Source organism: Mastigoproctus giganteus, chromosome 14 (genome assembly GCF_048544385.1).
Source record: "Mastigoproctus giganteus isolate SK-2022 chromosome 14, ASM4854438v1, whole genome shotgun sequence".
NCBI lineage: Eukaryota > Metazoa > Arthropoda > Arachnida > Uropygi > Thelyphonidae > Mastigoproctus > Mastigoproctus giganteus.
In genome coordinates this window covers 39,738,852-40,021,918 of record NC_143588.1, presented here as the reverse complement: position 1 = coordinate 40,021,918, position 283,067 = coordinate 39,738,852, and the positions used below count along the sequence as shown (strand labels likewise).

Genomic DNA, 283,067 nt, shown 5'->3' with positions numbered 1-283,067 from the left:
TATCAGTGGTCTCTGATGTTATTATTATTATTATTATTATTATTATATTTAGGCCACCCGAATAATTAAATTCATCTGCCGCGCTGTGACTTATGTCTGTTAATTGCGTGTGTTCTATAGTCGATTTGTCTGTTTGCTGGACGAGAAACCCCAGTTTCTGGGGGGGGGGAAACCTTGCTATCTACGCCTGAGACCGAATAACTCAGCCACGGAGTGAAAAAAGCCCATTAAAGTTCCTCGCGTCATCGACGGGATTCGAACCCGGGCCTTTTCCATCCGATATGGAGAGGACGGTGACGATACCACTGTGCTACCGAACAGACGAGTGGTCTCCGCTATCATCAACTGCTTGCTGACTGTGTACACCCCGCTATGTCTTCCAAGATAACAATGCGCCGAGCCATCGGGCACTGGTGCAGGAATGGTTTAAGGAACACAGTTCTGACTTCTAGCATATCAATTGGCCTCCGATGTCAATCTCATAGAGTACTTGTGGGACATTATGGAAAAGCATGTCAGGCTTCCGGATACACCAATCACTTCCAACCTGCATTGCTAGCCACATTACACACAGTTTGGTTGCCATACCTCCCGAACGCTTCCGATATTTTGTAGAATCAATGCCACGTCGGATAGCTGCTGTACTGAGGGCAAAAGGAGGACCTACAAAGTATTAGGTAGGTGGTCATAATTCACTGATCACTCGGTGTATATTTGGTTAACAGGATAATTGGATTACACTACAGAAATCTTTTCAAGTAACGCGACACATTTCCGCAATCAGAAAGAACTGAGTGACTTAGTGAAAGACTTCCACACAAAAAAAAAAAAAAAAAAAAAACACTATTACAGGATTTTACACTTTTACCAAATCTGTATTTTACTGTTTCGATTCGATTGGTCTTATAATGAAGAAATTAGTATTAGAATCACTCCAGAAGAATGGAACCATTTCATAGATAGTTCAAGCAAACGTCCAAAAGGTGTGTTGCTTCACAGTGAGAATATAGACCTAGATACTCCTGCTGTGCACTGTATTCATATTAAAGAAGAACAAAGAAATGCGAAACATGTGTTGAAAGGATATAAAAGCTGTTTCTCTTGGAAGGATTTCAGAAACTGCAGATCGTTCTAGTTCTCTGTTTTTCTTAGATTTCTTTTCTTTCTCTGCCTTTGAGACTGCAGGGCTGCCTTCGTAGGCAACACAGTTGGTAGAATCGTCGTAATTCGCATACCAGGGGAAAAAAGTACCCGAGTTAGAGACCCGTCAATGACGTGAGGAATTTTTATGAGCCTTTTTCACAAGGCGGCTGAGTTAGTCGATCTCAGAGAGGGAAGTATGGTGTTTTTATCCCGTCAACTCGCTTTTTTCGTCCAGCAAATAGAAAATCGACCGCAGAGCACATGCAAGTTAGAGAGAATATAAACGGAGGAACATGGCCAAAGTTGCTGATTCTCAGAAAATCCTACAGTAAAAACAACAACAGCTGCAGGGCAAAAGGCCAGTAGTAGGCAAGAATGGCCTGCCAAAATTAAGCTCCGGCCTGGAGCTATTTCTGTTGTTATTATTGTTGGCTTTTAGGAGCATCAGAGACTAAGGCCATATTGCTCCGTGTATGTTGTCTGTAAATGACGTGTGTCCTGAGGTCGATTTTCCATTTGCAGGACGAAAAGTCAGACTTTCAGTTAAAACAAACTATGCTGGCCTCACCTGAGACCGACTAAGTCAGCCACGTTGTTAAAAAAAAAGGCTCATAAATATTCCTCCCGTCATTGACGGGACTCGAATTATGTCTTTTCCACCCGGTGTGGGAGGTCGGCGATCCTACTAAGTCTGGTACCCATGAGGGCACCAGCTTGGCTCACTTAGTGTAAAAATAAAATAAATAAAGTTTCTGTTTATACTCCGGGATGACCAAACGGTCAGAGGAGTTCACAAGATAGACAGAATACAATAAACAGCACCGTATTCAGTCACTCAAGGCACGTGTACTTCTGCACCCACGCTCCTGACACTAAGCTACGGAACAGTCTCTTGGTTCCATTACTCTTTATCACGGTCGGACTTGTCAAACAATTTGTAAAAGCATGGACCACCAAGACAACATTTTAAAGCATGTATATTCATGTTACTAAAATTGTCTGATGCAAAAATGAAAGGCAGCATTTTGTTGTTTATCATGTTAAAAAATATGTTAGTTGTACAAAGACTGAAAGACAAAATAAAATGACTGAGGATGACTCAAAGGCCTGGAAATCATCTCGACTTTTAATGAAGAAGGAAAATAACAAAGAACTATTAACAAAAAGATTGAAAATTACTGTAAAATGGCATGGCAAAACCAAGCTTCATTACTTGAACACTCATCTGAATATTTTCAGGCGAAATTCAGCAAAGTGAAGAGCATTTGGAGAGTTCAGGATAATAGAATTAGCATTAGTAGAGGCACATGATGGAAGAATGTAAGCTTATACAAAATCAGCCAAAAAACAAAAAAAAAAAAAAAAAAAAAAATTTTCACACATTCATGCGTTCTTAACGTTTGTCCAGTTCTTCCTTGAAATTATTTACGCTATCAACTTCCACAATGACAGCAATCAACTACCCGCTGGATAAAGGCAAATTTCCGTACATTTACTCTACGACTGCTTTTCTTCAATTTGAATTTATGTCCCCTCGGGTCCGTAATTTCAGCAAGAGGAAGAGTCCCATCAGCATTGATCCTGCTCAAAACATTCACGGCTTTATACACCTCAATCAGATCACCCGGCAGACACCTAGTATCAAGATGCTGCAATTTGCAGAACGTAAGCCTTTCTTGGGAAGAGGATTCGGTCAGTTCGATCGACAATCTTGTTACCCTTCTCTCTACTCGTTCTGGCAACTCTACATCCTTCCTGAAATGAGGTCTCCAGACATGTATGCAGTAATCAAGCTGTGGCCTAACCATTGCGTTGTACAAAGGGACAATCACTCTTATCCCTGTTAGCAAAATGTTTTGTATATCATTGACGAGAACCCATGAACTGGTTTGGCAGGCTGTCTGCACTGCTCAGAAAATTTCATATCTGACTGCACAAATACCCCGAGGCCTTTTTCATTCTCTAACACCCTGAGTGTAAAACCAGACAGTTTTCTCTGGAAGTACTGCTACCCATATGCAGTACTTTGTATTTGTCAATGTTAAACTTCAGTTGCTACTTCTCGGCCCATCTGCCAAAATTTTCTAGATCCTATTGCAGTAGCATACTGTCTTTACTGCTATTAACAATCCTGCCAACCTTAGCATCATCTGCAAACTTCGACATTAAGCCTGATGTACCTTCATCAACCTCATTGATAAATACACAAAACAACAAAGGGCTCAACAACGAAACCTGGGGGACTGCACTAATAACATTAGTTCATGAACGGCAATGTCCATTAATTACCATTCTCTCTCTCTTCTCCCACCCACGCTTTTATCCGTTGTAACAACTTGCCCTTAATGTAATATCGCTCCAATTTGTGTAGTAGTTTTCCATCTGCAACAAAACAAAATCTTTTTCCTGAAATGCAAGCATATGATATCAAATTTTTTGCCTTTAGCCAGCGGGTGGTTGGTTGGTGGAACAGACTTCCATCCCTTGTGGTGGAGGTTGATAGCCTAAATAAGTTTAAGGTTCAGCTGGACAGGTATTTTGAACGAACAGAGGGGTGAAGTGGAAGTGGGTTTTTTTTTTTTTTTTGGCTGATGCTGCATAAGCTTGCTTTCTTGCATCAAATGCCTCTACTAATGCTAATGCTAATGCTAAATTTATGTTTTTCATCAAGCAACTTTGTAATCACATCATAGTATGCAATCAAATTTGTCAGACAAGACTTCCCCCTTGACAAACCCATGCTATGTATGAATTATTACGGCAGTCTTGTCCACTTGATCCTGCAGTGCTTCTTTAACCAGTGACTCCATTATTTTCCCGGGAACAGAAGTTAAAATAACAGGCCTCTAATTAGCATTAGCATTAGGATTGGTAGAGCATAGGATGCAAGAAAACAAGCTTATGCAGCATCAGCAAAAAAAAAAAAAAAAAAAAACACTCTTATTTCACCCCTCCGTTCGTTCGAAATACCTGTCCAGCTGAGACTTAAATTTATTTAGGCTATCAACTTCCACAACAAGGGATGGAAGTCTGTTCCACCAACCAACTTCCCGCTAGCTAAAGGCAAATTTCCGCACATCTATCCTACATCTGTCTTTCCTCAATTTCAATTTATGCCCTCTCAGGTGATTATTCTGAGCAAGAGGACGAATCCCATCAACATTGAGCATGCTCAAACCATTCAAGGCTTTATATACCTCTATCAGATCACCTCCCAGGTGCCGAGTCTCCACACACTATAATTTGCAAAACTTAAGCCTTTCTTCGTAAAAGCAACCCTCTGTTCCATTCACTAATCTTGTTGCCTTTCTCTGTACTTGTTCCAGCAGCTCTACATCCTTCTTGAAATGAAGCCTTCAGACCTGTATACAGTACTCAAGGTGTGGCCTGACCATTGCCTTGTACAAGGGAATAATCACCTCCTTATCCCTGTTAGAAAAATTCCTGTATATCATTGACAATACACCATGAGCTACTCTTACAGCTCGTCTACACTGCCTGCACAATTACTCCCAGGTCCTTTTTGTTCTCTACCACTGTCAGTGTAGTACTACAGAGTTGATACATTGCCCTGGGGTTACTGTTTCCCATATGTAGTACTTTACATTTGTCAATGTTAAACTTCATTTGCCACCTCTCAGCACATCTGCTCAACCTTTCCAGATCCTATTGCATCAGCATACTGTCAGTAGTGTCCTTAACAACTGTGCCAACCTTTGTATCGTTTGAAAACTTGGACATTAAGCTTAATATACCATCATCAATATCATTTATAAATACAGAAAACGACAATGGCCCCAACATTGAACCCTGAGGGACTACACTAATAACATTAGTCCACGATGAGCAGTGTCCATTGATTACCACTCTCTGTCTTCTCCCCCTCAGCCATCCCTTTATCCATAGCAGCAATTTGCCTCCAATGCCACACTGCTCCAATTTGTGCAGCAGTCTTCCCTGCAACAGTATCAAAAGCCTTTCTAAGATCCAAATATATAATATCAAAGTTACCCTGCATCTAGTTCTTTTGTGACTGCATCATCGTATCCAATCAAATTGTTCAGGCAAGTCTTTCCCTTAACAAAATTAAACGTTGTAACCAATGGGCCTGGTGTACTGGGGTCCATGGTTAAGAAAAATATATACATACAATGATAACCCAGTTTAATATAATATAATAAAATATATAATAAGTAGCAGTAGCTTTCAAGACTAACGAGTCTCTTTTTCAACTGATTTAAGTACAACGGATAAGTTCAATGAGCTGAGAGTGAGGCACGTTTTGGATTGTTTAATATGTTAAGTGACTCTAGCCATAGGCGATGGCGAAAGTGCCGTGAGTGGTCTACTATTTAAAAGTCACGTTTGGGATCGAGATTGTTGTTGGTGGCCCAAAAATGTTCCGCGACTGTGGACTGGTCAGTTTCGGCAAGCCGGATTGCTCTGTCATGTTCCGTAAGGCGGTCTTGGAGACGTCTTGATGTTTCTCCTATGTAGCAGCTGTCACAGTCTCTACAGGTGATGCGATATACTACATTGCTGCGTAAGAGAGGTGTGACAGGGGTTTTCACACTGGAAACAAGTGAACGTAGGTTTCTGCAGGGTAACTGCACGCATTTGATGTTGTAATTTCTGAGGATTTTTGAGATCCTGAAACGCCTGGATAATAGGGAATGTAGGCGGACGGTATACCGTCTTGGTTCGTTGGTCTTGGGTGGGATGTGAGTTCTTGTGCCTGTAATAGGCACCTGTTTAGCACATGGGATGGATAACTACATTTGGTTAGGTCCGCCTTCACACGGGAAATCTCGTTACGCCTAATTGCATCAGTGCTGGAATGGCTCCAAGCCCTAGAGAATAAGGTGCAGGCAGTGCTGTTGAGATGACTGGGTGCATGGCCGGATCTGTAGTTAGTAAATTGTTCGCACCACATAGGTTTGCGGAATACCAAAGTCTCTAGACGTGGGCCTACGCGATGCACTAAGACATCCAGGAACGGGAGCGCGTCGTTGACCTCTAACTCTATAGTAAAGTGGATAAAATGAGACAGGGAGTTGAGGTATTCCAGTAGTGCTGTTTCAGAGCCACGTGGTATTACAGTAAAAATATCGTCAACATATCTGGCCCATGTTATAATAGGTACAGGTGGGTTCAGGTGTATATACTCCTCCAGATCTTCCATGGCGATGTTGGCTACTACGGAACTAACAGGGGCACCCATAGCAGTGCCATGTACCTGCTGGTAGACTGAATCCTCAAAGGTGAAGATGCTGCTTGAGAAGCATAGGTTGAGGGCAGTGCAGATGTCATCAGTGGATAGTGATGTTCTGGATTGGAGGCATAAGTCGTTCTCGAGGAGTCTTCTGGCTCAGTGCACGGCCTGTTGGACAGGAATTGAAGTGAATAAAGAAATCACATCAAATGATGCCATGACGGTGCTGTCAGGGATTGAAAGGTTCTTAATGAGGTGGATGAATTCGCTGCTATTTTTGACGGTGTGTGTGGCATTTCCTACAAGAGGTCACACTTTGCTTCCCCTTTGTGAATACATTTGCACATCTGCAGTCCGCGGGGAGCTCCCGACAATTGAAGGCTTTCATAATTATGACTACGGGTTGGCTTACTTCCTTTGCTGCCTCCTTCAATATAATTCGGTTGATACCATCCACCCCAGTTACTTTCTTATGCTTAACCTTAACAAAAAATTTGACCCCAGGGGCTCACATCTGGTGAGTATGGGCTTGGAACACCCAGGATCCTGAGCTGGATATCATCATTGTTCTCTTTCTTGGTGATTCCCTTCTACTTCCGACTCTCTCTCTCTCTCTCTCTCTCTCTCTCTCTCTCTCTCTCTCTCTCTCTCTCTCTCTCTCTCTCTCTCTCTCTCAGGGTAACTTGAAAATTTTTTATTTAGCTGGTGCAGCATAAGCCTCAGGCTTCCTTGCACTACATGACTAGTAATAATAATAATAATAATAGTAATAATATTGTTGAACTAGCCGCCATATTGTAGTCGATAAGAAATAGCGTAACGTATATGTGTATATTAAACCCTCTGAAATTCAGACGTGGGATAAATAATCCGGATCGAAAAATGAAAATTTTGTTCACAGTTGAGTACAGTACTTTGAAAGACACATGGAATTTAGGTAGGCAGATGAGTCACTCTGACTGCGTGCTGATTGACTGCACAGAGAGAGAGAGATGGAACATTTATTAAATCACAGAGTGAAACATACTACTCAGTGCATATATTGCTTCACGTAGCCGAGTGGACAGGAGCGAGGGTGCATAGCACGCTTTCCTTGAGTGGACCGGGGTTCAAGCCCGTGACTACTAAATACAATAAATATTTGTATTGACGATTTATTGTAAACTCTACTGACTTGGTTGTCGTGCCGGAGTATAAACAGAAAAAAATAAAATTTGCTTACCTCTTTATACGTATATATGTTAACATATTTAGTATAATTATGGGTTCTAAAGAATTGAAAAGTGAAATAAAAAGGAAACATGTTATGTTATAATCTATCATTAACCCCAGTGGCTCACATCTGGTGAGTATGGGCTTGGCACACCCAGGGTATGAGCTGGATTTCATTTTTCTTGGTGATTCTACTTCTGAATCTTTTTCTCTCCGGTTAATTCAGAAATATTTTTTGGCTGGTGCAGCAGAAGCCTTACGCTTCCTTCCACATCAACAACAACAACAACAACAATAATAATAATAATAATGGGGCACGATGGCCCAATGGTTAAGACACTTGGCTACCAGCCTAATGGACCCAGGTTCCAATCCCGCCTAGGTGGAACCGAACGCGGCTCTATTACTCTGGGAGACAGATATAATAATAATAAAAAAAAACATCGCGAAAGTTGCTCCATTGAACTCACCTTCCCCAAGATCGGAGTGAGCCCAAGATGGTGTCACTCATGAGAACTAAAAATCCGAAAAATAATCTGAAGCTAATCAAGTCTACCTCCATAGATGGATGATGTCGCAGAAAACATTAATCATATTGCATCGAGTGTTGTGTCAAAACGTTGGAGACAATCTGCCGAGAAAGACAGTTGAGCCAGTTGCACTGTCACACGTATGGCTACCACAAGAGAAGGGCAAGACCATCCAGTCCCACCTACTGGAAGTGCCTCCTGCGCAACTGCGTTAGTGACCACCCAGGAAGGAAGAAGACGCCAACGCATGAAGTTAAGCCTCTAAATGAATATGTACATCATGCGAGCATATTATGAAATAATCAGGCTAGAGACCGATATGACAATGTACAGGTCGCGACTGCATACCAAGTGGTTGGAATGATTCCCGGATATTCAGGTCACCGAACAGCGATAAGCGGATCAAAGAAGGACCATCGTCACGAAGGAACCAAACAGCTCCTGTCATTTTGGATAAAATCAACGAGGACGTGAGCGATCAACTATAAAGAACAAAGAATATGGTCAATATGAAACCAGAGCTAGAACAGCATACCACGGAACCAGAGGAGGAAGAGCAAGAAGAAATACAACCCAGAGTAGCCAAAGTAGAAAGAGACGAAGTCATGGTATCCAGAATAGAAGACGAGTAAAAGAAGGCCCTAACAGGAATGGACCCAACAAGAACCCACGTGATACCTAAGCAGAGGCCAAATAAATTCCTGTGAAGAGTAACAGACGACCTCAATTGGAAAAAGATACCACCTTACCGTGACAACTATGGTGCCATGCTGGAGGCTATTCACACAGTCGATTAAAATGCTGCCATTGCAGCCACTAGAATTAATGGAAAAGAAACCAGAGACCAGAAGCAGAAGAACCGAAAACAAGGAATCGCCACCTTGTGAAAGAAGACTTCAGCAGAAGATAGAAGAATTAAGAGTTAAGGTAGGTCAGTGTACCCAGGAGCAACAGGGTAATAGAAGAAAGTAATTGATTGGAAAGGTGAAGAGCATACTCAAGAGAGATAGCATCCACAGCAAACATATAAAGAACTGAATCTTCTATGAAGACCGAAGAGCATTCTAGAGGAAACTGGGAGAAGATGAGAAACCAGGAAACGGACCACTCGAGAAGAAGCCGATCGAGGAGTTCTTGAGAATTATCTGGAGCAGTGAAGTAAGACATAACACCCGAGACCCATGGATAGAAGTAGAACGGAAGAAAATCAAGGACGTACAAGAGATGACAGTGTGGGAGGTTCGAGAAGAAGAAGTAAAAATTTCGATCAGGAACACCCACAACTGGCGAACCCCAGAAAATGATAACATTCACAACTACTGGTACAAGAAGCTCACTTGCACTCACAAGCACATAGCAGAACAGTTCACCCAAATGAAAAAAAATCATAAGGCACCCGAAGACAATTCCAAAGTTTCTCACGGAAGGAGTCACATATCTGAAGCCCAAAGACGAAGATATAAGAAACCCGGCGAAATGTAGGCCAATCACCTGCCTCCCAACGATGTACAAGATTCTGACCAGCTGCATAACCAAGAAGATATCAAACCACTTAGAGGGTCAAACATAATGGTCGAACAGCAGAAAGGATGCAAGGAGCAATTAACGATAGATGCCACAGTTACGGAGCAAGCCTACAAGAAGCACCGCAACCTATACACTGCCTATATCGATTACCGCAAAGCCTCGACTCCGTACCTCATAGCTGGCTAATAGAGACCGCGAAGAGCTACATGGTCAATCCGATAGTGACAAACTTCCTAGGAGCAACAATGGCGAAATGGAGTACCACCAGTAAGGTTGAGAACATCACAATCAGACCAATCTCCACCAGAAGAGGAATCTTTCAAGGAGATGCTTGAATTCCACTGTTGTTCTGTGTAGTACTCAACCCACTATCACCTTAAATATAATCTCAAAGAAGGAAGAAAGAACTTGTACACCCTCAACCACCTGATATACATGGATGACATCAAGCTCTACGCGGCAACCGAGAAGCAACTCCAGCAACTACTCCGGATCACCGAATAATTTAGCAAGGACATCAGGATGGAAAAATGCGAGACCCACGCACTTCACCAGGTAAAATTAGTCGGCGGAAACTATCAGCTGCTGACTGGTAAAGAGATCGAAGCTATTACAGAAGGAGGGACCTACAAATACCTAAGGGGGATGCAGGCTCAGAAATTAGAGCACAAAGAAATCCAAAAGTGGCTGGGCAAAAAATATCATCAGAGACTCCATAGTCTGCTGAAAGCAAAATTGAACCGAGGAAACACAGTTAACGCCATAAACACCGATGCATCTCCAATACTACCATACTCCTTTGGAATCAAAGATTGGACTAACATCGAGCTAGTGGATATAATGCAAAAGACTAGGACAATGCTGTCCGAGAGCAACCAACACCAGCCGGGGTCAGTAGTGGAGAAACTAACAATATCTCGGAAGAGAGACGAAGTGGCCTGATAGAGCAACAGAAAACAGCGATAGTTAACTCTAAGGGTTATTTTTTCGAGAACAACACTCCACCAAGGGAGAAGGAAGGTAGATAAGTGGTATACCCGACTCAACCTAAGCGAGTAGCCCCTCCCGTCCAGACGGCACAAGGAACGAAGCTAGAATAATGGGCAAAGAAGACACTACAATGACCTCCTTCAAGATTACATCGATAACATTGCTTCCATTGCATGGCTCAGAAGTGTGACGTTCTACCCCGAAACTGAAGGATTCATGCTGGCCATCAAAGAACAGGTAATCAACACCAGAAACTATAGGAAATACATCGCAAAGGAGCCTGGAATGTCATATAACACATATGGACGATGCCACTTGGCCTCAGAAACGATCCATACATTACAAATGGATGCAAGGTGATCACTCAGACCTGTTCGAAGACAGGATAATACAGCAAAAGCAAGCGAAGAAATACCAGTTTACCAAAGAAAGTGTACCATACTACAAGTACGAACCCAGGCAGTATCCCAACCCACAATCTGTACTTGGACCGCACCATAATAAGGGATAAGGCCATAACGAACAACGGACCGGACATTACCCTTGTGGACAAGATGGAAAAGACTACCTACCTGAATGACATATTCGTGTCCAACACTAGGAATGTCCAGAAAACGCACTAGCAAAAAATTAGAAAGTACACGAAACTGACACATGGCACATGCAAGAAGTAACGACCATCCCGTTCATCGTGTCAACCGCCGGTATGGTGGTGCCAAAGACTCTACATAGCAGCCTATCAGTAATAGGTCTCCCAGAGAACACCTACAAGGAATTTCAGAAAGTCGCAATCCTGAACACCTGTAGAATTGTCAGAGGGTTCCTCGACCAACAGTAATTCCAGACATTACAACCACACTGTCATTTGTAGCAGTACCCATCAGAGAGTGAAATCCCCCAATCAGGGAGAAATCATATAAGAGCAATAATAATAATAATAATGTGCCGCGATGGCCCAGTGGTTACAACACAGGAAAACCAGACTGATGAACCCGGGTTCGAGTACCGCCTTGGCGGAAGCGAATGCGGCTCCATCACGCTGGGAGACCGTTATAATAATAGTAATAAATTAGAATAATAATAATAAATTAATAGTAATAAAATTAATGAGTAAATAAACATCGTGAAAATTGCTCGAAGGGACCTATCTAACCCAAAGTGGCGGTTAAGGCAGATTGTGGTACCATCTGCGGTCACTCCCGAGAACTACCACTGGACATAAGCCGGAGCTAAACAGGTCCACCTCCATAGATGCATGATGTCGCAGATAAATATTAATTATACTGCATCGATATGGTGTGGCGCACGATCAAGTGACTCGCGTTCAGGCCTTAGGCAGAGGGTTCGATTCGAAAAATCAGAGACGGTCTCCCGAGGAAGACAGTGGAGCGAATGGCGCCGTCCTCCGTATGGCTACCACAAGAGAAGGGCAAGACCATCCAGCCCCACCAACTGGAAGTGTTTCCTGTGCAACTCGCTATTGATCACCCAGTAAGGGAGAAAACCCAAACGCATGAAGCAGAGCATCGACATGAATACGTACAACATGCAAACTTGCTACGAAATAGCGCATCTGGAGACCGATATGACTATTTACAGAGCGAGATTACAAACCAAGTGGCTGGAACGATTCCCGGGTATTCATGTCACCGAACAGCGAATAGCGGATAGAGAAGTACCATCGTCACGAAGAATTCGATAGCTTCTGCAATCATGGAAAAAAATCAATTAGGACGTGAGCGATCAACTACAATAGATAAAGAATATGGAACCAGTGGAGGAAGAGCAAGAAGACATAGAACCCACAGCAGCTGAAGTGGTGTAAAAAATGTCTTCATTTTTATTATTATTTTATTATTATTATTATTATTAATGGCCATATGGTACAAGGAAGCCTGAGGCTTATGCTGCACCAGCCAAAAAAAAAAAATTCCCAAGTTACCCCCTGAGAGAGAGAGAGAGAGAAGTAGAAAGGAATCACCAAGAAAGAGAAGAATGATGATATCCAGCTCAGGACCCTGGGTTTGCCAAGCCCATACTCACCAGATGTGAGCCCCCGGGGTTACTTTCTGTTTGCCTTTGAGGGCTGTTACTTCGCCAAGTCACCTTATACTTTTGTCACTACTGTACTTGTAGTGTGAAATTCACTCCTTGTATAAGAAGTTTCTTTTTTTAGCGTACGCCCGTTGACACAGAATAAGGGAAATTAGCAGGTTGAAGCACTATTTCATCTTAATGAGTCCGGCTAATTCACAGCAGAGATCGTTATTCGATCGGATCGAACGAACATCGTGGGTATAATATTTATAAAACGATGAGAAAGTACTAGCATTAGCATTAGCATTACCATTTGCATTAGTAGAGGCATATGATTCAAGAAAGCAAGCTTATGCAGCATCAGCCAAAAAAAAAAAAAAAACAGTTCCACTTTACCCCTCCGTTCGTTCCAAATACCTGTCCAGCTGAGCCTTAAATTTATTTAGGCTATTAACTTCTACGGCAAGGGATGAAAGTCTGTTCCACCAACCAACTACCCGCTGGCTAAAGGCAAATTTCCGCACATCTGTCCTACATCTGTCAATTTGAATTTATGCCCTCTCAGGTGATTATTCTGAATAAGAGGAAGAATCCCATCAACATTGAGCATGCTCAAACCATTCAAGGGTTTACACAACTCTATCAGATCACCTCGCCGGTGCCTAATCTCCAGACACTGTAATTTGCAAAACTTAAGCCTTTCTCCGTAAGAGTACCCCTTTGTTCCACTCACTAATATTGTTGCCCTTCTCTGTACTCGTTCCAGCAGCTCTACATCCTTCTTGAAATGAGGCCTCCAGACCTGTATACAGTACTCAAGGTGTGGCCTGACCATTGCCTTATACAAGGGAATACATCTCCTTATCCCTGCTAGAAAAATTCCTGTGTATCATTTACAAGACACCATGAGACCAAATAACAAACAAACGTTGCTCTGGGGTTGCTGTTTCCTATATGTAGTACTTTACATTTGTCAATGTTAAACTTCATTTGCCACCTCTCAGCCCATCTGCTCAACATTTCCAGATCCTGTTGCAGCAGCATAGCGTCAGTAGTGTCCTTAACAACAGTGCTAACCTTTGTATCGTCTGCAAACCTGGACATTAAGCTTGATATACCATCATCAATATCATTTATAAATACAGAAAACAATAAGGGACCTGAAGGGAATCCACTAATAACATTAGTGCACGATGAGCAGTGTCCATTGATTACCGCTCTCTGTCTGCTCTCCCTCAACCATCCCTTTATCTATAGCAGCAATTTGCCTCCAATGCCACTGCTCCAATTTGTGCAGCAGTCTTCCATGTGGAACAGTATCAAACGCCAAATATATATAATCCAAATATATAATATCGAAGTTATTCCATGCATCCAGTTCTTTTGTGACTGCATCATAGTATCCAGTCAAATTGGTCAGGCAAGACTTTCCCTTAACAACACCATGCTGTGTCCCAACTATAATTGAAGTCTTGTCTAGATGATCCTGCAGTGCTTCTTTAACCAGTGCCTCCATTAATTTCCTGGAACAGAAGTTAAACTCACAGGTCTATAATTACTTGTGTCAGCCTTTGATCCTCCTTTGTGAATTGGGGTCACATTTGCACATTCCAGTCTATGGGTACCTCCCCTGAGTCCAAGGAAGCTCTCATAATTATGGCTAAGGGTTTGCTTACTTCCTTTGCTGCCTCCTTTAATATAACTGGATAGATCCCATCCACCCAGGTGCCTTCCTTGTGTTTATCTTTAACAATGTCTCCTCCACTTTACTCTCAGTTATTACAAGATTCTCTAGCTTACTGCCAGTGAATACACTGCTGGCATTCCCCTCGCTGAATAATTCCTCATGTGCGAATGTCGATGCAAAATATTCATTTAGTTTGTTAGCTACCTAAGCAGGATCATCAACAGTTTAACCATCAATATCCAGTGGACCAATCTGATTCATCCCCTTTCTTCTAGAGTTTACATAAGTAAAGAACTCTTTGCTGTTTTTCTTTGCATCCTTTGCCAAAGATTTCTCGTAAAGTGCCTTCACCTGCCTTACCTCCTTTGTAACTTGGTTACAGACCAGCTTATATCTATCATAGGCTTCTGTGTCACCTGTTAGTTGATATGTATCCCATGTATTTTTATTCTCTGCCATATGTATCATTCGTTCATCTGACATCCATTTAGCCTTGAACAATATTTCTTAGTTGTTATGTAAAACCTAGTAGCTTCCAAGATAAATTAGCATTAGTAGTGGCATATGATGCAAGAAAGCAAGCTTATTCAGCATCAGCCAAAAAAAAAAACAAAAAAAAAAAAAAACACAACCACTACTCCCATTTCCCCCCTCCGTTCGTTCGAAATACTTGTCCAGCTGAGCCTTAAATTTGTTTAGGCTATCAACTTCAACAAGTGATGGAAGTCTATTCCACAAACGAACTGCCCACTGGCTAAAGGCAAATTTCCGCACATCTATCCGACATCCGTCCTTCCTCAATTTGAATTTATGCCCTCTCAGGTGATTATTCTGAGCAAGAGGAAGAGTCCCATCGGCATTGAGCATGCTCAAGCCATTCAAAGCCTTCTACACCTCTATCAGATTCCCTCGCCGATGCCTAGTCTCCAGACTCTGTAATTTGTAAAACTTAAGCCTTTCTTCGTAAGAGCAACCCTTTGTTCCATTCACTAATCTTGTTGCCCTTCTCTGTACTCGTTGCAGCAGCTCTACATCCTTCTTGAAATGAGGCCTCCAGACCTGTATACAGTACTCAATGTGTGGCCTGACCAATGCCTTATACAAGGGAATAATCACATCCCTATCCCTGCTATCCAAATTCTTTGAATACTTCCCATTTTGAATTTGCTGTTGGTAACATCATCAGTTGGTCCCACTGTATAGAATTTAAATACTGTCCCAGACCATCGTTGTCGGCTTAACGAAAGCAAAAACCCTTCCCTTTACCCCTGATGGTAGTTACCTCTTTGAGTAAATCCCACTTCAGCACACTGTGAACACTGCCACCTAAAGTGTAAAGTGTAAAGTGTGTTTAGGGTCAAGTGGCACCAGGGGTTTCCCCCATCTCCGCGTAGTTTACATTGTGGGTGAACCAGTTGACTGGAAAATCCAGAGATTCAAAAGTGTATGGATTTTGTATATGTGTGATGCCTTGTACCGTTGTTCATCTGGTCATTTAGCCGCCAGACCCCTACTGAGGCCCGACGTTGTCCCACTTTCGCCCCGTGGAGGCAGACCAGGTACTCACTAGTATATAGTTCACTCTGTCAGGTCCTGCCACCTAATTTCCTGAGATTTCAGTGTCTAGGAGCTAAAAAAAAAAAAAAAAAAAAATCGCGTACGCGTCGCGGGGAGCGCTAGAAGTCCAAAATGTTGGGCAAAATTAATTTAGATTGGCGATTTTAGATTGTCTGGGGCATGTTCACGTTGCTGTCAGATAGAGTGGGGTGAAGGCTGAAGACTGGGGGGGGGGGGGGCAGATAGACAGAAATATGGAGCCGAAAGGAAGGCAACTCCAGTTTACAGTGGGGCATGCCCATGCCACACCAGAGGGAAGAAGTAGGGTGGCAGGGGGAAAGGGGCCAGCAAAGTGTCCCCTTCCCGCTCTGCCAGGAAGAGGGACAGTGAGCCAAACAAGGGAGCTGGCTCAGGTTGCCAATGTGGCCTGTGTGCATGAGTGGGAGCAAACCAGACCGTAGGGTCAGGTCCACACCATCCAGAAAAACTTGAGGCCCAGCAGAGGCGATCCAATGTTGGTTTGGCTGAATAGGTTGTGCAAAATGTCACAGTTGGGAGTCATAGTGCATAGTGTGCATAGTTTTGGGGGAAAGGCGCCTCCGGTGGTTTCCCACATCTGCGCCATATATACTCTGTGGTGACAAACAGTATCATTGTGAAAGCCAGAAAAAAAATTTTTTTGTGTTGTAAATGAAGTATTGTGCTGGGTTCTGTTGGATGTCCTGGCTTTTGGCCGCAGGGCCCCTGATAGGACCCCACGTTGCCCGCACACACCACTAGGAGGTAGCCAGGCTGCCCATAATTCTCTGGCTAGTCTCCTCCAGGTCACCTGAGCTTCCTGGAAAGAGACCAAGTAAAAAAAAAAAAAAAAAAAAAAAAAAGATATATATAAAATAAAATAATAGGGTACGGGGAGTACAGGATGTACTGGAGAGGGTAAAGGAAAGGAAGTATAGACAGAGCGACGGAGGATGTAAGGGAAGGCATCCTCCACAGGTTGGGTGGGAATTCTCTCACCTAAGCGGAAGTGGAAGAAGAGGCCCCTCGAGGGGGTGGGAAGGCAATCACGTATCAAGAGAGACACGGATGAAACAATTCAAGCGACCTGAGTGTCAAGTCCAGTAGCTAGAAGTGGTCACAATCTAGGTGAAGATGTTCAGTATATGAGAAAGATTGTTCATCAATGTGCATCAGTTCCAGGACGTTGTACCAGTGATCTTCTTCTGGTGAAGAGATCATGGGCGAAGGCAGAAAAAGCGTGGTACTGGTCTTCCTCATTGATCAGAAAATGTTCATTTCCTCGAGGCAAGGCATGTATTTTTGATATGAGCAACATTCGCAGGTCCTCGTAGAGCGGGCAAACATAGAATAGGTGATCCCAGTCTTCGTTTTCACCACAAAGACAGCGAGGATCATCCACGATGTTCATAGAGGCAAGTTTGTGATTTATAGATCCATGGCCTGTAATCAGGAAAGTGGTATATAACCCTGGGCTGTACCATGCTGGAGCTTTAGGGTAGATCTGGGCTATTTCAGGTAAGAATTTTTTAGTGATGGAACCTTTGGGGGTGGTATTCCATCTGTTTTGCCAGGCGTTAAGAAGGTAGGACTGCAAGGCGCTTTTTTTCTTCTTTGATGGTGTTTGCTGGGTTTGTAGTGAAATCCAGGATGGTGGTAGGGAGTCCCTTTGCGAGCCGGTAGTGCACACCTTTGCGAATTATCTGCAGGTCCAGAGGGAGAACTCCTGCGAAGACTTGGAGCGCTGGGTTGCTTACTGTGCAGCAGGCACGGGTGATAGTGAGAAGGATATTACACTGGATGGAGGTGAGCTTCCTTTGGTTACGAACAATGAGTGCACGATGAAACCAGACACCTGCACAGTAGGTTATAGTGGGAATGAATACAGCTTTGTATAGCATGTGCAGCGAGCGGCGATTTAGGCCCCAGTCAGACCTGCTGATCCTCACTACCATTGCTGTGTAGTTCCTGACTTTGCGATGAAGGTAGTCTATATGGGGGTAAAACGTGAGCTTGGGGTCGAGAATTACCCCAAGGTACTTCATCTCAGCTGTCAGTTTGATAGTTCTACCAGCAATTTTAATCTGCGGCGGCCTGCTTATTTGAAGGGTTCCTCTGAGTAGAATTGAAGTAGTTTTCTCAGTGGATATATGGAGTTTATGGAGGCTGGCCCATTCTTCTAGCTTTGTAAGGGCTCTGTTGGCTGTTGTTTCCAGGGAAGCTCTGGAGTTTCCAGTGACTGTCAGTATCAAGTCGTCTGCGAAGGCTTGGGTGGAAACATCCCCCAGGTCTAGGTTCAGGAACTCGTCCATGACCACATTCCATAGGAAAAGACCAAGGACAGAGCCCTGGGGGCATCCTCTGTAGACATTTCTGGAGACTTGTCGATAGGCATTTCTGACTGTAACACTTCTGTTGTGAAGATAGTCCTGTATGCAGCTGTAAAGATTTGCTGGAATGCTAGCTTCTCTGAGTCTTCGTAGTATACTTGGCCACCAGAGCAAGTCAAAGGCCCCGGCGAAATCCACTGATATTACTAAGAAGTATTTGGTGGCTGAATTTTTGACTGAATCCGTGAGCTGTCGAAGAGCATCTTCTGCTGAACGGCCTGCCCGAAAACCAAACTGGTTTGGGGACTGGAGATTTGCATTATTATAGTGTTTTTCCAATCTGGATAAGAGAAGACGTTCAAATATTTTGCTTAAAACGGGAAGGAGTGCTATGGGTCTGTATGACCTTGGCTGCTCTGGTGGTTTACTTGGGTTCTTCAAAATGAGGCGTAGATTGGCCTCTTTCCAGTAATCTGGGAAGAGTCCAACTTCCAGACAATGGTTGTACAGGCTGAAAAGGAGATTTGATTGCGTCTCTGCAAGCTTCTTAATTACTTCTGCTTCAATGAAGTCTAACCCTGGGCTTTTTTTGTTTTTTGTTTTGCCAATGGAAAGTTTTAATTCATCTAAGTTGAAAGGCGGTTCTATAGAAGTGGTGCTGTAGGATGCGTTTTCAGTACAGATTTCTTGTTGCTGGCTGGATTGAGGATCTGTGTTTAGTGGGAACAGGGTGTCCAAGATGTTGTTTACTGACTCTTCCCACGTGAGGGTTGTGGTGCCCTGCGGGGTGACTGTAGAGGAGATGACCTCACCCCTGGGGAGCTTGTTCGTAACAATGCGATACACAACTCCCCAGGGGGTGCTGTTTCCAGTCGTGGAGACCAGGTGCTCCCAAGACTGTTTCTTCTTGGCTCTAATTAAACTAGTGTAATCATTTCTTAGCCTACGATAGTTATTGCGTAGGGCATCAACTTCATGAGGGGACCAGGTACGGCGAGCACGTTGAAATGATTTCCGTGCTGTATGAACCTGATGGTGGAGATGATCCAGTTGGTTGCACCACCATGGGACAGCACTCGGGAAAGGGTGTTTCTTCTTGATTGTTTTGTCACAGACATTGGTTATGATTGATGTTATTTTCCTCTGATGCTGGTTGTGGTTGAGGTCGGTGAGATTGGTGTTTCCAGGAATTTGAAGGGAAGCTTGGACCGTTAAATTAAAGAGGTTCCAGTCTGCTTTGTTAATTGCATAACGGATGATATTGTTTCTAGGCGGAGGTGCTGATTCTGTTGAGCGTTGAAGGGTAAAAGTAATCGCCCTATGGTCGGAAGTTGTCCAAGCCTCGCGGACTTTCCAGTCAGTGATCTTAGTGGCAATAGATCTTGTGGCTGCTGAGATGTCTATTGTGGACTCCCATAGGGTATTACTGAAGGTAGGCATGTTGTTAGGCTTGTTAAGGATTACAAGAGAGGAAGTAGCGAGAAAGTTCTCGAGTTGCCGGCCGTTGTGATTGCCCGGGCGATCTTCCGAGTTGCTGTGCCACATTGCAGAACGGCAATTAACGTCGGCACAGAGAATAATCTTCCCATCTGGGAGGAGGGCTTGGACTGCTTGCAGATACCTGATGACAGGGGCTATATCTTCGCCTGCACGACAATACAATGAGATGACGTGGAACGATCCCATAGGTCCTATAAGCTGGGCGCACACCGCCCATGGGGTACAGAGGGTGTGGATTTTGGTGGCAGTTATGTGCGGATTCCGAACAAGGATAACCGCCCACGGAGTTCTTCTTCTGATTGTATAATTTTGTACGTAAGCGGATATCCCCTGACTTTTCTTGCATTTGTATAGGGCTCTTGGATGAACAGGACGTCTGTATTGTCTTCGTCAGCCTTTATTCTTATTTGGTCCACGACTGCACGCGCTCGCTGAGCATTTAGCTGCATAAATTTCATGATGTTACAGTTATATGTCTTATATGGGGCCATAGTTGATTCTTTGTTGTTGTGTGCTTCTTTCTTTCAGATAAACTGGGCACTTGTTATCCCTTATCGAATGCTTGTAATCCATTTTTGCTAGTTTACAGTTGGCGCAAACCGGTTCTTCAGTTTTGTTAGGGCAGGTGTTAAAGTTATGCCCTTTCTGGGCACAGTGCCCACACGTGGAATCGACCTGTGTACATGTGTGTGTAGTATGGCCGAACCTGCAACAGCGAAAGCACTTTGGGACGACTATGTGTTCTTTGAACCTATGGCAGGTCCACTCGAGGTACACCCTGTCCTGCTGCTTAATTACTTGCCAAGCTTGTGCCGAGAGGTCAATGACCCAGTTTACATTTTGGGAGGATTTTCCTTTGGTCTGATACTTTGGTTGTATTGCATCTTCTATGCTGGTAAATTCGCTTTCACCTTGAAGGTTTCTACAATAGATTTCGTCAGCCACTTGTTCCGGTTTGAGGTTTTTATTGATGCCGAAAACAATAATTGCTGGGCCTTTCTTTTTGGGTGTATCAGCTGTGAATCCCATGGTGGAAATTTTTGGGTTGTCCAGTATTGTCTGGGCGTCGTGTCGCGTTGCAGTCTCAATTATTACTCCGATGTTCCTGGTTTTTCTTATTGATTTGATACGGGTGTTCTTTAAGTCTCTTGCTAATTTTTGTACAACGGCCGTCTTGACGGCTTCGCTCGATTCCATGGGGCTGTCTTCTGTTGGTTTTAATACAACGAGATGTTGCTCCTTTAGAATCGTTTTCTTTATTTGGGTTGGCTTGTGTACTTCAGTAATCTTTTTTGAAGGATTCCTCAGCGCATCTGCATAAGAGCGGGTGCGCTGTAGCATTTCATTTCCACGCTCTTCCTGATAGGTTTCCACTTTGGCTTTGAGCCGCTCGTTGTTGACGTGAAGGTCAAAAAGGATGCGTTCCATCTGGCTCCATATCTTTATTATATCTCCGCGAGTCGCAGACGTAATCCGGTTGGTTGGCTTGGCCATGAGAGCTTCCAAGCCGGATCTAAGGGAAAAGACTTCGTCAGTTACAGTTTCTGCATACAAATGTTCAGATTCACGATTGTATTGGTAATTTTGATCAGTATTTGATATGGCTATCATATCTGTGGAAACGCTATGCTCTAATGGCATCGTGGGAACGCCATCCGCTTTGGCTGCAGTTTCCCTATTGCGTTTCTTGCAGGCAAGGTCAGGCCTATTTTCTTCTTGATCATCCACAGATTCATTTAGTGCAGAGATGCCCCGGGTTCTTGTTAGGGGGACAGTTAATGTTCTTTCCTCATTATCCGGTTCGCTGTTTGACATGGTGGAGATTGTCAGTTTTGATAAATGAACAAGTACGGATTTACAGACACTTCGGATAAGCGGGCAGATTTCAGTTTTTATTTTTACCAACTGCAAGAAACAAAATGACGTGCACACTTGTCGTTCTTATTTAGGCAGTGCATTTTTTGTGAGTTAAAATTCAAGTTAAGAAATACTATTTTATTATTTTCTCCTGGGCGAAGAACGTCAGCTTTTGCTTTCTCTGTGCCTCCCGGGGATTGGAGACAAAAGGCTAGGGGTAACAGGGAGGAAATCACTTTATAGCAGGAGCAGAACAATACTCTAGACTCTAGGATACTTGAAAGCCCTTAGGCAGTCAAAGAGAACGGCGGTCAGCGATCACCTTGTTGCGACGGCAGATAGTAGTCGAAGCGACACAGTGAGTATATATTATGCATGCGAAAGTTAGAAAAAAAATTTTAATTAAAATACTTATCTCTGGAGTCTTGTATCTAAGAACATCTTATTAGCTTCTCAGGACTCTGGACTACTGCTGAAGAACATTGACAGTTTGGTAGATTCCGATAAATCACTGTTTTAGAGACAAAATGACAGAGGACAAAAATCACTGAGCTAATTAGACTGGCCCTCTAGCGGCATCCGTTGGGAGTCATATGAGGTATGAGGTATGAGGTATATTGAGGGTCTAGCGGCTCCTGGGATTTCTCCCATCTCCGCGAATGTTCTATGTATCGGTGACAGTACCCTGTCAAAGCCAGAGATTTAGAAGTGTGTGGGTCATGAGTAGTGTTATATGTTGTGCCCATAGTGGTTCCTTTATCTGCAGGTTCTTAATGCATGAAGAATCACTACTGATAATTTGATCAAGAGTATTACTCCCTCTAGTTGCCTCGCGAACATGCCAATGTAGAAAACATTGGCATCCAAAAATTCCACAGCAGCCTTGCTGGTGTGTGGGTGACCAACCCCCAAATTCCAGTCAATATCTGGGAAATTAAAAAAATCCCCCATTATAAGATTCTCTGATTTACTGGCCCACTCTATTTCCCTGTAAGTTTCTTATTGTACCCATCAGAGTGATTAGGTCTATAGCAGACTCCTACTCTCAATTTTGATCTCCCGATGGTTAAGTCACACCAAGCTGACTCGACACTGCACTATCCAACGATTTCGACTGGCTTCACTTCCTTGGATTTTATGTGTTTCTTAACTAATATCATAATCCCTACTCCCTTCTTATCTTATCAATCATTTCTGTACACACTGTAATCCGCAAATTCCAGTTCTGCATTCCATATATCTGTGTGACACCACATCTCTGATATTCCAACAATATCTGCCTTTGATGTTTTGAGCAATAACTCAAATTCAACAAATTTATTTACCAAATTCCTAGCATTGGTGTACACGTAAGTATGCATGCACCTGTTCCTATTCTGAGCTACACTAACACAACCCATGTGTTTACTTGTACTGCAATGACTCCCAGCAGTCTCTGAAATATCCTGCATCATGTTTTCCAGGCTGCTGCTCATTCCAATAGAAGCAGTATAAGAATCACTTTCACCTCTTCCAGTGGCTACTGTTAGTCTATTAGTCCTTGTATTCTCCAAAGCTAGCAGTTTTCGACCCACCTAGTACTGCCTCGATAGCATCAGCAAATATTCTTGCACCCTTTCTAATTAAGTGTATCCCATCCCTGTAGAAGCAGTCTTTCCTGTTAACACTCCTGTTAAAGTTTATGACTTTCGTCGGAGAAAAGAGAGTAATTACAATTAAGAAGCATATTTTGGGGTGAAATCTGAACCTTATAACTACGGGTGATTCTTGTCTGGAAATTCCTTGTGTAGGAACTAACGGACTTTAGATCTAGTGACTACCGCTGGGCAGTCTGGAAATTCACCCCATTCAGATGTCAAGTTCCTCTTTCTCCTCGTAAATTCAATTTTTTCTGTATTAGGTCTCCGAAATAACAGTCCCTGGGATTCTCATTTCCCCACAAAATTAGCCTTTTGACCAATGTATGGTAAGCTCTAAAAGGGGGGGGGACATATATATATATATATATATATATATATATATATATATATATATATATATATATATATATATATATATATATATATATATATATATATATATATATATGCAGATCGGATTCAAAGAGAGGACGGTGAAGACGGACAGAAGGAAAAGATCGGAGAAGAGAGGTCGAACGTATGGGAAAAGAAGAGACACACAGGAGGACAGAGAGAGGGAGAGAGAGAACGGAGAAAGATATAAAGAGAGATACGGAGAAACCGAGAAGGAGACAAAGAGACGAACAGAGTCTTGTCCCGAGCGAAGTAATTCTTTTTCTTGAGGCTATCTCGTAAAACCGTCTTGAGAATCTTTTGTTGCTGGCTCCTTTTCGTAGACGTCTATTCCTGAATATTGCAAAGATTATTCTGGTAAGTCTCACTCTATATTTACTACACTATAATTAATAGAATGAAAATGTCGGCGTTAATACCTAACTCTTTATTTAATAGAGTCTATTGAGAAAGAAGCCTCCTCATATGAACATTCACTATGATAGCATCAATCTTACAACACCTAGAAATTAGAATTTAAGATTTGCAAGATCTATTTGTATTAATGGAATACCGTAAGTTTTGACTGTTAAACCTGTATAGTAAGTACTCTTACACATACACCTAGATACTCGAACTGGAGGATGATTGTTGGCTTCAGAGAGTACGGGCAGTAGTGCCAACTGAAGGTCACATGAAGAACACAGACAAGTTTGTACACATGTATCATTAGCCTTATAGTATATCGTTTTATCCTTTTGATAAGAGATAGAGTTCTTATATAATCATATTAAAGTATATAATTATATTATTTTACACATGTTTGTATGCTAGAGTTAATAAGCCATGTTTTGTTTTATCATCCTTGCCTCTTAGCCATTCTCCTGCTACACGTTATCTACAGCACGAGTTTTATAGTAAAAGAGCCATAGTTTTGCGGCATCATGATGTCTAACTTATAGGAGGAGTTAGTATTAGTATTAGTATTAGTAGAGGCATTTGATGCAAGAAAGCAAGCTTATGCAGCATCAGCCAAAAAAAAAACAAAAAAAAACCACTTCCACTTCACCCCTCTGTTCGTTCAAAATACCTGTCCAGCTGAGCCTTAAACTTATTTAGGCTATCAACCTCCACCACAAGGGATGGAAGTCTGTTCCACCAACCAACCACCCGCTGGCTAAAGGCAAATTTCCGCACGTCTATCCTACATCTGTCTTTCCTCAATTTGAATTTATGCCCTCTCAGGTGATTATTCTGAGCTAGAGGAAGAATCCCATCAGCATTGAGCATGCTTAAACCATTCAAGGCTTTATACACCTCTATCAGATCACCTCGCTGGTGCCTAGTCTCCAGACACTGTAATTTGCAAAACTTAAGCCTTTCTTCGTAAGAGCACCCCTTTGTTCCATTCACTAATCTTGTTGCCCTTCTCTGTACTCGTTCCAGCAGCTCTACATCCTTCTTGAAATGAGGCCTCCAGACCTGTATACAGTACTCTAGGTGTGGCCTGACCATCGCCTTATACAATGGAATAATCACCTCCTTATCCCTGCTGGAAAAATTCCTGTATATCATTGACAATACTCCATGAGCTACTCTTGCAGCCCGTCTGCACTGCTCAGAGAACTTCATATCTGCCTGCACAACCACCCCCAAGTCCCTTTCATTCTCTACCACTGTCAGTGTTGTACCATAGAGTTGATACGTTGCTCTGGGGTTGCTGTTTCCCATGTGTAGTACTTTACATTTGTCAATGTTAAACTTCATTTGCCACCTCTCAGCCCATCTGCTCAACCTTTCCAGATCCTGTTGCAGAAGCATAGTGTCAGTAGTGTCCTTGACAACCCTGCCGACCTTTGTATCGTCTGCAAACTTGGACATTAATCCCGATATACCATCATCAATATCATTTATAAATACAGAAAACAATAATGGACCCAACACTGAGCCCTGAGGGACTCCACTAATAACATCAGTCCACTATGAGCAGTGTCCATTGATTACCACTCTCTGTCTTCTCCCCCTCAACCACCCCTTTATCCATAGCAGCAATTTGCCTCCAATGTCACACTGCTCCAATTTGTGTAGCAGTCTTCCATGTGCAACAGTATCAAAAGCCTTTCTAAGATCCAAGTATATAATATCAAAGTTATTCCCTGCATCCAGTTCTTTTGTGACTGCATCATAGTATCCAATCAAGTTGGTCAGGCAAGACTTCCCCTTAACAAAACCATGCTGTGTCTGAGCTATAACTGAAGTCTTGTCTAAATGATCCTGCAGTGCGTCTTTAACCAGTGCCTCCATTAATTTTCCTGGAACAGAAGTTAAGCTCACAGGTCTATAATTACTTGTGTCAGCCTTTGATCCTCCTTTGTGAATTGGGATCACATTTGCACATTTCTAGTCTATGGGTACCTCCCCTGAGTCCAAGGAAGCTCTCATAAATATGGCTAAGGGTTTGCTTACTTCCTTTGCTGCCTCCTTTAATATAACTGGATAGATCCCATCCACCCCGGGTGCCTTTCTTGTGTTTATCTTCAACAGTCCTCCTCCACTTTACTCCCAGTTATTTCAAGATTCTGTAACTTACTGCTAGAGTTGAATACACCTCTGGCATTCCCCTCGCTGAATAACTCCTCATGTGTGAATGTCGATGCAAAATATTCATTTAGTTTGTTAGCCACCTGAGCAGAATCATCAACACTTGACCCATCAATATCAAGTGGACCAATCTGATTCATCCCTTTCCTTCTAGAGTTTACATAAGTAAAGAACTCTTTGCTGTTTTTCTTTGCATCCCTTGCCAAGGATTTCTCGTAATCTGCCTTCGCCTGCCTAACCTCCTTTGTAACTTGGTTGCATATCAACTTGTATCTATCATAGGCTTCTGTGTCACGTGTTAATTTGTATGTATCCCATGCATTTTTCTTCTCTGCCATATGTCTCGTTAGTTCATCTGACATCCACTTAGGCATCCACCTTGAACAATATTTCTTAGTTGGTATGTAAAGCCTAGTAGCTTCCAAGATAAGTTCTTTGAATGCTTCCCATTTTGAATTTGCTGTTGGTAACATCATCAGTTGGTCCCACTGTATAGAATTTAAATACTGTCTCAGTCCATCGTAGTCGCCTTTACGGAAGCAATAACCCTTCCCTTTACCCCTAATGGTAGTTACCTCTTTGAGTAAATCCCACTTCAGCACACTGTGATCACTGCCACCTAGTGGTTCGTTTATCTGCAGATTCTTAATGCATGAAGAATCACTGCTGATAATCAAATCAAGAGTATTACTCCCTCTAGTTGCCTCACGAACATGCTGATGTAGAAAACAATCATCCAATAAATCCACAAAAGCCCTGCTAGTGTGTGAGTATCCAGCCCCCAAATTCCAGTCAATATCTGGGAAATTAAAATCTCCCATTATAAGACACTCTGATTTACTGGCCCACTCTATTTCCCTGTACAGTTCCTTATTATACTCATCAGAGTCATTAGGCCTATAGCACACTCCTACTCTCAATTTTGATTTCCCAATGCTTATGTCACACCAAACTGACTCCACACTGCACTGTCCAGCGATGTCGACTGGCTTCACTTCCTTGGTTTTTATGTGTTTCTTAACTAATAGCATAACACCTCCCCCCTTCCTATCCTGTCTATCCTTTCTGTAGACGTTGTACTCCCCAAATTGCAGTTCCGCATCCCTTATATCTGTGTGACACCACGTCTCTGATATCCCAACAATATCTGCCTTCGATGTTTTGAGCAATACCTCAAATTCATCAAATTTATTTACTAAACTCCTAGCATTGGTGTACACGCAAGTATACCTGCACCTGTTTCTATTCTTAGCTACCCTAACACAACCCATGTGTTTACTTGTACCACAATGGCTCCCAGCAGTCTCTGAAATACCATGCATCTTGTTTTTCAGGCTTCTGCTCATTCTAATAGAAGCAGTGCAAGAATCTCTTTCACCTCTGCCAGTGGCTACTGTCAATCTATTGGTCTTTGTCTCCCCCCAAGCTAGCAGTTTTCCGACCCACCTAACACTGCCTCGATAGCATCAGCAAATATTCTTGCACCCTTTCTATTTAAGTGTATCCCATCCCTGTAGAAGCAATCTCTCCTGTTAACAAGTACAGTCCAGGCTGAAAAAAATTCTACCCCTTGAGCCTTGCACAATCTTTCCAGGGCCGAATTGATCGACAAGGCTCTCATCATATACTCCCTCCTATCGTGTCTGGGCAGAATTGCAGACGCTTTCAAATTCAACCCTAATTCTCGGCTTTTGTTCAACAGTGACCTGTACTTGTTAAGTAATTCTGCCGGTCTCCTACTCTTAATATTATTAGTGCCAACGTGTACAACTATATCACCTTTTGTGCCCTTAAAAGATGATATTCGCTCTACAACGTCATCAACCTTTGCCCCTGGCAGACATACCCTGGTCCTGTTCCTGTTCCAGTTCAGATTGAATAAACACAACGTCATTTCGATGTATTCTCCACGTTTCAGAATAGATCTTGAGAACACGAGATTGTTGTCCTAATATATAAACCACTAGTAGATCATATAAAACACAGGCATTTTCTGGAACAGCAATATTAATGAATAAACTTGCCCGGAAACCTTATTGTACACATTGCATTTTGAATAATATTAAGAGTAATTTGAATAATATTGTCTTAATCTCCATTTGAAGAATGATGTCCAGACGAACACCTGTGGAACAGTGGAACGAGCCGAGGTCATGATATCCAGAATAGAGGACGAGTGGAAGAAGGCCTTAACAGAATTCACAGGAATGGACCCCAAAAAAACTCACGTGATACCGAAGCAGAGGCCGAATAGAACGTTGAGAGTCACAGACCACTTGAATCGGCACATAATACTGCATTACCTCGATAGCAATGGTGCAACGCTGGAGGCCATCTACACAGTCGTGTATTTTGCTGCGGTAGCAGCCACGAGGATTAATGGAAGAGCAGTGAGAGACCAGCAGCAAAGAACCGAAAACCAGCAGCAGAAGGAACCACCATCTTGGGAAAGAAAACTTCAGAAGAAGATAGAAGAATTAACAGTCAAGATAGGCCAATTGACCCAGTACCGATGGGGCAATAGGTGTAAGAAATTAATTGGAAAAGTGAAGATCATCCTCAAGAGAGACTGCGTTCACAGCAAACATGACACAAAAAATCAGAGAATAGGAGAATACTTGGACACATTGAAGCAGAACCTCCTTGCCCACAGCAAGAGACTACGCAGATACAAAGAGGAAGGAAAAAAACCGAATCTTCGATCAGGACTAAAGAGGCTTCTACAGGAGTCTTGGAGAAGACTGGAAAAAAGGAACGGACTACTCGAGAAGAAGACGATTGAGGAGTTCTGGGGGAACATATGGAGTAGGGAAGTAAGAAAAGAATAATAATTAACAAGCTGACAGTGATAGAGTAATCTGAAACTGGTGTTCCTGGAAAAAAAATTGCTGAAGAATTTGGTATGTGTCAGATATTAAAAAACAGAGAGCATATATTAAGTTTTTTGCTTTAAAACTCGACGTGGGGAGTGATAAGAGCAGGGATTCAAATAGACAGCCATTAAAAAAGCCAACATAAGTGCTGCTGGAAGAAGAAGCCGTAATTCACAGCAACGATCAAGTAACAGTGGCGTGCGATGCTATCACCACCTGATAAATGAAAAACATAATGCATTTATACTTCTATCGATGGATAAATGTATTGTCTTTTTATAGTTTTTAAATAAAGGCTCTACAGTGATATATATATATATATATTTTTTTTTATTTTTATCAGCACTATTTCTTTAAATTTTCCATTTATTCGTGTTCTAAGGTTTTTTGTCTTTTCACTAATCAGGATACCTCCCACCCCCAATTAATCCGTTCTAGGAGGGTTTACTGTGTGTGTGTGTGTGTGTATATATACCAGTATATATATATATATATATATATAATTAAAATAAAATAAATTTGATATGATAGATGCATCTGAGCGCGCAAAACAACTGTAAAGGATGCATAAGTATGCATCCTTTTCCTTAAGTATGTATTAATAATACATACTTAAGGATGTAAGGATATACTTAAGGATCACATTTATTAATACATACATCCTTAAGTATGTATTAATAAATGTGAAAGTTGTGAGTGAAAGTTACAGAAGATGCCAAAAGATAGAAGGAAAAGGATAGAAGAAATATGAGTAAATGGTGTTAAAAGGGAAAAAGAATGTGAATATCCTATCAGTTATGATGAATTAGTTCAATTATAGTCTGAATAGTAAAGTCAATTAGAGAGGAGTGACCTGTAAAGTAAAAATGATAAATTTAGGTGACAAATAAATAAAAGATATGGCAACATCAGATAAGGGTGGACAAATTTGGCTAAATTCAAAAGGAGGGTAGTGCTAATATGCAATAAAGTCTGATGTTAGCATTGCATTAGCATTAGCATTAGCATTAGCATTAGCAGAGGCATATGATGCAAGAAAGCAAGCTTATTCAGCATCAGCCAAAAAAAAACAAAAAAAAACCCACTCCCATTTCACCCCTCCGTTCGTTCGAAATACCTGTCCAGTTGAGCTTTAAATTTGTTTAGGCTATCAACTTCAACAACCAGTGATGGAAGTCGGTTCCACCAACCAACCACCCGCTGGCCAAAGGCAAATTTCCGCACATCTATCCGACATCCGTCCTTCCTCAATTTGAATTTATGCCCTCTGAGGTGATTATTCTGAGAAAGATGAAGAATTCCATTGGCATTGAGCATGCTCAAACCATTCAAAGCCTTATACACCTCTATCAGATCACCTCGCCAGTGCCTAGTCTCCAGACTCTGTAATTTGCAAAACTTAAGCCTTTCTTCGTAAGAGCAACCCTTTGTTCCATTTACTAATCTTGTTGCCCTTCTCTGTACCCGTTCCAGCAGCTCTACATCCTTCTTGAAATGAGGCCTCCAGACCTGTATACAGTACTCAAGATGTGGCCTTACCATTGCCTTATACAAGGGAATAATCACCTCCTTATCCCTGCTAGAAAAATTCCTGTATATCATTGACAAGACACCATGAGCTACTCTTGCAGCTCGTCTGCACTGCTCAGAGAACTTCATATCTGCCTGCACAATTACCCCCAGGTCCTTTTCATTCTCCACCACTGTCAGTGTAGTACCGCAGAGTTGATACGTTGCTCTGGGGTTACTGTTTCCCATATGCAGCACTTTACATTTGTCGATGTTAAACCTCATTTGCCACCTCTCAGCCCATCTGTTCAACCTATCCAGATCCTGTTGCAGCAGCATAGCGTCAGTATTGTCCTTAACGACCCTGCCAACCTTTGTATCATCTGCAAACTTGGACATTAAACTTGATATCCCATCATCAATATCATTCATAAACACCGAAAACAACAACGGACCCAACACTGAACCTTGAGGAACTCCACTAATAACATTAGTCCACGTTGAGCAGTGTCCATTGATTACCACTCTCTGTCTTCTGCCACTCAACCATCCCCTTATCCATAGCAGCAATTTGCCTCCAATGCCACACTGCTCCAATTTGTGCAGCAGTCTTCCATGTGCAACAGTATCAAAAGCCTTTCTAAGATCCAAATATATAATATCAAAGTTATTCCCTGCATCCAGTTCTTTTGTGACTACATCATAGTATCCAATCAAATTGGTCAGGCAAGACCTGCCCTTAACAAAACCATGCTGCGTCTGAGCTATAACTGAATTCTTGTCTAGATGATCCTGCAGTGCTTCTTTAACTAGTGCCTCCATTAATTTACCTGGAACAGAAGTTAAACTAACAGGTCTATAATTACTTGTGTCAGCCTTTGAACCTCCTTTGTGAATTGGGGTCACATTTGCACATCTCCAGTCCATGGGTACCTCCCCTGAGTCCAAGGAAGCTCTCATAATTATGGCTAAGGGTTTGCTTACTTCCTTTGCTGCCTCCTTTAATATAACTGGATAGATCCCATCCACCCCAGGTGCCTTTTTTATGTTTATCCTCAACAATCTCTCCTCCACTTTCCTCTCAGTTATTACAAAATCATCCAGCTCACTGCCAATGTTTACTTTACCTACATCATTCTCCTTCCTGAATAACTCCTCATGCGTGAATGTAGATGCAAAATACTCGTTTAGATTGTTAGCCACCTGAGCAGGATCCTCAACTGTTGAACCATCAATATCCAGTGGACCAATCTGATTCATCCCTTTCCTTTTCGAGTTCAAGTATGTAAAGAACTCTTTTCTGTTTTTCTTTGCATCCTTTGCCAAGGATTTTTCATAGTCTGCCTTTGCCTGCCTAATCTCCTTTGTGACTTGGTTACAGACCAACTTATATCTATCATAATCCATGTCACCCGTTAATTTGTATGTATCCCATGCATTTTTCTTCTCTGCCACATGTCTCATTAGTTCATCTGACAACCATTTAGGCCTAAACCTTGAACAATATTTCTTAGTTGGTATGTAAAGCCTGGTAGCCTCCAAGATTAGTTCCTTGAATGCTTCCCATTTTGAGTTTGCTGTTGGTAACATCATCAGTTGGTCCCACTGTATAGAATTTAAATACTGTCTCAGACCATCATAGTCGCCTTTACGAAAACAAAAACCCTTCCCTTTACCTCTGATGGTAGTTACCTACTTGAGTAAATCCCACTTCAACACACTGTGATCACTGCCACCTAGTGGTTCATTTATCTGCAGGTTCTTAATGCATGAAGAATCACTACTGATAATCAGATCAAGAGTATTGCTCCCTCTTGTTGCCTCACGAACATGCTGATGTAGAAAACAATCATCCAATAAATCCACAAAAGCCTTGCTAGTGTGCGAGTGACCAACCCACAAATTCCAGTCAATATCTGGGAAATTAAAGTCCCCCATTATAAGACTCTCTGATTTACTGGCCCACTCTATTTCCCTGTACAATATCTTATTATACTCATCAGAGTCATTAGGCCTATAGCACACTCCTACTCTCAATTTTGATTTCCCTATGCTTATGTCACACCAAACTGACTCGACGCTGCCCTGTCCATCGATGTCGACTGGCTTCACTTCCTTGGACTTTATGTGTTTCTTAATTAATAGCATGACCCCTCCTCCCCTCCTGTCCTGTCTATCCTTTCTATACACATTGTATTCCCCAAATTCCAGTTCCGCATTACTTATATCTGTGTGACACCACGTCTCTGATATCCCAACAATATCTGCCTTTGATGTTTTGAGCAATACCTCAAATTCATCAAATTTATTTACCAAACTCCTAGCATTGGTGTACACGCAGGTATACATGCACCTGTTTCTATTCTTAGCTACTAGCTCCTAATACACAACCCATGTGTTTACTTGTACCGCAATGACTACCAGCAGTCTCTGAAATATCCTGCAATCCTGTTTTCAGACTTCTGCTCATTTCAATAGAGCAGTGCAAGAATCACTTCCACCTCTGCCACTGGCTACTGTTAATCTATTAGTCCTTGTATCCCCCCCAACTAGCAGTTTTCCGACCCACCTAACACTGCCTCCACAGCATCAGCAAAAATTCTTGCACCCTTTCTATTAAGTGTATCCCATCCCTGTAGAAGCAATCTCTCCTGTTAACAAGTACAGTCCAGGCTGAAAAAAATTCTACCCCTTGAGCCTTGCACAATCCCTCCAGGCCGAATTGATCGACAAGGCTCTCATCATATACTCCCTCCTATCGTGTCTGGGCAGAATTGCAGACACTTTCAAGTTCAACCCTAATTCACGGCTTTTTTTCAACAGTGACCTGTACTTGCTAAGTAATTCCGCCGGTCTCCTACTCTTAATATCATTAGTGCCAACGTGTACAACTATATCACCTTTTGTGCCCTTAAAAGATAATATCCGCTCTACAACGTCATCAACCTTTGCCCCTGCAGACATACCCTGGTCCTATTCCACCTATCCTTTTAACAAAGGATGTTCCCCGTTTCCCTGACAATAGAGTCACCAACAACTACTAGTTCCTGTGGGACCAGCGCATTCTGCCTAGGGGACTGCTTCTGTGTTGCCTGATGACCAAGTGCAAGCTCTGGCGTTGATGTGGGCAGCTGAGAGCTTGATGGGCCCCTCAATTTATTCCTTCGAGGGCATCCACCCTGTCCTTCAAGCTCTCATAAAGGCCCATAACAACGCTGAGTTGTCGCCTGATTTCCTTGCACTCCTTACATCGTGCACACACAAAGACATCCCCCTTGGCAGTATCATGTCCCGTACCCGACTGCTCCGCAAACATCAAGCAAACAGTGCATTTTACTAGACTGTGATTCAGAGGGCAACTGCCCCCCTCAGTTCTCCCCTGAACCACAGCACTCCCATTAGCTTGAGCCTTTGCTTTGCTGCTCTGGTCAGAGTCATGATTCCGATTTAATTCAATAAAATTCAAAACAAAAATTAAATCCTTAAGTTATATCCCAAAACAGTTATGTTATATATATTTTTTTTTCGGTATCTAGTGTTTTCTACGAGTTCCCTTTATACAACTTCCGTATCACTTGTACCACTATAGTTATGTATTAATTATTTGTTAGATTAAGTCGTTACACATATATATATATATATATATATATATATATATATATGTATAGAGTTAAAAGTACAATTTAATTGACAATAAAGTTTATCAAGATTAATAGATTTACTGATTAATTGGCAATATTATATTATGCACTATACGACACTAAGCTTATGCTATCGTGTAAAAATGGCGGGAATTCACGAACGGTATTTCTACGGACTCGTAAGTATTGATTAGCTTCCAAATCTCGCTATCTCAATTTAGAATAAACTAAGGATCCTGACTAGGTCTATAATCTACTTATAGAAGATAATTTGATATAACAGTTGGTTAATAAATCGACTAAATTTGGTTAAAAAAAAAAATTTGGTTTGTGACACGTGGATTTGATACCGTTACCGATACTAAGTAATATCTACAAAATCTCTGTCTAAGTTAAACTTTAAACTAAGGTATCGTAACTAGGAATATAAAGCTACTCTAGAAAATAAGTTAATATGACAATTTAAACTAATAAAGCAGAAAATAAATCAGGAAAAACTTCTCTGTTTGAAGAGCTTTAAGGAGCAATGTCCGCACAGGCTAACCTCGCACCAAGTAAATATTGATACATGATCAGGTATTTCTTCAGAAGACTACACCTGATCATGCATCTAGGACTGCGTTCTATACTTGTCGATAAATGGGAAAGAAAAGAAATGTAATAACAATAGTAATAGTATTCGTGGCATGTGATGCAAGAAAGTATGAGCTTTTGTAGCATCAGCCAAAAAAAAAAAAATTCACACAACCATTCCCTCTAAATGTTTGTTCAATTCCTCCTTGAATGTATTTAACCTATCAACTTCCATTACGACAGATAGAAGTTTGTTCCAGCAATTAACCACCCGCTGGCTAAAGGCAAATCTCCGCACATCTATTCCACAGCTGCCGTTTCTCAATTTGAATTTATGGCTCCTTAGGTGCGTAATCTGAACAAGTAGAAGAATCCCACCAGAATTCAGCGTGCTCAACCCATTAACGGCCTTATATACCTCAATCAGATCACCTCGCAGGTACCTAGTCTCTGCCCACTGCAATTTGCAGAGCTTAAGCCTCTCTTGGTAAGAGGATCCCTTCATTCCCCTCCCCAATCTTGTTGCCCTTAATTGTACACGCTCAAGCAAATCTACAGCCTTCCTAAAACTAAACCTCTAACCGTACGCAGTACTCAAGGCGTGACCACTGCCTTATACAGATGGACAATTACCTCCTTTTTCCTACCAGCAAAATTCCTGTATATCATTGACAAAACCGTATGACCTGCTCTGGCAGCCTGTTTGCATTGCTCGCAAAAACTTCATATCTGACTGCACAATTACTCCCAGATCTTTTTCATTTTCTACCACCTTGAGTGTAGTGCCACACAGTTGGTACGTTCCTCTGGGTTTACTTCTACCCATATGCAGTACTTTGCATTTGTCAATGTTAAACTTCAGTTGTCACTTCTCAGCCCATCTTCCCAAATTTTTTAGATCCTCTTGTAGTAGCACACTGCCATTAACAACCCTGTCAACCTTTGTATCATCTGCAAACTTCGACACTAAGCCTGATATAGCTTCATCAATATCGTTGATAAATATACAAAAGAACAGTGGCCCCAACACCGAATCCTGTGGGAATCCACTAATAACATCAGTCCACGAAGAGCAGCGCCCATTGATTACTACCCTGTCTTCTCCCACTCAACTATCTTTTTATACATTGTAGCAACTTACCCTTAATACCATTCAGCTCCAATTTGTACTCTGTCTTCCATGCGCAACAGTGTGAAAAGCTTTGAAAAATATAACAAACCCATTCTGTGTCTGAATTATTGCTGCAGTCCTGTCTAGATGATCCAGCAATGCATCTTTAACCAATGGCTCCATTATTTTACCCGGAACAGAAGTTAAACTAACTGGTCTGTAATTACTCGTGTCACCCTTCGATCTCCCTTTGTGAATTGGGGATACATTTGCACATCTCCAGTCCGTGAGTCCATCTCCTGAGTCCAAGGATGCTCTCATAATTATGGCTAAAGGTTTGCTTACTTCCGTTGCCGCCTCCTTTAATATAACTGGATAGATCCCATCCACCCTAGGTGCCTTTCCCATGTTTAACTTTAACAATTTCTCCTCCACTTTGCGCTCAGTTATTACAAAATCATTAAACACCCTGCTAGAATTTGATAACTTTTCGGTATTTTCAATCCTTGATAGCTCCTCATGTGTGAATGTAGATGCAAAATACTCATTAAATGTAATAATAAATTGAGTGGGTTGAAAGTATTATAACTCTCACCTTGCCGATACTTTGTATATTTACAAAGTATGGACAAAGTGAGTACAGTAAAAACATTCTTTATATATATATATATACAGTATATATATAATGTTCTTTTTGAAAGATGATAGGTTTTTTTTTCTTTCACGTATAAAGCTCGTTTTTAAGGAATCTACTGATTGCTGCAGCAGAAAGGTATAAATCTTTGTACTTATTTTTATTATTTTATACAATTATTAGTGCTGTATCATGAAAACGGTGATTATGTGGCTTCGGTCTTCACTTACAACTTACTGACCATTTTCAACAGCTCTGTATTCTAGTTTTTTTTTTTTCTTCTTTTATTATTAAGTAAATCATTCGAATTTCGAATGATTTTAACAATTGTTTTTAAGGAATGAATATTTCGATTGTTAAATTTAATGATTACAAATCAGTCAACAGTGGCATGAATATGGGAATAGCCCTTTAGAGGGTGGATGGATGTGAGTAGTACTTCATTTGTCATAGAGACTCGGAAGGACCAGTCTCATTGGAGCTATGATGACAAAATCACAATTTTGCTTCTCTAGTATGAATAGTTAGCGCTTTCGTTCGAATGTTTTTGCGAATCGTATTTTTCACAGTTGACCCATAAATCGATCAGTTGTTCTCATCTGAAAAAGTCATTTTGATAGTTCCTAGCCGGAACACTAGTTTAAATGGTTAAAAATGAGTATTGGCGGATATCTCCTTACAAGTTATTCTGAATGCTTCGTTTTTTGCTTCAAGTAATTCATTCCCATAGTCCACATCAGCAAAGTGGTAATTCCATGAAAACTAATGCCCAAGCTGAGAAACCGATGTGCGTGCATTTGTTGGGGCGTAAATCAGCCGTTGAGGAACTAGGTTGGGCGATCTACTTTTTTTTTATAGGGAATGGTGGGAGGGAGGAGAAAGTACAAAGAACAGAACCTTACAGTTTTAAAAATAATAAACAGAAAGTCTATTTTTGGAGGTGCATACGCAATTAAAAGTATAACGTACAATTAAACATCTCCATTATATAAGTACTATTTAAATGAAAAATTTTTAGGTCACATTTCCTTTAAATAGCAATGTTTGTCTAGTCATATTTCCCACTTTCCTGGAATTTTTTTCTATATATTTTTTTCCAAAGTTTACTGTTTGTCAAAAAATCACTGCTGTTTCAGATCTTAATTTCATAAAATTTTGTGGCTTATGCACCCGTAGCCGCAGGCGCGGTTAGGAGTTTATGGCGGCCTAGAGTTTTTGGCAGCACTAAGCAGAAATGTATTTAGCACCCTTAAAATTTTTATTAAATATTATAATTGAAATTTAGAATTTCGGCGCCCCAAACGTTGACGCCCATGTGCCCTGCATACCGTGTTCCGCCGGCCTTGTAGAGCAGCGTTATTTTGTCCGCCGTGCTAAAACAACCAAAAGTAATTTTACTTTACCCATTCTCGTTCTGTATGTTCTTGTATTCTGTTTAGCTTGTGAACTCCTATGAACTGTAATCGTCCCAGAGTATGAACATAAAATTTATTTATTTGTACGAGGCTGAAGCGAGCGAGAAATTTTAGGAAGGCAGTATTCCTCCATAACAATAACTTTGTGAAAATTTCAAATTATCTTTATTCTAGGACTACCAGATGTCCCCAGAATAGACAACTGTTTTTGGAATGTGTTTCCAGGAAGGTGCTCCTGCAGGTAGCAGGATATAATTACTATCCTCTGCATACTGGGTAGAAAAGGCTTGGTATCAAATCCTGTCAATGAAGCAAGGATATTTTAATAGCATTTTGTACAATGTGATTGTTTAGTGAGTCTCAGAAGAGATCTGCATTGGGTTTCCCTCCTGGTAACCTATTCCACCCCCCCCCCCTCCAAAATGGAAAAAGTCACCACAAAATACACAATTTACAGGCACAATATACCGATGCCTCATAGCTTTTTAGTTGCTAACACACACATGCTTACATTTGCCTGTAGAAAGGTAACTCACAAGGACTGCAAATCATCAAGTACTTGTGTGACCCCTTCTGCATCAATGTTGTGCACATTATATGTGATGAATTCTCCAGAAATACTTAATGATATAGTCTCTTATCATTACTATGGCAGCATTAATGGGAATATGGGTGGCATAAGTAGGGTATTGAAAAATGTGCCACTGCTTTCAGACTAATTTGTAACAGTGGGAAGTGTGACTACAGATTAGCCTTGTACAGATGATATTACATGGCCAAAAGGTTATTAATCTGTCATTTAGCAATTCTCATCTTTTAAATAAATAACAAATTAACTTTTCAAAACAAATGGCATCGTAAAAGCGATATTATTTGTTAGAAGGCAGTGTGAGACCAGTAAAACTTATGAAAAAAAAAGTTTGTTCTACTGTCAGCATTATAACTTGCTTTAATTAAGTAGTTTAAATCTTATGGATGCAAAAAAAGAAAGATGCTTCTAATTCCATACAAGTTACTTTTTCCCCTTTTTTTTATAATCTAACTAATATTAAAACTATTAATTAATATTATAACTGCAGTTTAATATAGTTATAATAGTCTAGCACCCCTGACCCCCATCCCTAGCCGCATGGAGACACGCCAGGTTCTACTATTCAATTCTGCCATTAAAAATGCAGAATGTTATATGTTAATTTTCATATTCTTTATGTTGAAGCCATTTTGTCACGGGATACGAAGGGGGAAAATACGGTAACCTACTTTATTCATATTTTCAAAATTGATTATAATTTTAGTTTTGATACACTTTCATGTGTAGGAATAATACTGCTTTGTTATAAGACGTCTTTTCAAACACTGTTACAAGATTTTTCAAAGTCTTGTAAGAGTGTAACACAAAGTGATCTTATTTTTACACAGTGCTTTTCCATTTAGTTGCTCTTTGGGGCCAGTAACTTTGAAAGCACTATAAAGGGAGTTTACTGTATTGGTAGTGGAAAGGAGGCAAGATTATACAGCATCAGCCAAAAAAAAACTAACCACATCATCTGTCCAATCCCTCCTGTAATAATTTGTCTAATCTTTCCTTAAATTTATTCAGCCTATCCATTTCTGTAGCCCCAAATGGAATTTTGCTCTAACAATCAGTTATTCTACCTGAAAGCAAATTTTTACACATCTATCCTGAAATCATCCTTTTTTCAGTTTAAATTCAATGTTGTAACTCTTGTGTATTGTCAAATTCTCAAACAATTCTCAAAGTTATAAAGGATGCAGAGATCAGATTAAGATTTAGATGTCTAGTATTATTGTTGTGGGCTCTAGAGTTCTCCCCCCCCCATTCTCCACTGAGTCCTCTGTACTGGGCATAGCCAAAACCGTTAATTCCAGCCAACAGAACATGTTCTGCTGTTGGCCAGACCCAACAGGTGTATAGCAGCCAGGGTACACCAGGTCTAGCACCCCCCCCCCAACCCCAGCTCCGTGGAGACATGCCAGCTTCTACTATCGATGACTCTTTACTAGGGTCCCAGGGCAGATGGGACCCCAGGCAGTAAGTGAAAGGAGTTGGTGGTGGGAATAAGAGGATAGTAAGTTGAGAATGGGAGAAGGCATTCCCTAGAAAAATGAGTGATGACAGTAGTAACAGATTGTAGTGATAGGCAGAGTCGAACCCATCCCAGAAAGGGGTCAGCAAATCCACCTAGTGGTGGGTCTCCAGAGGGGTTGATATCCTACCCTCTGAGAGTTAGCGAGTGGTTCTCTGGTAGGGAACCTACTATGCTGAGGCCTGTTTCCCACTCAGCATGACTGAGTCAGATTATGTAATCCCACCCAAATATGGTGTTAGCTGTCATGGTCTGGAGTGTCTTCCGAGTTTGGTAGTCATTGGCAGTGGGTTCCTCTGTCGAGAATTCTGCTAGGATATGGGTGGAGCCTACAGGTTGGTCATGGCTGGGCAGGATCCTAGTTCAGGTGAGCCACCAGACATCATTGCTATTTGAATACACATTCTGTGAATTCATTGAATGCTGCAAAGAGGTGCCTATTCTGGTGCATGTGCCTCCGTGAGAGTTTGAAGAGGCATTCACAGGTTTTGGTAACTCGGACAGGTGAAGGTAATGTGGTGGGGCGTGTCTGGCATTCCACAGGTGCAGGCAGGGTTTTGTATCAGGCCCAATGCATGAAGTTTTGCATTGAGGCTTCCATGTCCAGTTAGTAGAAAAGTCATGTGTAAGCTTGGTATGAACCATTTGTTGAGCTGTTTGGGGTCCTGCATTGTTGGTATGTAATTACGGGTGGTTCTTCCAATTCTGCCAGATAGAGATCAGTTCACGTTTAATTCTTTTCTTGGATGGTGTTGTTCAGGTCCAATACTATGTTGCTGCTGCATGAAAGGTTCCATCTCTTATGGTATATTAAATAATGGTATGCCACATTGAGATGAAGAGGTAACTTGCTGGATAAGACCTGCAGTGCAGGAGTAGAAACTGTTCTGCAGGTTCTAGAGATCATCAGGAGGATGGTGCAGTGTGCTTGTTCTAGCTGTTGTTTTAATGCGGTGTAGGTGGTTCTATGGCCCCAGGAACCGGCCCCATAGGTGAATATTAAGTGAAAAATACATTCATAGTAGAGCTTTAAGGTTCATCCCTTCAGACCCCCAGTTCTTTCTGGTAGCCCTCAGGAGCTTCCCAGCATATTTTTTGATCTTCTCCTTGATGTAGTTGGCATGTTCTCTGAAGGATAGCTTCTCATCTAGCAGGACTCCAAGATATTTGTAGGTAGGGTTAAACTTTATTCGTTGGTCCCAATACTTAATCTGGGGAGACCTGGTTGGTTTAGGTGTCCTTTGAGGGGCATCTGTCGAGTTTTAGCAGCTGAGACTAAGTTTGTGGTTTTCACACCATTGTGAGAGGTTCTATAAACAACATTATTTAGAAAGTAGCTATCTACCCGGTAAAATAGTGAAGTATTTAAAGCTTTAATTAACTTCAACCTAGGGTTATGAAAGTGGGTAATTTGAATAAATTAAAAAAAAAAAAAGTTCCAAGCTTCATTTTGCCAGTACTAATAAAGCTGGTATATTTTATTAAACTAAAGCACCCTATACATATGAGCTGGTGCTGATATATTCTAGGCCTGACTCAATTCCAGTTTTTATTTTTTTTTTGACAAATGGGTTTCAAATTAGCATATCTTTCTATGTTAATCAGCCCATGTTCCTCAAAAAGTTTTCCGCATAACTCATTTTGAGCAAAACTGAAAATACAGTGATCATGAACTATCTGTTTTTACAGAGGAATACACCAAAGGCAATTCATGCCAATATGTTGCCAACATATTGGCATGAATCAAGAAAACAGTATCCATGCTATTTAACCATCAAAAGCTGAGTTGCAGAATTTAAAATGGGATTGTTTGATAATGGGGATGCAGAGAGAACAAGGAAAACCAGTTTTTGCAACAAGAAAAAAAAAAAAAAGAAAAAAAAAGTTGAGCTAGGATTGAATTTGAAAGTGACTACAATTCTGCCCAGACACAATAGGAGGGAGGGAGTATATGATGAAAGCCTTGTCAATCAATTCGGCCCTGGAGAGATTGTGCAAGGCTCATGGGGGAGAATTTTTTTCAGCGTGGTCTGTGCTTGATAACAGGAGAGACTGCTTCTACAGGGATGGGATATGCTTAAATAAAAAGGGTGCAAGAATATTTGCTGATGCTATTGAGGCAGTGTTAGGTGGGTCAGAAAACCACTAGCTTGTGGTATGGTATACTCCTTGTACATTATGTTGTTCAGCTGGTACAGCTTATACATAATGCTTTAGAGATCTCTGATAATAATTTAATGGTGAAAAAAATCCAGGTTTACCTTTTGATGAATGTTGCTGCTGGTCATAGTTACGAAATGCATTTAAATTTAAATGTTGGTCTTGCCTCTCTACCTCTGTTATGATATTGGAAACAGGCATCTACTTCCACGTTATTGTATCTTTCAGTGATAGTTGAACATCAGAATTGGCATTAATTTTGTAGTACTGTGCTTATGTTGTCATCTGGCAAAGAAATATGGATAAACACTGCTGGTGCAGTCCTCTGAATGGTATCCCTGCAGCTGTCCCAAATTAGCATGGATGTCCTTGGTTAATAAGTGCCCCCTGACAATGCTCTATCAGGTAACATGAATCTGCATGTAGCTATAGGCATATTTATGGGTGTTTCTAGTAAGCATATTCTTCCATTTCTATATGCCCTAAATTAAGTAAGTATACTTCCTACATAAAAATTTCCACATAAATGGTGCTTTCTACATCATAAATCATGCTCTCTGCTGCAAAAACATTATTGTGGAAAGCATTACTTTTTTGCAGGCCTTTGTAGTGATGGCTGTTTACTTCCACAGAATGACAACTTAATCATTTGATGGTTACTATAAATGTGCTGTAGTAGCCATCAAACAAATGATTAAAGTGGTCTGCTCATCTTTAGAGTCATACCATTTCAGTTCTCAGTGCTACACATGTCCATAAATGCATCATATTTCAATCGTTATGCCCAATTTCACTTTGCAACCTACAGTTCACTTATGCCTAGGGCCAAGTCACTTTCATCTGTTCCATTTAAATTATACATATAGTTCAACTGTATAATTTCAACATTTGGGTAGAAAACCACATTAAAATTACCTATCCTGTGCTGCTTCAGCTTCTGACCAAAAAAACATTTACCAGGTATGCAGGCATATATATATATATATATATATATTTTTAAATTATGCAGATGGAACAGACAGTATATTGGCCAATATACTGTCTGGGGTGGCCAATTCTGAGGCAAGCATGCCACATGGGACTCAAGTTAGTGGGGACACTTGGCAATATGTGCATGGGGGGGGGGAAGAAATCTAAAAAAATCAGAAATGAATATATACAGTTTAAATTCCATTTTTATTGTCACAAATTGTAATCATGATTTCAATGTGACAAGTTCATATTTACCACTTTTTAGCATTAATTTAACACATGTTAAATGTGTCACTAACACATGTAAAGTGTTAGTGAGCTTCCCATGACATTATTTGTGTAAGGACAAATATTTATTCATTAATCTATATTAAATTTATTTTAGAATTATAAAATTGTTTAAATTTTTTTTTATTGCAAACATTTAGTGCGTACAGCAATTCCTTTAGTAATTAGCAAAAAAATTTGGTGGTGCAGATCAGTAGTGGGAGGGTATTGATTTTGATAACTATGGATGGTGGCATATGACTTACTTTCAACATATGTAGCATGCTGTAGGACAGGGATGGTCACTCCTGGTTTTGCTTAGCACATCTGAGTGAGGTCTTACACATTTCACTGCAACTCACCCTTTGTTATCACAAAAAAAATAAATAAATAAACCTTCTGTCTTACCTTAAATATATGAGAGACAAAATATCTCTCCCTCTTTGCACTGAAAACATAAGTACTGCAAATAGTCAAAATTACCAATATTAGTAATCAGATCAGTGAATTGACCTTAACTGTGAACTTTGAAAATCAGTAGGCCATTCTAACATCTGTTAGCAGCTCATGCTTTGTGGAGTAGTTTGAATTTGTTATAAATTTGTAGCCTTACAAAAATGAGTAAAATGCAGAAGAGGTTTTTGTACACTGTCTTCAAATTGAAGGTATTAAATTATGCCAAAGAAAATGGAAAGGGTGCAGCTGAAAGATATTTCAGTTCTCCTTCAACCAAGCAAATAATACCTTTACCTGTGAATTTGTATTTCAGATATATGCAAAAAAATATTTTATCCAAAATTCTCCTAAAATCTGGGTGTGTTTTGTGGCCTTGTATATCTAGCAAATATACAAAGTTCGATGTTGGTCTTATTAGTAAACACTCAATTGAAACTACTCAGTGCTACTGCATGCTGGTGGCATCAAGTTCTTTCATCATCCTAACAGTAGTATGATATTTCTGGTAATATAATGTGCACTCAGTGCATGTTGAATGACCAGTTGTCCCCAGACCATATTTGATTGGAAAAGGATATTTGTGTGTGCTATTAAGCTTTTCCAAAACCATTTGCTAAATAAAATGCAAGCGATTAAATTCACAGTATTGTGTACTATCCATCTTGTAACATGGTTAATTTGAGTTTCACCTGGTAGGTTTTTTTGAACAAGGACTCTAACGAGATTAGCTCGGTGCAGGCGAAGTTTTTACGGCTCTAGCAAATAGAAAAGTTTTTCTTAAATTTTTACCATTTTATTGACTAAATTGGCATATTAATTTATTTTCTAGAAGTAGCTTATATTCCTAGTTACAATACTTAGCTTATTTTGAACTTAGAGATTTTGGGGGTTATTACTCAGTATCGGTAAAACTTGTACTGTTCCAAACTTGCCTAAAAATGGAGTATCGATACGGAATAGCATTACGTATATTTTGAACTTGATACCGTAAGGCATAACGCAAAACTAGATAGCATAATACGTAGCACTGTAGTAGGAATCAGTTAGCTTAGCTTAGTATAGTATTGGCAATTAATGCCAGGGGGTCACATCTAGTGAGTATGGGCTTGATATCATCATTCTTCTCTTTCTTGGATTCCTCTCTCTCTCTCTCTCTCTCACACAGTAACTCGGGAATTTTTTTTTTTTGGCTGGTGCAGCATAAGCCTCAAGCCTCAGGCTTGCTTGCACCATATGGGTAAAAAAAAAAAAAATAATAATAATTAATCAATTAAATTTATAAATTATTTTAATATTTATTGTTAACTAAATTGTATTTTAATGGAAATCATATCCCAGACTAGAGCAGCAAATCAAATTGTGCAAAGTGGCAAAAGTGCTGTGGTTTGAGGGAAAACGATAGGGGTTGATCTAAAAAAATGTGCAAAATGTGACATGTTTGTGGATCTGTGTCGAACAGGACATGATCTAGTCATGGAGGTTGTCTTTGTGTGTGCTAGGTGCAGAGAATGTGAACAAATTAGGCGTCAGCTCGCATTCTGATGGGTATCTATGAGAGTTTGAAGAGTCAGGTGAATGCCCTTGAAGGAATTAAAATGGGGGCCCATCAAGTTCTCAGATGTGCAACTCGATGCCAGAGCACACTCTTATGCACTAGGAAACACAGTGGCAACCTTCAGGGTAAAATTTGCTAGTTCCACAGGAGCTAGTTATTGTTGGTGACTTAATTGTCAGGGAAACAGGAAATATATTCTGCAAAAAGGATAAGTGGAATAGGACCAGGGTATGTCTGCCAGGGACAAAAGTTGATTATGATGTAGAGCAAATATCATCTTTTAAGGGCATAAAAGCTGATATCATTGTAAGCATTGGCACTAATGACATTAAGTGTAGGAGATCTGCAAATTTACTAAGCAAGTACAGGTCAATGCTGAAAAAAAGTCTTGAGTTAAAAACGGTTAAATTTGAAAGTGTCTGCAATCCTGCCCAGACACGATAGGAGGGAGTATACGATGAGAGCCTTATCAATCAATTCGGCCCTGGAGAGATTGTGAAGGGCTCATGTGGTAGAATTTTTTTCAGCATGGTCTGTGCTTGTTAACAGGAGAGATTGCTTCTACAGGGATAGGATACACTTAAATAGAAAGGATGCAAGATTATTTGCTGATGCTTTCAAGGCAATTTAGGTGTGTCAGAAAACTGCTAGCTTGGGGGAATTCACAGACTAATAGATTAACAGTAGCCTCAGGCAGAGGTGGAAATGATTCTTGCACTGCTTCTATTGGAATGAGCAGCAGCCTGGAAAGCCTTTTGCTGGGGATTTCAAGAACTGCTGGGGGGGGGGGAGTCATGAAAAATACATGGGCTGCGTTAGAGTAACTAAGAGAGGAAGCATATTCTTATATTTTGAAATCCCCATGTATGTAAACAGGTGCATGTATACTTGCATGTACACCAATGCTAGGAGTATAGTAAATAAATTTGATGAATTTGAAGTGCCGGTTAAGACATCCAAGGCAGATATTGTTGGGATATTAGATGTCGTGCCACTCAGATATAAGGGATGCAGAATTGGAATTTGAGGAGTACAGTGTGTACAGAAAGGATAGACAGGATACGAAGGGAGGAGGGGTTATGCTGTTAGTTAAGAAACACACAAAATTTAAGGTAGTGCATCCAGTTGACATAGATGGACAGTGCAACGTTGCATCAGTTTGGTGTGACATAAGCACTGGGAAAGCAAAAATGAGGGTAGGAGTTTGTTATAGGCATAATGACTCTGATGACTACAATGAACAATTATACAGAGAAATAGAGTGGGCGAGTAAATCAGAGTGTCTTATAATAGGGGATTTTAACTTCCCAGATAGACTGGAACTTGGTAGTTGGTCACTTGCACACTAGCAAGGCTTTTGTGGATTTATTGGATGATTGTTTTCTACAGCACCATGTTAGAGAGGCAACAAGAGGAAGTAATACCCTTGATCTGATTATAAGCAGTGATTATTCATGCATTAAGAACTTACAGTTAAAGCAACCACTAGGTGGCAGTGTACTGATGTGGGATTTACTTAAATGTGTAACTACAATCAGGGGTAAAGGGAAAGGTTTTTGCTTTTGTAAAGGTGACTACAGTGGTCTCAGACAGCTTTTAAATTCTACACTGTGTTGATAATAACAGCAAATTTTAAATGGGAAGCATTCAAATAATTAATGTTAGAATCTACTAGGCTTTCTGTTCCAACTAAGAAATACTGCTCTAGGTTCAGGACCAAATGGATGTCAGATGAACTAATGAGACTCGTAACAGAGAAGAAAAATGCATGGGATGCACATAAATTGTCAGGCGACACAAAAGCCTGTGGTAGATACAAGCTAGTCTGTAATCAAATCACAAAGGAGGTTAGGCAAGTGAAGGCAGATTATGAAAACTCTTTGCCAAAGGATGCAAAGAAAAACAGCAAAGACTTCTTTACTTATATAAACTGTAAGAGGAAAGGGATGAATCAGATTGGACCACTTGATATCAATGGTTTGACTGTAGATGATTAATCTCAGTTAGCTGCTGAACTAAATGAGTATTTTGCATCTACATTCACACATAAGGAGTTATTCAAGGAGGAGAGGGCCAGATGTTTATCAAATTCTAACAGGAAGTTGAATGATTTTGTAATAACTGAGAGCAAAAATGAAGGAGAAATTGATGAAGTTAAACATAAGAAAGGCACCTAGGGTGGATGGGATCTATCTAGTTATATTAAAGGAGGCAGCAAAGGAAGTAAGCAAACCCTTAGCTATAATTGAGACCAATGGGGAAGATCAAAGTCAATGGGGAAGTCCCTATGGACTGTGGATGTGCTAATATATCTCCAATTCACAAAGGGGGATCAAAGGGTGACATGAGTAATTAAGACCTGTTAGTTTGACTTCTGTTCCAGGGAAAATAATGGAGTCCAGTTAAAGAAACATTGCAGGATCATCTAGACAGGACAGTAGTGATAATTCAGACGCAGCATGGGTTTGTCAAGGGGAAGTCTTGTCTGACAATTTGATTGGATACTATGATGTGGTCATAAAGGAACTGGATGCAAAAATAATTTTGATATCATATACTTGGATTTCAGGAAAGCTTTTGATACTGTTGCACATGGAAGACTACTGTACAAATTGGAGCAGTATGGCATTGAGGGCAAGTTGCTACAATGGATAAAGTGTTTCGAGGGGTTAGCAGACAAGCCATTCAGAGATAGCCACAGAGAGAATTTGAGAGCACATTGAAGCTGTTGAGAATTGGTAATCTTCTTCACTGCTGAGTAGATCTTAAGATAATCTGCATAGAGAGCAACTTGAACATTGGAGGTGTAGATGAAAGAAGGAAGATCATTTACGAAAACAATGCAGAGAAGAGGACCTAAGGGGGAGCCTTTTGGTACTCCACTTAGTGGTATAAAACAGTCTGAGTTCACTTGATAGATGATAACGCTCAAGGAATGATGAGTAATATAGCTGCGTAGCCATGACAGCAAAGGGTCACGGATACCATATAGCTTAAGTTTTTCCAGAAGTTGTTCATGCGGGACTTTATCAAATGCCTTAGATATATCTGTGTAGACTGCATCAACTTGAAGGTGGTTATCAAGAGCTTCAGAGGTGTATTGCCACAAAGGAAGTAAATTTGTGACTACTAACTTGCCACTGCAGAAACCATGTTGATTCTGATCAATGAAAGGCCTGAAGAATTCAAAGAGATGTTTGTGTACTGCTGTGTCGAGAAGTTGAGCCAGGCTGTTTTGCAAGGTTATGGGTCTGTAATCAGTTACATAATTTTTATCACCTTTTTTGAAAATAGGAACTATATTGACCTGCTTAAAGTGCTTAGGACTTCCCCAGCCTGAGAGACAAGTTGAAGATCCGCAGTATGAGGGGTTTTAAGGTAGTGACAGTTATTTTCCAAAATAAGCCTGGAATGTCATTTGGGCCTTTAGTATAGTCATTTCTCATGCTTTTTAATGCCGAATTTAAATCTTCATCAGTGATAAAGAGGTTAATGAGGATATCATCTTTAACAGGAGTGAAGTCAGGAAATGAGGCAGGTCTCAATGTATCATTTGTTTGAATTCTGGAAAAATGTTTGGCAAACTCTTGAGCAATACTGAATTTGTCCGATAAGAGAATTCCATCTGTGGTATGGAGTTGTAACTTTCTACTGGTTATATTGTTATGCTTCATGAAATTCCAGAATGGTTTGATATCTCTGTGAGTAAGCAGACTATCCTGAACTGACTCTGTATACATATTATAAGAGTTTCATATGAGCGTTTTCACTTCTTTGCAGAGTTGGCTGAATATTTCATAGTATTGACTGTCACCTGATTGCTTATACTTGTTTCTATAGAATTCTTTGGATTTAATTTTATGTATTAGTTCACTGTTATACCAGTGTGGATAGGTAGAGCATGTGGTCAGATGGGATTGAGGAACAATGTTAGATATAACTGAGTGGATACAGTTGATCAGGTTGCTGGTGAGCACATCGATGTCATCCATAGCATCAAAGAGCCGCTTGTCTATGTTGCTGAGAGCTAGGTTGAGCAGAGGCCAGTCAGCCATTCTCAAATTGAATCGTAGAACGGGAGCTGCATTTGAAGTTATGAGAAGTAACAGTGATGTCAAAAGTAATTGGCGAATGATCAGAGTGAAATATAGGGTTGTCATTGTGAACCTCTATATGAGTAGAGGAATATTAGGTCAAGGTAGGCATTTTCTCTGGTTGGAAAATTACAAACTTGTTCAAGACCACAGCTGTGAAGCATATTAAAGAGAGCCCTAGTCTGCAGTGATGGAGAAGAATATTCTAAATTGGCCAATTGACAGTTAAAGTCACCCAAAACCATTGCTATGTCGGTAGATTGAATTAGCGGGAAGATAGATTCCAGCGAGCTTTCTAAGTACTGAAGGTCGATATTAGTTAAGGGAGGTGGAAAATAAAGCAATACGATTAAAACTTTTAACTTGCTAAGATGAAGAATGCAGTATAGTGATTCGGTATTTGTGAAATTTGATGCAATTTCACAGAGTATATGGTTAGAATGTATAATAGCTACTCCGCCTCCACGAGATCCTCTGTCCTTTCTATGGATTGTATATGGCCCATCTATAATCTCCTGATCATCAATATCTATGGAGAGTCAGGTTTCAGTGAGTAGGTACATGTTGTAAATATGTGAGCCTTGGATTGCTCTAAAGTGGTTTAGGTTGCTAACTATACTCCTGCAATTCTGAAGGTAAACACTGAACAGTTGAGATCTGGGGATTCTATGACGACAGGAGAGCGTAGTATGTGTAGATAGTAGGGCCACTGATTGCCATGCCTGTGGAGAAGAGATTTTGGACTCCCCTGATGGTCTGTCCATGAAGCATTTTACTAGAGCCAACTCATCTGCTAAATTTAAACCAGAAAGATCATCTTGTTATGGACCTTATAAAACCACTGTTAGGAGACTATATAAGAAAATAGTAAACAACATTTTGACAAATATTAGTATTAGTAGTGGCAAATGATGTAAGAAAGCAAACTTACACAGCATCAGCCAAAAAATAAAAAATTCCATTTTGTCTATCCATTCACTCCAATAGTTTGTCTAATTCTTCCTTGAATTTATTCAAACTATCCACCTTAACAACAATTTTGCATATCTATTTATCAACCATCTTCCTCAATATGAATTTAAGCTCCCCTCATTTGCATAGTCTGAGTAAGAGGAAGAATCCCATCAGCATTGAGTTTGCCCAAGCTGTTCAAAACCTTAAGCACCTCAATCAGATCACCTCACAGGTGCCTAGTCTCCATATGCTGTTACTTGTAGAACTAAAGCCTTCCTTGGTAAGAGTACCCATTTGTTTCCCTCACCAATCTTGTTGCCCTTCTCTGTACCCATTCTAGCAGCTCTACATCCTTCCTAAAATGAGGCATCCAGACTTGTATACAGTACTCAAGATGTGGTCTGACCACTGCCTTATAATATGGGATAATCACTAGTAAAGTTCCTGTATATCAGTGACAGAACACCATGAGCTGTCCTAGCAGCCATTGCCCAGAGAACTTCATATCAGACCACACAATTACCTCAGATCCTTTTCATTTTCCACTACCTGAAGTATAGTACCACACATAATATTTTACTCAGGGATTACTGCTATCTATATGCAATAGCATTAGTAGAGGCATATGATGCAAGAAAGCAAGCTTATGCAGCATCAGCCAAAAAAAAAAAAAAAAAAAACCACTTCCATTTCACCCCTCTGTTCATTCGAAATACCTGTCCAGCTGAGCTTTAAATTTATTTTGGCTTCCACAACAAGGGATGGAAGTCTGCTCCAACTACCCACTGGCTAAGGCAAATTTCCGCACATCTGTTATACATCTGTCTTTCTCAATCTGAATTTATGCCCTCTCAGGTGATTATTCTGAGCAAGAGGAAGAATCCCATCGGCATTAAGCATGCTCAAACCATTCAAGGCTTTATACACCTCTATCAGATCACCTCGCTGGTGCCTAGTCTCCAGACACTGTAATTTGCAAAACTTAAACCTTTCTTTGTAAGAGAAACCCTTTGTTCAATTCACTAATCTTGTTGCCCTTCTCTGTACTCGTTCCAGCAGCTCTACATCCTTCTTGAAATGAGGCCTCCAGACCTGTATACAGTACTCAAGGTGTGGCCTGACCATTGCCTTATACAAGGGAATACACCTCCTTATCCCTGCTAGAAAAATTCCTGTGTATCATTGACAAGACATCATGAGACCAAATAACAAACAAACGTTGCTCTGGGGTTGCTGTTTCCCATATGTAGTACTTTACATTTGTCAATGTTAAACTTAATTTGCCACCTCTCAGCCCATCTGCTCAACCTTTCCAGATCCTGTTGCAGCAGCATAGTGTCAGTAGTGTCCTTAACAACCCTGCCAACCTTTATATTGTCTGCAAACTTGGACATTAAGCTTGATATACTATCATCAATATCATTCATAAATACAGAAAACAATAATGGACCCAACACTGAACCCTGAGGGACTCCACTGATAACATTAGTCCACGATGAGCAGTGTCCATTGATTACCACTCTCTGTCTTCTCCCTCTCAACCATCCCTTTATCCATAGCAGCAATTTGCCTCCAATGCCACACTGCTCCAATCTGTGCAGCAGTCTTCCATGTGCAACAGTATCAAAAGCCTTCCTAAGATCCAAATATATAATATCAAAGTTATTCCCTGCATCCAATTCTTTTGTGATTGCATCATAGTATCCAATAAAATTGGTTAGGTGAGACTTTCCCTTAACAAAACCATGCTGTGTCGGAGCTATAACTCAAGTCTTGTCTAGATGATCCTGCAGTGCTTCATTAACAAGTGCCTCCATTAATTTTCCTGGAACAGAAGTTAAACTCAGAGGTCTATAATTACTTGTGCCAGCCTTTGATCCTCCTTTGTGAATTGGAGTCACATTTGCACATCTCCAGTCTATGGGTACCTCCCCTGAGTCCAAAGAAGCTCTCATAATTATGGCTAAGGGTTTGCTTACTTCCTTTGCTACCTCCTTTAATATAACTGGATAGATCCCATCCACCCCAGGTGCATTTTTTATGTTCATCCTCAACAATTTCTCCTCCACTTTACTCTCGATTATTACAAAATCATCTAGCTCACTGCAGGAGTTTACTTCACCTCTGGCATTCCCCTTCCTGAATAACTCCTCATGTGTGAATGTAGATGCAAAATACTCGTTTAGTTTGTTAGCCACCTGAGCAGGATCCTCAACTGTTGAACCATTAATATCCAGTGGATCAATCTGATTCATCTCTTTCCTTCTAGAGTTTACATAGTTAAAGAATTCTTTTCTGTTTTTCTTTGCATTCTTTGCCAAGGATTTCTCATAATCTGCCTTTGCCCGCCTAATCTCCTTTGTGACTTGGTTACAGACCAGCTTATATCTATCATAGGCTTCCATGTCACCCATTAATTCATATGTATCCCATGCATTTTTCTTCTCTTGCCATATGTCTCATTAGTTCATCTGACATCTATTTAGGCCTAAACCTTGAACAATATTTCTTAGTTAGTATGTAAAGCCTAGTAGCTTCCAAGATAAGTTCTTTGAATGCTTTCCATTTTGAATTTGGTGTTGGTAACATCATCAGTTGGTCCCACTGTATAGAATTTAAATACTGTCTCAGACCATCGTAGTCACCTTTATGAAAGCAAAAACCCTTCCCTTTACCCCTGATGGTAGTTACCTCTGGTAGATATTAAGAATAGCAGACCGGCGGAATTACTTAACAAGTACAGGTCACTGTTGAAAAAAAGCCGTGAAATATGGTTGAATTTGAAAGTGTCTGCAATTCTGCCCAGACACGATAGGAGGGAGTATATGATGAGAGCCCTGTCGATCAATTCGGCCCTGGAAAGATTGTGAAAGGCTCAAGGGGCAGAATTTTTTTCAGCCTGGTCTGTACTTGTTAACAGGAGAGACTGCTTCTACAGGGATGGGATACACTTAAATAGAAAGGGTGCAAGAATGTTTGCAGATGCTATCGAGGCAGTGTTAGGTGGGTCGGAAAACTGCTAGATTGGGGGAATACAAGGACTAATAGAACAGTAGCCAGTGGCAGAGGTGAAAGTGATTCTTGCACTGCTTCTATTGGAATGGCGACTCCGTAGCCAGGTGGGAAGGAGCAGCAGTGAATAGCACACGCTTCTTGATTAGACTGGGGTTCGAGCCCATCACCACCAAATACGGAGGATGTGGAAAGGTCAGCGAATGACCACCGCATATCCCGGAGCAATATGCCTTTAGTTGCTAATGCTCCTAAAAAAAAACCAAAGAACAAAATAAATAATATCTATTGGAATGAGCCGCAGCCTGGAAAATAAGATGCAGGATATTTCAGAGACTGCTGGGAATCATTGGGGTACAAATAAACACATAGATTGTGTTAGGGTAGCTAAGAAAAAGAACAGGTGCATGTATACTTGCGTGTACACCAATGCTAGGAGTTTAGTAAATAAATTTGATGAATTTGAGGTATTGCTCAAAACATCAAAGGCAGATATTTTGGCGATTTCAGAGACATGGTGTCACACAGATATAAGGAATGCAGAACTGGAATTTGGGGAGTACAATGTCTACAGAAAGGGTAGCCAGGATAGGAAGGGAGGAGTGGTTATGCTATTAGTTAAGAAATACATAAAATCCAAGGAAGTGAAGCCAGTCGACATTGCTGGACAGTGCAGTGTCGAGTCAGTTTGGTGTGACATAAGCATTGGGAGATCAAAATTGAGAGTAGGAGTGTGCTATAGGCCTAATTACTCTGATGAGTATAATAAGAAACTGTATGGGGAAATAGACTGGGCCAGTAAATCAGAGTGTCTTATAATGGGGGATTTTAATCTCCCAGATATTGACTGGAATTTGGGGGCTGGTCACTCACACACTAGCAAGGCTTTTGTGGATTTATTGGATGATTGTTTTCTACATCAGCGTGTTCGGGAGGCAACTAGAGGGAGTAATACTCTGGATTTGATTATCAGCAGTGATTCTTCATGCATTAAGAATCTGCAGGTAAATGAACCACTAGGTGGCAGTGATCACAGTGTGCTGAAGTGGGATTTACTCAAAGAGGTAACTACCATTAGGGGTAAAGGGAAAGGTTATTGCTTTTGTAAAGGCAACTACGATCTACTGAGACAGTATTTAAATTCTATACAGTGGGACCAACTGATGATGTTACCAACAGCAAATTCAAAATGGGAAGCATTTAAAGAACTTATCTTGTAAGCTACTAGGCTTTACATACCAACTAAGAAATATTGTTCAAGGTGGATGCCTAAGTGGATGTCAGATGAACTAACGAGACATATGGCAGAGAAGAAAAATGCATGGGATACATACAAATTAACACGTGACACAGAAGCCTATGATAGATACAAGTTGATCTGTAACCAAGTTACAAAGGAGGTTAGGCAGGGGAAGGCAGATTACGAGAAATCTTTGGCAAGGGATGCAAAGAAAAACAGCAAAGAGTTCTTTATTTATGTAAACTCTAGAAGGAAGGGGATGAATCAGATTGTTCCACTTGATATCGATGGGTCAACTGTTGATGATCCTGCTCAGGTAGCTAACAAACTGAATGAATATTTTGCATCGACATTCACACATGAGGAGTTATTCAGCGAGGGGAATGCCAGAGGTGTATTCAACTCTGGCAGTAAGCTAGAGAATCTTGTAATAACTGAGAGTAAAGTAGAGGAGAAATTGTTGAAGATAAATACAAGAAAGGCACCTGGGGTGGATGGGATCTATCCAGTTATATTAAAGGAGGCAGCAAAGGAAGTAAGCAAACTCTTAGCCATAATTATGAGAGATTAATTGGACTCAGGGGAAGTACCCATGGACTGGAGATGTGCAAATGTGACCCTAATTCACAAAGGAGGATCAAAGGGCGACACAAGTAATTATAGACCTGTTAGTTTAACTTCTGTTCCTGGAAAGTTAATGGAGGCACTGGTTAAAGAAGCACTGCAGGATCATCTAGACAAGACTTCAGTTATAGCTCAGACACAGCATGGTTTTGTTGAGGGGAAGTCTTGCCTCACCAATTTGATTGGATACTATGATGCAGTCACAAAAGAACTGGATGCAGGGAATAAACTTTGATATCTGAGCGGTGGCAAATGAAGTTTAACATTGACAAATGTAAAGTACTACATATGGGAAACAGCAACCCCAGAGCAACGTATCAACTCTGTGGTACTACACTGACAGTAGTAGAGAATGAAAGGGACCTGGGGGTGGTTGTGCAGGCAGATATGAAGTTTTCTGAGCAGTGCAGACGGGCTGCAAGAGTCGCTCATGGTGTATTGTCGATGATATATAGGAATTTTTCTAGCAGGGATAAGGTGATTATTCCCTTGTATAAGGGAATGGTCAGGCCACACCTAGAGTACTGTATACAGGTCTGGAGGCCTCATTTCAAGAAGGATGTAGAGATGCTGGAACGAGTACAGAGATGGGCAACAAGATTAGTGAATGGAACAAAGGAGTGCTCTTACGAAGAAAGGCTTAAGTTTTGCAAATTACAGTGTCTGGAGGACTAGGCACCAGCGAGGTGATCTGATAGAGGGGCCGACCGGGCTAGCCGAGTGGGTAAAGTACCTGCCCGGCAACCCAAAGGTCGCGGGTTTGATTCCCGCCTCGGGCTTGGATCAAAGTACTGCAAAAACCTTGGGAGGTGCAATATGGCCACAGAAGCCGATGCGCCAACAACTACCAAATCAAAAAAAAAAAAAAAAAAAAATCTGATAGAGGTGTATAAACCTTGAATGGTTTGAGCATGCTCAGTGCTGATAGGATTCTTCCTCTTGCTCAGAATAATCACCTGAGAGGGCATAAATTCAAATTGAGAAAAGACAGATGTAGGATAGACGTGAGGAAATTTGCCTTTAGCCAGCGGGTGGTTGGTTGGTGGAATAGACTTCCATCCCTTGTCGTGGAAGTTGATAGCCTAAATAAGTTTAAGGCTCAGCTGGACAAGTATTTCGAATGAACAGAGGGGTGAAGTGGAAGTGGTTATTTTTTATTTATTTATTTATTATTATTTTTTATTTATTTTTATTTTTTTTGGCTGATGCTGCATAAGCTTGCTTTCTTGCATCAAATGCCTCTACTAATGCTAATTCTCTTTGAGTAAATCCCACTTCAGCACACTGTGATCACTGCCACCTAGTGGTTCCTTTATCTGCAGATTCTTAATGCATGAAGAATCACTACTGATAATCAGATCAAGAGTATTACTCCCTCTAGTTGCCTCCTGAACATGCTGATGTAGAAAACAATCATCCAATAAATCCACAAAAGCCTTGCTAGTGTGTGAGTGACCAACCCTCAAATTCCAGTTAATATCTGGGAAATTAAAATCCCCCATTTTAAGACTCTCTGATTTACTGGCCCTCTCTATTTCTCTGTACAGTTTCTTATTATACTCATCAGAGTCATTAGGACTATAGCACACTCCTACTCTCAATTTTGATCTCCTAATTATTTGCTCTCATAATTATGCTAAGAGTTTGCTTACTTCCTTTGCTGCCTCCTTTAATATAACTGGATAGATCCCATCCACCCCAGGTGCCTTTCTTGTATTTATCTTCACCAAACTGACTCAACACTGCACTGTCCAGCAATGTCGACTGGCTTCTCATCCTAGGATTTTATGTTAATTCTTAACTAATAGCATAACTCCTCCTCCCTTCCTAGCCTATCCTGTCTTTACTTTCTGTACACATTGTACTCCCCAAATTCCAGTTCTGCATTCATTATATCTGTGTGACACCACGTCTCTGATATCCCAACAATATCTGCCTTTGATATTTTGAGCAATACCTCAAATTCATCAAATTTATTTGCTAAACTCCTAGCATTGGTGTACATGCAAGTATACCTGCACCTGTTTCTATTCTTAGCTACCCTAACACAACCGATGTGTTTACTTGTACCGCAATGACTCCCAGCAGTCTCTGAAATATCCTGCATCTTGTTTTCCAGGCTGCTGCTAATTCAATAGAAGCAGTGCAAGAATCACTTTCACCTCTGCCAGTGGCTACTGTTAATCTCTTAGTCCTTGTATCCCCCCAAGCTAACAGTTTTCCAACCCACCTAACACTGCCTCGATAGCATCAGCAAATATTCTCGCACCTTTTGTATTTAAGTGTATCCCATCCCTGTAGAAGCCGTCTCTCCTGTTAACAAGTACAGTCCAGGCTGAAAAAAAATTCTACCCCTAGTACCTTGCATTTGTCAATGTTAAACTTTAATTGCGATTTCTCAGCGTATCTGTCTAATTTTTATAGATCTTCTTGCAGCAGTATATCTTCATTACTGTCATTAACTGCACTTCCAACTTTTTCTTTTGTATCATCCGTAAACAGACATTAAACCTGATATACCATCATCAGTATCATTTATAAATACAGAAAACAACAAGCCCAGCATGAACCCTATGGGACTTCACTAATAACATTAGTACAGAAGAGCAGTATCCATTGATAACCACTCTATTTCTCCTACTCATTTTATCTATAGGAATAAACGTCCCTTAATACCACACTGTTCCAATTGGTACAGTAGTCTTTTATGTGTATCAGTATCAAAAGCTTTCTTGAAATCCAAGTATATGATATCAAAATTTAGTTGTAATATTTTGTTACAAGTGAATGTAACTTATACTTTGCACAGGGCTGGCTCAAGGGTTGAGCCAACATGGCATTTGCTCAGAGCATCAGAATTTAGGGGGAGTGCCTAAAATCGAAAGAGCAACAGAAAAACGATAAACAAGTGTGAACAATTTTAAAAAGGAATTCTGTATAGGCAATTAGAGTCTAAATTTTTGACTGTTGAAAAAAAATGTATATATTAATGATAAATTTAAATGACTTCTAGATGATAGCTAAAAAAAAAGGTGGAAATTGAATTGGAAATGGAACCTGAATTTGAGCTAACAAGAATTTGTCGCCAAAAAAGAATGATTATGAATACCAGTAGTGTAGCTACCCTTTTTTGGGCCCAGAGGCAAAGAACATGTTTGGGCCCCTACTTAATGAAAATTGCAAAAACAGGAGGCAGCTAAAGATGCCGGGCCCCTACTTAATGAAAACTGCAAAAACAGGAGGTAGCCAAAGATGCTGGACCCCTAAAGGGTCCGAGCCCGGAGGAAATTGCCTTGCCTGCCTACATGGTAATTACGCCACTGATGAATACCAAACTAAAGTTGGAATGATATAGAAGGAAAATTTTATGATTCACTTTTTCAACATTTTTATACAGTTCAATTCAGTAATTGAGATTGTAAAGAATAATGATGAATTCCAATATGGATTTAGAAATTCTACATACATATAGATGACTTGAAAGTAATCTCTGTCATTATTTTATATGAAGAATTAAAATATTTGGAAAACCACTTTGAAGGCAGTTGTTCTCGCAGAAAATCTCGCAATACACATGCTCAAACAATTTGAGACATCGTGGGCCAAGTTCTTGTGGTGCTAAGAATACTGGCAACATTGCCAGCATCAGTGGCTGGTGCTGAAGGGAGCTTTATTGAAGATAAAATATTATAATCCGACTTACCTCCATTCCACAATGATGCAAGGTTGTTTGGATGAATTTGCAACCTTACCAATTGAACATGCCATTCAGTTGGTAAGGTTGCAAAAATTTTGACCTTGATGAAACAATTCAAAACTTTTCAGCTGCTAAGGCCTGAAAAACTAATCTTTGAAGCAGAAAATTGAATGAGCATGTAATAATTAATGCTACTTGTTAAATTAATAAATTATATTTTTATTCTAAGATATTAAAAAAAGAAATGGGATGAAATAAACACCAAAACATTAGAAATTTATACATTTATATTAATTTTTGAACTGAACAACCTTTTTCAGCTTATATGAATCAAACTGGGATGCAGGTGCCAAAAAATGTGAGCTTTTTTTCTGTACTATGGCTATTGGGGAAGGATTAGCATTAGTAGAGGAACATGATGCAAGAAAGCAAGCTTATACAGCATCAGTCAAAAAAAAAAAAAAAAACTCATTTCACATCCATTTGCTCTAAAAGTTTGTCCAGTTTTTCCTTGAATTTATTTAAGCTATGAACTTCCACAACGGCAGATGGATGTTTGTTCCAGCAATCAACTACCCACTTGCTAAAGGCAAATTTCTGCACATATATTCTACAACTGTCTTTCTTCAATTTGAATTTATGTCCCCTCAGGTTGGTAATCTGAGCAAGAGGAAGAATCCCATCAGCCTTGAGTCTGCTCAACCCATTCAAGGCCTTATACACCTCAATCAGATCACCTTGCAGGTGCCTAGTCTCCAGATGCTTTAATTTGCAGAACTTTAGCCTTTCTTGTAAGAGGGCACCTTCGTTCCCCTCACTAATCTTGTTGCCTTTCTCTGTACTCATTCTAGCAGCTCTACATCCTTCTTAAAATGAGGTCTCCAGACCTGTGCACAGTACTTAAAGCATGGCCTGACCATTGCCTTATACAAAGAGATAATCACCTCCTTATCCCTATTAGCAAAATTCCTGTATATCATTGAGAAGACACCATGAGCTACTCTTGCAGCCTGTCTGCATCGCTATGAAAACTTCATATCTGACTGCACAATTACCTCAGGTCTTTTTCATTCTCTACCACCCTGAGCACAGTACCACACAGTTGGTATGTTTATCTGGTGTTACTTCTACCTATATGCAGGCGCCTCCGTAGCCAGGTGGGAAGGAGCAGCGGTGCGTAGCACACGCTTCTTGATTAGACCGGGGTTCGAGCCCGTCACCACCAAATACGGAGGATGCGGAAAGGTCATGGAATGACCACCGCATATTCCCGGAGCAATATGGCCTTAGTTGCTAATGCTCCTAAAAAAAAAAAAAAAAAAATACCTATATGCAGTACTTTGCATTTGTCAATGTTAAACTTTAGTTGCCACTTCTCAGCCCATCTGCTCAACTTTTCTAGATACTGTTGCATAGCATACTGTCGTTACTATCATTAACAACCCTACTGACCTTTGTATCATCTGCAAACTTGGACATTATGCCTTCATCAATATCATTGATAAATATACAAAACAACAATGAACCATGGCGGACTCCACTAATAACTTTAGTACACGAAGGGCAGTATTCATTGATCACCACTCTCTGGCTTCTCCCATTCAACCACCGTTTTATCCATTGTAGCAACTTGCCCTTAATGCTGTACTCCCAGAAACTCTGGATTTTCAATAACGACTAAAATAATCACGGTATACAATTCACTGACAAAATACACTGATTGTTCATGGTCTTAATTATTACAAATATTAAACAAACAACACACACCTGAAAAGCATAAATACAAATTCTGCCCTTCCACAACCACCATAAGAATTTTCAAATGGATTTCCATTAAAACCATGAATAGCCATGGATACAAGTTTAGAAAGAAATAGATAAAGCCATTCCAAAAATACTAGTTTTGTCTCAAACCTATAGGTACATGTAATTTAATGAGATGTACCTGTAGTACAAAATGTTAGATGTTCAGCTATATTTTACTCTAAAAATACTTAAATTCAATTTGTGAGACATACTAGGAATACGGTTAAATTTTGTATGATTTGCTAATTGCCATTAGTAGTAATGTCTGAGTTGGGGTGCAAGTTAAAAAAAAAAAAAAAATTTCAGAAACACTGATATAGACTTCTTTGAAAATAATTAGTGAAGTTGTAGACTCCACTAGGTGGCTGTATTGGAATACAGAAACAATTTAAGTTATATATTAAAGGATCACTGAGCTTCTGTTGATAGTACAGTAGTACTGACAGAAGGTTAAATTTGTCATTGTAGTTATGATATTAGAAAATATTTCTTCCAAATTATTTGTTTTTATTCAAATATTTTTAATATTCATAGTGTTAATAACATTTTTGTTTTTACGCCACTGACTATAAATACTAAATTTCAAAAGATATATTATTAAAATATTCAAAATAAAAATCGTGTTATTTTTCTATAAAAGCTGTGCAAACATAATTTTCTTCTGAATGCTACATGAAAAATGAAGTTTTCTGCAATAAACTAAGAGGCTGATATCTGGTGAGTATGGGCTTGGCACACCCAGGGTCCTGAGCTGGATATCACCATTCTTTGCTTTCTTGGTGATTTTCTCTCTCTCTCTCAGGGTAACTCAGAAAATTTTCTGATACAGCATAAGCCTCAGGCTTCATTGTACCATATGGCTAATAATATATATTATAAATTATAATATATTAAGAATTTAATTATAATATACTATAATTAAATAATAATAATAATAATTTGGTCAACTGGTATTAATAATAATACCAGTTGACCAAAGAAAATGTACCATACTACGAGTACGAACCCAAGGCAGTACTAGAGACCCAAAACCACAAGCTGTACCGGGACCGCACCATAATAATGGATAAGACCATCCCACAGAGACTGGACATAACCCTTGTGGACAAGATGGAAAAGGCTACCTACCTGATTGACGTAGTGGTGCCCAACACTAGCAATGTCCAGAAACCCTATGAGAAAAAAATTATGGAGTACACGAACCTGAGACATGAGGTCAAGGAGATCTGGCATATGCAAGAAGTATCGTACCATCCCGATCATCGTGTCAACCACCGGTATGGTGCCAAAGACTCTACATAGTAGCCTAGCAGCAATAGGTCTCCCAGAGAACACCTACAAGGAACTCCATAAAGTCGCAATCCTGAACACCCGTAGGATAGTCAGATTTCCTTGACCAACAGTAACACCAGACATCACAACCACCCTGCATACTTGGTAGCAGTACCCGTGACGGAGTGGAAACCCCCAGTCAGAGAGAAATAATATGAGCAACAACAATAATAATAATGTTCCAGTGCTCATTCAGATTTCTTTATCCTTTTCAAGCCATTAAAGGCACCTCAGAGCAAATGAAGAGATTATATAGACGATATGCATTAGAAGTAGTCTTCAAACTCTTAATAAAATGGGGATATTCTCAGAGACCCTACATTTTTGTATATGAGAGACATATGGCGCCTCCGTAGCCAGATGGGCAGGAGCAGCAGTGCGTAGCACATGCTTCTTGATTAGATTGGGGTTCGAGCCCGTGCCCACCAAATATGGAGGATGTGGAAAGGTCAGGGAATGACCACCGCATATCCCCAGAGCAATATGGCCTTAGTTGATAATGCCCCTAAAAAAAAAAAAACCAAATAACAAATGAGAGACATATATTTACAAAAATACATGTGGGTGCAATATGATATATAGAGGAATAGAATTATATACAGGGTGTTTCAAAAGTGATGGTCAATAATTTAAAGGTGAACTGTACAGACTACAATATGCAAAAAAGCCTAGTAAACATGGGTCCTTAAGTGAATCGTTTTCGAGATATTGCACATTTCTAGTTGGGATCCACCACTGATAAGGTGAATTGTATAGAGTTGGGATCCACCACTGACTTGTTTGTTCAGGTTAGGTTATGCTCATTCTCTCCCTTTCCCCTTTCAATGCTCTGAGACATAGCAGGCATACTAGTACTCGTCAAAGGATAGTCAACATAGAAAGAGGTTACAGCAACAAAGAGTATGGGGACGTGCACTTCAAATGTAGTAAGGCCATCGGCAGTGCACTCGAGTCCGTGCATTTGTACCATGAAGCATTTCCCTGCTGAAGGCAGCCCAACAGGTGCACATTCATCAGGGTACATCAACGCCTTAGAGAACATGGGTGCTTCGCACATGGAGTATGAGCAGGTAGCCCCAGAAGCATAACACCTATTGTTGAGGAAAGGGTGTTAGAAAGAACATCCTGTAACACGTAACATCTGTAAAATCCTGTGGTGTTGAAACCAAAAATTAAAAATGTATTATTTTAATAACACCAAATTCACAGCTTTTGCTAAACTAGTGCTCCCATAGGCGCCTCCGTAGCCTGGTGGGAAGGAGCAGCAGTGCGTAGCACACGCTTATTAATTAGACTGGGGTTCGATCCCGTCACCACCAAATACGGAGGATGCGGAAAGGTCAGGGAATGACCACTGCATATCCCGGAGCAATATGGCCTTAGTTGCTAATGCTCCCAAAAAAAAAAACCAAATAACAAAAAAATAAAAATAAAAGTGCTCCCATAGTCAGTGGCGGTTCTTAACAGAAAATGTGCATTATCTCGAAAACGATTCATTTGCGGCCTGATGTTCACTGGGACTTTTTTGCTTATTTTAGTTTGTACTTTTCACCCTTACATTTTTGACCATCATTTTTGAAACATCTATTTTTGATTTTGAAACATCATTTTTGAAACATCTATTCACCTATATAGAATTACATAGGGGAATAGAGGAATATTTAAAACATGTAAAAAAGGGGAAGGAAAACAGTTCAAAATAATGGATATGCATAATAATGCAAAAAGTAAGTTCAAGGGTACCAGTTTTAAAATAATGAATGGTGAAAAAGGTTAGAAATAAAGGAAAATTGAAGTATTCTCTAACTAGTTAGAGAATACTTCAATAACCAGTATTCTCTGACTAGTTATAAGTATTTTTTATCTTCATTTCGACATATTATGAATTATAAGACATCATTTTTGTTTGGCATTTAACAGACATCAGGTAAGCAAAAGCATCTACCGTTCTCCTAGACTAGTGGTTTTGCTTACCTGATGTCTGATTTTGTGGCACCCCTACTCAATTTTCTGCCTGTTAGATCTGATTCTCTCTCTCTCTCTCTCTCTTTCTCTCTCTCTCTCTATGTGTGTATATATATATATATATATATATATATATTATTATTATTATCATTAGCCATATGGTGCAAGGAAGCCTGAGGCTTATACTGCACCAGCCAAAAAAAAAAAATTTTTTTTAACCCTGGGAGAGAGAGAGCGAGAGAGAGAACATGGGTCAGAAGTAAAAGGGAATCACCAAGAAAAAGAAGAATGGTGATATCCAGCTCAGGACCCTGGGTGTGCCAAGCCCATACTCACCAGATGTGAGCTCCTGGGGTCATAATATTAAAAAATATACCGTATTTCCTCATGTATAAGATGCACCCTTTTTCGAAAAATTTGGGAGGTCTAAAAACTGGGTGCATCTTATACAGTGGTTGTAGATTTTTTTACTTGCATTTCCTGCTTTTTCGTGCTTGTTGTCTTTGCGCTCATTGTTTCGCACTTGTTACCGGTATATTAGGTTACGTTCTGCCCAGAAATGGCTCAGAAAAGATTTTTGTACAGTGCTGAAATCAAGTTAAAAGTGATCCAGTTTGCAAAAGTGAATAGAAATCGTGCTGCTGAACATAAGTTTGGTTCTCCTCCAACTGAGAAAACAATCTGAGACTGGCTACAGGAAGAAGAAATCCTACTGAAAACGCCACGACAGAAGAAGGCCACGAGAGGCAAGTCGGCAAAATGGCCTGATTTAGAGAGGGAATTGAAAATATGGATTGAAGAGCAAAGGGCAATTCTAATTCGTGTGTCCACAAAGATGGTTCAGCATGAGGCAAGAAGAACTGCTGATGAAAAAGAAGTTACTGATTTCAAAGGAGGACACAATTGGTGCTTCTGGTTCATGAAACGGAATGGACTAAGCATGCGTACATGCACCAGACTTGCCCAAAAGATGCCTGAAAGCTTTGAGCAGAAGGTCCTTGAATTTCATCGTTTTGTTATTCAATGTCAGAAGAGACATCAGTTTGAGTTGGGACAGATTGCAAATATGGATGAAGTCCCCCTTCAATTTGATGTCCCAAGTAACAGAACTGTTGATAAGAAGGGGGTGAAAACTGTAACTGTGAAGACAAGTGGACTTGAAAAGAGCCATTATACAGTTGTTCTAGCTTGTTGTGCTGACGGAACCAAGCTGCCTCCTATGCTGATTTTCAAACGCAAAACAATGCCAAAAGAAGACATTCCTTGAGGATGATTGTCCACGTTCATGACAAGGGTTGGATGGGATGAAGATCTGGTTTGAGAAAGTTTGGAGCAAGAGACCAGGTGGGCTCTTACGCAAACCTGCCCTATTGGTGCTTGATCACTTCAGGGCACACATAACAAAAAACACAAAGAAGATTGCTGCAGAGCAAAAAACAAAACTTCCTGTCATACCTGGAAGCTTGACATCCTAGCTCCAACCACTTGATGTCAGCATTAACAAACCCTTCAAAGCTGCCATGAGAGATCAATGGAACCAATGGATGAAGTCTTCTGGGGACAATTTGATACCAGCAGGAAGAGTGAAGAAACCAACTATAGGAGAAGTTTGTACCTGGGTGGAAAGATCCTGGGATAATATCAAGATTGAGATCGTTGTCAAGTCATTTAAGAAGTGTGGCATTTCAAAGTGCCACACTTCTTAAGTGTGAACTGAGGATGAGGCAATATATGAAGATGGAACTGAGGACGAGGCAATATATGAAGATGGAACTGAGGACGAGGCAATATATGAAGACAGTGATTTGTCATCAGACACAGATGAGGACAAGCTAATGGATGGGAGTTTTGACAGTGATGAGGAGTTGTATGAATTTTATGATGAATAAAACTTGAATTCAATAACTTTATATAATACATTTTTTTACAAATTTCGGGCCCCAAAATTAAGGTGTGTCTTATACATGGGGAAATACGGTATATGTTATATGATATTTATTATGATAATATAATTATAAAAAGTACATTTCATAATACAAATTATATATATACAATATATATAATTTTATTCTTTATATAGAGGTACTAGTGTAAACATCAATTATAAATCACCACAAAATTAAAAAGATACTGTTCACCTTTTTATAATGAAACAAATATATAAATTAAAAAATAATAATAAGTTTAAGTAACTTAAACCCAAATTACGTGGCACCCCTGGAATGTTGTTGCGGCACCCCGGTTGAAAACCACTGTCCTAGGCAATGTGTATTCCCACGTGGTATCTATGAAATGCCAGCAACAGCATCTAATCTTGTTGTAGAGCTTCGATTTCAACAGCTAAATTCGAACACCTGACAAAAATGCAGGTTTCATGTTTGCCAGATGCCATGTGAGCATCTGGATTTCAATCTGTGGGATATTGGTGACCTTGAAAATATGATAAAACTTTATTTTATTGCTTTATCTTGTTTATTTTTGTTCTATATTTTTTAATTGGGTTTAGCAAATCATAATTAATAGAACACCATTTTTAATTCAGTAAAATTAATTCAGAAAAAAATTTATTTTTTATAATCAAAACAAAAAGGGCTGCTGCACAGATGCAACGTGAGTGTGCAGGTGATGGAAGGTTAAAATTAGTGGCATCTCTTTCACTTGCAGTGCATTCAGTTATTGGAAGTTCTTTATTCAAATTCATTAGGTGCAAGTAAGACTATAAAGTTATACCTTTTTAAAATTTAAAATTTTATTTATATAAAACAACTATACAACTGTACAAGTTAATTAAAGAGTATAAGATTTATGCAAACAAATGAAAAAATAATAAATTTCAATGTTATGATACTAAAATATCACCAGAAGTTAAATGAACTCCTTCCTCCAAGATCACTGGTTAAAAAAAACTAAAAAAAACCCCAAAGATTCTGTTTATATAATTTTTATGTGAAAACATCTTTGGCAGTACCTACTAAATTTCGAACTGAAGTAAAACCAATTTGTCACGATTTTGCGACACGGAAATTATGATTTTGTGAAACAAAAATGATATGTTGCAAAATTGTAAAAGAATAGTGAACTCTAAGATGATGAAAGAAGTGTCAATGATGGAAAGGATGTCATTTGACATAATAATCACGATTTTGCATCGAAATGACGATTTTGTGACATGTGTCACAAAATCATGTGTCAACACGAATTTGTGGATTTGAAGTACCATTCATGCGACAAGGCATGAATGGTGTTTCAAATTGACATGTCTGTAGTTTAACCAGCATTATTTTCTTGTAACGTGTGAATGTGTTTGTGAGTTTGAAGCTTAGCTAGCAGGGACGGACACTAACTTGTCAATCACTGTGATGGCACTAGGCTGGACCAAGGAATTTCCATGCCCAGGGCAGAAGGATTTTTCAGCTCCCTTTACTAAGGATATATATTTTTGCCTCATTGTTCTTATGTTTTTGGTGCTCCTTAAAGGATGCCGCCATGGGCTAGCACATACTTTAATCTGGCACTGTGATGGCATCTTCTTTGTTCTCGCCCAAAGGATCTTTGGGAGCGTTATTTAGCCACAGCTAAATGTGCACATGTGGACCACAGCAATGTTGAAATTCTATGCACTTGAAAAAGTTGACCAAATGGGCTATAACGTTTCAACTGCAATATGTTCATAATTACATCCACAATCTTCTTGAGTATATCACACAAGTTGCAGTGTTTTTGTTCACTAGTGTCGCCTTCTGCATGAAGTTAATGTTGCTTGCATTGTCCTCACTAATATCGCACCCCTTATTCTGTAGCTGAAGCAAGCATGGCCAACTGATTTCATTGGCACTCAGAGTCAAGAACATTGTAGATTTACTGAGCTGTCTAATCATGGTGAATAGATTGCACCTTCATTGAGCCCAGTAGTAGGTCAAGTCAACAAAACAGAAATTTTGGAATTAGTGGTGAAAGACTTGTGGAATTTGCAGAATCTCAAGGACTGTCAGTAATGAACACTTTTTTCAAGAAAAGGGTGAACAGAAAGTGGACATGGAAGAGTCCAAATGGATTAACAACTAATGAATTTGACTTCATCCTCACTAACAGAAGATATATTGTGAATGATGTTACCATCCTGAATAAGGTAAATGCTGGAAGTGATCACAGAATGGTAAGATGTATACTTGATATAGATGTAGGAAAGGAAAAAACTGACTCGAGTAAATAATACAAAGGTCTTTGAGATAACAGAAGAGGAGAAAAAGCAATATGTACTGGAACTTAAGAACAAGTTTGAGCTTCTGCAGACTGCTCAGGACCAAGATATCGACGAGGAATATTACAACTTTCTGAAAGTGATAAAGCCCAAGAAACCTATAGGGAAAAAGAAATCCAAAGAAGAAAAAATTAGTCAAGAAACACTTGTCATGATGAACCGAAGACGACAAATAAAGAGCAAGAAAAACACTGACAGTGAGAAAATTGAGTATACAGAGTTATGCAAAGCCATTAGAAAGAGACTCAGAGAGGACATAAGAAGATTTAACACAAGAAAAGTAGAAAAAGCATTAAGGGAAAACAAAGGATTTAAATCAGCAGCCATGAGCAGTAATATTAGCATTAGCATTAGCAGAGGCATTTGATGCAAGAAAGCAAGCTTATGCAGCATCAGCCAAAAAAAAAAAAAAAAACCCACTTCCACTTCACCCCTCTGTTCGTTCAAAATACCTGTCCAGCTGAGCCTTAAACTTATTTAGGCCATCAACCTCCACTACAAGGGATGGAAGTCTGTTCCACCAGCCAACCACCCGCTGGCTAAAGGCAAATTTTCGCACGTCTATCCTACATCTGTCTTTCCTCAATTTGAATTTATGCCCTCTCAGGTGATTATTCTGAGCTAGAGGAAGAATCCCATCAGCATTAAGCATGCTCAAACCATTCAAGGCTTTATACACCTCTATCAGATCACCTCACTGGTGCCTAGTCTCCAGACACTGCAATTTGCAAAACTTAAGCCTTTCTTCGTAAGAGCACCCCTTTGTTCCATTCACTAATCTTGAATATAGAATATAGAAAGACAAATGATACTGAAACTGAAGAATAGCGATGGTGTACTTATAAACAGCAGAGAAGGCATAATTCAAATAGCAGAAGACTATTATAGAGAATTATACAAGGAGAGAGAGAATGATGCCAGCAGTGGGGGAAGATGGATTGCAAAGTAGCAACACATACGACATACACGATATTCTTCCTGATGAGGTAGAACATGCATTGAAGAAAATGAAGAATCGGAAAGCCCCGGGGGAAAATGAAGTTACTGTAGAGTTGTTAAAATTGGGAGGAAGAGACATAACACAAAAACTGGCAGGGCTCTTCACAAAGTGCATTAGAAAAGGTGTGAAGCCTAAGCAGTGGAATAATGCAATCATAGTTTTGCTGCATAAGAAAGGAGATAAATCAGAAATTCGAAATTATAGACCAATTAGCTTGTTATCCCACATCTACAAGTTGTTCACAAGGGTTAATGACCCTTGTCATTAATCCATTACTAACAGATTAGAAAGAATACATGATAAGAATCAACCGAGAGAGCAAGCTGGCTTTAGGACAGCATTCTTAACTATAGATCACCTTCACATAATATCACAGCTAATGGAGAAAGCAAATGAATATAAAACACCATTATGCCTGGCATTTGTGGATTATGAAAAGGCATTTCACTCCATACAGCATAAGGCAATGTTTTGGGCACTAGAAAGACAAGGCATAGATACCCCACATATTATGATTTTGAAGAAAATATATGAGAGTGCTACCTCCTTTATTAGACTAGACAAAGACAGTAGGAAATTTAAAATCGAGAAAGGAGTTCGACAAGGAGACACAATATCTCTGAAGCTGTTTACTGTTGCCCTTGAGAAAGCTTTCAGAAGATTAGACTGGTCGCAGAAAGGAGTCAATGTGAACGGAGAGTATCTAAACCATTTACGATTTGCAGATGACATTGTGGTCATAAGCCACGATCCCAAAGATATTTACAAATGAAAAGCCTTTTGTGGCAATGGGAAATTGTGGGAGCGAAGTTAAAAAATATGTAATTAATGATATTGAAATTTCGCAAGATTATTTAATGAAAAAACTTTCAAGCCTACAGACTAGTAAGGCTCCTGGAGTTGATGGAATATACCCTATAATCTTGAGAGAGGCGGCAAGCGAGTGCATTGAACCACTGAGGCTGGTTATGCGAGCATCACTAGACTCTGGGGAGATTCCCTTGGATTGGAAAAGTGCAAATGTATCTCCCATACATAAGGGTGGCTCTAAAAGTGAAGTGGGAAATTATCGACCTGTCAGTCTGACTTCAGTAGTAGGGAAAATCATGGAGGCATTGATCAAGGGTGGAATTCAGGATCATTTGGATAGAATTGAAATTCTCAAGGATACTCAGCATGGTTTTGTAAAGGGAAAATCATGTTTAACAAATCTGGTTCGCTATTTCGAAAGGGTCACTCACGAGCTGGATTTAGGGAATAATTTCGACATTGTTTATTTAGATTTCAGCAAAGCTTTTGACTCAGTCCCACATGAGCGGTTGCTTTATAAGCTGGAACAGGTTGGAATCACTGGGAAAATCCTTAGATGGATAGAAGGATGGCTTCAGGGCAGGAGGCAGAGGGTTGTGATAAATGGCTATTCCTCAGATTGGGTTGATGTAAGAAGTGGTGTTCCCCAAGGATCAGTATTAGGACCACTGTTGTTTTTAATTTTCATAAACGACATTGATGAAGGGATAGAGGGCGTGATGTCTAAATTTGCAGATGATGTTAAAATTGGTAGAGTAGTTAATGATCACTGTCAAGCTGAGCTTCTTCAGAGAGACCTAGATAGACTTCAAGAATGGTCAGAAAAATGGCAGCTGTGCTTTAATCCAACAAAGTGTAAGGTATTACACCTGGGAAACAGTAATCTCAAAATAACTTATTCACTTGGTGGAGTTCAACTAAACCCAGTACTGGAGGAAAGGGACTTGGGTGTTACGATACGGTCAGACATGAAATTCTCTGAGCATTGTAAACAGGTTGCAAGGAAGGCCCATGGTGTCCTATCGATGATCTATCGAACTTTTGCAAGTAGAGATAGGGACGTGATAATCCCATTATATAAGGCCTATGTTAGACCACACTTGGAATACTGTGTTCAAGTATGGAGACTGCACCTAAAGAAAGACATCGAGCTTCTTGAAAGGGTGCAAAGAAGGGTAACTCGCCTGGTGAGATCGGCAAAAGGGCGTCCTTATGAAGAAAGACTTCGAATATGTGGGTTGCAGAGTTTGGAAACTAGACACCTTAGAGGAGATTTGATTGAGGTGTTTAAGGCTCTGAGAGGCATCAGTAAAATGAATGAGGACGAAATTTTCAAGATTATAAATGATGCTAGAACTAGGGGACATAAATTCAAGTTACGGGGGGAAATGTTTAGATTGGACTGCAGGAAGTTTTATTTTAGCCAGCGAGTTATAAATTAGTGGAATAAGTTGCCTTCATGGGTGGTAGAGGCCGACAGTTTGGGGAAATTCAAAGGTCATCTGGATAGTACTTTCGGGTAAGGGAAGCGCATAGGATGATAGGATTAATTTCCTTTTTATTTAATTTTTAATTTCATTTTATTATTTTTATTTATTTATTAATTATTATTATTTATTTATTTAATTTTTGTTTTTATCATTGTTTTGTTCGGATTTTTTTTTTTTTTTTTTTTTTGGCTGGTGCAGCATAAGCCATAGGCTTTCTTGCACCATATGGCCGTTACTAATACTAATACTAATTAGAGGAAAATCTTAATCAGTTATGCACAGTTAGTAAGGATTTTGGACTAAAGATGAATATGGCTAAAACAAAAGTAATGATGAACAAGTATGCCACAGAAAGGGAAATAATGATTGAAGGAGCAGTAATTGAAAAGGTGGAGTCATATACTTATCTGGGACAAGTTATTAGCTGTAATAATGATAAATGGCTGGAAGTCAAGAGAAGAATAAATTTTGGATGGATAGCATTCAGGAAATATAGTCACATACTGAAGAGCAATATCCCAGTTTGTCTGAAACGTAAAATAATGAACCAACGTATACTCCCCACCATGACTTATGGAAGTGAAACTTGGGCACTCACCAAAAGAATGGAAGAGAAGCTGAGAACTACATAGCGAAGAATGGAACAAATTATATTGGGAATCAGACTGTTAGATAAGAAGAGAAACACATGGATTAGGCAGCAAACTCAAGTAAAGGATATTCTTATCAAAACTGAAGAACTAAAATGGTCTTGGGTAGGACACATAGCTCGAAGACATTATGACAGATGGACCAAGAAAATAACAGAATGGTACCCAAGAGGAGCTAGAAGAAAACCTGGAAGACAAAGGCGAAGATGGATAGATGAAATTCATGAGTTTTTGGGTAGTAAATGGATGGGCAGTGCTCAAAACAGAAGGAACTGGAAAGTTGCTGGAGAGGCCTTCATCCTGCAGTGGATTGAAAATGGCTGATGATGATGACGATGAATAGGTCAAGTTTAGAATTGTCCTTAGGAAGGACAGATTGTTTTTGATACAGCTGTTAATGTATTCTTTGGAATGAACTTACTCACGGGTCAGTTTTATATCTTTATCTATGTATTTGAAAGCCACCGTCAAAGAGTCTCTCAATCTCATTACCTTCATTGCTATGTAAAGGAGATGATATGGAGTAATGCCACGTCTGTCAGATTTTCTGAGCTCGCTCGTTGCCATCATGAACAGAGTCACATGTAAATTCTCTCTGAATGTACTGAATGGTCCAAGATAAATGTTAGGAAAGGATAGTTCCTCTGCGTGCTTGTCAAACAGTAAGCTCTGCGGTATGTTAGTTTTTCCCGGGACGATTCTAAGATATTTATTGTCGCTCCACAACAACGTTTGCTATTGGGCGATGAGATGTTCCTCAATTAGAACTGCTTCACTTATGTCATCTTTAGCCAAATCAATTTTCATGCAACTGTCATCAAAGAATGACTGATCTGCCGTGATTTGCTAAATTGATAGGCATGTCCCTTGACCAATCATTGAAGCCATGCTTTAACCACTCACTTTCTTACTAACCCTATCAAAAAGCGGGACTTGTATTTTCTTCCTTTTTATATGCGCAAATAAGGTGCCTGAGACATGCATATGGACAATATGGCATTCTGGGCCAAGTGATCAATGTGCCCATTTCAGTCAATTGTGTCAATCAAGTCAGTCATGCTCATTTCAGCACATCGTGTTGACTGAAACTGGCACATTGATCACTTGGCCCAGAATGCCGTTTTGTTCATATGTGTGTCTCAGTCACCTTATTTGCATGGAACGGTAAGCGAGGAGAAATAAGCCTCTCTGTCACTAAATCCAACTTAGATAGTGCTGGAATGGTGTTGTTCTTAAGTGATCCTCTGCAGCTATTACACACAAGGATCCCATCAACATTAACATCGGGAAATGCAGTGTGTATCAACGGTGCATCTTTAGCAGCTAGTTTCTTTGTGTCATTTTTGAACCATAGACGATTGCAAATGTAGCATACAGAGCAGAAATCATTTTTCATAAATGTCCTTTCAAACTCTCTACGTGCATTCTTATGTAAATAGTAATCGGTGTAAGGAAAAGGTGCTTGATCATTTAAGCTCATCTGTTCCGCAATTGGAAAAATGTTCCATTGTACATAATGAATAATCATTTTGAGAACATTATTGTTAGATGGAGCAGCGGCATTGCTGGTTGAAGGCACTGCTAAATCAATTGCTTGATTTTCTTTTTTGTCTTTTGCACAATTTTGTGATAGTCTTTGTTGTTTTTGCTTGCTCATTGCTACCTCCACTTTATTTTGTTAGGTTGGCTTGCTTGATACTCTCGATAATGTTCTGCATTCGAAAATTTGACTTTGGCATCATTGTACACAAAGGCTATAGCAGTGTGGCATTCAATCCATTTCACTTCGGCCTATAGGGGAAACCCTAGTTACCACCTTTACATACAAGAATACTTTGAAGTCCCTTTCACTGCTCAGAAAATTATTGGTGTGAAAACATCTATAGCGACACTTAACAACGGAATGTAATGAAAATTCGGATTGGAACAATACAAATACTTTGTAATTGTAAATATACTTGTATTTGTAAATATTTGTAATGGCTTGGATTTTGCTAACCTCTTCCAAACGTTGATTTGGTAGAGTAAGTAGCGGGCGTGTGTATAAAACATTACATCATTCATACTAAATATTTTGGACTGAAGTGTGATGCTAATGTTACTAGCATTGATTTGGTAGAGTAAGTAGTGGGCATGAGCATAACATGTTACATTGTTCATAACTTTGGTTCTAGCTGTTTGATTTTAAAATGGTTCTGTTTTCATCAAAGATGTTTTCACAAAAAACATCTTTTGTGTGTACAGGGTACACCTGGTTTTTTTTTTTTTTTTAAAATCATGCTTAAAGATTCCATTTTGATAAAACAGGTCAATGTTGATAACCCATTGAAGATAAAGTGTGAAATAATGATAGATATGTTTGGTATATGTACACTTAGTACTAATTAGTCTGCATATATCACTATATATTATAACGGCATAATTGTGTTCTCACAATGGATGGCTAAAATGGCTAAAATAGTTAATATTAATACCAACAAGCAACTATGGTGAACCTACTTGGCAGATTATTGGTCATGTTCAGATTTTACTATTTGTGCAAGTGTTAATAAATTGTAATGTGATCGTTATTCACTATACATTTTGTCAATATAGTGTATTTTCTGCTTAACACAAATCACTGATTTCTGCAATCCTTCAATCAGTCTGAGCTTTGCAGGGATCTATGAGATATATTGTAAAATTGAAGCAACAATCACTTGATAAAGTTTCCGTATTCAGCTTGAATACTGAAACGTGTAAATTATAAATATAACTGATTTACAGTTATATTTATAACTTACATTATAAACTTACAATTTATATTCTACTCTATATAGTTTATATTTTACTCACTTCATTTTCACATTCATTAGTTAGTAGAGGCATATGATGCAAGAAAGTAAGCTTATACAGCATTAGATAAAAAAAAAAAAACCCTCCCATTTCACCCCTCTATTCGTTCCAAATGCCTGTCCAGCTTAGCCTTAAATTTATTTAGGCTATCAACTTCTACAACAAAAGATGGAAGTCTGTTCCACCAATCAACTACCTGCTAGCTAAAGGCAAATTTCCACACATCTATTCTACAACTGTCTTCCCTCAATTTGAATCTGTGCCCCTCAGGTTCTTAATCTGAGCAAGAGGAAGAATCTCATTAGCATTCAGCTTGCTCAACCCATTCAAGGCCTTATACACCTCAATCAGATCACCTTGCATGTGTGTACTCTCCAGGTGCTGCAATTTGCAGAACTTAATCCTTTCTTGGTAAGAGCACCCCTTTGTTCCCCTCACCAATCTTGTTGCCCTTCTTTGTACTCATTCTAGCAACCCTACATCCTTCCTAAAATGAGGCCTCCAAACCTGTACACTGTACTCTAGGTGTAGCCTGATCATTGCCTTGTATAACAGAATTATCACCTCCCTGTTCCTACTAGCAAAATTCCTATATATTATTGACAAGACTCCATGACCTCTCCTGGCAGCCCATATGCACTGCTCAGCAAACTTCATATTTGACTGCACAATTACCCCCAGGTCTTTTTCACTTTCCACTTCCCTGAGTGTAGTACCACAACCCTGCCAACCTTTGTTTGCAATGTCCAAGTTTGTATCATATACAAACTTGGACATTAGACCTGATATACCTTCATCAATATCATTGATTAATATACAAAACAACAATGGGCCCAACACCAAACCCTGGGAACTCCACTAATAACATTTGTCCACGAAGAGCAGTGAACCATTGATTACCACTCTCTGTCGTCTCCCACTCAACCATCCTTTTATCCATTGTAGCAATCTACCCTTAAAAAGTATATGATATCAAAATTATTTTTGGCATTTAGTTCCTTTTTGACCACATCATAGTATCCAATCAAATTGGTCAGACAAGACCTCTCTTGAACAAACCCATGCTGTGTCTTAACTATTTCTGCAGTCTTGTCTAGATGATCCTGCAATGCTTCTTTAACCAGTGATTCCATTATTTTCCCTGGAATACAAGTTAAACTAACAGGTCTGTAGTTACTTGTGTCACCTTTTGAACCCCCTTTGTGAATTGGTGATACATTTGCACACCTCCAGTCCATGGGGACCTACCCTGAGTCCAGGAAAGTCTCATAATTATGGCTAACGGTTTGCTTACTTCCTTTGCTGCCTCCTTTAATATAACCAGATAGATCCTGTCCACCCCAGGTGCTTTTTTTATGTTTAACTTCAACAATTTCTCCTCCACTTTGCTCTCAGTTATTACAAAATCACTTAGCTCCCTGTTAGAGTTTGATAAACTTCTGGCACTCTGCTCATTGAATAACTCCTCCTGTGAATGTAGATGAAAAAACTCATTCAGTTTATCAGCTACCCTAGCATGATCATCAGTAGTCAACCCATCTATGTTAAAGTGGTCCAATCTGATTCATCCCTTTCCTTCTAGAGTTTACATAAGTAAAGAACTCTTTGCTGTTTTTCTTTGCATCCTTTGCCAAGGATTTCTCGGAATCTGCCTTCGCCTGCCTAACCTCCTTTGTGACATGATTATAGACTAGTTTATATCTGCTATTGTGATAGTTCAATGTGATAATCACTCAGAAACATTTTTAAATTTATTCAAACTTCCCACTTCCACAATACTAGGTGAAAGTTTATTCCAGTAATCCATTATTCTCTGGCTAAAGGCACATATCTGCAACTCTTTTCTGTAATCATCCTTTTGCAGTTTAAATTCATGTCCCCCTTGTGTGTCATCTGAGAAAGTGTAAAGGTGTCATCAAGCATTGTTTACTCTTAAACCTTTTAAAGCCTTGAAACCAATTATGTCACAATGTATATGCCTAGTTTATAGAACTCTAGGCTTGGTACTAATATCCTGTGTCCCTAGCTAAACTTATTCTTCTGTACATCTTTTCTGACAGATCTGTGTCCTTCACGAGGATACAGATCTGTTGGAAAATAAGGTTTCCAATCCTGTATGCAGCAGCAACATTCAAGATGTGGCCTAACCTTTTCTTTATATTTTGGGATAATCACCTTTTTGACCCTGCTTGCAATGTTCCTCTATATCAATTTAAGAACCCTATGAGCTGTTTTGGCAGCTTGTTAGCACTGCTTGTTGGAGAGCTTTTGTACTGCATAATCACCACTAGGTTTTTTCCCTTACGAATAGGCACCTCCGTAGCCAGGTTGGAAGGAGCAGCAGTGCGTAGCACACGCTTCTTGATTAGACTGGGGTTCGAGCCTGTCACCACCAAATACGGTAGATGCGGAAAGGTCAGGGAATGACCACCGCATATCCCGGAGCAATATGGCCTTAGTTGCTAATGCTCCTAAAAACCAAATAACAAACAAACAATCCCTTATGAATTATCTTGAGCTGGTAGTTGATATGATGATGTTGGCCACGTTACATGGTTTGCACACTGATAACTACATTACCTGGTTAACACATTTTATTGGCTGTATGTTACCTCTTTAGCACACTTTGTTGGCTACATTACTGTATACATTCTATCTAGTTTTAAGTTTCACACATATTTGGATATAATTCTTAATACAGTACTGTGATGTGTGATACTCTTATTTGGATGACACAGTGATGTGGATGACGAATGTGCCCTTTTATTGTGGTTCTTTCTACTTTATGACATGGTAGCATAGCTTATATGGCACTGAATTGAAAGGTTTAGGCTATGTCTAGGATTGCTAGTAATCTTGAGAAGAGTTCCAAGCAAGGTTTGATCAGTGGAGAAATTGTTTTTGAATAATTTTTAGGAGTTAATAATGATGTCATAGTAGCTGAATACCCAAGTGACTCCAACATTTTGAAACGTATTTAAAGAACTAGTGACAGTATCGACTGTGAGTGGGATGAAAGTGAGGGCAATATTAAACCTTCCAAACAAGAAATGTTGGCAGTTTGAAACTTTGCATTGAGGCCTTCAGTGGGAAGAAAATGTAACAGAAAATATATTTGAGAGTTTAAACAAATGCAAACATTTTTATGAACAGTGTAATTAGTGTATAATAAAAAAATTACCAAATATTTGATGACATAATTCTTAGAAGTGTACTAATGCATTGTGTGCATCATGTAAGTAGTCATTTCTTAATATGTATGTATTAATAAATTAATTGTTTTAAAATGATAGAAAATATATTCATTCCCACTTATTTTTGATTTATTCATTCCCACTTATTTCTGATTTATTTTCCCTCTTTTACTATATTTCTGAATGTTGAATTACAATATTTTTCATTGTTGAAAAGATCATATTTCTGTTTAATGAATTTTTTTTTCAAGGGAATAATCAATTTCGTTATATAGAGGTCTGACTGTAGTTTGCATCTAATATCTGCTCACAAGTTATTCACACAAGTTATTCAGGGAGGGGAATGCGAGAAGTTTATCAAACTCTGGCAGAGAGCTATATGATTTTGTAATAACTGAGAGCAAATTGGAGGAGAAATTGTTGAAGTTAAACATAAGAAAAGGCACCTGGGGGGGGGGGGGGAATGGGATCTATTCAGCTATATTAAAGGAGACAGCAAAGGAGGTAAGCAAACCCTTAGCCATAATTATGAGAGCTTCCTTGGACTCAGGGAGGTCTCCATGGACTGCAGATGTGCAAATGTGACCCCAATTCACATGGGGATCAAAAGGTGACACAAGTAATTACATCCTGTTAGTTTAACTTCTGTTCCGGGGAAATTAATGGAGGCACTGGTTAAAGAAGCACTACAGGATCATCTAGACAATGTCGCAGTTATAGTTCAGACACAGCATGGGTTTGTTAAGGGGAAGTCTTGTCTGACCAATTTGATTGGGTACTACAAGGTCACAAAGAAACTAGATGCAAAAAATAATTTTGAAATCATATACTTGGATTTAATGACGAGAGTAAAATGTGAGCTACAAACAGAAATTGTGGTTACATGAAAAAAAAAAAAAAAACCATAGATATAAGCCATGATTGGACACTTAGACTTCTATGCAGACCAATTTGACCATTGAAATATTATTATAACCTTTTGGAGTTGTACTTTTTTGTTCATTTGGAATTTGTGTTCAGTATAGACAATTTAGTATGTTTTTGGAGAGCATCAATAGAACTGAAAAAACCTTGTTATCTTGGGATTATAATATTCTGCTAAAAAATGTTTTTTCTTTTTTTTTTTTCTCTCCACAGATAAAGACACATAGGAGACGGGAAAACAGTGTACTGTTTATATTATTGATAACCATTTTGTTCCCGTGTGTGTGTTTTGAGAAAAAATTGGAATACCATCATCATCATATTAAGTTTACACAATCTGTTTATAGCTTTAAACAGTTCAGTCAGTTTTCCTTCCAAGTGCCTGGTTTCCATGTGCTGAAATTTGCAGAACTGAAGTCATTTATAGAAAGCGTTCCCCTTACCACAAATGACTTTGTGTTCTTGACTAATCTGGTTGCTCTTTTCTACATCCATTCCAAGAGATCCATATATTTATGGGATTCTTCCTCTTGCTCAGATTACAAATTGAGGGGGCATAAATTCAAATTGAGGAAAGACAGTTTTAAAATAGATGAGTGGAAATTTGTCTTTAGCCAGCAGGTAGTTGATTGCTGGAACAAACTTCCATCTGTCATTGTGGAAGTTGATAGCTTAAATCAGTGTTTCTCAAACTGTGTTCCACGAAAAATTGCAATTAAAAAATGAATAAAATAAATAAATTTTGCATATTTGTAATGTACACCACTTTTGTATCATTATAATATTTAACATAATTTTTTTTTGGTTATTAATATACTGGCATAGACTAATAACACTAGTTTACAACTTTAAGTTTGTTCACTGGGGTTTGAATTTCAATAGGTCCTACTGCCGAAATATGTTGCTGTGATTTCAAATATGACTTAGATTTTTTTTTTCTGTCACATCCAGATACATCACAATTTAAGAAATAAAAAAGTATTGTTTTTTGCAAAAGTATATAACTTTATTGTATTTAGTAATGACAAAAATGGATAAGATTACATTTTCATATATCAAAAAATATGTAAATACAAGTATTAATCAAAATTCTGAAACTTGCATTAATCAGACCTTTGCCTCTTTGTTTGAAAAGAACGTTTAATCATTTTTCTTTTATATACAGTGCCAGGTTTCTCTCTTTTTAAACCAGCAGTAGTTGGCCATCATGCTTGTATTCCACCCTCCCTGGTACTTCTGCTCCATTTCCTTTATGTCCTGATGGAATCCTCCCCTTGTTCTTCGCTCATCTGTGCAAGATTTTCTGGGAAAAAATCAAGATGGGCATGCAAAAAGTGAATTTTGATGTTCATATTGCAACCTAAATTGCGAAGCTTTTCAAGCATATTTTGAAAAATTTTCTCATAATCCTGTGATTTATGATTTCCTAGAAAGTTTCCATTACACTTTTAAAAGCAATCCAGGCTTCCCTTTCAATGTCAGTCATAGTAGTTTCAAACTGACCGTCTGAAACCAATTTTCTAATTTGGGGACCAATGAAGATACCCTCTTTAAGTTTTGCATCAGATAAACCGGGAAATTTACTGCAAAGGTACTTAAAGCAGTTGCCATCCTTATTCAATGCTTTAACAAATTGCTTCATTATGCCTAACTTGATATGCAGTGAAGGTAAAAGTATTTTATCTGGCTTCGCCAAACTTTCGTGCACAATATTTTTTGACCACGGTGTAAGATTGTGCCTCCGAGGCCATTGCTTCTTTGTCCAATGCAGTGCTTTAGCTCTGCTATCCCATTCACAAATAAAGCATGGCATTTTAGTGTACCCACCCTGTTGCCCCAACAACATACATAACACTTTTAAGGCTCCACGTAGTTGCCATTTGTGATCTTGATATTTAATTTTCTCCAGAAGCAACTTTAGATTGTCATAAGTTTCTTTTAAGTAGACTGAATGAGCAACTGGCATAGATGTGTACTTATCTCCATTATACAAGAGAACACCTTTTAAACTAGTCTTAGAAGAGTCTATAAAGAGTCTCCATTCACTAGGAACATATGAGAGAGCTCCTACGGCACTTATTAAACCAGCAATATCACTGCAATATACGAGAGGACCCTCTTGTGAAAAATACTGTATAAACTCCCTTTCACGATTTCTGTACCAGGAAAATGATGTACCTGGAGCAAGTAAGTTCTTCGCTTGAAGTCTGGATCCCAGAATTTCAGCAGCATACTTTGGAAGACCTAAGTCCCTTACTAAATTGTTCAGTTCGACTTGTGTGAATTGCTGTGGCGTTAAAATATTTTCTGGTCGATAACATTCCTCTTCACTAACTTCTGTAGCTTCTGCTTCGGTGGAAGAAGATGTGGACACCAAAGTTTCTGGTGGAGGTTTTACAGGCAGATCAGGTCCATGTGGAACTGGTCTTATGGCTGACGTTAGATTCGGGATATTTGATGTCCTTTTTTATTTTTTTAATTGTAACCTTTAACATCACATACACAAAAGTAATATTCAGCATGGCTTACTGGCTCGCACCACACCATAGGAATAGCAAATGCCAAGCACACCTTTTTTTTCCTTGACTCCATTTTCTAAGATGTTCAATACATGTATGGCATACTTTAAGTTTAACATTGACAAACGTTTATGCAGTGCCCACGATTTATTCTGATCGCCTAGTTTTATGTAAAAGTATGTATAATATGATTTTTTACAAAATCGGTAATATTTCGCCTCTGCTTTACAGGAACAAAACAGCCACATATGTAACAAAATATGTCGGGACTGTTTATACACTTTCTGGTTGCCATACTAAAAGAAAACTAACACACAATGAGAGCTCACAGCGGTTTTTACAGGAGTACTGTGACCGCATAAGGAATGTGCCACTTATACAGGCTCTGTGGTTGAGTGGACTGTACAAACAAGTGAGTGCATGCTCAGACAAGTTTAACCTGTAACTACACACAGGAGTCTCCCAGACTCCACTCGGAAAATAAAATTCTGTGAATCACAGATGGGACGGAAGAGCTGGGCGGGGGGTCGTCTACCTTCCTGGGTCAAGGTCGGCTATCTTGCAGTATGACCTTGCAGTGTATGTAGTTATGGGTTAAACATGCACAATCTGTTGTATTTCAGGCAAATATTTGATACTGATTACGAATATAGGGATATAAAACTTGTAAACCATTGCAGAAACTATAGTTATGTACACATTTGCATATAATACCTAGGTAATATTTTGTTAATGAATTGTAAAAAATCTTTATGTGATAGAAACAAATGGTTTAGTAATCAGTAAACATGCATAAATAACTGCCACATACTTTTACTCAAACCCCAGATACACTGTAAACCAGTGTAATCAAATAAAACCACGGAACATTTTATTTTCACTGGCTTTGCATAAAGAAGTATGCGTAGAGGTAATGACATCTAGTATGCCATTCTGGTGATCTAGTATGCCATTCATATGCGATTTAGCCTGTAGTACATGGGTTGAAGGAGAGGAGGAAGCGATCTGATATCATAACGAAACTCACTTCCTTGTATAAATTTTTTTTTGATAATTGTTAGTATTTCGAAATGTTATCATTAAAATATGTGACCATGGAATTGTGGTTGAAAAAAAGGAACTTTAAAACAAGAAGCAAATTACTTCTAGTAGTGCAACTGTGGTCGATGAAAACAAACACAGTATTGTCACACTTCAAAGTGAAGATGAACAATTGCAGCGTTTTGTTCCCCAAAAATCCGAAGTGAAAAAACAGGAACCAACTAATAAAAGACCAAAACGAGAGTATAATGACAGTTATTTGAATTTCAGCTTTACATGTGTTGGAAATAAAGATGCCCCTGATGCACAGTGCGTCATATGTAATAAAATATTAGAAACAGTTCTTTGGCTCCCGCTAAACTCGTGTTTTGTAAGTGTTCCATGAATATGTTGTGAGATGAAAAGTGTTCTGCGACTAAAAAAGTTTGGGAAATGCTGGCTTAAATAAATTCAAGGAAGAACTGGACAAACGTTTAGAGCAAATGGATGTGTGAAATGAGATTTTTTTTTTTTTTTTGGCTGATGCTGTATAAGTTTGCTTTCTTGCATCATATGACTCTGCTAATGCTAATTTCTTTAAATGAGGCTACCAGACCAATAAGACGTGGCCAACTACTGCCTTGTACTGCCAACTACTGCTGCCTGACAATACAAGGGTTGGCAGAGTTGTTAAGGACACTACTGATGCTATGCTGCTGCTGCAACGGGATCTGGAAAGGTTGAGCAGATGGGCTGAGAGGTGGCAAATGAAGTTTAACATTGACAAATGTAAAGTACTACATATGGGAAACAGCAACCCCAGAGCAACGTATCAACTCTGTGCTACTACACTGACAGTGGTAGAGAATGAAAAGGACCTGGGGGTAATTGTGCAGGCAGATATGAAGTTCTCTGACAGTGCAGACAGGCTGCAAGAGTAGCTCATGGTGTCTTCTCAATGATATACGGGAATTTTTCTAGCAGGGATAAGGAGGTGATTATTCCCTTGTATAAGGCAATGGTCAGGCCACACCTTGAGTACTGTATACAGGTCTGGAGGTCTCATTTCAAGAGGGATGTTGTTTGTTATTTGTTTGTTTTTTGGTTTTTTAGGAGCATTAGCAAAACTAAGGCCATATTACTCCGGAATATGCGGTGGTCATTCCCTGACCTTTACGCTTCCTCCGTATTTGGTGGTGATGGGCTTGAACCCCGGTCTAATCAAGAAGCGTGTGCTACGCACTGCTGCTCCTTCCCACCTGGCTACGGAGGCGCCCAAGAAGGATGTAGAGCTATTGGAACGAGCACAGAGAAGGGTAACAAGATTAGTGAATGGAACAAAGGGTTGCTCTTACGAAGAAAGGCTTAAGTTTTGCAAATTACAGTGTCTGGAGACTAGGCACTGGCGAGGTGATCTGATAGAGGTGTATAATAACATCATCTGATAGATGATGTTACCAACAGCAAATTCAAAATGGGAAGCATTCAAAGAACTTATCTTGGAAGCTACTAGGCTTTATTGATGATGGTATATCGGGCTTAATGTCCAAGTTTGCAGACGATACAAAGGTTGGCAGGGTTGTCAAGGACACTACTGACACTATGCTGCTGCAACAGGATCTGGAAAGATTGAGCAGATGGGCTGAGAGGTGGCAAATGAAGTTTAACATTGACAAATGTAAAGTACTACACATGGGAAACAGCAACCCCAGAGCAACGTATCAACTCTGTGGTACAACACTGACAGTGGTAGAGAATGAAAGGGACTTGGGGGTGGTTGTGCAGGCAGATATGAAGTTCTCTGAGCAGTGCAGACGGGCTGCAAGAGTAGCTCATGGAGTATTGTCAATGATATACAGGAATTTTTCCAGCAGGGATAAGGAGGTGATTATTCCATTGTATAAGGCGATGGTCAGGCCACACCTAGAGTACTGTATACAGGTCTGGAGGCCTCATTTCAAGAAGGATGTAGAGCTGCTGGAACGAGTACAGAGAAGGGCAACAAGATTAGTGAATGGAACAAAGGGGTGCTCTTACGAAGAAAGGCTTAAGTTTTGCAAATTACAGTGTCTGGAGACTAGGCACCAGCGAGGTGATCTGATAGAGGTGTATAACGCCTTGAATGGTTTAAGCATGCTCAATGCTGATGGGATTCTTCCTCTAGCTCAGAAAAATCACCTGAGAGGGCATAAATTCAAATTGAGGAAAGACGGATGTAGGATAGACGTGCGGAAATTTGCCTTTAGCCAGCGGGTGGTTGGTTGGTGGAACAGACTTCCATCCCTTGTGGTGGAGGTTGATAGCCTAAATAAGTTTAAGGCTCAGCTGGACAGGTATTTTGAACGAACAGAGGGGTGAAGTGGAAGTGGTTTTTTTTTTTTTTTTTTGGCTGATGCTGCATAAGCTTGCTTTCTTGCATCAAATGCCTCTACTAATGCTAATGCTAATGCTATAAAGCCTTGAATGGTTTGAGCATGCTCAATTCTGATGGGATTCTGCCTCTTGCTCAGAATAATCACCTGAGAGGACATAAATTCAAGTTGAGAAAAGACAGATGTGCAGAAATTTGTCTTTAGCCAGCGGGTAGTTGGTTGGTGGAACAGACTTCCTTGTTGTGGAAGTTGATAGCCTAAATAAATTTAAGGCTCAACTGGACAGGTATTTCGAAGGAACGGAGGGGTGAAGTGGAAGTTTTTTTTTTGGCTGATGCTGCATAAGCTTGCTTTCTTGCATCATATGCCTCTACTAATGCTAATGCACAATAAAATAATCACCTTCTTTTTCCTGCTAGCCAAGTTCCTGTTTATCATTGACACGAGTGGTGATGTCTCTTTGAAATATGTTAAGACTTTGAAATATCTGGGGTTGTTACTGGAGGAGCGATTGTTTTTTACAGAGCACGCAAGGTTTCTGAAGCAGAAAGTTAAGCTCCTGTACGCTAAGCTCTGCAGAGTTGTAAGAATTAAATGGGGTATTAAGGGCCGAGCCCTTAACATGCTGTATGAAAGTGTTTTCATACCCATTATAACCTACGGAGCTGGAGTATGGTGCTGTAGAGCAACAAACTCTGCAGTGATGAGACAACTGCTGTCAGCTCAACGATTTGCTCTTCTGGGGATAACTCGGATATGCAGAACAGTTTCGACTGATGCTGCTCAGGTCATTGCTGGAAAATTGCCGGCGGACCTCTTAGTGGTCCGTTCTGGCTTATATTATTGTTTGAAACGGGGCATTGCCAAAGAGATCCTCGGCATCCGGTCCTGTGCGGTTGGCGAGGTAGTGTCTGATGGGCGACTGTTAGTGGTTGAACGGAGGAGGATTGAGAATGATGTGGAAACTATCTGGCAAAATAGATGGCTCAATTCAGATAAAGGAAGAGAGACATATCATTTTCTCCCCTCAGTTAAATTAGTGAATTATAGAACAAGACCATGGCTTCAGTTCGGCCTACAGGCGTGCTTCGTTTTAACTGGTCACGGACTGCGGGCCAGGCTGAGTGAACTTGGATTGTCAGACAGGTTTATGTGCTTGTGGACAAATGGAGACGGGCCTCCATGTCATGTTATATTGTCCCTTTTATTCGGATTTTAGAATGATGCTTGAGGTGGCTCTCGGTATCAGTCAAAGTACTTTGTATACTCTATTTTCAAGTAGAGAGAATTTTAGTGCTTTTAATGATTTTATTGAAAATGTGTTTAAAAGAAGAGTATCTTGTCTATAATATAAATGTAGAGGTCTTCCTCCCCGAGGAAGGGGTGGTAACTGAAGCCATAGGGAATACTGACTTATTCTCTATGGTGACAGGCTAATGACCAAGCAACTACAAATCGTAAACAAAAGAGTTAGAAGTTTTTAACTTTTTAAATGCCCTTATTAACTTACTAACAAAATTTGTTGTCGTTCAATAACACTGTGTTTTTAGATGAAAATTTTCAAAATTTTAAAGTATTAAATTGTGCATATGGGCACCTTGCCCAGGCGGCACTACTACTAACTCTGTTGTTATATGATGATATCATTGACACTATGATTATCAATGACCTGAATGAGTACAATGAACAGTTGTACAGAGAAATAGAGTGGACTAGTAAATCAGAATGTCTTATAATGGGGCATTTTAACTTCCCAAATATTGACTGGAACTTGTGGTTTGGTCACTCGCACACTAGTACGACTTTTGTGGATTTATTGGATGATTGTTTTCTGCAGCAGCATGTTCGAGAGGCAATCAGAGAGAATAATACTCTTGATCTGGTTATCAGCTGTGATCATTTGTGTATTAAGAATTTGCAGATAAAGGAACCACTAGGTGGCAGTGATCACAGTGTACTGAAATGGGATTTAATTAAAGATATAATTATAATCAGGGGTAAAGGAAAGGGTTTTTGCTTCCGTAAAGGTGACTACAGTGGTCTTAGACAGTTTTTAAATTCTGTACAGTGGGATCAACTAATGATGCTACCAACAGCAAATTCTAAGTGGGAAGTATTCAAGGAATTAATTGTGGAAACTGCTAAAAGTTTCATACCTATTTAGAAATATTGTTCAATGTTTAGGACTAAATGATTGTCAAATGAAATAATGAGACTTGTGGCAGAGAAGAAAAATGCATGGGATGCATATAAATTATCAGGCAACACAGAAGCCTATGGCAGATATAAGCTAGTCTGTAATCAAGTCAAAAATGAGGTTAGGCAGGCGAAGGCAGATTACGAGAAATCTTTGGCAAAGGATGCTAAGAAAAACAGCAAGGATTTCTTTACTTATATAAACTCCAAAAGGAAGGGGATGAATCTGATTGGTCCACTTGATATCGATTGTTCGACTGTTGATGATCCTGCTCAGATAGCAAACAAACTGAATGAGTATTTTGCATCTACATTCACACATGAGGAATTATTGTTTGAAAATCCCAGAAGGTTATCAAATTGTAGCAGGGTGCTTAATGATTTTGTAATAACTGAGAACAAAGTGGAGAAGAAATTGTTGAAGTTAAACATAAGAAAGGCATCTGGGGTGGATGGGATCTATCCAGTTATATTAAAGGAGGTGGCAAAGGAAGTAAGAAATCCATAGCCATAATTATGAGAGCATCCTTGGACTCAGGGGAAGTCCCCATGGACTGGAGATGTGCAAATGTATCCCCAATTCACAAAGGGGGGATCAAAGGGTGACACAAGTAATAACAGACCAGTTAGTTTAACTTCTGTTCCGGGTAAAATAATGGAGCCACTGGTTAAAGATGCATTGCTGGATCATCTAGACAAGACTGCAGCAATAATTCAGACACAGCATGAGTTTGTTAAGGGAAAGTCTTGTCTGACATATTTGATTGGATATTATGATGTCGTTACAAAGGAATGCAAAAAAATAATTTTGATATCATATACTTGGATTTCAGGAAAGCATTTGACACCGTTGCGCATGAAAGACTACTGTGCAAATTGTAGCAGAATGGTATTAAGGGTAAGTTGCTACAATGGATAAAAGGATGGTTGAGTGGGAGGAGACAGAGGGTTGGTAATCAATGGGTCTGCTCTTTGTGGACTAATGTTATTAGTGGGGTCCTGCAGGATTCGGTGTTGGGTCCACTGTTCTTTTGTGTATTTATCAATGATATTGATGAAGGTATATCAGGCTTTGTGTCGAAGTTTGCAGATGATACAAAAGTTGGCAGGGTTGTTAATGACAGTAATGGTAATGTGCTACTGCAACAGGATCTAGAAAATTTGGGGAAGATGGGCGGAGAAGTGGCAACTCAAGTTTAACATTAACAAATGCAAAGTACTTCATATTGGTAGAAGTAACCGCAGAGAAACATACCAAATGTGTAATACTACACTTAAGGTGGTAGAAAATGAAAAACACTTGGGAGTAATTGTGTAGTCAGATATGAAGTTTCTGAGAAATGCAGACAGGCTGCCAGGGCAGGTCATGGGGTTTTGTCAACGATATACAGGAATTTTGCTAGTGGGGAAAAGGAGGTAATTGTCCCTCTGTATAAGGTAATGGTCAGGTCAGGTCAGGCCATGCCTTGTGTACTGCGTACAGGTCTGGAGGCCCCATTTTAGGAAGGATGTAGATTTGTTTGAGCGTGTACAGAGAAGGGCACCAAGGTTGGTGAGGGGAATAAAGGGACCCTCTTACCAAGAGAGGCTTAAGTTCTGCAAATTGCAGTGGCTGAAGACTAGGCACCTGCGAGGTGATCTGAGTGAGGTGTATTAGGCCTTGAATGGTTTGAACATGCTGAATTCTGATGGGATTCTTCCTCTTGTTCAGATTACAAACCTAAGGGGGCATAAATTCAAATTGAGGAAAGACAGATGTAGAATAGAAGTGCAGAAATTTGCCTTTAGCCAGCGGGTGGTTAATTGCTGGAACAAAATTCCATCTGTCGTGGAAGTTTATAGGTTCAATAAATTTAAGGAGGAAATGGATAAACATTTAGAAGGAATTGTTTTGTAAAATTTTTTTTTTTTTTTTTCGGCTGATGCTGCATAAGCTAATACACTTGCTTTCTTGCATCACGTGCCACTACTACTATTAGAAAACAGGCCTTGTGCGACGGGTTGCATTGCATTATATTATCCAAGTTTGTTGCAACGACCGACTAACTGATTAAAATCAATTTATTAAAATAAAAATGATATATACATAAAATAAAATAAGATAAAAGCGTTAAAATACAATAAGATAAAAGCGTTAAAATATAATATAATTAAAGCGTTAAAATATATAGTAGCTTTCGAAGCGAAGTGCCTCTTCATCAGCTAGTCTGTGAATGGTGTACTTCAGTATATATTGATGGTTACAATAGCACAAGTCATCTGGGAATGATCATGTATCTCGAGTCTGGTGTCGGTAGAGCAGAATTATGTACACGTGATGATCGCCAGCACTCATCACACTGCAATACAGTACATTCTATAATAGGGTGTAAGTGGTATTATTGGTGGTTATGTGCAGTGCTTCAAGCCATGAGCGCTGGCGGTAATCACGTGAATGGTCGATTTCAATATCCCGTTGGGGATTAAGATTGTGCTGCTTGAACCAATAATGTTCGGCAACTGCGGATCGTTCAAATTTAGCACTTCGTAAAGCCATCTCATGCTCAGAAACCCAATCTTTCAATTTTCTACCAGACTCACCTACATAACACCCCCCCACAATCTGGACACATAATACAGTATACAGAACCACTCCTTAGGAAAGGAGGAACAGGTGTTTTCACCTTAGAAATAATAGATTGTAATTTTCTCTCTGGAAGTTGCACGCATCGTATATGATGGAGACACAAAACCCTAACAAGACATTCCGATACGCCCGGATAATAGGGGATGTAGGCGGTAGAGATAAATTGATTTATGCAAGGTGGGTTAGATTTCGTAACAAATTCGTGAGTCTAAAGCTCACATCTATCTAGAACATGAGGTGGATAGCTGCAATTTGAAAGCTCTGCCCTAATTTTAGAACTCTCCAACTGCCTGTCATTAGTCGAACTAGAGTGTGTCCAAGCGTGGGTGAATAAAGTATGAGCAGTGCTACATAAATGATCAGGGGCATGCACAGAGCCATAATTGGTAAATTGGCCTTCGCACATTGGCTTCTTAAAAATGGAAGTTACTAAACGCGAATCCACATGTTGGACTAACACATTCAAAAAAGGCAGAGTATTATCAATCTCTGGTTCAATTGTAAACTGAATGACGGGCGACAGGGAATTGAGATATTGCAGCAGTCCAGATTCTGATCCCTGGGGTACAATTGCAAAAATATCGTCAACATAACGACACCAGGAGAGTGATAGGAATAGGTAAATTCAAGAAAATCTCACTCAAGTTCCTCCATGGCGATATTGGCCACGATAGGACTAACAGGGGCACCCATAGCTGTACCCTGTATTTGGCGAACCAGTCATTGAACATGATCATGCCCCCCCCCCATTAAACACAGATTGAGAGCAGTATAAATATCATCTGTAGAGAGTGAGGTTCTATCTCCCAATGTGGCATCCCTGCTCAAAAGACGTCTCGCGAAGGCAATAGCTTGTTGTACAGGAACAGAAGTGAACAGCGAAACCACATCAAAGGAGACCATAACCTCACTCTCAGAAATAGTAAAATCTTTAATAATAAGCAGAAAATGCATACTACTGGAAACAGTGTAAACAGTTTTCCCAACAAGGGGTGCTAATAACTTGGCAACATGTTTAGAAAGTTTATACGTAGGTGTATAACAACAACATCATACGTAAGTGTACGATATTCCTTTACGGCCCATTGTTTCTTGTTGTCATACACTTACGTATAAACTTTCTAAACATGTTGCCAAGTATGGTCTATGTTTGGTTTTTCTTTTTTACCTTGAAAAGGGGGAGTAAGGTGATAGAGAACTGGTTTTTAAAATTTTTGATTCCCACCACTGCATTGACCCCATTGTTTTCCCTAGAACAGAAGTCAACCTTACATATAATTGTTGATGTTGCCCTTTAACCCCTCTCCCCTTTTTGAATAGGAAATATATTTGCATACTTCCAATTTATAGGTACCTCCACTGTATCTAAGAATGCTGCCATAATTATGACCAATTAAAAAATATTGATCACAGCAGATATTTAATGATTTATAAATGTTTATAAGTTTGTTTGTTTGTTATTTGGTTTTTAGGAGCATTAGCAACTAAGGCCATATTGCTCCGGGGATATGCGGTGGTCATTCCCTGACCTTTCCGCATCGTCCGTATTTGGTGGTGACGGGCTTGAACCCCGGTCTAATCAAGAAGCGTGTGTTAAGCACTACAGCTCCTTCACACCTGGCTATGGAGGCACCATGTTTATAGGATTTGTATTACACGAAATATACACATAACATGCAAATTAGCTGTACAGGGAATGTCATCTACATCCTTATCATTCTTTTGAATCTACTGAGAAATGGTCAGTTTGTAAAGTTCATTATTGAATGATGCCTCCTCCATGAGATTTTCTGAAATCCATAACTTGCTGAGTGTCATAGGAAATTAGAGGCTGTGAAAAGGCAGCAAGATGTATTGTGGCATAGGAGTAGCAATAGTTAAATTCTAGAACCATTTCTAAGAGATCTGAACATTGTGAAGGAGGCTAAGATCAGGCCATCCACCAACTTCACCGAGATGAAAGCTGTTAGGTTTTAACTAGTTATCCGAATTTGTTATTATGTGACTTCTCTGTGGCTGTTGGAAAGCAGAAGCAGCCCCAGGTCTATTAGCACTCTGTGCGAGAGTTTTTGGTGCACCCTCTCCGACTTGAAATTTACAGCAAATCGGTGAATTTTTTGGGGCATTTTGTGCCCCCTAAATTTTGGCGCCCTGTTCAGGAGAACCACTCTATCACCTTAAGCCAGCCCTGATGGAAAGTGCATATCAATTGAGACCATTTCACACAAAATCATCTTCACCAAAGAGGCCTTTATGCCTACTAACAAATATTGTTTCATTTATTGTATATCACCATGGGACCTGTAGGGACTGGCTTGGCGATGTTAACATGGTTGGACCAAAGGAGCCAAGTTATTTTTTACAGACAAATGTTTTTGGCGACAGAGTATGGTGTTTATTTGTGGAGGTCTGAGCCCAAACATGCAATTGGGCTCACCACAGAATGAAGGAATTATTAAGAAAGAATTTTTTAAAAGTGGGTATATTGCATCATGTCCCAAAGGATGTTGTGAAATTTTTGCATCATATTAGAAATTTTTTCACTTTGATCTCTTTTGCTTTATATACTAATATAATTGACTGATTAAAATACAGTTATTGAATAATATTCGTAGATAAGAAAGGTTACATTTATTTCTTTGAGCTTCCTACTTGGAGGTTGGTCAGCTCTGGACATCTTTTTTTTTTCTTTGACAGCTAACAACTCTCTCTCATCAAGGCTATTTCAAAATAGCTTTGATTGAGTTTGTGCCTAATAAAGCACTTCTTGCCTCTCTTTTACTATTGCTTGCATATTTTTGGCCTGAAACAAAGGAAGTTGTGTACTGTTGCGTTTATCATTAATTTAAAGATAAGGAACAAAACTGTTTTTGGTGTGTGTGTGTGTGTGTGCACACACTGTGTTCACATCAAAATGTCTGGATAGCACTGAATATGCAGTTTAAATTCCATTTTTATTGCCAGAAATTGTAATCTGCATTTCAGTGAACAGGAATATGACTTAACAAGTCACATTTACTACATTTTTAATATTAATTTAGAGCAGGTAAATCCCTCTACTTACTTGCAATATAGTTATGAACACAGAATTGATGCTGGTAATTATGTTTCTTGTATCAATTTTGTATAGGCTCAATGTTGGTAAGTAATGACCAAGGGGCTCATCTGGTGAGTATGGGCTTGGCATACCCAGGGTCCTGTGCTGGATATCATCATCAGCGTTCTCTTTCTTGGTGATTCCCTTCTATTTCTCTCTCTCAGGGTAATTCAGAAATTTTTTTTTGACTGGTGCACCATATGGCTAATAATAATAATAATAATAAAATCCATAAACACTTCTGCAGTCCCAGTGCTAACATACTCCTTCGGGGTCGTAGATTGGAATAACACAGAGCTGGAGGATATTAGCATTAGTAGAGGCATATGATGCAAGAAAGCAAGCTTATTCAGCATCAGCCAAAAAAAAACCAACAACCACTACTCCCATTTCACCCCTCCATTCGTTCGAAATACCTGTCCAGCTGAGCCTTAAATTTGTTTAGGCTATCAACTTCAACAACAAGCGATGGAAGTCTATTCCACAAACCAACTGCCCGCTGGCTAAAGGCAAATTTCCACACATCTATCCGACATCCGTCCTTCCTCAATTTGAATTTATGCCCTCTCAGGTGATTATTCTGAGCAAGAGGAAGAATCCCATCAGCATTGAGCATGCTCAAGCCATTCAAAGCCTTATACACCTCTATCAGATCACCTCGCCGATGCCTAGTCTCCAGGCTCTAATTTGCAAAACTTAAGCCTTTCTTCGTAAGAGCAACCCTTTGTTCCATTCACTAATCTTGTTGCCCTTCTCTGTACTCGTTCCAGCAGCTCTACATCCTTCTTGAAATGGTCATTTTGTAAAGTTCATTGTTGAATGATGCCTCCTCCATGAGATTTTCTGAAATCCATAAAAAATCCATATCATGAAAAAGACAAGGACAATGATGACCAAGAGCTGCCAACACTACAACACTACCTGAAATCTGCCGTGGAGAGACTGACAATTACCTGGAAAGCAGGAGGAAGGGGCCGTCATTCAGCAAGAAGACAGTGATAGTTAACATGAAGGATTACTTTCAGAAACACAGAGCAGCACTCTAGCAGGCAATAAGGAAGATAGACAATCGGTATACCCCACTCAACCTGTGAGGAGCCCCCCCAACCAGGAGGCACAAACGAAGCTAGAAAGATGAGCAGAAGAGACATTCCATGACAGACACTACAATGATCTCCATCAAGATTACATAGATAAAACTGCTTCCAATGCATGGCTCACGAGCGGGACGCTCTCCTTCGAGACTGAGGGGTTCATGCTCGCCATCCAACAGCAAGTAATCAACACCAGAAACTATAGAAAATACATCTCCAAGGAGCCCGGAGTGTCCGATGACACATGTCGATGATGCCACCTGGCCTCAGAAACGATCCAACACATCACCGCAGGGTGCAAGGTGATCACTCAGATTGAGTACACTCATAGACACGACCAGGTAGCCAGGATAATACATCAAAAGCTAGCAAGGAAATACCAGTTGATCAAAGAAAGTGTACCGTACTACAAGTACGAACCCCAGGCATATTAGAGGACCCCAACCCAGGAGCTGTACTGGGACTGCACCATAATAACGGATAGGACAATCCTGCACAACAGACCAGACATAACCCTTGTGGACAAGAAGGAAAAGGCTGCCTATCTGATTGACATAGCGGTATCCAATACTGGCAACCTGCAGAAAACCCATGGGGAAAAAAATCAGGAAGTACACGAACCTAAATTAGGAGATCAAAGAGATGTGGCATATGCAACAAGTAACAACCATCCTGATCATCGTGTCAACCACAGGTATGGTGCCAAAGACCCTACATAACAACCTAGCAGCAGAAACACCTACAAGGAACTCCAGAAAGCAATTCTGAACACCTGTAGGATAGTCAGAGAGTTCCTCGACCAACAGTAACACCAGACATAACAACTACCATCCTGTGTACTTGGTAGCAATACCGGTCACAAGGCACGAGGTGGAACCCCCAATCAGGGAGAAATAATATAAGAGTAATAATAATATTCACCAGATATAGCACTATCAGACTTTCACCAATTTCCTAATTTGAAAAAATACCTGGCTGGTATCCATTTTCCTGCCAATAGTAATGTCTTTGCTGTAGTGGATGCATTCCTGGATGCCCAAGAGAAAACTTTCTTTGCAGCTGTAATCATTGCATTACGGCATTGGTGGCAAAAGTGTATTCTTCATACTCAGGCCACAAACTTTTCAAATGCCCTTCATAAGGGTTTCCTTGGGTTTTTTTCAGGTCTATAATTGGGCTATACAAATATTGTTGGTTTTTTTTGTTTGGTTGGGACAGTCAAGTGAAAACCACTGATCTATGAAACTAAGATTTGGAATCCTAGCACAAATATTTTTTGTACCTGGAAAGAAAAATGTCATTGATAAGCTACTAGGTGAACAAACATATTTTTACCACTGCTTCATATAAAGTTAGATCTAATGAAGAATTTTGTGAAAGCTATAGATGGGAATGGATTCGTTGGTCTGCAGATCTGAGAGTTACTGAAAGGTGAATATTCTGAAGGAGTTGAACCTATAAGAAATAGACATGTAGAAATTCTTCAAGAAAGTCTGTTAACATTTTTCACCCAATGACATTCTCTGACTTTCCTGTAGGATAGTCAGAGAGTTCCTCGACCAACAGTAACACCAGACATAACAACAATCACCCTGAGTACTTGGTAGCAATACTCGTCAGAAGGTGGAACCCCCAATCAGGGAGAAATAAGATATGAGTAATAATAATAAAAACATCAGTTCTGTGAGGACAAGCATTTATTTGTTAAAGTATATTAAATTTATTTTATAAACCTAAAATTATTTTAATTTTTTATTGCAAGCATTTAGCATAAAACTTTTTACATAATTAGCAAAAATATTTTACGTTAGTGCCAGGTATAGATTAGTAGGAGGGATATTGATTTGACTTCAGTAGCTTCTGGGTCCATCCGTGGTGGCAAGTAATGCATTTCCAACACAACACATGGTATCTTCATAAGGATAGTTTTGAATGGTTTTTTTGTTTTATTTTTAGATGAAAAATGATACTTCAAATTCAGACAACAGAATGGGAATAAGAATAGTTTCTTTGAAATTCTGTTTTTAATCTAAAGGCACTGGCAAAGCTTTTTGGATCTATATTGAAGGATATTAGGTGATTAGGATAAGAAGTGGGTTTCTCGTGTGTGCCACACTAATTGTGCAGCACACATGACATTAGTTAAAAATTATACAGTCACTACTATTTGCTGATCGTATGATGTGAAGGGCACTAACCAATCATGTTATGTTTGTTTGTTATTTGGTTTTTAGGAGCATTTGCAACTAAGGCCATATTGCTCCGGGATATGCGGCGGTCATTCCCTGACCTTTCCGCACCTCCGTATTTGGTGGTGACGTGCTCGAACCCCGGTCTAATCAAGAAGCGTGTATTATGCACTGCTGCTCCTTCCCACCTGGCTATGGAGGCGCAACCAATCACGTAAATAACTGTTCGTGTAAATAACTAATCATGTAAAAGCATAATTCAAATATAAGGACAGGGAAGAAAAAACAGAAAAATCAATAGTCACAGTAATGAATTACCTGTTTCTTTTCCTCCATATAACCTAGTTGCAAGAAGAGGAAAATGCAGAAAATACATCCACTGGAAACAGCCCATATATGATTAAAACTATCTAAGACACAGGCAAAGCTTTTTGGATCTGTGCTAAAGGAATGGAATTTACTGCAGAATGATACAACTATATCTGGAATGACAAAAAGCTTTTTTGCTATGGAAAATTCACTTTTTCCAAGCAAAATGGAGGTCCTGGTTGATGACTGTGTTGTCAAGCAGCTGTAATGATGTTGGATGCCCTTTGGAAGAGAATGTAAAATTGGAGAATGGAAGCTTTCATCGACTCTTCAAAATTAATTCTAAAACCTGTGCACTCTGCATTGGAAACATATAAGGGGTGACATTTGAAAAATTCGTGAGCCGAGTATGAAAGTGTAGCAGAACAGTGTTAAAAATTTCTGCACTTAATATATAACACTTCAATAACATTTTTCTTTATAGGTTTTGAAGTCAACAAAATTGTGTGATCATCATCATCATCAGCCATTTTCAATCCACTGCAGGATGAAGGCCTCTCCAGCAACTTTCCAGTTCCTTCTGTTTTGAGCACTGGCCATCCATTTACTACCCAAAAACTCATGAATTTCATCTATCCATCTCCGCCTTTGTCTTCCAGGTTTTCTTCTAGCTCCTCTTGGGTACCATTCTGTTATTTTCTTAGTCCATCTGTCATCATGTCTTCGAGCTATGTGTCCTGCCCAAGACCATTTTAGTTCTTTTAGTTTTGATAAGAATGTCCTTTACTTGAGTCTGCTGCCTAATCCATGTGTTTCTCTTCTTATCTAACAGTCTGATTCCCAATATAATTCGTTCCATTCTTCGCTGTGTAGTTCTCAGCTTCTCTTCCATTCTTTTGGTGGGTGCCCAAGTTTCACTTCCATAAGTCATGGTGGGGAGTATACATTGATTCATTATTTTACGTTTCAGACAAACTGGGATATTGCTCTTCAGTATGTGACTATGTTTTCTGAATGCTATCCATCCAAAATTTATTCGTCTCTTGACTTCCAGCCATTTATTATTATTACAGCTAATAACTTGTCCAAGATAAGTATATGACTCCACCTTTTCAATTACTGCTCGTTCAATCATTATTTCTCTTTCTGTGGCATACTTGTTCATCATTACTTTTGTTTTAGCCATATTGATCTTAAGTCCAAAATTCTTACTAACTGTGCATAACTGATTAAGATTTTCCTCTAATTCTTTGGGATCGTGGCTTATGACTACAATGTCATCTGCAAATCGTAAATGGTTTAGGTACTCTCCGTTCACATTGACTCCTTTCTGCGACCTGTCTAATCTTCTGAAAGCTTCCTCAAGGGCAGCATTAAACAGCTTTGGAGATATTGTGTCTCCTTGTCGAACTCCTTTCTCGATTTTAAATTTGCTACTGTCTTTGTCTAGTCTAATAAAGAGGTAGCACTCTCATACATTTTCTTCAAAATCATAATACAGACCATTCCGGTTAATTGGGACACATCGGGACTAGTGCATTTTGGCCCGATTAAGCGGCTGCCCCAATTATCCGAAGTTTCTCGTAAATAGTTAAAAATACAATGTACTCCCCCCCTTTACAATTGGTTCACTGTCCAATCAAATCACGTTACGATGGAGTCACCATTGTAAAGTACCGTTCACTATACGATGTATAATAAGCGCCAGTCATTGTGATCACGTTGAGTCTGCTGCCTAATCCATGTGTTTCTCTTCTTATCTAACAGTCTGATTCCCAATATAATTCGTTCCATTCTTCGCTGTGTAGTTCTCAGCTTCTCTTCCATTCTTTTGGTGGGTGCCCAAGTTTCACTTCCATAAGTCATGGTGGGGAGTATACATTGATTCATTATTTTACGTTTCAGACAAACTGGGATATTGCTCTTCAGTATGTGACTATGTTTTCTGAATGCTATCCATCCAAAATTTATTCGTCTCTTGACTTCCAGCCATTTATTATTATTACAGCTAATAACTTGTCCAAGATAAGTATATGACTCCACCTTTTCAATTACTGCTCGTTCAATCATTATTTCTCTTTCTGTGGCATACTTGTTCATCATTACTTTTGTTTTAGCCATATTGATCTTAAGTCCAAAATTCTTACTAACTGTGCATAACTGATTAAGATTTTCCTCTAATTCTTTGGGATCGTGGCTTATGACTACAATGTCATCTGCAAATCGTAAATGGTTTAGGTACTCTCCGTTCACATTGACTCCTTTCTGCGACCTGTCTAATCTTCTGAAAGCTTCCTCAAGGGCAGCATTAAACAGCTTTGGAGATATTGTGTCTCCTTGTCGAACTCCTTTCTCGATTTTAAATTTGCTACTGTCTTTGTCTAGTCTAATAAAGAGGTAGCACTCTCATACATTTTCTTCAAAATCATAATACAGACCATTCCGGTTAATTGGGACACATCGGGACTAGTGCATTTTGGCCCGATTAAGCGGCTGCCCCAATTATCCGAAGTTTCTCGTAAATAGTTAAAAATACAATGTACTCCCCCCCTTTACAATTGGTTCACTGTCCAATCAAATCACGTTACGATGGAGTCACCATTGTAAAGTACCGTTCACTATACGATGTATAATAAGCGCCAGTCATTGTGATCACGTTTGTGAATTGAATTTTAATTCTATTAAACAGCGATTCTAATTAGCAAAAATAGGAGGAATATTATCCAGAGGCTATAGTAAAGATATATTAAGTACAAATTTACCCTTTATTACCTTACCAATTAAAAAATTAAATGATATGTGAAATTCAGAAGAATATACGATATAATCGGAAGAATTAATACGTACTGTAATATGTACATACTAATTAAACTAGTTGACATTTCTGTTCACTGTCATTTGTTGGTGGGGGTTAAAATTTAAAACAGTAAAAAGATAAGCAATCAATAACAAAGAACACCGCACACACAAATTGCAAGTAACACGATACGCGCAAGTGAGAACGGAGTAACAAATTACGAAGCTTTAAAAATAGGAATGAAGAGAAGATTATGAAAATTATTTTTTTATACGATTGAAGATTTCATGGAAGTGTAAACACATTTTACCATAATAACCCACAGAATTCCAGCTGTCGGTATTATCGCAAATTCAATAAGATCGAGTTTACTATCCGTTTATGACAGATTTCACTAACACAAAAGCCCGATAAACAGGTGACTGCTAATTGTTTTTATTGTTTTATGGTTGTGACCTCCAGAAATCCGACCGAACTACGTGGTACGGTCGGAGACAATCGTAGGGTAATCTCCAGTGCTGTGGTCTCCTGCCCCGATTAAACGGCATTTTGTCCCAATTAAGCGAAGTAAACCCTGGCTATTTTCTCGATTGGTTTCTGTTTTTTAAGATTTGCCCCAAATAAACGGCTGCCCCGATTAACCGGTGGCCCAAATAACCGGAATCCACTGTATATGGGGTATATATGCCTTGTCTTTGCAGTGCCCGAAACATTGCCTTATGCTGTACGGAGTCAAATGCCTTTTCATAATCCACAAATGCCAGGCATAATGGTGTTTTATATTCATTTGCTTTCTCCATTAGCTGTGATATTACGTGAAGGTGATCCATAGTTGAGAATCCTGTCCTAAAGCCAGCTTGCTCTTTCGGTTGATTCTTATCAAGTATTCTTTCTAATCTGTTAGTAATGACCCTTGTGAACAACTTGTAGATGTGGGATAACAAGCTAATTGGTCTATAATTTCCCATTTCTGATTTATCTCCTTTCTTATGCAGCAAAACTATGATTGCATTATTCCACTGCTTAGGCATCACACCTTTTCTAATGCACTTTGTGAAGAGCCTTGCCAGTTTTTGTGTTATGTCTCTTCCTCCCAATTTTAACAACTCTACAGTAACTTCATCTTCCCCCGGGGCTTTCTGATTCTTCATTTTCTTCAATGCATGTTCTACCTCATCAGGAAGAATATCGGGTATGTCGTCTGTGTTGCTACTTTGCAATTCATTTTCCCCACTGCTGGTATCATTCCCTCGCTCCTTGTATAATTCTCTATAGTAGTCTTCTGCTATTTGAATTATGCCTTCTCTGCTGTTTGTAAGTACACCATCGCTATTCTTCAGTTTCAGTATCATTCTGTATTACTGCTCATGGCTGCTGATTTAAATCCTTTGTTTTCCCTTAATGCTTGTTCTACTTTTCTTGTGTTAAATCTTCTTAAGTTCTCTCTGAGTCTCTTTCTAATTGCGTTGCATAACTCAGTATACTCAATTTTCTCCCTGTCAGTGTTTTTCTTGCTCTTCATTTGTCGTCTTCGGTTCATCATGACAAGTGTTTCTTGACTAAATTTTTCTTCTTTGGATTTCTTTTTCCCTATAGGTTTCTTGGGCTTTATCACTTTCAGAAAGTTGTAATATTCCTCGTCGATATCTTGATCCTGAGCAGTCTGCAGAAGCTCAAACTTGTTCTTAAGTTCCAGTACATACTGCTTTTTCTCCTCCTCCTCCTCTGTTATCTCAAAGACCTTTGTATTATTTACTGGAGTCAGTTTTTTCCTTTCCCTTCCTACATCTATATCAAGTGTACATCTTACCATTCTGTGATCACTTCCAACATTTACCTTATTCAGGACGGTAACATCATTCACAATTATCTTCTGTTAGTGTGGATGAAGTCGATTTCATTAGTTGTTAATCCATTTGGACTCTTCCATGTCCACTTTCTGTTCACCCTTTTTTTGAAAAAAGTGTTCATTACTGACAGTCCTTGAGATTCTGCAAATTCCACAAGTCTTTCACCTCTTTTATTTCTTTCAACAATTCCAAAATTTCCTATAATTCCTCTTTCTGCGCTGTTTTGCCTTTTTCCAACCTTAGCATTGAAGTCCCCCATAATAATAGTGTAGTGGGTTTTCTGCTCATCTAGAAGACTCTCAATTTTGGTGTACATTTCTTCAACCTCTTCATCATCATGGCTCGATAACACTTCAATAACATTTTTCTTTATAGGTTTTGAAGTCAAGAAAATTGTTTGAATGAGGGAAGGATGGATAAAATCAGTCACTGTGCAGCCATTCAGTATTTGAGAAAAAAAGGGACTTATGTCAAAGGCAATTCGTGGGGATATTACAACATTGGGGGATGATGCCCCTTCCTATTCCATGGTTAAGAAGTGAGCAGCAGAATTTAAATGGGAGGGAGTACTTTGAAGATGACCCACACTGTGGAAGACCTGTAATGGCCATCATTCCAGAAGTTGACAGTATGCACGAGCCTATGATAAGTGATCGACAAGTTACAGTTCAGTACACTGCCAGCATCTTGGAAGTTTCACCTGAATGTGTGTACCACATGATAACAGAACTTTTTGCTAGGAAAAAGATGTCAGCACAATGGGTCCCAAAGCTGTTGACAGCAGATCCAAAATGCACAAGAGTTGTTAAGTCAAGTGAATATTTGCATCATTTTCTAGCAAACTTCCCTGCAAGGTCTGTGACCATGGATGAGATGTGGGGTCCATCATTTTCAGCCAGAGACAAAGGAGTAGTCCAAACAGTGGAATCACAGCTCTTCTCTCCTCAAAAAAAGCGAAGTCAATTTCTTCTGCCGGCAAGGTGATGGCATTGGTTTTTTGGAGTGCTGATGGAATGTTGCTAGTGGATTACCTTCAGAAACACCAGATAGTCACAGGGACAAACAGACCTTGTGAGGCATTCGTGATGTTTTCACACAAATGCCTCACAAGACAAACACAGAGGGGGAAACTCAGCAAAGTAGCCTCAATTCATTAAGAAAATATGCCTACTCACAAGGCTTTCATTGCCATGGCTGCACTGCATAAGTGTAGCTTTGAAATTTTGGACCATCCTCCATATCCCCCAGGGGCTCATCTGGTGAGTATGGGTTTGGCACACCCAGGGTCTTGAGCTGGATATCATCATTCTTCTCTTTCTTGGTGATTCCTTTCTACTTCTCTCTCTCTCTCAGGGCACGAGCCTCAGGCTTCCTTGCACCATATGGCTAATAATAATAATGCTTTCAATGCATGGCTCACGAGCGGGACGCTCTTCCCCGAGACTGAAGGATTCATGCTCGCCATCCAAGACCAGGTAATCAACACCAGGAACTTTAGAAAATACATTGCCTATATGTCATCAAACACTCCGGGCTCCTGAAAAGGAGCCCGGAGTGTTCAATGACACATGTCGATGATGCCACCTGGCCTCAGAAACGATCCAACACATCACCGCAGGTGCAAGGTGATCACTCAGATTGAGTACACTCATAGACACAACCAGGTAGCCAGGATAATACATCAGAAGCTAGCAAGGAAATACCAGTTGATCGAAGAAAGTGTACTGTACTACAAGTAGGAACCCCAGGCATATTAGAGACCCCAACCCACAAGCTGTACTGGGACTGCACCATAATAATGGATAGGACAATCCCGCACAACAGACCAGACATAACCCTTGTGGACAAGAAGGAAAAGGCTACCTATCTGATTGACATAGTGATATCCAACACTGGCAACCTGCAGAAAACCCATGAGGAAAAAATCAGGAAGTACACGAACCTAAATCAGAAGATCAAAGAGATGTGGCATATAAAACAAGTAATGACTATCCCAATCATTGTGTCAACCACAGGTATGGTGCCAAAGACCCTATATAACAGCCTAGCAGCAATAGGTCTACCAGCAAACACCTACAAGGAATTCCGGAAAGTCGCAATTCTGAACACCTGTAGGATAGTCAGAGAGTTCCTCAACCAACAGTAACACCAGACATAACAACAACCACCCTGTGTACTTGGTAGCAATACTGGTCACGTGGCACGAGGTGGAACCCCAAATCAGGGGGAAATAATATAAGAGTAATAATAATATTCACCAGATATAGCACCATCAGACTTTCACCAATTTCCTAATTTGAAAAAATACCTGGCTGGTATCCGTTTTCCCGCCAATAGTAATGTCATTGCTGCAGTGGATGCATTCCTGGAGGCTCAAGAGAAAATTTTTTTTGCAACTGTAATCAGTGCATTATGGCATTGGTGGAAAAAGTGTATTCTTCATACTCAGGCCACAAACTTTTCAAATGCCCTTCATAAGGGTTTCCTTGGGTTTTTTTCAGGTCTATAATTGGGCTATACAAATATTGTTGGTTTTTTTGTTTGGTTGGGACAGTCAAGTGAAAACCACTCATTATGAAACTAAGATTTGGAACCCTAGCCCAAATATTTTTTGTACCTGGAAAGAAAAATGTCATTGATAAGCTACTAGGTGAACAAACTTATTTTTACCACTGCTTTATATAAAGTTAGATCTAATGAAGAATTTTGTGAAAGCTATAGACAGGAATGGATTCATTGGTCTGCAGATCTGAGAGCTACTGAAAGGTGAACGTTCCGAAGGAGTTGAACCTATAAGAACTAGAGAGGTAGAAATTCTTCAAGTCTGTTACCATTTTTCACCCAATGACAGAACCGACAACTGTAAAGTCTTGATTGAGAATTTCATACAAGCCTATCAGAATCTTAGTTACAGTATGTTTTGAAAAATGCAATATGTCTCCACTTCCATTCAAGCATTTTCTGATGAATACTGTGGACATTTTCATCAAGATATTGATGCCATGGAGACATTACACAGGAGCACAATATGCTGGGTGGACTTGCTGAATTTATCAGAGTAGCTCCTGATCATTACAAAAGAAAAAGCAAATTAAAAAAATTGACTATATTTTTATGCGGTTTATACTATTATGCCGTTAATTTAATTAAAAATTCAAATAAGTATAGCCTACATTCTTTTATGAATCTGTGAGTGCTAGACAATATCTGTAAGTAAATTTTCATTCAGCAAGCAAAAGCCATGAGACGTACCATATTTCAGGAGGCAAAAAGTCAAAAGCTAAAAAATTTGTTGACCAGTGTAATTATGACATTGGAACTTTCTACTGAAAAGAAGGGGAATTGTGTTACTAATAAATAAAATATATTTTCCTATGTATAAGAAAATAAAATATATTTTCCTATACATAGTATAGTTTTACGTTAAAACTGACATTTCTTTTTTGCCACAGTATCAAAAGCTTTCCTAAAATCCAAGTATACGATATCAAAATTATTCTTTACATCCAATTTCTATGTGACCACATCATATTATCCAATCAAATTTGTCAGCCAGCCCTTAACAAACCCATGCTGTGTCTGAACTATAACTGCAGTGTTGTCTAGACGAACAGGTCTGTAATTACCCATGTCACCCTTTTGGAATTGGGGACACATTTGCACATCTCCAGTCCATGTGGACCTCAGGAGAGGTCCCCATGGCTGGAGATGTGCAAATTCTACTGTATTACATTAGGGTCACCTCGTAAGTATTATTACAATATACCCACGTGTATTGTGTTTGTAAATTGCATGTTCTCTAGTCGATTTGCCTGTTTTGCTAGACGATAAAACCCGTTTCTGGGGAAAAACCTTGCTATCTATGCCTGAAACCGACTAACTCAGTGATGCAGTGAAAAAAAGCCCATAAGTTCCTTGTATCATCGACGGGATTCCAACCGGGCCTTTTCCACTCGGTGTGGGCAGGATGGTGATATACCACTCTGTTACCCACACAGACTGAAGGTGGTGCATGTGGGAATAAATATTTTGTTCACCAAATTTTCAAATACATGCAATATCTTAATTAAGTCAAGTTTGACTGATTTATGTGTACAGCCAAGCCAACGTTTTGTGACCAATGGGAGGAAGTACTGCGCAGACTGTGAGCACATTTGAGCAGAGGGAAAAAGAAAAAGGCGAGAGATTTCATCATTGGCAATGAAGATTTTATGAACACGACTATATCAAACTATATTTTCAGAGAAGCTGAGGAGATTGCAATTTTTTATTTAAAGATAATGATGAAAATTAATGGAGCATAATTTTGTTTTGCAAGAGTTATTTTAATTTTGTTCTTGTTTTGGTAAATTTTAATATTTTAGTTTTTCTTTTGTGGGAATTGTATTTTTAATGTTTCAATAAATTAATGAAAATATTAAAAATTATGTATTACTTTGAGATCCATAGGTGGTGCATTTAGCATTAGTAAAGGCACATGATGCAAGAAAGCAAGCTGATATAGCATCAGCCAAAAAAAAAAAAAAACCCCCTTCTCATTTCACCCATCCACTCGCTCCAAATGTTTGTCTAGTTCTGCCTTAAATCTATTTAAGCTATCAACTTCTACAACGACAGATATGGAAGTTTGTTCCAGCAATCAACCACCCGCTGGCTAAAAGCAAACTTCTGCACATCTATCCTACTGTCTTTCCTCAATTTGAATTTATGCCCTCTCAGGTGATTATTCTGAGCAAGAAGAATTCCATCAGCATCGAGCATGCTCAAACCATTCAAGGCTTTATACACCTCAATCAGATCACCTCGCGGGTGCCTAGTCTCCAGACACTGTAATTTGCAAAACTTAAACCTTTCTTCATAAGAGCAACCCTTTGTTCCATTCACTAATCTTGTTGCCCTTCTCTGTACTCGTTCCAACAGCTCTACATCCTTCTTAAAATGAGGCCTCCAGACCTGTATACAGTATTCAAGGTGTGGCCTAACTGTTGCCTTATACAAGGGAATAATCACCTCCTTATTCCTGTATATCACTGACAAGACACCATGAGCTACCCTTGTAGACCATCTGCACTGCTCAGAAAACTTCATATCCAGCTTCATATGCACTTGCACTATGCTGCTGGCACCCTTGATCCAGTGGGTCTTTTAACTGCAGATTCTTAATGCAAAGGGCCAGTGCTAATAAACAGATCAAGAGTAGTGCTTTCTCTTTTTGCCCCTCCAACATTCTGGTAGAGAAAATAATCATCCAATAAATATACAAACGTCTTGTGTGAGTGAGCAACCCAGAAGGTCCAGTCAATATCCTGAAAGCTCAAGTCCCTCATTATAAAATATGCTGATTTACTGGTTCACTCTATATGTTTGTTCAAGTTTTCATTGTAATCATCGCAACCATTAGGCCAGTATTGCAATCTGAATCTCATTTTTGTTTTACCAGCGTTTTTGTCATCAATCTGACTGAATATTGCACTGGCCACTGATGTCCACTGGATGCACCACCTTTGATTTTATGTCCTTAACTAAGATCATAACTCCTCACCTCCCCGATTCTGACTTTCCTTTCTGTTCACATTGTACAGAAAGGACAGTCTTCATTTTCAAATTCTGAATCCCTTATATCTGAGTGACACCTTGTCTCTGATAACCCCACAATGTCTGGCGCCTCCGTAGCCAGGTGGGAAGGAGCAGCACTGCGTAGCACGTTTCTTGATTAGACCGGGGTTCGAGCCCGTCACCACCAAATACGGAGGATGCGGAAAGGTCAGGGAATGACCACCGCATATTCCGGAGCAATATGGCCTTAGTTGCTAATGCTCCTAAAAAACCAAATAACAAACAAACAAAAACCCACAATGTCTGTATTTGATGACTTAATCAGTACTTCAAATTTATTTACTGTACTCCGAAGATAAGAGTACATGCAACTGTTTTTACTCTTAGTACCCCATATATTTGCTTGTTCCAGGAGATTCCCCCTCCCCACAGCAGGTCTTGAAATCCCCACTTTGCTTTCTAGGCTGCTGCATATTACGATATAAGCAGTGCAAGAATCACTTTCACCCCTGCTTGTAACTACTGTTAATCTGTTAGTTTGTGTATCCCCACTCTCCCTCAGGTTTTGGACGATCCTCCTAATATTTGTCCTAATACTCCACCTAATACTTGTCGGCAAATATTGTTGCACCCCCCTTCTATTTAAGTGTATCCCATCTCTAGAAACAGTCTCTCCTGTTAATGTGCAAAGGCCATACTGAGAAAATTTTACCCCACTAGTCTCGCACTGTTTCTGCAAGGCTAAATTGATTGACAAGGTTCTCATCATGCATTCCCTATTATTGTGTTTTGCAGACAATTTTCACAACCAAATACGGAGGATGCGGAAAGGTCAGGGACTGACCACCGCATATTCCCGAAGCAACATGGCCTTAGTTGGTAATGCTCCTAAAAAAAAAAAAAAAAAAACCAACCAAGCAGACAATTTCAATCCTAACTCTTCATGATCTCTTGATCTCTTGTTGTTAACATTGATCTCTTGTTGTTAACGAAACCCTCAGATTTATTAATATCACTAATACCAATATGTATTTATAACAGTATCACATTTTGTGCCTTTAAAAGATGACATCTGTTCTACGTCATCAGCTTTAGCTTCTGGCAGACATACCCTTGTCCTGTTCAGCATGTCTGCTTTTTGCACAATATGTTTCCTCTCTTCCTGGCAATCTAGTTACAAACTATAGCTACTTCCTGGGACCAAGGATCTCTGCTTCAGAGGAATTACTTAACAAGTACAGGTCACTGATGAAAAAAAGCTGTGAATTAGGGTTGAATTTGAAAGTGTCTGCAATTCTGCCAAGACATGATAGGAGGGAGTATATGATGAGAGCCCTGTCGATCAATTCGGCCCTGGAAAGATTGTGCAGGGCTCAAGGGGTAGAATTTTTTTCAGCCTGGTCTGTACTTGTTAACAGGAGAGACTGCTTCTACAGGGATGGGACACACTTAAATAGAAAGGGTGCAAGAATGTTTGCTGATGCTATCGAGGCAGTGTTAGGTGGGTCGGAAAACTGCTAGATTGGGGGGATACAAAGACTAATAGATTAACAGTAGCCACTGGCAGAGGAGAAAGTGATTCTTGCACTGCTTCTATTGGAATGAGCAGCAGCCTGGAAAATAGAATGCAGGATATTACAGAGACTGCTGGGAATCATGGGGGTACAAGTAAACACATGGGTTGTGTTAGGGTAGCTAAGAATAGAAACAGGTGCATGCATACTTGCGTGTACACCAGTGCTAGGAGTTTGGTAAATAAATTTGATGAATTTGAGGTATTGCTCAAAACATCAAAGGCAGATATTGTTGGGATATCAGAGACGTGGTGTCACACAGATATAAGGAATGCAGAACTGGAATTTGGGGAGTACAATGTGTATAGAAAGGATAGACAGGACAGGAGGGGAGGAGGAGTTATGCTATTAGTTAAGAAACACATAAAATCCAAGGAAGTGAAGCCAGTCGACATCACTGGACAGTGCAGTGTCGAGTCAGTTTGGTGTGACATAAGCATTGGGAGATCAAAATTGAGAGTAGGAGTGTGCTATAGGCCTAATGACTCTGATGAGTATAATAAGAAACTGTACAGAGAAATAGAGTGGGCCAGTAAATCAGAGAGTCTTATAATGGGGGATTTTAATTTCCCAGATATTGACTGGAATTTGGGGGCTGGTCACTCACACACTAGCAAGGCTTTTGTGGATTTATTGGATGATTGTTTTCTACATCAGCATGTTCGTGAGGCAACTAGAGGGAGTAATACTCTTGATTTGATTATCAGTAGTGATTCTTCATGCATTAAGAATCTGCAGATAAATGAACCACTAGGTGGCAGTGATCACAGTGTTCTGAAGTGGGAGTTACTCAAAGAGGTAACTACCATTAGGGGTAAAGGGAAGGGGTATTGCTTTCGTAAAGGCGACTACGATGGACTGAGACAGTATTTAAAATTCTATACAATGGGATCAACTGATGATGTTATTACCAACAGCAAATTCAAAATGGGAAACATTCAAAGAACTTATCTTGCAAGCTACTAGGCTTTACATACCAACTAAGAAATATTGTTCAAGGTTTAGGCCTAAATGGATGTCAGATGAACTAATGAGGCATATGGCAGAGAAGAAAAATGGATGGGATACATACAAATTAACACGTGACACAGAAGCCTATGATAGATACAAGTTGATCTGTAACCAAGTTACAAAGGAGGTTAGGCAGGCGAAGGCAGATTACGAGAGATCCTTGGCAAGGGATTCGAAGAAAAACAGCAAAGAGTTCTTTACTTATGTACACTCTAGAAGGAAGGGGATGAATCAGATTGGTCCACTTGATATCGATGGGTCAACTGTTGATGACCCTGCTCAGGTAGCTAACAAACTAAATGAATATTTTGCATCGACATTCACACATGAGGAGTTATTCAGCGAGGGGAATGCCAGAGGTGTATTCAACTCTAGCAGTAAGCTAGAGAATCTTGTAATAACTGAGAGTAAAGTGGAGGAGAAATTGTTGAAGATAAACACAAGAAAAGCACCTGGGGTGGATGGGATCTATCCAGTTATATTAAAGGAGGCAGCAAAGGAAGTAAGCAAACCCTTAGCCATAATTATGAGAGCTTCCTTGGACTCAGGGGAGGTACCCATGGACTGGAGATGTGCAAATGTGACCCCAATTCACAAGGGAGGATCAAAGGCCGACACAAGTAATTATAGACCTGTGAGTTCCGGGAACTTCTGTTCCCGGAAAATTAATGGAGGCACTGCAGAATCATCTAGACAAGACTTCAGTTATAGCTCGGACACAGCATGGTTTTGTTAAGGGGAAGTCTTGCCTGACCAATTTGAATGGATACTATGATGCAGTCACAAAAGAACTGGATGCAGGGAATAACTTTGAATATACTTGGATCTTAGAAAGGCTTTTGATACTGTTGCACATGGAAGACTGCTGCACAAATTGGAGCAGGGTGGCATTGGAGGCAAATTGCTGCTATGGATAAAGGGGTGGTTGAGGGGAAGAAGACAGAGAGTGGTAATCAATGGACACTGCTCATCGTGGACTAATGTTATTAGTGGAGTCCCTCAGGGTTTAGTGTTGGGTCCATTATTGTTTTCTGTATTTATAAATGATATTGATGATGGTATATCAAGCTTAATATCCAAGTTTGCCGACAATACGAAGGTTGGCAGGGTTGTCAAGGATGCTACTGACACTATGCTGCTGCAACAGGATCTGGAAAGGTTGAGCAGATGGGCTGAGAGGTGGCAAATGAAGTTTAACATTGACAAATGTAAAGTACTATATATGGGAAACAGCAACCCCAGAGCAACGTGTCAACTCTGTGGTACTACACTGACAGTGGTAGAGAATGAAAGGGACTTGGGGGTGGTTGTGCAGGCAGATATGAAGTTCTCTGAGCAGTGCAGACGGGCTGCAAGAGTAGCTCATGGTGTATTGTCAATGATATATAGGAATTTTTCTAGCAGGGATAAGGAGGTGATTATTCCCTTGTATAAGGCAATGGTCAGGCCACACCTAGAGTACTGTATACAGGCCTGGAGGCCTCATTTCAAGAAGGATGTAGAGTTGCTGGAACGAGTACAGAGAAGAGCAACAAGATTAGTGAATGGAACAAAGGGGTGCTCTTACGAAGAAAGGCTTAAGTTTTGCGAATTACAGTGTCTGGAGACTAGGCACCAGCGAGGTGATCTGATAGAGGTGTACAAAGCCTTGAATGGTTTGAGCATGCTCAATGCTGATGGGATTCTTCCTCTTGCTCAGAATAATCACCTGAGAGGGCATAAGTTCAAATTGAGGAAAAACAGATGTAGGATAGATGTGCGGAAATTTGCCTTTAGCCAGCGGGTGGTTGGTAGGTGGAACAGACTTCCATCCCTTGTCGTGGAAGTTGATAGCCTAAATAAGTTTAAGGCTCAGCTGGACAGGTATTTCGAACGAACAGAGGGGTGAAGTGGAAGTGGTTATTTTTTATTTATTAATTTTACTTTATTTTTTTTTTTTGGCTGATGCTGCATAAGCTTGCTTTCTTGCATCAAATGCCTCTACTAATGCTAATGTTTTGTTTTGTTGTCTGATGCTGGGGCATGGGCTGAAGCATTGGGGTGGGTGGCGAGTGCTTAATGGATCTCTGTCTGTTAATCCTTTGAGTGCATCAACTCTGTTCTTCAAGTCCTGATATAATCTCATCAGAATACTGAATTTGTGTTTAACTCCTGATCCCTTTGCAAGAAACACAAAGTTCCCAGTCAAAGCCAGTTCCTCATGTCTAACTGAAGGTAGCTTTACATACACACACACAACATAATCCTGATTCTTTGGAGTACTGTGCTTGGAAGTTCTCCCGTGAACCAAAGCATTCCCATTGCTTTGCTGCTACAGTTTTCAGTATGATTTTAGTCTAAATTTAATTTAAAAATAACTCAAAGAAAGTAAGAGATTAGAAAGAAAAGTTGCTGGTCAAATAAGTAATGTGGAACCATCTAGATAGGAATGCAGCAATACTGCAGTCACAACATGGATTTGTTAAAGATTGATTTGTCTGACCAGTCTGATATGACACAGTAACATAGGAACTGGTTGCAAAAAAATAATTTTGACATTGTATACTTAGATTTCAGAAAAGCTTTTGATGTTATACATAAAAGACTGCTGTACAAACTGAAGCAGTGTGGCATTAAGGGCAGTTTACTGCTATGGATAAAGGGATGGTTCAGTAGGAGAAGAAAGAGAGTAGTTATCAGTGGGCATTAAGGGCAGTTTACTGCTATGGATAAAGGGATGGTTCAGTAGGAGAAGAAAGAGAGTAGTTATCAGTGGGCATTGCTCTTTGTGGACTGATGTTATTAGAGGAGTCCTGCATGGTTCAGTGCTGTACTTGTTGTTTTCAATATTTATTAATAATATTGGCGAAGACCTAATAATAGCTGACTGGGCTAGCCAGGTGGGTAAAGTGCCTGCCTGGCAACCCAAAGGTCGTGGGTTTGAATCCTGCCTCAGGCTTGGATCAGAGTAAAATGCAAAAACTTTGGGAGGTGCATTATGGCCACAGAAGCTGATGTGCCAACAACTAACAAAAAAAAAAAAAAAAAAACCTAATATTTACATTAGGCTTTAACATAGGTTAATATTATTAAGTCATACCAGACCTAAGCTTAACATTGACAAATACAAGGGGCGGCATATCCCAGATTAATGTACCAACTGTGTGGTGTGACAGTCAGGTAGTGGAGAATGAAAAAAGACCTAGGGGTAATTGTGCAGTCATATATGAAGTTCTCTGAGGATTGACACATTCTTTGTGTGATGTGGATACCACCTCAATCCCTGCTTACATTGGTTCATGCCTTGGCGATTGCTTTCAGTACGCTAGGCAAAGTGTATCTGACCATTGTGAAGGTGCAGACTCCCAGGTAGCAGCCTGGCTGTTATACTTAGCAGAATGTGCAAAGCCTCAAGAACTAATCTGAAATAGTTTAAAAAAAAAAAAAATAGTTTTGCAACACTCTATCAGCTTGCTTTAACTAGAAAATCATATGATTAAAGAGTGAAAATCGCGACTGTTATGCTTCCCAATATTTTCATGTTATTAATGGCAGTGAACTTTGTGGGTGAACTAGGTATGTACACACTCTCCCGCCTAAAAGCATGAAATCATGTTTTTAAATTTTCTTCATTTTCAAAGTTTTTATTAAAATAGGACCAACTTATTTATCAATTTTTATTAAAATATTTTCTATGTATAAAAATCAAAAAACTTAAATAATATTTAAGAAATATTTAAAATATTTCTAGAATATTTGAGAATATTCCAGGAAGGTGTAGAAGACTCCTGAAAGTGGTAGAACATTGTAGAAGATTACTAAATGTGGTAGAACACTGTAGATAATTCTAGAAAGTGGGAGTATTGTTTCAATGTTATTGAAGATTGTAGCTGATTCTAGAGTGTTTTGCAATAATATAAATTGAGGAGTAAGAACTGCAACCAAACACATGTAATTCAGAAAGGTTTGGTGTAAGTTTTGTGTGTTTCATGTGATAAGCATGGCAAGAAATAAGAAAATGAGCGTTGAAGTAAGAAGTGCTAATTATAACTGTATAAAGAAAGTTATTCCATGAGAAGTATTGGCAAAAAAACTAGGTGTTTCACTTAAGGAGTACAAATTACCATCAACAGTTCAAGGAGACTGGCAGTTTAAAGGACAAACCATAATCAGAACAACTGCACATACCAATTGAAGAACAAGGTAAGACCATAACGCTGATTTCTAAACACATCGATGATTTACTGCACCTGAAATCCAAGCCAAGGTCAATAGGAACAGAGAAACTTCTGCATCACAGTAAGTACAGTAAAACTTCATCTTAAACAAGCAGGGCTTCATGGTTGTGTAGTAGTCTGAAAACCCTTATTAAAACTGGAAAATTGAAAGAATGGTTTATATGGACTAAGAGCCATCAACATTGGACAATATGGTTAGTGCCTACAGTCCAAGCACGGTGGTGGTTCCATCATGATCTGGGTTTGCTTTTGTTTTTCTGGAGTGCGTGACATTGTCAGAATTGAAGGAATTTTAAGAAAAAAGGCTATAATATATTCATTATATTCTTGAACATAATGAAATATCTTCTGGAGTTCAACTTTGTAGAAGAAATTTTATGTTACAAGACAAGGACCTGAAGCACATCTAAACTGTGCAAGGACTTTCTAGCAATTAAACAACAGGAGGGGGTATTGCAAATTATGGTGTGGCCTCCCCAATTACCTGACTGAAGCCCAATGGAGCTTTTATGGGATCATCTAGATCAGTGGTTCCCAACCTTTTTTGGGCTCGTGGCACACTTGAAAAATAATGTGTATTTCGTGGCACACTTTGTCAAATATAATATAGTTCGGGAAGGATGTTACGTGGTTGTTTTCCATTAAGATTATTACTAAATACATTACCACTCTTATACCACGAGAAATTAATAATATAGTTTATTAAGCTATTCATCTAACCTACTACACATAAGGTAATGTTTCAGGTATCTTACCAATACCCATCATCAGACCGTACTGCTGACAGACTCCTCTTGCTGATGCTCCCAGAAACCTCATGGCCGTACGTATGCACTCACTAAATATTCAGTCAGGGAAGAACCAATATATTTTAATAAAGTCCAAACCAAAGATGTTTTTTTTATTGAGTGACCAAATATACAAATTGGAAGTTTTCACTGAAAAATTTTAATGAGACACCCAAGCTTTGATGCCTTTGAGCAATTTCCTGTATGTTAGCATGTATGTCAGATAAACTTGTGCTCATCTTGTCAACATTGGATTTAATGTTGAGAATCCCAACTCACACTAGTAATAGTGGAGAACTGAAATAAAATTCTTAAGGCATGATTTAAAAGTTCAGAATACTCACCTTTGATTGAAATTCAGAATGCATATAGGGGGATGTCAGTATGTTTCATTTTAAGACTTTGATCATATGAAATTGGTGTGAATTGTTCTTCTTCAATCACTGTGAACTTTAAGCCACATGAGATGCACATAAAAGGGTTTCCTACCCAGTCAAAACTCTATATTTAGCAATGGGGAAGTATTTTTCAATGTTGCTTTCCAATTTTCTATGTCATATTTCAGTTATGAGAGCAGCAATATCCTTTTTAGTGGTTTCAGATATTAATGGTTTATAGTAAGAAGGGGGATATAAAGATTTTCCCTTCTTCCCTGTTCAGCCAATTAACAATTTTTCTTAAATGCTAGTAGCTTGTCTGTAGAAGTAAGCATGTTATCATTGTGCATTAAAGCTATTCAGATGGATGGATGAATATTTCTGCTAGATAAGCTAGCCTTGCACACCACAAAATTGTTCTTCTCTTCTGATTGAAAGAAAATTTTCATTTTGTCTTTTAATTCATAGATGCAAAACAATACTTTCCTCTTGATATCCATCTTACTTCTGCATGCAAAATTAAATATTCATGCTTATCATCCATCACACTACAAAGCTTGTTAAAGAGACAGGTTTTTAATGGTCTTAATTTAATAAAATTGGAAATGAATACAGGCTGAGATAACACTGATTTCAACTCATTGCTTAGAGTTCTTCTAACAAGAGCCTCTCTGTGCAAAAAGCAATGAGTAAACATTGCTTTCAGGTTTCCTTTCTCTGCAAATGAAATAAAACCTCCAATGGACCCTATCATTGCTGGATCAACATCGTTACAGAGACAAGACACCCACACACAACTTCCATGAAAGTTCTAATTTTTCTAAGTAGCCAGTCAAAGTATCAAAAAAAAACACCTCTGGTGTGTTCTTTTTAGCAAAAGAATTGAGCTATAATTTCAATTCCATGAATAAAATGAACAAAGGCTAGTAGTTTACTTTGTCAATAATATCAATATGTTAGTATACTGTGTTAGCACACTTTTAAGGCAAAATCTGATGATTTTAGCCCTGTAGATACTTGTTTCCCCTATGTCAGAAGACATTTCGATTACTCTTCGAATATTGTCATCCGATAGGGGTATTTTAGCAATTTCTTTTTCAGCTTCAATACAAAACAGTGACAAAACAGACAATCAAATAATAAGTTTGCAAATAAGGGACTTGGCTGTGGTGTGTGATTTCTGCTACTTCAAGAAGCAATTTCAGCCTTTACAGACATTTTTCTTTTCTCAAACTAATTTGCCTGTTTTTTTTTGTTCATGTAAGCTTTTGAAATAGCTCCAATCTTTATTTGCAAGGTTAGTATAATTAAATGTCTCTTCAATTTGCTATTAAAACCATGGCATCGTTTGGAAAGTTTTTCACCACAGAAGTAGAGGACAGTCCTTCTCTTCACACGAAGAAAATCCAAAACTTAAATAACTCTATATACTTTCAGATAAATTAAATTAAAGAGTTTTCTTTTTTTTTTTTTGGCATCAAACACTCCATTCAAGCAAATGAGGTCGTGATGTGGTAGAGGCAACTGATATTAGACGGTCAGAAAAAGTAAGTGGGACTTGGCATATTTAAATGGCTCCTTTGAAATGAGTTTGGATGTTTTATTAGCAACTGTAACTCATTTGTACACTGACCTTAATGGGGGATGGTGAATAAACAAGGGAATAAATAAACAACATTTGAACCGATAGAATTCTATAGTGTAGCTCGCTGTGCCTGTTGTGTATATCTTTCTGAATATTGCATTTTGTCGTGCAAAATGGATGGAATGGGAGAATAATGGCAATGACTGAAAAAATACACATTCTCAATTCATTTCACAAAAATGCAATTTGTGTGAAGTGAACTGAGAATTGTATTGCATTGCACACAACTGCAATTTGTGTGAACTGAATATTTCAATTATGAATCACACAATTTTAATCATAATAAAAAATCATTTCCAATTCAACCCAAGAGTTGATATATAATAAAAGAAAAATTGACGCTAACAGATTCCACTTCATTATGTGCATAATGCTATGTCCCCCCTTGCCTTAAGTGGACATTATTATTATTATTAGCCATATACAACAAGGAAGCATGAGGCTTATGCTGAACCAGCCAAAACAAATTTCTGAGTTACCCATGGAGAGAGAGAGAACAAAAGTCAGAAGTAGAAGGGTATCACCAAGAAAGAGAAGAATGATGATATCCAGCTTGGGACCCCGGGTGTGCCAAGCCTATACTCATTAGATGTGAGCTCTGGGGCTCACTTAAGGCAGGGGGTTCTCAAACTTTGAAATACTGTGACCTCTCTAAAATGATAAATGTATTTGTGACCCCCCCCGCCCCAAAAATGATAAATGAATTTGTGACCCCCATGAATAAAACTAATGATTTCAAGTTGAGCTATAGTTTAACAAGAAATAAATATCCATCTTTTTAATAATTAAATTATAACTTGTATATCACATAAAAGAGTGTAGAACCTTACAACCTTATCAGATAAACTTGTTGCACTGTAAATTTAAAAAAAAACTTAAAAAAAAAAATCAGTTGCCTCTACCACCATCTGAGGCAAAATTTTAAAAAAATTATTTTGCGATTCCCTTCAAAGTTGTTGGCAACTGACTAGGAGTTGCAACCTCCCAATTTAAGGGACTGAAAGTGACCAAGGTTTAAACATGTTTTTGTAGTTACTTTAATTACACCACTTTGCATAGTTTTCAATATTTGTAAAGTAAGAGCTCTTTGTAACTCAGTTTTTTATATTGATTTCAGAAATGTTATTCATTGTTTTATATCACGTACCATTTTTTTCATAAATCACTTAAATTGATGTCATGACCTGTATTATTAGATGTATTTAGTTAGGAGTAAATGCTGGGAATTTCTAAACTAAACCATCACATGTTGGCAACACACTGTCTTTAATCATTTGTTTCTTGACCTTGAAGGCTCTGTAGCAGCATTTATCAGTGTGAGCTCGATTTATTTTTGAGCGTTTGTCAAACTTGTGCTGAAAAGTGAGTAAAATGTCTTCACAATCTAACTTTTGTTATATTTATTGAAGTTATGTAGTTCTTAGACAAGGACAAGATATTACAGAATTTGTAAAAATTGTGTATTGTGCTTATTTTGGTGTGAAACATGGTGACCAAGATAAATGGTGACCAATGGGCTCCATATAAAGTTTGACAAACCTGTGTTGAAGCATTGAAATTGTGGAAAAATAGTAAAAAGAAGTCTATGCTATTTGTAGTTCCCATTATTTAGGGGAGCCTACAAACTTCTGATTAGTTAATGTAGAGGGATACAATACAAAGAGTAAGAAAGAAATTGTGTATCCTAATATTCCACTTGCCAATTCTATGCTCTCCACTTATATTATCTCTTTATACATTAAAAAAGTTTTCCTCCTAGTCATATTTATTCGAGCAAATGGGAGAAGAGGGCGAGGCATGTCACTACAAATGCAATTAATTATTGACAACTGCCTCCAAAACGTTCACCAACCTCGTGCACGTGCTTCACTGTCTAACATTTGATGTTCCATTTTTTGAATTTTAATGAATATTGTATATTTGTAAATAGTTTATTTTGTAAATATTTTAAATATTTGTATAGTTTGTAAATATTTCAGTTAAATATTTTAGTCCATATTCCTCATGCATTATGGAACCCGAAGCAAAAAGCCTTTGCCTAAAATCTATTATTTGGGTACCACTTTCTCCACGCAGTGGGCATGGTCGTAGAACGAAGTGATTGTACGGTCGAATTGTGTGATTATTGTGAATGCGTTTTGTATCTGATTTTTTTTTGTCATCAAGGATGAGGGAGGTGCTTATCTTAGGTGGGGTATTTATCTCCCCCATCCTGCTGTTTTAAAATCTGAAAATTTTTGAGTTCCCGATTTTAAAACAACAGGATGGGGGAGATAAAACCCTAGGCATGTCAACCTATGAGGAAAGGGGCGGGATGGGACTAAACAGTGAGTGGCACCTGCCAATCACTGCCTTCTTCCTGACTTTAAGTCAAAGTATGGAGTGGTGGTACCCAAGATCTGAATTTTTACCAGGTCTTTTCCTAAGTGACCTATGTAAACGTAGGTAAATAATTACATAGTGACATTTATTCGACCTTGAGAATGCCGTGCACTATAAATGCACTGGTAAATAATTACATAGGTCATTTACTGATTAGATATTGATCAGTTCGTTTCGACAGGTGTTTTCTTACGTAGAAAAGATTTGACTTACTCCATCATACCTCTATGTATTACGTAGAAAAGCATGCGTGGGGGTTGGCGAGAAAAGCAAGCAGGGGCAGAGCCCCCTAGTTATTAATATTAGCCATATGGTGCAAGGAAGCCTGAAGCTTATGCTGTTCCAGCCAAAAAAAAATTCCTGAGTTACCCTGAGAGAGAGAGAGAGAGAGAGAGAGAGAGAAGGGAATCACCAAGAAAGAGAAGAATGATGATATCCAGCTCAAGACCCTGGGTATGCCAAGCCCATACTCACTAGCTGTGAGCCCCAGGGGTTGAAATGTAGCATCAGAGAATGCTGAAAGTGAAGTTTCTGAAGATGAAACTGAAGATGATGAAACTCTGACTTCAAACTGCATTTGATGAAATGGTTTGTGAAAGCTTTACCTCAGGAAGATCCCCTACTTCAACTACTTTTGTACTAAATTCCCATCAATCACCCAAGAGAAGCTAAAACAAGGTATTTTTGTTGGACCTCAAATTCACAAACTAATGAGGGACCAAGATTTTGAGAAAACAGGCATGGATTAGCTTCAGATCTGTCATTGAGAACTTCTTAGGGAACAACAGGGATCCAGACTACAAGAATACAGTTGAAAATGCATTTGCAAGCTTGAAGAAGATGGGCTGCAACATGAGTGTCAAGGTACATTTTTTACACTCTCACACATTGACAACTACTCAGAAAATCTAGGAAGTGGAAGTAAAAAATGGTGAGAAGTTTCCTGAGTACATTAAAGATATGGAGATGAGATACCAGGGGAAGTAGAATGTCAACATGATGGCTGGCTATTTACTGGATGCTGAAAAGGAACTGTAAAGTAAAATGAAAATTGAATCCACCATGGATCAGTGAGGTGAATGTTTAGTGCACTTTTTAATAGTGTTTTCAGCATGTATTTAAATATAAAATGGAGGTGAAAGTAGCATTTGCCAAAATTAATAAAAATTTGTGAAAAATCAAATTTTCTTTCATGATTTTCGAAGAACCTGACATGAGGGAAACAAATGAATGTCATTTTTGAAATTAGCATTAGAAAATGATTCAGAAACACTTTTCGGAGAAAACATCAGTGAATATCAATCAAACAACCCATCGAGCTCTTAGCTGTCCAACTCAATGCCAGAGCTCGCTCTTCTGCATCAGGCAAGACAGCACAGAATGCATAGGGGCCAGTTATTGCTGGTGACTCTATTGTCAGAGAGATGGGTAATATTGTGCAAAAAGGATAGGTGGAACAGGGCCAGGGTATGTCTGCCAAGGGCACAAGTTGATGATGTAGAGCAGATATTATCTTTTAAGGGCACAAAAGGTGATATTGTTGTATCCGTTGGTACTAATGATATTAAGAGATCTGCAGATTTACTTAACAAGTACAAATCAGTTGAAAAAAAGTTAACAATTAGAGTTAAATTTGAAAGTGTCTGCAATTCTGCCCAGACATGATAGGAGGGAGTATATGATGAGAGCCCTGTCAATCAATTTGGCCCTGGAGAGATTATGCAAGGCTTATGTAGTAGAGTTTTTCCAGCACAGTCAATGCTTGTTATCAGGAGAGACTGCTCATACAGGGCAGGAATCTTCTTCTTCTTCCAATCACATAGCTCCCTCAGGAGCTGTTGTGGCCACCAACAAATTTCTCCAACTGCACTGATCGTGTACTATACGAGTAGCATCGCAAAGTGTCATGCCCCGAAGTTCACTGATCCCATCCGTCCACGTAGTTGCAGGTCTTCCTCTGCACCTCTTCCCCTCGGTTTTTCTTTTCATTATATTCTTCAACAGAAAGTATTCCCTTCTTACTATATGACCAAAAAACTTGGGTTTTCTTTTGTTGATGCTGTGAAGAAGAATTATAGGCCTGCCAATTTTATTCAATACCCACTCATTCGTTCTTCGATCCAAGTAAGAAATACGCAGTATTCTCCTGTAACTTCCTCTAGAGCTAAGTTCCGCTCAACTCTTCCCTATCTCTTCCATCATGCAGTATGATCGATGACTTTTGAGGTTATGATGAACATCGTGGCGAGATCCAATATTCCTTACATTTCGAGGGTACAGCTCTAAAACGGTGTTCGCAGGCCGGCTGCTAGTTAGTACACCGGACCGAACCTATTGATAACTCTCTAGGAGGCTTCCAGATCAGCTAGTGTATAATCTTGCTACCTCTACTCTGCCAGATAGTGACTGGAGGGAGTCTGAGTAGTCAGTATGTGGGGCGCATTGTCGAGGCCACGTTATGTCAAGGATCTAGGTATATTCTTACCGTGTGTACGCCATATCCAAAAATTTCATTACTTCATACAGCATGTCCCACCCACTTTTTCTTACTATTGAATATACACCATGAATTGTCAAACTAATAGAGCAAGCTTATCTGCGAAAAGGTCTAAACCTCCCAAGCACTTCCTAATTCATTTCACAAATATACGTGGTCTCAGTTCTTATCTCAACGATGTCTATTTCCACTTGCAGTCTGCCAAACCCCATGTACTTTTTCTGACAGAATCTCAGTTATCGGTTGATTCAACTACTTCTCATCTCAGATGCCCAAATTATTCGCTGTATGATTCCTTTTGCCTTAAAGGTGGTACTTGTGCATATGTCCGTTCTGATGTTCCCTGTCAGAGACTTGGAATCTCCTCTCTTTGATCTTCTCTGGCTTAAAATCTCTCTTCCTCATTGTGTCAAATTCATCTGTTGTCTCTACCGGTCTCCCAACTCCATTAATCACTTGGAACTCTTTGACTTCCTCTCTTTGCAACTTGACTTTCTCCAGACCAACTTTCCTAACAGTGAGGTAATTTTCCTTGGTGATTTTAATGTTCACAACTCCAGCTGGCTAGTTTTCTAGTCACACCGACCCAGCTGGTCGAGATGCTAAGGCTTTTGCAATTACTAATGACCTTGCACAGATTGTTCACTTACCTACAAGAATACTGGACAATCCTAATCATACAGCCAATAAGCTTGATCTTTTTCTCACAAACAACCCTTCTAAGTACATGGTCGACGTGAGAGGTCCTTTAGGCACTTCAGATCACAACTTGGTAATCGTCTCTTCTCCAATGGAACCTTTATCTCATGGCTATTCCCAACCTTGTGTTGTTTGGCATTACAAGAATGCAAAATGGAATGACCTTTGAGACTTCTTTTCCTTGGTTGGATTACTGTTTCAAAACTTCTGATGTCAACGTTTGCTCAGATCGTGTCAGTGAAATCAATCTTGCAGGAATGGAATCCTTTATCCCACACTCCACTTTAAAATCTTGTCCTTTAAATAAACCTTGGTTTTCCAATAAATGTGCTAAGGCTGTTCAAGAGAAGAATGTTGCATATCGTAATTGGCTTGTTTCTAATTCTTCAATTTCATTTTCTGCCTACACCAAAGCTCGCAACAATTGTAAAGCAGTTATTAATCAGTCCAAACTAGAGTTTGAACAGGCTAAGAGTAGAAAACTTGCTTCTTGCACTAATGGTAGCCGAGCATTCTGGTCTCTTGCCAAAGCTATTGGCCGCAACTTTTGGTCATCTCTGCTCCCACCTCTGTCCAAACCAGATGGTTCTGTTGTCACTTCAGCCAAGGATAAAGCTGACCTGCTAGCATCCCGTTTTTCTTCCAACTCATGTATTAATGATCTTGGTAAAACACCTCCCACCATTCCCAACACGCTCCATTCAATGCCTCCTGTGGTCTTCTGTCAAAAGGATGTCAGAAGGATTTTGACGAATCTTGATGGTAAGAAAGCTCCAGGTCCCGATGGTATGTCTCCACTTATTCTCAAAATCTGTGCTTCTGAACTTACTCCTGTTCTTTGCCGCATTTTTTCACTTTCTTATTCCAAAGGTGTTTTTCCTTCTGCTTGGAAATTTTCTCATATCCAGCCAGTTCCTAAAAAGGGTGACAAATCCCTCCCATCTAATTATCGTCCCATTGCAATTACTTCTACTCTTTCTAAAGTAATGGAAAAATCAATTAACAGCCAACTCTTAAACTACCCAGAAACCTTCCATCTGATCAACGATCGCCAGTATGGATTTCGTCAGTGTCTTTCCACTGTGATATTCTGGCTTATGTTACCCATTTATGGACTAATTCAATGGAAAGGTTCGGTGAAACACAAGTAGTTGTTCTTGACATCTCAAAGGTTTGTCAAAAATACAAAGGTTTTCGATCGTGTTTGGCATAAAGGTCTTCTAAACAAGCTTCCATCTTATGGTTTGCCAACTGTTTTTAGTAATTGGTTATCCAGTTTTTTCTCTCTGTCTTCTAACTTCTCCACTAATGCCGGTGTCCCCAAAGGTTCAGTTCTTTCTCCCACTCTTTTCCTCTTGTATATTAATGACCTTCTTCCATTGACTGGAAATCCTATCCATAGTTTTGCCGATGATAGCACATTGCATTCCACTTTCCATTTTGAGAAACCTTGTCCTGCTCAATCAGCTTCAACTTCTCAAAAATCTGCTATCAATTCCTTAAATGCCAATCTTCAGGTAATTCTCCAGTGGGGCAAAGACAACTTAGTTGATTTCAACCCTTCTAAAACTGAGTCTTGTCTTATATCTCGCAAAAAGGATTCTTCTGCTCCTATGCTTATCTTTAGTGACACTCTGATTTTTAGGCAAAATGATATATCTCTTTTGGGGATTACCCTGACTTCTAATCTCTCTTGGCACAAGCACATTACAAATATTGCTTCCTCTGCATTTAAAAAACTTGGTTTTCTCTTTCGCTCTCGGCGTTAATTTTCTTCCAAACAGCTGCTCACTCTGTATAAATCGCAAATCCGTCCAGCCATGGAATATTGTTCCCACATCTGGGGTGGTGCCCCAAAACCTCTCTCAGGCTTCTTGAATCCATTCAGAAGAGGGCAGTTAGGTTAATTAATGATTCATCTCTAACAGAGATGAATCATTAATTAACCTAACTGCACTTGCTGTCTCATAGAGGTACTGTTTCTGCTGCATGCCTCTTCTACAGATTCCATGGCCACTGTTCTTCTGAATTGGCTTTTATAATTCCCGCTCTCTCTTTCAAAACAGTCTGAACATGTGCCGCCGCCAGCCAACATCCATTTACTGTCCAACTTCAAACTCACAGAACCAACTTTTCATCTTCCTCGTTTATTCATTCAATTGCCGTTTTCTGGAACAACTTTCCTTCAAACCTATTTCCTGAAAATTACAGTCTACAGAAGTTAAAGTCCAATGCCAACAAATATCTTCTTTTGTCTTCTCAATCTCCAAGCCAAGCACGGTACTAAGTACTATAGGTTCTAATACCTATCGTGTTTGGGGTTTACATAAAAAAAAAAAAAAAAAAAAACACCACATTTCAAATGCCTCAATTTTCTTCCTGTCAACTCTTTTCAGATTCCATCCTTCACATCCATAAGTGGCAAATGGAAAAATTAACGAATCAGTGATTCTCAGCATCGTCTTTAGGGACAGATCATGATCTCTCTATAATTTTATCGGATCAGTGACCAACGTTTTAGCAATTGCCTGTCGTGTCTTTACATCGTTTGAGCAGTCACTATTTTTATTTATTCTTGATCCTAAGTAATCAAATTCATCAACTTCTTTGATATCTTGTCTATTATTAACCTTCACTTTACTGGTATCAAGATTATCACCAATCACCAGAATTTTAGTTTTATACACATTCAGAAACAATCCTTTTTTTTTACTTGCTTCATGTACTCTATTCAGAGTTTCTTTAAGATGATCCTTAGAATTAAATTAGCACAGTATCATCTGCATAACAAAGGTTGTTTACCTTTAGTCCTTCAATTTTGATGCCAGTCTCTAAATCTTCCAAAGCTTCATGCATGATATCTTCGGCATAAAGATTAAAAAGGTGAAGTGACAAAATACAGCCCTGCCTGACACCGTTACCTATTGTGAAAAAGTCTGTGTCTCCAGTGTTCTTTCTCACAGTTCCTTCCTGTTCCTGGTACAGTAGCTTAATCAGCTGAATTATGTGGATTGGGAAACCCATAATAGTCATTGTTTCCCATAGTTTCTCAGGGCAGAAATGGGATACACTTAAATAGAAAGGGTACAAGAATATTTCCTGTGATACTGAGGCAATGTTAGATGGCTTGAAAACTGCCAGATTGGGGGAGGATTATCATACTAAAAGATTAACAGTAGCTGCAGGTAGAGTTGAAAGTGATTCTTGCACTGCTTCTATTAGAATGAGCAGCAGCCTGGAAAGCAAGCTGCTGGGGATTTCAAGGACTGGTGGAAGTCATCCTGGAACAAGTAAATACATGGGCTGTGTTAGGGTAACTAACAGCAAGAACAGGTGCATGTATACTTGCATGTAAATAAATAAATAAATTTTCTGTTTATTACTCCGGGACGACCAAACGGTCAGAGGAGTTTACAAGATACACAGAATACAAGAAACAGCACCGTATTCAACAGTACACCAATGCTACAGTAAATAAATTTAATGAATTTGAAGTGTTGATCAAGATATCAAAGCAGATATTGTTGGGACAGAGCCATGATGTCACACAGATATAAGCAGTGCAGAATTGGAATTTGGGGAGTACAATGTGTACAGAAAGGATAGACAGGATACGAACGGAGGAGGGGTTATGCTGTTAATTAAGAAACACATAAAATCTAAGGTAGTGCATCAAGTTGACATGCCGACCTGGCCAGCCGGGTGTGTAAAGTGCCTGGCAACCCAAAGGTCGCAGGTTCGAATCCTGCCTCGGTCTTGGATCAAAGTAGTGCAAAAATTGGGAGGTGCATTATGGCCACAGAAGCCGATGTGCCAACAACTAACAAAAAAAATCAAAAAAAAAAAAAAAAAAATCAATCCAGTTGACATAGATGGACAGTGCAACTTAGAGTCAGTTTGTGACATAAGCACTGGTTATACAGTATTGTTTGTATAAGACAATGGTGAGGCCACACCTCGGGTACTTTGCTCTGGTCTGGAGCCCTTATTTTAGGAACAATGTAGAGTTGCTAGAACGAGTACAAAGAAGGGAAACAAGTTTGGTTAAGGGAATGAATGCGTCCTCTTATCAGGAAAGGCTAAAGTTCTGCAAATTCTGCGTTTGAAGACTAGGCATCTGCGAGGTGATCTGATTGAGGAGTATCAGGCCTTGAATGGTTTGAGCAGGCTTAATGCTGATGGAATTTTTTCCTCTTGCTCAGATTACGAACCTGAGGGGGAATAAATTGAAATTTAGGAAAGACAGTTGTAGAATAGATGTGCAGAAATTTGCATTTAGCCAGCTGGTAGTTGATTGCTGGAAGAAATTTTTGTTTGTTGTTGTGGAAGTTGATAGGTTAAATAAATTCTAGGAAGAACTAGACAAACTATTGGAGGGAATGATTAAGTTTTTCGAGAGGTGTCGTTTTTTTTTGGCTCATGCTGTATAAGTTTGCTTTTTTGTATCATTTGCCACTGCCAATGCTATTTTACTTATTACCAATGCAGTGGGTTGAAAGCTAAGAGGATAAGAAGGTACTCTGAAGGTAAATAAATTTTTGGGAAATACATGTAGTTGTTTCAGAGGACAAAAGCAGGAGGGATAAAAGAAGAAAGAGAAAACGTTGGCTCTGAGGGTTGGAGAGCAAATGGATGTTGACTGGAAGAGAGTGGAAGTATTACGGATACCAATTCGGAAGAACAGTGCCTGTGAAAGTATCCATATAAAATGCATGCATCAGAAACCAAACATGTACACAGACTGAAGAAATTTTGTATGAGATGGGTCATTAATTATCCTAACTCTCCCTTTTTGAATAGAGTCCAGAAGTTGGGGAAATCACTCCAGATGCAAGTGCAATATTCATGGTAGGGCACATTTTGAGATCTGTACAGAACAAGTACAGATCAGAAAGAAAAGTAGTTCAGAAGAAAAGTAATGCTGAGAGCAAAAAAAATAAAACCGTTTTTCTGATGCAGAGGAAGCAATATTTTTGATGTGCTTATGCCAAGGTTGATTAAAAGTCAGAATAATCCTTAACAGAGATAAGTGATCTTGTCTAGAAATCTTAAGTGTCATCAAAGTTAAGAATAGGAGAAGTACTCCTTTTGCAAAAAATAAGGCAGGAATGAAGTTAACTAAGTTTTCTTTACCACACTGGAGAATTACTCAGAGATTGACATTTACAAAATAATTGATAGATATTCAACAAGTGCAAGCTGTTTGCACCGCAGTGCAAGGTTTCTGAAACTGTGGGGTGGAATGCAGTGTGCTATCATCAGTAATCCTATGGAGAGGAAGAAGCCAATTAATATCTAGGAGGAATAGAGTAGGGGAGACAGCCAAACCTTGGGGAACATCACCATTAACAGAAAAGTTGGAAATGTAAGAGTCATTTACTATCACCAGAAGTGAGCAGTTGTAGAGAAAAAACTGGATACCAATAGCAAAATGCAATCCATACATGCAAACTTTTTAGAAGAAAAAGTTTTAGCTGTGTAGTGTGGTGCAAGGATGTCAGGCTTTACTTGCAGCATCCAAAAAAATAAAAATAAATAACTCCTATTTGACTCCCTCCTCACATTTGTATCTATCCAGCTGACTTCTGAATCTTCCCAAGTTGTCTGTTTCAATCACCCATGGAGGCAACTTATTCAGATATTTAGTGATTTGCCAGCTAAAAGAAAACTTCCTGCAGTCCAATCTAAACCCGTTTAAATTTCTGGAATCATGTATAACAGTGAAAATTTTACCCTAATATATTTTACTTTCTTCTTTCAGAACCTTATAAACTTCAGTTAGGTGTCCTTTAAGGTGCCTAGTTGCTAGGCTCTGTAGTCCATATATTTGAAGTCTTTTCTCATAAGATTGGCCTTTTGCAGATCTCACCAAGCACATTGCCCATAATCCGAGCTCTTTTAAGAAGCACTGTTCCTTTTTTTTAGGTGTGGGCTCCACATTGGAACACAGTATTCTAAGTGTGGACTTATTTGGATTATGACCGCCTTATCTCTACAAGCAAATGATCATAAATGATTGATGACACCATAGGTCTTCCTTGCTACTTGCCTACACTGCTTAGAAAACTTCATGTCTGACTATGGCATAAACCCTGAATTTCTCTCCTTCCTTTATTGTTTTTAATTCAACCCCACTAAGTGTATAAGTTATTTTGGGATATACATTTCTTATGTGACATTCCCTTCTCAATGTCACTTAACAAAATCAAAAACAACAGTGGGCCTCAGTACTGATTCTTGAAGACAACCCAGTGTAACCATCAATTGCAACTCCTCTCTCATTACTGTTTTTTATGTTTTGTGTATGTCATCTATATAAGGTTAGTGCATAACTGGAGGAGGAAATGTTTCTCCATATGCTTTTCTTGTGTGTCTTTTCTTATAGTCAGTCTTTCTGGGTGGTGGGATAGATAGTAATAAATTTAGTAATGGTTAGTTGGGGAAGTTAGTAGTACTAACTTCTCCTAAGTTCCAAATTTCAAATTCAAATATGGCAAGTACAACATAAAGCAAAATGACATTGCACATCTGTCTGGCTGGCTGCAGAGAACTCCTTCAAATCTGCATGTTAACTCTGGTAATTTGCATATTTTTTTTGCAAACCAATCAGATACATGCAATGTGTTCCATCTAAGGATTTTTCCCGTGTTTCCAAACTATTCCAGCATATACAATTTGTTATGTGGGACTGAATCAAATGCTTTGGTGAAATCCAAGTAAACAACATCAAAATTATTTCCTCTGTGACTATCAAAACAGCTAACCAGGTTAGTTAAATATGATTTCTCTATTTTTGTAAAGAGAAATCATATTTAATCAACCATCCTGTGTTTGATTATTTATGGAGAATTCAATCTCTACGTAAATAATCCTGTATTACACTCTTGATCATTGCTTCCAGGATTTTACCTACATCTTAGTATTAGTTATAGTGGCAGATAATGCAAGAAAGCAAGCTTATACAGAATCAGCCATAAAAAAAAAATAATAATAAAATTCCTGTTCCACGTATCCATCCTCTCCAATAGTTTGTCTAGTTTTTCCTTGAATTTATTTGAACTATCCACTTCCACAACAATAGACTGAAGACAAACATCCACACATCTATTCTGGGGCACCTCCATAGCCAGGTGGGCAGGAGCAGCAGTGCGTAGCACATGCTTCTTGATTAGAATGGGGTTTGAGCCCGTGACCACCAAATACGGAGGATGCGGAAAGGTCAGGGAATGACCACCGCATATCCCTGGAGCAATATGGCCTTAGTTGCTAATGCTCCTAAAAAAAAAAAAACCAACCAAACATCTATTCTGGAACCATCCCCTCAGTTTGAATTTATGCCACCTCATGTTTATAGTCTGAGCAAGAGGAAGAACATCACAATTACAGAGTTTGCTCAAACAACTCAATCAGATCACCTCGCAGGTGCCTAGTCTCCAGACACTGCAATATGCAGAACTGAAGCCTTTCTTGGTAAGAGCACCCCTTTGTTCCTCTCACTAATATTGTTACCCTTTTTTTTTACCCATTCCAGCAGCTCTACATCCTTCTTAAAATGAGGTCTCCAGACCTGTATGTAGTGATCAAAAAGTGAGCTGACAATTACCTTATACAATGGGATAATTACCTCGTTATCCCAGTTAGCAAAATTCCTGTATATTATTGACCAAACCCAATGAGCTACCCATGCAGCCTGTTTACACTGCTCAGAGAACTTCATAGACTGCACAATTATCCCAGGTCCTTTTCATTTTCCACTACCTGAGTGTATCACTCAATTGATGTTACTCTGGGAATACTGCCACCCATATGCGGTACCTTGCTTTTGTCAATGTTAAACTTCAATTGCCATTTCTCAGTCCATCTGATTAATTTTTCTTGATCTTGTTGCAGCAACATACCTTCATTACTATCATTAAACACTCTACAAACCTTGGTATCATCTGTAAACTTAAACATTAAGGCTGATATACCTTCATCAATATTATTAATAAATACAGTAAACAATAATGAGCCCAACACTGAACCTCATGGGACTCCACTAATAATATTAATCCATGAAGATCAGTGTCCATTGATAACTACTCTGTGTCTTCTCCCACTCAACTATCCTTTTATCCATAGCAGCAGCTTCCTTTTAGTGTCACAATGCTCCAATTTATACAGCAGTCTTTTTATGTGCAAAAGTATTAAAAGCGTTCCTAAAATCGAAGTACACATATGATATCAAAATTATTTTTTGTATCCTGATCTTTTGTTACTGCATCATAATATCCAATCAAATTGCTCAGACAAGATCTCCCCTTAAAAAAATCCATGTTGTGAGTGAAGTATAACTGCACTCCTGTCTAGACTGTGCTGCATTCCTTCTTTAACATTGACTTCATTCTTTTTCCTGGAACAGAAGTTAAGGTTGTTGTTGTTTTTTGGTTTTTAGGAGCATTAGCAACTAAGGCCATATTGCTCCGGGATATGCGGTGGTCATTCCCTGACCTTTCCGCATCCTCCGTATTTGGTGGTGACGGGCTCGAACCCCGGTCTAATCAAGAAGCGTGTGCTACGCACTGCTGCTCCTTCCCACCTGGCTACGGAGGCGCCTGAAGAAGTTAAGGTAACAGGTCTGTAATTGCTCATGTCACCCTTTGTGAATTGGGGATACACATCTGCAGTCCCCTTAAATCCACATATGCTGCCATAATTATGGCAAAGGTTTTACTTACTTCCTTTGCTGCTTCGCTTAATATAATTGGATAGATCCAATCTACCCAGGTCCCTTTTTTATATTTAACTTCAATAATTTCCCTTCCGTTTTTCTCTCTTTTACCACATAGTCATTCATCTTCCTGTTTGATAAAACTTCTTTTATCCCATTCCCTAAAGAATTCATGTGTATGTTTATGTAAAATACCTGTTCAGCCTGTCAGCAACCTGAGCAGGATCATCAACAGTTAAACCATCAACATCAAGTGGATCAGTGTGATTCATTCCCTTCCTTCTAATTTTTACATAAGTAAAGAAGAATTTGTTGCTTCTATTAGTATTCTTTCCCAGAGAATTCTCGTATTCTGCATTAGCTTGCCTGACCTTCTTTGTGACTTGATTACAGACTAGTTTATATCTACCTTGGGCTTCTATATTACCTGTTGATTTATATACAGATGAGCCAAAACATTATGACCAGCAAGTTGTTATGCAAATTGAAGCAACTTCAGGTGAACTACGCACGTGTGCGGGTTGGGACATGGTATAAAAAACACCTGATACTGAGCTCCGTTAATCAGTGTTACTCTTGTTCTTCAGATGGGAAAGGCAGCAGACTCAAGCGAGTTTTGACAAAGGCCAAATTGTAATGGCCAGATGACTGGGTCAGAGCATATCCAAAATGGCACGGCTGGTGGGTTGCTCACAGTCAGCTGTGGTTAGTACCTACTGAAAGTGGTCCAAGGAGTGGTCCATGAACCGCCGGCGAGGTGTTGGACGACCATGACTCATCGATGCTCGAGGTAAGCGAAGGCTCTCCTAGCATTTAAGTAATGTATCACAACACACGTGGTTATGTGTTTTTGTAAGGGGCAGCTCCTAGAATGTGAGTTCATCTCTGCCTTGTATCTCTGTGAAGGACAGTACCACTGTAAGAGGGCCAGAAATGTGAGTAGTATAGGTTTGTGTGTGTTCTGTTGTTATGTTCCGGCCACTTGGCTAGCCAGAAGCATCAGTCACCTGGACAGATGATTATGGATACTCGTCCACACCACGGGAAGGTTGGCCAGTCCCAATGGAGCACGTACTGTCGTAATACGAGACTCTGATCCACCCGATGTTGCCAAAAGGTGGGCCAGATTTCTCCGGGGGCCCAGTCCAGAGAGGGGGAAAAAATTCCTGTGATGCAAAAAAAATAAATAAATGAAAACCCCTGTGGTGAAGAAAAAAAATAAAATAAATAAAAAATAACTAATTCCCCGTGGTGAGAAAAAAATATATTAAATAAATAAAAATAAAATTAAATAAATAAATAAAAAAAATAATAAACAAATAAATAAAAAAATAATAAATAAAAATAAAAATAAATAAAAAATTCTGATAAAAAAAAAAAAAAAAGAGAGCTGTCTGGCACTAGTGACAGCCCAAGTTCCAGAACAGAGCGCGAGTAAAAAAAAAAAAAAAAAAAATATATATATATATATATACAGTATATATATATATATATGTATGTATATATAAAATAAAATAATGAAAAAAAAAAAAAGCTAAATAAATCAAAAATAATAATTAAAGAAATAAATAAATAATTTTAATCCCTCACCCTGGCTCCAGTGAAGAAGAAGATGTAAGTCGGGGGTGCCAGCAGAGAAGGAGAGAGAGAGAGAGGGAAAAAAAATAAAAATAAAAAATTCCCTGTGATAAAGAAAAAAAAGAGCTGTTTGGCACCAGTGATGTCCCAGTTGCCAGAGCAGAGTGCGAGTAAAAATAAAAATAATATGTACATATAAAATAATGAAAAAAAAAAAAAGCTAAATAAATGAAAATAATAATTAAAAAAATAAAACAATAAATAATTTTAATCCCACACCCTGGCTACTGTGAAGAGAAAGATGTAAGTCGGGGTGGGGTGCCAGCAGAGAAAGAGAGGGAAAAAAAAAAAAAAAAATGAGAGAGTGGTTTTCTATCCCACACAGGACAGAGTGAGAAAGAAGAAAAAGTGAGCCATGGCAGCTCCTAGTTCCAGGGCAGGCCCTAGAAGCAGTGCAGAATGTAGGTTAGAGGAAGAAAAAAATATATATAAAAAAAAATTTGAACTGAAGTAACAGTCAGTAGAAGAAGTGACTTTCAGTTGGCAGTGGCACTGTTAATGATCAGGATTTCCATGTCGGTGATTGGCGATTAGTGTCCTCCTCCTCCAGGCAATACCTCAGCTGCAAAGGTCTGGAAGGCTTCAAGGTTGTTCTGGGTACATATCAGTTGATGCAGATCTGCTAGAGGGAAGTCCTGGATCTTATTCTGGAGATGGTTTCTGATGTCGTGGTAATGTACATACTCCAGAAGCAAGTGTTTCCAACTTTCACTTTGTCTGCAAAAGCAGTAGGAAGTGTCAGTGAGTCCCAGTGTATGCAGTTTCTCATTTAGGGAACTGTGTCTGGTAATGAGAAAGGAAGATTTGAGGCTGAGAGGGAACCATCAGGAGTTGTTTTTAGTGGTTGCAAAGGTTACCTCCGGAAGAAAACTCCGAGTTACCACCCCTACAGTAGAAGAATCCTATCTGGTCTGCCATACATTGAAGAGTTTATTGAGACATCGAGATTTCTCCTGCTTTATATCCGTAGTTAGTGAGAGTTCCCCCCCTCCTTGTAGATTGCATAAAGGTTGAGAGGGAGGGTGCCTGCTATAACTTGGAGAGCTTCTGTAGAAACTGTATAGCAGATTCGATGGGTCGCCAGTAACATAGCTCTTTGTATAGAGTTTAGCTTTTCTTTCATCTTAATGATGAGTACTCTGTGAAACCAGGCCCCAGCAGCATAGGTTACTATTGGGAGAAAGCCAGCTTTATAATAAAGAAGGGTTCGTTTTGAGAGTCCCCACTCACTTCTTGAGTTCCGTATAATTGCACCAGAGAACTTTTTTGGTCTTGGAACTCAGATGCTGTAGTTAGAGGAAGAAAGACAGGCGGTTGTCTATTACTACTCCCAGGACTTTTGTCTGTTCCACGAAGGTTAGCTGGGTTCCATTGATTTTGACTTGGGGGGCCCTTTGTAAGTCGAGTTTGTTTTTAAACACTACCATCTTAGTTTTGGCAGGGTTAATTTGCAATTTGTTGATTGTTGTCCAGGTAGAGAGATGGTTGAGTACTCACTGTACTGTGGATTCGAGGGCTGCTCTGGAATGACAAGCAACCACGATGGGGAGGTCATCTGCGAATGCTATGATTTTGTTATTTCAAAACTGTTACCGAGCCAGCTCTGGAGTACCATATTCCACACTAAGGTTCCCAGGACAGAGCCCTGGGGACACCCCCTGTGGATGGGTTTAAGGATTTGGTGGTATTTTGACTAAACTATTATTGTGCATTGTGAGAAGTAGCTTCTGAACAACCAGTAAAGACTGTTTGGACATTCTGCTGTGCAAAGACGTTCCAGTGCACTTTCCCGCCACTTTCTGCTGTGCAAAGACGTTCCAGTGCACTTTCCCGCCTTATCGAAGTTCCCCCTCGAAGTCAATAAGCAGAGCGAGTTCATATTTGGATTGCGAAGTTTCCAGATGTAGGATCAAATCAGAGAGGGCATCTTCACATGATCTGGGTGAATCCATATTGGGCTGGTGAAATCATATCTTTGGAGAGAAAGAGATTCGTTATTCGGATGGCCATTAGTCTTTCTCAGGTTTGCCAGAGGCCAATTGGTCTCTATGAACGAGGGTTTGTTATTGGTTTATTTGGTTATGATATTAGGTGGAGCAGCACAACCTTCCAGGGCTGGGGGAACTTTGATTTTTGGAGGCATTTATTGTACAATAATAGAAGACGTTCTGGCTTTAATTTGTGAAATCTAACGATGAAGGCATATTCAATTAAATTCAGTCCTGGGCATTTTTTGGTATTTACCTTTTTGAGGACCTGATTCAATTCCAAGCTGGTGAAGGGTTCAGCTTGGGCCTGTGTTTTATATTCGACATTGTTCTTCCGGATACTTTTGTGTTCCAGCAAGTCATTCTGAGGGGTTGTCGTCTGGGAAGAGCTTATTTATGATGGCATTGCCAGAGTCAGTCCAGTTGATGGTTTCATTTTGTAGTCATTTTGGTCAGCCAGGACAGTGCCAGAGACATCTGTTGTGAAGGTTTTTCCCCGTGTGATTTTATACAGTAACCCTCAAGGGTTTGAATTTTCAGATTCTAGGACAATTGTAGCCCAGGTTTCTCACTTTCTAGTTACTATTGCCTTGATGTATGTGTTCTTTTTATTCAAGTATTCCCTGTGTAGTCTTTCGACGTCTGCTGCTGACCAGTTTCGTTGGTTCTGATACTGTTTTAGTGCATGGTGGACTTCCCTACTTAGTGTCACAACACACAGTACATCAGACCCTGCTGAAAATGGGACTGCGTCGTCGCATGCCGCTCAGAGTGCCCATGCTAACCATAATGCACCGGCGACAGCGCCTACAATGGGCACGCGAGCATCGAAATTGGACCTTGAGTGATTGGAAGTCGTCTGGTCTGATGAATCACGTTTCCTGTTGCACCATGTGGATGGCCGGGTACATGTGCGTCGTTTACCCGAGGAAGTGATGGCACCTTGATGCACCGTGGGACGAAAACAAGCCGGTGGCGGCAGTGTCATGCTTTGGGCAATGTTCTGCTGGGATACCTGGGTCCAGTCATCTATGTGGCAGGCACTCTGACGTGTACCACCTACCTAAACATCATTGCTGACCAGGTATACCCTTTCATGGCAACGGTCTTCCCCTCTGGCAGTGCTGTCTTTCAGCAGGATAATGCACCATGCCAGACCACCCGGATCATTCGAGACTGGTTTGCAGAACATGAGGAAGACTTCTAGGTATTGCCCTGGCCTCCAAATTCCCCAGACATCGATCCCATTGAGCATCTGTGGTTTGTGTTGGAACAGCTGATCTGCGGCGTCTAAACCACGAACCTTACAGGAGTTAAAGGATCTGCTGGTTACGTGTTGGTACCAGATACCACAAGACACATTTAGAAATCCTGTAGCATCCATCTGCACGTGGAGGACCAACATAGTATTAGGTAGGTGGTCATAATGTTTTGGTGTATGCATCCTGGTTATTTCTTCTGCGCCATAAGTCTCATTAGTTCATCTGACATCTATTTAGGTCTAAGCCTGAACAGTATTACCTAGTTGGTATGAAAAGCCTAGTGGATTCATTGATTATTTCCCTTAATGCTTCCCATTTAGATTTTGTTGCGTAATGTTATTAGTTGGTCCCACTGCATAGAATTTAAAAACTGTCTGAGACCACTTTACAAAGGTAAAACTCTTTCCTTTACCCTCGATAGTTACATCTTAAAGTAAATCCCACATCCATACACCCTGATTACTGCTGCCTAGTAGTTCTTTTATCTGCAGATTTTTAATGCATGAAGAATCACTGCTGATATAATCAGATGATGTGTATTGCTCCCTCTAACATGCTGCTGTAAAAAACAGTCATCCAATAAATCCACAAAGTCTTTCTAGTGTGTGAGGGACCAACTCACAAGTTCCAGTCAATATCTGGGAAGTTAAAATCCCCCATTATAAGACATTTTGATTTTCTGGCCCACTCTATTTCTCTGTACAGTTGTTCTCATCAGAGTCATTCCCCTATAATACACTTCTCTGAATTTTGCTTTCCCAGTGCTTATGTCACACCAAACTTACTGAACGTTGTGCTTCATAACTAAGAGCATATCACTCCCATTCCCTGTCTTTTTTGTATACACGTACTTCTCATATTCAAATTTTGCATCCTTATATGTGACTGACACCATAGCTCTTGATATCCCAACAATGTCTGCATTTTATGAGTTGACTGGCACTTCAAATTCATCAAATTTATTTACTATGCTTTTGGCATTGATGATCATGCAAGTATACATGAACCAATTCTTACTCTTAGTTACCCGAAGATAACCCATCTATTTCCATGTTTCATGATGATCCACAGCAGGCATTGAAATCACCAGTAATTTGCTTTTTAGGCTACTGCATGCTCCAATGAAAGAAAAAAAAAAAAAAAATTACATGAATTACTTTCACTTCTGCCTGCGGTTGTTGTTAATCCATCAGTCTGCATATCTTCCCAAGATAGTAGTGTTTCTGATCCACCTAACACTGCCTCAATAGCATGAGGAAATATTCTTGCACTCCTTTTATTTAAATGTTTTTTTTTAAGTTATTGGTGCATCGGCTTCTGTGGCCATAATGCACCTCCCAAGGTTTTTGCATTATACTGTGATCCAAGCCCGAGGCGGGATTCAAACCCGCGACCTTTGGGTTGCCAGGCAGGCACTTTACCACCTGACTAGCCTGGTCGGCTTATTTAAGTGTATCCCATCCCTGTAGAAGTCTCTCCTGTTAACAAGCATAGCCTATGATGGAAAAAATTCTACTCCACGAGCCTTGCACAATTTCTCCTGGGCTGAATTAATTCCAGGGGTTCACATCTGGTGAGTATGGGCTTGGCACACCTAGGGTTCTTAGCTGGATGTCATCATTCTTCTCTTTCTTGGTGATTCCCTTCTCTCTCTCTCTCTCTGGGTAACTCAGAATTTTTTTTATTCCCTTCTCTCTCTCTCCGGGTAATTCAGAATTTTTATTTTTGGCTGGTGCAGCAAAAGCTTTAGGCTTCCTTGCACCATATAGCTAATGATAATAATAATTGACTGACAAGGTTCTTATGATGTATTCCCTCTTACTGTGTCTGGGCACAATTGCACACTCAAATTTAACCCTAACTTGTTATCTTTTCCTCAACACTGCCCTGTACTTGTTAAATAAGTTCTCAGATCTCTTATTCTTATTGTCATTAGTGCCAACAATATCTTTTGTTCTCTGAAAAGATATGTGCTCTGCAATATCAACCTTTGCCCCTGGCAGACATGCCCTGGTCCTATTCTACCTATTCTTTTTGCACATTATATTTCCCTGAGAATAGAGTTACTGATAATAGCTACCTCCTATGGGGACCAGTGCATTCTGCCTTGGAGGTTGCCATCGTGTTGCCTCAAAGCCACAAGTGCATGCTCTGGCTCTGAGATGGACAGCTGATACTGACTAGTTGTTCGCTACCTACTTCATCCTTAGAACTACCCTTGCTTATTGGCACATCTCCAATCCAAGGGGTGATACCTTCATAATTAACCTTAATGGTTCAGTGCACTGTCTTGCGGCTGCCTCCTTCAGAATTCCTGAACTCCAGGAGCCTTACTTTCCTTTGGGGCTTAAAGTCTTTCTAATATCTTTTGTTCTCTGAAAAGATATGTGCTCTGCAATATCTTTCTGAAATTTAAATATCGCTAAATTCATATTTCCAGCTCAGTGCTATGAACAGTCTTTTTAGAAGACTTATATGCTAAAAATGACCAAAAGCATTAGAAAAATCTAGAGTAACCACTTGAATTTCATCAAATTTTTCCATTGAATATGTCCAAAGATGAGTAACATAGGCTGTTATATCACCAGTGGATTGACACTGATGGAGTCCATATTCATCCTCATAATTAATTTGAATTGTCTAGTGCACTCTCTGCCACTGTGTCCTTCAGAATTCCTGGGTGTTTGCATGAACTCCAGGAGCCTTATTTGCCTTTAGGTCCGAAAGTTTTCCAATAAATAACCTTCTGAAATTTAAATATCACAAATTTCATATTTCCCAGCTTCACACTATGGAGAGTGTTTCTTAGAAGACCTGTATGCTCTAAATAACCAAAAGCATTAGGAACATCTAGTTGAATTTCACCAAATTTTTCCATTGAATTTGTCCAAAGATCAGTAATATAGGCCATTATATCATCAGTGGATTGACACTGATGGAGTCCATATTGATAATCGTTAATCAGATGAAAAGTTGTGATAGTTTAAAGTTGGTTGTATGTATTTCTCCATTACTCTGAAAATATTAGAGGTAAGTGTAATGGTACAATTATTGGAAGGGAGGGTTATTGTAGCAAAATAGGGAGTGACCAGATATGGGCATCTTCCAAGGGGAAGGAAATATTCCAGTGGAATAAAAAGCGTAAAACGGTGACGCGACAGGAGCCTAAATTTTTTGAACAAGTGTAGAAATTCCATTAGCACTCGGGGCTTTCTTGTATCGCGTTCGTTCTCTAATCAGATTATCCATGGCAATCATATATTTTTTTATAATAACCTATGATACTTTTAAATGTTCGTGCTTAATTATAAATTGTTGGATTTTTATTTGCACAATTTAAATGAAATATGGAATGGTTAAGTTAAAAAAACTTATAAAAAAGCCAAAAAAAAATTTATAGAAACCTATCTATGTGGAAGAGAAAACATGTTAAACCTGATATGGATTTGCGAACGCGCCGGGAAAAAAATGCTAATTACAAAACTGAAGTAATTTCGTCAAAAGAAAAAATAAAATGAAATAACAACTGACTTAGTATTCCCTTTCTGATCCTTAATTTTTTTAAAATTCTTGCTTGAAAGGTGAGCAAAATTATCATATTACACAGGTATGTACAAACATATTTTTCACATGCAGTGGCAGCGAAGATTTCAACGAATACCGGACTATCATAAATGTGATTTTGAGCTACGTTAGTTAAAAAAAATAATAATAAATAAATAAAATAACTATCTATAAGCATGGTGCTTCGTTGGAAAATACTAGTAATAATATGTGTTTTGAAATATTTTCTTCTTTACCGACAAAGGAACAACTATATACAAATGGAGTTTCACTGGAAAGCATCAATTACAGTCATATAAAAACAATGCCCGATTTCTACATATGGATCATAAACTAACTTCAGCTATCTGGTTGCATAAATGTTTTCTTTTCGTTATCGCAATATGATCATTTCACAAAGCTGGTTGTTATTATTATGAAAGTAAAGCTACTCGTAAAGAAGTGATCATCCAAAATCGACATGCATACAGCTACAAGCACATTTCCCGCTAAAATGGAGACTTAAACACGTGCCTCCCAAACGATATTACCACGGGGTCTACAATCAAGAGAGGAAAGAAAGATGGATAAACGCTATTGGTCAGAAGGTGGAATAAAAAGATTATCTTGAAAAAATGCTGCGCTAAATCCTTCCACCACTGTGGAGTTAGGACATATAAAAAAGTAGTGCAATTAAAAATATTTTATTAAAAAAAATAGACTTGAATCCAAAATGAATGAGTTACTATATAGCCAAGAGAGAATAGAAAAGTAAAGACTGGGTTTATTTTAATATTATTATTTATTCGCTTTAATTTTCAAGTGTAACTACGATGCTAAAAATCGCGTACTTCTATTGGTTAGTTTGAACAACCGCTCATAAATAATTTAACTAGCCAAAGAACGCGCCACACCGGCAGCTATTGGAATTCTACATTTCAATACCCCTCTAAGAGCAATTGGAGTTGCCGCGCTTTCATCGTGGCGACCGTAAGGAGCAGATTCAGTCAGAGCTTGTCTTGCGTGCGGTTCTGGTGTATTTAATTTTGTGTTGGAAAGAAGTTGATCCGAAGAAACAGGAAATGGAGAAGAGAATAGCTTTAGAAAAACGTGGAAAGAATCCAGCCCAGGTAAGTCCTTTGGAGATTCGTTTTATCATTTATATGCTGCTTATGTTTTTTTTTTTTTTCCGCTTTTGGTTCTTGATAATGATACAAGATTACTTTCTTTTTGTTAGTGAAATTGAACAAACGAGTTATAAACACAATCATCTCAGCATCACATGATAATTTCTCTGACAAACTGAATGACTGTTAGCTCTTCATACCACCCAACCTCGTTACTTTTGTTGTATATATGTGTGTAAATGTTTATGGGATCCACGCATTTGATATATATGTTCATATATATTTTTTTGTATGCACACATTTTGCACGTGTTTTATGAAACTGTTCCGCATGGCATAATTCGTGTTCCGCATGGCACACAATGTAAGGTCTTCTTTTGTATTACTTGAAATTAATGATTTCAAGAAAGGTGTAATCTACTTTTTTGAAAAACATAGTGCAATTTACAGTACGTATGTAAGATTGATTACCAGTTTAGCTCCATAATTTTCGGAACATCTATTTAAGATGAATAGCCAAATAAAGAATATTAATTACATTGAACCGAAATGTTAAAACTATGGAAATATAACATTTATTAATTTCACTCAAAGTGCAAGAGGTTAAAATTCATATTAGCCATCATGGATGAACAGCATGTTAGCAGACACTGTTTCGTTTCGTTTTCCTAATCTTGGTGAAAATGATAAAAGCTGAATGTGATCTTTGTTCCAAAAAAAAAAAAAAATGGAATCTAGCAATTTCTGTTTACAAAAGAATCATGGTTGATAATGGGTAGCCACGAAACATGTTCAACTTTAGTTTCTACGACACTGAAGAGTACTGTATGCAGCGAAATGGGTCTTTCTCGCTTACATCCGTAAAACGCCATTTCACGCTCTTGGTTTTCTATGAAAACTTAATTGAAATTTGTAACATAAAACATGTAATTGTTAGTATTAAATGAACAAGAAGTATTTATTCACGTTGTTACAGCCCATTTTAAAATAAAATTTAAACACGTGTTTGTGTTAATTTTTTTTTTTTGCAGCAGTTATAAGGAAGACATCCCAGCAAGTGTGTTATTTCTCTGATTTTAAAATGCGTTTTTACCGCCACTTCCATAAATATGACGAGAGCATTTTTCAATGGTGGTATACGGTTGATTTTAAACAGTGTATTGTGATATATATCAATTAAGAGATTCAAGTTTCCGTATATACTTCAAACAGGCTGCCGCCATGTTTTTGAGAAAAATTCATGTGTTCCGAGTTGGAATCGTGTAATTTTCATTATGTGAAATTGCTAAACAAAAGTGACTGTTTTAGCATTTGAATATGGATAGTATGTATTATCATTCATAAGTCATTAGAGAACAACACTGCTAGCGCTTTATTTTGCTTATCTAAAACGTACCCTCTCTTTTGTGTCGGAACCGTAGATAGGCTCACGATGTTGTCCTTCATGGTAGTAAAAGTTAGGTAGAAGGCACTGACGTAATCTCCAATATGGCATCCTTTGTAGGCATTTAACGAAATACCGAACAACACAACGCAAAATTAATTGATAGTACGATATTTCTGTCACAGTAATTTATTATTATTGTCTATATTGTATTCTTAAAGTTACGAATCCTCTGCCTTCTGTTGGTATTTTCATCCGAATGCTTCAGTCACCGTCAGATAGAAAGAATATGGTGGCTGCTAACTGCGATCTTTCTCTTGGTCCTTTGTGGCCGAGTTTTATCCAATAGTATGTGGTGTTATGTGAGTTGTGCAGCGTATCGGAGAAAGTCGGGACAGAACACGTCTCCTTGTGAAAAGCCCAACATATAAGAAAGAAGATCGTCAGTGGATTATTAGTAAAATACTGTACACCGTTTTTTGTTTTGGTGGTTGAGTTTAACATGAAGCATTTACGCAAAAACATAATGCTCCTTTATGAAATGAGGGCGGAAAAAAAAACCTTGCTTGCCATTGTCGGCCAACGATTTGTAAGAAAAAGTTCAGTAATGGAACTAATGACTCATGTCTAAATAATTATCTATGGTTACAATTAAAGTTGGTTAGGAAATTATTTTTGTAAATATCGTTGTTATAAACAGTGACTATTTTTCATGCTTTCACAGATATTTTTATTTTAGAATGGTTATAGTTCATTCCTTCATAAATTTTTTTTCTGTGCAGCAACACTTTTTATTAAAGAAATAATAGGAAAATTGAGAGAAAAGCAGTAACGTGTATGTAGAACATTAACCATATCATAATCTACTAGTATAAAATATTAATTTTAATGAGTCATAGCCTCTCTGTTGTAAATGTGAGTCTTAAAAGTTTTTAAAATTGTAGGCTCTAAAAAAAGAAATAGGAAATTGCTTCAGTCTGTGGCACATTCCAGAAGACTGGTCCTGTTTAGCTCATTCTTCTCACAGTGCAACATTATTCTTTGCTTGGTAGGAGTGATATCCTCTTGAAATTAGCATGTAATAGTGTTGAATCTATCCTGCATGTCCTTTGACAAATTCTATTGATATGAGCATCATTCTTTTTAACAGCAAATACACACACATAGTTGGATATGGCATTCTTCTAGCCAAGGGAACCAGGATGAGGATCTTTGATTTCACGGTGGTACTCTAGTAGACCTGCTCCTATGTAACATAAAAATCAGCTTTAACTAAATAAAGAAAAAAAATCAATTTAGCAAACATAGGTGGCTGCAAAGCATTGACTACCATATGTTGCAAAAACAATTTGAATATAAGATAATAATATGGTAGTTGTTGTTATTTTGATTTTTAGGAGCATTAGCAACTAAGGCCATATTGCTCAGGGGATATGCGGTGGTCATTCCCTGACCTTTCTGCATCCCCTGTATTTGGTGGGCACAGGCTCGAACCCCGGTCTAATCAAGAAGCGTGTGCTACGCACTGCTGCTCCTGGCTACGGAGGCACCTAATATGGTAGTCATATGGGTAGAAAAGTAAGTGATGAATAGGAAACAACGAATAACAAACAAAGGGGTGAGATAAGGGGTATTGTAGAAGGAATACACTCCTAATATAATTTAAAAGAAATGGCAGTTTAATTAAAAAAAAAAACAAATATAAATTTACAAAAATGCTAATTAATTAAAATTTAGCAACACCCTCTAAATAGAAACAAGAAAATATTAAGCACTGGCAAACTTAATTGATGGATACATTTATTGCATGAAACCTGGACATTATTCCAGAACAAATTTATATAATATATTTAAGAAATCACTTTGAAATTAACTTTTTTTGTACAATTAATAATAATAATAATAATTATTATTTCTGTCCAATATACATAATAAATAATGCGAACATGAAATAATAACATGACAATGTCTATCTCTCTTTTTTTTTTTTAATTCCCTTGTGACATTCATTGAAGAAAATTCTTCAATTCTTCAATACTAATATAATAATAATCCATTTTTATTTGTGGCAAATAATATAATATTATTATATTAGCAAATGAATGAATATAAAACACCATTATGCCTGGCATTTGTGGATTATGAAAAGGTATTTGACTCCATACAGCGTAAGGCAGTGTTTCGGGCACTGGAAAGACGAGGCATGGATACCCCATATATTATGATTTCGAAGAAAATATACGAGAACACTGCCTCCTTTATTAGACTAGACAAAGACAGTAGCAAATTTAAAATTGAGAAAGGAGTTCAACAAGGATATCTAATATCTCCGAAGTTGTTTACTGCTGCCCTTGAGGAAGCTTTCAGAACATTAGACTGGTCGCAGAAAGGGGTCAATGTGAATGGAGAGTACCTAAACCATTTACAATTTGCAGATGACATTGTGGTCAGAAGCCACGATCCCAAAGAATTAGAGGAAAATCTTAATCAGTTATGCAGAGTTAGTAAGCACTACAACAAATTTTGGAGAAAAGAAGAGAATTCAGTTTACCAACGTTTCTGCTGTTTATTGATTATGAAAAAGCATGTGACAATGTAAACCGGAAAAAACTTTGGCAGATTCTACGTGAAGAAAATATCCCAACCCAATTCCGGAAAGGGATCCAAAGCCTATATAAAAACTGAAGTCTGTATAAAATATTCTAATGGCCAACTATCAGACCCAATTAACACCAATAAAGGAGTAGTGAAACAAGGATGTGGACTATCACCAAATTTATTTAATATCTACATCAATAAAATTCTTAAAGAATGGAAACAAACAATTAACAACGGAATACAGTTGAACAACAGGAATAAAATCCAAACTATATTATATGATGATGATCAAGTAATAATTGCAAAATCCGAAGATGAACTATAGATAGCAGCAAATTAACTTAATAAAATATGTAAAAAGTATGAGATGAAAATCTCCACCTCAAAAACAAAATCAGTGGATTATATGGAAAAAACTTAAGAGTCAAATTGTTATTGATGTTAAAATAATAGAACAAATATTGACTTCACCTATTTGGGAAATTTAATATCAAATGAAGGGAAAGACATCCACACTAAACTACAAAAATATAATAAAATGAATGGAACGATTAAATGCCACTTCGGTAAACAAATGACAACTGAAACAAAATTATGACTGCACAACATCACTTCCAAACTAGCCCTTCTACAGCTGTGAGACTTAGGTCATAAATAAGAACGATGCACACAAACTAGAAGCAGCACAAATGAGATTTTTACCATTATTAGACTTTACAAGGCTAGACCACCAAAGAAATTTAGATACCCACGAGAAATTAAAAGTAGATAACATAGTAAATGACATAAAACGGTATCAGGAAAAATGGATCAGCTGCATAGAAAGAATGAACCCAGACTGGATCCCAAAATTAGCCTTTAATTATAAACCTACAGGCAAGAGAGATGTTAGTTGACCAAGACAACAATGGCGAGATCAAGACCACCTCCAAGAGCTACAACGGAACAGGTCTTAAAAGACCTATGCTGGACCAAGTTCATGATGATGATGAGTAAGGATTTTGGACTAAGGATGAATTTGGCTAAAACAAAAGTAATGATGAACAAGTATGCCACAGAAAGGGATATAATCACTGAAGGAGTAGAAATTTGAAAGGTGGATTTATATACTTACCTTGGACCAAGTCATTAGCTGTAACAATGATAAATGGCTGGAAGTCAAGAGAAGAATAAATTTTGGATGGATAGCATTCAGGAAATATGGTCACATACTGAGGAGCAATATCCCAATTTGTCTGAAATGTAAAAAAATGAACCAATGTATACTACCCACCATGACTTGGTGAGTGCCCAAGTTTCACTTGGGCACTCACCAAAAGAATGGAAGAGAGGCTGAGAACTACACAGCAAAGAATGGAACGAATTATATTGGGAATCAGACTGTTAGATAAGAAGAGAAACACATGGATTAGACAGCAAACTCAAGTAAAGGACATTCTTATCAAAACTAAAATGGTCTTGGGCATGATGACAGATGGACTAAAAGAATAACAGAACGGTACCCAAGAGGAGCTAGAAGAAAACCTGGAAGACAAAGACGGAGATGGACAGATGAAATTCATGAGTTTGTGGGTAGTAAATGGATGGCTGTTGCACAAAACAGAAGGAACTAGAAAGTTGCTGGAGAGGCCTTCTTCATCCTGCAGTGGATTGAAAATGGCTGACGATGTTGATGAATATAATATTAAATTCACCTAATAATAAAAAATATGACACCAAAACATTGTAATCTAATTATTCAGATGTAAAACTGAAATATCTTCCCTTGTGAAGAAAAGTGTTCCACAACGCAACCAAAATGGAGCAATATAAACTATATTGCATATTCTCTTAGACTTTCACAGTTTATACAAAATGAACAATATTAATTAGTCCATAGGATCTTAAATTTTATATCTTATATCCTCTTAAAGTATTTCATGAATTTCACTTTCCCTGCCAGAACAAGTACAAATAAATGGATTTCATATAATTTAGCTATGAGTATAGGTATTTTTATAAATAAGTACATACATTTAATAATTGAAGATGAAATGAAATATGCATCATACTTGGATTAATGGTATTGATTGTCCATGTTTCGTTAAATACTTCGTATAAACAACACCTGCCCCTCCTCCCTCCCTCCCTAAAAACCAAGTGAACACACTGCAACACATGTGATTAAAGACACTAATAAGAAGGTACAAAAAGTAACAACTGATAATCTTCAACCAGTGAGTTGTGAGCATTAAATATTTTCCTGTAAGGTCAGTCAGATCATACAATACAACCATAACAAAATAATATGACAATTATTGCTATAGATTATGTGGATGGGCCCTAAGGGCTATACCAGATGCATTTAAAATGGCAGTATCAGCTGGCATTGTAAATGCCCCCAAACAGCAAGATGGATGTTGTTCAAGTTGGATGTAATGGGCATTTATGTATACAGTTGATTGAGAGTAGAAAGAGAAAATGATTATGGTGGATTAATCCAGCAAATTCAAATAGGTTAAAAATGGGACAATTTTATATTGTTTGAAACACAGGAGGTTTCCCGAAAAGTTTTTTACAGAATGTTGATGCAGAGTTTTGATGAACTGTTCATGTTAATTAGTGAAAAAATTGCAAAATTTGATACCTGATGCAGAAATCAATACAAACTACTGTTTCACTGCAATAGACATTGGTGCTTATGGATGCGATGGTGATTCGAACTTTTTTATAAATTCAAATTCTGGAAGAGAAGAGCCAGCAGTGCCATTTGTTTTTGTAAGGTGTGAAGGATTTAGACTGACTGAAAATTTAATATTACCATACCCATCAAAAAATTTGAGCAGTGAGCAAAGAATATTCAATTATGGATTAACTCGAGCAAGGCAACTTGTAGAATGCATGTTTGGAATACTGAGCAATAAGTTTTCATTTTTCACTCTAGCATATTACCCCATTCTGCTATCGACATAATAAAAAATAGTTGCATATTGCATAATTTTGTGAGAAGAGATGGATATGTTTTGAAGACATTAAAAAAAAAATGTTCTTGTTTATACTCTGACACGACACCAGGTCAGTAGAGTTTACAATAAATCAATGAATACAAATTGTTAATTGTATTTAGCAGTCACGGGCTCGAACCTTGGTCCACTCATCTACTTCAGGCCTAACTTGTGGAAACGACAGCTGTTGGAGGGTGGTCTTTAGGTGTGCCATAAGAGATTCTTTTTCTACATATTTCTTGGTGTCAGTGGCCTTTCATTGTAAAATACTAGAATATAATTACAATAAAATTTATCCTATTTTTTTAAAATAAGTATTAGTATTTAGTAGAAAATAAGAAACTCTGTACAATGAATTCGAATTAAATGTATATGGCAATCAAAAGATTTTTTAAATTATTTATTACTTTCTGTCACATAATTTTATTAAAACCTTTTTGTTAGTCCTCTGGGGTAATACTTTAATGCCATGTTGTACAAGGCAGGCCTCCTTTCCATCTCACAAATAAATTTCTTGGTGTCAAAAAATCATCTTCTCCAAATGATAACAAACGAATGAAGGTCAACCACCCCCATGCATGGGGAAAATTTCTCCTCAGGCAATATAAATGCCAAGTCATTGGCACTTTCAGTGCCTGTCACAGTGTCAGCAGGCATTGAATAGTAGCTAATGTCGTTCAGTTCACCATTAGAAGCATCTGTATAGTTTTAAAACTGGGTGTTCAAAGGCATTTCCAATGCTGCGCTTTAAGTGCTTGTTTAGTATAACTCTAAGAGTGTGTAGTGCAGATTGAGGAGGATCTGTTTACATTTTACCCACCTAGTCATGTACACACCTGTATCATGGGTTACCGGCTAATTTTATTCTTGGTCAGTATTAGTAAAAAATTTATTCATTACAGTTCAGATCCCCTTTTGGTATAAAATTAATGAAACTAAATGTTATGGGAATTTTTTTATTATTATTATTATAGAACGAAGAGAAAGGTTCATTCACTATAAGGTATGATTAATTATAAATGTCACGTGAAATAAAGGGATCTCACAAAAATGTAAAGCTAAAATTATTTCATTCACTTAAGTTCAGGTTCTTTTCAGTCTACAAAAAATTGTTGGTGGTCTGGATGTGAACCATAGTACAGAAATTGGTAATCTCTGATACGTACACACCATATACAATGGGATAATTACCTCTGTGTCCCTGCTTTTAAATTTGGAAGTTCTGGTACAATTTACTTTGGCAAAAGAGGATGACATTCAGAATAGAAATTCCTTAGGAGGGAATTTCCTCTCTTGGCAAAACAGTTGAGAGGATGGAATTATTTGCATTTAAAGTAGGTGATTAGATGGAAAGTTTTTAATAAAAACAGAACCTGTAAGACCACGGTGATGGGTCTTTCAATATGTAACTATAATATTAGCATTAGTAGAGGCATATGATGCAAGAAAGCAAGCGTATGCAGCATCAGCCAAAAAAAGAAAAAAAAAAAACTTCCACTTCACCCCTCAGTTCGTTCAAAATACCTGTCCAGCCGAACCTTAAATTTATTTAGGCTATCAACTTCCACAACAAGGGATGGAAGCCTGTTCCACCAACCAACTACCCGCTGGCTAAAGGCAAATTTCCGCACATCTATCCTACATCTGTCTTTCCTCAATTTGAATTTATGCCCTCTCAGGTGATTATTCTGAGCAAGAGGAAGAATCCCATCAGCATTGAGCATGCTCAAACCATTCAAGGCTTTATATATATAAAGCATGCTCAAACCATTCAAGGCTTTATATATATAGTGCTACTACTGTAAGAATGAATTAGAGCAGTAGTTCCCAAACTGGGGTCTGCAAAACGATCCTCTGGAACTGGTCAAATTATTCGTTCTATGTATAGCAAATTGATGATAAATAAAGTTATTATTATATATTTATGTAAAAATAAGAATAAAGTTTAGTTGTAAACATAAAACTTTGAATTTTCTTTTCAGAAAACCCAGTACGAGCTCTCTCTCTCTCTCTCACACACACACACACACAGGTAACCCTTCTATAACACGGTTATTAGGTTCCTGTAAAATGTTGTTTGTGCGAAACCATGTTAAATGGGACTAAGAAAAAGTACAAAAAGGGGGGGTTACGTTCCAAAAGCTAAAATACACCATTCTAGATTTCGTGTATCTTCTGCTCTAAAAAATCAGTAATTTGGGTTTGTTTGCTTTTTGCTTGATAAATTTGTCAATTTCATCATATAGAACTAAACATTTTTGAACTTTGGGCTCCTTTCATTCAAAAAATAAGATTCTAATTGCTTGGCTAACTTTGCCTTCCTCTATGCTCTTTAATGTAAAATTTTGGAAGTTTAGAATTTTCATCTGCGATATCATCATCTGAATTGATTTGATTTTAACTCTGATGCCATTTGCACCAAATCTGCTATGCCGGCTTCTTTTTCTACCAGTAAAATTCTTGAATGTCTTTAGTAATCATATCTTTTTTTTTAGGAGTATCGGCTACTAAGGTCATGTTACTCTGTGTATATTGTCTATAAATTGCGTGTGTCCTTAGGTCAATTTTTTGTTTTGTTGGACGAAAAACCAGAGTTTCTGGGAGAAAAAACCATGTTACCCTTGCCTGAGCCCGACTAACTCAACCATGTTGGGAAAAAGACCCATAAAAATTCCTCCCTTCATCAACGGGATTCGAACTGGTGTTTTCCAGCCGGTGTTGGGAGGAAGGGGATTCTATGAACTGTGCTACCCATGAGGGCTTCAGTAGTCATCATCATCAAAACCTTCCCCTCCTACCGACGTAGCAAGTTTCATTAATGAACTGACTCTGGCCATACATTTTTCCACACGCATTTAACGTTGATGGTTTTACTTCTTTCAGCGATAAAGCTATGATTCTGATACAGTCCACAATTGAGAAATGTTTTCGTGCCTCCATTACTTCAATAGATTTGGAATCAATGTTTTCCAAAATCCATTGTAACGATTTTCTGATGGAATGAGTTTTAAAGGTAGATAATGCCTTGATCTAACGGCTGAATGAAAGAAGTTGTATTAACCCAGTACAACTGTGGTGGTAGGAACATAACTTTAAGGTTTGGATGGCTTAGTAGGCTATCCAATAGTAATAAAACTTTGAAATCTAGATTTTTCAACAAGTACAAGTTCAATAGCACAGAACGTAACACGGGAATTTCCCAACAAAAATAAAATACAGGGATTTCTCAATTATTATTATTATTTTTTGACTAGTGAGTCAACTGCAATTACTCGTGTCACCCTTTGATTCCCCTTTGTGAATTGGAGATACATTTGCACATTTCCAGTCTGTGGAGGCTTCCCCCGAGTCCAAGGATGCTCTCATAATTATGGCTAAGAGTTTGCTTACTTCCTTTGCCACCTCCTTTAATATGACAATAGATTCCATCTACTCCAGGTGCCTTTCTTATGTTTAACAATTTCTCCTCCACTTTCTCTCAGTTATTACAAAATCATTCAACTCCCTGTTAGAGTTCGATAAACATCTGGCCCTCTCCTCGAATAACTCCCATGTGAGAATATATATATGCAAAATACTTTAGTTTGGCAGCTATCTGAGAATGATCATCTACAGTCAAACCATTGATATCAACTGGACCAATCTCGTTCATCTCCTTTCTTTTTTAGTTTATATAACTAAAGTCTTTGCTGTTTTTCTTTGCATCCTTTGCCAAAGATTTTTCATAATCTGTGTTTGCTTTCCTCACCTCCTTTGTGACTTGATTACTGACTAGCTTATATTAAATAAAATTTCCTGTTTATACTCCGGCAAGACAATCAAGTCAGTAGAGTTTACAATAAATCGTCAATACAAATGTTTATCGTATTTAGTAGTCACAGGCTTGAACTTCGGTCCACTCAAGGAACGCGTGTAAGCACTCTAGCCCTTAACCACTCAGCTATATTTATAGGCTTCTGTGTAGCCTGATAATTTATATGCAATTTTCTTCTCTGCCACGAGTCTCATTAGTACATCTGAAATTCATTTGGGCCTAAACCTAGTAGCTTCCAAAATTGCTTCCTTGAATGCTTTTCATTTAGAATTTGCTGTTGGTAACTTCATCAGTTGGTCCCACTGTATAGAACCTAAAAATTGATGTAGGTTGTTCAACAATGGCCTTAACTTTTGCAGTTTTTGACCAACGTTTTGCATATTGTAATGGTTCAACAAAATCATAATTGGTGAGAATAGCACATATGTTGTTTTATTTCTATTTTATGTAATATGCTGTTGATGACATCAAATCTATAGTCATAAGTACCTCCCCATTTTTTTTCATTTTTGTTATATGCCATAATAGAACAGCGTTGAACTCGATTGCCCTTCACAGTTCCTGTAGCTCTTAAAATTTTTTCTTTTTCAAAAATATCATCAACGAGCATGTTGTGAAATAATTGTCAAAGAAAACTATGTGGTTTGACGGATCAAATCTATAGTCATAAGTACCTCTTTCTATTTCCCCCCCCCCCCTTTAGATGCCATTATAGGACGGCATTGAACTCCATTGCCCTTCACAGTTCCTGTAGCTCTTAACCTTTTTTCTTTTTCAAAAATATCATCAACGAGCATGTTGTGAAATAATTGTCAAAGAAAACTACGTGGTTTGATGGATCCGGCACATGTTCCAATAAATCAATAACCACACTTGCACCTACAGGTGTACTCTTCACATTTTTGGTTTGTTTAGTTGGTTTTCTCCAATAGACTTCAAAGGTGTACCAATACCCAGAACTATTACCATTCAAATTTTGTAACCAAACCTCACTGGTTTCCCCTTGATAAATTGTTTGGCTGGATTATGTCCAAAATATTTCAACATTGACTTGTCTATTGAAGGATCCTTGCGAAAAAAATCCCCACTGGCAAAATTGTTTTATGAGCATACTCATTATTGGCCTAACTTTGTACATCCAATCTTGACAATTTCCAATTTCATCATTATTAGCCAGATGTACAGATCTCTTTATTTCTAGATATCGATCTCTTGACATGGCATTATAAATGTACGCGACACCGAAGTCCACATCCCGCGACCAATACATTCTTTCTTGGGGAAGGTTGTTGATATCCTGTCAAAAGCAATATTGCAATAAAACTTCCGCATTTTTTTGTTGGCAATAGTAAATTCATGATTGTTTTTTTTTTGTCGAGCATATATTATTGTTTGTTCGCATATATAGTCTATGATTTCATCACTAAAAGTTTTTCGAATATTTTTGGTGGGGACAAAACTTTTAAGTCATTTTTCACAGCACTTACTCACTTGTAAAACAATGTTCATTTGTTTCGAATGTCTCTTCAGCCATTTTACTTTGTTGAAATCAAGATGTACCATTGAATCACCCACTTTTATCTTTTGGAACATCATCTTCCAGGCAAAACATCTTCATTGGTATATTCAAAGGAAATTTCCATAGAACTAGGAATTTCTTTTGGAAATGAATTAAGGTCCTGTAAAACATCCTCATCAAATTCTTCACAATTTGTCAACTCGTCAAAATTTGGAGGTAATATGCAAATTTCAAAACTCTCATTATCATTAGATTCATGATTTGAAATGTTTTCGATAGCTTCCTTAATTCTGGTGTATTTCTTCTTGCGATAAAAAAATGTTTGGTTCCTTTATCCCCCAGTTTATGATTCACTATAAACAAAAATAAAACTTATATACAGTAATGAATAACGTCCAGTGGTGGTTTGAGAATGGTAAGATATAAACAAAAAAAATATAATAAATGAAATTTTGTTCGTACAGCGTGTATTGTGCCTCTAAATTTGATTGTAAAACAGACTATATAAAAAAACACTGTATTAAAAAAAAATTTGATAACTTCTGTGAGTCACTAGAAAAATAAAATCGGCCCCTTGCAATGGTTACAAGATCAGTACTGAAGACATCTGGTGCAGATGGCATTATATGAATAATTTCATTGTATTTATAGATAAACAATACAGTTAGTTCTGCTATAACCTCCTGTTTTGCAACGCGAATTTGCTCCAACATGACTGATATATCAGGGAACAATGCAAGTAGAACGCTATTTTTGCATTGGCTTATTGCATGATTTCGTCTGCGAAGTAACACTTGGTAATTGGTAAATGCAAAATCTGGCCCCAAGCTGAACGTAATGACTTGCACAGCAATACATACAGGTTTACGGAGCTTAAAAATGTCAAATGTGTGAGAGCTGTATTTCCCATTTACTTTAGTTTATTGGTTGGAGATATACTGTTGTCATTTGCTGTATTCACAAGATATGTGATAACGGAGTTTTACGCTGTTATGGTGAAATGGGCTTTTCAGAATCTTCTCGTCATTCGTAAACTTATCTCACTTGTGCAATTTGTGGGTCCTGTGTTCATCGTTATTGATTTGCTTATCTTTTTTACTGTTTTAAAAGTTTACAATAAAAAAAAAAAAAGAAAGAAAATGTCACTGAACAGAAATACCAATCAAACAAACTTCATATCTTGTCAAGGTAAAGTGTTCTTCATCAGACGAACTGATGGCGATATTGAAAGCTTTTCGTCCAGCTCTTGGTTTTTCAGCTCATCTTGCAAATCTTCTTCATATAATTTATAAATGACAACCAGGAAAAAGGTGGTGCACTCGCTCTTCCCAGAGACATGTTTCTAAATTAATTAATCAATTAATATAATTGAAAACTTTTACTCTTTTTACTTTCCTTTATGTTTTTTTTTTTTTTCGTTCTGTTATTTGGTTTTTAGGAGCATTAGCAACAAAGGCCATATTGCTCCGGGGATATGCGGTGGTCATTCCCTGACCTTTCCACATTCTCCGTATTTGCTGGTCATGGGCTTGAACCCTGGTCTAATCAAGAAGCGTGTGCTACGCACTGCCCACCTGGCTATGTAGGTGCCTTTCCTTTATGCAAATTTAACCCTACCCAATACGGATCTAGAGGCGAGTACTAAGATAATAAGCTTTGCCAAGAATCTTAATTGATTGTCAACAGTACTTCAAGCTTTCAAGCTGTAAAATTAGTCATCATCACTGTAATATTTGGTCTTGATGATGGGTATCGGTAAGATTGCGAAACATTAACCTAATGTAGGCGAACAGCCTAATAAACTATATTAGTAATTTTCACGTTGGTATAAGAGTGGTTTTAATATAATAATATAATAATAACCTTAATGGAAAACAACCGCATAGTGTCCTTCTCTAACTATAAGTTGAATGTGTGTTTTCTTTTGCCCAGGTATGAGTGTTTTGATAGATGAGATGATTCTTCTGTAACCAAATCATAACACTTAGAAGTTGGATCATTTCATCTGAAGTTTTCTGAGCAGTGTAGACAAGCTTCCAGTGCTGCTCATGAAGTTCTGTCAATGATATATACAGGAACTTTTCCAGCTGGGACAAAAGTAATTATTCCATTGTGTAAAGCAGGGTCTCATCTTCAGTACTGCATAGAGGTCTGGTGGCCTCATGTAAGAAAGATGTGGATGTCTTGGAACTGGTGAAGAGAACAGCAACTAGATTAGTCAACAATGGTATACATTAACCATAAAAGCCTTAGGTTCTGCAGATTGCAACACTTGGAAAATAGGCACTAGTAAGGAGACCTGTCTGAAGTGTTTAAGGCTTTAATGGATTGAATGAACTTGGTGATGGTATTCTAAGTTTCTTGGTCAATGCATATATGGGGATACAAAGTGAAAAATGTTGGCTGCAGGAAAATGTGTGAAAATTTTGTTTTTGGCTAAAGTGTGATTGGAACAAACTACCATCTGGTGTCATAGAAGTCAGCAGTTTGAATACATTTTAAATTAGACATTGTCAGATGAGATGGTCTTTTGTTGTTGCTATATAAGCTTGCTTCCTTGCAATCGTTTGCCAGTACTAATAATGGTAATAAAAGTAATCTAATGGTGGGGCAGTTCTGGTGGCTGGTGTACAGGGTGATTCCAAATACTCTTAAATAGAGTAAAATAGCCAATACTCTTTTGGCTATTTTATTCAGATATTTAAAATATCTGAAACATCATGGGCTAACTTGATGGACCCATCATGCATAATTCACATTCTCTACCAATTGCAAGTTGTCTTTGAATAAGTCTGCATATTGTTCCACATAAAATGTAGGTATACCACTTGTCAAACTTTGTGTTAAAAATTAAAAATAAAGACCAATAAGACCCCAAGAACATGCCAAAACTTAAAGGAAAAGGTAGGTTAATTAGGAGTACTGACTGACTAGCATTAGTAGGGCATAAGATACAAGAAAGCAAGCTTTTTTGTTTCTTGTAGTATCAGCCAAAAAAAAAAAAAAACCTTCCTATTTCACCCAGTCTGTTCACTCCAAACATTTGTCTAGTTCTGCCTTCAATTTATTTAAGTTGTTGACCTCCACTACAACATATGAAGTTTGTTCCAACTTTCAACCACCCACTGGATAAAGGCAAATTTCCGCACATCTATTCAAATTGAGTCTTTCCTCAATTTGAATTTATGTCAGGTGAGTAACCTGAGGAGGAAGAACCCCATCAGCATTGAGCTTGCCCAATCCATTCAAGGCCTTGTACACTTCAATTAGATCACCTTGCAGGAACCTAGTCTCCAAACACTGCAATTTGCTGAACTTAGCCTTTCTTGGTAACAGCAATGAATTGTTTCGCTCACCAATCTCTTTGCCCTTCTCTGTACTTCTTTCAGAAGCTCTACATCCTTCCTAAAATGAGGCCCCCAGACCTGTATGCAGTACTCAAGGTGTAGCCTGACCATTGCCTTATACAAGGGGATAATCACCCCCTTATCCCTGCTAGCAGAATTCCTGTATATCATTGACATACACCCATGTTAACTGGATTCACTTCCTTAGATTTTGTTTCTTAACTAACAGCATCACCCCTCTTTCCGTAGACATTATACTCCCTAAATTCCAATTCTGCATTCCTTATCTCTGTGTGACAACAAGTCTCTGATATCCCAACATCAATCAGCCTTTGATATCTTCACTAGCACCTGAAATTCATTAAATTTATTTACTATACAGCTAGCATTGGTGTACATGCACCTGTTCTTACTCTTAGCTACTCTAAGATAACCTATGTATTTACGTTTTCCCCGATGATTCCCAGCTGTCCTTGAAACCCCAGTACCTCGCTTTTCAGGCTGCTACTCATTCCAATAGAAGCAGTGCAAGAATCACTTTCACCTCTGCGTGTGGCTGCTGTTAATGTATTAGTCTGTGAATTCCCCATTCTATCAGTTTTCTGACCCACCTAACATTGACTCAGTGGCATCGGCAAATATTCTTGCTCCCTTTCTATTTAAGTGTATCCCATCCTTGTAGAAACAATCTCTCCTGTTAACAATCACAGACCACGCTCAGAAAAGTTCTACCCCACAAGGCTTGCACAATCTCTCCAAGGCTGAATTGATTGACAGGGCTCTCATCATATAGACCCTCCTATCATGACTATTCTACATACAGTAAAAGTCAGAAAATCTGGATGCCAGAAATCCAGACTTTTCGAAAACTTACAAACTTTTTAAAATTAGCGGACTTTTGTGTTTGCGCACGCATGCCTGAGTGCCACAGATGCCCAGCAAAAATAAGCGAGCTCACGTTTGCCATTTTGAAACGAGCAGTCAAACCGTGGCAATGCTATAATTTTTGTCCTACTCTTTCTATTTACCCCTATACAGCATACGTATTTACAAGCCCATAATAATGGCTCCTAAAATAGATAAACTTCATGGTGTGAAGAGAAAGAACACGTTGAAATTGAGTTGACAAACTTGAAATAATTAAGAAACTAGAAAGTGGTGTGAGCAATACTGTTTTAATGGAAACATACAACATCAGAAAATCTACAATTTACGATATAAAAAAAGGCAAAGAATAAAATTTTAGAATTCATGCCTTGTCTGAGCCTTACAATAAAATTGCTAAGAGAAAAAGTTTTTACATCAGCCAAAATTAGAGAATCTCGATAAAGTGTTGTACTAATGGTTTTTGGTTATGGCAATTTCTGGAACGATGCTTATAGCCAAAGCAAGGTCTTTTAAGGAGGAAATGAACATTGAATCAGAGTGCACATTTAGTGATGGATGGCTTAGGAATTTCAAGACTTGTCATGGTATTAGACAGATATTGCTGGAGAAAGACAGTATGATACACAAGCAGTAACAGAATATAGTGCAACATTTGAAAAAATTGTATCTCACTATGACCTTATAGCCGATAAAATTTATAATGCTGATGAAACAGCTGATTACTAGAAGTGTTTGTCCACAAAAACTTTGGCTGGAAACCAAGAACGAAATGCAATGGGGTATAAGCTTAATAAGGAAAGAGTAACTGTTCTTATGTGTGGTAATGCTTCAGGTCAGCATAAAATTAAACTTCTTTTGGTGATTGGTAAATTTCAGAACCCACGGGCCTTTAAAGGAATTGTGCACTTACCTGTGACCTAGAAAGCCCAAAAGAATGCTTTGATGGACAAAAATATATTTCGCAATTGGTTTGTTCATGATTTTGTTCCATCAGTTTGTCTGAACTTGAGAAAATTGGGGAAGCTTGCAAATACAAAGTGCCTGCTACTTCTCGACAACTGTAGGGTCCACCCACATGAATCAAGATTAGTGTCTGATTATGGAAATATTTTTGCATGTTACTTGCCACCAAATGTAACACCATAAATTAAATCCATGGACCAAGGTGTCATTAGGAACTTTAAATGTCACTAAAAAAATGATTTTATGATGCATAAGAATGTCGACCCTTCAGAATTCCAATGCAGTTTTATAATCAAAGATGCCAAAATTTTCACTCACAGTCAAGCCTGTAACTTGTTTAAAGAGTGTGGCCGAACGTGATGTTTGCAGATCTACAATCTGATCGAAATGAAGATTTTGAAGGATTTCACATAAAGCTGAAGGCATATGAAGTGAAAGAACTGATGGAAACTGTAAAATTATGTACGGAAGACAACCCTCTACACAAACTTAATGCTGATGACTTAATGCTCTCTTGGCACAAGCACATTACAAATATTGCTTCCTCTGCATCTAAAAAACTTGGTTTTCTCTTTCGCTCTCGGCATTACTTTTCTTCCAAACAGCTGCTCACTCTGTATAAATCGCAAATCCGCCCTGCCATGGAATATTGTTCCCACATCTGGGGTGGTGCCCCCAAAACCTCTCCCAGGCTTCTTGATTCCATTCAGAAGAGGGCAGTTAGGTTAATTAATGATTCATCTCTAACAGAGTCTCTCCACTCGCTTTCTCATAGACACACTGATTCTGCTGCATGCCTCTTCTACAGATACTTCCATGGGCACTGTTCTTCTGAATTGGCTTCTATAATTCCCGCTCACTCTTTCAAAACAGTCCGAACACGTGCCGCCACCAGCCAACATCCATTTACTGTCCAAATAAAAACCCACAGAACCAACTTTTCATCTTCCTCATTTATTCCTTCAACTGCCGTTTTCTGGAACAACCTTCCTTCATACGTATTTCCCGAAAATTACAATCTACAGAAGTTCAAGTCCAATATCAACAAATATCTTCTTTCGTCTTCTGAACCTCCAACCCAAGCACGGTACTAAGTACTATAGGTTCTAATACCTCTCGTGTTTGGGGTTCTCATAAAAAAAAAAAAATAAGAGTGGATATGCATTGGAGATATTGAATTTGCAGCGACTTTCACTGATCAAGAAATTATTCAAAGCATTATAACTCCTGATAAGATAAAAGAGAATTATTCAGAAGAATCTGGTGAAGAAAATGACAAAGTTGAAGAAGAAAAGATATCTTTGGCTACTGCAGTCAAGTCCATTGAAACAGTTATTAAATTTATGGAACAGAACCATAGCTTCAGTCTTCAGGACTTCATGCATGCACAAAAGGTGCATAATAATTTTATCACAAAGAAATAACAAAGTTGTAAACAAGAGATATAAAAGTATTTAAAAAAAAGCAATAGAAGCGTCAATCAGTGCAGCAGATAGAGTAGAAGCTGCAAGTGTTCCATCCACAAGCAGTGCAAAAGAAATCGCCGAAAAGAACGAATAAATATTTGTTTGTTTTTCGAACTTTGTATTTTATGTTAAAATGTTTCGTCAATAAACTAAAACAAATAATTAATTTATATAAAATATGTATCGTCTGCTTTCATTTATATACACTATTTTCTTTTACATTGTTCATTTTTAAACAAGATTTCAAGCATTACACGTTTGTTTTTTTTTTTTTTTTTTTTTTGGGATGAAAATTTTTGTTTACATCTTTGTCAGGTGTTGACTTTTCTTTAAAACTGCTCGTTTCGATAAATGAAGCATGCTTTATTTGCTAATGAATAAACTCAAAATTTACCTGGTCATCTCTTCCTTATTCCATCTGAACTTTCAATTTTAAAAGTATTGCTTGAGAATCTGGATCGACCCAGTTCCCGAGCAGTCCGGATTTTCGGACTCTTACTGTACATTTGCTTTGGCTCAAGTATGATTGTTTTGACAGTTGAGTTGATTCCTTTGTAACCTTACTTTGACTGAGGATTACTTATGTTGCAAACTGAGCTAGTCACAGATGTTTCTATATTCATTCAAACTTTGCAAAAATTCTTGTATAGGCATACTGAAATGAATATGAACAGCATTTATGTTTATTTACTGTTGGTATTCACGTACTGTGTCCCTATGGTCACATAATTACTGCTTCTTGAATTTAAATATGCAGTTTAATCCACTTGGAGGGACACTACTGTACTTTTAGAACTTTTTCTTCTAATTTGACAGAATTAAAACCAGATATTTTTGTTATGCAAACTTCACTGCAGTCTGATTAATTCTTCAAATAGGCCTCTGGGGTTGGGAAAGTTCTGACTCATAATAACTGTAATGGAATATGACAACCGTATATGTCAAATTTTGTTAATATAAATTAAAATAGAATAATAATAAAATAAGATGATAAAATTTTGTTGTAAAAATAAAATACACTGACAACTGTAGAGTTAAGAGATAAAACAATATTTAAATATAAAATTGAAACATACGAAATATTATAAATTAAAAACGATGAAACAACCATAGCTTTCAAAGGTGACTCTGTCTTTTATCAACAGTGAAGCTTGATTGTCACGACACATTTAAATAACTTCATCAGGAATTATGGCACGTGTTACTATAGGAGCATGGGAATTATCCTCCACACTTTCCTGAAAAATGGAAATGACTTGAGAGCATGCCAAGCAGAACTGTTCATCCCGTCCAAGAATTAAGGTTTCAAAGAAGGGATGTATAGAGACTTATCTTTTGATGGTATTATGTTCCAAAGAACAGATTTGCAAGCTCTTTGGCCATTTTCGGTTTTGATACTTATGCAAACGATCAAAAATAACAGCATTGCCTGGAGAAAAATTTGGTAGTTTTGCTCCCAGAAATGTTCAGCCAAGCAGATTTTCCATAGTCTGCAGTCTTTATTGCACTAATGTGAACAGCAATAGATATGGTTATGGAACCATATGGGCTTAGACTCACTATGTATATTTGTATCTGCACACATTACCCAAGAACCACAGCCAACCTAGTAAAAATGTTTACATGTAATTTTTATGATAATCGAAGTACAGACTCTTCACTTTGTGCGAAAATGAAAGCAGTAAACATCCTGCTGTCATAAGTAAAGTGATTCAGTTTTGGAGATGTTATTTTGCTTGGAATGTCAGTGTAATCTGTGGCAGTCATTTCACATATTCCAAAACCTGTTAACTCAAGAGAGGTGTGTGGGTGTTTATAATTTTAGCATATGCAAGCTAGTAGTTCAATTTGTGGGCCAATTTGCAGTTATGCTGACTAAAAATAAACAGAATAACTATTGCATAACAGCAATCTCTGGATTTAAAATGGAGATTCCATCTTTTTTTACTAGATTTTACCCATCTGATTGGTGTACCAGAATTGGCATGGTGATGAGATTACCATAGAATTTCACTGTTTTTGCAAAAACGCTGTATTTCTAAGTCTTTTACATAAATAAAATAACATTTTAAGTATTAGTAAAATTTATTTAAAATTAGAATTTAACAAAATAAATTTATAATTTTTTCTTAATTTTGTTAAATATATGTGCTGAATGTCAAAACAAGTTGATATAGTAGGGAGCTGTTTGCTTCATATGTGGTAAACATCTAAGAATAGTTGGCTGTAATTGCTCACTTAGCCATTAAAAAAGTTATTTGTCAGGTTTTTGTTTCCAATGCAATGTATACGTTACAGCCCAGAAATGATACCCTTTCAATTTAGAAAGCAATAATGGGTGAAAGAACTTAGTTTATTAATAAATTAGTAAATAAATGTTAATAATCAGTGATATTGATTTTAGCGTTAGTAGAGGCATACAATGCAAGAAAGCAAGCTTGTGCAGCATCAGCCAAAAAAAAAAAAAAAACCCCTCCCATTGCGCCCCTCCATTCGTTCCAAATTGTCTGTCCAGCTCAGCCTTAAATATGTAATCTAGCTCAGCCTTTATCAATGATATATTGATGAAGGTATATCAGGTTTAATGTCCAAGTTTGCAGATGATACAAAGGTTGGCAGGGTTGTTAAAGACAGTATGCTACTCCAACTGGATCTAGATAAGTTGTGCAAATGGGCTGAGAAGTGGCAACTGAAGTTTAACATTGACAAATGCAAAGTACTGCATATGGTAAGAGAAACATACCAACTGTGTGGTACTATACTCAGGGAAGTGGAAAGTGAAAAATACCTGGGGGTAATTGTGCTGTCAAATATGAAGTTTGCTGAGCAGTGCAGATGGGTGCCAGGGCAGGTCATAGTCTTGTCAATGATATACAGGAATTTTGTGAGTAGGGACAGGGAGGTGATTATCCCGTCATAGAAGGCAATGGTCAGGCCACACCTACCTAGAGTACTGTGTGCATATTTGGGGGCCTCATTTTAGGAAAGATGTTGAGTTGCCAGAATGAGTACAAAGAAGGATAACAAGATTGGTGAGGGGAACAATGGGGTGCTCTTACCAAGATAGGCTTAAGTTCTGCAAAGTGCACTGCCTGGAGACCAGACACATGCGTGGTGATCTGATTGATGTGTATAAGGCCTTGAACATGTTCAGAAGAGGAACACTATCAGCATTGAACAAGCTCAATGCTGATAGTGTTCCTCTTGCTCACATTAAGAACCTGAGAGGGCATAGATTCAAATTGAGGAAAGACAGTTGTAGATTAGATGTGTGGAAATTTGCCTTTAGCCAGTGGGTAGTTGATTGGTGGAATAGACTTCCATCTTTTGTTGTGGAAGTTGATAGCCTAAATAAATTTAAGGCTGAGCTGGACAGGCATTTGGAACGAATGGAGGTGTCAAATGGGAGGTTTTATTTTTTTTTGGCTGATGCTGCATAAGCTTGCTTTCTTGCATCGTATGCCTCTGCTAATGCTCATAAATTAGTAAAGGCCACCTTCCTTTTCGCTCACAATTATGAAAGAACTGTGAGAAACAAATTGATGCAGTAATGTTTACTGCATCAACTTTATAGATATGGTTAAAAAAAATTAGTTAATAGTTAACAGTGCATAACATTTCAGGCACCTTTTTTTTTTTTTTTTCCCCTTAAATGAATTTTTTCTGCTTCTGTGACTAATAGGAGTGAAAAGTAAATATAATTATTTCTATCAATTAATTACTAAGATTATAATTTCAGCAACACTTAACGAACTTATAGTTTTACGTTCTTTTAACTTAGCCATTCAGTTTAATTAAACTATAAGAAATGTTTCTTTTCTCTCCATAAAGACATTTCTCTTCACAAGTAACACTGATCACGAGTCTTGCATAACAGTATATACGAAGCTTACATGGACTGTTTAAAGCTAACAATACTACATTAAAACTACCTTTAATCTGAATTTATTTCTTATATATACAGATTGTGTGGAGAAAAGAAATAATTGTTGGCTTGATCTGTATTTTTAAAAGGCAGAAATACAGTATAAAATTTCACAAAAATCCATACACTAGGAATTGTTTTTTTGTAAGAGATGGACCTGATGAAGACAGTAGGACCATATGTATATACGCTGCCCTACCATTTCTATCTGGACATCTGCCCTTAGACAAAAAAAATAACTTTTATTGTGTTGTTTAATATTTTGCACTGAAACCTTTTGCTTTTATGACGGCATTTAATCTTCACGGCATACTCTCAACCAGCGTTTTATAAATGTCAGGTGATATGTTCCTCCACTCTGCTTTTAACGCAGCCACCAGTTCAGCCTTGTTCTTTGGGCGATCTTGATGTGCACGTACCCAACAATACGTACATCCCAAAGATGCTCGATAGAGTTTAGATCACCTCTCTGGGTTGGCCAATCCAACTCTTCCACACCTATGTCCTTAAACCACTCTGTTACAACCCGAGCAGTATGGCATGGTGCATTGTCTTTCTGATACAGGCATGGGCCTTCCCTGAAGTATTGCTATAATGTTGGAAATGTGTAATTGTCCTGGTATTGCAAAGCATTCCTGGTTTTGTCTATAACGACTAATGGGCCCAAGTCAAACCATGAAAAGCAGCCCCATACCATGACACTACCTCTGCCAAACTTTGTTGTTGGGAAGATACAATCAAGAAGGAACTGTTCCCTTGGCATTTACCACACCCAGGAACGGTCATTAGACGGGTGGAGTGCAAACCTTGACTTGTCTGTCCATAGGACTGTTTTCCACTGCTCTACAGTCCAGGATTCTTGATCCTTACACCATGTTAATCGGCGTCTAGCATTTGTTGATTTGAAGGATCTAGATTAAACTATTTATGCCATAATCAGAAAGATAGTGATGTTACACTGGGTACATCTAGTTAATTAATTGAATTTACTATATTTAATATGCCCATAGCAGAAACTGTGACTGACTTACTTTTTTTTTGCCTGTATTGTTCTTTCCTGCAAATGCATAAACACTGCTTTTTGAAAATCAAGAGTTGGTAGATATGTTTCTGATAAAACCATGCTTCATCTTTCTGAGATAGACTAACTACAGCATTGATCGAAGATGATTATGGACTCCTCCAGCTATTGAAGGTTGAACACAGACTTCTCCAAATGAGTGGCTGATTGTAGTGTATCATGCCAACTAAACTGCCACTAATAGCATATTGTGTTCATATTTAGTTTCTGCATTTCAAAGGATTCAGAGGAGGTATATAAGGAAAATAAAATTAAAAAGGTTATAGCTTGTTTGCAGAGCTATAACTGTTTATTGTGATATCCTCTGGTGACAAGGGTGTTGAAAGTAAAGGATGATTTTTATTTAGTGGAACCGAGCATATCATGTAATCTTAGAAGGCATGATATTTCAGGTCTGTAATGTAATGGTGCAAATGTTTACACAGTAGACCTATCCTTCAAATATTCCCACACCAAAAAGTCAGGCAAGGATTAAAATCGGAGAAACCTGATAGTTAGTGTTGGAACCTGCCACTCTGTGCATTTTATCATTGAAGTTTCCTAGTAAAGATTTATCTGCTACTCATGATTGCATTAGAGGACCATTATGGATAAACATAGCTTGGCTGAATTTAAGCTATTCTGCTGAAAATTAGCCTCAAAAAATAATGGATGGAAAAAGTTGAAAAATTAAGAAAAGTAATTTAATTGACAAAAATGTATAACAATTACAGTATTTAAAAACATTAAGAAGTAAAAAAAAAAAAAAAAAAAAAAAAAACATCATTAGAAATTTAAATGAATGAGGATTTTTATTTTTTTTTATTTTATTAGATATAAAATCATTATTTATTATAGGACTTAGGGTTTATAACAAAGTATAGGAAAATGCAGAACTGATCGAATTCTGATAATGTGATTATTTGGGGGGGGGGGGTCCGCAAAACGTTCAGAAGGTATCAAGTAAAATGTGTTTATTTTCTTAAAAAATATGTTGATAGAATCACAACAGAACTTCGTCATAGAACATTACTTATTATCGATAAGATTAGTGTATATAATTGTATACATATTTCAAATTATTCGTTCTATGTGTAGCAAATTGATGATAAAGTTATTATTATGTATCCGTATAAAAATAAGAATAAAGTTCAGTTGTTTCACACATTAAACTTTGAATTTTCTTTTCAGAAAACCCAGTGTTCATTACTGGGTTTTCTTTTTGGGGAGAGGGGGGTCCGCAAGCTTGTTTTGGTTTTTGAAGGGGTCCGTTAATCTTAGTAGTTTGGGAACTGCTGCTCTGTGATAACAAGATGATTTAGCTTATTTATTTGTTAATGAATGTGTGAAGAGCCAGATTACGAAAACTCAATCCTTTCAAAATATTTTAAGGTTTACTTTCTCATATCTGAAGATTAATGTTCTCATTTGGTGTGCTCATTAGCAGCTATTTTGCTGAAAGATACTATGCAGTTCAAAAATAAATTTATAACAGATGTATTACAAGATTGTTAAAAATTGCAGTTGTTCCTGGCTATTGAAAATGCTTTGATTATGACTGTTACCATATCAAGATGCCAGTTCTCAGGAGCAACATAATAAATGAAGTCTTACTGTGATCTTATGTTTTTGGGATGGGCAACAGTTTCTCATTGTATATGGGCACATAAGTCTTTACATACATTGATTATGACACCATGTAATATGCCAATTTGCTTCTTTAAGCGAGGAAAGAGTCAAAACTTAGCAGCCTGAATTTATTGATTTTATTATTGATGCCTACTATTTTTATTGTGCAAGGTTATACTTTTAATTTTGCCTTGTTTAATTTTGTATTCCTTGTATAAATAAGTCTTCCACACATTGTTATATGTTTGTGACATATTGTGTGCTTTAATATTTTAATTAATGAGAAAGTTAAATGTTTAATCTTTTCAACTATATATTTTATGAATGCATGTGGCACAGTGCAGTGAGTTTCTGCTAGCAGGAAATGCTGAAGTGGTTTGTGTGTGGAATATTAATTCTTTCTAAAATATATGCTATATATTTTATAAAGAGTAAAATATATGCTGCAATATTAATTTGTTCTTATTTGGACATGATTTCCCAACATTAAAACTAAACCGAAATTCATCATCATCATCAGCCATTTTCAATCCACTGCAGGATGAAGGCCTCTCCAGCAACTTTCCAGTTCCTTCTGTTTTGTGCACTGGTCATCCATTTACTACCCAAAAACTCATGAATTTCATCTATCCATCTCCGCCTTTCTTCCAGGTTTTCTTCTAGCTCCTCTTGGGTATCATTCTGTTATTTTCTTAGTCCATCTGCCATCACGTCTTTGAGCTATGTGTCCTGCCCAAGACCATTTTAGTTCTTTAGTAGGCGCCTCCGTAGCCAGGTGGGAAGGAGCAGCAGTGCATAGCACACACTTCTTGATTAGACCAGGGTTCGAGCCTGTCACCACCAAATACGGAGGATGCGGAAAGGTCAGGGAATGACCACCGCATATCCCGGAGCAATATGGCCTTAGTTGCTAATGCTCCTAAAAACCAAATAACAAACAAACAGTTCTTTAGTTTTGATAATAATGTCCTTTACTTGATTTTGCTGCCTAATCCATGTGTTTCTCTTCTTATCTAACAGTCTGATTCCCAATATAATTCGTTCCATTCTTCGCTGTGTAGTTCTCAGCTTCTCTTCCATTCTTTTGGTGAGTGCCCAAGTTTCACTTGCCATAAGTCATGGTGGGGAGTATACATTGATTCATTATTTTACGTTTCAGACAAACTGGGATATTGCTCTTCAGTATGTGACTATATTTCCTGAATGCTATCCATCCAAAATTTCTTCTTCTCTTGACTTCCAGCCATTTATCATTATTACAGCTAATAACTTGTCCCAGATCAGTATATGACTCCACCTTTTCAATTACTGCTCCTTCAATCATTATTTCCCTTTCCGTAGCATACTTGTTCATCATTACTTTTGTTTTAGCCATATTCATCTTTAGTCCAAAATCCTTACTAACTGTGCATAACTGATTAAGATTTTCCTCTAATTCTTTGGGATCGTGGCTTATGACCACAATGTTATCTGCAAATCGTAAATGGTTTAGATGCTCTCCGTTCACATTGTCTTCTTTCTGTGACCAGTCTAATCTTCTGAAAGCTTTCTCAAGGGCACCAGTAAACAGCTTCGGAGATATTGTCTCCTTGTTGAACTCCTTTCTCGCTTTTAAATTTGCTACTGTCTTTGTCTAGTCTAATAAAGGAGGTAGCACTCTCATATATTTTCTTCAAAATCATAATATATGGGGTATCTATGCCTTGTCTTTCCAGTGCCTGAAACATTGCCTTATGCTGTATGGAGTCAAATGCCTTTTCATAATCCACAAATGCCAGGCATAATGGTGTTTTATATTCATTTGCTTTTCTTCATTTTCTTCAATGCATGTTCATCATGGCAATTGTGAACAACTTGTAGATGTGGGATAACAAGCTAATTGGTCTATAATTTCCAAATTTCTGATTTATCTCCTTTCTTATGCAGCAAAACTATGATTGCATTATTCCACTGCTTAGGCATCACACCTTTTCTAATGCACTTTGTGAAGAGCCTTGCCAGTTTTTGTTTTATGTCTCTTCCTCCCAATTTTAACAACTCTACAGTAACTTCATCTTCCCCCGGGGCTTTCCGATTCTTCATTTTCTTCAATGCATGTTCTACCTCATCAGGAAGAATATCGGGTATGTTGTATGTGTTGCTACTTTGCAATCTACCTTGCCCACTGCTGGTATCATTCCCTCGCTCCTTGTATAATTCTCTATAGTAGTCTTCTGCTATTATGCCTTCTCTGCTGTTTATAAGTGCACCATCGCTATTCTTCAGTTTCAGTATCATTTGTCTTTCTGTATTACTGCTCATGGCTGCTGATTTAAATCCTTTGTTTTCCCTTAATGCTTGTTTTACTTTTCTTGTGTTAAATCTTCTTATGTCCTCTCTGAGTCTCTTTCTAATGGCTTTGCATAACTCAGTATACTCAATTTTTTCCCTGTCAGTGTCCTTCTTGCTCTTCATTTGTCTTCGGTTCATCACGACAAGTGTTTCTTGACTAATTTTTTCTTCTTTGGATTTCTTTTTCCCTATAGGTTTCTTGGGCTTTATCACTTTCAGAAATTTGTAATATTCCTTGTCGATATCTTGGTCCTGAGCAGTCTGCAGAAGCTCAAACTTGTTCTTAAGTTCCAGTACATACTGCTTTTTCTCCTCTTCTGTTATCTCAAAGACCTTTGTATTATTTACTTGAGTCAGTTTTTTCCTTTCCTTTCCTACATCTATATCAAGTGTACATCTTACCATTCTGTGATCACTTCCAACGTTTACCTTATTCAGGACGGTAACATCATTCACAATATATCTTCTGTTAGTGAGGATGAAGTTGATTTCATTAGTTGTTAATCCATTTGAACTCTTCCAAGTCCACTTTCTGTTCACCCTTTTCTTGAAAAAAGTGTTCATTACTGACAGTCCTTGAGATTCTGCAAATTCCACAAGTCTTTCACCTCTTTTATTTCTTTCACCAATTCCAAAATTTCCTATAGTTTCTCTTTCTGCGCTGTTCTGCCTTTTTCCAACCTTAGCATTGAAGTCCCCCATAATAATAGTTTAGTGGTTTTCTGTTCATCTAGATGACTCTCAATTTCGGTGTAGATTTCTTCAACCTCTTCATCATCATGGCTCGATGTTGCTGCATAAATCATTATAATCTTTAGCCTGTACCTCTTAGAAATCTTGAGTATTAGTCTCAACACCCTTGGTGATGTACTTTTGAATTCCAAAATGTTGTTTTTAAAATTTTTATGGACCAGAAACCAAACTCCACCTTCACTCCTTTCACTGTTTCCATTGGACAGCAGATTTCCACTTGATAAACTTATAAGTGATTCATTTCTTCTTCTTGTTTCAGCCAAACCGATGATATTCCAATTCACATTTTATAATTCCTTTTCCAGCTCTAATATCCTGTCTTCACCGATGAGTGATCGTACGTTATAACAGGCCAAGTTCAGTTTCCGTGCATGGCAGCCTGGTCGTACCCAGAGATTCTTAGCACCCTCTGCTTCCACTCTGATCCTCTTGCTGCCGTAAGAGGGAGAGTGAAAGCTTCTGGGGACTGAGGGCCATTTGTATTGTCGTGCTCTCATATGCTGGAGGGTTTGGTCTTTTCCTCTTCACGCTGACCAGGCGTCTTGAAGAGAACCACTCTACACGTTCGTTGCCACCTGAGTGACGTAACAGAGCTTACCATCGAGAAGGTGCGCATGAGTGGATTTTACGGAGGCAGGCCAACCGGACTTCTCCTAAATCTTCTGTAATAGAGAGATATTGGATCCATCAGTGTTTTAGGCTGAGTGTCTGATAACACACAGGATACCTGTGTTATCTAAGCCCCTATTGCTAAAAATGCCCTCTAAGCCCTCTATTGCTAAAAATCAAATCGGAACTAAAAAAAATTTTTTTTTTTTTTTTTTTTTATGTAGTAAAGTGTTTCTGCATCTGTTGATTTATCACTTTATTCAATTTGATTAACTTCTAGATCTGAATTTCACTTAAATAAGAAATGGCTGCAAGTAAGGATGCACCGATTAATCAGTACATAATTGGCTCCTTGGCCGATTGATTGTTAATTGTTTTTATTAATCGACCATTTCCTGCTAAATTTAAGCCAGTTAATCACTACCAGCAGAGATGGGGGAAACCCCTGGTGCCATTAGACCCTAAACACACTTTACCAAAAGGTTCATCAGATAGCTTTGATAAACTGAAATGTATTAAGTAAATATTTTCTGAGTTTGGCTGCTGTTATAGACAATTTATTTTTATTTATACAGAGAATACAATAAAAAAAAATGTAACTTAACAAGTATTTTAAACAAATTTAAAGTAGTTTTATGCAGGGTAATCAAAATTGAATACTCTTAAATTGTAATGCAAAAACATAGTGTTTCCTCATTTTCAGGACATAGCCTATTTTGCAGGTCCATACAAATTATCACCAGTACTAAATATTCTTTCACTTTCAATTGATGAAGCTGGTGCACTTAAATATTTCAAAGCCGGTTTACTCAGTAGAGGTAATTTGCCTTACATGTTTTTCCACCACAGAAATGTTCTATTATTTCTAGGCAGTAATGGCAAATTTAATTACTGATTCAATTCTTGAATGCAACGCTGAATAATGCTTGTTCTTTTTTTGAGGATTGCTTCTCTTTTGAACTTACTCTGGGTGACATTTCTTCTGTCCCTTCATTTTGAACACTATCTGTTTTCAGAAGCTAATTTATTAAAAAAATTGTAAAAGTCATAGTAAAGCCTTGGGTATCTTGATCTTCAGTAGAGCTGGTTGAAGCATATTAAGCATGAATCATAAGTATCACCAAGAGAATTACTTCCATTTGATCTGGCTCCAGAGATTCTAAAACCCATTCCTTTATTTTGCTTTTCATATTACTACTTTGAAATTTCATCTTAAATCTAGGATCTATAAAAGTAGATAAACATAAAGATTTATTTTCCATGTAAGCAGAAAATCTTTTCACAGTTGATTTAAGCTTCTCAACTGTGGTAAGAATTCCACTGAAATTATCATTTTGGTCAGCTTTGGAAAAAAATAGACAAAATTGTAGGGATTATCATTGAAGTGGTAGATTGTCTTTTACTAGCTTCATTAGTGATTTTTCAAATGGACCTATGAGTTGGACAATTTTTTCTACAATACCCCACTGATATGAACTTAATGTTGAAATATTGTTATCCACAGCAAATGTTGCGAGAGTGTTTCGCTGTGCTGTGTTTCTTTCCCGCATGTAATACGTTGAATTTCAACAAGTGGATACATTTTGAATTAATTTATGCTTCTTTAAATTTAGCTGCTCCCATATTTCCATTAATTTGTTAACTGTTGAAGCAGAACGACTGAAGTATTTTACAATATTCGTATTAATAGTAACAACAATCCTTACAGCATGCTAGGCAAACGTGGAGTCATTTATTGAAAGTTGTAATAATGCACGTATGAAACATGATTGTGATTGTAAATCATTACCAGTGACACCAGCTACCATATTTGCCCCTGAATCTCGCAGTATGTGGAAGACTTTGCTTTTTGAGATCTTATTTTCTTCTAGCACATTGTTCAACTCTTCACTGATCCATATCCCTGTATGAGAGCTTGAAAATGGAAGAATTCTTGGGACAGCCCTGTGTTCAAACTCATTTGAAAGCCATGGGCCTGTAATACTCAGAAATGGAGAATTATTTGTAGTAGCTGTCCAAATATCAGTGGTTAAAGAAATGTTGGTGACTGTCAAGGGAAGTTTTGTTTTTATCTTCTGAAATATATCTGGAATGATTTTATCAGTGAAATTTTTCCTATTTAGAATATTGTAATTTGGACAAATTTTTTTAATAGCCTTTGGAATCCAATTTCATGTGTTACAGAATATGGTTGAAGGGCAACAGCTATCATTTCTTCAATTAAATAATGGATCTCTTTGGCCTTGTGGTCATTAATATCCCAAAGCTGCTGCTTTGTTAATACTGCTTCTATAGTAGTTTGTACTTTAGCAGGAGGTTCAATGGTGCTGCTACTTCCTGAACATTCAGCATATGTCATTTTCAACTTATCTGATGTTTCTATTTCTTTTGACATTTCTTCTGGATGGAACGTTTTGAGATGTTTCATCATATTTGTGGTTGTAAACGTTTTGGCTGTTTAAAAGACAATCGTCTAGTAAAAGACAATCACCCCTCGATATGGTGGTATCAAATAAATTACATATGCAAATAGTTTTGTTCTTTGGATTTACCGTAAAATACTTCCATGCAGTACTTGGTGCCATAATGGTCACCTTGACAATTACTTAAATCCAGGGCTATAGTGGAAGTCGTATACCCTCTGAATTTTTTTAGTGAATAGTGTATACCTTGTGGTTTTTGAAAGACTTGAAGAAACAAATATTATTAAAATTTTTACTGAAAATTTAAAAAAAATATTAGAATTTAATTCCTTGGCAGTACTTAGTTTTATGTGACTTCTATGAGACCGAAGTGAATTCGATTAATAAGCCTCATATGCACAGTATACTCTCTGCTTTTTGTAACATTTTCAGAGTATACCTTCTGTTAATTTTATGACTACAGTACTGCTTAAATTTTTATAAAATTCTTAAATCTAATTAAATCTGAAAAAATATTAAGAGGATTAGAAACACATTGTGGATTAATAAGATGTACAAACAAACTGAATACAGCATGGGGCGAAGGTAAAGAAAGTCAACACACACATAACAAGCATCGTCTGTTTGCCGAGAAACTGCGGTAACGACACAAAGCAGTTTGGGTAAGTTTTCCATAATTCATCGTTGTTCTTGTGTCGGCTCCCCCCCCCCCCCCCCCCCCAATGACTTTTTCAAGTCTGAAGTCTGACAAAAAATAGCCATCAATATTCTAACACCATTATTAATACTGTAAATAACAAAATATTACTTCAATTTACTTATAAAATCATTAAACTCATTGGTGTCGAGTAGAATTGTCGATGTCCCCAGCTCTGCCACAAGTCCAGAATGGTAGCGACATAGAAATACTTAAGTAAAATTTTTTCATCCACGAGTTGCATTTCTTAACGGGTTTCAATATGAATGAGATAGCGATGCTTTGCATCTCTATCTCATTCATATTTCAACCTTATTTTTGTAATGTAGATGGTGGTGTAAGTTGTTATCAATAGTATAATAACAGCCTCATCTAAAAATAATTTTAAATACTCTACCTCAGATTCAGCATGTCTGGCAACCAGTTTAGGCACTGGTAGGTGGATAGTGATGTGTGTGAACTGTAATAACTGGTTTTTCTTTTTAAATTTTTTTTTTTTTTATTATATATACAGTGAAAGTTCCCTTTAACGGACAGCCATGGGGAACGAAAATGTGTCCGTTAGAGAGGTGTCCGCTAGGTGAACTTGTCTAACCATCCCACAGAAGCTTTAAACTCATTTACTCCCATAGATTTCGTAACCTCCAAAGCCCTAATAATAGGCCCATAATGGAAATTTTTTTAGCACGTTCGCGGCAAAACCACTCATGAGTAACATTGTCAATTTGAAGTCCAACAGTTTTCGGGAATGATTTTTGAACCTGATCATTTCCGTGTTGCCAAAATTGTTTGAGCAGTTCATTTTTTTCCCTTTAGGATGTTGCTTACCTGCATCTTCCCGATTTTGAATTTTACAGCGAGATTGCGAACACTTTTTTTGCCGATCATACGCATTAATAAGTTCGACTTTATCTTTTAAAGTTAAATGTTTATGAGAAGACATTGCACTTCACACGACACTGAACAAAACCGAAACTGAAAAGACGAAAGGCCAACCATATCCCCCCCCCCCCTACTGCACACACCGAATTCATCAGAAGTTTTACACGTGCCTTAAAATTCATGAAAAAGGGTTTAGAACCTCGACGTAAACCTTGATAAAATTCAGAGAATCGGAAATAGAAAATAAACACATGATTGAGGAAATACGTGGAAGAAAAGTTCCTAGTAAAGGGCCGTAAGCTCGCCCGCTGAATTTGATCTCCCCGTTATGGGGAGATTAAATTAAGTGCTAATCTAAAGGAAACAGTGCAGATTGCCTGTCCGCGTCCGTTACGGAGAATGTCCGCTAGACAGAAGCTGCAAACACGTTAAAACCAATGGAGGTGAGTTGGGGAATTTGAAAATGTCCGTTGTAGAGAGATGTCCATTAACGAGAGGTGTCCGTTAGGAGAATTTTCACTGTATATATAAATTTTCCTAAATGGAGAATTGTATTGCTTCTTCTCATCTATTTGTTGAGGTACATTAGATAACTGACAGTAATTACGATATGTTACTTTAAGATTTAGATAAACTGAGCAAATGGGCTGAAAAATGGCATTCGAGATCTAACTGCATACAGAAATTTGGAAAATCTCCTTTTAGGAAAGACATAGATTAGTTGGAAAGGGAGCACAAAAGGATATGGTGCCTCCGTTGGCAGGTGCAGCAGTGTGTAGTACACACTTCTTGATTAGACCGGGGTTCGAGCCAGTGACCACCGCATATCCCCGGAGCAATATGGCCTTAGTTGCTAATGCTCCTAAAAACCAAATAACAACAAAAGGATATTCTAAAGAATGACTGGAGTTCTCTGAATTTCAATCTATGGAATCTAGACATCTAGATGGTAACCTAATTAAAGTATATATATATATATATGTATATATACAAAGGGTACTAGGAAAGTTTTGCAATACAGCTTTGCTTATTTAATTTTTTCAAAGTAATTTCCTCTACATTCAATACACCTCTCCATCCTCCGAAACCAATCTTTAAACCAGTTCTGCCAAGTTTCACTAGGGAGTAAAGCACACTCGTTGTCCCAAGCCCACAGAAGGTCCTCATCATTGGAAAACCGCCTCCCTTTTAGCTTCATTTTCACATGCGGGAACAGTGCAAAGTCACAGGGAGCAAGGTCTGGACTGTAGGGAGGGTGCTCGAGAAGTTTCAGTCCTGTCGTGGTCAAATATTCGTTGCAGGCTTTGGCGCGGTGAGCTGGAGCATTATCGTGATGGAGGTACCAGGTGTCCATTATTGACTTTGGCCGCAGGTTCTTCATAGATCCAATGACTTTAGGCAGGCATTGTTCAGTATACCACTTAGCTGTGACTGTCTTCTGCGTGTCCAAAACAACACGTTCCACAATTCCACTCGATTTGAAAAATACAGCTATCATTTTCTTCTTTACAGATCGGGATTTTCTGACAATTACGGGTGTGTCGTCATCATCAAAGACCCAAACTTTGTTTTGAGCCTTGGTCGGCAGATCGTAATAGTACCACCAAGTCACACGTCGTGTCATCTGCTCTTCAGTCAGTTGATGCGGCACCCAGAGAGAACAAAGTTTCTTCACGTGCAAATGATCTTGCAGAATCGAACGAATTGCTGGTGCATTTAGGCCCAAAGTATCCTCTATCTGTTGGTAGGTCACTCGCCTGTTTTCGCCAAGCATTTTCCTCACAGCAGTAACGTTTTCCTCCGTAACTGATGTTCGTGGCCTTCCCGGCCTCTCAGAATCCTCCAGAGTGAAATTTCCCCTTTGGAATTCTCTATACCACCTGAATATCGTTGTACAATGTGGACAATCATCATCTAGTGCAAGAGTCATTTCTTCTAAGCACTGGTCTATGGTTAAACCACGCACGAAATTATACCACAAAACTGTCCTTATCTCATTTCGTGACCACGATGCCATCGCAAGCACTTTACACTCCATCACTACTAATGAATAACTGAGCCCATCGACTTGGCACGGCGGCTACTATGCACGTATGAACATGTCTCATCATGCAGCAACAAGCAGCTTCCTATGATTCATTGTTGCGTCATATTGCAAAACTTTCCTAGTACCCTTTGTGTGTATATATATATATTTTTTTTTTTTAAAGGGGTTAAGTAAATTAGATGCTGATTGCAACATTTACTCTTTCTGTGATGGCACAGTAAGGAGGTATAAATTTAAATTGGAAAAAAAAAAAAAAAAAAGGTGTGTGTAGAAACTTTCATTCAGCTAGAGTAATTGAGGAATTCATTGGAATAAACATACCTAGTGTTATGGAAGCGGGACAACTAGTATAAATTTAAAAAAAGGATTGGACCAATTATTAGAAGGAATGGACAAATGGAGTAGGTAATTTTTATTTATTATTTTGGCTTGTTCTGTTTATGTTACAGCTTTCATGTCACTACAGCAGTATGGGCAATAATGAAATATTCATAAATGACTCATTTAAATTTCGAATAGAAATTTACTTCAAATGCCTATTTATTTTATTTTGAGTATGTACATATATGTTAGATTTCACTGAATTCAGTAATGGATATTGTGTTTAAATGACTATTAATCTCTAGATATTTGCACAGTTGTGAAATTTAATCTATTTAATATTACCACACAAATATTATTATGATCTTTGCTTTCTTTTACAAAATATTTTATATTTCTACTTCATCAGTGATAAATAATTATTTCTTAACTAATGTAGATAACAGAGTTAAATTTGGATAACTGTAGAAGTACAGCAATAGTTGGTCTCACTGATGAATTTGTTAATTTGGAGTCCCTGAGTCTTATAAACGTTGGCTTGACAAGTCTAAAAGGATTTCCAAAACTTCCGGATTTGAAAAAAGTAAGGTTCATGTTTCTGTACTTTTTTTTTTTTTTTTTTTTTATCTATTTTGAATGAATGTAATTACCGTTTTCAATACACTTTGATATCTACAGCTTAAAATATCAACTTGTGTGAACTTAGGCAGTAATAAATGCCTTGATTAACAAATGATATTGATATTCATATAAATTTGTGAAAAGTTCACTTTTGTGGTACAGCAGTATAGTAGGAATCTGAAAAATTGTTAATTTCTCACATAGCACAACCAAAACCAGTCTATCCAGTTTTGCCTTTAGTCAGCGGGTGGTTGATAGTTGGAATAAACTTACATCTGTTGTAGTGGAGGTTGAAAACTTATATATGTTCCAGGCAGAACTAGATAAGCATGTTGAGTGAATGGATGGGTTAGATGGGAACAGTTTTTTATGCATGCTTTCTAAAATAATAAGCTTGCATTGTGTGCCTCTACTAATGTAAAAGCTATAAATGTATTACAAGAGAGGAAAAACAAAAAGGGGTGAAAAGTGCCAAACGTACTACAAAGTTTCAAAAAGAATTCGTGTTACTGCTCATACCCTGAATTTAGAAATTTTTAAATACCTACAAATATTCAACGACGGAATCTGCTTTAGGCTCAGAAATACAAATATTAACCAGCAGATTCTTAAACAGGGGTTATCCCCTTGCTACAATAAACCGAATTAGGGTACAAGCTAAGGATAGGATACAAAATACTACACCAACCAACAATAGTAATATCAAAAAACACTTTATTTCTGTCTCATATGTTGAACAGTGGCACAAACAGCTTAACAGATTCTTTAAAGATACCAAATTTAAAATTGTGGCCAGGCCAATACGGAAATTACACACTATACTGAACAATCACTCAGTCTTTTCCTCGTTCGCAACACAAATTAATGACCTGGTATACAACATTTCTTGCGGTGATCGTGACTCGTCTTACTAGGGTTCGACGTGTTTTCCTTTGAATATTCGTGTTAATCAACATGCACCCTCAGTTCATGCTTCTCATTCAGCAGCATCAGAATTAGCCTTTCACGCTGTTAACGAAAAACACTTTATTTAACGGGGCCAAAGGCTTTTTTTTATTACGTGTCAAACGTAATAAAATATGCGGCCTCAGTTCGTGCTTCTCATTCAGCAACATCAGAATTAGATTAGCCTTTCACACCTATTAATTGCAAAAACCGTAGAAATTAAATTACACGAAAATTCTGTTAATGTTCGTTGGCCATATCTCGTCTCCGATTCGTGGGCTTTTACATGCATGTGCGAAGACAAATAATCCCTATTTAAGGTTCATACTCACCCCTATTTGGTAATTTTCATTCCTGTGATCGCAACATATGGTCAGAAAGTGGCATCAACTTCAGGAAAGAAAATCGTGTTACAATTTTTTTCGTTAAATTCTTTTAATTAATTTTCTTATTTTTAATTGAGTTTTATGTTAAATTGATTTTTAATCATTTTTAAATTATTTGTTACTCTAATGTAAGTTTTTCGTTTTAATTTCTGGAGAGTATCATACGGAAGTGTTCTACATACTACATTGAGGTAAACTTCTCTTATTATTTTCCAAAAATGGAAGACTAATGTACAAATTTGGAGCAGGATGGTATTAAGGGTAAGTTGCTACAACGGATAAAAGGGTGGTTGAGTGGGTGCAGAGAGAGAGATTTTTGTATATTTATCAATGATATTGATGAAGCTATATCAGGCTTAATGTCGAAGTTTGCATATGATACAAATATTGGCAGGGTTGTTAATGGCAGTATGCTACTGCAACAGGAAATAGAAAAGTTGGGCAGATGGGCTGACAAGTGACAACTGAAGTGTAACATTGACAAATGCAAAGTACTGCACATGGGTAGAAGTAACCCCAACTGTGTGGTACTACACTTAGGTGGTAGAATATGAAAAAGACTTGGGAGTAATTCTGCAGTCAGATATGAAGTTTTCTGAGCAATGAAGACAGGCTTCCAGAGCAGTTCATGGGGTATTGTCAGTGATATACAAGAAGTTTGCTAGTAGGGAAAATGTGATTATCCATTTGTATAAGGCAATGGTCAGGCCACACCTTAAGGTCCAGAGGCCTAAATTTAGGAAGGATGTAGAGTTGCTAGAACGAGTACAGAGAAGGGCAACAAGATTGATGAGAGGAACAAAGTTCTGCAAATTGCAGCGGCTGGAGACATGGCAATGATATACATGAATTCGCGTGGTGATCTGATTGAGGTGTATAAGGCCTTGAATGGATTGAGCAAGCTCAATGCTAATGGGATTCTTCCTCTTGGTTAGATTACTTACCTGAGGGAGCACAGATTCGTATTGAGGAAAGACAATGTAGAATAGATGTGCGGAAATTTGCCTTTAGCCAGCGGGTGATCAATTGCTGGATCAAACTTCCATGTGTAGTTGTGGAAGTTGATAGCTTAAATAAATTCAAGGTGGAACTGGACAAACTTTCAGAGGGAATGGATGCGTGTTTTTTTTTTTTTTTTTTTTTTTTTGGCTGATGCCACATAAGCTCATATGCTTGCTTTCTTGCATCACATTGCCTCCATTACTATTATTATGGATTGGCTAAACCCATCTTACATTTCTGCTTACAGGGGAATATCCTCCATAGTGTGTACAGTGCCATGCCTTTTTAACTGTAAAACACATCCTTATAGGCTGCCCTCATTACCATGGTCATGGGACTGCAGCCTTAAAATCTTTGTTGGCATTAAAAATAATATAGTTTAGAAAGAATGCGAACGTCACATAATTCTACAGTTATTTAAAACGAATTTGCCAATATAATAACTTTTAATTAGCTCCCTACATCAGTTCCTGCTAGTATGTAATGAACAGATGCAATATGGCCTTGGTAACCCTTTCACCATTAAAACCGTATTAACAACAGTGTCTAGCCTTCTTAGTTTGTTTTCCTTCTTAGTTTGTTTTCAAAACGACACAGTTTTCGACACAAAACTGTGTCGTTTTGGACACGCAGAAGACAGTCACAGCTAAGTGGTATACTGAACAATGCCTGCCTAAAGTCATTGGATCTATGAAGAACCTGCGGCCAAAGTCAAGAATGGACACCTGGTACCTCAATCACGATAATGCTCCAGCTCACCGCGCCAAAGCCTGCACCAAATATTTGACCACGACAGGACTGAAACTTCTCGAGCACCCTCCCTACAGTCGAGACCTTGCTCCCTGCGACTTTGCACTGTTCCCGCATGTGAAAATGAAGCTAAAAGGGAGGCGGTTTTCCAGTGATGAGGACCTTCTACGGGCTTGGGACAACGAGTGTGCTTTACTCCCTAGTGAAACTTGGCAGAACTGGTTTAAAAATTGGTTTCGGAGGATGGAGAGGTGTATTGAATGTAGAGGAAATTACTTTGAAAAAATTAAATAAACAAAGCTGTATTGCAAAACTTTCCTAGTACCCTTTGTAAATAGGGGAACGATATCTTATATAACATGAACCGAATTCGCTTATGCACGATTCGCCTTTGTGTTTACAAGAAATGGCAGTTGAACGTAGAATCGCCCCAACAGAACGCAACACGATAGGAATGAAGAGAAGATTCTTAAAATGAATTTGTGTTTTATATCAGTGAAGGGGAAACACATGTCACCATAATAACATAAAAACCAACACAGTTCCAGCTATCGGTATAATCGCAAATGCAATTAGATTGAGTTTACTACCAGTTTATAACAGATTCCACTAGCAGAAACGCAACTGGAAATTGTTTTATGGTAGTAACCCCTAGAAATGTGCTTTAGTAAAATGTGAGGTGTTACTGTATCTCCTCCTTTACAGTGTTGTTTATTCAGTTGCTACATGCACGCAGCTTTGTGCCTCCTCATTTTGTAATTGTGCTTTATTCTCTAAAAATTGCCTGCCGAGCGTCACGTGATCACGTGCTGCTCGGGATTGTGGTTAATCGTCTCACATGCTCGGTCTCAGTCGGGATACCTCATTCGTGTACATTTAACACTGTAGTCAACATTTGTGCTAGCGTTGTGACTACATGTATATGCGTCAAGCCTTTTTTCATTTTGTGTTCAAATGTAGTGACTGTTCTTTATTAACTGTGCACTCCGAAAATGGCCCCAATGAAGAAAAGGGTTGAAAAGGAAGGCGGTAGGAAGAAGATGATTACAGTAGAAGTTAAGAAGGAAATCATCGAGAAGTACGAACAAGTATGAAAGTGGCCGCCATCGCAAGATTTTATAAGAAGTCTACGTCAACAATTTGCACAATATTAAAGAAGAAAGAAGAACTAAGGGGACTAGATGTAGCAAAAGGGGTCACGAGAATATCAAAGCAACGGCCACGTATTCTGGAACATGTAGAAAAGTTGCTTTTGGTGTGGATAAACGAGAAGCAACTAGCAGGTGATACTGTGACCGAGAACTTGATCTGTGAGAAGGGAAAGGCCTTGTACGCCGACCTCTTAAGTAAACAGCCAGGTAAGTCTACAGAAAACGAAGAAGGCTTCAAGGCGAGCAGGGGATGGTTTGATAACTTTAAGAGGAGAAGTGGCATCCATAGTGTTGTGAGGCACGGAGAGGCTGCGAGTTCGGACGCTAAGGCAGCTGAGGCGTTCGTTGCCGAGTTCCAGAAGCTCATGGTTTCCGAGTGTTACCTGCTGCAGCAAGTTTTTAATTGCGATGAGACGGGGCTTTTTTGGAAAAGGTTGCCAAAGAGGACCTACATTACAGCAGAAGAGAATGCAATGCTCGGTCACAAGCCCATGAAAGACCGTCTCACCCTCTTGCTGTGTGCTAATGCAAGTGGTGATTTCAAAGTCAAGCCCCTGCTCATGTATCATTCTGAGAATCCACGAGCCTTCAAGAAATGCAAGGTGCAGAAGAGCCAGTTAAATGTTATGTGGAGGTCCAACAGCAAGGCTTGGGTCACTCGTATCTTGTTTGTTGAGTGGATCAACAAGGTCTTCGGTCCTACAGTGAAGAAATACCTTTTAGAAAAAAAAGCTACCACTCAAAGTCTTGCTGGTTATGGATAATGCTCCTGCTCATCCTGCAGACCTTGAGAATGACTTACTGGAAGAATTCAAGTTCATTAAGGTCTAGTTCCTTCCTCCCAACATTACTCCAGCCCATGGATCAGTAGGTCATTTCGAACTTTAAAAAGCTTTACATCAAGGCACTATTTCTTGATGCTTCGAGGTGACCGAAGGAACTAACCTTACCCTCCGAGAGTTTTGGAAAAATCATTTCCACGTCGTAAACTGCCTCAAAATCATCGATAAAGCCTGGGATGGGGTCACCAAGAGATCCCTCAATTCTGCTTGGAGAAAACCATGGTCTGATTGCGTTGAGGGGTTTGCTCATGAACAGGAGCTGCCAGTTGTCAATGAAATTGTGTCCTTGGGTACGACTATGGGACTGGAGGTGAATAAGGACGACATTCAAGAGCTGGTGGAGGAACATGGCCAGGAGTTTACCCTCAGCGAACTGATGAATCTGCATTGCGAGCAACAGCAAGAGGTTATGGAGGAGATCTTGTCTGAGGAGGAGAAAAAAATGGAGACATCCCTCTCTTCAAATGAGATTAGGGAGGTGTGTAAAATGTGGGAAACTGCAAAATTTTGTAGAAAAGCACCACCCAAGTAAGGCTGTGGCAGTGCGAGCGATGAATCTGTTTAATGACAATGCAATGTCATATTTCCCTGAAATCCTCAAAAGGAGGCAAAAGCAAGTGTCATTGGAGAGGTTCCTTGTTAAAGTCGCACAAAAAGAAAAAGTCAACAGATAGTAGTGATTCCGTTAGTGACAGTTAAAGTCATCCTATCCAATAATTAATAAATTCGATTGCTTTTAAAAATATAAAAAGGTATGTATTTTGTATTAATCATTTTTACAGTATATGAATATTTTTGAGTTTTGGAACAAATCATCTGGGTTTCCATTATTTCTTATGGGGAAATTTGCTTTGATATACAAGTGCTTTGGATTACGAGCATGTTTCCGGAACGAATTATGCTCGCAAACCAAGGTACCACTGTATGAGAATGCTACCACTGGATCAGACACTCCATGATGTCAACAGTTTGAGAAAGGCAAATTTGTATCTTCTGTTCTTTCTCATTGCACATGTGAACAAGCACTTGATAAGTGGTTTGTACCATGATGCTTATTTATTAAAATATGTATCGTGATGTATAAAACTGTATTATTTGATGGATACCATTTAAAGAATGGAGTGAGTTGTTGGACTTCTTGAGATCTTGTCGCAGTGAATCATCCTTTTCTTTGATTCATTTGATCCTTATTGATTTTTTAAATATTTGTCTGATAATGAAGTCAGAGATCATAAAAATCAGTAAAGTGATTCATCCAGGGAGGGAAGGAATTGCCTGCCTTTTGATATAAAAGTTATATGTTTGTGGTCTATATGTTAACAACCGTATATACTTCTGATTCTTTGTAAATAAATAGCTCAACACGTGTGATGCAGCGCCTGAGAGGTGTCTCATAAATAATGTTCCTGCTTTACCCTTTAATTCATGATTAAAAATATGAAGTTTTTTCCTAGCTTACTAAATATAGTCACTTATTTTTCCGATTTTTGCAGAGTAATAAACATGTATCTGTCAAGTGCCACAATAAAACCTTTTCACCCATTTGTATTGGGTGCCTCTGTAGCCAGGTGGGAAGGAGCAGCAGTGTGTAGCACGTGCTTCTTTATTAGACCGGGGTTTGAGCCTGTCACCACCAAATATGGAGGATGCAGAAAGGTCAGGGAATGACCACCGCATATCCCGGAACAATATGGCCTTAGTTGCTAATGCTCCTAAAAACCAAATAATAACAATAACCTATTTGTATTAAGCCTAGTATGAGAAGTAATATTTGCCATATTTCTACGAAGTTGTTGAATTACAGTTTTTAGGTCAACGTTATCTGCTTTCCTTTCCTAGTCAAACAAAAATTTATGGTCTGATGCAAGTTGTTTTTGAAGATTTGCTATTGCTTTCGCGTAACAGCCAGAATATGAAACACTATTCACAGCACGAAACATGATCTTATTTAAAATGAATGCAACTGCACAGGAAGCGAGATATGTTTTGAATTTTATGTTCTGAAGCAGGTGAATTTGAAATAATTTTTGACAAAAAGAGAAAGAAAATGGGAGTGAATAATTCTCTCTCTCATAGGGTAGAATTTTTTTCAGAGTTGCCTGTGCTTGTGTTAACAGGAGAGACTGCTTCTTCAGGGATGGGATACACTTAAATAGAAAGGGTGCAAGAATATTTATAGATGCTATCGAGGCAGTGTTAGATGGGTCGGAAAACTGCTAGCTTTGGGGGATTCACAGACTAATTGATTAACAGTAGCCGCAGACAGAGGTTCTTGCACTGCTTGAATTGCATTACACAGTGATTCTTGCACTGCTTCTATTAGAATGAGCAGCAGCCTGGAAAGCAAAGTGCTGAGGGATATTTCAGGGACTGATGGGAGTCATCATCACAGAACAAGTAGATACTTGGGCTGTGTTAGGGTAACTAAGAGTAAGAAAAGGTGCATGTATACTTGCATATACACCAATGCTAGGAGGTTAGTAAATAAATTTGACAAATTTGAGTTGCTAATCAAGACATCAAAGGCAGATATTATAGATATTGTTGGGTTATCAGACACGTGGTGCCACACATGCAGAATTGGAATTTCAGGAGTACAATGTGTACAGAAAGGATAGAAGGGGAGGAGTGGTGATGCTAGTTAAGAAATACATAAAATCTAAGCAAGTACATTTAGTTGACATAGATGGACAGTGCAGTGCTGAGTCAGTCTGGTGTGACGCATGCATTGTCAAAGCAAAATTGAGTAGGAGTGTGTTATAGACCTAACGATTCCGATGAGTCAATGAACTGGACGAAGAAATAGATTAGGGCAGTAAATTAGATTGTCTTTTAATTTCCCAGATATTGACTGGAACTTGTGGGTTGGTCACTCACACACTAACAAGACTTGTGGTGGATTTATTGGATGATTGTTTTCTATAGCAGCATGTTTGAGAAGCAACCAGAGGGAGTAATACTCTTGATGTGATTATCAGCAGTAATTCTTCATGCATCAAGAATCTGAAGATAAAGGAACCACTAGGTGGCAATGATCACAATGTGTTGACGTTGGATCATTCAAAGAAATAACTACCATCGGGGTAAAGGCTTCCCTTTTGTTTTTGTTTTCGTAAATGTGATTACAGTGGTCGCAGACAGTTTTTGAATTTTATACAATGGGACCAACTGATGTTACTATCGGCAAATTCTAAATGGGAAGCATTGTAGGAAGTAATCTTGGAAACTGTTGGGCTTTTTGTCTCACCTAAGAAATACTGTTTAAGGTTTAGCGGGAGCCTAAATTGATGTCAGATGAACTAATGAGACTTGTGGTTGAGAAGAAAAATGCATGGGATTCATATAAATTATCAAGTGACACAGACGACTATGGTAGATATAAGCTAGTCTGTCAGGTCACAAACCAGGTTAGGCAAACTTGGGCAAGTTGCTCCTATGGATAAAGGGATGTTTGAGCGGGAGAAGACAGCGTGGTAATCAATGGACACTGCTCTTCATGGACTAATGTGGAGTCCACCAGATTCAGTGTCGGGCCCATTGTTGCCTTTTGTATCAATGATATCGACGAAGGTATATCAGGGTTAATGTAAGTTTGCAGATGATACGAAGATTGCGGAGTGGGCTGGGAGGTGGGAATTGATGTTTAACATTGATAAGTGCAAAGTACTGCATATGGGTAGCATTAACTTCAGAGTAACATACCAACTATTTGGTACTACACTCAGTGCAGTGGAGAATGAAAAGGACCTGGGGGTAATTGTGCAGTCAGATATGAAGTTTTCTGAGCAGTGCAGACAGCCTGCAAGAGTAGCTCATGGTGCCTTGTCAATGATATACATGAATTTTGCTAGCAGGGATAAGGAGATGATTATCCCCTTGTATAAGGCAATGGTCAGGCCACATTTTAGGAAGGATGCAGAGCTGTTGGAACGAGTACAGAGAAGGGCAACAAGATTAGCAAATGGAACATTTTTATCTCAAGGACATTTGCCAGTTTGGAATATGTAAGAGAGGATTTCGAGAGGTCTGAAAAAACTCACCAAAAGTGAAATTTAGATTCTAAATTGAGGTTAAAAAGATTCTGTAAAGGAACTTAAATACAAGGTTTATCTTTCCACGTTCCTACTCAGTTTGAAATTGAGGATGACTGACAGAAATATGGAATTTGCTGTATAGTTTTTAGCCAGGAGCATTATGAACCCAGATATTGAAGTTCAAAAAATATCAACAATATTTTTGGACTGATAAAGCTATATTTAAACTAACTGGAACAACCTCCATTTATTAACAAGGATATAAACATTCCTAGTTTGACAGACTAGGCTGGAATATGTACAAGGTGTTTTCAGTCTTTATTTTTTCCTGCAGAATTGCTGAGATTGTTAAAACACAAAATCGTTCCATTAATGCAGTCAGAATCAATTTTCAACATTGCTATTTTTATGCAATATAAGCTCCAGCTCACTCTGCAGAAATTGTCCAAGAACACATCACACACTAAGGTCTATGTATATGATGTTAAAATTATGTTTTGCCTCCAGTTCCTTTAGTTACTTTGTTGTTATTAATCAGATTGGTCAGACAAGATCCCCCTCCTCTTAACAGGTCTATGCTATGATTTCCTTATGATTGCATTCTTGTCAAGATGATCCTGCAATACTTCTTTAACCATTAACTCCATTATTTTTCTTTGAACATAAGTGAAGCTCAAGTTCATAATTGCTCACATCCCCCTTTGTAAATAGGAGAAACATTTACACATTGGTTTCTTATCTCTCGTGCTGCTTTTTTAAATATAAAGTTGGTTAGATTCCATGAGTTCCATATGCTTTATTTACTTTAAGCTTCAATGATTTTTCTTCCACTTTTTAGTTATTAGAAAATTATCTCCCAGGTGAACCTTTTTATACTTCTGATATTCCAATCCCTATATGTAATTCTATCTATGTGAACGTAAATAAAAATATGTATTCAGTTTGTCGGCAGTCTGAGCAGGATCATCAGTAGTTATGCCATTTATATCTAGTGGGCATCATGGTTTGTTCCTTTCATTATAGTGCTAACTTCAGCAACTTTTCATTGCATTCTTTTTCAAAGATTTCTCATAATCTGCCCTGGCTCGTCTAAATCTCTTAGTGTCTTGATTTTAGTCTGGTTTGTGTTTGTTGTAGACTTCTGCATCACACGTTTTTTCTCTGCTGTTAATCTCATTAGTTCTGATATCCATTATGTCTAAACTAGAAACAGTATCACTTTCTTAGTTGGTACAACGACTAAGTCCTGCTGCGAGGCTAATCTGGAAATTAATTTTTTGGGAGGCTGCTAAGTGGAACTTTACTGCTTTTTTTTTTTTTTTTTTAACTTTTGATTTAAAATTAGTAGTATAGTTATTATTCGTGATTCTATGATTAAGTTGGCAAATTTCTTCTTTACTTGTCTTTCATAATTGCTTAAGCTTATTTTACCACAATTATGTTGTGTCGATGAGAACATTCAAATTCTGTCACCATTGTTATAGTATCGATGTAGTTGATACTGGATATTTTTATGTACTTTATCAGCAATGTAATCAGTATTAGAAGGCTATAAATTATAATTTATGGCAATGCAGATGTGTTTTTAATAGCACTACTTTATCATGTAGTACATAACATAATCTGAGTGTAGTTTGTTCTGCCCTTAAATAATCAGTATTGCAAAGTGTTATTCTTTTCAATCTCCTAGTTTTGTTTGTTGTTTTTAAATTAAATTTAGGCTAATGTCACGACTCAGATCAAAGACAGGTGGATCAGGATTATGTTGTGTATGGTACTTGTGCATTTTTTGCGAGGTTACCTTTAGCAGGACATGATAATACAGTGTTGGGGGAGCTTCATATGTGTTCATTGCAAAAAACCTGAAGATGTTAAGCTCAAACTTGGTATCCTGATGAGATTATATGAGGACTTCAAGAATAGGATTGTTGCCCTCTAAGGGCTAAAAGAAAGGGACCCGTCAAGCACTCACTCAGTCAGCCAGCAAAGACAGGTCTCTTACCAATGTTTTGATTCTGCCATCGGAAAACACAGATCTTTTGTCCCCCAGGAAGTCTCTAGTTGGAACTGGAAATATGTTCGAAATGTCAACTTTTAAGGGCAGAAAAGATACACTTTGTTCATGTTAGTACTAATGTTATTGAGAGGAGGAGGAGATCTGAGGATTTAATTAACAAGTACGGAGCAGTGTTGAGAAAAAGTCATGAGTTAGAATTGAAATGGGCTGCAATCCTGCGAGACGTAAGAGGGAGTACATGATGTCAGCCAATTTAACCCTGGAGCGACTGCAAAAGGTGGAAATTTTTCAACGTGGTTTATACTCATTCACAGTAGATACTGTTCTTCAGGAATGGGATACACTCAGATAGGAGGGTGCAAGAATATTTGCTGATGCTACCAAAGCAGTGTTAGGTGGGTCAGAAGGCTTCTAGCCTGAGGGATGATAGTGAATCTTGCACTGAGTCAGTCAGACCATGAAACTGCCTGGAAAGCAAGGTGGTGTCGGGCATGTCAAGACTTGCTGGGGCTTCTCTTGTAACAATCAAATACGTGGGCTGTATAAGGGGTGGAAAGAGTAAATCAGTTGCAGGTATACTTGCATGTACAAATGCCAGGAGTATAGTAAATAAATTTTATGAATTTGAAGTACAAGTCAAATGCAGACATTGTGGGGTTATCAGAGATATGGTGTCACTCAGATACAGTCCCCTCAACGTGGGCACCTGTACGTGGTGAGGGGACCTCCCAGTGACGCTGCTGCACTTCCAGACTAGCATCACTGGGATCCAACGCCCACAGCCTAGGTTCCAGGCTTACATCAATGGAATCCGGCGTGTTTGCCGTGCGCTGCGACCCGTGGAAATTCGGAAAGGGGGATCCTGGTGGTTGAGGGGCCCAGCTTCAGTACACCACTTTGGCCCCCTGCTTCGACAAGACGGGTGGTCCTGGAAGGCCCGGCTAGGATCAATCGGCTAGTAGGTTCGCCTGCGAGGGTCAACCGTGTCAATGCCACGCCCCTACCCTCATGGTCCGAGGGACAGGATTCAGGCTGGCGGCGGTGCGGGTATGGTGTCTGGGTAGCCCTGGCGTCCCACTCCCGAGCGCATTTATTGCATGCCAGGTAGTGGGCGTCCCTTTGGGCTCCGTGGTGGGTGGGGAGCCCGGGCACTGAACCACTTAAAAAAACTCATGAATCCTGATAAACTTACTTCTTCAGGGGCCCCAACCCGGTCCCTATCTGAAAACATAGACGGAGAGGCAGATAATATTATTGCGACAAAGAGGCAGCGAACTGAAACATCATCATCAGGGCCTGTCCCAAGATTTCTAATAATACATTCCACCAGTGAAAAACCAATTGGTAAAATGTCGCCCTTTTTTATTCAAAAAGGGTTAGATGGGTTAGTAGGTTCACCCAAATCGGTTAAGAGGCTCCGTTCTGGAGACCTTTTTAATTGAATCTAAAAATGACAAGCAATCTGAACATCTACTCCGAGTAACATCAATCGGAGGAATCCCTGTAACAGTGACACCACACAGAACACTCAATTCATCGAGAGGTGTCATTTCGGAGTGGGACCTTCTCGACGTATACGAGGAGGAAATCTGCTCCGAATTAAAACCACAGGGAGTCATTGCCGTCAAGAGAATCACTGCGCGAAGGGATGGAAAAATTGTTAAAACCAGGAGCGTTATCCTGACTTTTAACACTCCTAAACCTCCTGACGAGATTAAAGCTGGATACATCAACTGTTCAGTGCGTCCATACATTCCGAACCCTTTACGGTGTTTCAAATGCCAGAAGTATGGACATTCTCAAATGGCCTGCCGTGGAGTCCTTGCATGCGCTCGATGCGGTGCAAAGGACCACGAAACAACAGCATGTTCAGCCGCAAAACCCACCTGTATTAACTGTGAAGGCGAACACCCGGCCTATTCACGAGCATGCCAGAGGTGGAAAGAAGAAAAAGAAATTCAACGGCTGAAGGCAGAGCTAAATATATCATACCAGGAGGCAAGGAAATCGGTGAAGCCCCTGAATATCAACAGACCTACCTACGCCCATAAGGTAGCAGGTAGATGTTCCGTCGGAACTCAGACGGACATGACCATTCCTCCAAAGGAGTCTTTCACTCCCATCGCGCGGTATCTCTTAAGCTCTCAAAAACCTGCACAAAAGGACCAATCAGCTGCCACTCCTATATCGGTACCTCCTAATGCTCCACAAGTTCCAAAGGTAATTATGAAAGAAAAGAATAAGAAAGGGGAAGTCCCCCCCTAGTACCCAAGAAAAGATGGATGTCGAGCAGAAGGAGGTACCCGAAGATTCAGTCTTGGAACTTTTTGCGGAGGAGGAAATGGACACTGGACAGCGTCCATTCTTCCCCAAAAAAGATAAATCCAAGACTGATAAAAGTAAGCCCTCAGCACCTCGGAAGCCGCCTGATGGACCCACCAAGCCAAAATAATGGGTAAATTCCTACACTGGAATTGTCGTGGATTCCGGCGAAATATTGATGACATCAAGGCTCTCCTGCAAAAGCACGAGCCAGTTTGCTTTTGCTTGCAGGAGACATATCTAAAGGCAAATGATGATCCCACCATGCACAACATCACAATTTTTCGAAAGGATAGAATTGCAGATGGCTCTGTACATGGGGGAGTGGCTATCCTTGTGGGTAACCAGACCCCAGTGCAGCCCTTACTAATTACAACTAGCATAGAGGCTGTTGCAATTCGCCTTACGGTGGGATTTTTATTAACTGTGTGCTCTATCTATTTGCCACCTGGGACCGACATCTCCCAGGCAGACCTTGATGATCTTCTAACGCAGTTGCCTCCCCCTTTCTTACTTCTCGGGGATATGAATGGACATAACACCCTGTGGGGTAGTGCCAACATCAACGGAAGGGGACGAGTCATAGAGCGTATGCTCAATGACAATGACCTTTCCCTTCTAAATACTGGAACAAACACCTTCTTCCACATGCCTACCCGTACCTTTTCTGCCATTGATCTCTCTATCTGCTCCCCTTCTCTACTCCCTTCACTCACTTGGGAAGTGGAGGAGAATCCATACGGAAGCGATCACTTCCCTGTGATAACCTTGTTACACAGTGGGAGGCCATGTCTTCCTTTTAGGTTACCACGGTGGAAGATTGATCAGGCTGACTGGACTGCCTTCCAACAACAGGCAAATTTCGATCTTAGCACAGTCAGTCAAGAGCCAATCAATGACGCAGTAAGGTACATCACAGAAATCATCGTCCAAGCAGCTGCTAACGCTGTCCCAAAAACATCAGCCCGGTTTCCACCATTTCCCAAACCTTGGTGGAATTCACAATGCACAACAGCAAAAAAGGCTCAAAACAAAGCGTTGGGGATATTTCGCCGATATCCTACCACGAACAACCTTATAGCCTTCAAACGTGCACGAGCCAAAGCACGCTACATCCGTCGTCAGAGTCAAAAGGAATCGTGGATCCGTTTTACATCATCTATTAACCAGTCTACCAACTCTAAGGTAGTCTGGGATAAAATCCGGAAAATGAAGGGAAAATATACCTCCCAACCTTCAGCAATCCTAGATTATAATGGATGCGCTATTGCAGATCCAACTACAATAGCCAATGCTCTTGGGGAAACATTCTCTAACATCTCTGCAACATCTTCGTATTCCCCAGAGTTCCTGGTCCTGAAATATAAAATCGAAAAACAGGCACTTAACTTTAAAACTAAGGGCATTTATCCCTACAACGTGGATTTCACTATTCTGGAATTGAAAAGAGCCCTCGCTCTTTCCAAAGCAAGTGCCGTTGGACCAGATGGCATCCATTATGAAATGATTAAGCATCTTTCACCAAAATCTATGGATTGTCTGCTCCTCCTGTATAACAGAATCTTTACTGAAGGGCAGTTTCCGGACTCCTGGCGAAAGGCAATCGTTCTTGCCTTTCCTAAGCCAGGAAAGGATCCAAAGGTCACCACCAATTATCGTCCTATTGCTCTGACTAGCTGTCTGTGCAAAATCCTGGAGAGAATGGTTAATTCCCGTTTAATATGGTACTTAGAATCAAACGACCTTCTCTCCAGAATCCAGTGCGGCTTCCGAAGGAACCGGTCCACTTTGGACCATCTTATTAGACTGGAAGCATCCATCCGGGATGCTTTCCTAAAACGCGAACACTTGGTGTCGGTGTTCTTTGACATGGAGAAAGCGTATGACACAACTTGGAGATTTGGCATTTTAAAAGATTTACATAGCCTAGGCCTAAGAGGGCATCTGCCCTTTTTTATTCAAAATTTTTTAGCCAATCGATCTTTCCAAGTTCGTATGGGATCCTCACTCTCTCGCTCCTTTCGCCAAGAGGAGGGAGTACCACAAGGATCAGTCTTAAGTGTCACGCTTTTTGCCATCAAAGTCAATTCCATCATAGAACAACTTCCTCCAACTGTAAACAGTGCCCTCTTTGTTGATGACTTTAGCATTTTTTGTCAGTCGTGCAACATGAGGGTTATTGAAAGACAACTGCAGAAAGCCATTGATAATCTGAATGTCTGGGCACTTGCTAATGGCTTCAGGTTCTCGCCGGAGAAGACCGTTTGCGTACACTTTTGTCGCAAGCGTAATCTTCATCCTGAACCTGAATTAAGGCTTGGGCAAAATGTTATTCCAATAGTGTCAGACACAAAATTCTTGGGACTTGTGTTTGATAAAAAGTTGACCTTTCTCGAACATATTCGTCAACTTCGTACAAAATGCACGAGGGGTCTCAATATTCTCCGCTCTCTCTCCTCAACGATTTGGGGAGCAGATCGATGCACCCTACTACGGCTTTACCGTGCACTTGTACGCCCCAAATTAGACTACGGGTCCCAGGTATACTCCTCAGCTAGAGATAGTGTCCTCCGATGGCTGGACCCTGTCCATCATCAGGCTATCCGTATCGCTACTGGAGCTTTTCGAACATCTCCTGTCCAGAGCTTATACGTCGAAGCAAACGAACCATCATTATCCCTTCGACGTAAGCAGTTGTCTTTAAACTATGCTTTAAAGTTGAAATCCCTGCCAGACCATCCTACGTGGGCATCCGTTTTCGAGCCACGTTGGGAAAACTTATACAATACCCGTCAGACTGCCAACCGACCTTTTGGTATTCGTGTCCAAGAGCTAATCAGAGAGTTTAACATCATGCTAGACAAGGTGGCAGAAACTCCAAAAGAAACTCTTCCACCCTGGCATGCTCATCCCCCACCATGCGACTTTTCCCTTAAGAAATGGGTAAAGTCTGAGACCTCATCATCTGTCTACCAGAAGCTCTACTCTGCACACCAAGCTGAGCACTCAGACTTCCTGTCCGTTTACACAGACGGCTCGAAGTCTGAATCGTGTGTAGGATCTGCTGCTGTCTTTCCGGAAACTATAATATCTCAGCAGATTCCTCCTGAATCCAGCATATACACTGCAGAGCTGTATGCTATAGAGCTAGCCTTGGATCACATTCGAACTTGTCAATTCCAAAAAGGTCAATAATATATTCTGACTCTTCCAGTGTACTACAGGCTTTATTATCTCTGAGACACAATTCTCATCCAGTTCTTTGTCGGGTTCAGCAGAAGATACATTCTCTTCATGAATACAAGTTTGATATCCGCTTCTGCTGGATTCCTAGCCACATTGGGATAAAGGGAAATGATTTGGCTGACGCTGCAGCCAAATCAGCAACACCCACTCATAATTGTTGCCTGTCAGTCCCCTATACAGACTACAGGCAAATAATACGTAACAAGATATATTCCCAATGGCAAGAACTGTGGCACAGACAGAGAACAAATAAATTATACCAAATAAAGCCTGTAATAGAAATATGGCAGTCTAGTCTGCGCAGGAATCGGAGCGAGGAAGTTGTTCTTGCCCGACTCCGCATAGGACACAGTCATTTGACACATTCTTTTCTGCTGAGGGCGGATGACCCTCCTATGTGCGAGTCTTGCGACACTGTTTTAACTATAAAGCATATTTTAATAGATTGCGTTAATTTTACCCATGTTCGCAATATATATTTTACCGCTTTTACTCATTCGACTGAGCCTTATACACTCAGTCAGATTTTATCAGACAACGACCATGTGTCGGCAGTTTTTAAATTTTTAAAAGCTACTAATATATACCCACATTTATAAATAACAATTTGACGAGGTAACCTTTTTAAAGGTCACCAGAATTTATCTTTATTGATATTTTAATCGTTTCTTGGCGCAGTATAACCTTAGCTGTTTTTGCGCCAATAAACACAAAATCAAATCAAATCAAATCAACTCAGATACAGTAGACTTCCGAAATAATGGCACCTTCGGGGATTCAAGGTACCGTTATTTCGATTTTTCTGTTATCTACAAAGTTTTATTTTTAATGTATTTAATGCAGAAATAGAAATATACAAATAATAAGGCCAAATAAGAAACAGAGAGATTAAGAATACAATTTTATTAACTGCACATAAAAAACATACACATTTCGACGATCTAGTGTTATATTCTGCCATTAATACACTTCTACTTATGCCCTGTTCTGTTTTCTTTATTATATCAAGTTTAGTCTTCGTGTATAGCACAGTGGTATCGTCACCATCCTCCTCACACTGGGTGGAAAAGGCCAGGGGTCTGGATCCTGTCGATGACGCGAGGAACTTGGCTTTTTTTCACTCCGTGGCTGAGGTTATGGGTCTCAAACGTAGAGAGCAAGGCCCTCCCTCCCCAGAAACTGTGGTTTCTCGTCCAGCAAAAGAGGCAAATCAAGCAGAGAACACACGCAATTTACAGACATAATACACATGGGTATATCAATTAACATTCCGAGTGATCCTAATGTGATAGTTTGGATTATATCAAGTTTGTCACTAAGCTTTAACTAACATTCTTCTCTATATGAAGTTTATTAACTTTAGGAGCCATAGCGAGGGGTTTTAAATTAAAATAAATGTGTAAAACAGCGGTATAATCTGTTATATCTGCAGAATTCACTTTCAAAATGGCGAACAAACAAACACAGTAATCATGTGACTTGCTGTTTTCTTTTTTCAGCACTGCAAGACATCCGATCTCGATGTGCTGTCATTTCGAATGTTCCCATATTTGGGGTGCTGTTATTTTGACAGTACTGTATAAGGGATTCAGAATTTGAATGTGTCCAGTATGAACTAATGAGACTCGTGGTGGAATAGTTGAAAAATACATGGTCTGCATATAAATTATCAGATGAATCAAATACCTTCAATAGATAGCTTGTCAAACCTTCTGTGTGACTTTCAGTCAAGTCACAGGAGGGTTGGCAAGCTAAGGCTGATTCCAATAAGTCTTTGGCAAATAATGAGAAGATAAGCAGCAAAGACATCTTTACTGATGTAAACAGTAGAAGCAAGGATCAAATTAAATTGGTCCACTAGATATGAATGGATAAATTGCAAAGGATCCTGCTCATATTTAGTCAAACTGAATGGGTATTTTGCCTCTACACTCAACAGATCAATAATGTTTTTGGGATGGGGATATCGGAAATGAGTCATTCTGGTGGTTTGTGCTGAAAGATTTTGTGAAAATTGAGAGGAAAGTGGAGGAGAAATTGTTGGATTTAAATTTAAAAAAAAAAAAAAAAAAAAAAATAGCACCTTGGGAGGGGATTGGCATCTATCCAGTTATATTGAAGGAGACAACAAAAGCGGTAAGTAAACCTGTAGCCATGATTATGAGAACATCCCTGGGATATAAGATATGAATAATTAGTCACCTGTTAGCTTGACTTACTTTCCATGGAAAGTAATGGAGTCACTAGTAAAATAAGTAATGTGGATTATCTAAAACAGGAATGCAGCTATATTGTAGTCAAAGCATATATTTATTAAGGGACAATCTTGTCTGACCAATCTGATTAGATGCTATTGAAACAGTCACAAAGAAATTGCATGCATAGAATATTTTTGACATTATATCTTTGTTTTCAGATAAACTTAATAGTCTTTTGCATATAAAAGACTACTATACAAAATCGGAGCAGTGTGGCAGTAAGGGCAAGTTGCTGATATGGAGAAAGGGATGATTGAGTGTCAGAAATAGTGGTTATCAGTGGGCACCTCTCTTCTTAGACTGATGTTAGTAGTATTGTCTCACATGTTTATAGCTATGCCTATTGTTGTTTTCTATGTTTATTGATGAAGTGTGTCAGAATTAACGTCTAAATTTGCAGATGATACTAAGAAAAAAAAGGTTGACAGGGTAGTTAATCACGTTATGGTACTGTACAATATCTGTAAAAATTAGGCAGGTTGGCAAAGAAGTGGAAATTGAAGTTTATAATATTGATCAATGCAAGGTACTTCAGGTGGGGAGCAATAATTCCAGATTAATGCACTAGCTGTGTGGTACCATACTCAGGACAATGGAGAATGAAACTGACCTGGGGTAATTGTGTAGTTAGATGTGAAGTTCTCTGAGATGCAGAGATGGGGCTTCCAGGAGAGCTCATGAGATATATTTTTTTGAATGATATATAAGAAATTTGCCATGTCTGGATTACTGCATTACAGGTCTCGGAAGCCTTAATTTAGGAAGGATGTTGATCTCTGGGAATGGATGTAGATAAGTTGGTGTGGGGAGCAAAAGTTATGTTTACCAGGAAAGGCTTACTACTTTTATAAATTACAGCAGCAGGAGATTTGTGAGTTGTTTAAGGCCCTGAAAGGATCGAGTAAGCTCAGTGCTAGAATCCTTCCTGTTGCTCATATTCCACATGGGGCAACATAAGTTAAAATTGAGGAAGGATGGCTGCAAGTTGGACGTGTGTGTAAATTTGCCTTCAGCCAGAGGGTGGTTGATTGTTGGAATAAACTCTGGTGTACAGCTGGGTGGTTTGAATAAATTCAAGGAATAACTAGGTAAATGGTTAGAGGACATGGACAGGCAGTGTGGGAAATTTTTTCTTCTTTTTTTGCTGATGCTCTAAAACAGGGATTCTCAAACTTGAGTCCATTGACCCCTTTTGAAACCTATCGAGCTGCCATTGACCATAAATCAAGTAGTCAGTAATTAAGAATCACATTTTTTCTTTCTCTATTATATTTACATTAAAATTTTATTAGTAATGGAAACATTATGTACAGCCAGGCCTCGCATAATGCGAGTTTGATTAACGCGATCTTCAATTACCGCAATTTGAAAAAAATTATACCACTATTTACTTTACACAAAGCAAATGTCCAGTTAACACAATCTTTTTTTTTTTTTTTTTTATGTGATAGTTGAAAAAGATTTGAATCGCGTGCTAAGCTTACACAGTGTCGGATGACAATTAACAAGTGTTTGCCTGCCTCAGTGTGTCCCATCAACCATTGAAAGCAGACATGTTACTTGTTTGTCTCCTACTAATAAAGTCACAACATGCAGACTTGCATTTAAAAATTCTAATTTTTAATTGAGCCAGATGAAAGTGTTAATGCAAAGGAGATAACAGTAAAAAACTAGATAAAATCTTTCATATCGTAGAGAACCTCAAACAAAAGGTTTGAGGTTCTCTTCGATATTTTATCTGCAACATTTATTTCGCCAGGGCCTAGAGAAGATTTTTGTTGGCTATCGGAAATTGATTGTTTGGAAAAATAAAAAAGAAAGCCAACACTGTTCAAACAACTCTGTTCAAATATCTCCATAACAAGTAGTTTCTTTATTGTGTATTTTATGCAATAAACATTTGATTTTATAATTATTTTATTATCTTTTACACCAGTTAAAAAGTTATTTAAAGGGTATTTTTAAAATTCATTATGGACATTCCTTGAATTTCACGGAACAATTATAATTTTTCCTATTGATAATTATATTCGATTAACGGTTTTCTGCGATGGGCTTGCGGGATGAATTAATCACGTTAATCGAGGCCAGCCTGTATTTCATCAGAATGTGAAACTTTTGAAATTTTAAATCAAGAATGTAAATAAATAAAACTAAAGTAATAGAAACTTTTATTGAAGAATTTTACATCCTTCATGTGAAGGGGGATGGATGCTGATCAGCCACAAGGGCATGAACATTAGGATGAATTGTGAGTTTGAGTGTTACATCATCGATTTTATCGACATTGTCTGTTTCTTATATGGCTGAATCCAGCTTCAACCATGTAAGAACTTGAGATTGCAAGCAAAAATGGGTCAGTAGCGGCCCATAGGTTTGGGTATTTGGCAACATTTTTTTTAATTTCTGCTGTAATTATTAAGTCTGAAAAATGTCCTCTGATCACATATTGATACTGCTTCTTGAGTTAAGACATAACAATCAATTACACCCAAGGAAAGCCAGTCTATTATAACACAAATCTTGCTTCAAGCACTTGAAAGAGTGACTTATCTGATGTTTCATTACAATGGAAGTATTAAAACTGATGTGGACAGCATACAAGTTCTGGCATAGATGCAAAATACAAGGGATAGAGGGAATTGAAAACAGTTATGTTAAAGTCCTCAAGGTGATCTACGGATTATCAGTTGCTGACTATTCACAACCACAAGTTTACCTTAAGTTGCAAATCATTGTCCACTGACCTTCTCAGGTCCATATAGACCACTTTGAAAACCTCTGCTCAATAAGCTTGCTTACTTGCATTATTTGCCACTATTAATATTAATTCTCTAATGAATTATGTATTTTATCAGCAATGTACAGAATGAAGATAAAGCGTGAGGGCTGTTGAATAAAGAATGATCATAATTTTTTGAACAACTACTGCTTGCTATTTCTACCTAAGCTGCATCACATAGCAACTGGCAGTTGGTGACATTTAGACCTGTTCACTTCTGCCTATATAAAAATCGATGTGTGAGGAACAGTGTGCCGCTCTTTTTATCTGTCTCAAGAAAACATCAGCTGAAGCATATGAAATGTTAGAGGCTTATAGTGAATCTGTGCTTCCATATTGCACAGATATCGCAAGTGGTTTAGAATGTTTTAACGATGGACCTGGTTCTATTACAGACATCCTGTTGTCCTGGATCTCTCCAACTACTGCTGTCGCCATAGAAACCATAAATGCATAAAAGACTTATATAACAATAAAGCAACTGACAGAGATGTTGAGAGTATCAGTAGAAAGGACACATGGTATTCTCCATGACCATTTGAGTATGACCATGTTTGTGCATGCTTGGTTCCAAGGCTACTTACCTCCCCGAGTGACGTCAACTCTACCTCACCTCTACTTACCATTTACTTTACCATCTACTTTCCTTACCTTACTAATCATCATTTACTTACCTGATCATCAAGTTCCCATGTAGGTTTATCAGGAGATGCAATGGATGGTTACTCAAGATGAAGTTCTGCATAAGGTAATAATGGTAAATAAGATATGGCTTCATTATTTCAGCCCAGAGAGTTAACAACAAAGCAATGTTTAGAAGTCTGCCAATACTGAAAAAAGCAAAAAGTTGTGGCTTCTGCAGTAAAGGTTATAGGCTTTTTTTTTTTTTTTCCCTTTCCCCTCTCTCATTCAAGGAATGTTTTTCCAGCATGTTGTGTGTTATGGGACTTTAATACAGAACTGTACTGCACATTTTCAGGATCATATTTGTCACAAACGACCAAAACTGTACATAGGCGGTTGGATGCAGCATCATGGCAATGCGACTTCACATTGCTCCTACTGTCAAATGTGTTCCTCACCTTCAAATTTTTTTTTTTTTTTTTTTGCAAAGTTAAAAAATGAGGTGAGGGGGAAACGTTTCCAGTTATTAGTTGTCAAGACATCACAGATGGTTCTCAAACATATGTCAAAAAATGGCTTCCACCATGTTTTTGAAGAATGACAGAAGCATTTGAGAAAGTGCATTTCTTCAAATGGGAATTACTTTCAAAAGGACCATCCAAATACAGATGATTAACAAAGGTATGTTATGAAAAAAATTATGGCCTTCTTTACTGAACAGCCCTTGTATAAAATGCACATCAGCTGTTGTTTGTTTTAAATTAAAAAGGAGATGATAAACTAAATGATTGTTTGCACCAGCATGTTAGAGAAAATGATGGGGGAGTAAAAATATTCCAGGTCTCATTAATACTCATGAATGATGTGACATCATAGGGCCTATAGTAATTTAATCATTGGCAGGAAGTGATTATACAGTCACTATTATCATCATGCAGTTGTTAGTTGGAAGATGAAGGATAATGTGGCAGTAGTTAAAGGCAATGGTTTTAACTTGCAAAAGAGGGAGCTATGATTGTTTAAGGCATTACGTGGCATCTCTTAATTGGGCATATTGCAGAGGGTGGGCAAATATATTAGGATTATGGAACACCTTTAAAGCAATAAACATGGAAGCCAGGAACACATATATAACATTAAGAAAAATATAATATAAGTTAGATGGGTAAATACTGAGCTGGCCAGTTAATATAGCAGAGAATGTTAGCATGGGAAAGTTAAGAGCAAGGAAAAGTAATAAAAGTAACAGCTACAAGTTCTGTAATTGTACCACAGGTAAAGTTAGTGAGGCCAGGTTTGATTATGAGAAAGCACTGGCTAAGAGAGCAAGGAATGGAGACAGATACCTTGTCTACTGGGCATGAGAAAGTGTTAGATAACCCTGTCGATGAATTGAATATGTACTTCATGTTGGTCTTTACTGACTAAAGGCCCTTCATGGTGAGGAGATACTGTGCAAGTGAGGCTGAGACTTAACTAATTAGTAGTTTCGAATTAGAGAAGACTGTTAGAAAAACATTCAAACCTAAAGGCAAGTTAATGCACCTGGAGTTTGATGGCATATACCCAATAGTTTTGAGGGAGACAGGCTGAGACGGTACTGAACCACTGAGGTTAATTACAAGGGTGTCTTTGGAATGGAGAAGTGCCAATGTATTGCCAATACAGAAAGGCAGTTAAAGAGTGAAGTCAGTAACTACAGACTGGTTAGTGTGACTTCGGTGGTAGGGAAATCTTAGAGGCAATGATTAAAAGTGCAATCCCAGGGACATTTAGATAGAAATGGCATTCTGGAGAACACACACAATGTGGTTAAAGGAAAGACAATGTAATAGAAAGTTTGATGTCAATTTGCAGATAACATAACGATGGGTACAGTGGTTAATGATCAGTACCAAATAGCACTCCGTCAGGATGATTTCAACAGGCTACAAGATTGGTCAGAAGTGTTTCAATGGAGCAAAATGCAGTGTCTTACACTGGGATGATAGCAACCCCAGGAAAACTTACCAATTTGGTGGGGTTGAATTAAAACAGTAGACTAAGAAAGGGATCTGGGAGTTACAGTACGGGCAAATATGGAGTTCTCTGAAAAGAACTTAAGTTTATTAAAAATGAATATAATTAAAAATACATTTTCAATGAAAGCAGTTTTGCATTTAATGCCTCACACGTTATAGGTTGAACGGCTAAGGAAAAGAAAGCCAACATGAGAACGACAAGAAACGTTGAATAATTTACATGGAAAATTAGTTTCCCGACACCAGACTCTAGTGCTGCTCGCTCGGTAAACAGACGGTAGGTGTTATCTGTCTGGAGACAGGTAGGCATGGCAAACAATGAAATGATTAGTGGTGGGCGCGACAGATGACAAGCCATGGTGTAGTCATTGGTTGGCATTATTGTGTATTTATAAGTAAAGAACGGTGCAAAATAGTTTTGTGATGAATGATAAACAGGTAATAGTAGCGATGAATCTTTTAAAGATGGAAGAAATTTGTAAGGAAAATAAAAGGTTGGTTTATTATGATGAAAACTAAATAAAAGTTTCGTTCCATTTATTTTTATGTTCTTTTTTTTTCTCTTTATTAAAAGCAGATTTTTGGAGTTCATGAGTGTTTTTTCTACTATATGGTTGATTTAGGTTTGGTTACGAAAAAAATTCTTTATTTTTCGTAACCTGACCCTTTTCACCATTAGGGCATATTATCGAACAAACAAGAAAATAAAAATACAGCCATAAAAAATGTCCCGGGTAATCTGCTTTCCGGTTAATCGAGAGTCTGCTGTACATTCATAAAAAATTTTTTTAGGAATGTACAGCAGACTCGATTTACCGGGATCGGATTAACCGAGAAGCGGATTACAAGGGACACTTTAAGACTAAAAAAAAAATCAATCAGAAATCATAAAATTCAAGTAATAACTAGAATAGGTATAAACAGATGTTTTGCAAGTCGTAAATAAGCGACGTTATAAGTTGTCATTCAGGATTAGTGTACCTATTATCTTGCAACCCCCCCCCCCCCACTGTCTTCACACCCACCACTAATAAGAAAAAGACAAATGTGTTTAGTTTGTTTTAGTGTATCACGTCGATTATTGTGTTCCGTCGCACCGCAAAAGGACAAATTTTGTTTTGTTAACTTATGTCACTGATGTTGGAATTTTTTTTAACTTTTTTTTTTTTGTTTAGAAATTGCGAAAATTGATGGGCAAACGCAAAAGTTATGCTTTCAACTAAACAAAAACTTGAAATTATTAAAAAGTTTGAAAGTGGTGCATCCGTTAAATCTCTAAAGAACCATTATAATGTTGGTGACCAAACCATACGTGACATTGTAAAAAATAAAAGGGAAGCTATTTGATTTGTAATCGACATCATAAAACATAAATGTGTGTCCGATACGCACTACTTGAGTATTTTACATACATTTTACGTAGGTTGCCGAACATTTTTCGGTACAGTAAGTCTCCAACTTATGTGGATTCAGACTTATAAGTCTGAAGATTTCAGTGAAGGGGCCACGCATTTCACCATAATGTAAGAACCTACAGAATTCCGGCTATTAATACTATAGCAAATGCAATAAGATCGAGTTTACTATCCACTTATAATTGGTTACACTACAGACAAGCCCAATAACCCGGAAAGTGCAAATTGTTTTTATTGTTTCTTGGCAGTGACCTCCAGAAATGTGCTTTAGTAAAATGTGAGCTCGTGTGGGGTGATAACCTTGTGAGGTTCTTTTCAGAAAATTTTAATTTTGATCGCATGGTGCCGACTATGAAAATGGCCAAAGATTAACTAGTATCGCGCGGAATTCAGTGGCAACAGTTAGCACAATAAAGGAGAAAGAGAGAATACAAGAAGCATTGAAGCGATCGGCACCAAATGAAGGTCAACTATGATAACCAAGGCTACGAAATACATATCAGTTTTTACAGTTCAGTAACATGCGTTTTTTCTTCCTTTTATGTTTTGTTTTGTGCCACTCCGGCTACTTCACCACCGTCCCCAGATAAAGTTTTTAATTGAACTAATTAAAAATATATAACTATTTTCTTCATTCTTCTGCGGACATTGTGGTTTTTGTAATTTTGGCATATTAGGGATATAGCAGCAATATTTTATTAGCCATTCCAGAGTTACGTAAAACTCGACTTATGTAAGAATTACCGAAACATAACTATGTATGTATGTATGTCGGAGACACAATTTTTGGATTAACTGGGAAATCGATTATCTGGGAATTTCTTTTTACTGTCCATCCCGGAAAATCAAGAGTCTACTGTATTTCTAAATATGACTGGGATTCTAAAGAAAGAAAGAAGGTTAGGTTACCCCCTCCACTTCTGGAGGGGTTCATGCTCCCATGGGATTCAGTGGAGGTAACCTGATCTTTTTTTCACCATTATGGAAAGCGTTCATTAGGGCAAGTTACCGCACCAATCAGCACATCATTTGCCACGCCTACCTGTCAATTAATATGTCGTTCTCGACTTTGCTCCAGACCGATAACAGCTACTGTCTGTTTACTGAGCGAGCAGCACTAGTGCCGTATCGGGAAATCAAATTTCTGTGTAAGTTATCCGACTTTTCTCATGTTGGCTTTCTTTACCTTTACCAGTTGAACTAATGTTCTCCCCAGTGAATAGATTAATACCCCCCAGTGAATAGATTAATACCCCCCCCCACACTTGTAAATAGCAGTTCTATGAAGTTAAAACCTATTTAATTTTTTTTTTTTTTTTTTTATGTAAACCCCAAACACGAGAGGTTTTAGAACCTATAGTACTTGGTACCGTGCTTGGGTTCACATGTTCGGACTGTTTTGAAAGAGAGAGCGGCCATTATAAAAGCCAATTCAGAAGAAAAGCGCCCATGGAAATATTTGTAGAAGAGGCATGCAGCAGAAACAATACATCTATGAGACAGCAAGTGGAGAGGCTCTGTTAGAGATGAATCATTAATTACCCTAACTGCCCACTTCTGAATGGAATCAAGAAGCCTGAGAGAGGTTTTGGGTGCACCATCCCAGGTGTGGGAACAATATTCCATGGTAGGGCGAATTTGCGATTTGTACAGAGTGAACAGCTGTTTCGAAGAAAAGTAACGCCGTGAGCGAAAAAGAAAACCAAGTTTTTTAGATGCAGAGGAAGCAGTATTTGTAATGTGCTTGTGCCTAAAGAGATTAGAAGTCAGGGTAATTCCCAAAAGAGATGCATATCATTTTGCCTAGAAATTGGAGTGTCACCAAAGATAAGCATAGGAGCAGAAGAATCCTTTTTGCGAGATATAAAACAAGACGGAGTTTTAGAAGGATTGAAATCAACTAAGTTGTCTTTGCCCCACTGGATAATTACCTGGAGATCAGCATTTAAGGAATTCGTTGCAGATTTTCGAGAAGTCGAAGCTGATTGAGCAGGCCAAGGTTTCTCAAAATCAAAAGTGGAATGCAATGTGCTATCATCGGCAAAACTATGGATAGGATTTCAAGTCAACGGAATAAGGTCATTAATATACAAGAGGAAAAGAGTGGGGGAGAGAACTGAACCCTGGGGACACCAGCATTAGTGGAGAAGATAGGACAGAGAGCCATCTACCATCACCCTCAATGAGCAATCAGAAAAAAACTGGATAACCAATTACAAAAAAACAGTAACTGGGTAGCTATGTTTTGAGTAGCTTGTTTAGAAGACTTTAATGCTAAACACGATCAAAAGCATTTCAGATGTCAAGCGCAACTGCGTGTGTTTCACCGAACCTTTCCATTGAATTAGCTCATAAATTGGTAACATAAGCCAGAATATCACCAGTGGATCAACACTAACAGAATCCATACTGGCGATCATTGATCAGATGGAAGGTTTCTAGGTAGTTTAAGAGTTGGCTGTTAATTGATTTTTCCATTACTTTAGAAAGAGTAGAAGTAATTGCAATGGGACGATAATTAGATGGAAGGGATTTGTCACCCTTTTTAGGAACTGGCTGGATATGAGCAAATTTCCAAGCAGAAGGAAAAACACCTTTGGAATAAGAAAGTGAAAAAAGGCGGCAAAGAACAGGAGTAAGTTCAGAAGCACAGATTTTGAGAATAAGTGGAGACATATCATCAGGACCTGGAGCTTTCTTAGCATCAAGATTCGTCAGAATCTCTTTTGACAGAAGACCACAGGAGGCATTGAATGGAGCGTGTTGGGAATGGTGGGAGGTGCTTTACCAAGATCATTAATACATGAGTTGGAAGAAAAACGGGATACTAGCAGGTCAGCTTTATCCTTGGCTGAAAGTGACAACAGAATCATCTGGTTTTTTGACAGAGGTGGGAGCATAGATCGGCAAAAGTTGCGACCAATAGTTTTGGCAAGAGACCAAAATGCTCGGCTACCATTAGTGCAAGAAGCAAGTTTTCTACTCTTAGCCTGTTCAAAATATAGTTTGGACTGATTAATAACTGCTTTACAATTGTTGCGAGCTTTGGTGTAGGCAGAAAATGAAATTGAAGAATTAGAAACAAGCCAATTACGATATGCAACATTCTTCTCTTGAACAGCCTTAGCACATTTATTGGAAAACCAAGGTTTATTTAAAGGACAAGATTTTAAAGTGGAGTGTGGGATAAAGGATTCCATTCCTGCAAGATTGATTTCACTGACACGATCTGAGCAAACGTTGACATCAGAAGTTTTGAAACAGTAATCCAACCAAGGAAAAGAAGAAAAGAAGTCTCAAAGGTCATCCCATTTTGCATTCTTGTAATGCCAAACAACACAAGGTTGGGAATAGCCATGAGATAAAGGTTCCATTGGAGAAGAGACGATTACCAAGTTGTGATCTGAAGTGTCTAAAGGACCTTTCACTTCGACCGTGTGCTTAGAAGGGTTGTTTGTGAGAAAAAGATCAAGTGTGTTGGCTGTATGGTTAGGATTGTCCAGTATTCTTGTAGGTAAATGAACAATCTGTGCAAGGTCATTAGTAATTGCAAAAGCCTCAGCATCTCGACTAGCTGGGTCGGTGTGACTAGAAAAACAGAAGCCAACTGGAGTTGTGAACATTAAAATCACCAAGGAAAATTAGGAAAGTTGGACTGGAGAAAGTCAAGTTGCAAAGAGAGGAAGTGAAAGAGCTCGAAGTGATTAATGGAGTTGGGAGAATGGTAGAGACAATTAGACAATGAAGGTAGAGAGATTTTGACCCAGAGAAGATCGAAAAGGGGAGATTCCAAATTAACAAGTCTCTGACAGGGAATATCGGAATGGACATATGCACAAGTTTCACCTTTGAGGCGAAAGGAATCATATAGCGCATAATTTGGGCAACTGAGATGAGCAGTAGTTGAATCAACCAATAACTGATATTCTGTCAGAAAAAGTACATGGGGTTTGGCAGACTGCAAGTTGAAATGGACATCATTGAGGTTAGAAATGAGACACGTATATTTGTGAAATGAATTAGGAAGTGTTTGGGAGGTTTAGAACTTTTCGCAGATAAGCTTACTCATTAGTTTGACAATTCATGGTGTATTCAATAGTAAGAAAAAGTGGGTGGGACATGCTGTACGAAGTAATGAAAATTTTGGATATGGCGTACACATGGTAAGAATATACCTAAATCCTTGACATAACGTGGCCTTGACAATGCTCCCCGCGTACACACTACTCGGACTTCCTCCAGTCACTATCTGGCAGGGTATTGGTAGCAAGATTATACACTAGCTGATCCGGAAGCCTCCTAGAGAGCTACCAATAGGTTCAGTCCGGTGTACTAACTAGCAGCCGGCCTGCGAATACCGTTTTAGAGCTGTGCCCTACCCTTGAAATGTAAGGAAGATTGGATCTCGCCATGATGTTCATCATAACCTCAAAAGTCATCAATCATACCTCTTGATGGAAGAGATGGGGAGGGGTTGACTGGAACTTAGCCCTAGAGACTAAACATGTGTTCCACCACTTCAAGCCTCCAATAAGCAAAGTGGTGGTATTTCGCCAGTTAATGAGAGTCATCTACCACCTAGTACTGCCTGATAGCATAGAGGGGCGGCGTTCCTCCATGTGGTGTGGGTGCCACACCTTGACCCCTGCTTACGTTGGTTCACACCCCGGTGGTTACCCACCATGTACTTGTGCATGGAGGTTATACTCAGGATTACTATGAGTCCCACCATCGTGAAAGTGCAAGCAGAGGATTTGGTTGTCACAGACTGTCCGGACTTCGCCGAAATTGAGTCCACTTGACTTGAGTGTCACCCGAATATCAGTTCCATCAGCGTTTTAGACTCTCAGGTAGCAAGTACAGCTTGTCTGGCCTATCTGAGAGAATGTCTGTGACAACCTCAAGGACCAATTAATACATTAATGGGAGAAGTGTAATGACTTTGAATAAGTTTGGTGGCTATTGACTTTCCATCTTTACTTCTTACGATCAAAACCTGGCAATAAAGTCTGCTTGCTAAAAGTACAATTAATAGTTGACCGGTTATTGGAATTGTTAAGTTAAATATTATGTTATTTAACTATATTTTATTTGACAACCGATGTTGTCATACAGTAACCATATCACTCTTGTGCAATAGGCAACACGGTGGCAACCTTCAAGTTAGTTATTAAAGGTTATTGAAGCAGGAATTATTTATTGTTGGTGACTCTTGCCAGGGAGACCGGAAATACTGTGCAAAAAGGATAGGTGGAATAGGACCAGTGTATGTCTGTCAGGAGAAAAAGTAGATGATGTTGTAGAGCAAGATCATCTTTTATGGGAATAAAAGGTGATATTGTTGTTGGCACTAATGACATTAACTCGTTAAGCAGACTTACTTAACGAGTAGAGGTCAGTGTTGAAAAAAAGTTGCGAGTTAGGGTTAAATTTGAAAATGTCTGCAATTCTGCCCAGACACGATATTTGGGAGTATTTGATGAGAGCCTTGTCAATCAATTCTGCCCTGAAGAGATTGTGCAGGGGGTAGAATTTTTCACAGCATGGTCTGTGCTTGTTAACAGGAGAGATTGCTTCTACAGGGATGGGATACACTTAAATAGAAAGGGTGCATGAATATTTGCTGATGCTATCCAAGAAGTGTTATGTGGGTTGGAAAACTGCTAGCTTGGTGTGGGGGATTCACAGACTAATAGGTTAACATCAGGCAGAGGTGAAAGTGATTCTTGCACTGCTTCTATTGGAATGAGCAGCAGCAGCCTGGAAAGCTAGGTACAGTCCCCATATAACATGTGTTTACACTGCACGAATTCGAACATACACAATTTATAAATAGGGGAACGATATCGTATATAAGACGAACCGAATTCGCTTATGCACGATTCGCCTTTGTGTTTACAAGAAATGTCAGTTGGGCCAGAATCACCCCAACTGAACGCAACACGATAGGAATGAAGAGAAGATTCTGAAAATATATTTGTTTTTTTATATCAGTGAAGGGGAAATTCATATCACCATAATAACATAAATTTCCAGCTATCGGTATTATTGCAAATGCAATTAGATCGAGTTTCCACTAGCAGGAACTGTTAGTGGAAACTAACAGATTCCACTAGCAGGAACGCAACTGGATATTGTTTTATGGTAGTAACCCCCAGAAATGTGCTTTAGTAAAATGTGAGCTAGTGAGGTGTTAATAGAGTTGTCTCTGCCTTTACGGTGTTGTTTATTCAGTTGCTACACGCACGCAGCTTTTTATGTGTATCAAGCTTGCCTCCTCATTTTGTAATTGTGCTTTATTCCCTAAAAATGAGTAAAATACTTAAAAGGTGTGAAAAAGAAGCATCCTGGTGAAGACACTAGAGATTCAGGGAGATAAAGTAAAGCAATATTAATAAACATAGGCAGACTTGGTCAAAAATTCTTACCCGGGAAAATTTGTAGAAAATCAAACAAAAAACAAGTTTTCTTACAATAGAAGCAAAAGCATTAGCAATATTTTATTATGTAATAGTTATAATAAAATACGTAAGTATTTTGTTACGACTATTTATTGTAAGTGTTTGGGAACATTTTGATTACAAATGTGTGTTTAATCTTTGGTGGTCGGCACATTACCCTATTTTTCCCATAAGGCCTGTTGTTTATATTGCACAATTTTTGCATTGCACAAGGGTTTCTAGGAACACAACTATCGTGCTATACGAGGACGGACTGTACTGGGGCTTTCAAGGACTCCTGGGCGTCATCGTGGAGCAGGTTAATATATGGGCTCCATTAGGGGTAACTAAGAGTAAGAACAAGTGCATGTATACCTGAAAGTACACCAATGCTAGGAGTATAGTAAATAAATTTGAGGTGTTGGTGAAAATATCAAAGGCTGATGTTGTTGGGATATCAGAGGCATGGTGCTACAAAGAGATAAGGCATGCAGAATGGGAATTTGGGGATTACAATGTGTATAGAAAGGATGGACAGGGGAGGAGGGATGATGCTGCTAGTAAAGAACACACAAAATGTACAGAACTGCATCCAGTTGACATGGGTGGACAGTCTAGTGGGGGAGTTAGTTTAGTGTGACTTAAGCACTGGGAAAACCAAGCTGAGAGTAGGAGTGTGTTATAGTCCTAATGACTGATGAGTACAACGAACAACTGTACAGATAAAGAGAGTGGGCCAGTAAATAAGATTGTCTTATAATGGGGAATTTTAACTTTCCAGATATAGACTGAAACTTGTGGGTTGGTCAATCGCACACTATTAAGACTTTGGTTGTGGATTTATTGGATGATTGTTTTCTACAGCAGCACATTCAAGAGCCAATCAGAGGTAGTAATAATCTTGATCTGATTATCAGCGGTGATTATTCATGCATTAAGCATCTGCAGATAAAGGAACCACTAGGTGGCAGTGATCACATGAACTGATGTGGAATTTAATCAAAGATGTAACTACCATCCAGCCTAATGGGGAGGATTTTTGCTTTCAAAAGGTGACAACAGTGGTCTCAGAGATTTTTTAAATTCTATACAGTGGGACCAGCTGATGATGTTACCAACAGCAAATTCTAAATGGGAAGCATTCAAGGAATTAATCTTAGAAGCTACTAGACTTTTCATACCAAATAAGAAATACTGTTCAAGGTTTAGGCCTAAATGGATGTCCGATGAACTAATGAGACTCTTGGCAGAGAGGAAAAATGCATGGGATGCATATAAATTATCAGGCGATACAAAGCCTGTGGCAGATATAAGCTAGTCTGTAATCAAGTCACAAAGGAGACCAGGCAAACGAAGGTAGAGTATTAGACATATATGGCGAAGGATTCAAAGAAAAACAGTAAAGACTCCTTTACTTATGTAACCTCTAGAAGGAAGGGAATGAATCAGATTGGTCCACCTGACATCAGTGGTTTGATTGTTGAAGATTCTTCTCAGGTAGCTGACAAACTAAATGAGTATTTTGCATCTACGTTAACACATAAGGAATTCTGTAGGGAAGTGAAGGCCAGAAGCTTATCAAACAGGGAGTTTAATGATTTGGTAATAACTGAGTGCAAAGTGGAGGAGAAATTGTTGAAGTGAAACATAAAGAAGGCACCTAGACTGATGGGATCTATCCAGTTATATTAAAGGAGGCAACAAAGGAATTAAGCAGGATGTAACCATGATTATGAGGTCATCCTTGGACACAGGGATGGTCCCCATGGATGGAAATGTGCAAATGTATCCCCAATTCACAAAGGGGGATCGAAAGGTGACGCGAGTAATTACAGCCCTATTAGTTTAACTTCTGTTCCGGGGAAAATAATGGAGTCACTTTGTTAAAGAAGCACTGCAAGATCATCTAGACAAGAGAGCAGTAATAATTCAGACACAGCATAGGTTTCTCAATGGGAAGTCTTGTCTGACTAATTTGATTGGATACTATGATGTGGTCACAAAGGAACTGGATGTAAAAAATAATTTTGATATCATATACTTGGATTTAAAGAAAGGTTTTGATACTGTTGTGAATGGAAGACTACTGTACAAATAGGAGCAGTATGGCATTAAGGGAAAGTTTTTGCTATGGATAAAGGGATGTTTTAAGTGGTAGAAGACAATGGACACTGCTCTTTGTGGAGTTCCCCAGGGTTCGGTGCTCGGCCCATTGTTGTTTTCTGTATTTAACAGTGATATTAATGAAGGTATATATCCGGTTTAATTCGAAGTTTGGATGATACCAAGGTTGGTACGATTGTTAATGACAGTAAGGACTGTATGCTGCTGCAACATGATCTAGAGGTAGAAGAGGTAGAGGGCTGAGAGGTGGCAACTGAAGTTTAACATTGACAAATGTAAAGTACTGCATATGGGTAGCGGTAACCCCAGAGTAACATACCAACTGTGTAGTACTACTTCTCCAGGGTAATGGAGAATGAAAAAGATCTGGAGGAGTAATTGTGCAATGAAATATATGAAGTTTTCTGAGCAGTTTAGACAGGTAAAGAGTAGCTCATGGGGTATTGTCAATCATATATAGGAATTTTTCTAGCAGGGATAAGATGATTATCCCCCTGGCAGTGGTCAGGTCACACCTTGAATACAGGTCTGGAGGCTTCATTTTAGGAAAGATGTTAAGCAACTAGAATGCGCACAGATAAGGCCAATGAGATTACTGGAACACAGCGTTGCTGTTATCAAGATAGGCTTAAGTTCTGAAAATTGCAGCATCTGGAGACCAGGCACATGCGAGGTGATCTGATTAAGGTGTACAGTGGTGCCTCGCAATTCGACAGTCGGATTTCGCGGGCCGGTGCAAACGCAATACATGATATTGCACAATAGAATTCTTTGCTGGACTATGTAGCTACATCCAACTTTACTAAATAGCGCTAAATAGTGACGGTTGCTTCATACATCTTAACCAATGGTATTAAAGAGCGGGAGTAACATTTAACCAATGATAGATAAAGCGGGAATAGATCCTACAATCGTTCAGCTATGATAGCCGCCCTCAAAGATAGCTATAGGTATGCCGTCAGTTCTTCCTCGGTTATGAGACAGCATTATCTCGTTAATAATCGTAGTCTGAGTTCATGTTTGCTCGAGTTGTTTGTGCTAATTTATAATTCTGCATTTCTCATAATTTTGTGCTTTTGGCAGTTAGTTATTTTTTGAGTGAAATTTGTTAATGGGTCCAAAGAGAAGTGAACAGCGGAATAATTTAGGAAAGAAACACACTTGGTTGAGCATAGAAAAGAAGAAAAAAATTATAGATAAAGTGCAGAAAGGTAGAACAATTACAGATGTAGCTCAAGAGTATGGCGTCTCTAGGTCAACCCTGGCAACTGTTTGGCATCAAAGAGACAAGATTATAGGTGCTAGGGTGTTCGCTGGAGCAATGAAAATTTCTGACAGAAACAGATGTTTAATCAATAAAAAAAAAAAAAAAAAAATGGAAAAGCTGCTTATTACCGGGATTAGAGAAAGACACGTCAAAGGAGATCCAGTAACTCAGGCAATGATCTGTGAGAAGGCTAGGTTAATTTTTGAAGAGTTACAGAAGAAAATTCCAGGACATATATCTCAGATCAAACTGATGAATTTAAGGCAAGTCGTGGGTGGTTTCACAGATTCAAAGGTAGAACAGTTATCCATAGTGTTTTCAGACATGGGGAAGCAGCTAGTGCACATAAAGACTGCAAAAGAGTTGGAAAAAATTTGAAGATTTAATCATGAAGGAAGGCTACTTGCCGCAGCAAATTTTTAACGGGGATGAAACTGGGTTATTTTGGAAGCGCTTACCAAATCGAACATACATCATACAAGACGTGACGCTCCCAAGGCATAAGCGTATGAAAGATAGGCTTATCTTGTTATTAGCAGCAAATGCAAGTGGAGACTTGAAAGTAAAGCCACTTCTCATTTACCACTCTAAAAATCCTTGGTGCTTTGGGAAGAAAATCAAGTCCAAACAAATTGCTATCACAAACTGCCAGTGATGTGGAGATCCAATGCAAAAGCCTGGGTAGACCAGAAAGTAGCCAGGTGGGTAAAGTGCCTGCCTGGCAACCCAAAGGTTGCGGGTTTGAATCCCGCCTCTGGCTTGTATCAGTGTAAAATGCAAAACTTTGGGAGTTGCATTATGGCCGCAGAAGCCGATGTGCCAACAACTAACAAAAAAAAAAAAAAAAAAAAGACCAAAAAGTCTTCAAAGATTGGATTTTTGAGGAGTTTGCCCCGACCGTAAAAAAAATTCCTCATTGACAACAATTTACCTTTTGAAAGCACTGCTGATTCTTGACAATGCTAGTGGCCACCCCCAAGACTTGGCGAACATTCTTGAAATTGACTTTGATTTCATCAAAGTCCAGTTTTTGCCTCCAAACACCACATCACTGATCCAACCCGTGGATCAAGAAGTAATTGCCTGTTTTAAAAAAAACTTTACACCAAGGCTTTGTTTTCACAGCTTTTCGATGTGACTCCTTCTTCTGAAGGAGTTCTGGAAGACTGAGTTCAATATTCTTCACACCATTTCCTTTATTAAAACTGCCTGGGAGGGAGTGACACAGAGGACCCTTTGTGCATCATGGAAGAAACTCGTTCCTTCCTTTTTTCGGAATGACAACAGTGCAGTCGAAGCCCCTGAAGAATCAGAAGCAGCTGCGACCATGCCAGAAATCATTTCGACGGCGGAGAACCTCGACATAGGAGAAGTTGATGAGGCCGATGTGGAAGAGCCTGTGGAGGATCACGATGACGAACCAGCCGTGGAAGAACTCAAAACACTCAGCAAACGGGAAGCAAAAAGAGAGACAAAAGGATATTTCATGTGAAGAAGAAGAAGACGACAGGGAAAAAGGGCCGATGCCAACAACTGCCATTAAAGAAATTTTATTCCATTGGGAGAAGGTGCAGTCTGCTTGTTTAAAATGGCACCCCAACTAGAATGACAGACTTGTTTAACAACACTACTATGCATCACTTCAAGTCTATCTTGAAAAAGAGGGAGAGACAATCCAACCTTGATCAATTCCTCATCCCCATTCAAGCCGAGAAGAGAAGGGATAGAACAAGATAAATAAAACATCCTTCCAACATCTAAGGCTCAATGAAATGTATGTACTCATTATGTATTTTGTAATTTCGTTTGTTATATGGTAGAATATAGTAAAGTCAATAATATTGTGTATTTCTCTGCGACAACGAATTAATCAGTTTGCCATAAACTTATATGGAAAATATTGACCCGCAATTCGACTCTAATTCAGCGACGGATTACAGTCGAATTGTGAGGCATCACTGTATAAGGCTTTGAATGGTTTGAGAAAGCTGAATACTGAAGGGATTCTTTCTCTTGCTCAGATTGTGCACCTGATGGGACATAACTTCAAATTAAGGAAAGACAGTTGTAGAATAGATGTGCTGAAATTTGCCTTTAGCCAGTGGGCAGTTGATTGCTGGAACAAACTTCCATCTTTCGTTGTGGAAGGTGACAGCTTAAATAAATTCAAGGGTGAATTATACAAAATTTTGGAGCAAATGGATGGGTGAAACTGGAAGGCCCCCCCCGATGCTATATAAGCTTGCTTTCTTGCACCCTATGCTTCTACTAATGCATATTACTAATGCTATTCGTAGGACAACTTTTTTTTTTTATAACTAAATTAAAATGCATTGATGTTAACGAACTTATATTTTTGAGATCAGTTATTCAGTTTTAATGCAAGAATCTACAAGATGCAATTATGACTGAAGAAAGAATTGATGTACGGTGGTGCTTGGTTGGGCCAATGTAAGAAAAATGGAATTCAGATCTTCTCATTCTTGTGCAGTTTTAGAAATGCCTTTCTAAGCCAAGTCTGCATACCAGTGTCATTGTTAATAACAAAATTGACTTAGCATCTCTGAAGATGTACATAGTCTACTATGGTATTTCTTGAAATAGTCAATGTTTTGATGTTTAACAGACAATTCAAACAGAAAAACATAATTAAAAAAAAAAAAAAAAAATGTTAGGTAAAGTCATTTTTAAAAGTGTACAGTAGTGTTAAGAAGTCTTGCTGTTTTTAACCAAATTTCTCTGTGTTATTTTTGGGAAGAAACCTCTTTTACAGAAAAAAATTCTGTTAGGGGAGAGATTTAAACAGTTTCAACTGATGTATGCCACTGACTGTGTGTGTGTGTGTTGGCTGCCTGATTAAATGTGTAACTAGAGTGGTAAAACAGTGGTAAACTTTTAAAGAAGTTAGAAGTAGAAGTGCTCAGAAAAACCATATTCCTCTTACATTAGATAGTCTGTCCTCGTATAGCACGATAGTTGTGTTCCTAGAAACCCTCGTGCAATATAAACAACAGGCCCTATGGGAAAAGTGGGGTTAGGTGCCGACCACCCAAGATTGGACACACATTTGGAACCAAAACATTACCAAACACAATAAATAATTGGGTAATTTTAATCGTTATAAAATACTTACGTATTTTATAACGATTAAAATACGTAATAAAAAATAATATTTTTTATTTTTATTATAATATAATAAATAATAAAAATTTATTAATAAAATAGTAAAAAATTTATTATATTAAATAAAATAGTCGTAATAAAATACTTACGTATTTTATAATACGTAAGTATAAATTATAATACGTAAGTCGTAATAAAATGCTTACGTATTTTATTACGACTATTACGTAATAAAATATTGCTAATGCTTTTGCTTCTATCGTAAGCAAACTTGTTTTTTGTTTGATTTTTTTTATCCAAACAGATGACAGCCGTTGCATCACTTCCAATTCTTTGTGTCTTAATCTAATGGATTTTAATTACACTGAGTTGTTCCTGCTATGAAAGTTGTTTTTATTTTCTCTGCATTCTTTCTAATTCTCGGCGTTGCTTCATTTCGGTCTGTAGCACGTGCAATATCACATGGTCTTTCATTTTGCTCAAAGCGTTTCACAATTTCATATTTTTTCTCTATCGACAGAGGCGGACTGGCCATAAGCCTTACCGGGGTAACCCCGGTGGGCCTGAGGCCGGTGTGATTTTGGCCATAAACCGTAGTATGAGGCCACTATAAATTTTCCCGGGTAAGAATTTTTGACCCAGTCCGCCTCTGTTTATCGATATTGCTTTTTTTTTTTTTTTTTCTCTCTGAATCTGCAGTGTCTTTGCCAGGACGCTTCCTTTTCACACCTTTTAAGTATTTTACTAATTTTTAGGGAATAAAGCACAATTACAAAACTAGGAGGCACGCTTGATACGCATAAACAAAGCTGCGCGTGTGTAGCAACTGAATAAACAACACCGTAAAGGCCACGAGATACACTATTAACGCCTCACATTTTACTAAAGCACATTTCTGGGGGTTACTACCATAAAACAATTTCCAGTTGCGTTTCGGCTAGTGGAATCTGTTATAAACTGGTAGTAAACTCCATCTAATTGCATTTGTGATTATATCGATAGCTGGAATTGTGTTGGTTTTTACGTTATTACGGTGAAATGTGTTTCCCCTTCACTGATATAAAAAACATAAATACATTTTCAGAATCTTCTCTTCATTCCTATCGTGTTGCGTTCGGTTGGGGTGATTCTGCGATCGACTGCCATTTCTTGTAAACACAAAGGCGAATCGTGCATAAGCGAATTCGGTTCGTGTTATATAAGATATCGTTCCCCCTATTTATAAATCGTGTATGATCGAATTCGTGTAATGTAAACACGTGTTATACGAGGACCGACTGTATATCAGATCACAGCTGTTTGTCTTTTCAGTTTTCAGTGCAGAGTTTAATTCTCTTGCAACAGTTCTAATAAGTTCTTTTCTAACTTTGTTTAAAAAAGTACCGAGAACAGAAATGTGAAGCAGAAACCTTTCTGTAAATACAGTATTTTCCTCAGGAATATTTAGATCATAACACATCTCACTTTATCTATTGAGCAATTAACCCACAAATATGTGCATTCTGTTTCTGCTGCATGCCTTTTCTATAGATACTTCCATGGGCATTATTCTTCTAAATTGGCTTCTACAATTCTTGCTCTCTCTCTCTCTCTCTTCTATAACAGTCCACCACATGCTGTAACCTTTTACTGCCCTACTTAACTCACAGAACCAACTTTTATTCTTCCTCATTTTTTCCTTGAACTTTTGTTTTCTGGAACAACCTCCATTCATACATTTTTCCTGAAAATTGCAATCTATTGGAATCTGTATAATGTCAACAAATATAGTCTTTCAACTTTAACCTTCATCCCCTGCATGCTACTAATTACACTGGTCAACACCAAAAATGTTTCTGCCTTGAAAATAGTCAATTCTTAATTTCAGCATGAGAAAAATGAATATAACATTTAAAACTCTTGGTGCTCGGTTCCACGATATAGCCCCTCTTATGATTTAGGGGAATATTGATGAATACTAGGGAATTTTTGGAGTCTAGAGAATAGATAGGTTGGTAACACTGAAACAGGAACCAATATGCCATGGTGGTTTTTTTTTTTTATTGTATTTCTGTGTATCATTTACTTTGCAAGTGATGTTATGAGTGGTGTTCATTTCTTTTTTTTTTTCCCTTTCAGGTTTATGGACAAAAATTACGTAAAAAGCCAGGATGCCATGTAAATGTGTTAACAGTGTTGACAATTTCTGTTGTGTGTGTGTGGCGATTTCACGATTTCACTCAGAAACGGCAATTGACTCCACTTGTGAGGACAGCCTACCACCATTATTTTGGTACCGAGAAAAGTACCTGTAAGGTAGGGGATGGAGGCAAAACCTGGGCACCTCATATTTGCTACAACACGCGCTGTAAATCTCTGTGGATGGTTGAATAACAAAGGGTGTTCAATGCCTTTTGCCATCCCAGTGATTTGGAGGGAGCCTTCAAATCATGCAAATGACTTATTTCTGCATGGTGCCTCCTCTTCAGCATGCCATATATATATATATATATATATATATATATATATATATAAATAAATAAATAAAAAGAAGTGGACTGTGGAATACCCCAACATCCCATCAGCTAGACAGTGGCACATGGGTATGGTCCGCCTGTACCTCACCCTCCAGAAGAGTACACTTTGGAGTCTGATGAAGATGGGGACAGTGCAATGAATGATGGTCAACCTGGACTTCATCATCACAGGATCCTGATTTTGTGCCAGAACCTGAGTCGTTGAGTTAGTCACACAGAATCACTCAAGGTGAAGTAAGTGATCTAATTCGAGAACTAGAGATATCAAAAGATAAAGCAGAGCTTTTGGGATCAAGGCTCCAACAGTGGAATCTTCTGCAACCCATTGTCAAGGTGTCTGTGAAAACAACCTTGTTGCTTGCTGTGATTGATGGCAATGGTTTGTGACAGCTTTGAATGTGGAGCAAAACCCACAGGACTGGAGGCTATTCATAGATTCATCAAAACAGTTTAAAAGCTGTTTTGTTCTACAATGACAACACTCGTTCTTCAATGACAACACTCGTTCTTCAATTCCTCCTGGCTATGCTGTCCACCGAGTGAATTACAGTGTTTGCAAGTGGCATATGCGGATGACTTGGTCGTTGGGATCTCTGGAGCAGAGAATACAAGAAGTTCTAAATGACCTCTCTGAGTAGGCTACTTTGAATAAGCTAAACATTTCCTCAAAGAAAACCAAGTTTGTGGTATTCAAAAAACATTTTGATTACAATCGTCCTCCTAGATATTAATAATAGTACTCTGGTTCCATTTGTTTCTAATATTAAGGGGGTAATTATGGATGGCAGACTGGGTTTTCATCAGCATGTGTTGCATTTGTCTGATAAAGTTAAGAAATTTACTTCTTCAGTGATCCATATTTCAAGGAAAGAATGAGATCTTAATAAAAGAACTATGTCTTTGTACTACAAAACTATTTTTCTGTTAATAGTTGCGTATGCAGCAGGCGTATGGATGGGAGCAGTTGTCAAAGTTCGAATCAAAAATAAATTGATGTCGCTTCAGAGATCCATGTTGTTGACTGTGTTGTTTGCTCCAAAGACTGTGCTGCAGGTGATTGCAGGATCCATTTCTCTGGACTTGTATCTTGTTTATCTTGGAATGCTGTATGGTTTGAGGAAAGGGATTCCTACCTGTTATTTGGATATTTCTGCTGAGCTGACTGCTGGTATTAAAGAAGAAAAACTTGGAATTGTCTTATAGAAATTTGGAGGACTCATTGGAACTCATCTTAGGTTTCAGAGATAAACAGGAAAATTATTCTGCAGGCAGATTTTGTGCTTTCAAAAACAGTTTCATCATGGTTTTACCTTACGATACCAGCTATATACTGACCGGACATGGTTCCTTTCGTGAGAAAAGTTGCATTCGAGAGGATTGGAGCTGGATCCGCTGTGTTCTTGTGGCAAGGCAGAGTCATGGTCGGCGTCTCCGCAGCCAGGTGGGAAGGAGCAGCAGTGCGTAGCACATGCTTCTTGATTAGACCGGGGTTCGAGCCCGTCACCACCAAATACGGAGGTTGCGGAAAGGTCAGGGAATGACCACCGGAGCAATATGACCTTAGTTGCCAATGCTCCTAAAAACCAAATAACAAACAACAACAAACAGAGTCATGGTCGCATTTGCTGTTTCTTTGTCCCCTCTATAGTATCGAGAGGCGTTGGCTCATTGGAGTGATTTCTGATCTAATAGAGGATAATGTGCAGACTCTTCTTGGTGGATTGGCTAGTTTTGAGGCTTTACAGACTTTTGCCGCAGCGGTTTTTTCCAAGAGAATGGTTATAAAGAATCTTTCTGATATTGAACTGGTAGCTTATATGAACAATATATGAAGGCATCTGGGCTTGGGGCTTCAGACCTGACGGAGCTTTGTTTGGTCTGTGATTCCCGAGCATGTACCACTGCGGTGTTTTTCCCCCCCTCCCTGGCTCTCATGTTTGGGCAGCCTGGGAGTGTAATTGCAGGCACCCACTAGTATTGTACTTCCTCTAGTGTGTGCAGGATTTGTGCTTCAGCACTAGTTTGTAATAGTAGATGCAGGTCCAGCTCCACGGCTGGGGATGGGCATCAGGTAGCAAGCTGCCCTGTAACAGCAGCACACAAAGTACTGCTGTTTCCTGTGTGAGCGGGAAAAGTCGGGCGAGGTCCTCACACTATAAGGGAAAATCTGTGCCCCAGGGAAAAAAAAAATGTTCAGCACAATCCCATGGTTGATCGAAGCAAAATTCTTCTCCCCTCCCCCATTTATAATTTTGTTAAGGAGATGAACCAGGATGGAGAAGTTTTCAAGTACCTGAGAGCACAATTTCCACTGTTGAGTGATGCTAAGGTTAAGGAAGGAATCTTACTTGGTCCGCAAATTTGTGAACTTTGAAAGGATGAAACCTTTGAGCGAGTCCTCCAGGTTAGTGAGAATGCAGCTTGGGAAGCCTTTAAAAGTGTTGTGCATGACTTCCTGGGAAACCAAAGAGCTAGAAACTGTTGAGACTGTGAACAACCTTCTAGAAAAGTATCATCGATTAGGCTGCAACATGTCACTGAAAATCCACTTTTCAACTCATCTGGATTTCTTCCCTGACAACTGTGGTGCAGTGAGTGACGAGCACGGTGAATGATTCCACCAAGACATTTCAGCAATGGAAAGAAGATGTCGGGATAGGTGGAACGCTTCTATGCTTGCCGACTACTGTTGGACAATGCCCCGGAAGTGGAATAAAAGCAAAAAGAAGGCGCTTTTGTGAACAGGCCACATTTTAAGAAAGTACTTTCGTTTCCTGTGCAGTTTTCTTATGTTGTTTTAATTAAAAATAACTGATTTATGTTGTATTAATAAAATGTAAATATGAGATTGTTTTAATGTTACTTTTCACTCCGACTACTACTGAAATTACTATATTCTTAGACAATAGCGAAAGTACTGTATCTCAAAAACTAGAGCTAATAAAAAATTTCTGAAGTCATATTTGTTTTCCTCCACCCAAAATTAGTAAAGTTTACCTATTTTAAGAAAGGAAACAAATTCAGAGTTTTTTTGTTGAACAGTGTTACTTTAGGTTCTAATATAGACCCTTGTGCTTGCAGTCTTCATTAAACACACACTGTACATAACTTATTAAACTTTAATTTTTGATTTGATTGTCCCATATTACAGTGATATTACTGTCAAATCAAGTCAGAAAAAAAAAGTGGGAAGAAATTGAAAAAAAAAAAAAAAAAAAAAAAAAAGGAAAAATCCTTTTACTTGCTCTTTTTTCAGTGTCCTCTACATATTTTTATGTGGTACAGTTTCATTAATTTATAGATCAGAATTCCAAAAAGTTTATCAAGTTTTGGGTTTTATCTGCTCAAATCAGGCAAATGTCACCTCACAAATACGAACCTTTATTCCGATATTCAAAGATGTTTTCTTGCTGCTATTTACTATACTGTGGAAAATTACTAAGAATCACAGACTAGATATTGCGACACCTATTTGTACGTTGATGAATGGCCACATGTGAAATGATCTTAAAACATGTATACACCTGTTCATTGAACATCCTCAGCATTGGAAATGTGTACACTTTGGAACCTTGATTAACTTAGATGAACAGGACCAAGACCCACCTGAGAATGGAAATTTCAAATAATTGAAACATCTCTGCCTTTTGAACTGAGATTTTGGGTTTAATTTATTGCTGTTATATTATATTTGATGTAATTTTAGTAGAAGGTACAGGTATACCTTTCTGAATGGCAGAGTTAGGTTCCTTGAATATGAGTTGGAAAATATATGCAACTAATTGATTTCCCATATTACAATGATAGATATATTCTTTGAAAAAGTAGTAGTAAGTTTTAAATTCAACAGATGTTAGGCATCATATAATAATAGAGAAAGAAAAGAGACCTGCCAGTTTTGAATTTAGATTTAGATTATTTGATCTAAATGGTGATCTAGCAGTGTGAGAGAAAATTTTGTGTATTTTTTAATCTTAGTAGTTACGTTGAAACCTATATCAACATGTAGGTGAATATTTTATGTTGATATCTATGTTCTCTTTTCTTCGTACAATAGTTGATATCCGCTGTTTTGTGTTATTTTTCTTAATTCTGCTTCTCCTTTGCATTTGTTCATCTTTCATAACGGTGATGACCACTGCATTTTCTAAAATGCAGTGGCCATCATAATTAAAATCTGGCATGCCCTTCTGGCTATCTAAGTTCGAGGTAATCCTATAGTTATAACCCTCTATCGAACAAGTGAAAATAGTGTGTAGAATGCCTTCTACATACTAAACGATGTTTTGATTTGGGCACAATGTAAGTGTCATAATAGTGATTTATTTCTATTCAGCCGTGGAATACTGCTGTTTGGTGCACTTTTGATATCTCTGGAAATCATTTTTAAGTTATAACAGGGTGAGGTATAATATTAAACAAAATACAAAGTTCTGCTGTACTTAGTATTGTACAGTTGTGTGTGCGCGTGTGTGTGTGTGTGCGTGCGTGCACATGTGTAAAATATACAGTATATGCAGTATACACACAATTAATGAATTTGATTTTATTAATTTTTAATCTGTCAAAAACTATATATAATGATTAGATTACTCTAAATAACATTCTTAAGCAGAGTAGTTCCCCTCCTTGTGAAAAACTTAATGTTTTTGAAAAATATATCAATGGTCACTAGTTTATATATTTCTAATAAGTTTATTTTTATTTATTGATTTTTTTTTTTTTTTAATGGAAAGCGCAAAGCATTCCACTTGTGAAACTTAAATATTTTTCTAAAATTGTTATGATAATTATTGTGAATTAAAAGTTCAAGAATTTTGTTATTAATTGTGGCATCTGAATATCAAAACCACTAAGAATGAGTGTATAACATCTGCATATGTTGCATAAACATTTAGCAGAAAATATATTTAATGTTATTGCCAAATATTTACTATTTTAATCAATTTTCACAATGTACTATACTTTTCTTTTTTTGGCTTTGGCTGACTGGCTCAGTTAACAGAGAATCAGGGTAATACTTGACTTTATACGCAAGTTTTTGCAGGCCGGTGCAAATTTTAAAAAAATGCGGAAATATATTTTGCATCCCGTAGGAATAAATAGAGGTATTGTGAAAATTTTGGTAATGTGAACCCAATAACACTTTTTTTTCCCCCCTAGTAATTCGTTCCAAGACTTCAGAAGTTGAAATTTTTGCTATAAAACTAAGCTATTTATCTCTCTAAAAGGTCATTTTTCTAATGGAAATTGCATTTTCCATTATAAAAATACACTTTCATCATTATCATATGTTCGGTTATAAGAATCAATTTTAAATGCCATCGTGATATTTTTCTAAAGCACATTTCTGGGGGTCACAACCATAAAGCAATAAAAACAATTTGCAGTTTCTGGTTTATTGGGCTTTTCTGTTAGTGCATCTAATCATAAACGGGTAGTAAACTCGATCTTATTGCATTTGCAATAATACCGATTACTGGAACTCTGGGTTTTTACGTTACGGTATTATGATGAAATGTGTACCCCTTCACTGAAATCTTCAATCTTATAAAAAACAAATTTTCAGAATCTACATTCCTATTTACTTATTACAATGGTGAAGGGAAGGCGAACAACGCAAAGTGCAAGTGGTGGCAGGGCTAGAAAAGACACAAAATTGATTTAGAAATTAAGATATTAAGAAGTACGAAGCAGGACAAAATTTGTTATCTGTTGCACAGGAATTAGGTCACGCCACTTCAATAGTGAATACTAGTTTAAAGGACAGTGTGTGTATAAAAGAGCATGCTAAAGGATCAACGCATTTAATGTAAACAACGATCACAAAACAGCATTCAGGTGCTATATTGAAGGTGGGGGGGGGGAACTATTAATAATATGGATGGAAAATCAGATTCAGAAGCCAGTGCCCCTGAGTCCAAAGGCCATTCATGCAAAAGCAAGAAGTATTTATGAAGATATTAAGGATAAGTAAGGCGAACCCCAAGCCAAATTCGTGGCAAGCAATGGGTGGTTTAATAGGTTCAAGCATTATGCTGGTTTCCAAAATATTAAAGTATGCGGTGAAGTTACCGGTGCCGATTCTGTGGCTGTAGAGAAATTTTGTGATGAGTCGGGAAAAAAAAAAATCCCTTCTAAATCTCCACAGCCCTCAACTTCCGCAGCGGCGTATTTATCAGCCAGAGAGTTAATTCTGGCAACGCTGCTTGAAAGGTAAAAATTGCTGATGTTATGCCTGTCTGCTCTCTCTCTTTTTGTAATTTTGTACACTTGTATTTTTCCTGTGCATGAGATAAAAAAAAAATGTAATAAATAATTCTATTTACACGTTCGTCGAACAGTTCTTTTTTGCTCCAATCAAATTCAACGTACATAGTTGTGAGTGCAGCATAAGCATTTAGGGAAATTCCGACTTACATAGAGTTCCGTGGAACGCAACCCTTACGTAAGTCGAGGACTGGCTGTATACACAAGGTGCTACCCAAATGTTCCCAAAATTTGAATGTTGCACAGGAACTACGCCTAGTTCAGCCACACAACACACACTGATTCTTTGTGAATCAGTGTGCCATGTGGTGTCAGGATGGATAGTCATTGAATATTTATGTGCAGTTCTTTGGCGGTGTGTTTCACTTAGTTTGTGATGGCTGATGTGAGAGAGCAACGTGTGCATCAAGTTTTGTTTCCTTCATAATGACACAGCAGAAGAAACCCATAAGAAATTGAATCAAGCTTTTGGTGATAATGCTTTAGGCCAGACACAGACCTACTACTGGTTTAACTGTTTTAAAAACGGTCGAATGGCAGTTGATGACAACAATCGCTCTCCATCATCCGAGCACCACCCCGGAAAATTTTGCAAAAGCTTGGCCGGTGAACCGTCGGCGGACCATCCACGACATTTGTGGCATTGTAGGACTATCGTGCGGCACGTCTCGGCGGATTTTGTCCAACAAGTTTAACATGAGAAGGATTGCAGCCAAATTCAGCCATGGTTACTGAGTGAAGATCAAAAGCAGCATTGCATGGAAGTTAGCAGAGATTTTCAAGAGTGGGCCAGGAGTGATCAAAACTTCCTTTTACAGTCATTACTGGTGACAAGAGTTGGGTATATGGGTATGACCAAGAAACCAAGCAACATTCATCCCAGTGGAAAACCCCATCTTTGCTCCAACCGAAGAAAGCCCAAGAAGTGAGGAGCAATGTGAAGTCTATGCTTATCTGTTTTTTGGACATTGACAGGATTATCTATAAAGAATTCATCGCTCATTGTCAAACCATCAATGCAAAGTTTTACTGTGATGTCCTGAAACTGTTAGGAGGAAACATCCAGACAAATGGCACACAAAGGACTGGGTCCTTCATCACAATGTGCCGGCCCACACATCTTTTGCTTGCTTTGGCGCAGTTTTTGGCATCCAACAACACAACAATCGTCCCCCCCCCCCTTTATTCCGCAGACTTATCCCTCTGTAACTTCTTCCTCTTCCCAAGAATGAAAATCAAGCTGAAGGGTTTGACAGCGTAGAGGATATCCAAACTGAATCGCAGGTGGTGCTGAACACTGAAGAAGAATTTTCAGGAGCATTCAAGTCATGGGAGAAGTGCCAGGATCGGTGTTTATGCTCAAGGGGATTACTTCGAAGGTCATGGTGGTGAGTAAGACCCAGGGTGAGTCTAACTTATTTTATAAAACATTTCAGGAACTTTTGGGTAGCATCTTGTATATGCTTGTGCTTAGCAGTCCATATAAAAATTATATATAATATGAATTAGAACCAGCAGTAATATTTTTTTTACTGTGCATAAATTGAAGCTGAGAAGACAGAAGAAACTTGTTAACATTAGATTTTAATTTCTATAGATTGTAATTTTTTTGGGAAATACATTTAAAGGAAGGTTGTTTCAAAGAACAAGGGATAAATGAGGAAGAGGAAAGGTTGGTTCTGTGAGTTTGGAGTTGGGAGAATGAATGGATGATGACTGGTAATGGCATGTGTTTAGATGGGTTTTGAAGAGGGGGGGGATTACAAATGCTAGTTCAGAATCGTGCCCATGGAAGTATCTATGGTAAAGCCATGCAACAGAAACTGAGCATCTGAGGGTAGAGAGACTACCAGAGAGATGGGTCTCACTACCCAATGGCCATTCTTTAGAATGGTATTGAAGGTCTCACACCAGATATGAGAAAAATATTTCACACTAGGGCTGATTTGAGATTTATAGATGAGTAGTGATCTTGTCTAGATCTGAGTGTCACTGAAAATGAGTACAGGACCAGTACTCAAGAAATAAAGCAGGGCTGAGTTTTAGAATGATTGAAGTTAAATTTTCTTCACTCCATTTCAGAATTACCTGACCAGTTGTGTTGGATTTTTGAGAAAGCAATGCTGTTTGTGTGGAACTGGGCTTCTCAATCAAACTGTAAAGTGAAATGTAGTGTGCTCTCATCAGCAAAACTATGGACAGAATTTCCAGACAGTGGAAGAAAGTCATTAACATACAAGAGGGAAAACAGTGGGAGAAAGAACTGAATCTTGGGGAATGCCAGCATTATAGAATGCCACATCCACCATCACCACAGTTCAGAGAGAGATAACTATATATCCAATTTCTAAGAAATAGTTGGCAGTATATAAAATTGGAGCTCAATTAGAAGACATTAAACTCGATCAAAAGCCTTAGAAGTATTAAGAGGAACTGCCTGAGTTTCACTAGATTTTTCCATTGAATCTGCCCAGTGATGATTAATATAAATTAATATATCACCAATATAACCAAAGTATATGGTACTTAATTAATAAAGAACTTATTAATATTCTTACCAAAATATATTAGAAATCATATTATGGCATGCACTATGCCATAATATGATTTCTAATGCAAAGTTAGGTTTACTTATAAAATGAAAAGTATTGGAATTGAAAAGATGCTGTTTTGTCTATTGGTTTATTTTTTGATTTATATTTAGGGTGTGTTATCTAAATTTTCTTTTTCAGTTGGAGTTAAGTGATAACAGAATTTCAGGTGGTCTTAATCTTTTACATGGGAGTCCAAAATTAACGTATTTGAACCTCAGTGGAAATAAAATTAAAGATCTTGAAACTCTGGAACCATTAGTAAGTATTCTCTTTCTGATTTTACTTTGATTTAGATATTAATATAGATTTAATAGTGGCAAATGATGCATGAAAGTAAGCTTATACAGCATCAGCGTACAGGGGAAAAAAAAAAATCCCATTCCAAATTTTTCTGCTATTATAGCAATAATGGACTCTGCTGGCACTATAAAAGGTATATATCCATGGTAGCAGTTTACTGGTGAATCATTGGAAAACATTGAACAATCACACGTAGCATTAGAGAACAGAGAGTATTCTATATAGGAGTTTTGCGGTGTAATGTAGCACTGATAGTTTCTTGCTCAACATCTTGTAATGGATTGGAATGTCTTGCACACATTCCATTATCACTGTTTATATAGTAAAATATGTGCTGGCAAAAGGATACAAAATAGTGGAAGCTGAACATAATTGAGCATGTCTCAACATTTAATTTACTTGTTTCCTAATGGTGAGAGCATTTTCCAACATGACAGCCCACAGGTATTTACCATACCTGTGGGCCAGAAACATGAAGACACAGCTTAGAAAACATTTGAAAGAATTTGTCTTCCTTGGTTTAGCCAGATACTCTACTTTCACTGGAATAAAAACAACTGTTTACACATAAATAGCAACTAGGGTGCTGAGTGTCTTTACAAGTTATAGCTGTGAATTACATGCTCCAAAAAAAGCGTAAGTGTTTTGCAATTTTATTTACTTAATTGTTATATTATATTGTATTTTATACGTAGCTTTATAGTTCTAGTTACGTCGTTATTTTTAATTTAGATAGATTTTTTTAGGTTACTACTTAATATGCGTAAAATCGTTGTTTTGTTCGAATCTTGCAGCCATTGTTATTATATAGAGTGAGTGGTAGGAAATTCGAATTTTGAATTGTGGTAAATAAAAAAAAGGATAAAGTGCAGCCATTATCAACCCGCTGCAGGATGGAAGCCTCAACAATTCATGATGAGGGAAGTGGACCATAATCTGCCACGCTGGTCCAGTGCAGGTTGGCAGATCGACCGTATTCAGCAGTCAGGGGCTTGAACCCCGGTCTGCTCAAAGAGCGTGTGCTACTGCACTCGCGCTCCTGACCACTTGGCTACGGAGGCCGATTTTGTGGTAAATAGGTAGCTTTAATGTAAAACTAGACAGCATAATACGTATCACTGCATTTAGGAATCTGTTAGATTCCTAAATGCAGTGATACATTAGTACTGATAATTAATTAATTAAATTTATTAATCTTATTAATTTTCATTGTTAATCAATAGTGTTCAGTATCATGCCCCATACTGGAGTAGCAAAGCAACTGGCACAAAGTAGATTCTCTCTCTCTCTCTCTCTCTCTCTCTCTCTCTCTCTCTCTCTCTCTCTCTCTCTCTCTCTCTCTCTCTCTCTCTCTCTCTCTCTCTCTCTCTCTCTCTCTGTGTGTGTGTGTGTGTGTGTGTGTGTGTGTGTGTGTGTGTGTGTGTGTGTGTGTGTGTGTGTGTGTGTGTGTGTGTGTGTGTGTGTGTGCGCGCGCGCGCTAGGTGCAGAGAGTGACAAGAAATTAGGTGCAAGCTCGGCATTTTGATGGGTGTTTATGAGAGTTTGGAGAGTCAGGTAGATGCCTTTGAAGGTATTAAAATGGAGGACCCATTAAGCTCTCAGTGCCCAACTCAACAGCAGAGATCACTCTTGTGCAACAGGCAACACAGCAGCAATCGCCAAGTCAGAATGTACTGGTTCCACAGGAGATAGTTATTGTCTATGACTCTGTCAGGGAGACAGGTAATATATTGTGTAAAAAGGATAGGTGGAATAGGACCAGGGTATGTCTGCCAGGGGCAAAAGTTGATGATGATATTGTAGAGCAGATATCTTTTAAGGGCACAAAGGGTGATATTGTTGTACACATTGGCACCAGTGACATTAAGAGTAGGAGATTTGCAGATTTACTTAACAAGTACAGGTCAATGTTCAAAAAAAGTTGAGTTAGGGTTCAATTTGAAAGTGTCTGCAATTCTGCCACGACACGATAAGAGGGAGTACGTGATGTGAGAGCCTTGTCAATCAATTCAGCCCTGGAGAGATTGTGCAAGGCCATGGAGTAGAATTTTTCACAGTGTGGTCTGTGCTTGTTAACAGGAGAGTGTGCTTCTCCAGGGATGGGATACATTTAAATATATGGGGTGAAAGACTTCGCTGATGCTGTCGAGGCAGTGTTAGGTGGGTTGAAAACTGCTAGCTCGAGGGGATTCACAGACTAAAATGTTAAAAGTAGCTGCAGGCAGAGGTGAAAGTGATTCTTGCACTGCTTCTATTAGAATGAGCAGCTGCCTGGAGGGTGCTGGGGGTTTCAGGGACTGGTAGGAATTATTATGAAACAAATAAATACATGGGCTGTGTTAGGGTAACTAAGGATAATAGTTGCATGTACACCGAGGATTATAGTGAATAAATTAGATGAATTTAAAGTGCTGGTGAAGACATCAAGGGCAGATATTGTTTTGATATGTGAGAGATATAAGGTCACACAGATATAAGGAATACACATTGGAATTTGGGGAGTACAGTGTGTACAGATAGGATAGGGGGTAAGGACTATTAACTAATAGCCCTGATATGCTGTTAACTAAGAAAAACATAAAACCCAAGAAAGTGCATCCAGTTGACGTAGATGGACAGTGCAATGTTGAGTCAGTTTGGTGTGACATAAGCACTGGGAAAGCCAAGTTGAGAGTAGGAGTGTGTCATATTCCTAATGACTGATGAGTACAACGAACAGTTGTACAGAGAAATAGAATGAGCCAGTAAATCAAATCATATTATATTGTGTGATTTTAACTTCCTAGATACTGATTGGAACTTGCAACTTTGTCACTTGCCCAATAGCAAGACTTGTGTGGATTTATTGGATGATTGTTTTCTGCAGCAGCACGTTCAAAGAGGGCAACCAGAGAGGATAATACTCTTGATCTGGTTATCAGCAGTGATTATTTGTGCATTCAGAATTTGCAGATAAGGGAACTACTAGGTGGCAGTGATCACAGATCGTTGATGTGAGATTTACTCAAAGAAGTAACTACCATCAGGGGTAAAGGGTTGGGTTTTTGCTTTTGTAAAGGTGCCTACAGTGGTCTCAGATTTTTTTAGGTTCTGTACAGTGGGACCAATTGATGATGTTACCAACAGCAAATTCTAAATGGGAAGCATTCAAGGAATTAATCTTGGAAGCTACTAGGCTTTTCATACTGATTAAGAAATACTGTTCAAGGGTTAGTTCTAAGTGGATTTTAAATGAACTAATGAGACTTGTGGCAGAGAAGAAAAATGCATGGGATGACACAGAAGCCTATGGCAGATATATAAGCAGATATATAAGAATTATCAGATGACACAGAAGCCTATGGCAGATATATAAGCAGATATATAAGAATTATCAGATGACACAGAAGCCTATGGCAGATATATAAGCTAGTCTGTAATTAAGTCCCAAAGGAGATTAGGCAAACAAAGGTAGATTACGAGAAATCTTTTGCAAAGGATGTTAAGAAAAACAGAAACAAGGACTTCTTTATTTGATATCGATGGTTCCACTGTTGATGATCCTGCTCAGATATTTGACAAACTAAATGAGTATTTTGCAACTACATTCACACATGATGAATTCTTTAGGGAAGTGAAGGACAGAAGCTTATTAAACTGTAACGGGGAGCTTAATGATTTTGTAATAACTGAAAGCAAAGTGGAGGAAAAATTGTTGAAGTTAAATAGCGGAAAGGCATCTATTATATTAACAGTAATATTAAAGGAGGTGGCAAAGAAAGTAAGCAAAATCTTAGCCATATTTATGAGAGCATCCTTGGACTCTAGAGAAGTTTCCATGGACTGGAGATGTGCAAATGTATCCCCAGTTCACAAATTGGGATCGAAACACACACACACACACACACACACACACACACACACACACACACACACACACACACAGACACACACACACACACACACACACACACACACACACACACAGACACACACACACACACACACACACACACACACACACACACACACACACACACACACACACACACACACTTTTACTTTCAATAAAGGAGGAAATATCTCAATGCTGCATAGTTGGATATACAGTGGAATATCGTTAATACAAAGTTCAAGGAACCTAAATTTTCACATTTTGTAGTAACAAGGTTCCCCAAAAGTGTCAAAATTTTATCTTTTTTATTGGTATCTAATAATATCAAAAATAAAATAAAAAAAGCCTTGCTGAACAATACAGTAATAGGAATAACATTTTTTAAAGATTTTATTTTATTTGTAAGATAAACTAAGAGAAAAGCAATATTAACGGAAAAAAAATATATATTGTACAGTATATATTTTTACGTATACAATATTTTAGTATCACAGTAAAAAGAATTACAATCTTAATATAAAAGGAGACATACAAAACCATTAACTTTTTAATAAATTAATCTAATTTAAAGAAAGAATCTAATGTTGTTCACAGTTTTTGTCCTATATGCATTTGTAACTACAGCACAGATATTATCAAATGCAATAGTTGTTTTTTTATCAATGTTACTGCAGACCAACACATTCTTTATTATGTTCAGTGCATTTTGGGCATCTTTTTTAGATGGCAGTATGCGTACTTCTTCACTTTTGCTGTTGCTGGTAACAAAAAAAAAAAAAAAAAAAAAAAAATCATCATTTTGTTTGGTATCCTGCAGCTCTTCTGTTTTGGCATTGCAGTGGTAGCAACTTCGTCATCCACCTTCACAAACTCCTCAAATTTGTCAACATAATCCATATCTCCTTCAAATTCCTCCATTCCTCACCATTGCTATCACATTCGTCTGCTGGACCATGTTTTTTGATTATGTTCTCTCCAAAGCCACTCTTTCTGAAGCAGTTGATTATTACATTTGATGTAATACTTTCCCAAGCAATAAAAAGATTACGGATAGCATCCAAGACATTCCAATTTGGCTGAAAATTGTTCCCTCCTTCTATGTTGCGGATCAAGTATCTTATCAGGCGGGCTCTGTATGCTCTCTTGAGGTTATAAATAATGCCTTGATCCAGTGGTTGCATTAAACTGGTGGTATTGGGTGGGGGGGGGTTAAAAACAACAGCTGTATATTTGTTAACTTAAGTGTCTCAGCAGAATGTGCTGAACAACAGTCTAGAATCATCAAATGTTTCTTTTTTTGAAGCCATGTGTCCAATTCTTCTGTCCAATTTTGATAACCAAGACTGAAAAATTTTGACCGTAAGCCAAGCATTCTATTAGCTTCATAATCACAGGTTAACTGCTTTAAAACATCTTGGCTTAGAAAACTTACCAATCACAAGTGGGTGTAGTTTTGTACTGCCATCTGAATTGCAGAATAACAGACCAGTGAGTCTTTGTTTACTTAATTTTCCACCATGACAAGACTCTTCGAACAGCAAATGTTTTGTTTGATAGGAAATTATAAAATAAACCTGTCTCGTCAAGATTAAAAATATCCTTTGCCTCATATTTTTCAAGGATGGACTGTACGGAACAACCAGTCTGTGACTTTTTCTTTGCTGACTAATCCAGACTCACTGCAAACATTTCATGAAACCAAGTTATTCCAGTTTTTAAATCTTGGGAGCCGGCCACTGCTGCATTTGAAGTGCTAATCCCACGTTGCTGAGCTAGATAATTTGCCTTTTCTTGCAAAATTGGACCCGATATTGGCAAATTAGATGCATGTATTTTTTGATACCACTCAAAGTTTTGTTTCAAGCTCCTCGTGTTTTACACCACAAATTCGTTTTCTGTTTTTCATCTCTGCTCCAGTGTCATGCATTTCAAGTCTTTCGGTTTTTCAGTATTCGGTAAAGGGATGTCCGTTTTGCTTCTTTCCGTCCTATCAGCCTCTTGTATAATTTTTAGTTTAATTTTCTGTCTACGTTTTGTCACCATAACATTGTTAGTTAAGATTCAAAGATTAATCTTTGAACTGGAGTAACAATTGCAGCTGACCTTATTCCCGCGGAGAGTGAGGGAATATATGTAAACAACTTAGAAAAACTTTTTATTTTTTTGTTAATTTAACAACATCATCCTTCAGAAAGATGTTTCTCAGAGTACACTTGACATTGTAGCTACCATAAACTGCTTTTGTTTACACAAAGCTAATTTCTAACAAGTCAGTACCATCCTTTGGGAAGTAGAGAGCCAGGTGGCCGGGGGCAATAATCGGATCACACTGCCAAGATTTGTATTAAACATACAAAATGACAATATTTATTTCTCATGGGGTGAAAAAGAACTTTGTAATACATATTAATTGAATTTTATAATAACAAATATGTTTACGTAGAAAAGCCTATCCTTTTGCAGGGGAATGGTATGTGCTTCATATAAACGAGTACTTTGTATAAACTGAGTTTGTATTAACAAGATGAAGTACACAATTTGATGCACAAGATATAGCCCATATTTTTTCCCCTCAAATAGTCACTAAATTTTCTTCTATATTTGTTTATTATTTTTATTTTTCCTTGTATATACACTATTGCAAGTAGTGTATATACCATTTTACAAATAAATTGCATTATTTATTTATTTTAATAAAAAAAATTCTCTCCTTTGTAATGTAAAATTAGAAAATTTCAAATTGTTGTGTTTTTATACCTGTTATTTTCAATGAAACAAAACTGTAGTTAGTTCTGCTGAATGACAAGAGGAAAAAAAAAATATTTTTAAAAACTTTTTAGTCTCTTCCATTTTATATTAGGTGAAAAAAAAAAAAAAAAAAAAAAAAATCAGTGCTCTAGATGCAAAACTTGCTAAGTCCACATCTAAGTAACTTCTTCCAATGCAAGAAAAAAAAAGGGGGCGGGGCTTTTATTGTGTACTGCCAGGAAAGTATAAGTCCCTTACTTTCCCAGACACCTCACTTAGTATACTGAGCTACTTTTTGGAGATGGAAAAAAAAAAAAAAAAAACATAAGAACTACTTGCTGTCAGCTTGTCAAAAAATAAGTCCTTTACTTTCCTAGACATGTCACTTAGTGTACTGAGTGAGTCACTTCTTGGGGATGAAAAAAGCATAAATAAGAATGACTTGTCAGTTTATTTTTCACCATACCCAATTGCTAATGAGATATAGTTTTTCAGAATAATTTAAATATATAATTATTATCATTAATTTTTTTTAGAAGGAATTCACAAATTTGAAAAACCTGGATCTGTTCAACTGTGAAGTAACAACTATTGATAACTATAGAGAAAAGGTTTTCAATCTTATATCAAACTTGAAATACTTAGATGGTTATGATCGAGAAGAAAAGGAAGCAGAAGACTCAGAAGCAGATGAAGAGGATGGTAAGTTAAGCCCTCATAATAGAGTCTTATGAAGTAAATAGAGATATGTGTGTGTATTTATTTTTATATGGTAATAAAATAAAATAATAAAATAAACTAAACGAAATAAAGAATAATAAAAAAATGAAATAAAGGATAATAATAAAATAAAATTATCATAAACCATAGTACATACATTATTTTCAAGAAGCCACAGCATGGTTTATGGTTTTATTTATTATTCTTAATTTTGCTCATTATTTTATTTATATTGAAACTTTATTTCCATTTTAATTTATTTATTTTATTTTATTTTATTCTGTTTATTTTAATTTACCTTATTTTATATCAATTACCACAATCTATAAAAATATTTTACATATAGTTATTAGCATTATTAGTGGCATATGATGCAAGAAAGCAAGCTTATACAGCATCAGGCAAAAGACAAAAAAAACAAAAAAAAAAAACCCACACTTCCCATTTACTAGCTCCAAAAGTTTGTCCAGTCCTTCAATTTATTTAAGCCATCAACTTCCACAATGACAGATAGAAGTTTGTCCAGATATCAACCACTCGCTTTTTTCCCCTTATATATATTTTATATTGATCATCGTCAACCATTTTCAATCCACTACAGGATGAAGGCCTCTCCAGAAACTTTTCAGTTCCTTCTGTTTTGTGCAATGACCATCTATTTACTGCCCACAAACTCTTGAAGAATTTCATCTGTCCATCTCCATTGTTGTCTTCAAGGATTTCTTTTAGCTCCTCTTGGGTACCACTCTGTTATTTAGTCCATTTGTCGTATCTTCGAGCTATGTATCCTGCCCAAGTCCATTTCAGTTCTTTTAGTTTTCACAAGATGTCCTTTACATGAGTTTCCTGCACAATCCAAGTGTTTCCTCTTCTTATCCTACAGTCTGATTCCTAATACAGGGCGATTCAAAAAGGACCTTACAACTTCATAAGTGCATAGAAATTTATTCAGGAGACATAATTTATTGAATTGTCATATTGTAGCAAAAAACATCAAGTTTTACCTAGAACAGTCATTTTGGTTCAATGTGATTATCATTGGTGATACGGCAGATATCCCATCTGAACTCAATTTCCTCCCAAATTTCCTCCCACCAACCGACCTGGGAAACAGTTATATGGAGGTAATGAGGAGGTGCTCCGTCTTGCTGAAAGTGAAAGCATCCTTCGTTGTCATCTTCGCCGAACTGTGGAATGAGAAAATTCCCCAGCATATTTAGATACTGTTGATGGTTGTCTCAGGGAAAAAGAAGGGTCCGTAAACTTTTACTTTGTTGAGGGCACAAAAGACATCCACCTTTGGGCTGTCATGAACATGTTCCAGACGTGCACATGGGATTTTGCCAGCCCAAATCCTGCAGTTGTGGGTGTTAGCCCTACCATTAACATGAAATGTTGACTCATCACTAAAGATGAGACAGGAATGTCTCATCTTCTATCCGATGTAACATGTCTGCACAGAATTTGTGATGAGCAGCCTTATCTGAGTGAGTAATTTGTTGCACCACGGTAAACCAGTATGGCTGCAAGTGTAAACGTCTTTGTAACACACGTCAAACGGTCGGTTGTGGGACGCACATTGCATTGATTTCACAGGACTCTGAACAAACCTCTCCTCACCTTTTCCACGGCAGCATCAGAAACGGCCGACCGGGCTAGCCGAGTGGGTAAAGTACATGCCCGGCAACCCAAAGGTCGCGGGTTCGATTCCTGCCTCGGGCTTGGATCAAAGTACTGCAAAAACCTTGGGAGGTGCAATATGGCCACAGAAGCCGATGCGCCAACAACTACCAAATAAAAAAAAAAAAAAAAAAAAAATCAATCAAGCATCAGAAACATGTGGGTGTCCTGGAGATTTGTCATGGTGAACAGAACAACCTGTCTCAACAAAATTCTTGTGCCATAAGTACATTGTAGGTCTACTGGGAGGCTCTGTTCCATATTTGGTGCGAAAATTCTGTTGCACCGTTGTCACAGATTTTGTTTCTTCAAACCAAAACACACCGAGCACACTGCTCCTTTGAAAGTAGCCATTTTTGAAATGCAAGCTGCTGGCGCTTGAGGTGACTGAATTTGGTACTACGGCACTACGTGAGTAGAACTTGATGTTTTTTGCTACAATATGAGCTCAATAAATTATATAGTCTCCTGAATAAATTTCTATACACTTACGAAATTGAAAAGTCCTTAACGATCTGAACTGGGTACTCTAACCTGGTTCCCTTTAAAACCCCATCCCCAGGCAGGGGAGGGAGGAGACGGATCTCTGTCTCCTCTCCTCCCTGCCTACCCCCCCCCCCCATACTTCTCCTGGTGGGCTCGTCTCCACAGACCTCTTTAGGGATGCCTACTCTATCGTCCCTATTCTTCTATCTGTTTCCCCCAGTCTTCAGTCTCCCTCCCTCTCTCACTAAATCGACTGAGTACACCCTTAAAAATGCCACCAAATTCTAATCAACGTCTAAATTCTACCAGTTTCATGTAAATCTCTAAGATAACTAACACTATTAGCTTTTATCTAGCATATAGCCTCGCATGTCTAAATTTAATAACATCAAAATTTTGCCCGACCTATTTGGCCTTTAACACATCTCTTTAGCGTTCAGCCCCAACCAGCGATTTCCTAACAGCAATCCCATTAAGCATCAATGTCAAATGCATTTTTTTATTTTTTTAAATAGGTCCTAGCCACTGAAATCCCAGGAAATTAGATGGCAGGACCTGCCAGAGCAATTTGTTGTGATACTGGATACACCCGGCTACCCTCCACGTGGCAGGGTATGGGCAACGTCGGGCCCCACTGGGGGCCTGGCGGCCAATAAGCCGGATAAACAATGGACACAACAAATCACACTGCACAGACACAGCCCACACACTTTCAAGTCTCTGGCTTGACAGTGTACTGTCCTTGAAACACACGCGGAGATGGGAGAAATCCCAGGTGCCGTCTGACACGAACATACCTTTTCTTCCAACTCATGTATTCTTCAGATTTGGTATCATTTGTCTTTCTGTATTACTGCTCATGGCTGCTGATTTAAGTCCTTTGTTTTCTCTTAATGATTGTTCTAGTTTTCTTGTGTTAAATCTTACATCCTCCCTGATTCTCTTTCTAATGGCTCTGCATAACTCAGTATACTCAGTTTTGTCCTTGTCAGTGTTTATCTTGCAGTTCATCACGACAAGTGTTTCTTGACCAATTTTTTCTTCTTTGGATTTCTTTTTACCTATTGGTTTCTTGGGCTTTATCACTTGTCAGAAAGTTGCGTTCCCTGTCGATATATCTTGGTCCTGAAAGGTCTGTAGAAACTCAAACTTGTTCCTAAGTTCCAGAACATACTTTTTTTTTTTTTTTTTTCCCGGTTATCTCGAAGACCTTTATTATTTACTTGACTAAGTTTTTTCCTTTCTTTTCTTACATCTCTCAAGTGTGCATCTTACCATTCTGTGATCACTTCCAACATTTACACCTTGTTCATGACGGTAACATCATTCACAATATATCTTCTGTTAGTGAGGATGACGTCAGTTTCATTAGTTGTTAATCCATTTGGGCTCTTCCATGTCCACTTTTCATTCATCCTTTTCTTGAAAAAAGAAAAGGGTGAATTGAAATTGCTGACATTCCTCGAGATTCCACAAGTCTTGCATTTCTTTCACCAATTCCAAAATTTCTTATGATTTCCATTTCTGCACTATTTTGTCTCTTTCCTCCCAATGATGGGTATTGGCAGGATACCCAAAATGTCATATTAATGTATAGTAATGTAGGTGAACAGCCTAATAAACAATAATATTAATTTTCGCATGGTATAAGAGTGGGTTTAATATAATAATAACCTTAATAGAAACAACCATGTAGCGTAGGTGTAATGCAAGTTAGGCGTATTAATTAAAAATGTACTTTTCATAGAACTTTTTTTTTATACTTGTCTCCAAAAGTTATCCTGTATGAGATTTTGATGTATATTAACCTTACAATTATAATGTAAATTGATTTGATTTTAATAACATTGATATGTTTTTTTTTTTTTTTTTTTTAACTGAGAATGTGGAGATGAAGAAGTACAATAGTATAAAATGGTTTTCATTTGATTTGAAAACAAGAATCATAGCACTATAAAGTAATAATAGTTGATCCCAGAACATTGTTTCTGATGTTTTCTTTTCCAGCTGCCTGCAGTGTTTCTGCATTTATTCAGTTTCTTTAATAAATCTGGGCCCCCTCACACTCAAGTAATCGTGGGGCATCTAGAAAATGGTGGCATCATTTTCTAGATACCCTTAACCTGTGTCCCAGGTCAGATCTGCATGACTCATCACTTTCACAGTCACTCAGCTTTACTCCACTTATCTTTAGTGTTGTTTTCCTCCATTAGAATTTGTGTACAGTCGGTTCTCGTATAACACGTGTTTACATTACACGAATTCGATCATACACGATTTATAAATAAGGGAACATTATCTTATATAACACGAACCGAATTCGCTTATACACGATTCGCCTTTGTGTTTACAAGAAATGGTAGTTGAACGCGGAATCACCCCAACTGAACGCAACACGATAGGAATGAAGAAGATTCTGAAAATGTATATATGTGTTTTATATTAGTGAAGGGGAAACACATTTCACCATAATAACGTAAAAACCAACACAATTCCAGTTATCGATATAATAGCAAATGCAATTAGATGGAGTTTACTACCAGTTTATAACAGATTTCACTAGCAGAAACGCAACTGTAAATTGTTTTTATTGTTTTATGGTAGTAACCCCCAGAAATGTGCTTTAGTAAAATGTGAGGTGTTAATAGTGTATCTCGGCCTTTATGGTGTTGTTTATTCAGTTGCTACACGCGCACAGCATTGTTTATGTGTATCAAGCGTGCCTCCTCGTTTTGTAATTGTGCTTTATTCCCTAAAAATGAGTAAAATACTTAAAAGGTGTGAAAAGGAAGCGTTCTGGCTAAGACACTGCAGATTCAGAGAAAAAAAAAAAAAAAAGCAATATCAATAAACAGAAGCGGACTGGATCAAAAATTCTTAACCGGGAAAATATATAGTGGCCTCATACTACGGTTTATGGCCAAACTCACACTGGCCTCTGGCCCACCGTGGTTTCCCACGTAAGGCTTCTGTCCGCCTCTGTCGATAGAGAAAAAATATGAAATTGTGAAACGCTTTGAGCGAAATGAAAGGCCATGTGATATTGCACGTGCTACAGACCTAAATCAGGCAACGCCGAGAATTACAAAGAATGCAGAGAAAATAAAAACAACTTTCATAGCAGGAACAACTCAGTGCAATTAAAATCCGTTAGATTAAGACACAAGAATTGGAAGAGATGGAACGGCTGTCATCTGTTTGGATAGAAAATCAAACAGAAAGCAAGTTTGCTTACGATAGAAGCAAAAGCATTAGCAATATTTTATTACGACTTACGTATTATAATTTATACTTACGTAAGTATTTTATTACGACTATTTTATTTAATATAATAAATTTTTTACGAATAAAATACGTATTTTATTCGTAAAAAATACCTTTTTAGTATTAAAAAATACTAAAAATACTTTATTATAATATTTTTATTACGTATTTTAATCGTTATAAAATACTTAACGTTATAAAATACTTAACGTATTTTATAACGATTAAAATTACCCGATTATTTATTGTTTGGTAATGTTTTGGTTCCAAATGCGTGTTCAATCTTGGGTGGTCGGCACCTAACCCTACTTTTCCCATAGGGCCTGTTGTTTATATTGCACGATTTCGCATTGCACGAGGGTTTCTAGGAACGCAACTATGTGCTATACGAGGACAGACTGTAATTTGTTCATCATTTAAACTGGCTTCTTTAAAACACAAACTTATTCAGTTGCAACAGTGAAATTTAAAAAAAAAAAAAAGAAGTTCATCTTAGGTAGGTATTAAAACACTACATTTTCATTTCTGAGGCTTAAAATTATTCCCTTGGCCATACTAAATAATTCAGAGTCAGTGTAAGTGAATTTCTTTTACAATAAATCAAACAAAAAAACAGCAGTGTAGATTAGACAAGTGGGTACTGATACTAATATTAAATAATAACTGAAGTAGGCATTACAAGCCATTGGGAAAATGCCAAACCTAACAATGTTATCACATAGGTAAACTTTAGTAATAGTAAAGATTCTAGTAACAAGGTCTGTATGAGATCATATGCTTCTGCCATCATTAATTTTTATTTTCCCCCTATCTAATCATGCTTTTAAACCAACTACTGTCTTTGTATGTTATTCACATTGAGCGAGTGGATTATCCACAGAACTGCACCACAGTAATAAAACTAGCTTGTTTATAACATTTTGGGGAACAATTAATTCACTTTCACTTGATGGAAAAATATTTGTTGTTTTTAAGAATTAGTGGAAAAATCCTACAGGCTCTAAATTCATCAGGGGTCCTTTCAGTGGGAAAACACTTGTGTTAAAATTTGGGAAAGAGAGGTCCCTATGCTGGACAGTATTACAGTGTAGTGTGAAGCAGCTGTTTCCCAAAATGTTTTTTACCCTTCTCTGGGGAATTTTATAGCAACATTATAAATCATGGAAATGAATTTAATTTAATAGAAAGTTATTTCATTATTTGTATTTAGGAAGTGAAAAGGGTCAAATTAAATTTAACAGTAACAAATTAACAGAAAACTACACTAACATTGAATAATGCTTAAGCAAGCAAAGCTTATAATTTATCCTTTTCTTTGTTTATTATGCAGGTTTTGGTTCACTGGACTGTTTGATTATGAAATACTTTTTTAATTTGAAGGAAATGAAGAGGAAGATGAAGATGAGGACGATGAAGATGAAAATGATCTAGATGGCGAAGGAGAAAGTGAAGATGAAGAGGAAGATGAGGATGGAGGTGTGTTTTATGGTGATATATAATTCTATATAGAATAAAAGGCATCCAGGTAACTTTTTACCAGAGAGAAATAATTTTGGAATTAACATTAATGTGTAGAGCAAAAAAAAAAAGACACTGGCTTTTGCTGTGTTAGCAAATATATATAGATATATACAGTAAGCTCGGGTTATAGTGATCACTGGTTTTTAGGATCAGCTGCGTTAGAGAATCAAATTTATAAGAACAGATTCATTTAAAATGCACTACACTTTCATTGTTTATTAGAATCATCTTTGGTTATAAGAATCAATTTTGAATAATTCTGATATTTTTCTAAGGCACATTTCTGAAGGTCACAACCATAAAACAATAAAAACAATTTGCAGTTTTTGGTTTATTGAGACTTTTTGTTTGTACAGTCTCTTATAAACGGGTAGTTACTATAGCTTTAACAAGAAGAAATTGCCCTGTCTGATACTGATAAGTCTGATACTGATAATTCAGTATCAGACAGGGAAATTTCTTCCAAGGAGGAGGAAAATGAAGATGAATCCGAACAAATTCCAGTTACAAAATGGCAAACTCATGATGCTATAGCCATCCCGAGGATGCATCGTTGGAAAAAACTGATGCAAGTGATTGTGAATATAGACATTTAATATTGAAAACTCTCTGAATAGACTCTGTAGTGATAATTTACAGCAATCTAAAATAAGTGACTAAAATTATAATCATATTATAAAGTGTTATGTTTAATTAATATGTATATTAATTCAGCTACGTATGTAAGTATAATTTTATTTTGATAACCCATGTATAATATTCTTCCGATTTTCATGCATCATTTAATTGGTAATTAACTCTTGGTAAGAAAGTGTAAATTTGTGTTTAAATCTTTATTTTTATAGCCTGTGGACAATATCTTCTGATTTTCGTTTATTAGAATCAAAATTCAATTTGTAAACGTGATCACTATTATAACCGGCATGTACTCTACTGTAAAGGTTAGGGAAAGAAGAGGAATGAAAAAGGAAATTATTTATAGACCAAGGTTACTGATAGTCAGAAAGGATCTCGCGTTCATAACAGTTTAATAAGTAAGTGAATAAATAAAGGTAGTATAGGTAAGAAAAATTGAGAGTGAAGGAAAGAGAGAGAAAGAGATTACAGAAGTATGTGACAAGAAAAAAAAAAAAAAAAAACTCCAAGAAGTTTTCAGGAGAAAAATTAATACATATAAATAAATAAGTAAATAATATATTTAGATGTATGCATGATTATATTGTTGTATATTGCACAATTCTGGTATCATGGAAGGTTACATCAAAAAAGTAGTAAAATAATAATAATTAAAATGTAAAGATTTTTAGGTTATAAAGACTGCTGGCATGTAGTTTAAGGTGACACAACAGAGGACCCAAATAAAGAAAAATCAAAATAAAAGCTAAGGCTGAAAATAAAACTGAAAACAATGTTGCGAGTGGACAAAGGCTGTTGTGGAGAGTACACGAAGGATATAGAATAGAGTGGACTCATGGTAGAAAGGTATACAGCTATATAAAAAATTATAAATGATCATGTAGCTTTTTATAAGCAATATTATGGCTTTATAGCCAGAGGCAAAATAAAGTAGGTTTTAGGATAGTTATAGACACATTCCCTCATATTACATTAATAGCCCAGAGTGTAGGGAGGAAAAAAATTATAGATATAGGAAAGTTAGACTGTACATGAATGAAGAATATAAAGTAGCTCTGGTTATCTGTTTGTGCTATTCCTGTCCATGTTTTTTTAAAACCTCCCACATATATATATATATATATATATCTGGGGGTAAACTTCATATCTGACTGCACAGTTACCCCAAGTCTCTTTCATTCTCTGCTTTTCTGAGTGTAACACCACACGGTACATTTTTTCTGGGGTTACTGCTACCAATATGCAGTACTTTGCATTTGTCAATGTTAAATTTCACAGCCCAACTTTTTTAGATCCTGTTGTAGTAGCATACTGCCATTAAGAACCCTACCAACCTTCGTGTCATCTGCAAACTTGAACAGCCTGATATATCTTCACCAGTATCTTGATAAATACAGAAAACGATAATGAGCCCAACACGGACCCCCCGGGGAACTCCACTAATAACATTAGTCAATGAAGAGCAGTGTCCATTGATTACCACTCTATCTTCTCCCACTCAACCATCCATTGTAGCAATTTGCTACAATTTTATCCATTGTAGCAACTCGCCCTTAATGCCATACTGCTGCAATTTGCAGTAGTCTTTCATGTGTAACAGTATCAAAAGCTAAAATGGGAAATATATTCAGCAAAAAACACTAGCTTCTTTTGCCTTGGGCAAAAGTTGGTGTTATATAGCAGATATCTTTTACAGGCACATAAGGTGATAATGTTGTTCATGTTGGTACTAATGGCATTAAGAGTAGGAGATAGGATGACTTGCTTAACAAGTGCAGGTCAACGGTGAAAAAAAGTCATGAGTTAGGGTTAAATTGGAAAGTGTTTGTAGTTCTGCCCAAACATCATAGGAGGGAGTATATGGTGGAGTGCATAGTTAGGCCCTGGAGAGTTTGTGCAAGGCTAACAGGGTAGAATTTTTCTCAGCATGGTCTGTGCTTGTTAACAGGAGAGATGCTTCTACAGGGATGGGATATACTTAAATAGAAAGGGTTCATGAATATTTGCAGTGGCTGTGGCCAAAATTTTGCCAAAACTGTTTCGGAGAAGTACTTCTTGTTCTTGCTTCTTGTCTAAAGTACCAATTAGAGAAGAAGCAAGTTTTTGACTCTTAGTCTGTTCAAAATCATGTTTGGGATGTTTAATAACTGCTTTTCAATTGTTGAAAACTTTGGTGTAGGCAGAATATGGATGCAAGCTAATTGCAGTATGCAACATTCTTATCTTGAACAATTTTAGCACATTTATTGGAAAACTGTTTAAATAAAGGATGAGATTTTAGGTGGAGTGTGGAATAAAGGATTTCATCCCTGCAAGAGTAATTTCACTGATACTGCACAAAAATTCTGTATTGGCATCTGCTTAGATTTACATAGGTATATTATTGTAAACTACAAAATATAACTAATAATAAACAATAAAGTAAAATCAAATTAAATAAAAAAAGTAAAGAATTGCGAAAGAAACCACATCTTCCACAATTCCCTATAATTAGTTTACTATCTTCCAGTATATCATGTTTATACTAATTTTTTTTATTCTCAAGGATCATTGTTATGTACAGGTACTTTTTTTTTTTTTTTTTGGGTAGATGTAATCATTTACGGGTGACCCTAATATCATAATTTGTTTTTTTTTTTTTTTTTTGTTAGAAATGAGACATTAATTAACCTAATTGCTATCTTTTTGAATGGCATCTAGAAGCCTGAGAGGTTTTGGCACGTGTTCGGACTGTTTTGAAAGAGAGAGAGTGGGAATTATAGAAGCCAATTCAGAAGAACAGTGCCCATGGAAGTATTTGTAGAAAAGGCATGCAGCAGAAACAGTACGGCTATAAGACAGAGATTGGAGAGACTCTGTTAGAGATGAGTCATTAATTAACCTAACTATCCTCTTCTGAATGGAATCTAGAAGCGTGAGAGAGGTTTTAGAAGCACTGCCCCTGATGTGGGAACAATATTCCATGGTAGGCCAGATTTGCGATTTCTACAGAGTCAACAACAGTTTGGAAGAAAAATAACGCCAAGAGAAAAAGAGAAAACCAAGCTTTTTATATGGAGAGGAAGCAATATTTGTAATGTGCTTTATACCAAGAGAGAGATTAGAAGTCAGGGTAATCCCCAAGATCTTGCCTAGAAATCAGAGCATCATTGAAGATAAACATAGGAGCAGAAGAATTCTTTTTGTGAGATATAAGACAGGACTGAGTTTTAGAAGGATTGAAATTAAGTTATCTTTGTCCCACTGGATATCAGAATTTAAGGAAATGGTAGTGGATATTTGAGAAGTTGAAGCTGTTTGAGCAAGGCAAGGTTTCTCAAACTGGAAGGTGGAATGCAATGGGCTATCCTCAGTAAAACTATGGATAGGATTTCCGGTCAATGGCAGAAGGTCATTAATATACAAGAGGAAAAGAGTGGGAGAAAAACTGAATCTTGGGGAACACCAGCATTAGTGGAGAAGTTAGAAGACAGAGAGCCATCTAACATCACCCTCAGTGAGTGATCAGAGATAAAACTGTATACTCAATTACAAAAAACAGTTGGCAAAACCATAAGATCTAAGCTTGTTTAGAAGTCCTTTTTGCCAAACACGATCGAAAGCATTTGAGACGTCAGGAGCAACTGCTTGTGTTTCACTGAACTTTTCCATTGAATCTGTCCATAAATGGGTAACATAAGCCAGAATATCACCAGTAGATTGACACTGACGGAATCCATGCTGGCGATTGTTGATCAGACGGAAGGCTTCTAGGTAGTTTAAGAGTTGGTGGTTAATTGATTTCTCCATTACTTTAGGAAAAGTAGAAGTAATTGCAATGGGACAATAATTGGATGGGAGGGATTTGTCACCCTCTTTAGGAACTGGCTGGATATGAGCAAATTTCCAAGCAGAAGGAAAAACACCTATGGAATAAGAAAGTGAAAAAAGGCGGCAAAGAACAGAATAAGTTCAGATTTTGCAACAAGTGGAGAAATATTTTATGACCTGGAGCTTTCTTAGCATCAGATTCATCAAAATCCTTCTGACATCCAATGGCATCTAGAAGCCTGAGAGGTTTTGGCACGTGTTCGGACTGTTTTGAAAGAGAGAGAGTGGGAATTATAGAAGCCAATTCAGAAGAACAGTGCCCATGGAAGTATTTGTAGAAAAGGCATGCAGCAGAAACAGTACGGCTATAAGACAGAGATTGGAGAGACTCTGTTAGAGATGAGTCATTAATTAACCTAACTATCCTCTTCTGAATGGAATCTAGAAGCGTGAGAGAGGTTTTAGAAGCACTGCCCCTGATGTGGGAACAATATTCCATGGTAGGCCAGATTTGCGATTTCTACAGAGTCAACAACAGTTTGGAAGAAAAATAACGCCAAGAGAAAAAGAGAAAACCAAGCTTTTTATATGGAGAGGAAGCAATATTTGTAATGTGCTTTATACCAAGAGAGAGATTAGAAGTCAGGGTAATCCCCAAGATCTTGCCTAGAAATCAGAGCATCATTGAAGATAAACATAGGAGCAGAAGAATTCTTTTTGTGAGATATAAGACAGGACTGAGTTTTAGAAGGATTGAAATTAAGTTATCTTTGTCCCACTGGATATCAGAATTTAAGGAAATGGTAGTGGATATTTGAGAAGTTGAAGCTGTTTGAGCAAGGCAAGGTTTCTCAAACTGGAAGGTGGAATGCAATGGGCTATCCTCAGTAAAACTATGGATAGGATTTCCGGTCAATGGCAGAAGGTCATTAATATACAAGAGGAAAAGAGTGGGAGAAAAACTGAATCTTGGGGAACACCAGCATTAGTGGAGAAGTTAGAAGACAGAGAGCCATCTAACATCACCCTCAGTGAGTGATCAGAGATAAAACTGTATACTCAATTACAAAAAACAGTTGGCAAAACCATAAGATCTAAGCTTGTTTAGAAGTCCTTTTTGCCAAACACGATCGAAAGCATTTGAGACGTCAGGAGCAACTGCTTGTGTTTCACTGAACTTTTCCATTGAATCTGTCCATAAATGGGTAACATAAGCCAGAATATCACCAGTAGATTGACACTGACGGAATCCATGCTGGCGATTGTTGATCAGACGGAAGGCTTCTAGGTAGTTTAAGAGTTGGTGGTTAATTGATTTCTCCATTACTTTAGGAAAAGTAGAAGTAATTGCAATGGGACAATAATTGGATGGGAGGGATTTGTCACCCTCTTTAGGAACTGGCTGGATATGAGCAAATTTCCAAGCAGAAGGAAAAACACCTATGGAATAAGAAAGTGAAAAAAGGCGGCAAAGAACAGAATAAGTTCAGATTTTGCAACAAGTGGAGAAATATTTTATGACCTGGAGCTTTCTTAGCATCAGATTCATCAAAATCCTTCTGACATCCTTTTGAACGAAGACCACAAGAGGCATTGAATGGAGTGCACTGGGAATTGTTTGAGGTTGATTTACCAAGATCATCAATATATGAGTTGGAAGAAAAATAGGATGCCAGCATGTCAGATTTATCTTTGGCTGATGTGGCAACAGAACCATCTGATTTTAACAGAATTGAGACTAGAGATGGGCAAAAATTACAGCCAATAGTTTTGGCAAGAGACCAGAATGTATGGCTACCATTGGACAAGAAGCAAGTTTTCTACTCTTAGCCTGTTCGAAATCTAGTTTGGACTGATTAATAACTGCTTTACAAAGTATAAATGATACTTAATAATAAAAATTATTATTATGCTATGTCGCTTATAAAAATATAAAAACTGGTAATATTTTGTAATAAAAATTCAGAAATATTATACGATATTCAGAGAATATAGGCTTAGTTGTTCCCTTTAAAAATATTATGTTAAAAGGGGTTCGCGAGTCAAAAAAGGTTGGAAACCACTGATTTAGATGGAAATGGAATTCTGTAGGATACACAGCATGGTTTTGTTTTGTAAAGGGGAAATAATATTTAACAAATCTGGTTAGCCATTTTGAGCTGGATTCTAGTGAATAATTTTGACATTGTTTATTTAGATATCAGCAAAGCATTTGACTCAGTCCTACATGAGCGGTTACTTTATAAGTTGGAGCAGGCTGGAATCATAGGGGAAATCCTTAGATGGATAGCACGACTTGAGGGCACCAGGCAGGCGGTTGTGATGAATGGTTATTCCTCAGATTGGGTTAATGTAAGAAGTGGGGTTCCCCAAGGATCAGTATTGGGACCACTGTTGTTTTGATTATCTTAAATGACATCTATGAAGGGATATAGGGTGTGATGTCTAAACTTGCAGATGATGTAAAGATCAGTACAGTAGTTAATGATCGCTGCCATGCAGAGCTTCTTCAGATCGACTTCTGGGATGGTCAGAAAACTGGCAGCTTTATGCTTTAATTCAGCAAAATGCAAGGTATTACACCTGCGGAACAGCAAACCCAAAATAACTTATACACTTGGTGGAGTTGAACTAAAGTCAGTAGTGGAGGAACGTGACTTGGGAGTTACGATACAGTCAGACATGAAGTTGTCCGAGAATTGTGGACAGGTTGCAATGTTGCATGATTCCTATCGGTGATTTATCAGACATTTGCTAGTAGAGATAAGGACATAATAATCACATAAAGATGATTTTATAACCTTTATGTGATTAAATTATAAACTATTTTTTTAAAAATTAGTACCGAAAAGCCGGTATTTTTGTATCAATACTGGTATTTGAATACCGGAAAAAAAAAAAAAAAAAAAAAAAAAAAGACCGGGATCTCAGTATTGTAAGCCCTACCGTTCACCTACAAAAGGTCTATTGTTTTTAATCAGTTTCTCAATGCCTATAAATATTCAAGTATTCAAAAATACAGATATTAACCAGCAGATTCTTAAACAGGGGTTACCCTCTAGCTACAATAAACCAAATTAGGGTACAAACTAAGCATAGGATACAAAAAACTACACCAACCAACAATAGTAACATCAAAAAATACTTTATTTCTGTCCCATACGTTGAACAGTGAGACTAACAGATTCTATAAAGATAGCAAATTTAAAATTGAGGCCAGACCAATGTGAAAATTACACGCTATGCTGAACAATCACCCAGTCCTTTCCGCTTTTGCTACATAAGTAAATGACCTGGTATAAACATTTCTTGCAGTGATTGCTAGTGTTGATGAAGGTTGAATATTGAACGTGGGCAATGACTTGTCTTACTCGATTTAGGTATGGTTCGACATGGTGCTTGCTGGATTTGAGAGTAAAGCAGCATGCTTCTCGTTCAGCAGCGTCATTAACGAAAAGCATATCTTTTTATTCATGAGGCCAAAATACTTAGTGTGCTATGTAATTATACTAGACTATTAATTGCAGAAACCATTGAAATTAAATTTTTAATAATTTAAAATTATTAACGTTTGTGATTATCTAATCTCTGATTTGTGGTCGTTTCTGCTCATGCACGAAGATACATAATCTCATTAATTAAGATCAAGGCTCACACATACTCCGTAATTTCCATTCCTGTGATCAAGACATATGGTCGTAAAGCTGTGTCAGCTTCAGGAAGGAAAGTCATTTTTTTCAAAATTTCGGCTGAGCTTGTTTTAATTTTTTATTGTTGTTTTTTAATTAATTTTAATACTGTAGTCATTTTGCATTAATTTTATATTTGTTTATTTGCTGGAGAGTGTCATTAGGAAGTATTCTACACATCATATTTGAGATCAATTTCTCTTATTCTTCTGTAAATACTGACCAATATCAGCTATTTAAACAAATTACGGGGAAAAATGGTTACTCGAAACAAAAAAGTTCAACAGTGACATTCATTATGGCTTCCATTTAAACTGATGTGTACTGGATATGATGATAACAGCTGAGACATCTGTAACACTCATCAGAAAGAAAATTTAGATATGGTAAATCTCTATGTAGAAAAAAAGCATTCGACACCACTTGGAGTTCCCTTTTAGGAGTACATGGGCAGTAACCTCTCCTTAACAAATCTTTTTACATTGCAGAACTTTCCAACATATGCTATGGAAATATACTACAGCAGGCCCTTGTTATAATGGGGTTCGCTTTACGCTGATTCACTATTACGCTGTTCTTATATTATAACCCATATCTGATTATAACGTGTCACAAATCACTATAACGCTCTTTTACCAGCATGCAGATTGCATTTTTGGCCTATTTAACGAAAACATTTCATCTGATGGAGTCGATAGCTTGAAAATGAATAGTAAAACAGCATTAAAACGTTTTCCACGCCGACTTGAGAAATTTTCTCACACGCTAATTTAATTGCGGTACAGTGACTTGTTACGTAGTTCTGAGATCAACATTTTAAAAAAAAAAATTATCAAGTATATTGCTTGCAGTATTTGCGTTATGCATTTATCCGAAATCTAGTCATCACTCAGTACAGTATTAGTATATATATATATTATACATTGTGCGTAATGGACAGTTTACTCGAATATTGAATTATAATTTTACTGTAAAATGTAAATTTTGTAGTAAATTACATTTTCGAAGACGGATAAGAATGAAAAAGTAACAACGTCTGGACGTAGTACAAAGACTACAAATGTAAGAAAAAAGACTGAATTTGAAAATTAAATTAGTCGTTTTGAAGTGAATCGATTCCGGTCAACGACAAGCAGATGTGTGCCATAATTTAGGACTGGCAAGTTTTAACTGTAAGAACAATTATAAAAAATAAAGAATTAATTTTAGCAGCGGAAAGAGCTGTTCCACTGCAAGCAACTAGGGCAGGCTAGGCCAGCTATTAGGATTGAAATGGAGAGACTTTAACTAATTTTATTGAAGATAATAGAATATCCGATGCAGAATTCAGTTAAGCTAAATTTTATATATATATATAGAGAGATTATTCTATATGATGATCTGAAGAAAGCTCACCTAAAAAAAAAAAAAATGTGGAACCATTTAAAACTAGTAAGGGCTGGTTGAATAGATTTAAAATCCAGGGAGAAGCCGCAAGTGCAGATCAAGGAGCCAAACTTCCAAAAAAGAACTTGTTAAAATTATTGAAGAGGGATATGATGTGTTATACTTCTCAACAAGTTTTTAACATAGATGAAGCAGGACTTTTTTGGAAAAGAATGCCTAAAGAAGTTTCATATTGAAAGAAGAAAAAAAACATGCCAGGCCTGAAAGCTTTATTGTTGGGTGGTAACACTGCAGAGAATTTAAAATTAAAACCCCTTTTAGTTTACCAGGAAGAGGGCCAAAGTACAACCCAAAATCGACACATTTTTCATGATTAAATTAAATCAATTTAGATCAATTAAATTCATGATTTTAATTGGAATTTTAAGTTTAATTTTGTTACGTAAGTAGTTATCACATAATTATATATGTGTGTAATGCAGAATATTTTATATGTACAAATATTTGAATATTAAATATTTTGACCGACATTTGTGCATCTTTTCACTGCATTTATTATCGATTAGGAAATATCCCATGGCACTGACTGCAACCCACAAATACATATGTTACCTTATGGAAATGCTGTGCTCGCTTAGCGTGGATTCACTTAGCACTCTGTTTTTCCGGAACGAATTATCAGCATTAAGCTGAGTTCACCTGTATCTTGTTTCTGTGTTAAGAGGAAAGTGTTCCACAAGGGACTGTACTCAGTGCTACTTTGTTTGCTATTTTATAAATATGATGGATTTTCCAAAAAACCGTGGAAACATTTGTGCACAGACAATCTCATGTCATACGCAGAATATGCACCCCATTGAGGGATAACTTCAAACAAAACAAAAATATAAAATAAAGAAATAAAAATAAATAAAAAATTGTTGTTTTTGGACAGGACAAAATGACTATTGCCTCTCTGAACAGAAATCTACAACTATCCATTTCCACAAACAGCATGGCTTGCACCCAAAACCTGAACTACAGTTGAAAACTCACCTGATTCCAGTACTGATTTTTAGGTCTAATTCTAGAGAAACTCACTTTTACTGTACACAGCACATTTCTGTACTCAATGTCTAAAAAAATTAAATGCCCTTAAGTATTATGTTACCCATATACATCATCTGCCAATCAGATCCTATTTAGACTAAGGAACACCTGTTTACGATTCCACTAGAAAAAGCATTCTTAAAAAATTTAATACCGCCCAGCTTTAAGAATTGCCATCGCAGCTTTATGAACATCTACAATTCACAGCCTGTTTAGTTCTGAAATTCCTGTTTTACCCACTGCTGACAGTTTTGTGAGATTAAACATAATGAAAATAAACCTTCTGGAATCAGACTATGAGATCCAGTGAATAGCTGTAATGTCCATATTAACAATATCTCTCAGGAAGCAGACAGCCTCTTTCACTGTGGCTTGGGGGCATATGCCCATTCTGGGATGACTACTTTAAACATTAGGAATAAAATTCACTAGTTACTTGCTACATCCAGCAATTATGCACAGCTCATTCTGTAGGAAATTCCCAGTACTATACTATACTGATGTATAGATGATACATCAGTATAGTATAGTACTGTACATCAGTATAATACTGATGTATCTGTTTTTGAGCCATCAGCATTATACTAATGGCTCAAAAACAGATGCTACTGTAGGAACAGCAGTGTCTCATACATCCACATTGTTGTCTCCTTTCACTTGAATGTAGTATAGCAAAGCCTGAATCAGTGCAAAATCATACCAGACCTTATTTAATAAGAGTCCAAATTCAACTACTACAAGTTTTTATTCCATATTGTGCCAAAAATTACACCTGGGTTATCTGACTTGCACCACCAAACAGTCCACCTCTGCCTATTGTTGTGTGAAGATGTGCTGCAGCTTGTTATTCTATATATGTGAACAGTACTGTATTATATTTAAAATTTTGATAAATTGCCCCTAGCAAATATGGACAAACGGAAGAATACTTGTAGTGCAAATGAGGAGGCTCTTAGCAAAGCAGCAATTAAAACCAAAGTTTTGAGTCTCTATATGGCAGTGAAAGAAAAGGGAGTTTATGCAGAAACTGAATAAACTGTTATTGCAAGAAATGGTTGGTTAGGCCGTTTTAGAAATCAAATGCAGATAAAGGAGCTGCAGCTAAATATCCTGATATTTTGAAGAAAATAGTGGAAAATATTGAAACTGGATTATTTTGGAAAAGAATGCCTTCTAGAACTTATTTTCGAAACAGCAAAAAGTTAACTGGGATATAAAGTGGCTAAGGATTGTTTAACACTTTTATTGGGAGGTAATGCAGGAGGTTTCAAATTGAAACCAGTGCTCGGTTATTGTTCATTCAACCCTTGTGCTCTTAGAGGCTACAATCAGCAATTGCTTCCAGTTTTTTGGCGTTCAAATAAAGAACAGGTGACCAAAACTCATTTTGAAGACTGCTTTTCACCATATTTTTGCCCAGCTGTTGAAAATTAATGCAAAAATAATATTGCTTGTAAATTCATGTAAATAAAATCATTATTGATTTTAGATAATGCCCCTGGTCATCCAGCCACACTTGGTACTTTGTGAGAATGTAAGTCATATATATATATATATATATATATATATAATGAATATAGCAAATAAATTAACAATTATTATGGCAAGATAAATAATCATTATAGCAAATTATACAATAAAAAACTAAAAACTGAAAGGAGGAGAAGAACTGATTAATACCATCAATGAATGTCTAGATAGAACATTACATCAGTCTTATTATGTTTGAGCAGTTATTAAACGTGCAATTTATTAAAGGCAAGTATATATAAGCTGATGGCAACTAAACGCTATAATAGTTATAACTAGTCCATGGTTCTAGCTTGGTAAGGATACCCATAAATAATGGAAATAACAAATATTGAAAAAACAAAATAATCAATAAAGCATAAATGTAGAAAATAATAACTAAATACATATATGCCATGCCAATTATAGGAAAACGGTGACACATTGAAAGGGACTTTATCAAGGGCTAACCCCTTCAATGTGTCCTCCTACAATTAGCGAGCTATCAGTTTCTGATATCATCTGCCTGGCGCCTCCGTAGCCAGGTGGGAAGGAGCAGCAGTGCGTAGCACACGCTTCTTGATTAGACCGGGGTTCGAGTCCGTCACCACCAAATACGGAAAAGTCAGGGAATGACCACCGCATATTCCCGGAGCAATATGGCCTTAGTTGCTAATGCTCCTAAAAACCAAATAACAACAACATCATCTGCCTGTTAGTCCATGCCGAATGGTAATAAAAGATATCAAAAATAAGGATAGCTATAATAATGGTAACTATGTTAAAGTTAATTTGAGGTGGTTAACAGGCTGGATGACTTTGACGAATTTGAGGTGGTTAACAGGCTGGATGACTTTAGCCCGACCAATAGTCAAGACAATGAATCAAGCAGAAAGACGAATAATAGTGGTAGTTGAGAACCAATAGTTTTTAAATATCATGTTAGTGGATGACAAAGGAGCAACAGCTAAAAAAGGAGAACGGATATAGGGTGTAAGAAGAGCAATAGTACCTCAATCCCCCTCGAATTACTCTAATAGTTCATGAGGTAAGAACAGTAGAAGAAGATAGCAAATAGTTAAAGTATAGGAAAAGTAATAATGCAATTGTACGTCGGATAATACGGGGTGTAACTTCCTGTCCCTTATAGCAAGAGATCCTGGTATATCAATAGTATAATGCAGCAAAATATGGATAATGTATAAAATAAAATAAAATATATTATGGAAATGAAGTGGACAGGAAAGGCTAGTTCCTAGATACTTACAGCGTGGTATAACGAGAGAAGCAGACATACCTCGAAGAAGAAATTCAAGAAAAAGCCACGTTGTAGAGCACATGTTGATTTATATACGTAGATAGCGGGTGCCAGTGCCCTCGTACTGACATGTAGTTAGCTGAAAAATAATTAGTTTAAAACAGTTTAGCACACACGCCCTCTAGTAATCTTAGCGCATAGCAATAAGGGCTATTAATAATATTAAGCGGCGAACTTTAGAAATGAAATAGGATAAGAGGTTCTCATAAGAAGCGAAAGAAGAAAATGGATAAGGGGGAAGCCAAGAATTAATTACTACCTCAGAAGCAAATACAGGTACAACTTTTGCAGTGAGCGTAAGCTGTATTAAATATGCTTCTGAGGCAGTGCCTAATTATTTACATATGTACAGGCTCTGTACAAACCGTCAACCATAAATAATCCAGTGGGTAAAGAGTTAGTTCCGCAAAACTTTAGGTATAATATAATAGTGGTCAAAGTGATTATAGTATTTATTTAAGGCTATCAACATTGCTGTTTGTAGGTTTATATTAATAAAACGTTCCGGGAATCCGTTCTCAGATAACTTGCGTTTAAAATCGATAAGTGTGCTGATTATATATTCAGCGTTATTACATATTTTAATTATTCTAATGCTCTGTGACACGATCATATTTTTATGAATTCTTATATATATATAACCAGCAAACACACCTCGGTGCCGCCCCATGGACCAAAGAATAATTGCAACATTTAAAGCCTACTAGTAACGAGAGTTTTTGCACAGGGAATTACTTAAACAACAGGCAACAATGCAATTTCTGTAATTGACTTCTGGAAAAAACAGCATCAAAGAAGCAATTGAAAATATTTCCCACGATTGGGAAGAATTAACTGCAAGAAATATGTGTGCAGTGTGGAAACCTGTTTCTGTTTGTGCACAAATAATTTTGATGGCTTTCCCTCTCAAGTGCAAGCTGTTGTTGAAGAAATAACAGGCATTGGAAGATTGCTTGGGTTACTTTGCTTGGATTGATTGGACACAGTAGCGGATTTCTGCACAGGCGCACGCGCCTGGGGCCTCAAATCTCAGGTCTCAAAAAAATAAATAAAATTGTTTCATTTTAAAATTTTATACTCATGTTTATTACTGTTACTGAATAAAACTATAATTTAATATGAAAAGTTAGTAAACTCTTATGCGAATATCCCCACATATTATATGAAATATCTAAGTGAATCTGAAGTAGAATACATATTATCATTAATGCTAGATTTTATGTATTAATGTTAGATTTGGGAAGGATGGTAGTTGTGTCATTTTTTCATTTAAATACTAGTTAAAATATGTATGAAAGAATTGCGCAACCAAAATGATTAAAACCGCAACACCAAATCTAGAGCGCATGTGCTATAGTAGAAACGTGCACGTAGAATGCACGTTCAGAAAATATTTAAGAGGGGGACCCTTAAAATTGAATTATGCCTGGGGTCTCTCAAGTGCTAAATCTGTCACTGATTGGTCACTACAAACGTCCAATACTTGATTAATTGACTGATGGAGACTTTAATTTAGCGTGCATTTGAAGAAGCCAACACTGCTGATGATGAAGTAGATAATGTGCAAACAAAGGAGTTCACCATCAAAGAATATGGAAACATATTTCAAACTCTGGAAGCTTTAAAACAAAAAGTTGTGGATGCTGACTCCAATGTTGTCCAAAGCAAGCAAGCATGCCAAGATATGGATAAAGTTTTAAACAGCTACAAGCCCATGTATGAAGACTTAAAGAAAGAGAAAACAGTTCAGTCTAACTTGCTAAAATATTTTAAGAAAACGTAATAACATAATTTCTAGAAAACAGGCCTTGTGTGTCGGGTTGTATTATATCATCAAAGTTTCTTGCGATGATTGACTAACTGGTTAAAATAAATTTATTAAAATAAAAATATATATATTCATAAGATAAAACAGAAATAAAATAAAACCGTTAAAATATATAGTAGCTTTTGAAGTGAAGTGCCTCTTCATCAGCTAGTGCTATTGTAACCATTAATATATACTGAAGTACACCAGTCACAGACTAGCTGATGAACAGGCACTTTGCTTTGAAAGCTACAATATATTTTAATGCTTTTATTATATATATTTTAACTCATTTATCTTATTGTATTTTAATGCTTTTATTTTATTTGTTTTATCTTATGAATATATTATATTTTTATTTTAATAAATTTATTTTAACCAGTTAGTCTGTCGCCACAAGAAACTTTGATGATATAACATTTTAGCATTAGCATTAGTAGAGGCATATGATGCAAGAAAGCAAGCTTATTCAGCATCAGCCAAAAAAAAAAAAAAAAAAAAACACCTCTCCCATTTCACCCCTCTGTTCGTTCGAAATACCTGTCCAGTTGAGCCTTAAATTTGTTTAGGCTATCAACTTCAACAACAAGTGATGGAAGTCGGTTCCACCAACCAACCACCCGCTGGCCAAAGGCAAATTTCTGCACATCTATCCGACATCCGTCCTTCCTCAATTTGAATTTATGCCCTCTGAGGTGATTATTCTGAGCAAGATGAAGAATCCCATTGGCATTGAGCATGCTAAAACCATTCAAAGCCTTATACACCTCTATAAGATCACCTCACCGGTGCCTAGTCTCCAGACTGTAATTTGCAAAACTTAAGCCTTTCTTCTTAAGAGCAACCCTTTGTTCCATTCACTAATCTTGTTGCCCTTCTCTGTACCCGTTCCAGCAGCTCTACATTCTTCTTGAAATGAGGCCTCCAGACCTGTATACAGCACTCGAGATGTGGCCTAACCATTGCCTTATACAAGGGAATAATCACCTCCTTTTCCCTGCTGGAAAAATTCCTGTATATCATTGACAAGACACCATGAGCTTACTCTTGCAGCTTGTCTGCACTGCTCAGAGAACTTCATATCTGCCTGTACAATTACCCCCAGGCCCTTTTCATTCTCTACCACTGTCAGTGTAGTACCGCAGAGTTGATACGTTGCTCTGTGGTTACAGTTTCCCATATGTAGTACTTTACATTTGTCAATGTTAAACTTCATTTGCCACCTCTCAGCCCATCTGTTCAACCTTTCCAGATCCTGTTGCAGCAGCATAGCGTCAGTAGTGTCCTTAACAACCCTGCCAACCTTTGTATCATCTGCAAACTTGGACATTAAACTTGATATACCATCATCAATATCATTCATAAACACCGAAAACAACAACGGACCCAACACTGAACCCTGAGGAACTCCACTAATAACATTAGTCCAAGTTGAGCAGTGTCCATTGATTACCACACTCTGTCTTCTGCCACTCAACCATCCCCTTATCCATAGCAGCAATTTGCCTCCAATGCCACACTTCTCCAATTTGTGCAGCAGTCTTCCATGCGCAACAGTATCAAAAGCCTTTCTAAGATCCAAATATATAATATCAAAGTTATTCCCTGCATCCAGTTCTTTTGTGACTACATCATAGTATCCAATCAAATTGGTCAGGCAAAACCTGCCCTTAACAAAACCATGTTGCATCTGAGCTATAACTGAATTCTTGTCTAGATGATCCTGCAGTGCTTCTTTAACCAGTGTCTCCATTAATTTACCTGGAATAGAAGTTAAACTAACAGGTCTATAATTACTTGTGTCAGCCTTTGATCCTCCTTTGTGAATTGGGGTTACATTTGCACATCTCCAGTCTATGGGTACCTCCCCTGAGTCCAAAGAAGCTCTCATAATTATGGCTAGGGGTTTGCTTACTTCCTTTGCTGCCTCCTTTAATATAACTGGATAGATCCCATCCACCCCAGGTGCCTTTTTTATGTTTATCCTCAACAATCTCTCCTCCACTTTCCTCTCAGTTATTACAAAATCATCAAGCTCACTGCCAATGTTTACTTTACCTACGTCATTCTCCTTCCTGAATAACTCCTCATGCGTGAATGTAGATGCAAAATACTCGTTTAGATTGTTAGCCACCTGAGCAGGATCCTCAACTGTTGAACCATCAATATCCAGTGGACCAATCTGATCCATCCCTTTCCTTCTTGAGTTTAAATAGGTAAAGAACTCTTTTCTGTTTTTCTTTGCATCCTTTGCCAAGGATTTTTCGTAGTCTGCTTTTGCCTGCCTAATCTCCTTTGTGACTTGGTTACAGACCAACTTATATCTATCATAGGCTTCCATGTCACCCATTAATTTGTATGTATTCCATGCATTTTTCTTCTCTGCCACGTATCATTAGTTCATCTGACAACCATTTAGGCCTAAACCTTAAACAATATTTCTTAGTTGGTATGTAAAGCCTGGTAGCTTCCAAGATTAGTTCCTTGAATGCTTCCCATTTTGAGTTTGTGTTGGTAACATCATCAGTTGGTCCCACTGTATAGAATTTAAATACTGTCTCAGACCATCATAGTAGCCTTTACAAAAACCCTTCCCTTTACCTCTGATGGTAGTTACCTCCTTGAGTAAATCCCACTTCAACACACTGTGATCACTGCCACCTAGTGGTTCATTTATCTGCAGATTCGTAATGCATGAAGAATCACTACTGATAATCAGATCAAGAGTATTGCTCCCTCTTGTTGCCGCACGAACATGCTGATGTAGAAAACAATCATCCAATAAATCCACAAAAACCTTGCTAGTGTGTGAGTGACCAACCCACAAATCCCAGTCAATATCTGGGAAATTAAAATCCCCCATTATAAGACTCTCTGATTTACTGGCCCACTCTATTTCCCTGTACAATATCTTATTATACTCATCAGAGTCATTAGGCCTATAGCACACTCCGACTCTCAATTTTGATTTCCCTATGCTTATGTCACACCAAACTGACTCGACACTGCCCTGTCCATCGATGTCGACTGGCTTCACTTCCTTGGATTTTATGTGTTTCTTAACTAATAGCATAACTCCTCCTCCCCTCCTGTCCTGTCTATCCTTTCTATACACATTGTATTCCCCAAATTCCAGTTCAGCATTCCTTATATCTGTGTGACACCACGTCTCTGATATCCCAACAATATCTGCCTTTGATGTTTTGAGCAATACCTCAAATTCATCATATTTATTTACCAAACTCCTAGCATTGGTGTACACGCAAGTATGCATGCACCTGTTTCTATTCTTAGCTACCCTAACACAACCCATGTGTTTACTTGTACCCCCATGATTCCCAGCAGTCTCTGTAATATCCTGCATCTTATTTTCCAGGCTGCTGCTCATTCCAATAGAAGCAGTGCAAGAATCACTTTCTCCTCTGCCAGTGGCTACTGTTAATCTATTAGTCCTTGTATCCCCCCAATCTAGCAGTTTTCTGACCCTCCTAACATTGCCTCGACAGCATCAGCAAATATTCTTGCACCCTTTCTATTTAAGTGTATCCCATCCCTGTAGAAGCAATCTCTCCTAACAAGTACAGTCCAGGCTGAAAAAAAAATTCTACCCCTTGAGCCTTGCACAATCCCTCCAGGGCGGAATTGATCGACAAGGCTCTCATCATATACTCCCTCCTATCGTGTCTGGGCAGAATTGCAGACACTTTCAAATTCAACCCTAATTCACGGCTTTTTTTCAACAGTGACCTGTACTTTCTAAGTAATTTGGCCAGTCTCCTACTCTTAATATTTATTAGTACCAACGTTTACAACTATATCGCCTTTTGTGCCCTTAAAAGATGATATCCGCTCTAAAACGTCATCAACCTGTGCCCCTGGCAGACACACCCTGGTCCTATTCCACCTATCCTTTTTACAAAGCATGTTCCCCGTTTCCCCGACAATAGTCTCCAACAACTACTAGTTCCTGTGGGACCAGCGCATTCTGCCTAGGGGGCTGCCTCTGTGTTGCCTGATGACCAAGTGCAAGCTCTGGTGTTGATGTGGGCAGCTGAGAGCTTGATGGGCCCCTCAATTTATTTCCTTCGAGGGCATCCACCCTGTCCTTCAAGCTCTCATAAAGGCCCATAACAACGCTGAGTTGTCGCCTGATTTCCCTGCACTCCTTACATCGTGCACACACAAAGACATCCCCCTTGGCAGTATCATGTCCCGTACCCAAGTGCTCCGCACACTTCAAGCCAACAGTGCATTTTAAAAGACTGTGATTCAGAGGGCAACTGCCCCCCTCAGTTCTCCTCTGAGCCACAGCACTCCCATTAGCTTGAGCCTTTTGCTTTGCTGCTCTGGTCTGAGTCATGATTCCGATTTAATTCAATAAAATTTCAATTTCAGAACAAAATTAAATCCTTAAGTTATATCCGAAAACAGTTATAACGCTATATTTATTTTTTCGGTATCGAGTGTTTTCTACAAGTTCCCTTTATACGACTTCCGTATCACGTGTACCACTATAGTTATGTATTAATTATTTGTTATGGTTAAGTCATTATATATATATAGAATTAAAAGTACAATTTAATTGACAATAAAGTTTATCAAGATTAATAGATTTACTGATTAATTGACAATATTATATTATGCACTATACTACACTAAGCTTATGCTATTGTGTAAAAATGGCGGGAATTCACGAACGGTACTTCTACGGACTCGTAAGTATTGATTAGCTTCCAAATCTCGCTATCTCAATTTAGAATAAACTAAGGATCCTGACCAGGTCTATAATCTACTTATAGAAGATAATTTGATATAACAGTTGGTTCTTCTCTGTTCCAAGAGCGTCAAAGAGCTTCGTCTGTTGATTTTCTCTGCTTAGTTTTTAATAAACTTGAATCAGAAATGCATTTTTATTATCCTTTGGTAATAAAAATGTTAATAAACAGATAAAAAAACTTGTGCTTAAAAAAATTTTTTTTTTTTCCATTGGGATGGGACCATTTTTCATACTTTGTTATGATAGCTTCGAATAGTATGAATTTGTTTAATATGATGGCTTTGCAGGATTCGTTATTCATACTAATTTGAGGCTTTGCTGTATTTACATTGCTGAAGAATATGCCATCAGGCTAGCACTGACTTGTTGATAACTCATCCAGCTCGCAGTCCTTAATATGTACAGACTCTGAGTGCGATATATGACTTGAAAAGCAGCTCTCTCGTTGGTCATCAAAAATTTGATCCTGTTTATGGGACTGCAAAACCAAGAAACAGTTACTCAAGTAATATTGGATCCCTCTATATTCATGTATCCCAGGAAATGAACTGACAGACAAAGCTGCCACATACACTCTCCTCATATTTTAATATATCTGTATAGTACAGCAGAATTATTGATACTTCACACACATTTTAAAATAATAATACAAAATGGCATAAGATCTAGCAGACAAATTAACAGTAAACTTTTTTTCACATTAAACAAAAACCACACCATGGAAGTCCAGAACAAAACAAGACAGAAAGAGGTTGTATTAGCCAGAGTACATATTGGTCATACACATTTGATTCCTCCATTATCTGTTGATGTGGGATTGGGGGATTGTTCTCCCTTCACAGCCGTATTGATGTTTCAGCTTGTTACGTATCTTTGAAATTGCTGTATATTGTATTATAAGTTTGACATTGTTGTTTAATGGCTTACTTTACGAGGGTTTCTTGTTGTAGGGGATAATTCTCCCATTCAACTGTTAAATTATTTTTACCATGGCATTGGTACAGGCAACCACTTTATATTTGTAATTTAAGTTTTGATAATGTGCTATTATCATTTAGTAATGATAATAGCACATTATATACCTTTTGTATAATTGTATTATAAGTTTAGATTCTGTTAACAGCTTTCAACTTTGCACTTTAACTTTCTTTTCTAACTTCTTCATTTTCAGGGATGTCTTCTTTCTGCTTCCCTCCCCTATACTAATCTCCCTAACTAAACCTTCTATTTCGTTTCTTCCTTTCAGTTGAAAACTCTGGGCTCTCAGGCTTTCCTGATAGTTCCAGTAAGTCTCTCTGGTTGAAAGTGGACCCTGGTGCACCTCCTCGTGGCAAAGGTTGGCAGTCAAGGGGGACCTGGTGTTCCCTGGCTGCGAAGTCGGCAGGTGCTGGTACTCAACACTCAACAACACACCTACATTCACACACTTGCCAGCCTTGGCCTTTTGCCATTTCAAAAGATACAGCAGTATATAGGGGAAACCCTGGAGACTGCAATTAAACAAATGCACCCGACCTTGTCCTTAATTAGCTGTTGATGAGAAACAAGCCTACTGAATGCATAAAAATAACATTTTTATTTATGCATATTTATGTGTAACTTGCAGTTACACATTTTTGTTTAACACCGTTATTATTGCAATATGCAAACAACAACTGTAAAGTTCCTGTTGAACTTGCAGGAACCACTGATATAGATGCATCTAATCAGAAATGATGCAAATGTAAATGGCTGTTTCAGTTTTTTTAAAGCAAGACCAGCCATATAATAAATTATAGCTTAACATAATCTTCAGGATGTTCTTCTGCAGCACAGGCAAACTTTACCAGGCACTTCTTAGCCTTAGTAGCCCTTGTGCTGATAAATTCATATACCAACAGCCAATATCAGCTATTTCTTAACATACTTAATTCCTACAAAATTTCTCATTTCATTGTGTATATTAAGTTTAATTTTTTTTATTTAAATTTTTTTTTCGCTTATGAATTTTTTGCAGACGAAGATGATGATTTAAATATTGAAGATGGAGAGGAAGATGATGATGTGGATGAAAATGCAGATGAAGATGGAGAAGATGAGGTCGGTCTTGACTACCTAGAGAAAGAAAACATCGATGTTAGTACAATTTTTATTATAAATTGACTTTACTGTTAGAGATGCATTAATGTACATAGGAAAACTTCTGTTGGCTTCTGCATATTAGTACATTTGTTAAAGTGAAAGCTCTACATTTTCAGAGATTTGGATCTTCATAATGAAAAACTTATAACTGTGCGTGCATGCACATGCACACACATGTGCAGAGAGGTTACTCAATAATATATAAAGTTTCAATAAATAAATAATAAGCAGCATTATATTAGTTCACATAAAAATGAGATAAAGATTGCAGCTCAGTTTTCTACTGAATACTTTGATAATATATATATCATCTCATAATTTAATACCAGTGTTTAATTACAGCATAAAAATGCAGTAGATAATTCAGATTTTCGAGGGCTAATACGAGGCGAGTAAATCTGAAAATTATGCTAACTCTGTTTACTCCTTAGTGCAATCCTTAAGGATTGTGTATAAGTTGAATTGGAATAAAATGAAAGCAATTTTCCCCATAGCAATACATAAAAATTATACAGGTTCTTTCTTACATTTTTACAAATAATATACCCATGAATAACAAGTTAAAGAGAAACAAAGAAAATCTAAAAAATTTTATTCAGATTTGGGCTGAAACATGTTTTAGGTGTCTAGTTGATGTTTTTTTGTGTCGTCCACGTGATTTTGAAATAATTTGATGTTTCAATAATGACCCGACACAAAGACTAAATCATGGAGTTGGTTAAAAAAAAGAGGGGATTACTAATCTTTGTTAAGACTTTTTTTTTTTTAAATTTACATACCAAAGAATAATTACAGCGAAGAATCTGTCAGTATGGTGTATTGGTCGAATGATATTGATAGACTGTGCTACCCATGGGATGTGTGCCTCGTGGGTAGCAGTTGGTAGGATGGTTGTCCTCCCCACACTGGGTAGAAAAGACCCCAGTTTGAATCTCATTGATGACTGAAGGAATTTTTATGGATCTTAGTTGGCCTCAGGTGAGGGTAGATGGTTTTTTATCCAGGAAATTTGAGTTTTTCGTCCTGCAAACGAAAAATTGACCTCAGAACACAGCAATTTACAGACAGTATAAACTGAGCAACATGGCCTTAGTTGCTGATGCTCCTAATAACAATGCCTAAACAAAAAAAAAATAATAATAAATAAAATAAAATAAATAACCATAGCAATTGTGGGAACAAGACAGTTCAGTTCTGATTGGATGCTTGGAACATTGAGATATTTCTTTGGCATTTTACTAAAGGAAACCATCATACTTAGATTCATATGACAGTTTAATGTTAAAACTTTATTTTTTTCATACAAAGAAATTACAGTTTTAACATCACTAATGTAAGCATTTCATTTCATATGTTCCGCTTAATATGCAAAATAGACTTGCAACACTTGATAGCAAATTAAAGTGAGTGAAAAATGATCAATTTATTGCATAAATTCACAGTACTTTCTTCTCTCTCTTTTTTTTTTTTAAATTTTGAATGTAATGGTAATGCTGCCAAGTTGTAAGGTTTATCACTCCCCCCCCCTCCCCATTTTGAAATAAATGTTATAATTGAGAAGAATCTGTCAAAAAAAAAAAAATGTTATAAATCTGTAGTGTTAACAACTATTTATTATGCATAAATTCATAGTACTTTCTTCTTTGATTTTGTATTCTCTTCCACTTCCCCCTCCTACTCTCAGAGGTTCTCCGAAGCTATACACTGAAAGGACAGAATTCACAGGATACTTGGCTCCTGAGCAACATGACTGTCACCCCCCCCCCCTCGCTATTGGACGAACCCACCACTTAGCAGGTATATATGTACACTGCATTCACGTAGACAGTAATTCAATGTCAGTTTGGATAAGCGTTGAGTTCACTGACTTTGATAGTGAACGCCCGACGTATGGGTCACTTCACAGAAGTGGTACAAAAATTGCACTATCCCAGTTCGACGGTATCAAGAGTGTATCGGGAATATGCATTTCCAGAATAACATCTCATCGTGGACAGTGCTGTGGCCAGAGAAAGGTGGTTGGTGAACGTGGCCATCAACACCTATCTCACATTATTTCAGCCAACCAATGGTGGCAACAATCACTGCCGACTTCAATGAGGGAGGTGCCAGAAATGTCTGCACCAAGACCATCGGGCAATCATTAGCCATAGGTTATGGGAACCACTGACCCACCAGAGTCCCACTGCTGGCACCATGACATGGGACTCGAACGCCTCAACTGGGTGAAAGAACATTGGCACTGCACCTTGGCTGATTGGAGATAGGTCTCCTGATCCAATGAGTCCTGTTTACAGTTATTTCGAGTGGATGGGCGGGTGCGTATCTGGCAGAAACTGCACGCACCCATCACACCAACAAGGAACTGTTCGGGCAGATGGATGGTCAGGAATGGTCTGGAACATGCGTTATCTAGATGCAACTCTGAATGGTCCAGGTTACATGTCCATCCTTGCAGACCGTTTGCATCTTATCCTACTTCCTATGACCTTAACATTTTCTCTATGAATATTGCCTATTTGACGTTTAGGAATTTATATTAGGAATTAGCCATTCCGGTATTGCACTTTACGATATATTTCCATTTTATTGGCTTTTCTTTGCTGATATTATCTTACTATACCAGGATCTCTTTCTTATAGGGTCGGGAAGTTACGCTCCCGGTACCATCCTATGTACAATCGTATAGACATTATTCCTTCGCTTTTTACTTTTAACTATCTTATTCTTATTTTTCATACCTCATGAACTATTAGAGCAATTCGAGGGGGGTTGAGGTACTATTACTTTAACTAGCCTTCCATCAGTTCTCCTTTTGTTAGCTAATTTAGCTTATTATGTTTAGTAGATTATTTGGTTCTCAGCATTGCTTATTTATTATTTTGTTACAGCTATCGGTTGGGCTAAATGTCATCCAGCCTGTCTTCTGCAAAATTACTATTAATTAGCTACTTAATTTCTATTTTATTATATTATTTTATTTAATACTTAACTCATGGTCCATTTCGACATCTTTCGGTCTTAGTTAAAAGAAACTGATGGCTCTGCCAGTTATGGGTTATGTATTTTGTCAAGTCCCTTGCAAAGTATCTTTTCCCATGGTTGGCTAATTATGTATATTTTTTATTGAATTTAATATTTATGTTTAACCATTGTTGCCTAGGGTCCGGTTTATTCTTGGATTCCTTCGGATATTTTAAACTACAGGACGGCTTCTACATTTTTACGATTTAAAATTATTTCATTCCGGCAAATATATATATATATAGAGTAAACCCCTGCTATTCGTGGTTTCTGTATTCAGTTTCGCGATCGCCGTTTTAGCATAAAATGAAACAAAAAAAAATGTGAATTTTAAAGCGCCATGAATATTTTCCGCCATAAAAAAACATGGGCGTGGCTAAAATTATCTTTCCTGGTCAAAACAGCGCTCAGTGGGTGTGGGGAGAGGGGTGACAATCGCTAGCGTGGATGTTTCTCGCTAATCTTGTTCAGTATGTGTTATGTGCTTGTCATGGAAGGTTTCGTCGTTTGCTTTTAATTTATATTCTTATAAATTGAATAAATTTATCAATTTATAAATTGATATGCTTAGAAAAATGATAAATCTACCGTTTTGCAGTGTAAAACAGACTTTTTTGCGTGTGTTAACGGAAGAAAGTGACTTTATTGTGGACAAGTTCTTTCTAACCCCTACAAAAATATGGCTACGAATAACAAGAGAAACGTGAAAATATCAAAGAAGGCGATGACCTTAGTGAATAAAATTGAGTTATTAGATAAAATTTCTAATGGTGAAAGTGTCTCCTCAGTGGCAAAACATTATAAAATCAATGAGTCAACGGTATGATCAATCAAAAAATCGGAAGAAAAAATCCGCCGTAGTGTCCCTGAAAACGCGCTAATTGCTTCAAAAATTTGCTCTGTAACTCGTGATGTTAAATTAGAAAAAATGGAAAAGGCTTTAAATCTGTGGATAGAAGACCGAACTCAAAATAAAATTCCGTTAAGTTCACTCATCATTCGTGAAAAGGCGGGATAAGTTTTTTTGCTAGCAAAGGCGCTGGTTTGAAAGATTTGTTTGAAATTTCTAATGAATATTAAATTGTTTCTTATTTTCATTTCGATGCCTTTATTACTATGGGAGCCATAACTCAGTATTCGCGACATTTCTCAGGAACGTAACCCCCGCGAAATAGTGGGGGTTTACTGTTATATATTTACTATAAGAAAAATTGACATTTCTGACATAAATAATGAAACAAAATTTGTCCTTTTGTGGTGCAAAGGAACACAACAATGATGCAGTACACTACAACAAACTAAACATTTGCTAAAACAGGTGCGAAGACAGTAGGGGTTGAAAGATAAAAGGCACATTAATCTCCCAATGACGACTTATAATGCCACTTCTTGTTGCTTATTTACAACTTGCAAAAAATCTGTTTATGCCTATTCTAATTACTACTTGAATTTTATGATTTCTGGTTTTTTTTTTTAATTTGGAGTCTTGAAGTGTCCCGGTAAATCGAGAGTCTGTTGTACTCATTTTCATTTTTGTAGTGGTGGTTATACTCTTAGAATCTGTGTACTCTCATCCAAGAGCATAACTTTTCCCCTCCCTGTCATGTCTTCTTTCTGTACATAGTGAACTTCATGGTAGGTTGCCTCCTTCATTGTTAAAATGTTACAAGATGAACACTGTTTATTAATTTGTTTTTTTTTTAAATTTAAATGCTGCAGGAATATAAGGAAGTATAAATTAAATGCAGCAGCAGTATAAGGAAGCACATTATTGTCAGAAGAAGAGTGTAAATGTTTCAAAGAACAAAAGTATATGTTATTCTGAGTAATTTCATTTCAGTGGATTTTTTTTGGGAGGGGTGGGAAGATTATTTCAAACCATATCACTTTCATAATGATAACCAAGCAGTACAAACTAAAGATGCAGAGAACAGATCTGTACATGTTACTTTCAGATATTCCCATAATGTCAGCATTTGATGACTTAACCAGTACTTCAGATTCATCCCAATTATTTAGTATTCTCCTCGAATTATATATGACTAACAGTGTTGAATGAATGTTTTTGTTCAGTGAGACAAGCACACCCAGAGTTTATTATTATTGTGCATTTATTATGAGGTAATATTTATGGTTCGCTGTACTGATCTGCTTTGTGTATTAGTATTTTATATGAAAGAGGGTTTTTTAAATGTACATTTCCTTTATTTACAAAAATATAGGAAGAAAGTGAAGGTGATGACTATAATCCTGATGGAGTTGATGATGACGATGACAACATTGAAGACGAGGATGATGAAGAAGGTAAGTTAACTTGTTTGAATTTTTGGTTCAATCTCTCCTCCCCCCTCCAAATTATTGCTCACTTATAGAAATGAGAATTAAATGGGGTGGGCACATAAAATGTTTTCTGTTGATAATGCACTGTAATGAGATTCAGGAACATATCTTAACATTTGTCATATGATTCATTAGTGATATTACATGTACTCTCAAATGCACTACATAATATTCCTAAAATTATTTCCTTTGCATGTCCCCAACCCCCCCCCCCCACCCAACCCATATATAGTATAGTGTAATTTGTATACAAGTACCACAAAAAATTAAGTCATCCTGTGTAATATTTCGATTAATAGTCTGTAATCCTTAGCACAAACCACTTCATGAATTCTTGTTGGAAGGGATTCAGTTACTTTATATTATTGGAATATTCAGAAAACAATCAATCATGTTATTCATTCAGGTTTTGTGGATGCTGTTTTGTTTTTCACTGTCTGTCTTTCAAAGTAGGTACTATACATACATGTTTCGTATGGTATAAATATAGTGACTTAACTCCAATTTGAATGCTCTGCTTTATGTTCCTTGTGACAGTTTAAAACAGAGGCTCTCTGAAATAAAGTTGTCATCCTGGAATACTGAAATCATGAAGAGTTCCTCAGATGCTCAACAGAAGGCACAATCTGATCATCCAGAATATTTTTATAACCAGTCTTATTCATCCTCATCAGTATTCCAAGTGTGGGACCTAAGTTCATAATGGTTAAAATCAGCAAGGCACATCCCTTCCCCCACTGCGAGTTTGTGTGGATGAAATGTCCTGTTTCTCTTATACTAATGATCTCAGTATACAGTTTTTATGGGTTTTTTTTTATGGGCAGAACATTAACAGTGGCCCTTTTCAGTGGACTCTACTCCAGATATCCATGTCACGAAGCTCTCTTCACAATGTTCTTGCAGAAATTGGCTGATAAGGTCCTTGGTTAGCTGATTGCAGGTTCTTGTCATGTTTTAAATCTTTTTTCGTCATACTAGATGCAGTATTCGCCACTTATTGCAAATTTTAACCACAATTCTGTCACTGATTTCTGGTTGATAAGACTTGTACCATTCCATAAACTTATTACTTTTCTTTCTGAAACACCTACAAATTCATATATTTCTTTAACCGGATGTTGTTCTTCAGAACTGACTAATGCTATACTTTTTTTTTTTTTGTTTTTTTTTCCCCACTCACTGACATTTCTGCACCCCACCTTTCCTTTTGAAAGCCCTTGCTTTGTTTCTTCACTTACAGCCAGTATACCTGTCAACAGAGAAAATGGGCAGCCTTGTAACTTAATTTCAGTGCTGTAAGCAAACCAGCATAGAAGATACAAGTTTTAAATCTGTTATCAGGTGCAGGGCAGGCAGCAGCCCACACCATAACCACTCCAAAATAAACTGCCCAGAAGACAACCCTTACCAATTAAATACCCACAATGCAATGCTACAAATAAAATTAAAATTATTTTCACTATGACGTCACAACCACTACATTCAAAAAATACATCTAACCCAAATCTAACGGGAGGTTGCAAGGCAAGAGCACCACTCACCAAACATAACAACCCTGGTTCAAGCCCCTAACCTGAAAGGCAAAAAGAAATGGAAAAATAATTTCTGAAATTACCACTAACTATTGAGAGAAAAACATTTTTTCCCCCTGATCCCCTCAGGACATTGTCAAGTCAAATGCATGTACTGAAAATCATTCGGTTCACCCCCCCCCCCCAATACTACTGCCACTTTTCTGACCATCCTTGCGACCAACCTAACCTGCACTTTCCCCAGTTTACTTTTATGCTCTCTTATGTGTATGTTGTTGTGAGCAAGAGTAAGGATTCCATCAGCATTTAGCTTATTCAGTCCGTCCTTAGTCAGTTCTTTTGCTGGTGCCTAGTTTCCAGAACTGAAGTCTTTCTTCCTGAGAGAGAGAGACATTTTGCTCCCCTTATTAATCTCATACTTCTCTGAACCTGTTCCTTTAACAAAATGAGGTTCTTAGATCTGTATGCAATATTCAAGATGTGGCCTTGCCTTTGTCTTTTATACAGCAGGATAATCATCTTTTTCTTCCTGGCAAAACCCCATGATCAGTTCTAGAAACCTGCCTGCACTGCTCAGAGAACTTCCTGACTGCCTAATTAGCCCCCCCCTCCCTTTTTTGTCTCTGCCTTCAGTGTGGTATCATGCAGTTGGTTTATCATTCTGGGATTGCTGCTACCCATACGCAGTACCTTGCTTTGTCACTTTTAAACTCCTCAGCCCATTGCCTAATTTTTTCAAATCCTGTTGCACTAGGACACCCTGATTAATATCATTAATCACCCTATCAACCCACATATCATCTGCAAATTTAGATATTAAACTTGGAGTTCATCAGCATCTTTAATAAATATTTAAAGCAACAATGGACTGTGCACTGAATCCTCTGAGCCCCATCCTTGAGGGTTCAGTGTGCAACAATTTTATGACTACCATATATGTTCTGCCACTCAGCAATCCTTTTATCTGTAGGAGAAGCTTCCCCTAATGCCATACTGCTGCAATTTGTATCATAGTCTTTCATGTACGATAGTTCCAAAAGCTTTATTGTACGCAATGTCAGTTATTGGTTGTATTCACTTCCTTTGTAAAGGTAGTGATGCTGTGATTTCTGTCTAGATGTTCCTGCATTACTTCTCTAACCAATGACTTCATTATTTTTCCCGGAAGAGAAGTCAGTCTAACAGGTCTCTAATTACTCATTTTGCCTTTTGGTGAACTTTGAGAGACACTCATACGAGGGGGGTATCAAAAACTTTGTACCCTTACCTAGAAATAATAGCCCTAGAAAGGTGAAATTCGCAGGAACACAGAAAATCCTTTTCTGTGTACTCTCCATGTATAGTTACACATTTCTCCCATCTGTTGATGACTTCCTAAGACAAAATCAAAGTGGCTTCAACAAAATGGTTTCTTCATTTTTTGAAACAAGAAGTCTGATGGTGCTAGGTCAGGAGAATAGGGTAGGTTCACTCTAAAAAAAGTTCTTAGCATCCGCATTACACAAATCCAACAGTTGGTGAGAACATTTCATTCCACCTCCGCAAAGGCGACAACCATCTTGGAACCCATCGTGCATAGACCTTAGACGTGCAGATGGTCATGTAAAATGCTGTGGGCATACTTAATTCCCACTGAATTTGCAATTAAATGGTCACTAGCACCAGCTGCTCAACCTTTGCGGCCATCTTACTGTCTGTGGATGGCCATCCTTCTCTTGGCTCGTCAAAGACACTTGTACGACCACATTGGAACTTCCATTTCCACTTTTTTTTACAGTGTCATAGGATGGATAATTCTGCCCATACACAGCTTTCATTTCTTCATCAATTCCCTGAGCTTTCTTGCCCTGCAAATGCAGCAACTTGATCACTGCTCGATACCCCACTTTGTCAACCATAGCATCCTTCCTCAGATTCTGGGCTCCACCTCTGGTGTACGATAACGAAATTTCATTTGTTAGTTATTGAATATGTAGACAACTTATATTAAAAATGGCATCTTCCTACTGAAGTTTTATCCAGGTTAGGGTACAAACTTTTTGATACCCCCCCCCCCCCCCTCGTATATCTCCAATCAATACTTGGATTCTGGTACTTGGATTCTGGGACCTTTCCTGAATCCATGCATTCTATCATAATTATGGCTGAAGATTTGTCCATCACTGTTGCTGCTTCTTTTAATGCAGGGGTGGGCAACTTTTTTCGTCAGCGGGGGCCGAATGAAATTTTCGCACCATGATGCGGGCCGGAATAGATTGAACGATTTAATAAAAAAAAATCAGAACCTAAAAAAATGTTATATTACTTGAATTAACAAATTATTAATGTATTTTTAAAAAAAATATCTGAATGTCCAATTATCATTGAAAATGCAGCATTTGGCATCAATTTTTCTTTTTTTTTTTAATTGGCTCATTTTATGGGCTATAAATTATATTAAATTAAAAATTGTAATAATTAGAAAAGACAAAATATCTCGCACCAATATTATTTTTTTCAATAAGAAGTCAAACCCAAAGGAACTTCGTTCGTTCGATCGATGCGACAATAATAATTAGGAAATAACTCTTTGACGCTGTGTAGAATCACTTGGTTACTGTTGTACTGGCTGCGATTCCCGATTAAACCAAACGTTTACGGCGAGTGTAGTCAGGTATGGATTTTCTATATTTATGCATTTACCGAGGGGGCTGGATTCAACATCGTTGCGGGCCACAGCCGGCCCGTGGGCTGGCTGTTGCCCACCCCTGTTTTAATGTAATTGGATAGATCCCATCAGGCCCAAATGCCTTACTTACTTTTAGTTTTAACAATTTCTTGGTTATTACATAAATTTTTACCTCTAAGTTATAAGTTGTGTGCTGGTATTTCTATCCTTAAGAACTTCTTTGTAGGTGAATATAGATGCAAAATATTCATCTAGCGTGTGAGCAACCGGAACAGGATCATCAATAGTTATGCAGTTTGTATTTAGGGGACCCAATGGTTCATCTATCCCTTTGCTTCTAGAGTTAACATTAGCAAAGAATTCTTTGCATTCTTAGCTGAAGGTGTTTTGTAATGTGCCTTAGCTTGCCTAACTCCATTAGTGGCGCCTCTGTAGCCAGGAGCAGCAGTGTGTGGCACACACTTCTTGATTAGACCGGGGTTCGAGCCCATGACCACCAAATACAGAGGATGTGGAAAGCTCAAGGCATGACCACTGCATATCCCCGGAGCAATATGGCCTTAGTTGCTAATGCTCCTAAAAAAAAAAAAAATAAATAAATAAATAACAAATAAATAATAAAAACTCCATTAGTGTCTTGACTGCTGACTTTTGTTTGTATGCAGTTTTGAATTTAATTGGTATAGAAAGCTTAGTGGCTATCTAGGAAAGCCTATCTGGATACTTCCCATTTAGAATCTGAAGTTAGGTAATTGTTAGTCCCACTGAAGGGAACATAAGTTGTCTTTAACCACTGTATATTGACCTTTAGCTGAGCAAAATCTCTCCCCTTTACATCGTAGTAGTTACACCACATCAGTACACCTGCCTCCTAGTAATTCTTTTATTTGCTGATTTTTAATGCATGAAACTGCTGATAATCAGATTAAGAGTATTGCTTTCTCTTTGCCTATTAAAGTAGTTGTATCTTTATTTTTTATAGCCTGTGGACATTTAGTTGATTTTTGCTTATTAGAATCGGCATTTATTAGGAGCAAAATTAAATTTGCAAACGTGATCACTATAACTGGCAATTGCTGTAATAATAGTTGATGCTAAAAAGACCTGAATCCGGTATTCATGATAAAGTTAAAAAATTCTGCAAATGCAAAACAAATATTTTAAAAATAAAAAAATAAATTAAAATAGAACTTCATTATTGTCATTCATACTGCAGTGCCTCTCTAAAATTCTACCTGCCTACTGGGTAAATTGTTTACAGCTACCTGACAAAAAACTGCTTTCCTCCTTTTGAGAGTGAAAATGCCAATCCCCTCATGTTACAGAGCAGCTTGGTGTATCACATTTCTTGCCATGACTGCAGTGGTTGTTACATTGGGGAATCTAACAGAAGACTCAGAACACGAGGGCAATCTGGTCTGCTGATTCAGAGCACTCAGTGGTTGTAGATCATTATTGGTCATCTCAACCCACACCTAGACATTGACCACTAGCGAAATTACCACCAGCGATTGTGGCCAGAATCACTCCACATATCGCTTTGCCATGGTGATTTTAATTGAAATAAAGAAGCACGTATTCAACCTAGTATGGAGGCAGTTATCCTTCAGTGTGATGAATATTGGTATGCATCCCATGTATGTGCTTTGCAATCACAGCTACAAACGTCTAGCTTAACAGTAATTATTGCATACACTCGTGCCACACTTCACATGACACGACCGGCATTTTGTTTTCGTACTACCGTATTTCAGCTGATGAAGAGTCTCCTTGACTTCTGTATTAATTTGTTTTTGCTATAGTTTACTTTATTAAAACAGTTCTATCTCAACATATGTTTTCCATTTGTCTGGATTAAGCAAAATTTTAACTTTAATAATTGATGTTATGCACATGGATTTAGCCTGCACAAAAATATTTTGTTGCCCTTGTTTTTTTAGGAACAAATTGCAAAAATGTTTTTACTGAAAACAGCATTAAATGCAGTTCAAGTTGATAAGAATTTTAAAGCATGATAAATAGAGGTGAAAGTGTTGGAATGGCATTTCTATAAAATACATTAGTGAAGTTTTTTTCTAATGCCTTTGCATAGGTGGCAATGTTAGTTACTGATTCAGTTATTGATGAAAACTGCTGCTGCCTTTCTATCACCTTACTACAATAGGTGGTAAGGAATGACAACAGCTGGTATTCTAATATTCCTTATATTTTATTACGAAGATATTAGCAAGGCAATGCTAAATCTGCCTCTTACAACCTTAGCATACAAGGTTGTAAGAGGCAGATATTTGAATAGTTTAAATATTGACACTATCCAAATATCATTTAATAATGGGTGAATACTAATTCACCCATTATTGAATTGGAAAGTGTCATCTCAGTGCTAGTCCCATTTGGTGTGAGAAACAACTTTGTCAGTAACTAAAAAAAAAAAAAAAAAAAATTAATTTTTCAGTTGCCAGAATTTTAAATAAACTCTTCTTATTTTATTCTTTGTAGACAGTAAATTATCATATGTTTTTATATATATATAATTGTTATTTAAAACTCAATAAAGGCAGGCTTATAAAATGCATCGTGTTGCTGTAAGAAAAACACTTTTCTATAATTTGCCCAAGGAATGGAGTTTTTTGTAAAAACATACGAAGCATTTTCATTAATCAACGAACATATGTTATAGCCCTATGATTTAACTTGATCCATTTTGGAAGAAGATTGCAGTTTATATCAGTTATTATCATTAGCACATGCGATTAAATCCAAGCAGAAGTTGGAACAAAGTATGTTCCGTAATACACGAATGCATTCATTAGTTCATGAGATATTCATGTTCTCTGTCTCTCTTCAATGCAGGATCCTGCATGAACTTGGAAGGACCACTTGACGAGAGAGTTTTCAGTAAGGGGGAGATGCCCTCTAAGACGGAGGTCATGCAAATCTTTTAAGATGCCAAACCTCCAAGTTGGGTCATATATTTTATCCATATCAAAGAATATAGACATACAATATTCACATTTTAGGAAAGCATTCCAGTCTAATATGATGGTGTAGAGTGGACCAGTTTCTTAGGAAGCTGCACTGAATGTTGGAGAGAAGGTGGTTTGATTCTAAATTCCATATTAAACAACAATTAACCATTCTCTCCAGGATTTTGCACAGACTGCTAGTCAGAGGGATAGGATGATAATAAAGTAGGGATTTTAAGATCCTTTCCTGGCTTTGCAAAGGCAAGAACAGTTGCCATGGGCCAGGCATGTAACTGCTCTTCAGTATAGGTTTTATTATATAAAAGGAGCAGGTGATCCATAGATGAAAAGGTGCTTAATCATTTCTAATGGATGATATGGTCCAACATGATATGGTGTGAAATTTAGCGCCTCCGTAGCCAGGTGGGAAGGAGCAGCAGTGCATAGCACACACACACACACTTCTTAATTAGACACTGCGTTCGAGCCCGTGCCCACCAAATACGGAGGATGTGGAAAGGTCAAGGAATGACCACTGCATATCCCTGGAGCAATATGGCCTTAGTTGCTAATGCTCCTAAAAACCAAATAACAAACAACAACAAACCTGTTTTTCACTTATGTTTCAGGACCAGAAACTGGGGAATCCTGGAGCATTGGCTATTGCAGTTGGCTCTGCAATAGTGCATCCATTATAGTCTAGGATTGATAAGGGTGAGATGTATATTTCTCTTCATTTTCTGGATTTTATCTCAAACCACTTTAGTGCTTGCTGGTAGACCGGTAATATATGATGTAAAATGGATCCATGATTCCTTCTGACTCTGACGGGGAGTGTAGCTTGCTTTGGCTTGTGCATGTTTAAAAGCTATAAGCCTGGCCATATTTTGCTTTGCAATAATTTTACTTAGCTATAGAAAAGTGTAATTTGGGATTCCACTTTAAACACTCAATTTATCTAGCAAAAAGATGCCCAATCCTTTAACATAGCTACCAACTCTACAGGTTTATGGAGAATCCATCTTTTATACTTGATTTTACCTCACTTCTGTGTCACAATTGCAATATAATTGGTATCGTTGTTTCTCTGTCTCTTTCTTCTTGGTTGGGGACGCAGACTTAAAAAAGCTTGAAAACCTTTTCTTGTTATTGAACACAGCCATGAGAAACATCTGAATAATAACACTGCTGCCACTGGTTCATATAGCTGTGTTTCCCCAAACTACTGAAATCTGGACCTATTCAAAAATGAAAAAAAGTTTACAGACCCCTATCTGTAACATGCATATGTGTGTGTGTGTGTGTGTATATATATATATATATATACATACATACATATATATACACACACACACACAACATGTTATGCATATATAAGATTGACCACCATTTTGCTGATCCTCAGGGGGGTCCGTGCCGATCTAGCTATTCAAAAAAATAAAATAAACAAAAATCAAACTTGATTTATGGGTTTTCATTTCCACTCCCAAGGAAGCTGCCCTCTCTGTTTAGAAAGAAGTTAATTAAAAACTAACATAATTTAAGATTTATTTTTTTGTAATTAATATCAATTAATTAATTAATTCAGTCATAGTAATCAGTCATAGCGAAGTGCAGAGAATGTACGACGAACATCAAAACAGGTTTCCACTCCAAACTTTACCATAGTGAGCTGTTGGTAAAAAAAAAACTCCAACCATTTCCACTCCGAAGGAAGCTGCCCTCTCTGTTTAGAAAGAAGTTAATTAAAAACTAACATAATTAAAGATTTATTTTTGTAAAAGAAAATAGATGGGTTCAGCCATTGTTGTGATTTGTATGTTCATATAATCCAATGAATTGTTACTACTACAAAAATTTAATGCACCCAGTTGAAGTTGTATGGCTCTGACTAAATATTGTAAATGCTAAACAAATTTGGTGGCCAACTGACTTTCTGTTGTTTAATTCCTAAGGGCAGAAAAAGTTTGCTGGCTTAAAACAATTCACAGGTGGCAAGCTGCCTAGAAATAACTTCAGCTTAAATGTAATCATATTTGGAGAACAGATTTTTTGAACCATTCACAGATGTTTCTGGTATTTTTCACTAGTCAATTTTTTTTTAAAATGAAGTATCAGGTATGGTGAATTTCAGTGCGGTAACCTACCAGACTATTATGAATGATGAAAATATTATAAATTATTTTCAAGTCATTCTCAGCATCTTAATAATTTCTCATGGTAGTGGTGACTGAGAATATTCAGGCAGATGAAAACTACAGTTCAGCTCATCTTTCTGGCGAAGCTCTGGAAATGCTCTTGACAGTCAACTGTGAACAGTAGTACTCTTGTTATAAACAAAATTTTTTGGTTCCGTGTTCCTTATTACAGTTTGTAATAGCTTTGTTGAAAGCCATCAATCAGTTTATTTCTAACAGACAATCCACACAAAAAAATGCTAGCTAAGCTAAAAGCAGATTGTGCTCCTAAAACTTGGATTGCATCCTTAATGCATTGTATTGCATCCAATACAATCTGGGAAAGGACATGATGTACAAGATTGCAGAGAAAGGTTACAGTTGCTTCATCTTCTTGCAAATTCCTGTAGATCCCCTCAAAAAACTGCAAGAATCCCTAATTCTTAAGTCACCTTTAATTTTTCTTCATTTTCGATTTGAAAAAAAAAAAAAAAAAAAAAAAAAAATCGAAAATAAAGAAAAATTAAATGTGATTCCAAGTTTTCTGACAGGAGTGTATATGCATGATATATTGTTGGTAAATAATCTGTACCTGTTATCTAATTTATGTGCTGAAATTCCTGAAGGTGGATGTGTTGAACACTTACACTACTATCTTAAACGAAGTGCCAGAAGGTTTTCAAAATAAAAGTGGCATTCAAAAAGTTTGGGCTCAAAATATGAGGGGTTTATCTGACGACTCTGGTAACATTACTTTTTAATATAGTCAGTCCCTTTGGTGTCAATGCACTTTGCCACAAATGCTGCAAAGAAATTTTTCTTGTGGGCCTCTAGGAATGTCCACTGCAGCAATGATTTTATTGCCAGTGGGAAAATGAATGCCAGCTAGGTATTTTTTTTTTTTTTTTCAAGTTAAGAAATATGTGAAAGTCCAATGATGCTAGATCTGGAAAATGGTGGATATTCCCAGATTCAAAGCCACACATGCAGTGCACCCATGCCAATAACAGGTGAAGCACAGATGTAATTCTTTGACTTTTCCTCAGCATTTGTCTGATGTTTTCATGTAAGCATCTCACAAGGTCTGCATAATGTGCCTGTCACTGTCTGGTTTTTCTGAATATGATTTACTAGCAACACTCCAACAGCTTCCCAAAAAAAACAGTGCCATCACTTTTACAGCAGAAGGAATTGACTTGGCTCTCTTTGGCCGTGTTTCCACTGTTTTGATTTCTCCTTTGCCTTTGGCTGAAAGTGATGGGTTCATATGTTATGCATGGTTGACAAACCTTGCAAAGAAATTTGCTGCTGCTTGAAAACCATGCAAATATTCACTTGACTTCACAACTCTTGTGTGTTTTTGATCTACTGCCAACAACTTTGGGGTACACATGTTCAGATGAGATGCCCAAGGAAGACACGCCAGTGTGCTGAACTGTTACTTGCTAATCACTCATTAACAGAACATGCACACTGTCAACAACTTTGCAGTGGATATTGCAGGTCTTTTACAGTGTTGGCACCTTCCTTGTTTATTCTGCTGTCTACTTTTTAACCATGGAATACAAAAGGGCATTCTTTCCCAACGTTCTAACCATTTCCTCATAAATTGCCTTTGGCATTTTTCCTCCTCTCCAAAATATTGGAAGACTGCACAGTGACTGATTTTGTCTGTATTTTCTCACTCACACAATTCTGTTGACTTCTGGACATGTAATTAAAAAAAAAAAAAAATTTAGCACTGTACCTCTACTTATTATCAGTCCACAAACCTTTTGACCATCCCTGATAGTGCACTTCACATGAATTACAATATTTTGTTAAATAAATAAATGACCGAGACAGTAAACCATTTCAAGTGAACAACATTCACTTTTATAGCAGCAAATTTACAGCAAGAAGCTCATTTCTTACACTGAAACAAAAACAGTAACACCTTAGGAAGTTCCTTATCTGTATGTTTTGCTTAATAACCATGTGTAAACAACAATGTGAGTGACTTCTAAATCTGCAGAAGTTAAACTGTGTCATTAGTAAAGATACAAATAGCCTTTTATCTTGAAATGACTCTCTCATGCAATAGATATTAACTTTTAAGTCCCAAACACAAAGATACATTGAGAAAGGGAATTTCATTGCAGCACTGATAGAATAATGTTATATGTCCCAATAAACTACTGATACTATTGCAGAGTTAAGAAACTTGCACTCCCATTATAGCCTTTTCTCACTCCTTTGATTATTGAATATATTTATCCACATTTGTGATGGAAGTGATTGAAAACATTTGTAAACAGTTTGAGCAGGCGACTGTATATTTGAACTCTTACGATTAAAAAATGAAAATACTATTGTATAATTTTGTCTTTCTTTTTTATATAGTAAAGCTGTTATTTTCAAATTGCAGTTATATTTTTTTAAGTACAGGAAAAGTTTACTGAAATGCTTTGATAACTGAAGTATTTAGCTTAATTAGATCTTGGTCTCTTTTACTGTCTTGTTATTTTTGAATTATTTCTGAATTTAGCATTTTATAATTTGGGCACTTACCTTTTTCTAGGTGAGTCACCCAAAGGACAGAAAAGGAAAAGGGATGATGGAGATGATGATTGAACTCTTTAAAGAAACATTTCAATCTACATCACGAGCACCTCATCAACAGGACTATGTACAGTATATATAATACATCATCAAAATCACCATTTGTGGGACAGTGGTTGCTTATTATGAAATGAGCACAAACTTCAGGCTTTAAGAATGCGACACATCTGTGTCAGGTAGATTATTGAAATCAATCAGACTTTATATACCATTACACAGAAATAAATTAACTCTTTTTAATAGAAAGTGTACAGTTTTTCTGAACCAGACATTTTCTTTCTGAACTAAAGTCACCAGTAATCATTCCATTATCTACACCTCCACACATCATGTGAACAATTTGTATGAAAAATTTTGGTAGTTTAGAAACAAGCTTTATTCACTTTCAAACATGATTTTTAGATTTCAGCCATCTTTTACATTATCATATTTTTAAAAGTGTAACATTTACCCTGAATCATTTCATTATTTACATCACCGTGTGACTGAGATACCTGGTAATACAACCTGAGCTGTTAAAGATTAGTACTACTGAATTTACATGCCAAATGTTTCTAAGGAAATTGTTTGCTGGTTGCATATTAATTTTAAATAGTTTGATGTAAAATTTTATATTGAATATGTAATTGTTGGGCATCCTATATGCAGCAGAATGCTGTTTATGTTGTATGTACATTTGAGCAAAGCTGAGAAATATTGTAAGGAAAACGACTGTTGTATCACCAGATGTAGACCAGAATAGTTCATTAATAAATTTACAAATTATTTTACAATGTAAAAATTTCCACTGGATTGAAAATAATAAAAGACTGAATGTTTTTTGTTTTCTGTAGTTTTTAAAATAGTGCTATATTACATAGGAGTCTGTGCCATTTCTTTATCATTACAATGAAGAAAAATAAGCAGTGGCATGTCCAACCAAATAATTTGATGAAATGAGAAAGAACATAATTTATTATAAAATTTAACATTTATTGCCAGTTGTTGAAAAAAAAAAAAGTATATTTCAGATATTTTTAAAAATGATATAATGTTCCAAATACATGATCAGCCGCACAGAATGTAAAGTCCACTAACAACAGTAGAAAACATTGACTATACTCTTTTTCTTTTATTATTTCTAAATATTAAATTTTAACAGTGAGTGAAATCAGTACTGTGTAGCATATCTTGTAATGACAGGACAGTTTTGGTTATTAGCTCAAAGTCATGTTTTTAGAATTGAATAATATGTATTTTAGTTCAATTGCATCATTTAAACACAGCTAAATATAGATTAGCAAATTTGCAGTAGCGGCATTGTTTAAGTTACATCTCATATTGTGAATACCTTCATGACAAGTTGCCATGACATTGCACTACTTCGAATAAGTAACGCTAAGGTCTTCCAAGAAATTAATTTTTCAAGTAAAATTTGACTTGCTGATGCACTTAAAACTCGACAATAACAATTTCAAGCTGCAGAATGTGCAAGGTAATTATATTTTCACATTCAAATAAGCATAATAGCAGCATAATGCCTAGAAAGATATATTTGCATCTTTTATAGCATGGTTGTGCAAAATTCACTGTGCAGTGAATTTTGATGGAAAGACTCTTGACTCTTCATTTCAGGGTCATAATGGTGGACACAGGAAAGAAAGACCTCTCCTTCACTCTAGCGCTGGAGAAGTTCAATTCCGATGACTTTCTGGGCTCGTGTCAGCATTTTAGGGACCCACCAGGTAGGTGCAAACCTTGGAGTCCCTTGTGATGTTTATCACAGCACGTTTCTGTATACCTACTGCATCACACAATTTGCATGTTGTGATGCAGCAGTGCTCTTTGATCAGCTCTACTGGCTCTTGTTATCTGTTGCTTTGGGGCTGTCAACAATGTCACTTTCCCTACTCTTAAAGTGTTATCCAATGTCTAACTGTATTGTTTCCATAGTTAATTATTGTGATCTACAATGCTGACTGAAAATTGTAGAACTTGGTGACAGGGGATTATATAATTTCATAAATACAATTCTGAGTAGTATCAATAGCCGTGTTAAGCCCATTCAAAGCCAGATCAAGTAAAGCATATGTTCGAGAATGGTTTTAAAAAATATGTCAGACTAGATGTGACCATCTGCAGTCAGCTCTCTGTGGACATATTACAGCAGTGTGAAGCCTTCTTAAATGGATGGATAC

At 38.0% G+C, this 283,067-nt stretch overlaps 1 protein-coding gene across 1 annotated transcript; it reads left to right on the top strand.

Annotated features, from left to right (window-relative positions):
• The first annotated feature begins 140,232 nt into the window (after positions 1-140,232).
• Positions 140,233-281,709, top strand: LOC150075076 (acidic leucine-rich nuclear phosphoprotein 32 family member A-like). The gene is made up of 8 exons (XM_090388271.1): positions 140,233-140,461; positions 176,537-176,680; positions 226,986-227,105; positions 234,306-234,471; positions 241,300-241,395; positions 263,458-263,576; positions 268,829-268,910; positions 280,850-281,709. The coding sequence occupies exons 1-8, from the start codon at positions 140,414-140,416 to the stop codon at positions 280,900-280,902; spliced, it is 828 nt and encodes a 275-aa protein (XP_090244397.1). The 5' UTR covers positions 140,233-140,413; the 3' UTR covers positions 280,903-281,709.
• Positions 281,710-283,067: the final 1,358 nt, after the last annotated feature.

What these genes read in the sequence shown, in the direction of transcription:
- LOC150075076 (XM_090388271.1), top strand. Translation starts at nt 140,414, where the DNA reads ATGGAGAAGAGAATAGCTTTAGAAAAACGTGGAAAGAATCCAGCCCAG. An exon ending in AGAAGCAGATGAAGAGGATG is followed by an intron (nt 234,472 to 241,299) that starts GTAAGTTAAGCC and finishes TTTAATTTGAAG; the next exon opens with GAAATGAAGAGGAAGATGAA. An exon ending in AGACGAGGATGATGAAGAAG is followed by an intron (nt 268,911 to 280,849) that starts GTAAGTTAACTT and finishes ACCTTTTTCTAG; the next exon opens with GTGAGTCACCCAAAGGACAG.